Source organism: Anguilla anguilla, chromosome 10 (assembly GCF_013347855.1).
Source record: "Anguilla anguilla isolate fAngAng1 chromosome 10, fAngAng1.pri, whole genome shotgun sequence".
Classification (NCBI taxonomy): domain Eukaryota; kingdom Metazoa; phylum Chordata; class Actinopteri; order Anguilliformes; family Anguillidae; genus Anguilla; species Anguilla anguilla.
The window spans coordinates 27433762-27722119 of NC_049210.1; the positions used below are offsets into that span (position 1 = coordinate 27433762).

Consider the following 288358-nt stretch of genomic DNA (forward strand, 5'->3'; position numbering starts at 1 on the left):
AGCAGCAAAGCAAATTATTAACGCATAGGGATGGAGCTGGGGTGGTGGAGGGGATTTACGAAGCAACGTGCAGCAGCTTGCATGCAGGAGGAGCAGCCAAATGAGTAGAGGGAGGCTGTTTAAGTAGACCGCCCTGTTAGTGAATGTACTGTGATAGGCGAACATCACTCAGCTGAGCCGTCCGCTGATTCAGTCGGAGTGCTTGACTCTCGTGGCCTGCCAGAATTACGCGATGCTCCATTTTTAGTGGACATTTGTCAACCCTTTCACCAATTAGGTGAAAGCTGTTGACATCCTCATTATCAAACCGTTTCTACTTTACATCCATAGACATGCATATTTAACTAGACAGGCAAGCACGCCTTCAGCTAAACTATGCTTGTGAAGGCCCAGAAGTAAGCTTGTACTGCGCATGCTGAAGGAAAAACATTGGAGCTCCCATTAAAATGAATGGGGAATATCAGACTTTTGAAGGCAAAATAAAACTTCCCCGATGATATTCTGAAACACGATTATAGATTGTTACATTTGATATGAAAAGCACATTGTAGAAATATCTATAAATGTGTATGTATATAATAAAATAATACAATATATACATTTTTATAAATTTTTTCTCAAGACTTCTGAACCAAAACAACCATTCTTTCTCAAAATACTACACATAATGAAATTTATGATCACAACAAAATTGACAAATGATGTTTTCTTTGGCAGTTGGTTTTCTACATTGAAGCAGCAAGCGCATTTTCCCTCAACATGCGCAATAGAGGTTGTTTCCCGTTATTTCCTGAGCTTCACCGCCTGACCTATCCTACCCTCTCCAGTTCCTGTGTACACTCTATGTTTACATCACCCTGTTTGGCGAATTTTAACATCACTTGATAGTATATCTGGTTTAACTGCAGTCTAGCTGTGGTTCAGCTGAACCCATGCTTGACTTGACAGAGCAGTCACTTAAACTCAGCACGCAGCTGCATGCAAAACCCCTGAAAGCACCAGTTTAGCTGAATCCATTGTAAACCACAGCTAAGAGAGTCAAATGCTAACTGAAAGAGCAACAACCCCAAGCCCCATGACCTGTAAGATGGCTGGACAACAACAAACTGCTTGACATTTATCTCTGAGTCCAGAATGGTGAGGAAAGGGCAAGCAATTATTAAATATTTATCACGTCCTCTATTCACTATATGAGCTGTTGCTATCAGCCAGTATCAGATGCTACCCCTCCAAGCAAACGGGGCACATAGATCATTCCTGCCTTCTATTATCACACTGATGAACAAACTGAAACAGAACAACTGAACAACATGCCAAATCTTGCCAATTCCTGCCAATTTAGGGGGTACCCTATTTAAAGCTTTATAACTCCAGATGTGAGAGCTTAAATGAAGCAAGAGATTTGTACCATTTACAATACTAACGCAGATTACTTTATATACATAATTTTGGAAGAAATAAAGTGCCACAAATGCAATTGTCTAGGCAAAAAATCTAAAATGAATTTGCTCTTTTTTAGTTCGCAATGAAATACTGAGAGATTGCACATATACAGCAGGTTAAAGTATACATGTCCTGCATCAAAAACTTCTTGACCACAAGTTCATAAAATCTAAGGGTGGATATGTATATAGTCTTTATAGACTAGTCTTTTTTGCTTAGGAAGGTTCCTAACTGAGTGAAATGACCCGGAAGTATCTAAGTGGCAGCCATGATATGAGCTGGTCGAATTCTCTAAATGCTAAGGAAAGATGCTTCAATGCTTCCTTTCTTATCTCCTTTAGCATAGGGCACACTGGACCGTCCTTAACGAAAGGAAAGGAGATAATGCTGTCCCGCAATTCCTTGCGGCAGCAACATTTAAAGTGCACCATTTGGCCGTTCACGAAAACAAACAATCAACATGACTGAGTTGTGTGGTGGTTCTGAAGCTATTATATGCATAGTATTATAATCAGATCATAATCAGCATATTAACCATAACACAGAAGTCTGTCTTTCAAGAAAAAGGGATATGAGACGTTTTTAGCCAGATGATGTTTTTAATTCAACATGTTTGGAACTTAAGAATGATGATATGTACAGTAGCATTTGTAGGCCTACAATTTAAGCATATCTTGCATGAAATTTAACAATTATTTTCATACAACCATACTAATTGGGATTCATGTCGATAAATATGAGTGGACAGGAGGGTAAGCGTGAGCAACCATTCTCAATGTGACAACCATTTCGTTAAACTTTTGTGACTGGTAGCCTATATTCCTTTTTTTATTTCAATTACAACCTTGGTAATGAAGTAATATTTTTCACCGGGTTGTCCACATTTATATAGCCTGCATGAAACAACACGGTAAGATCGCACGAGGCAGTATCTAAGTATCCGTCGCATAATTACGCAGCCTAGTGTAAGTGCAGTCGGATTCTTTTAGCACCGTGGTTGTCTTCTCCCTAAGTCCTCCCTAAGAATTCTCCCTAAGAATTCTCCTTCACATATTTCTCCTTCACATATTTCCTTAACCTCATGACGTTTTCCATCAAGGTCAAGGAAAAATGGTTAGGAAAAGACACAGGACGTGATTTTTTTGACTATTCAGACGTGGGGCGTCTGTACCCAGCATGCCTTGCGGTCCGACGAAAACCGAGGGGATCCCGAACATAGGCTGCGTCCCAAATCACTCACTTGTTCACTCATTCACTATTCCCTATATAGTGGAAAACAGGTAGCACACTACATAGGGAGTGAGCGGCAGTAAATCCTAAAAACGACTCATTGAAATTGGTTGAGAAATGGAAACGTTATAGTGCTTTTTATCCAGAAAAACCGCAGCTCCCCCGTTTACTTGTATTTGTTTTCAGGCCAGTCTTGCTGACGTATTGCAGCAACGGGCCGAAGCAGTCAATGCGGCGTCTACGTACAGTATATATGTCTATGGCTACAAGTACTGCTGAAGCCAGTTCATATGAATATTTGAAAGACTTTTATGAACAAATGTATATCTATGGTAAGCAGTGCGTGAGCGTCGTTAACTCTCACGTTCACGTTCATTAGTTGCAAAAGGATACGTTCAGTTCACCATTCACCAGAAACATGAGCACGTTCAATGAACGCCGCTCTTTTAGCTCATTCATGCACAACACTGCTGACATCGTTTTCTGGAGCAAAACAGAAGCGGATAAAAAAAGTATCATTTATTTACCGTCTCTGTCTCCATTTACTGAACATAGATAAGATTTCATCATTGCTATATAAGTATTGCTGCTCAAATTATTTCAGTTATATACGTTATTTTTGAAATTGAGTGTCTTTAAATAGGTTAGTGGTATTATATAATGTGAATATTTCATACTGTAATGTAAGCGTTAGTTAGTAGTGTCATAGTTTTTGTGAAGCATGCAACAGTGATGACGTGAGAGTTGGAACATTGCCAAAACGTGGTGCACGGTTGAAAATTGTTTTCATGTCGTCCCATCCCCATACAAGAAATCATAGGAGAGTACAGAGTATAGAAATACATACAAGAGTTAATTTTTACACATTTTGGTACTGTACAGCATTGTGTGACAATATTTTTGCATTATTTTTTAAATCTGATAGCAATGTTTCATCTTAAACCTTCATATGGGGCTCATTTATATGCTTTATAATGGACAAAAAGCATTTTATTCAATTTTGGAGAGATTTTGGATATGTTTCTGGACCCCTAAATATTTTAGACCACTGTACTGACTGAAAGCTTGTAATTCCAACTTGAAAATGACGCAGCAGTGGGTTTCTTGAGTCAAAACAGTTGATTTAAGACTTTGGTGCTTGCATACCAGGCGGCTAAGGGGTCAGCACCAGGATACATCCAGAGGATCATCAGACCCTACACACCAGCCAGACCTCTCTGTTCTGCCACCTCTGGACGCCTGGCACCTCCCCCTCTTCGCACTTGTGCCTCACGGTCACGTCTCCTGTCTGTCCTGGCCCCTCGCTGGTGGAATGACCTTCCCGTGGAGGTCAGAACAGCAGAGAATCTGACAACCTTCAAGCGCAGACTAAAGACTCATCTCTTCAGGCTGCACCTCTCCCCACCCCTCCCTAGCCCTTAGTTTAGCTCTACTCTATTTACCTCAATGTACCTAGTTAGGGTAATGCGTTCTCGTTAGTTTTGTATTTGGCAGGATTGTTTTGTTTGATTCTGATTAGGCAAATGTGATTTCAGTGCTAGTTTTGTACTTGGCAGGATTGTTTTGTTTATTTGCCCTACAGGTTACCCTACAGGGTTGGAGTCCTGATCTATGTGGTCACTTCTGGCACTACGATCTTTACTTCACTCTAGTGGGTTTTTCTGCACCTCTGCACTTTGAACTGATGCACTTGTTGTACGTCACTCTGGATAAGAGCGTCTGCTAAATGCCTGTAATGTAATGTAATGTAACACTTTACACTGCTTAGTTTTTGCTTCATACATCTATAGTAGTTCTACATATACATCCTTATATTTTATGAACTTGTGGTCAAGAAGTTTTTGATCCAGCACATGTATAGTTTAACCTGCGGTGTATATGCAATCTAAAAACTAAAAACTAAAAAAGTGCTAATTCATTTTAGATTTTTTGTCTAGACAATTGCATTTGTGGCAATTTATTTCTTCCAAAATTATGAATATAAACTAATCTGCATTAGTATTGTAAATCATACAAATGTCTTGCTTCATTTAAGCCATTTTTCAAGTCACTGTGGTGTTCACATCTGGAGTTATAAAGCTTTAAATGTGGTACCCCCTAAATGGGCAAGGATTGGCAAGATTTGGTATGTGCGCTAAGGGGTTAATCCACCTCCTGCATTTCATGAAGGACTCAGCCGACAATCCTCTGGTGGACTCATCAACAGGATTCAACTTTGTGCCTCTATGGCTGTGTCCCAAACCGCGTACTTCCATGCTCCGAGTGTGCATGGCGAGCATGCCTCCATCTTGGAGTGCGAGTCCAAACCGAAGTTCGGTAGTGAGGAGCACGGATAAAGTACCCGGATGTGCACTCCGTTTGATCAAAATTTGAAGTGTGCATCCGTGCATGCTCCGACTGGGAAAAATCCCATAATTTCGTTCGAGAAAACTGTCAAGAACAATGGTAATGGCGGATGACAGTAGTCTAGTGCGGTTGCTGCCTCTCGGATTGGAAACTGAAATCACGCCATAGGAAAATGGTACACAGTGAGGAGTTTGTATATAAATAAAGTGGTACAGTGTTAATGAATAACGCAATGTATGAGTTGTTTTTTTAGTTTAAAGATATGTACTTTTAACGAGTGTAGCAAGCTATATTGACTACATAGGTGCTGATCATCGGGTCCCGTTCTGAATTATAAACTGCCCTTTTATTCTCGCCACTGCCCATCTTTTGTTTTTCATTTAATTTGTAATACACCCCCCGCCTATGGAGTAGCCACCACAAACATGACAGGCTCCATATCTGTTGCCTAACTGAGTTCCCAGTTGTTTGCACACAGTTCGTACAGCGCGAAAATAATGAAAAAACAGACACGACTTTACAATTAAATGGCAACTTTATTATGGGGTTGACAGTTCACTGAAAGCTATCCAAACAGCTATCGTTACCTTCTACTGCTCTTCTGACAGCAAAAAGGAGAATTAAATTGAAGTGGCTAGCTCGCAAAAAGTTGCTGATATTACTGGTTAGTCAAGATCTTAATATTTCAGTAATATATAGCCTACTAGCCTACTTATAGAGTGTGAGCATCTGTCGACCGGGTTCGTTCGTTAGACAGGAAAACGTAAATAGATTTTCAACTGTAGTCGAATAGGCGAAATATAGGCAACAACATGTACCTAGTTATGTAGAAAAAAAACGTCCTTGTTATTCTCCGGAGGTAATTTTTTTAGTACTTTCGCGATTTTTCTCGGTGCCGGCAAATATGTCGGAGGTCGCCCAGTGCTAGCTTTAGTTGCTAAGGGTGTAAACGTGTATCGACCCCCCCATAGAGATTAATGGAGCTTGTCTTTAATTAAGATCATATTGTAGATGTGTCCTGTCTTCTGTATTTCGGGTTAATATGAAAAAGGCTGGTCCCAACTAGCATTTCTAGCGATCCGTTACATAGTCACAGTTGTAACACAAGTCGCAGGAAGCAAAATAGCCATTAGGGAAACAGTTGGACACTGTGAAGCTACATTTGCACCAATGTACTTCACGATTAAGGAATTAATGAGTCTATAAGTTGATATTGTAAAAGAGGTCATATCAATATAACTAACATGTATGTGTAGGCCTATTAAGGTGGGTTCTTCTCCACAGTTATGTATAATTTTTATAGGACTTGCATTTAAATAGGCTAGGTAACGGCATCCAGTCCACTTGAATAAATACGAAATAAATACGGTAGCATTTCAGATGGTCGATAATATGTCCTCTCACTCTCACGTTATTCCCCTCAAGTTTATTATTTTATTCATTATTTTTTATATTATTTTACCGATAGTTACAGCAAACGTTAAAGGTTATGGGTCAGATGTCGTCACGAAGTGCATCCCACTCATTTAACTGTTTCTCCGTGCTACTGCACTTCCATTGTTCGGAGTGCGTAGTCCCAAGCATTGTCTGGAGTGCGTATTCCGGAGCACGGTAGTGTGGAGCATGGAAGTTTGCGATTTGGTACACAGCCTATGTCTCCATCTGTGGTTTCATGTATAAAGGCCACTTGGTTTGCTGCAAATGTATGAAACCTCTTGGTCTCATAAACTGCATTCTTCAATACATTTGTGCTGTCCATCCATTGCACCGGCTGGTCCAATGTCAGCTGCAGCTCCTTCCCAAGCATCTTATGAACTCAAACAGCCAAAACATCAGCAATGAGTTTAAGCCTGGGGATTGTTTGCTTTAGAGGGGCAACCCCGTCTTTTTCCAAGCATAAAGGCGGTGATTCTTTACAGTCATATCCCAACCTCAAATATGACACAGTCCCATAGCCACACTCACTGGCATCAGAAAAGTGATGCACCGATCCACATTCGGCTCTGACACCATATACAGATTTGCCAGCCATTCTGATCATTGTTTTGAAAAGGCTTGCGGTATCTAGTCATTCCACCCAATGTTTCTTTTACACATTACCTGTAACATCAAGTTGGGAGGTAGAGTAAATGGCGAAAGGAACCCTAGGGGATCGTAGATGGAACTAATGACTCATAAGATGCCAGGCCAAGTGTGTAGATGATCCTCCACTGGAATCTTGAATGTAAATTTGTCAGACCCTACACCAGGCCTATTCAACTAGCGGCCCGCGGGCCGGATACAGCCCTTTTGAATTTTTCTATGGCCCGTAAGAGGCTGCCTGCAAATCAGGCTGGCATGTATGTGATATGTTAAATAAAACTAAGGTACATATCCCTGAGCTACTTTGAGATATCTGAACCATAGACTGTATGATCTGAGCCAATATGGTATTGTTTACGTCTTTTTAAAGCACCTATGTGCTGTGATTGGCTGCACCAGGATTACACCCGCTCCGCCACTGCCATTCGCTCCGTCAAGCCTCACCTTGCATTCTGGGCTGGCGAGCCACAGAGAAACTCATGTTAGCTAAGCTATAGGGACGTCAAAAAATATTCTAAGTTCGAAAACTATTCAAAAATCTTTTTTTTTTTTTTTTTTTTTTTGAAGTTCAAACCTAAATTTGAGCATTCGAATATTAGTTTTGGATTCCGCGTTTTGTAATTAACATAAATATACAGGCTTTAATTTCATGCGGCGAATCATGTTCATGCACGCAAAGTTAATTTCCTGTGCTAACTGGTCGGCTAACAATTTAGGCTAAATAATGTTCCCATGGCAGGCTATGGTTCCTTTCTGTTCTGAAGATTTTGATAAAATTGGATGATGAAGATTGGCTCTGAAGAAGGTCTTTTTGACCGAAAGCTCAGCTAATTAAAGTAGATTTGCAATATACTCAGTGAGCCAAGTTCTTCCTTTATTAATTGATATTTGTTCTTGTAGCAACTGAGCCATAATTGGGCTGAATGTGCGGACGTCTTTTCACAAAATAAAATTGGATGATGAAAGAAGTTGAACTAAACAGAGTAAGTAATTTATGTTGTTTTAGGCTACAGGTATTAGCCGTTTGAATAGTGTTTGTGTTAAGAAATAAACAGGATTTCCTATGAACAATCATTTTCCTATTATTGTGATTAATAAATGCCGAGTTGTGGCAAATTACATCCACAAAAGTGCTTTAGTCATTTGCGCATTAGGCTATAGAAACTGCAGGGGGCTCATTTATAAAATGAACTTGCCTGCATACGTCAAGTGAAGACCTGATGTAGAGCCACAACCGTTTCCATGGTCAAATCAATTCATGTTGAAATTTTATAAATCACTACTTTGACGTGATTTTCTACATATGCGCCACACAGATGATCTAAAATACGTTTTATAAATGAGGACTGTAAGGGAAAAATGAGAAATTACTGTTTACACATTTACTCACTTTTATATAACCTTAAGAAATCATTTAAAATTTATTTTCTGTCTAAATGAGAATTATTGGGAATGCATAGCCCCTCCCGTGTGTGTTCCTATTTTCCCCAGAAAACTGTCTCTGTATTTCTCCATTGTTTTTAGTCACTGTGACATGATAGCCTTGAAGAAGTCAGAACGTCTAAACAAGTCTGTATCTCAGAAATCCAATGTTTTTAACCAATCAGAGACAAGCTGCAAAACAGTTTGAGACAGACAGGTTTTGGGAAAATTCCAGAACCCGCCTTTCACCTACTTTTAACTGTATAAAATGAATGGCTTTCCACATGTTCTGAGAGCTTTCATACAGACTTGTGGCACTGTGTGGATTCTCCTGTTCGGCCGAATAAATATATCTGAACTGAATATTGTGTGCAAGTCTGTTGGACTCTTCTCACCGACCGGGGGAAATTAAGGTAATTTCCACCACAGGCCCCAGATGTAGTAACCTAATATGAAAGTTCACCGATGTCCTCTATTCTACTGCCCGCTTGTGGAAAATAACGCACAGGCCAGTTTAGAGGGAGCGTCACGTGTATATTGATTGCGCCCGACAATAAGCAGTTTATTTTTTGTGAATAATAGGCAAATGATATTCGAATATATTCAAACGCTAACTAATTACATAAGCTATATATTCGAACTCAATTTCATGGCACTTTTGACAGCCTAACTAAGCTAACAACAAGCTTCAAAATGCCTCTATCAAAGCCAAAGTGACGTAAAGTTGATTGTGAAAATCGCCAATTCCAGAGCAAATGGACTGACAAGCATTTATTTACTTTGCCAGCCGTAACCATAGCTTTCCTACTTTTTTGTATGGACTGGCGGCTGTCTGGAATTGATTATAATGGTATCATCAAAGTGAAAGAAAAGGGATGCACGTGACTAGTTTATTCCATGTAGTAATATATCTATTAACATTATACTGTTATATGTAGCCATTAATTGACAAAGTGTTCTGTGTGGCCCATGAACCCCGAGTGATTTTCCTATTTGGCCCACTTGCTGTTGAAGTTGAATAGCCCTGCCCTACACACCAGTGCAGACTAAGAGCTCTTTCCACAGATAAGTGGTCCTTAGCTCAGTTGAGCTCCTTTGATGCTTTTAAAAAGAAATAAGCCTTGAGTGTAGTTAGCGCAGTTTGGTGAAGACACTGCTCCAAAAACTTTTACCTTTATCTGATATTCCACAAGGTTCTGTGCCATGTCACCATTGGGCCACCAGAGAAAGCGAAGAAAGTCCATCTTACACCCGGTGCAAAGCGGCGCCAAGCGCACCGCAAGTGTCTTTGCTAGTTCCAGACTGATGCAGTTGTCATTTTCCCGTCCAGTGCCCACGTTGTTTAAATAGCAAATGTATTTGCGCCCATCTGGGCGCCGATGGGCGTGTTGGTCTTAAAATGAGGTGTGGTCAGGCGCATTGTTGGCGCATTGCTATCTTGAGGCAGCGGAAAGCGATTGTGCAATTGACTAACAAAAACCTGGTTTTAAGTCAACAGCGCAGTATTTTACTGTTATTTTAAGGGCGCACTATTGAGATAGTAATATGCACCTACATAGGCGGGTGCACAACGCGCGATATTTAAAAAAAAATACATGTCATAATGGTTAGTCATAATATTTATCAGAATTTGGTTTCAGAATTGACCAAATCCGCCATTATAATAGCAATCCACCAAGGTGCAAGCTGATTGGTTTATTTCATGTTACGTCCAAAACACACCTATGATTAATTAAGAGACGAAGTGCAACCCCTTTGAACCATACGCCTTACTTTGCGCTGAGATTATCTGCCGTTAAACTAGAAAAAGTGGATTTTTACACGCCCTAAATGCACAATGCGCTTTAGACCGTGCACTTAGATCGTTAAAATATAGCTGCATGTGTTTCTGAGACACTCTCACTTGGTGGAACATGGCAAGTATATCTGCTATCAAAGTGAATGGTTTATGCTAAACCTGGTGTTCAAAGAGAGAATTGGCATGGTCAGGACCTTGTGAGAGCTGGTAGTTCAGACAGGTCACTTTGAACACTGCAGCTGTCAAACACTACCTTCATTGTTTTCATTTTGGGGTGATATACCCCATGATGCGAAATGTACCACACCTAACCATCAGGGCAGGTTCAGCTGATGGTGTGGTACCTGTTCAGCATAATCTTAGTTGATGACATCAGAAAGGAAAGATGTATACTCTTTCTGATAATATTTGTTCCTTCTGAACTTCCTTTTAAAAATTTAGTCCTGCTGTTCAGCAATACACAGATTGTTCGACAGGATGACATTCTGAGACTTGAAGGGTAGATCAGTGCAGTAGTGACTCCCTGCAAGTTGAATGGAGTGTTCCATTATTTGCATGAACCCAAAGTCCTCAGAAGTCTTGTCATTAAAGTCTTGATTGTACTGGCCAACCAACAGATCCTCCACTTTGGAGACAGAGATCCTGTTGGAGGTAACAGAAGGGCAGCCACTCTTGCTCACTTCAGTTTTGCCACCTCTTAGTGGACCGTTCACAATGCACTCCAATAGGGTTCAGACGGCATAGGGTTGTAGGGGACATGCCGCTACTTCTCATAGTGGGGCACCAAACTGTAGAAGATATACATCAGTATCCTCACAGGTGGCGCCAGCATGTACTAATCAGTCTCATAATAATTATACAAACTATAAATTAGCAATTCAAATTAATTCAGCAAGCACCAATTCAGCATCCAGACTGGGAATTTTGATGTTTTCAAGATAAGTCCATCTTTTGAGGTCTTCTTGGGTCACAATACTGTCTTTTGTGATCAGAAAAAAATTCAAAGAGATCTAAAAAATATTTCTTAATTACATCCAGATACCTCCAATTCTATCAAGGCAAAGGTGTTGACAGATTTCTTCTATCTTATGGTATGAAGTATGCTGGTTGTGGTGCCAATTAAGTTCAGCTTCCTCATTAGATGTTCTCTACAAAAGGTGGCTGAACTATCAGGGTCTAAGAAAGCATATATTTCCAAAATCTTGTTTATGTCATGGTTCTGTGTTTCTGTCTCTGTTTTTCTTTGTTGGGCCGCCAGATGGCGGCACTTCTGTTTTGTGTCCTGATCGTTCCCCTGTTGGTTAATTGTATTATTGCTTTCAATTATTTTATTATTGTTTCTGCTTGTGTCCTGTTGTTCCCACCCTGTCCTTGTTTGATTGTTAATTGTGCCCTCCTGTGTCTTGTTGGTTTTGAGTCTATTTAAGTCCTTTGTCTCCCTGACTCGGGTGCTGGTTCCTTGTGTTTCTGACTGTGTTTCTGTGTGCGTTCCCATGTTTGTTCTGTGTGTTTCTTGTATTTTTGAGAAGTTTTTGTTTTTATTAGGAATTTTTTGAGTTTCATGGTTTTGCCCCTTGTGGCCCCTTTGTTTGTTCCTGTTTGTTTTTCTAGTAAAAGTCTTTGTTAAACTTTCCTTCTGTCAGGACCACTGTCATCAAAGTAGAACTTTATTGACAATAAAGGCAATACAGTTATGTTTGGCGGTATGGCTCTGTTCTGGAGCTCTCCCGCCAACCTCGCAACCCGCGTGGATAAGGCCGGGAGGCCAGCAGCCAAACACCCCTAGAGGGGTACACACAGAACAGATCCAGCAGCAAAGCAAGTTCTTAACACATAGGGATGGAGCAATGCAAATTCTTGACGCATGGGGATGGAGCTGGGGTGGTGGAGGGGATTTATGAAGCAACGTGCAGCGCTTGCATGCAGGAGGAGCAGCCGAATGAGTAGAGGGAGACTGTTTAAGTAGACCGCCCTGTTAGTGAATGTACTGTGATAGGCGAACATCACTCAGCTGAGCCGTCAGCTGATTCAGCCAGAGCGTTTGACTCTCGTTGCCTGCCAGAACTACGCGATGCTCCATTTTTGGGTTTACGTTTTTTCCACTCTGTGTTTGGATCCATTTCCCTGAAAACCCTGACAGAAGGAACCAGTCAGTACTGGACCCAGCAGAGTTTTTTTGTTTGTTCCTTTTGTGATTTTTGTTTTTTTTCCCTTTCCCTTCTAAATTACATTACATTACATTTACATTACATTACAGGCATTTGGCAGACGCTCTTATCCAGAGCGACATACAACAAAGTGTATAACCATAACCAGGAACAAGTATGATGAAACCCCTAGAGAGAAGTACCGGTCCAAGTGCAGGGAACAACCGCATAGTTCAACTTGGACCCTGAAGGTTAAACTGATTAACACTAACACAACGAGAACGGCAACAACGCAATCTATGGAAAAAATACAAGCAGTAGTTAAGACAGTTAATGCACCTAAGTCACCTACGAAACAGCTGCCTAGTTACAACCAAGCGGCCAAAACCAGACTTCGTTTTTGAAGCTCATTTCCTGGTGTTGTAGTTCCTGGTTGCTCACTAGCGCCACTACGGATGGCTCCAGTATAGGTGTTTTCATATCCGGTTTCCATGTAAGTCTACGGTACAAATGCGATCAAAATACAAAGTCAATAATTTTTTCTCACAAGAACAAATAGTCATAATATGTGTATTTTATTGGTCTTATGACTGTCCATGGGTCGATTTCATGATTTATTGCGTCATTTGGGCACAGTGCCAATATTTGTTCTGGACCAATGAGGTACAGCTTGCGTCACTTCCGGATTACTTCGGAGGACTATGCTACAGTAGGGGCTACAGTCTATGGTCACTGGGGTGGGCGGTGGCACTTCTTGGCCTTGCCATTGCGGCTCCGGCTACGGTCCGCCTGTGCTAAGTCTGAAAATGCAGGCATCCCATTTCGTGGTGATTTCATTATCGCGTGTGCTATTTACAGCTGCACTAGGCGACCATAAAATAATCCTCCTCTTAAGTTTTTCGGTAGCCGAGTCATTTTTACTATTTCCTTTAGCCTACTTAACCAAATAATTACTTGGCAGAAAGCGTAATCAGCTTGCTATATTTGGTAGTCCAGTAGTAGCCTGTGCTAAAACAGTTCGCAACTTCGGCTACCAAGCCGTTTGACTAGCTAGCTAACCTTAACCGGCAAACATTCAATCTGTCAAACGTGTTTGGCGGCTTGTCAGTCGTGTACATTCCGTAAATGTCTACCTGGGCCATGCTTCACGCATGTGACAAAGCTATTATAATCCCGATTTTGGGATAAACACTTTTTCAGTTTCACGAAGCGAATTAAGAGTTTCAAGGTTAATTTTCTGAATATACAACACACGATGAAATCACACACACAGAATTTAACGAAATTAACCATCTTGGCATTTAGAAAGGAACATGTTTTTAGCATTTAAGAGACCGACAAGCTAGGCATTTAAGACAGTGGTTCTCAGAATCGGTTCTGGGGGCTCCTTGAGTATATTGGCTTTTCTCCATTGGTTTTGATAATTTACAAGAAAAAAATAATAGCCTAATAATAATTCAACATAGGCTACATTATTTTTGTCTTCATGCACCAGGTAGAAAACTTGCCATACAAAGTGCGTTGTCATATTTACACGCCTGCAGATCAGTTATTAAAATACTTCGTAGATTTGTTAATCACCGCTGAGTGTTAATTTTTATTCGGTAGAAAGTGATTTGCGAACGATCGGTCAGCTAGCGTCACCCAGCAAGTGAACACCACAAACGGCGATGGAGTAGCTAGTAGTAGCAGGCTCATTAACTGACTGGCGAAAACCTACGACGATAACTTGCTCGGTTAACAGCAGATCTACCAGACAGTTATACGAAAATTTGCCTAGTCAAATCACCAGTAGCCTACACATCTCCGATTGATTGACCATCAGTGTAGTCAATGTTCTTCCCCTGTGGTACATATTGCTAACGCGTGAGCTAACCACGGATAGCCTACCTAGCTCACTGGCAAGCTGATATGCTAGCTAAGCATATTCGTTTTGCTGAGAAACATAAATTGAAGATAACTGAACATAGCCTAATTGTATTTTTAATGTCATACATATAACGTGATTACATGACACAGTACAGTCACGGATGGAAATTAAACTCCGTAAACATCTGATAATATATTTTAAAACATAACGGCAGACAGTCAGCTAGCCTCGTTCAGGTTGAGGGGCTTTTCCGCACCGGACTGTCAATCAAATTGTAAAAATCCCAAGACCGCTTAACTCTATGGTTTTGGCTCCAAATCGAGAAAATGGCCGCGCCCGCCATTGAGCTTCAAAACGTGTTTTAGAGACCCACGGAGAGTCAATGGGTGACGTCACAGTAGCTTTGTCCATATTTTTTACAGTCTCTGGTTACAACCCTAAGCTTACAGTCATTTACAGAGGGGTAGGGAGGGATGGGGAGAGGTGCAGTCTGAAGAGGTGAGTCTTCAGTCGTCGTTTGAAATGGGTCAGTGTCTCAGCTGTTCTGACCTCCACAGGGAGGTCATTCCACCATCGTGGGGCCAGAACAGACAGGAGACGTGTTCTGGAAGTGCAGGTGCGAAGAGGGGGAGGTGCTAGGCGTCCTGAGGTAGCAGAACAGAGGGATCTGGCTGGCATGTAGGGTTTGAATATCTTGAATATATTGAAATGCCACCAATGTGGAGTGACCCAGAAGACTTGCTGCCTAGTGATTGGGAGCTCGAGCCGGTATTCACCCTCGAGCCTCCCAGAGCCTCACGGAGGTGAGGTGGTCGGGTTGCCTCCCGGTCGGCCAGACCTCCAGCTCCTCAGCCAGTAGACCCTTTGCCTGCTTCCTTGGAGGGGTCTCGGCAGGTCATTTTTCAAGGGTCTGGCCCGTGGGGGTCCCGCCGGTCCCGTCCGGCTGCCCAGCCGGGTTCCCTACGGCTGGGGTCTGTGTCCCTGTTCCCTACCAAGTCCAGACTGCAGGGGGGGCTGCCTGCTCTGCCCCGCATCCAGCAGGAGCTGCTTGCTCGGGCCGCCGTTCCGCAGGAGCTGCCTGCTCGGGCCGCCGTTCCGCAGGAGCTGCCTGCTCGGGCCGCCGTTCTGCAGGAGCCTCCGCCTGCTCAGCCCGTCGTTCCGCAGGGGCTCCTCCGCCTGCTCTGCCCAGTCTCACGCAGGGGCCTCCTCCGCCTGCTCTGCCCAGTCTCACGCAGGAGCCTCCTCCGCCTGTTCTGACCAGTCTTCCACAGGGGCCTCCTCCGCCTACTCTGCCCAGTCTCCCACAGGAGAAGCCGCCTGCCCAGCCCGCTGTCCCGCAGGAGAAGTCGCCTGCCCAGCCCGCTGTCCCGGAGGGGCCGCCTGCTGTTTATTGTCCTGTCTGCCCATCTGTCAGTCCTTGTGCCTGTTTTTGGGTTTCCCCCTCTCCTTCCCTGTCTGTCTGTCCCTTTGTGTGTCCGTTGGTCTAGCTGTGAGCCTCCCCGCCTGCTTGTTACTCTGTCTGTCCCATTGTTAAGTCTCCCTGTCTTGTTCATAGGTGTGTGTTTTTTGTCCAGTCTAGTCTCTGTGTTGAGTCTGGTGTCTGTGTCCTGTCTCCGTCAGTCTGTTCCTTGTTTGTGTGTTAGTCTGTTCCCTGTCCGTGTCTGTGTTTTTGAGTCCAGTCAGTGTCTGTGTTTTTGAGTCCAGTCAGTGCCTGTGTCTGTGTGTTGGTCAGTTCAGTGTTTTGTGCCCAGTTCCTTGTGCCCAGTCTCGTCCCTGCCTACTCCATCCCAACCCTGTCTAGTCCTGTCCTGTTTTCCTTGTCTGAGTCCAGTTCCTTTCCTGTCTGAGTCCAGTTCCTTTCCTGTCTGAGTCCAGTCCCTGTGTAGAGTCCTGTCCGTGTTTTGTGCCCAGTCCTGTTCCATTGCGCCCAGTTTCCCTCCGGCTTCCGTTCTTGTGCCCAGACCCCGTCCGACTTCCGTTCCTGTGCCCGGACCCCGTCCGGCTTCCGTTCCTGTGCCCGGACCCCGTCCGGCTTCCGTTCCTGTGCCCGGACCCCGTCTCGTCCTGTCTCCTGTCCGGACCCTGTCCCGAGTCCTGTCTCGTCTCGTCCTGAGTCCCGTTCCTGTCTCGTCTCGTCCCGAGTCCCGTTCCTGTCCTGTCTTGTCCAGTCTTGAGCCCTATCTGTCCTGTCCAGTCCCGAGCCCTGTCCCGAGTCCTGTTCCTGTCCAGTTCCTTGTTCTGTTCCTGTCCAATTCCTTGTTCTGTTCTTGTCTAGTCCTGAGTTCCCCCCCTGTCTTGTCCGTTCCCGAGTCCTACCCCAGTCTGAGTTCTGTCTTGTTTCTAGCTTCGACCCTTTGTTTTACTCCCTCCCCAGGTTGGCCTTCTGGGATGTCAGTTTTTGAATAAAAGAACTTTAATCTGCTTACACATTTCTTTTCTTTAATTTATTTCACCATCCCTCCATTCAAGAAACATCCTTGAGAAGACAGGTAAATAAACATCTTTCAAAGAGGTTGTGGTATTTTTTGTTTCCCTGTTATGTTCTCTGTTTATCGATCTGTTTAGTTTTGAATTTTTTTCTTTCCACTTTTATTAATGTGTGTAGCAGGTAAATAGATCACTCATGTGTGGCACGGTAGTGCAGTGCGTTTGAATCTCAGCCTGGGCCTTTCTGCCAGGGCCTTTATGTTCCTCCCACTGTCCAAAGACATGGGGACTCCTAAATTGCATACCTTAAATTTCCTATAGAGATGAGTGTGTGAGTGAATGTTTGCCCTGCGATTGCTGACCCGACCAGTGTATTCCTGCCTCTCGCCCAATACACAGAAGGTTGGCTCCAGCACCCCACGTGACCCTGCTCAGGATAAGCGGGTATAGATGATGGATGGATTCAAGTGCCTAATTGTGTGGCTTTTTTCCACCATATTAACTGGTGTATGTATCAAAGCTTCCCGTTCGTAGTGTGTAACCTGGTTGGCTATGGTGTGTGAGTATGACTGAAATAATGCACTCCAAGTAGGTTGTTAATAACACTATTTTAATCTGCTGTGATTATGTGTATTTGTAAGTCTGAGATTCACCCTACCGCCTGGCTAATGTAATAGATGGGGTTACCAGTGTCACTCCTTGGACACGTTGCTGTTTTGTCTCTGCTGGATGCAGATTCTGATATCCGCTCTAGCTTTAGCGTAGTCTGTTACGATTTCAGTTGCAGTCCAGCTTGGGTTTGGCCATTGTCCCTGCCTTTGCATGGTCAGCGCTTGTGACATTTTGGCTCCCTTGATGTCTGATTTGTGAAGTTTGTTTCTTTTATGTTTACCATCATAGTGAGCTGGTTTCACTACATGATCTTGTGTTGTGCAGTTGACGTGTTTGACATTGTCAGCATTAATATTTATTTGGGTGAAATTCCCAGGATGGGGTAGTTGGCTACATGTGTGACTGGTACTCTTACCTAACCTTGCTCTCCCCCACCCCCACCACCACACATGCTCACACAAAAAAAAATCCAGAAAACCTTTCTGACCATGATGGGAAAAAAGACTGCTAATAAGCAGAGATATCCAATGGTTTAAACATAATGGTTCCTTTACATCTCACAGCAATGACTGCATGCTGAGAGAGATTAATCATGCTTTAGTTTTAATTTGTGGTTTGGCAATCACACAGCTATCTATCTGGCCCTGTCTCCTAGGGGGTGTGGTTTGTGTGTGTGTGAGTATGTATATGTAAGGCCTCATGGTGACAGAAGCTTCCATTACATTACCTTGCAGGCATTTAGCAGATGCTCTTATCCAGAGCGACTTAGGGCGTTTTCACACCTATAGTTCGTTTGCTTTGGTCCGAATCAGTGGATGAGTTGCTACTTTGTTGCCTTTTCCCTTTGGTTCGATTTCGTTTCACACAGGCAAAACCAAAAATTTTTTCAAGCGAACCAAAATGTATCAACAAAAGCCATGTGGGAGCTGTCACTCTGTTCATTGGTCAGAAATCTGGCCGGCGGATAAAGTAGAGTTTGTTTTTCTTCCGGGATAGCTATCCAAAATGGACCGGCAGAATTGCCATCTCTTTACAAATTCAGTCATCATTTGGGCCATATACCAAGCCGCAATATGCAAACAAAATGGCACATTTGAACGCACTTCAAGGCAACGTCTCGAAAACAATGTGTTGCTGTCATGGTTCTGTGTTTCTGTGTTTCCTTTTTGGGCCATCAGATGGCGGCACTTCAGTTTGTAGTTCTGTTCCTTTTCCCTGTTTAATTGTATTATTGCTTTCTATTACTCAATCATTGTTTCCTTTCTGTCTATTTTAGCTCTCTGCTTCTCTGACTCGGGTGCTGGTTCCTTGTGTGTCCGCATGTGTTTCTGATTGTGTTTCTGACTCTGCGTTTCTGTCTGTGGGTTCTTCCCTGCCCGAGTTCTGTTTTCTTCGTGTTTTTTGGTTTTTGAAAATTCTGCAGTTTTTGTTTCTGAAGAACTTTTAGTGTTTTTTGGAAGTGCCCTGCGTGGCCTTTTGGTTTCCTGGTTTTTGTTCCCTGTTGCGTAAGTAAAGTCTTTGTTAATTTTCCCTTTTGGAGTTTGTGTTTTTTACTCTGCGTTTGGGTCCTACCTACCCATTCCGTGACAGTTGCTTCACGTTATGCGAAGAAGACGTGCTGCCTTCAGTCGGCTGAAGAGGAGAAGGGAACACATACTGAGCACATACCACAACATCCTAACCTTCAAACTGTTAAACCGAAGACGAGTCAGATGGCTAAACAAAGGTGTAAACATAATATATATTGAATACTTTTATATCTATGGTTAGTTAATAGGCTTATTGTTATTTTGGCACGTTTTCTCTGTGAATCTACCTGTTGGCAAGTTGTTATTGTCAACTCAAAACTTGTTCCTTGCGAGTTAATTATTGTAATGTGTCACATATTACTCAAATTGCCTCTATATTACTCATACATTACAATTTCATTTCCATACACATTATTGTCCACACTACACTACAACTAGATTGTTGTCTGTATGGCTTGAGAGACACCAACAGCCGGAACCAAATTCCTTTGTGTTTACATACTTTGCCAAATCTAATTCTGATTGATGTCAATTTGTCATTAAACATTCAAGGATTCAAGGATCATTTATTTGCCAGGTATATAAATACAAAGAATTTGCCTTGGTTCAGCTTTCAAACCACACAATAAATTTATATTCAGTAAAAAAAAAAATCTAACAGACACTGTTACGCTGGGTGGGTTCAATAAAAAATCTATCAAATGAATAAAATCTAGCAATAACATAAAACACAGACACTGTTATGATGACACTGTTACAGTTTTTTCTCGATCACTTACACACTATAACTGGGCCTATTAACTGAACATCCCAAACCATGACGCCATCTACCAAAAGACAGACCCATTTCCCAAAACTATAAACACTATTCCCCTGTTTTCACACATGATTCAGATTTGTTGAACTTTTTGTGCAAAACTCTACACACAAATCCCTTCATATATCACTGGCTGCACCATGTGCTCATTTAGAAAGCACTGGCATTCAATATCATTAACTCAAGTCATCACAGCTCAAACACAATTAACACACAGTTCCCGAGGTGGAAACACTAAGAGTCAAAATTGTTCACACACCAATCAGAACCTCAGGATAGATAGATAAAAGGGCCATGGGTCAGTTCACTTGTTTTGGAACAATGGATCCACAAAGACCTGAAGGTAGAGGAAGAGGACACAGGAGAGGAGGAAGAGGAAGGGCAAGGGCAAGGAGACATATAGTTTCTGGAACATGTTGAGGATGAAACAGGCCTATCGTGTTGCTTTTGAAAGGAACTCCGATAGAGTCAAAGACCAGCACTCGGAATATGTGCAAGTATGGTTTTTCATACTGTATTAAGTATTTGAATACAGTTCTGTATTACAGCAGTATATACTGTAGTACAGGCTATATGATGGCCTACTTTTGTGTACTATAGCAATGTGTTTCAGAGTAGTCATTACTGTACTGAATCTTTTTTGATGTTGATGCCAGAGACACTCCTCATGAACTCATCTTTGTTGATGAAGGAGGATTTACTGTAATCTTACCAAAAGGAGGAGAAGGGGGAGGAACATAATTGGCCACCGGGCCATTGTGAATGTCCCTGGCCAGCAAGGAGGGAATGTGACCATATGTACCGCCATCAGCCACTGAGGGGTCCTCCACCGCCATGCCACCCTTGGTCCAAACAACACCATGCATCTTCTGCCTTTCCTCGATGGTCCACGAGATCGTGTATACCGACTTGACCAGAGGGAGCCAGCACAACCAGAGCAGCCATGCTATGTTGTCATTTGGGACAATGTCAGTTTCCACCGGGCTGCTCTAGTTCGTGACTGGTTCACGAACAACCCAAGATTCAGCAACATCTTTCTACCTGCATATTCTCCCTTCCTAAACCCCATAGAGGAGTTTTTTCGGCATGGCGGTGGAAGGTCTATGACCAAGACCCCTACATCCGTGTTCACCTCCTCCAGGCCATGGAGGAGGCTTGTTTAGATATTACAGTTGAGGCTTGCCAGGGGTGGATAAGGCATGCAAGGGGTTTTTTCCCCCGCTGCCTGGCTGGGGCTAATATTGATGTGATGTTGATGAGAATCTCTGGCCTGACCCAGACCAGGGAAGGGATGCTGAGGCAGAATGAATGTGATTTCTTTCTTTATGTAGAAACAGTTTTTTTCCCATTGGTTTATATTGGTAAATACATGGAAATTATTTTACTGTATTCTACGTTCTTTATGTATCAGTTGCATATTTTTATAGAACATTTACTTTTTCACTCAATTTCAGTTTATTTTACTACAGTACATTGAGGAATTAAAATTTTTTGCAAATTTATACATGTGTTGTGTCTTTGTATATTGTGTTCATCATGTAAAGAGGTTGTTCAGGGGGGAAACCATAAGCGCCATTATTCATTGCAGTAACAGGTTTTTACGGTAGTGTTTTGAATTGATCTCACCGGTATGTAATGGCTATTTTGTAGTGTATGTGTATTTGATGGCTTTTGTGTGATGTCTGAAGGAGAAGTTTGGTTTAGATGTAAGATTACATGGTTTTGAGTGGAGAGTTTGGTTTTGACATGGAAGTTTAAAGTTTGTGAAGATGAGTGTGCAGTTATGCATTTGTATTTAGAGTTTTGGGAACATAATTTTTTTTTTGGAGCATAATTTCAAGAAATGTGTCTTGGCAATCAAAAAAAACTGTAAGCTGGGGGGGGGGTTAAGTGGCAGGTGCAGAGGCAGAAAGCTGCAGGTCTGTATTCTGAGGGGGGAGGTAGGCTTAGGCGGTAATGAGTTTTCTCTCTCTTCACTATGGGAGTATCTGGGTCACTCCATGCTCCCATGATTGGTGGAATCACATTAATAATGTCTGGACCGACAGAGAATGGTTGCTCAACTTCCGGATGAGAAAAGGCACATTCCTGCATCTGTTCTTCGGCCCTGCTTGACCTGCCAGAACAACAAATATCGAAGACCTCTCCCTGTAGAGATTAGAGTTGCTATTTGTCTGTGGAGGCTAGCAACTAACTTGGAGGTCCATCTCTCACCTGTTTGGTGCTGGTATGTCCACTTGCTGCATTATCACCCACGAAATTGTCACGGCTATAAATGTAATAATGAAACCACAGTACATCAAAACACCCTCTGCTGCTGATATGAGAACAATAGTGCAAGGTTTTCGGGATAAGTGGAGGTTCCCTCAAGTTGCTGGAGCAATTTATGGGACACACATAAGCATCAAGGCTCCACCAAACACCCCAGCAGATTACTACAATCGGAAGGGGCACTATTCAGTCATCTTACAATGTGTGGTAGACAACAACATGAAATTTTGGGACATAAATGTTGGACAGCCGGGCAAAGTCCACAATGCCCGTGTTTTTGCCCTTCCTTCACTTTATTATCGAGGCCACAGCAGCAAACTATTGACATGATGGACTGAAACATTAGAGTAGATGTGCTGCTTGTCATCCTAGATGATTCTGCCTACCCATTACTCCCCTGACTTATGAAGCACTGCTTCCTCTGAAGGCAGAGGAGTAACGGAGGAGTAACGGACAACGAACAATTCAATGAGGGAGACAATGAAGAGGATGAAGATGATGAAGGGGACGACAGAGAGAATCAGGTGCATGCTGGAGACCGGAGGGGTAATGACTTTAGGAATGCACCGTGTTCCTATGTTTCAAGAATGCAGGGCAGTTTTTCTCAGCACTGCTTACTCAGGGGGCCGATGTTGTACATGCGTGGTGAAAACACATCCTAATATGTTGTAAATATTTTGTTTAGTTTATTCCTTGTAATTCATTCAAGAAAAAAAATGGTTTATAAAAACAGTGTGTTGTTGGTTGTATGGCATTTGTCATAATTCCCATCAGTAAGTGAGGGCTAATAGAATGACAGCTGCTTGATATGTTAATACTCATCTGCCAAAAGCTTACTGAAGAGTCATGTAAAAGATTAGATGTCATCTATAAGAGGGAAAACCTCAGCTTTTGTTACAGGGCCAAATATGTTGGTTGGAGGGCCAGATTTGGCCAACATGCCGCTGTTTGTTGTTTTGACTCTCAGCAATCCACTTTTTTTTTCAATAAATCTTTTGAAATGTTCCGTTTTTGAATTTGTGGAATTGTACATTATGATTTGCCATGTAATCAATATTAGGTGTGTTATTTGCTTCCTTTTGTTAATAAAAGAATTGATATTTTATTGATACTGCATCTATTAATTATCATTTTAAATGTATCACATCTCAAATGAAATACACAAAATTTTTGTTTCCATAATTCAGTAACAAAAAAATGTCCAGTCAGTTTTTGCAGGTACACCATAGATCCAGATAGCATAACCTGACAGCAAAAGTATGATGAAATATAAATAAACCATATGAATGAAGCAAAAGTACTGAGGTTTTAATTTTAAAAATGTAAATAAAAAAAATCAGACGACATATATTGAAGATTTTTAACTGTATTTTGTAGGTCTGCTGCACTACTGTATTTCATAGGAGCTTTGCATTTCAGTGAAGGAATGCAAACATACTGATATGATCTGGACTTAAAACATTTTTTAAATCTTCTAGCAAAGAAGGATGGCAGCAGCGCACTCATGTGGATAAAAAAATGGAGTGCATGCTTGTTGTACTGTTTCCATGTGAGTTATTAGAAAAGGTAAACATCTAGATCTACCATCAGCCAAGGTTGACCCACTTAATGGGGTTAAAATGTTGTATAGACTTTGACTTGAATATGAACTTAGAAAAAGCCATTTGTAGCAAAAAAAACAACTTCATTGTTGAGGTAAAGTGTTTCCAAATTTTACAAATGTAAAAACGTTCAACAAAATGTTTCTTTAAACATTCAAAGGTTTCTCTATTGAACACATGTTTCAGTGTTTGACAATGAAAAATAAAGTGCAAGGCTCACATGTGCCTTCTCTTGTTAGCTTGACCTGTCATTTAATAAAGTAGTGTAAACCAATTACAACAATTACCTTCAATCTGCTATAGGTCTACTTTAAAAATAAAAAAATAACAGTAACATTTGTGTTAATTAAAAATGTGCCTTCTCTTGTTAGCTTGCCCTGTAATTTTACAAAGTAGTGTAAACCTCTTTCAAACTGCTGTACTTGAAAGATTGGTGTGCAATTATGTACAAGTTGTAGAAATGCTTGCTTGTGTTCACATCATGTAATATAGATGACACAGATGAGCCATCAGATGAAGAATTTGGAGCCACTTCATCTGCTATGACCATGGGTTGTTGCATCAGCTGCTGGGACATGGGCTGCTGTGGCATAGGTACAGGCATCAGTGGTTGTGCCATGGGAGACATGTGCCGCTGTGGGACAGGTGGTTGAGGCATGGGCCAGGCACAAGCAGGGGTTGACCTCATTGAGTCTGGAGAAATCCAGTGCGGTGATGGTGGGTGCTGCGGTTGACCAGGACGCATTGCATGAATACCCATTAGCTGCATAAACATCTGATTACTTGCCTGTTGCTGGCCTTGCATAGCCTTGAACCTCCTTTCTTCAGTCTCCTGTTGTGCCCTCAGAAGATTCTCAAAGGCTGCACTCTCCTCTCTTTGGCGTTTTTGCTCAGCCTCATACATTTCATCTATTTGTCTCTTCTGCTGAGCCATGTAAGCCTGTATCCCACTATCAACCAGACAGGCTTTGGCCTTGCGCTTCCTAGCTTGAGCCCCACCGCTTCCTGAACTCTGCCCATCATGGCTCTTGCTGCTCTGTGGAGCATCGCTGACCTCTGCATCAGTGGATGTGCTCTGGCCACTTGGTTCTGGATCAGTGGATGTCTTATTTGCATTTTCTCCTGTTAAAAAAACAAAATCAGAATCAGATTTATTGCCAAGTAAGTTTGCACATACAAGGAATTCGTCTTGATGTAGTGGTGCATAACAATAAAAAAATAGAAGGTAAAAGAAAAAACAAGTATCTATACAAAGTGAGAAAAATACAAAGTGAGAAAAATACAACTAAAATTTTACAATAAATATATTCTGTGAAGACAGCTGTTGAGTTAAAAAAAATGTACAAGATATTGACTGGGAATGTGCAAATGTTCATAGTATAAACAGTATATGTAATGTGCAAGTGTAATAATACAAAGAATACAAAAAGTTGCGTTAATGTAACGTGCCATGTTAGATGGGATGAGTTTACAGAATTGCAATATAACAGTATAAATTTCATATTAATATAACATGTAGTGTCTATGTAAGGAATAAACCATGATGTGTGGATGACTAGTGTGGATATCAGACATGCACTCACCATTTCCATCAGACTCAACATCTCCAGAGTAGCTGCTACTAGGAGCCGGGGATGGAGTCCCTGAGGCGGATGTCTCTTCATAGGACTGGACAATGTCCACTGGACAAACTGTCGGCCTTGTCCCTAGGATTTGGCTAGTTCGTCAAACCACGGACATTTGTCCTTCTCTTCTCCTAACTGCCACTTTTGCTAAGGGCATCTCGTACCTTTATGTACAATTGGCGAAGTTTTTTCACTTTAACGTGGCACTGTTTGACGGACCTGTCAAATCCCCTCGCCTTCAGCCGTTCGCTAAACATTTTGAAGACTTCTGAATTTTTATGCGTTTTTTCGAGCAGTTGGGATATATGGTCGTCTACCCAAATATCAAGAAGGCAACTTATTTTGTCGCTGCTCCAGGTCAGCCCTCAATTCATGTTGCTTTACAGCTAGCTGCTAGCAATTCTGATGTTTACAAAGCTCTTCCTCAGCCTATAATGCACAGCGCAGCTGGCTACGGGAGCTGGTTTAGTCCCAAAATGCACAATGTTTCCTGCAGTTGGGTCGGATCGAGGTCGGACCACGTTCATACCACAAACAAACCATACCAGAGTTTGTTTCTAACCAGACCAAGACCACCTCTTCAACAAGGTCTCAGTCCGGTTGTTTTGGTCCGCACCCAAGTGCGATTGCGTTCACACCTGCCCAAACGAAAGACTGGTTCCTTACCTATTAAGCCGGGCACCCACCGCACGTGTATCGACCGCGAGCGCACTACGCGCGTATTACGGAAGGAGTGGAGGGTCGTGTGCCTGTCGATCCTTTCCGTTGAGGATGTTGAAGACGTTTACTTGATTGGAATTATGATAACAGGTTTTCTGCTGTTTGGAGCTGGCAGCATCCTGATTTATCGCAAAGTTCAGAAGGCATTGGCAGCACTAATTGGGAAACTGCCCGCCATTGAGGGAACGGGCAGGGCTGTCAACACTCAGACTCAAGCGATTTGCGAGCTCAATCGCAAACTGGATGCGATTGGATCGCAAATTCGCATGACGGATACCAACTTGGAGAAGTTGTCGGTTCGGCTCACTGAAATGGGCCATCAAATTCGGATGATTGGAACAACGCTGAGAGAACCACAGGACTAAAGGTAGACGAAAAATGCAGAAGTCTGCCTGAACCAAAAACAATCCTTATCCTCATTGGCTCCCCCACATCGGCCTTGGAAGGCTGATATCTCTCCACTCTCCTGGATTGTTATGCAGACAGATGCTCGGCCCTACCCCCACCTCCCTGCTCCTATGGAACTTTGTCTCTGGTTCAGGACTCTTCGAGGTCGTCTCCACGGCAACGGCTGTGTCCTCATCATCAGTATCAGAAGGCAGAGACAATGTTGAGACTGTGGTGGAGATGAAGTCCATGGACTTACACACACACACACACGAAGATACGTAACACACACACCACCTCCTACTCAACGCCTTCTTGGCTCCCACCCCCCCTCCCTCCCCCGTTACAGTGCAGTCTGCTGAGGGTTGATGCGATGCGCCTGAGCGGCTGCGCGCTCCCCCCAGTGTCTGTGCTGCGACACTTCCCCTCCCCGACACCCTACCCCCTACCACATGTGCAAGTCTTCGAGTTTTGTTGTAATGTTTGTAATGATTGTAATGTTTTTATGATGTTGCTATGTGCTGAGGTTTTTCTTCATTTCAATGAAACGAGTGCCCTCTCGTTTCATTGAAAGGACTGTTTTTTTCCTCCTCCTTCCTCCTATTCTCTCATTTCTCATCTAATAAGTTGGCGCCGCAGATGGCTGCCTCGGTGTGTTGACCAAAACAAATTCCTTGTATGTGTAAATGTACTTGGCAATAAAATACGATTCTGATTCTGATTCTGATTCTGATACCCAAGACCTTGATGAACACATTTCAGTGACCAAAAGTCTTAGTCACAATTTTTTAGTGTGTTTTGTTTTGTTGGCCACATATTAAATGCTGATTGGTTATTGGGGCCAAGCAGCAAAGCTGCGTAGGCACCCATTGTGTTTCTACCTTTTCTTCATCTTTTTCTTCTGGCTAGGGTGTCTATGGCAGCCCCTAGAACCGTATGGTAAAACATTTAGAAATTTGGCACACTGATTGGGGACAGTCCCATGATTCTTTTCACCAAGACTCATGTCTCCACCTCGAGCGCCACCAACGGGTCAAATTTGAAGGTACGTTTATGCATGTAAATTTTGAGCCATATGCCCGTTGGATTCCTTGGATCAAGTCGAGTTCAACGCACCCATTAACATTAAAATCACCCATTATATATATATATTTATATATATATATACATACACTGAACAAAACTATAAATGCAACACTTCAATTTCGGAGATTTTATTGAGTTCAAAGGTAATAAACGTAAATCAGTCAACTGAAATAGATTCATTAAGCACTTATCTATTGATTTCATGTGATTGGGGGTACAGATATGCATTTGTTAGTCACAGATTCCCCAAAAAAAGATACCATGAAATGAACAGAATACCGATCAGTATCTTGTGTGACCTGTTGTGTGTCACATCTCCTTCACATTGAATTGATCAAATTGTTGATTGTAGCCTGTGGAATATTGTCCCACTCCTCTTCAATAGCTGTACGAAGCTGTTGGATATTGGTGGGAACTGGAACATGCTGTCGTATGCGCCGGTCCAGAGCATCCCAAACATACTCAATGGGTGAGTCTGGTGAGTATGTAGGCCATGGAAGAACTGGGACATTTTCAGCTTCATGGAATTGTGTGCAGATCCTTGCAACATGGGGATGTGCATTGTCATGCTGAAACATGAGGTGATGGCGGTAGATGAATGGCACAGCAATGGGCCTCAGGATCTCATGACGATATCTCTGTGCATTCAAATTGCCATGGATAAAATGCAATTGAGTTCTCTGCCCATAGGTTATGCCTGCCCATACCAACACCCCACCACCACCATGGGCCACTGTTCACAATGCTGACATCAGCAAACCGCTCACCCACCTGACACCATACACGCTGCCTGCCATCTGCCCTGTACAGCTGAAACCGTGATTCATCAGTGAAGAGGACCGTTCTCCAGCGTGCCAGTGGCCATCGAAGGTGAGCTCTTGCCCACTCACGTCAATTGTGACGCCAAACTGCAGACAAATCAAAACCCCGGTGAGGACGTTGAGCACACAGATGAGCTTCCCTGAGGCGATTTCTGACAGTTTGTGCAGAAATTCTATACGGTTGTGTAAACCAACTGAATCATCAGCTGTCCATGTGGCTGGCCTCAGACGATTCCGCAGGTGAAGAAGTCGGATGTGGAGGTCCTGGCCTGGTGTGGTTACACATGGTCTGCGGTTATGAAGCCTGTTAGACGAACTTCCAAAATCTCTGAAACGACGCTTATGGTGGAGAAATGATTCAGAGAAATTACTCAGAGTAATGGATTGTTCATCGCGAATCATGTCCTCAATTTTGCCCCCCCCCCCCAAAAAAAAATCTCATTCTCAAAATTGAAGAAGCTGTATTCCAAAGCAATGCTACCCAATGTTTCCTAAATTGTTTCAAGTCACTTGGCCCTGTGTGTATAAGCATACAGTACAAATGATGAAACTGAGTAGTTAAAACAATATGCTTTTAGCAGAATGGGCATGTAGATGAAGTTTGACATGATCACAGACGTTAGTGCAAAGAAAACAAAGTGACCATGAACGCGATGAGTTTCCTTATTGAATGGTATATAAAACAGATGGTATAAAAAATTTCTCATCAAAATGGTTGGTGAAGTAACACGCGATATTGCATAGGAGAACTGCTGTACAAATATATGTTTCTCATGTTCACTACTAGTAGTTATAATTGATTGAGTCATGATTTTAAATGTAATGTTTTAATGGGGTGTTGCAGACAGTACATACGCAGTAATTGTTTGTATGTGGATAGATAGAGAATAGGGCGAGGTAACAAGAATGTAGAAACGTTGCGTTTGCTGATAAAAACGTTTTCTACAATGGCCAAGTGAAGAAATATAGTTGGTAGAAATGGCACAGTGGTCAGCTGGTGTAACTTTTTAAGAAAATCAATACATTTGCCGTCATGAAATGCATATGATTGGCCGTGAGTGACTTTTGGTAAACATATGCATTGAAGATTCTGATATTCTGATAAGTGCAAAAGCAATAGTTCAAAAGCAATAGACAATTATTAGTTAGCAAATATAAGTGTAAGAAAATGTTAGTGTAAAATATGAAATGATCTACCTGAGAGCGAGGCAGGATTTGATCATTGAATTTGACCTTGCGCTTTGCAGTCAGTAACATTGGCAGTGCGCCACCATCAATTATCTGATTGTCTTGGTGAAATGTGTCTGTTGAATCCATATGGCCTGGCTATATTGTAGCCGGTTAACTGAACATGTAGATGGTATGTCATAATGCACTGTATACATTCGGTGAATTTACCACTGAGCCACGAATAGACTAGGTGTGGAGACTGGAAATGTTTTGGGCTAAAAAGATATGTCAATTTTGTGCGTGTATGTGAGATTTTGATTGGCTGGTGTAGGTGAAGGATTGGCTGGTGTTGGTAAAATGTCCAGTGGGGAGACATATTCTTTTTGGGCTAGGAGCATTACTGGCAGGAAAAAGAAGAAGAAGAAAACACAAAATCCCCTTTGTTTGGAGCTTTATTGTGTGGACATGTGAAGTTGTTTATTAATTCTGTCTGTTGAAATGGGGTCAGAATGAACAAAAATGAATGTTTTTCAGGGCTAAGTGTATGTGGCTGTTGCGGTTATTTTTGTGGGGAACCCTGAAAAGTGCCAAACTCTCGGTGCTGTATAGGTATGAGGCATAGGCATAATTTGGCTGGATGGCATACCTCCTGATGACATTAATAACATGGCAGGGGGCATGTTAGTGTTATTCTCTGGTACAATGGGATAATTGTAGTTGTTGTTTTCACACTCATAAGGTTCTTTTAACATTTCATAGATTATTTATTAAATGTCTGGGTTTGGGTCCTGGCTAAATTCAACAGTCACAGTATAAATGGCATAGGAACACCAGTCAAGTGAGATGGCCATCATTTCCACTCCCCCTGCTGCACTGTATATTTGATAAATACACACCCAACAATCAGAAATGTTTAAATCCTCAACATATTTCTTGGTTATTTGGTGATAATGATTAAATCGATAATTTTGTTTATGTCTTCAAATATTGTCATTCAATCCACCTGTCTTGGGTTCCGTTAATGCCATGAAGGGGGTCTACAGTCGAGGCTAGCCAGGCAAGACCTCCTGCAAAGGATAGTACGACAATCCCCCATGTCAGTAGCAGAACCGGGTGAAATGGAACCGATTTATTTGAACCTGCAGGCATCAGTTAAACTGGAAATTGTAAACTATTTGCTCTTAATGTAAGTTTATCAGGTTGTATTCCTGCTCTTAAATGTAACCACTCATGTTTTGATAATCCGAGCATGTCAAATCCGTTTACTCTTTGTTTGTGAGCAATCCACAAATGACCGTTTTGTCCATTCCAACTATTACTAGGGAGGTCAAACCTGTTTTGGCGATCTTTCGGAAAACAAATTTTGACAGTTTATTCTTCATGCATAATGTCATAAATGCTACAGTATAGTCAAATAACAACATTAAATCGCTAATTTGCCAGAATACAACTGTTGTTTCCTATAATACAATTTTAAAAATTAGCGGCTTCCCTCCGCATGTAATCATTGTCGTTGGAGGGAAACGCATCATCACCTGTGCGACTTTTAGCGTGGGGTTATCCGTTTTCCTTCAAAAACATGAACCAATGTTTTGTGGTATTCATACAGTAAAATGAATATACTGTATGCATTTACTGGTATGTATTGTTTAATGGATGCATCATTAATTGAAAAGTGTACTCTCAAAACACAATATGTGCCAAAATGTCTCAGTTTCATACAACGGCCCAGTGGCTTCAAAATTCCATTGCAGTTGTGGACTGGAATTGACCAGGCTCATGTCCCCATTTTCACCATAATAAAAACAAAACACCAATTCGTAAAACTAAAATCCTTTATACCATCCTGTAGACACGGTCTTGGAGAAAAAATATATGTAAAAATATTGTTGTTCAAACGAGTTTTCCCTGTGACTTAGCCATCTGAAATAATACACTTGCAGCAGGTTAAGCTGGCTATGGAATACTTTTTTTATCTGCAGGGGATTCGGAATCCAGAGATGGCTCATATCTCCATATTCAGCGTAATTACAGAATATACCCATTTGTAAAACTCAAAACCTTGGCAAAGAAGTACATGCAGGAATGTTGTTCAAACAAGTTTTCTCAGTGACAGCCACCAGAAAACATGAACACTGGCAACAGGTCATTGCTAGCTCTGGCTATTCAAACTGCAAGGGATTTGGATTCCAGAGGGTTGAGCATGTCTTCTTTTCACTGTAATTACAAAAAACACCCATTTGTAAAACTCAAATGCTTTATGCCACAATGTAGATAAGACCTTGACATGTAAGGATTGTGTTGTTCAAACAAGTTTTCCTGGTGACTTAGCCACCAGAAAACATGTACACTGGCAACAGGTCATAGCAAGCTGTGGCTATTCAAACTGTTGGGGATTCAGAATCCATAGACGGCACGTCTCCTTTTCACCATAATTACAAAAAACACCTATTCGTAAAACTCAAATGCTTTATACCACAATGTAGATAAGACCTTGTCAAAGATGTGCATGTAAGGATCGTGTTGTTCAAACAAGTTTTCCTGGTGACTTAGCCACCAGAAAACATGTACACTGGCAACAGGTTATAGCTGGCTATGGAATACTATTCTGTCTGCAGGGGATTTGGATTCCTGAGGGTTTCGCATGTCTCCTTTTCACCGTAATTACAAAAAACACCCATTTGTAAAACTCAAATTCTTTATACCACCATGTAGATAAGACCTTGATGAAGATGTACATGTAAGGATCGCGTTGTTCAAACAAGTTTTCCTGGTGACTTAGCCACCAGAAAACATGTACACTGGCAACAGGTTATAGCTGGCTATGGAATACTATTCTATCTGCAGGGGATTCAGATTCCAGAGGGTTGGCGCATGTGTCCTTTTCACCGTAATCACAAAAAACACCCATTCGTAAAACTGAAATGTTTTTACAACAATGTAGATAAGACTTTGACTAAGAAATACATGTAAAAACATCATTGTTCAATCGAGGTTTAGCTGTCTAGACATGCCAGAAAACATTTTTTAGGGCCTCTTCCGCAGCATAACTTGGATGAATCGAAATTGAACAACCAGGATGATGTCAAGACAGGGATTGGCTACAATTTGAACAACATTTAATTTCAACAAAACAAAATCCCTTCTGGGGTTATTTTGAATATGATAGCGAGCACCGTTTTTTTTTTTTGGTCGTGTCAGGAGTGGGTGCGGGAATGGACCCAAACGCAGAGTAAAACAGAAAGTCCAAAACTGGGGAAAACAAAGACTTTAATGAACTAACAGGGAACAAAGGGACTTGCAGGGTGAAACAAACAAACAACGAAAATCTTCAAACAATTTACAAAAAACAAAAATACAAAAACCCAAAAACAAATGAAAACAGGGCAGGCAGGGCACAGGCAGGCAAACAGGTAAACGGGAAAAAACGGGCAGAAACAGGAACAAACAAGCAGGTAGCAAACCAGGTACAAACCAGACAAAGCCAGGCAAAGCAAAAGATTCCAGCACCTGAGTCGGGGAGAGGGAGACTTAAATAGAAAGACGCAGACGAGACACAGGAGGGCACGATGAACAATCAAGCCACAGAGAGGGAGGGGAACACGAGACACAACGCAACTAATAATTAGATAACGCAAACCAATAAAACAATTAACAGAACACAAAACCAAGGTACCGCCATCTGGCGGCCCAACAGAGAAACAACACAGGGGGAAGACACAGAAGACAACAGAACCCTGACAGGTCGCTTCTGAAATGGCTGTAGAATTGTCCCCCAGGACGCTGGCAGCTGTAACGTTTTTAGGACACAAAAATAAGTATCAATAACTAATAACCAATTAACATTTTAAACATTTCATAGTGATTTTTTCTTGTGGTTAAATGAGTAATAATGCCTTCAATGTGGTTAAATGTTTTATAATGCCCCCACTCATTTTGGTGAAGCGGTAAGTGCAGGAACAAATACTCGTAAACAGAGTCAAGTTCGCATAATATTTACAGATTTCTAAAGTTAAAAAGTTACATTGCTGAACTACCAGTGCACTTTTGAAACTATTTCATTGCTCTATCTACTCCGATTTTGTATATTTCCTTGTTAAATTACCTGTTAAAGTAAGCCCAGATGCCAATTTTGTTTTATGTGCGTGGAACTCCCATTGTGATTACATTACAGGCAGAACGTTCAATCTTCATAGGGGCACCTACGAATTAGAAGGAGAAAGTTAGTTGGGTTCTGGCTCAGTTCGCATTGCCAGCAGAACACCTGGCAACACCCAATTCCTGTTAAAGCAGAGGACAGATGTTCTGTTATTTCTAGTAAACAGCTGTAACAAAGGAAAAGTTGTGTGCATTTGTTTTGTTATATCGCAGCGACTTAATCCACTTTTTCTTTCCTTACTTCAGATGTCTGGTTTCGGCTGTTCCACCAGACTATTTGAATCGATTTGGGCACTCTCTGGCCCAATGGCCGAACCCGTTACACATAATACACTGATCTTTTTGTATTTTCCGTTTGTTGTTGTGTTTATGGTGGCAATTCTCTGTGTTGTGGTTCTTTCTACCGCAATACTGACAAGATTGCAAATCAGCCAAGGTTACATATACGGCTGCTACTCCCACACCATCGCCCGTTTTCTCCACGACTGACTTGAGGTGTTCTCTTACATCCAACATCTAACATTACCTTTTATCCAACTCTCGCAGTTCGTCATGTACTACTTTCTCTTAACTAGCCCTTTTCATTTTAAACCTTCCGCTTCCATCTTTAAACCTTCCATTTCCATCTGCTGTAGCCTTCCTGCATACTCCTTTATTTCTTCAAATATTACTGGATCCATACGTTTATTTTCTTTCTCCCTTAATGGCACTTCTGTCTTACCATACTCAACAGCTCCAGAGAGCCACATGTTGCCATTACTACACAGTTATTATAATTATGGCTCTAAAATATAGAAAAATACTTACTGTACAGTAACAATACAGGACTTTAAATTCTACCTCACTACTCCTGCCCTAAGCTTTTGCCTTCTTCTTGGAGGACTTCTGCCTGTCGCAATACAGGGCTTTAGGATTTTTATAGTCCTAGCCTTCCTCGAGGGGGAATTTACTACCGCCTATTTTTTATTGGAAACACCAAATTTTCCTGTGCCTTTTAATAAAATCAACCTTTTATTCGCTTATACGTTAACCTACAAACAGCACAGTAATCACAGAGTACTAAGGACATGGTAAAAAATAAAATACTCACCATCCAGCTGGATTATGGTCCACTGTACTGCTGATAGGTGGCTGCGCTGATAAGCCTGTTCGCGACGCCAATTGTTGGGCAGAGAAAATTCCCTCCTTTGAATAACCAGGCACGGCAAGGTGTATCATATAAGAAATAGTATTTATTTCCAGAATGAGTTCAGCACCTACACGCAACAAGGTGGATAAGGCCGAACTGAAGAAAGCAGGGGCGGTCCCTACAATGGTTAATACATAAGCATAAAATAAGATTTAACAAAGGAAATGATTGGCTGTGTCTATTCATATAACAAATAGGGATGCACCGAAATGAAAATTCTTGGCCGAAACCGAAACCGAAAATAAGGAAACACTTGGCCGAATAGCCAAGTTTATTTGCCCATTTATACCATTGCATAAATTAAATCAATTTTGCTTTTGATTTATGCTTTTCAATGACAAAATTAAATTACAAAATGACAAGCTGATGAAAAAACTTTTATTAGACTATTGAACATTCAGTCGTTTCCAGCAGATATTATACTAAAAATAACAATAGCACAATAACTGAAAATAAATAAATAAATAAAAAAACACCATTAAATGTAATGTTTAAACTGGTAACTAACAAACCAAAAAAGAAAAACAATAATAAAAAAAAGAAATGCGTGGAGACCAATTTTCTTCAACCACAGTGGATGAGGAACAATTTCCTTCAAGCCAGGATAATGCCTCTCTATGTATATTACTGTACTCTCTATTGACACCAGCATAATATGCTTTATAGAGTATATCCGTGGAGACCAGACATGCCACCTGTCTGAAATTGATGGCTATGATCCTCCTTGTCAGTATAGAGTGGATGAGGATCCATTCAGCCAGGATAATGCATTTCTCTGTGCATATTAGCCAGTTGACACCTGCCTAAAATTCTTTATAAAGTATACACTGGAGACCAGATATGCCACATATGTGCATTTGGTTTGGGGTAGGGAGTGTTTCACAGAAAGCTGATATACTAGTGTAATATTCAGTAAAAATCTTTTTGGGAGGTAATTCAAGATCTTTATTATTTTCCTTTATACAATACAAGAATCAGAATCAGAATCAGAATCAGAATCAAAATCAGGCTTTATTGCCAAGTAGGTTTTCACATACAAGGAATTTGTTTTGGTCTGGTGATGCATAACAGAGAACATAAAATAAATAAATAAAATGAAATATAATAAAATAAACATAGTGCAAACAGTAAACAGTAAACAATAAACAATAGTGCAAGGGGACAAAGTGTTAGAGTAAGTACAGGTGCTGTCTGTTTGGTGTCCGTGGGGGTCAGGATAACAGACAGTGTCAGTGGGGGTCCCGGGCCTTGTTGATGAGGCCAGCTGCAGTCGGGAAAAAACTGTTCTTGTGTCGTGAGGTTTTGGTCCTGATAGACCGCAGCCCCCTGCCGGAGGGGAGTGTTTGAAAGAGTTTGTGTCCAGGGTGGGAGGGGTCGGCCACAATCTTTTCTGCCCACCTCAGGGCCCTGGAGGTGTGCAGGTCCTGGAGGGATGGCAGGTTGCAGCCAATCACCCTCTCAGCAGCACGAATGATACGCTGCAGTCTGCTCTTGTCCTTGGCATTGGCAGCAGCGTAACAGATGGTGATGGAGGAGGTGAGGCTGGATTCACCTCCAGCAGCCATACCTCCATGCACTCTGCTCCTGCCAAATGGCTGAAGCTAAGCAGGTGTGGGCTTGGTTAGTACTTGGATGGGAGACCATCAGGGAATACTGAGTTGCTGCTGGAAGTGGTGTTGGTGGGCCAGCAGGGGGCAATCTTCCCTCTGGTACAAATAAACCCCAATGCCCCAGTGCAGTGACGGGGACACTGTGCTGCAGGAGATGCTGTCTTTTGGATGAGACGTTAAACCGAGGTCCTGACTCTCTGTGGTCATTAAAGATCCCATGACACTTATCGCTAAGAGTAGGGGGTTCCCCGGTGTCCTGGCCAAATCCCAGATCTGGCTTTCGCAAAAACTTGCCACTAAAAAAAACATCCCCAGATTTAATTGGCTAAATAAATGTTCTCTCCCTCTCCACCTTCGCTAATGTGTGGTGAGCGTTCTGGCGCAAAATGGCTGTCGTGCATCACCCAGGTGGGTGCTACACATTGGTGGTGGGTGAGGTGAGTTCCCCTTCACTGTAAAGCACTTTGAGCATCTGGAAATGTAATTATTAATAATAATAATAATAATAATAATAATACTCAATGATGGCGGTGTAGAAGTGCACCATCATTGGCTTTGGCAGGTTGAACTTCTTCAGCTGCCGCAGGAAGTACATCCTCTGTTCTGCCTTCTTGGTGAGGGAGCTGATGTTCAGCTCCCACTTGAGGTCCTGGGTGATGATGGTGCCCAGGAAGTGGAAGGACTCCACAGTGTCGACTGGGGAGTCACACAGGGTGATGGGGGCGGGTGGGGCTGGGTTCCTTCTGAAGTCCACAACCATCTCCACTGTCTTTAGAGCGTTGAGCTCCAGGTTGTTTTGGCTGCACCAGGACACCAGGTGTTCAATCTCTCTCCTGTGGGCGGACTCATCCCCACCAGAGATGAGCCCAATGAGAGTGGTGTCGTCTGCAAACTTCAGGAGCTTGACTGACTGATGACTGGAGGTGCAGCTGTTTGTATACAGGGAGAAGAGTAGAGGGGAAAGGACGCAGCCTTGAGGGGAACCGGTGCTGATGGTCCGGGAGTCGGAGACGTGTTTCCCCAGCTTCACGTGCTGCTTCCTGTCAGACAGGAAGTCGGTGATCCACCTGCAGGTGCAGTCAGGCACGTGCAGCTGGGAGAGCTTGTCCTGGGATGATGGTATTCAAGGCGGAGCTGAAGTCCACAAACAGGATCCTGGTGTAGGTTCCTGCAGTGTCCAGGTACTGGAGGATGAAGTGGAGGGCCATGTTTACGGCATCGTCCACAGACCTGTTGGCTCTGTAGGCGAACTGCAGGGGGTCCAGGAGTGGGTCCGTGATGGTTTTAAGGTGGGACAGTACAAGGCGCTCAAAAGACTTAATTACCACAGAGGTCAGGGCGACGGGTCTGTAGTCATTGAGTCCTGTGGTCCTTGTTTTTTTGGGAACGGGGATAATGGTAGAAGTCTTCAAGCAGGCTGGTATGTGGCATGTCTCCAGTGAGGTGTTGAAAATGTCTGTGAACACCGGAGACAGCTGATCGGCACAGTGCTTCATTGTGGAGGGGGAGACAGAGTCTGGTCCAGCTGCTTTGCGGGGGTTCTGTCTCTTGAATAGTCTATTAACGTCCCTCTCCAGGAGGGAGAGAGTCGTCATTGAGATACGGGAGGGGGAGGGGGCCTCTGAGGTGGGCAATTGTGGAGAGGCCCGGGCCCCTGCTGAGATGGGGGAGGAGGAGCTGTTGGTCTGGAGCTGGTGAATGGGGTCACGGGGGATGGTGTCAGGACTGTCCCATTGTCTTTCAAATCGACAGTAGAACTCATTCAGGTCGTTGGCCAGGCACAAGTCATTAGTGGCGTGGGGGGCTTACGGTTTGTAGTTGGTGACCTGTCTGAGGCCCTTCCAGACAGAGGCTGAGTTGTTTTCTGAGAACTGCTGTTGAAGTTTCTCAGAGTACAGTCGTTTAGCATCTCTCACCGCCTTGCTAAACCTGTATTTAGACTCTTTAAACCGGTCCTTGTCCCCACTCCTAAATGCTTCCTCCTTTGCCAACCTTAGCTGTCTGAGTTTAGCTGTAAACCAGGGTTTGTCGTTGTAATTAACCCTGGTGCGTGATGGTGCACAGCTGTCCTCACAGAAGCTGATGTATGACGTCACAGCCTCTGTGTACTCATCCAGACTGTTGGTAGCAGTCCTGAAAACATCCCAGTCAGTACAGTCCAAGCACGCGCGAAGATCCTCCATAGTTTCACTGGTCCGCTTCTTAGATGTCCTCACAACAGGTATGCAGAGCTTTAATTTCTGCGTGTATGCAGGAATCAGGTGGACTATGACGTGGTCAGAGTGTCCCAGTGCAGCGCGGGGGGCGGCGTGATAGGCACGGTTGATTGTAGTGTAACAGTGATCTAATGTGTTCTCCTCTCTGGTTGGGCATTTAATCAGCTGGCGGTATTTAGGCAGTTTGTGGCTGAGATTCCCTTTGTTAAAGTTGCCGAGGACAATAACGAAAGAGTCCGGGTTTGTCCGCTCCACACACAGTATCTGCTCGGCGAGCATGCGCTGTGCCTCCTGCATGAGGGCTTGGGGTGGAATGTAAACACCGACCAGAATGAATGAAGCGAACTCGCGGGGGGGTAGAAGGGTTTACAGTTAATGAAAAAAGTTTCCAGAACAGGAGAACAGTGCTGCATAATCACTGTAACATCTTTACACCAGCCACTGTTAGTATAAAAACAAATACCTCCACCTTTCATTTTGCCGGAGAGCTCTGTGTCGCGATCCGCTCTGAATAGCTGAAAGCCTGCCAGCTGCAGCGCAGAGTCCGGTATCGATCCACACAGCCAACTTTCCGTGAAGCACAAAACGGAAGATGAAGAAAAGTCTCTGTTCTTCTCCACCAGTAGCTGAAGTTCGTCCAGTTTATTGCACAGTGATCGCACGTTAGAGAGAAATATTCCCGGTAACGGAGTGCGTAGACCGCGTCTGTGGAGACGCACGAGCGCACCAGCACGTTTCCCTCTCCTCCGGCGTTTCACTGCGTGAACAAGGGTGAGCGTATGTTACAGGTCTGATGTGGAATAAACCCGCCACTGTATCACATTTAATTATTTTATTAATTCTGAAAACAGAAGGAGAATGGACATATATGAGTTTGCTGCACAGGATTACCACACCATTTCCAGATTAACAGAAGATAATCTCTGATTTAACTATCACAGTGTAGAGCCCTGCAGTTAGTAGCGCCCCCTTACTGCTGGGAGGTGGATATGCCCTCTCCATTAACAAACTGAATATTACTCTGTATACTGTCTTCAGTTCAGAGTGTGACACGTACCTTTGACCAAAATGACCAGTAATTCCGCAGATGGGATGAGAAAGTTGGGAAATAAATCCACAGGAGTTGTTTCCCTGATATTCATGAGCTCTTCTATGGTGAAAGAGTTCCGGATACTATTGCAAAACACTGAATTTACAAACAAAACAAGGCAAAACAATGTGCACCAACACACCGAGGCAGCCATCCGCGGCGCCATCTTCATCCTTCCCAAGAATACAAGAATACAATAACAAAAAAATAAATAAATAAATGGAGAAAACACACATCATTCAACCATCATGATTTCCAACCACAAATGTTCACCTGTAGCCTAACGGACCGGGTGGAATATATAGGCTATTTTATTTCTACCGAACGTAATTTCAAAAGATAAGTCAGTGCCGAATGTTGAATAATCAAGGGAAATGTAAAATACCTAATAACTGCACAAGTAGGCCACTAGCTGCATGCTGTGAGTATTAGCCGTTCTAAATGCACACAAAAAGGCGCTGTTTGAAATGAAAGTCGAAGCGTGAGACCCGCACGGACTGTCAGGGTTTTGTGTCTTCCCCCTGTTTTTCCTGGTTGGGCCGCCAGATGGCGGCACCTCTGTTTTGTGTCCTGTTTGATTGTATCATTGGTTTCAATTATCCTATTATTGGTTGTTGATTGTCTCGTGTTCCCTTCCCTCTCTGTGGCCTGATTGTTCATTGTGCCCTCCTGTGTCTCGTCTGCGTCGTGTCTATTTAAGTCTCCCTTCTCCCTGACCCAGGTGCTGGATCCTTGCCTATTGCCTGCCTGTCGCCTGCCTGTCGCCTGCCTGTCGCCTGCCTGTCGCCTGTCGCCTGTCGCCTGTCGCCTGTCGCCTGTCGCCTGTCGCCTGTCGCCTGTCGCCTGTCGCCTGCCGCCTGCCGCCTGCCGCCTGCCGCCTGCCGCCTGCCGCCTGCCGCCTGCCGCCTGCCGCCTGCCGCCTGCCGCCTGCCGCCTGCCGCCTGCCGCCTGCCGCCTGCCTGCTCGTTGTTGTTACTTTGTTTGACCGTGCCGCCGATTGTGTTTCTGCCCAGAGTGTTCCTGCCCCTGTTCTGTTCTCTACGTGTTTTTTGGACTTTTGTATTTTCTTGTTTTCCCGCGTTTTTTGAAGTTTTTCTTTGTGTTTGTTATAGCCGCCCTGCGAGGCTTTCTGTTCCCTTTGTTCCCCGTTGAATTAAGTAAAGTCTTTGTTCTTCCCACTATTGGAGTTTTGCGTTTTTCCCCGCACTCTGCGCTTGGGTCCATTCCCGCGCCCCCCCTGACACGGACAGGGGAATCAGTTCGCTTCGAGGATACTGAATTCGCTACAACACTGGCACTGTTTGAAAGCATCATCAATAGCCGCAGGAGAGTAATGAAACAGTGTCACATTTATTTCTATACTTTTGTTACAATAAAATAAAAAAAATAAAAAACCCCCACACATTCGGTCAAAGTTTTCGGCCTTCTCACTCTTTCGGCCGAATACCAAATGTATTATTTTTTCCTGAATATAATACATTTTGTTATTTGTTATTTTATAATATGCAAAGATTGCTTGGACATATGCGTCTGCTCCTATTCTCCACTATCAAGTGTTCCGGTTCTACTACTTCTAATTCTCACATAAGGTGACTGATCTAGCTAAGCAAAACAGCGAAGAGGACTCCTACCTGCAGATAAGCCTATCAAAATTCCTTATAAACCTTACAAACACTAAAAGGGCATCTCAACGAAATAACAGAAAATGGAGCAGGACAGAAGGGTACACAAGTTGCAACCTAGGGAGCTCTAATTCTACGAGCTTGCTGATAATTTTGTTTTTCCTTTTCAGTGCATCTAACATATGTGGTTTGCATATACACTGACCTGGGTGTGCATCTCTGCGAGACTCAGTCAATGTATTGACATTATATACGGTTTAGGGGTAACACCGTAATACGGGTTACTCATTACATTACATTACATTACATTATAGGCATTTAGCAGACGCTCTTATCCAGAGCGACGTACAACAAGTGCATAGGTTTCATGATGTAGAGGCGCAAAAGAAACACTAGAGTGAAGTAAGGATCGTAGTGCCAGAAGTGACCACATCGATCAGGACTCCAACCCTGTAGAGTAAGCTTGTTCAGCAAGCAAGAATCCTACCAAGTACAAACTAGCACTGGAATCACACCTAATCATACAAAAACAATCCTGCCAGATACACTAACATAATCAAATTATCCTAGCTAGGTACAGTGAGCTGAACTATAGGCTAGGGAGGGGTGGGGAGAGGTGCAGCCTGAAGAGATGAGTCTTCAGTCTGCGTTTGAAAGTGGTGAGATTCTCTGCTGTTCTGACCGTCACGGGGAGGTCATTCCACCAGCGAGGGGCCAGGACAGACAGCAGACGGGAGCGGGAAGTGCAGACGCGAAGAGGGGGAGGTGCCAAGCGTCCAGAGGTGGCAGAACGGAGAGGTCTGGCTGGTGTGTAGGGTCTGATGATCCTCTGAATGTACCCTGGTGCTGACCCCTTAGCTGCCTGGTATGCAAGCACCAAGGACTTAAATTTGATGCGAGCCATAACAGGCAGCCAGTGGAGGTCAGTGAGCAGGGGGGTGACATGGGAATGTCTGGGGAGGTTGTAGACCAGACGCGCTGCAGCATTCTGGATGAGCTGCAGGGGTCTGATGGCGGATGCTGGCAGACCAGCCAGTAGCGAGTTGCAGTAGTCCAAGCGGGACAGGACCATCGCTTGAACCAGGAGCTGGGTTGCGTAGGTGGTGAGGAAGGGGCGGATTCTCCGGATGTTGTACAGGAAGAACCTGCACGTTCGACTCACCGCCGTGATGTTCTGGGAGAGGGACAGTCTGTTGTCCATCACCACTCCAAGGTTTTTTTGCGGTGGGTGATGACGACACCACAGTGTCCCCCAGGGAAATAGAAAAGTTGAGAAGGTTAGAGGATGGAGCAGGGATGAAGATCATCTCCGTCTTGCCTGGGTTCAGCTTAAGATGGTGGTTATCCATCCAGCTCTGGATGTCCCTCAGGCAAGCAGAGATTTGAGCCGGTGATGCTACTATGGCATATTGTTGTGTACCACGCTGTACGTCGTATCAAAGACGAGAATGTGATCAAGGCTTGTCTTTCCATCGATTTCCGAGTAACCCGGACACCCGTCGCCAGTGGATTGCCAAGATAAGGCGAGATGTTGGACCTTATTTTCAGGTAATGTAACGAGCTAGCTAAGCTAGCGTCTAAGTTAGCTAACTTATCGTTAGCTTACCCTGATAATAACCTCCAAAAGTTCGTAAGATTAATTTACACGTCAACACTCACCTTAACACATCTCTCATCTCAGATCACAGACAACACAAGAGTGTGCTCCAAACACTTGTCCAAGGACTGCATATTAAGATCGCTTACCGGTTTGAACAAACTGAAAAAGGGGAGTGTGCCGTCTTTGTTTACATGGTGTCAGCCCAAGACCAGAAGGACAATTCAACGCTTCCAGAGGTAACTGTCATCTGACATTAGCCAAATCATTTCCGTATCAGCATGAAAAAGATAATAAATGCACTGGTATTACAAACTTTCGTAAATCTCCCTCAATTTGTGTCGACAGTGCTGCGACGAAAACAGCGATAGATTTACCCACTAGCCACAAATGTCCAAAATGTAAACAAGGCAGTTTTCACGGTCGGGAAAAATTTTATGACACCGTTTGCTGATTAGCTAGCACACCGGCACAGCCTACGGATGGCAAAATCGTTAACTTACCTTCGATATCAGTAATGTACCCCTCTATCCAGTTGCTGTATCCTTTCAACAAAACTGCTCTTGGTATTCGACATCCCTCCTCAGCCCATTTTTCGACGTCGTGCATCGTAAAATGTGGTAGCAGCTCAAGGTTCGTGGTCCAAGCCATTGTTGTTTGATCGTTCACTTCAGGTTTCGCTTGGGGCGACGCCCACCACAGCCTCTCTTTGGATTTCAAAATGGCGGCCACGTGAAATAAGCCTATAGGCAGGCACAGAAAGAAAAATATTGTTGATTGTCTTGATTGTTTGGAAGCGGGCGCGGTAGGTAATTTCATTAACATTAGTAATTTCATCTATGCAACATTTTAAAGAGAGATGAATAAACAGCCCCCACGAACGCCGGCTATTATTAACGGCAACTTTGATTACTTGAGCAAAATCAGCAGGTTGCTGGTCAGCAGCTAAGCTAGGATTAAATATTTCCCACATAGCCTGCATAACGTTTTATTCAGCGGCGACTGGTGAGCTGAAAATTGGAGGGGCACAAAACTTTCCTTTAAACTAATCATTGATCTTAACCTGTTTTCATTAGTAATTTTCCTTTATAATCAAAAGCATGCCAACGATCGGATTAATCAAATGGCAAGTAGCCTAACATACAGCGTATTCATACCGTGTTTCAGGGTTTAAATCATAAATTAAATTTATCCGTTAAAAATCCGTTTTAATCACCAAGTAGTCTGCACTTAACAAACAAGATACACCAGTCCGTTATCTACTGTGTTAGTTTTCAGAATAACCCAGCAAAAATAAAACCTGCTCTTCAATTTTGGTTACAATCTACGCATTGCAGATATTTGCCATGAGAAAGAGAAAGAGAAAGAAGTGCATGCGCTGAGAAAGAAGTGCATGTATCCTCAAACAAAATGTGCACAATGTGCACAAGGTACATTGTACCTTTTTCACCCACCTGCCACCGGATCTCAAGGTCCACCCACCCACCTCCCAAATCCCAGTTTAACCCGTGATGTCGAGTTATGTAAATGTTAGCTAACGGTAGTCCGTTTGCTAATTATGAAGTTGTTTGAGCTTGTAGTGGTTGCAGTTTTTATGGTAGGATTGGTCAGATGGTCAATTTTATGGAATTTGAGCGAAGGGTCATCCAACTGTTTCACATTTCAGGCAATGCTATCTATCATGTGTTGCTATCTAATAACAGTAAAAATGCATTTGTAAATGAGTTTCTGTAAATGCATCATAGAAACGATACAACAGTGAGTTGGCATTAAAAATAAAATGTACTTTTGAATAGGCTACTTAAGTATTTTTAAAAGCAAGTACTACAGTACTTTAACTCAAGTAAAAATTTGACTGAACAACTTTCACTTGTAGTGGAGTAATATTTGACCAGGGGTATCTATACTTTGACTCAAGTAATGGAGTTGTGTACTTTGTCCACCACTGGAAGAATCCAACCGGTCTCTGGATGTCTTTGTGTAGTTAAGAGTTTAGCTGGCTCTATAACTGAGCTCAAGTGGCATGCTTAGTGATGACAGTACAACAACAATAATAATAATAAGTAAGTAAATAAAATGAAGTGAATTAATGTGTTGTCAAAGTGTTATATAGTCCCCTCAGGATTCCGCGAAAAAAAATCCTAAAATCTGCGATATGAAAATGGAATTTTCTGCAATATTCCGCGGACTGAAAAAAGTGGCCTAATGTGACCATTATTTGACAAAATAATGTTCATATAATAATTAAGTTACAGTTGTCATTGTTAAAATGGTTAACTTCATTAAAAACAAAGAGCAGGACTTGGCATTTCATATTTCAGGCTAGCTAGCTAACGTTAGCTAATGTAGGGGTGGGGCATGAGTGGCATTCATATAAGGTAGGCTCATTTTTATTTTTACAATGTCGCAGCAGCCAATGGCTGTGTTCCAAACCGCATACTTCCATGCTCCACACTACCGTGCTCCGGAATATGCACTCCAGGCAAAGCTTGGGACTACGCACTCCGAACCATGGAAGTGCGGTAGCACGGAGAAACAGTTAAATGTGTGGGATGCAATTCGTGACAACATCTGGCCATAACCTTTACTCTTTGCCGAAACTATCGGTGAAGTTCCAATAGTAAACCTGAGGGGAATAACGTGAGAGCATTTATTTCATACCGTATTTATTTCGTATTTATTCAAGCGGACTTGACACCGTTACCTATTTAAATGCAAGTCCTGTAAAAAATTACACATAACTGTCTAAATGGAAAAAAAAACCAACTTAATACATATACATTTTAGTTATATTGATACAACCTCTTTTACGATATCAACTTTTAGACTAGGAACACGCTTGGAATTCCTTAATCGCGACCATTATTAAGTAGCCTACATTGCTGCAAATTCCGCTTTACAGTTTCCAACTGTACTCTTAATGGCTATTGTGCTTCCTGCGACTTGGGTTACAACTGTGAATATGTAACGGATCGCTAGAAATGCTAGTAGGGACGAGCCTTTTTCAATTAACCTGAAATACACAAGATGGGACACTTAATCTTAGCTGTAACTATCAGAGAAATTTAGATGGTAAACCTGAGGGGAATAATGTTAATTTGTTAGTTCGCTAGCTGAATTTGTACTGTATAAGTAGGCTGTGTTACTGAAATACTCTGATATAACCAGTTATCAGCAACATTTAATCGGCATAGCTAATCGGTTAAATTGAATTCTTCATTTTTGCTAGCGTTCGTATGTCAGAACAGAACCGGATGGTGACGTTTTTCAGTGAACAGTCTACCCCATAATAAAGTTGCAATTGCACTGTAAACAATCATGTGTTTTGTTTTCATTATTTTCGCGCTGTTTACCAGCGCATGAACAACAGTATGCAGTAAGTTAGGCGACAGAAATGGAGCCCGTTATGTTTGTGATGGTCATGCTACTTTTCATGAGGTGGTATATTTCACATGAAACGGGGAAAAGATTGGCTGTGGTGAGGAGACTGATCGTCGAAAACGAGAACCGACAAAGGCAGGCTATCCGGAGAGCGGCAGCAAGGAGACGAGCAGTACTGAGAAGGATTGCGCTTGCCAGCACCGATGTAGGTAGTCAATATAGCCAGCTAGCTAGCTACACTGGTTCACATTACATATACTTAAACTTACAAAAAACTAACATTTTACCTCACATATTGCGTTACTCATTCACTCTATCACTTTACTTATATACAAACTCTTCATCATGTACTGTTTCAAGAATTACATAATTGAAATTTCCAATCTGCACCACTGACAGTACTAAACAAAAAGACGACAGACCCCCTGAAGTAACGTAAAGTATTTATTTACTTTGTCAATTTCTCTCTAGGGAGAAAGCCTTGCAAGGTATGGCAGGATTAATGTCAGTGTCCCGATCCTCGCAAAATTTTTTGATGAGGACCAGGATCTCCGGCCAGACTTTCCTTTGTCCAGACAGGCAATCCAGAGTCTCATCAGAATTCTCCCCAACATGAGGGACCATGGCTGGCGCTACACACTGGATGTCCTCACCTTTGTGTACTGGCTGGCCTGTGGGACATCCTACCGTGTGGTGTCAGAGGTGTTTGCTGTCCCACGCAGCACAGTACACAGGATGGTCCATGCCATCGCAGATGACCTGATTTCCATCCTGCCCAGAGTCATACATCTCCCTGAAACAGGAGATCTGGAAGCCACTGGAGAGGGGTTCTGTCAGCTGGCAGGACATTCAGCGTTCAGGAAGGCTGTGGAAGCCATTGATGGGTGCCACATACGATTAGGACCCACTCTGCAACAGGACCAGGCCATAGCTCTTGAGCTACAGTTCTACGTCCAGGCAGGGACACTGGACGCTGAGGAGGACCCATTGGAGTGGTGGAGGGAATCCCAGAAGCTCTACCCATGGCTCTCCAACCTGGCAAGGAAGTATCTGCGCATCCCTCTTCAGCACAGGTGGAAATATTGTCACCTGCCTGCGCTTATCTCTGAAACCAGACCATGTAAACAGGCTGGTGTTTCTGGCTAAAAACCTTTAAGAGATCACATTACCAAAATCGAGCAGCCCTACCAGCATTTGCCATGTTGGCCTAAATCATTTTTTTTTTTTGTCTTAAGTTTATTTTCTGTTACTTCTGGACCATGACGGTGGGCCAGCCTTTAATTTCCTTGGACTGAGTTACTGACTGCAATATGTCGAATATAGTTTACCAAAATGTTGAATATATGTTTAGGAGTTTTCAGTAGGTTGGGGCAGTGCACTACAACATATTTAATCTAATTTATTTTGGTCTAATTTATTATTATATTTATTATTTTTATATTATTTATTTAAATGTATATTTATTTATATATTATATATTATTTATTTTATTTATAACCTTTTTTTGTTTTTACATTTTTTTATTATTTGTTTCTCAGTTGAATTATATTTAAAGTTCAAGTAAATCCACTGTTAAAAAGACAAGTTTTTTTTGAAAAGTTCAATAAATGCATGATGTTTCCAAAGTCAGTGAGTAATCGTGTTAAATAATCGTGATTATGATTTTTGCATTAATCGAGCAGCCCTACTCTGGTGTGCCCCTTCCCACCTACTCCTCTCTCTCTCTCTATTTCTCTTTCTCTCTCTCAAGCTTTATTGGCATGACCACACATCAGAATAGTATTGCCAAATCGATTGTTTGCATAAAACAATAGTACACAAACACAATAATAATGTGTAATAATAATTTTGAAATGTCAATAATTGAACATTGGAACATAATGGTGGCGGGGGGGGGGGGGGTCTTTGTCAAAAAATTTGTTACTGGGAAGAAACAGCAATAACCATAAAAAATAATAAATACATTTAAAAATTAATTGATATTTTTTTAAACTACTTCGTATTAGGGACTATTGCCCCTGTTCTTGCAGCAATGTAATGGTGGAGCTGCCTGTTCACTGTCACAGCTCCAGTTCCTGACCACTAAATGCCCTGTTTTACTTCTCACCCTGTTCCTTTGATTTCCCTGTGTATTGTGTCTTGTGTCTGCTGATGGTTTGTTGTAATTAGATAATTGATTTTTCACATTTCACTAGTCTGCCAGTTTTCAGTGATTGATTGCACATATCTCACTGTGTATTTAAGTTCCTGGTTTTCTTCTGTTCAGTGCTTGGTCTTCATGTGTTCTCTTCAGCTACGTTTATGCCACCTGGTAAAAGTGACCCAATTCAGATTTTTTGCACACACGTTGCACAAATCGGATATGTTTTATGAACATGTAGGAAAAAAGGATCTTTTCAGATCTGTTTTTGGCCCCATTCATATGTGGAAATAAATTAAATAGGAATCAAATATCTGCCAATGCCACTGTCATTTAAATGCACAGATTGGAATTTCCCGGTTACCGCACATCATAAAAAATGTAATATTCTCATATTTTTTTGCATTTGAATGATCTGTCCTGTGGAGAATATCAAGGTTATGTGCCTTTTAAGTATGTGGGGAAAATAATTGGTATAGGCCAAAATACAGGGGATGTTCATTGCAGATCCAAGATGCTTCAAAAAGCAATATCTTGAATTATAATTTCTGTCTCGTTTTGCGTCCATGGTAGATCGCAATATGGCCGTGGCAAGATTATTTACTTTCTTTTTGGTACCCAAACCAATGTCTATGCATACGGGTTGTTTCAATTGTAAACCGTGTGATCACAAGTTTTGTATATGGATCACTTTTAAAAGTCAATGTAAACAGGCGGTCAAAAAAATAGGATAAAAGCAAAAAATCAAAACGGCATCAAAAACCTGTGGTGTAAACGTAGCCTTACATGGTTGTTCTAGCTCAGTGGTCTCCAACCCTGGTCCTGGAGAGCTACAGGGTCTGCTGGTTTTTGTTTTCACCTTAAAATCAGCACCCAATTGAGACCCAAGACACCAGGTGAGTTGAGTTAACTGTATAATCAACTGCTCTAATTGATTCATGAAGTGCAGAGTCACTATAGCCGCGTTTCCACCGCAGGAACTATACCCCGGAACTAGGAACCTTTTGAGGAACTCAGTGCGTTTCCACCGCAGGAACTAGGGTCTAAATTTAGTTCTGGGGGCTTTGTTTTACCCCCCAAAATGTTCCTGCTCGGGGGGTAGTACTTTCCGAAAGTACAGGAACCTTTTGGGTGGAGCTTGCAGCGCTGAACATTTCTGATTGGCCGAGTACTCGCAGCATTCGTGTTGTATTTATTTTCCGCCATTACCCGCCATGTTTGAAAATATGCAGCGGCAAACCAATTTATTTTTATAATAACTTCAAATCAAACTTGTATGTTATGCGGCGCAGTAGCCTAGTTTTGGTTATAGCCTGTCAACGTCTTGGAATTATAACGTGTGCTCTTCTGTTCTTTTCTTGCTTTAGTATTCGTTTTATAAAATGCTAAGCATTCGTGCTGGGACAGCATATTACGTAGGCTACCAAAACATTCAAACGGATTAATTCGGTTGCTGAATATTTTCTTCCGGATTTTCTTTGTTAGCCCGTTGTAATTGACTCAAAACGTTTGATACAGTTATGTGAGGTATGCGGTAGTTCTGCATAATTAACATTGGTGATACAGTACAAGCAAACTGGAAATCACCATCCGCACTTTTTATCCGGGTAAAATAACAGGTTAATTCTAGTAATCTTCCCTTTAGCTTTTTCAGACTGCCGTAATTTTACTCAATTTTACTGCCATTTTTCAATTCCACGAAAAGACCAGGAAGACTATGGACTAATTTATGGTGCGTGGTTCGCATCTGGAGGGCACACTTCGCTGCTCGGCTAGCAGTAACTTCGAAGGAAAGCAAACGGTGGCTGTACCACTACTAATTTACATTTTCACGCAAGTCCGAGTTTTCGTTCTATTCTTGTCATTTTGCCATTAGCCTATATGGAATTGAGGACGAGAAAGTAATCAAACAGAAAATTGTTTACAACGTGTGCATGTTTTCTGCTGTTGTTGCCAGTTATACATATAAATGTGAATGCATTCTGTCGCTTCGGATGTCAAGACATGAAAGCGAATGTTCGCATAAAAACATAATGAATGTGTTTGAGAGGATATATGAAAATCAATAAATACAAAAGTAACCATTGTTGGTAACCCGTTGTATAAGTGGAATAAACCCCTCCGGGCTGTCCCGGTTATTAGAAAATAATGTAGGCTACTTCGGTGGTAGTATGGGGTTACGGAAGAAATCATATGACAGATGGACCGACGACAACGTTGCTTTTTCATACGTCAGTGGGCTAATTTGCCTAATCTTCGCGGTACTTTAGACCCCGGTGGAAACGCAGACAACCATTGGCTGAAGGAACCTTTTAGTTCCTGGTAAAGTAGTTCCTGGGACTGAAAGTTCCGGGTAATTTTGGTGGAAACGCGGCTTATGAAAACCAGCAGACTCTGTAGCTCTCCAGGACCAGGGTTGGAGACCACTGTTCTAGCAAGTCCTCTGTGTATAGTTTTACTGGTATCCTACCTCCTATTGCTTTGTTGCTTTTTTGGCTCTTGCTATTTAAGACTTCAGTAAAAACTTATTTTACTTACCTCTGCTTCTGCGTTGATCTCTGCACCTGGGTCCTTTCTGTGTGCCCTGACAGTTCATCGTCTTTCAGGCCATTGCATGCTGCTACATACTGTGCAGCCAGTTGTGCTGTGGGTCCCTCACCCAGTAAGATTGATAATCAGTGTCTGCCAGTCTTTTCTTTGAATTGAGGGATTTTTTTTTACCATTTTCCTCAGTTCTGTATACTTTTTACAGTGTAGGACAAAGTGCATCTCTTTCCTCCTCACCAGTCTCACAGTGACCACACAGCCTTTTGCACTTTGGTAACCTTGATTGTATATAATGGCCTTTCGGCCTGGCTGTAGTCACTGAGCTTGTAGTTAGTCAGGGTCAGTCTCTGCTTTGCATCTCTGATGGTGGAGAGATACTCGGCCAATGTGTAATTGTGTTTTAGGGCCCGATAGCTGTCAAGTTTGCTTTGAGATTGGGTTGTATGGTCACAATGTTTTAAGTATGATTTTTTGGTTTGCTTCATAGTTTGGTTTATTTTGATTTGTGGTGTGGTTTACTTCTGGGATTAGTTCTTGGGCTTTTAATGTGTTAAATTGCAGTGAGTGTTCTGTACTTGATTTTAGTTGCATCCAGAATTTTAGAGCTCTTTCTTGGATATTTAGTATCAATGGGAACGGGCCTAATTCTGCCCTACATGCATTATTTGGAGTTCTTTGAACTTGCAAAATGTTACTGCAGAATTGTGTATGTAGGGTTTCTGTTGGATGCCTGTCCCATTTAGTGTAGTTGTGCTCACTAAGTAGGCTCCACATCTCGCTTCCATGTAGTGCTATGGGCTGTATAATACTATCAAAAAGTTTGGACCAGATTGTGATTGGTACATTTGAGGCCAAAAGTTTACATACAGGCTAAAGATTTTCAAACTCAGTTTTTCACAACTCCGCACGTTTTAAGTTACCATACATTTCTTTTGGAAAGTCAGTTAGGGCATCTACTTTGTTCACATCAGAGGTAATTTGTGACAAGTGCTGGTGTTTTGGTCCTCAAGTAGGGCAAGGTCATTTTTCAGTTTTTTACAGATTATGAAAGTGCAGATTATGAGCTTTGAAATGATGTGTCATACATTGAAATCTGAAAATAGTTGAAGAAGATATGCTTATTTGAATGTTGGTACTCCTAAAATCAGGTAGCAGAGAAAATCCCCTTGAAAGATCTTGAACTTTTCACACTTCTCACAGGGAGATAATGGGTGGGAACAATAGCTAGTTAACTCCACCCCAACCACTCCCCCACTAGAGTACCTGTCAATCCTTGCCCATTTAGGGGTTACCCTATTTAAAGCTTTATAACTCCAGATGTGAACACCACAGAGAAAAATGTCTTAAATGAAGCAATACATTTGTACCATTTACAATACTAGCTTAGATTACTTTATATTCATAATTTTGTAAGAAATAAAGTGCCACAAATGCAATGGTCAAGGCAAAAAATCTAAAATGAATTTGCTCCTTTTTTAGTTCGCAATGAAATACTGGGAGATTGCGGGTTAAAGTATACATGTCCTGGATCAAAAACTTCTTGACCACAAGTTCATAGAATCTAAGGGTGGATATGTGGAACTACTAAAGATCTATGAAGCAAAAACTAAGCAGTGTACCCAGCATCTCCAAATCTACCCAAAATGTCTAAATTATTAACACTGGTCTAAAATAGCTAAGGGTCCAAAAACAAATCCAAAATCTCTATAATATAATGCTTTTTGTCCATTGTAAAGTATATGAGCCCCTTATGAAGGTTTAAGATGAAACATAGATATCATTGAAACATAATGCAAAAATATAGTCACACAATGCTGCACAGTACCTAAATGTGTAATAATTAACTCTTGTATGTATTTCTATACTCTGTACACTCCTATGTTTTCTTGTATGGGAATGGGACGATATGAAAACAATTTTCAGCCGTCCACCACGTTTTGGCAATGTTTCAACACTCTCCTCATCCTTGTTGTATGCGTCACAAAAACTATTACACTACTAACTAACGCTTACATTACAGTGTGAAATATCCACATTACATAATACCTCTAACCTATTTAAAGACACTCAATTTCTAAAATAACGTATATAACCGAATATTTTGAGCAGTAATACTTACATAGCAATGATGAAATCTTATCTATGCCCAGAAGTCCTCAATAATAATGGTATTTTCCAAGGAATTACGAAAAATCGTTGACAACGTTTCGTTAGGTGCAATGTCTTTTAATGCTACCGTATATACAGCGAATGCCATGGTAAGAAAATGTTCGGTTACGCTAACCTATAAAACGCTATTCCAAAAACATAATTAGACATGTTATACATCGTTAGAAAGCTTATACTCTCACCTACTGATTGAGCGTCCGCCATTGTAGCAACCTCACACAGTAAACAAACATAGGCTATTACCACACGGCTTTATTTATGGGCGGTGGCTTGATCGAAACTAAGTGACAATAGCCAACGAAATCACACATGCTAATTAAACTGCACCCCCATCACGCCTCCAAAATCCGGCCGTAAGAATCACTAAAACAAGCCGATTTTGCTGACAAATTATGAGTATTTAGTGACCCTAAAAATGTTGTTTATTCTATTGAGTGACTTCTTCAACACTTTAACTTTCGTAATATGAAAAAAAGGAGTTAAAAAAAAATTAAAAAACCTTTTTTGCCTCCTAGCGCGATTTCAAGATTTGCGACTTGCGGACCTTTCCTCCAGCACCAGTCACATTTTAAAACAATCGATTAGAGACAGATTTATTTCAGCTCTATTTCACTATATCAGAATTCCAGTGGGTCAAAAGTTTACATACACCAAGTTGACTGTCTCTTTACACAGTCTGGAAAATTCCAGAAATTGATGTAATTACTTTTTTTTAAAGCTTCTGATTGGCTAATTGCCACATTTAGGAGTTAATTGGGAGTTGATTGGCACATGTGGGCCTACCTTTAGAGCCACTGCCTTTTTGCCCTTGATACCATGGGAAAATCCAAGCAACTCAGCCAAGACCTCAGAAAAAAAAGATTGTGGAGACCCTGCATGCCTAACATTTCCCATTACTTTTAATTTGAATGCAATCTTTAGGTAGGCCTTGCCATAAATTAGTCTGACCCCCCTTCCTTTCTCTTCTAATCCTTAACCTGGTATCACCCAATCAGGGCAAACATCCTTAAGCCATGCTGGGTAAGGTATTTAAGATGGCCACAGGAAAAAGTTGTTTGTGTTGCGTTTGGATTCAGAGCCTGGAAGAAGAAGAGTTTTCCTCTTTTTATTTTGGTGGTGGTTCCTTGGTTGTGTGCTTGTGGCTGGTTTCCTTTCATCCTGTGGCGCTTATACTGGAAGTGGGTGATACTTTGGCAAGGTCTGGCTTATCCGTCTCTCTCCCTGTCTCTCCCTCTCTCTCTCTTTTCTGGTATTTCTAGATTAGTCGTTTAATGTTTTGTATTATGTCTTCTGTTGGGTAATTTAGAAGTAGAGTGCCTGCATTCAATAAATAATGTAAGTTTTCAATTCATTAATATAATTGACTGCTTCTTATTGAATTCAATTATTTAATCTGAAAACCTTGTATAGAGCTTGTTTTGACTTGTTGGTTGATTCCACCACTGTAGACTGACCTATAAATGAATTCGGCGATTTAATTGATAATTCCCATTTTAAATAAGAATTATTAAATTAAATCACAAAATATATTTCACATGTAGTGAGGGGTTCTAGCACTCAATATCTCATGTTCAGTATTCAAAGTGCTGGACATTCTAACAAGGGCATTGACTGTTGGAACCGCTGGATTCAGAAAATAAACATATTTTTAATTAATCCTTGCTTGGAACAACCTCAAGATCAGAAAGTTAAAACTAGGTCATAACTGAGCCTTCCAGCAGGACAATGATCCTAAGCATACCTCCAAAGTTCTAACAAAATAGCTTAAAGACAACAAAGTGAAAGTATTGGAGTGGCCATCACAAATCCCTGACCTGAATCCCATAGAAAATTTGTAGACTGAACTGAAAACATACTGTGTATGTAAACTTTTGACCCACTGAAAATCTGATATAGTACATAAAAGCTGAAATAAATTTGTCTCTTAGCTATTATTTTGAAATTACCACTTATCGACATAAAGTAGATACCTAATTGTATAGTAACATGAAATGTGTGATCGTAGTAGTGCATGGTTTTAGCTTCAGTTATTTGAACAGTTGAACTTTACTTAATTAGGTTTCATGAGTGAACATTTTTGTAAAAATTTTTAGTGTATGTAAACTTTTAGCCTCAACTGTATAGACTTATTGCTTATGTACCTTAGCTTACCTTGTAAATAATAAACCCCTAAATTCATCTGTAAACTGTACTCACATGCAAACTGTATATGCATTTGCAAACTGTACTCACACATTCAGACCATAGATATAGATATACGTGTATGCTGTATTCATAGATGCCTAATGCAGATTCCGACTGTAAATGCATTTGCACACTGTACTCACAGATAGAGAATACAGATGTGGACAGTAAATGCATTTGTGAAACTGCTCACAGATTCAGACCATATATGTAGATATACATGTAAACTGTACTCAAAGATGCCTAATGCAGATGCAAACTATAAATGCATTTGCAAACTACTCACAGACCATAAATGCATTGCAAGCTATACAAGCTATACTGATACAGACTCTAGATGCAGACTGCAGACACAAACTGTAACAAAAGCACAGCCACTGCCTCCTTATCAGCCACATAATTTTATATAACTACAGTCCCATTAGTATGAATTTATGCCACTAAATATTCACATAAATACAGTTTCACAAAATGTTGAACCTTTTATAAAAAATGACATTTTCAGAAAAAATAATTTTACGGACAGGTTATGAAGCATCAGCATTAAAATCAAAGAACATGCACAGAAAAGTACAGGATATTTAAATTTATTGACATAAAAACAATAGAATTTATATCCTTACAGGGTCAATAAGACCTTAAAAACAAACAAAGCAGGATAAAAGCTACAACACATATTACTGTTGGTTGCAGAACAATGTAAATTAAGGTCCCTTTGACAACGAGGTGTTAAATCTGGATGTCAGAATATTTTTCGGAACATGTCTACCAGAAATTGTTCAAGTCTCATATTAAAAAAACAAATTTTAAAAAATTGAAGACTGTAAACAAGCTCTATTGTATGTGTTGAAGGTAGTGTGTAGAGATATTTGCTTCAGTCAACCCTGGAAGATGCAAATAAGTCAGCCACCCAAACAGGTACCGTCTGCCCTGCATGTACTTAGTGTAAAATCAGGTAAAACTGACAAATCAACATGCATACACACAAACAAATACATTTCTGTGATGTACTTTGAGTTAAGAACAATAAAACACAAGCACCAAAGGCTGTTTAAGGTCTGTAATATCCTGACATATCCCTGTTTGCAGCCTGCCTGCCCTCCCTGCTCCCTCTCTCTCTTCAAGTTTTCCCATTTATCCCCTGAAGACAGAATTTCAGCTTTAGCCTCAGTCTTCAACAAAGCACTAAAGAGCCAGAAACTTCAAGGTTTTAATTGAGAAAAAGCCATGCAGAAGCAGCCTTGTGTCCAGATGGACACAAGCGTTGTGCATATGCTGCCAACCCACAATCCCCCTTGAGAAAGCACTGGCCATGCACAGGGTTCTACTCAACTCCTGTAGAAGTGAACGGGATAAGTGATGTGTTTCGCACATTTAACAAATTGTTATAACCTGTGATTACCACAAGCCTATTATCACAGTTATTTCTGTAACTTTAGTACCTGCTACCAGGTAGGCTGTACAAATATACAGAAGCATCTCTACAAATTTAATGTTATGCATAACAAAAAGACTAGGCCACAACAAAACATATACACTGTTGAAGAAGGCCGGAATTAGCAATGTCCAAATCTGGCCATGGCTGGAGGATAGCAAGGTACATGTGCAGGTACACAGCCTGTATCAATGTGACACCACACATATATATTATCCCTATATTATGCAAATATCATAGATATAGTGAAACGGTAAAGTGAAAAATGAGTCTGTAATTTTTTTTACATGAAAAGAAAATACTCAGCTCAGTCTGAAATAAGAAAGTGTACAACAGCAATTTTACAAAAATAAAAAATGGTGCAGCCATAAAGAAAGACAAACCATTGTTGTAAACATTTGCTTTATTCCAATGAGATTACATTGTTGTGTGAATTTTCCATATGGATTATTATAATTTGACTTTGAAATGACAAACAGCTGTGCTTTGCTCCTGCAGCACGGCGTCTCACACTTCATTCCTGTTTTTGTTCTCTGTTTCATCCCAACGGACTCTCCAGCCATATGATTTAAAAAAGTCACATGCATGTTTTGAAATCTTCATCATTATAAATTACAAGAAAACCTCCAAACATATATAATATATTAACCCTGTTTCTGAGAATGGGTATATAACATAAACAAAACTGGGGAGGAAGCACATCTCCCACTTCCCACTATAGGAGGAGACACTGCAGGTCGCACCCTCTCAGCGTGTGAAATTCCCAAAAGTACAAAAGCACACATTAGAGCATTCAGGCAAAGTAACTGAACCACACCTAAGAGTGTGGATGTGGGGTTGTGGAGGGGTACAGGGCATGTGGTGTTGAGTTGCAGTAACCGACTCCTCTAGTTTCAAAACTTGCATGTGACAGAGAGAGGGTGCATGGAGTTTACAATTTTTATTGAATTGTTTTCCTTTTCCTGGTGTTGGCATGACAAGTTTTTCTGGTAATTCATTGATTTGCAGTGTTCTGTTCATTACATTTTTATTATCAGTCTCATCCACTGAAGCAGACAGGGCCCACCTCGAAGCCAAATTTCTGTGAGGTTTCACCAAAATCATTGAACATGATGTCCACAAATGGCAACTGCTCCACCCTGGGAGTGTTGATCTCCAACACAGTTTTTGAATATCCCTTCTTTGCCTGAAAAACAAAAGGACAAGTATGAAGCGTGTGACAAGTGTGAATCTCCTTAGTATGTGTAGGGCAGTTCACGGAAGTCTGCCTCTTATCAGACTCCCAAAGGAAAACAGAATCTTTACTGTGCTGACAGGGAGTTGCAAAACATCCTCCTTGATCAGCATTATGTGAACCTTAGGTTCTCCATGATACAATGTAATCACGTTTTGTATTTCTGGAAAGCAGATGTCATGGGGAACAACTTAGAGACTTTGGGGGTGCGGCGCTGACTAAAGAGCTTAATACCTATGCCCAGCCAGATACAAAGGTTAAGTCGGTGTGATATTCTTACAGAGATTGTGCAAGCAGGATCATTGATGTTCTGTTTTATCATGATTGCATTTTTATTTGATGACTAGGTGTTTTGATTTTATCTTTTGGGTACATAAGGAAAAACGTGGAATGGTTCGGGAAGATTATAATGTAGTCATTCAACTCCACACACACTTTTGCACCACTGTATATTGCCATTATTAACATACTGGACAATAAATTGCATTCGCTTTAACCTGGAATTCCTCTTTGACTCTTACCACTGCACACCTAGCAGTTTTAAGGTCCTAACATACACATACTGTAGAGCTCAGGATAAAATAAAGAGAAAATGATTCTCAGCTGGGATGTTGGAGGAGCTGGTGCCGGCTGTAAAGTGGGCCAGCTATGGGTGGCGCTCGGGAAAGTGGTCGCACTGATTTACTTTCTTTTGTATTTGTTATTTTGGCTAGTTGTTTTAGTTTATTGTTTTTGCTCGGAACCCATGATGGAAAATGGTAAAGATGGTGGTTTATTTGATTTCATGTTCGTGTGGGTGCGTTCTCTCTCTCTTCATGCAGCAACCAACGTTGTTCCCCGGCACTGCCGCATCTCCCACCCAGGGGTGTCATGCTGGCGTGTGATACTCATTTTTGACTTTTTAAATGTTTTAATCTCATGGTCTCCACTGATTCAAATAGTGGCATTTTTATTAGTGGTATAGTAAAAAACAATCATTTGATTTCAGGCAGCAACTAGTCAGAATTATGCGCCCTTCACATCCCTACTCCTTAGATTGAGTCGGCAAGTACACCATCTGTTAAGTTACGTTTGGCGGGGCATGCCCCATACCTACAGAGCACCAAGAGGTTGGCACTTTTCAGGGTTTCCTACAGAAATAACCACAATGACCACAGTCTCTCAGCCCTGAAGAACATTAACTTCTGTAACGTCTAACCTCATGTAAACACACAGAATTCAGATACAACTTCACACGTTGTTTCTTCTTCACTTACCTGCCGATTTCATCATCACAAATACTCCAGTCCTGCAATCAATAATTCTATCCATTGGATATTTAGCTGAATCTGCCATTAACAAAATCTGAATAACCTCTTAGCGCAAAGCCCCTAGTGGTCGGCACGCCGGCGTGCCGAGATTACTGAACTCAGACATTCAGTGCTACTGCAACCAAAGTATTAGTTAAAAACAGAAACGCGTTTTAGTTTCATTAGTAGATGATACACGACAACTATTCCGAATATGCAGTTTCGCAGCGCCACCATTGTCACTTTGGTCGTTCATTTAACATGCACCCCCTCCCTGCAGTCTCATCTACAACTACACCCCCGCCCATGACATAATGGACAATATTGTCTATCTTGGCATTCATAAAAATATTAGTTCACCACTAAAAAATCATATTATGTCATAGCAACAAGATAAACCCGACAATAGCCCTAAGATATGCCAATACAGCAGTGAAAACGCTGCTCACTGAATAACAAAATAAATGAGAAAAAGTTTTTTTAAATGATACCATGCCATTCTACAGCCAATGTCTGGGACTAAATATTGAATAAATATACAACCTTACCGTTAGTTATATGCGTAGAGGTGTCCCTTTTGAGACTGAGTGGTCATAATCCGTTTGTGGAATATACGCGCATTCGTGACGCCTGGGTACCTTCCAAAATAGCTGTGCGTAATACCACACGTGTTGTTAAAGGCATTGTTGCCCTTTTTAGTACAGTCTGTCTTCATTTCATTCATTTATTCAGTAGGTGAGAGTATAAGCTTTCTAATGATGTATAACATGTCTAATTATGCTTTTGGAATAGCGTTTTATATCTCAGCGTAACCAAAAGTTTTCTCATCATCGCATTCACTCTGTGGTAGCAGTAAAAGACACTGCACCTGACGAAATGTTGTGAATGATTTTTCGTAATTTCTTGGAAAATATTATTGAGGACTTCTGAGCAAAGCTAAGCCATTTGTTTGCTGATAGACCTAGCTGACATCGTTTTCTGGAGTAAGACATAAAATCATTGATTTACTGTCTCTGTCTCTATGTACTGAACACAGATAAGATTTCAGCATTGCTATGTAAGTATTACTACTCAAAATATTTCGGTTATATACGTTATTTTTTAAACTGAATGTCTTTAAATAGGTTAGTGGCATTTTAATGAGGATATTTCACACTGTAATGTAAGCATTCATTGGTAGTTTAGTAGTTTTTGTGATGCATGCAACAGTGATGACGTGACAGTTGGAACATTGGAACACACAGAATCTACGTACACGCAAGAGCACATTTGAGTGCTGACATGTTTGTGTAAAATAATTGGTTATTGCGCTTTCTTCAATTCTACAGTTGTATAATATTATAGGATTTAAATTACTAATAAATTAATAATATTTCTATCATTTATAATATTTTTTAAAATAATTATTTTCATTATTTTACAAAGCAGTAAGGTGCCAGGTTCCACCTCAGAGGGTGGTTGCCTCAGCGGGAGTTCTGTAAATAAATGATAAAAATCAAACCATCGTAGTGACCTTTTCTTTTTGGGGGTTTCAATTATGCAATGTTTGGTCTATACTACAAAAGCAAATGTTTCAATTTTGAATACAAACTCAGCACTTAGGTAACACTTTTTAAACACTTGGACATGTTGAAGAAGAGAACACTTATTCAGAGTCGTCACTGGGGAGATGACACCAAAATGACTGGCAATACATTTTTTGTGCAGTGTTTTGTGCAGCGACGGGTTTACTCCGATGCAGTTTACCGCCGGTTGATTTAATTAGCAGTATTAATATGACGAGAAGCGCTTTGCCGTTTGAATGCATAACACACAATTCCTTGCGCCCACGCCCACCAGCATTTATTTATTTATTTATTTATTTATTTATTTATTTATTTATTTTGTCTCAGATTTGACATCAAACCATTTATTTTACTTCATCAGTTGTGCGCCCTTCTCCAGATACAGCGTTCACTGAACGAGTAATAGCATCCCATGCATCTTTTTTGTGTTATTTTATATCCACTACTGACGCTACTAAATATGAAAGATCATTTGCTGTTCACTTCCCTCAGCAATATCTCCTCTTCAGAACTACTTAAGTTTTTGTTATGTTTGGAGTCCGGTGCTCCACCGTCTTTCGATTTTCGTTTGGGCATTATTGACTTTGTTCGCTCTCAACTTTTCTTTTCGATTTCTGTGTGCACACGGCCCTGCAGTCTCATGCCCTTTTATGGGGATTGGCGGGGCGTTTACCTATGCTAATTAGGAACAATGCTTTACATTTACGAGGACAATGGGATTCATCATTTTAAGAACACGTGCGAACAATTCTGCAGTTTAAGAACGTTGTGAATCTGACGTAGAATTTTCTTAGGATCTTTCTTAAGAACAAATTTAAGAAAAAACTTAGGAAGATATTGGTGAATGTTTCATCTCATTTATATGCTTTATAATGGACAAAAAGCATTTTATTCATATTTGGTGAGATTTTGAATATTTCTCTGGACCCCTAGATATTTTAGGCCACTGTACTGACGGAAAGCTTGTAATTCCCACTTGAAAATGATGCAACAGTGAATGATTAACAGTGAGTCAAAACAGTTGATTTGTAATGAAATACGTGAATATGCTGTGATTTACAGAAATGCATAATTTAGACATTTTGGATAGATTTGGAGACACTGGGTACATTGCTTAGTTTTTGCTTCATAGATCTATAGTAGTTGTACATATCCACGCTTAGATTTTATGAACTTGTGGTCAAGAAGTTTTTGATCCAGGACATGTATAGTTTAACCTGCTGCTATATATGCAATCTCTCTGTATTTCATTGCAATCTAAAAAAGAGCAAATTAGATTTTTTGCTTAGACAATTGCATTTGTGACACTTTATTTCTCCCAAAATTATGAATATAAACTAATCTAAGTTAGTATTGTAAATGGTACAAATGTCTTGCTTCATTAAAGCCATTTTTCAAGTCTCTATGGTGTTCACCTCTGGAGTTATAAAGCTTTAAATAGGGTACCCCCTAAATGGGCAAGGAGTGGCCAGATTTGGCATGTGCGCTAAGGGGTTAAATCTAGTGCAGTTGGATTTTCAAAACTCCCTCCCCTAATATAGAGGTTTGTCATGGCTGACGGGCAGATGAGTGATCGCAACCTTTTTTCACAGTCATGGCTCCCCTGCTCTCTCTCCCCTCTCACCCCATTAATATTTTCCATAGTTATAAAACATTCATTAGGAAAACGCAGTGGTCATATGTGTAACATGCAGTGCATTTATCTGGCAGGATAACGGAATGACTGAGGGGCATATAAGGGTTGTGCTACTCCTCCTACCCCACCACACCCAATCCTCACCGCACAGCCATCTGCCAGAGCGGTGATGTAGGAGTTGTTATCATAGGACATCTCCTCGTCATTGGAACCCAGGAATCGGATGGCGTTGTCGTAGGAGTTGAGAACGATGTCGTGCCAGGCTGTCGAGCGGGAGCAGCTGTAGGTGAAGTTCTGCCGGGCTGAGGTGCTGAGCAAGCGAATGAAGGTCATCTGCACCACACTGATGGGGTTCCCCTCAGAGTCCACATAGGACATCTGTAAAAAAAATACACAGGGGAACGGTCTATACAGGGAGACTGCCTAGGCATCAGGTACCAAAGTATCTATATCCACCATTAAGAGAATCCTATATTGCCATGGCCTGAAAGGCTGTCGCACCAAGGAAGAAGCCCCTACTCCAAGACTGGCATAAAAAAGCCAGAATGAAGTTTGCAGGTGATCACCAGGACAAAGATCTAGCCTTTTGGAGGAGTGTTCTCTGGTCTGAACTGTTTTACCATAATAATCAGTGCTATGTATGGAGGAAAAAGGGTGAATCTGAAGAACACCATCCCAACTGTGAAGCATGGGGCAGCATCATGTTGTGGGGGTGTTTTGTTGGAAAAAGGACTGGTGCACTTCAGAAAATAGATGGCATAATGAGGAAGAAGCATTATCCAGAAATACTGAAGCAAAACCTCAAGACATCTGCTAGTAAGTTACTTGGTCTCATCTGGGTCTTCCAGCAGGACAATGATCCTAAGAATGCCTCTAAAGTTTTAACAAATAGGCTTAAAGACAACAAAGTGAAAGTATAGGAGTGGCCATCACAAAGCCCTGACCTGAATCCCATAGAAAATCTGTGGACTGAACTGAAAAAGCATGTCCGAGCAAGGAGGCCCACAAACCGGACTTGCCCGAGTTACACCAGTTCTGTCAGGAGGAATGGGCAAAAATTCCGACAAAGTATTGTGAGAAGCATGTGGAATGCTACCCCAAGCATTTGATTCAAGTTAAGCAATTAAAACGCAATGCCACCAAATATTAACAAAGTGTATGTAAACTATTTACCCACTGAAAATCTGATATAGTACATAAAAGCTGAAATAAATCTGTCTCTTAGGTATTATTTTGAAATTACCTCTTATGGAAACAAAGATACCCTAACTGACTTAACACAGGAAATGTATGGTAACATGAAATGTGTGGAGTTGTGAAAAATTGAGTTTGAATGTCTTTAGCCTATGTGTATGTAAACTTTTGGCCTCAACTGTATGTGTCAGGGCAAACTGAAGACCTTTCAGGCATGTATGTCATAATACATATTCTAAATCCTCTATTCTCACCTGCTCCTGTGTACAATAGAAAGAAGGAGGTTTGGAAAGAAAATGTAAACTAACATCAAATCAGATACATTGAAGAGCTGAGCCATTTACAAAGATAAAAAGATAGAAACTAAGTTGTAGTGTGTGAAATATGCACAGTGAAACCACAGAGAACGGACGTTATCCCATACAATTACATATCAGAACTGCTATATGAAAAAACACTGAATTAAATATTTTAAATTATGATTAAACAGACAATGAAAAGCAAGATATGCCGCAGGGCCCAAAGAGGGAAAATTGAGTTCTCGGCATAGTGAGAGAGTAAGATTGGATCCTGTATGAAGGAGAAAGGTGCTATAGTTGGCAGCCTGCTGTGTGCCCCTTCTCCTGAGATTTATTTTCTTCCATCACTTTCCATTGTCAGTCTTTTTTTCCAGTTAAATCTTCTGTATATTGTAACACAGCCATCCTTCATCTGAAAGGATAGTAACACTGAGACTGACACATGCTAGACACTGTGTGCCAGCATATGCAAAATGTTTTTCATTTGTTTTTTGTTTGATTGTTATATTAACATTTATCAACATCTTTATTTGGCTTAAAAATGTTTTTACCTAGCTTGCTGATGCAAAATGGTTAAATTGGCCAGCAGTCACTGAACACAATATCAAATGAATATTGTAATCCAGTGTAGTGTGAGGTATGTCGATGTTTGCAGGCACTTTCATGGCATGAACTGCCACATTCAACTCATAAACTCATTTCAATCCTGCCACTATGTCATATGTCAGAGAATTAGAGAGCAACCACTCTACAGTCCCAAAAATGGTCTAGCTCTGCATGTTTCCAAGCTTCAGTTCCTTCAGCAGAGAAAGATCAAAGGAAAACAAAAATTCATACCATACAACTAAGGGAAACAAGGCAGGGACAAAATGCAACAGATTCTCAAGTCCTGGAGGGCAGCAGTATCAACATATCTTTGTGGTTTCTTCCAGTCAGCAACCAGCTTTGGCTGTTAAAAAAAGTTTATATGGACTTTGCTAACCAGTGACTTAAATGAACTACTTCAGTACAGAAACGCCAAAAACCAGCAAACACTGGAGTCGGACTGCTCTGGTCCGGAGGGAAAACCATGTTCTACTTGAAGGATTGATAATGTGAGAGATACTGAAGCAACTCATTAAATTAAATTACTCACACAAACCACAAGGTCAGCTTACCATTTTGCCACGTTTGAATTCACTGAACCAGGAACCAGGAATCTCCTTTGGCCAGGAGGTCAGTCTCACCTTGGGTATGGGAAAGGAGAGATGACCAACTATAAGTTAATCCTTTAAGGTGTAAGATCACAAATATGTGATTACAATGTTCTAAACTGAACATTCGAATGCTGATGTAATGATCACTACTGGTAACAGAATGCAACAGAGCTGTAGAACTGAGTCCTTAGAATATTGAAAAAAATTAAAATGAAATTCCAAAAAATCTATACTTCAAAAGGTTAAAGAATGATACATTCAGTGGTAGAGTATCTGTGTGTGTTTGTGTGTGTGTGAGTGTGTGAGTGTGTGGGGAAAGCACAGGGCTAACCCCCACGCCAGAGAGTGGACTGTTCCATTGTACAGGCTGGGATTAACATTTGAGCCATAATGTCCCCAGTAGTAGACACGCTTTGTATTAGAGAGCCCACTGAAAATATCTTCTGTGTTAATGCCTTGTTTATCCATAATAAAACAAGAGTACCAGGCTAAGCAGACTGCCAAGGACCATTAGGGGTAATGGAGCTGTGGGTTTTATAGCTTTTTTTAAGCTCATTCACCCACACACCACAGAAGCACAATGTGCTGTTCAAATTCACTCTTGCCACTTTGATAACATACTTACATGCAATTATAGGGAATGAGGAACACTAAAAATAAAATTTAAGAGAGGTGCTGCCCCTGTTTTTACAGCTCTCTCAACCTAAGACTGGGTAGATTGAAAGTAACCCATACAGGCAACAGTACTTGTGCTTCCTGCTCAAAATTAATAAAGAATGATCAGACATTAGTGGAATACACATCCCAAATTTCTCAGCTTTTTTGAACAATTTTTCTGAGGATAAGTTATTTACTATGTAAATTTAGATACCATTGCCATAAACATTGATGTGAAAAGGGGATGAATTGGCCAGACGTGCCATAGTCCATAGGGTGGCCGACTCTCTAGCCATATACAAATCCCTTTGTTTGGTGGGGGTTCAGTTCCCCACCATGACACCTTCTGAGCTGTGATCCCTTCCCTACCTTTTACCTTCTCTACTTTCTCCCTGTACGAATTAAAAATAAAAAATAAAAAAAACAAAAAAAAAAACAAGGAGGGCGGACTATCAACTCTGCTTTAATGTAATGTAATGTAAAAACAGAGGTGAACTGAATGTTCAGTTATTGGGACAGTGTCGTGTTCGCAGAGTAGGGAGGTGGGACTCACTCCTGCAGACTTCTTATCCGGGTAAATGCAGCTCTCCCCCCCTGCTGTGAAATTGCAGTAAACCTTGAAGGAGTCACCAGGGCAGCCTTGGTTTGGATCGATCCAGTACTCGCCTGAAACAGACATACCACAACCATTGCCAGTGCATTTAGTAAGGGTAAAAAGCACTCAAGGATCGGTCAAAGGTGCTATATAAAGCCGCGTTAGTCCCAGGAACTACTTTTCAAGGAACTAAACTAATTTTCAGCGCTTGTGCCCCACCCCAAAGGTTCCGGTACTTTTGGAAAGTACTACCCCCCGAGCAGGAACTTTTTGGGGGGTAAAATAAAGCCCCCGGAACTAAATTTAGACCCTAGTTCCTGCGGTCAAAACGCACTGAGTTCCTCAAAAGGTTCCTAGTTCCGGGGTAAAGTTCCTGCAGTGGAAACGCGGCTTAAGACTGGTCTGTGGCACACCGTCTGCGAAGTCAGGGTGGCACAGCTGCAGGTCCTTGCATGTGCGGGCGGGGTTGGCATGAGTGCCCAGCGGGTGCTTCATATGCTCAATCTCCTGCTTCAAGGCATTGAGTGAACCAAAGATTTCCTCCATCCCGTCATTGTAGTCTTTGTTGCCATCGGTGTTGCCCATCAGCTGGCTGCCATCAATGCTCCTCTTACTCCTCTTAGGAAAGGACTGCAAGGGGAGGGGCTGGATGACTTCACCGGGAGGACCCTGAGGGCAAGACGTTCTTTATTAAACACACTAAATCCTCCATCTTCTCTTGCTAACATATCATCCTACGGATCTCTCAAATCCCAGTATACCACATCCTTTTAAATGCCACCACATCAAGATGGAGAGAAGGGAGCGAGGGAATGGGGGAGATTTAGAGATGGGGAAGGTATGAAAGAGAGAGAGAGCAAGAGAGACCAAGCAAGTGGGACTATACATACTATCCAACCTTACATACCATGCACTCACAATCCGGTACCTACCTGAGGGTACAGACTTTTAAAGTCAAACATGCAGACTTACAGGGGGGCCTGGAGGTCCAGGAATGCCCATCTCACCCTTTTGACCCGCATAGCCCTGCAGTGATGATAAAACAGCCCAGATTTATACCAGGAAACAAACCAGGCATAACTGCTGCCAATCGCAGCAATCCAGACCCCACAAAGCAACCCTGTGGCCTTCACTGCAGGGAACTGATTACTGAGACCACAAAATGCATGATGATTCTGGGGGCTATATTTTCAGGAATCAATGGCGCATTGCCGCAGTCCACATAGGCACACAGGATGTGACTACTGAAATTTGGTATTTTCATTTCCAGAGACGAGGAGTGCACAGCTAAAAGCACTGGTAGAAAATTAGCTGGATTAGGCTGAATGTATTATCAGTGGGTATGTTACAGCCGGATTCAGTCACAGTCAATCAAATAAGGTCATCCCAACCAAGTTTATCCCAAGACGTCCTTGTGTGGGAACTGCAGAGTAGGGTGCGTCAAATTGAGTTCAAATGAATCTCAAGAGAAATTAGTTAATTTTCTTCTGTCAAAATTTTCAATTAAAATGTTGCCTAAATGTATACTTATTGTGGCCCAGTTTTAATTTCCCATTAAACCTGTAGTTAAATAGCATACATGCGCGATGATATAACCAAGAAATAATGACAACAACATGTTGAAGTTTTATTTTTAAAAATAAAACCAGAGAAGATCATAATGCCATTGATGCCAATCACAGCATTAAAATGACTTATGATGTAGATCAACTGTTGCTTAAATGAAAGTAAAAATTATAACACAAGTAGAGTAAGCATACATTAGATTTCAATAAAGGATGGAGGATGGAGCATGTGGGCATTATGAACATACTAGGCTATTTGATAATTTATCCATGGTCTATGGAACAAGCAAAAACTAACCAGACAATTTAGGCACTTAGAAAAACCTGTCTGAATGGATATTTTTAGTTCCAAAAAGATGAAATATTTGGGGGAAAAAGAGGATGTCTGGTCCTCAGTGCATCATTAATTTACAAAAAAGGCTTACTAAACTGAACTGACCAATCTCCAGGGTTAGTAGGACAGCTGCAGCTTGCATAATTTGCAGGCCATTTTCTCCTTGGACATAATTTTTAATTCTGCAATGCACAGAACCCATAATATTTCCATATTCAGAATGAATTTTATTTTTAGGCTGCCTAGCGACATGTAGAATTAACCAATGCAGGTAATGCATGTAGGTATCATTTTATCTACATTTTAAGTTTGCTGAAGTACAAGTTGCATTTAGTGTTATTGTTGTCACTACTGATGGGTGTAAGAAAAAGAACAGAATATAATATCCTGGGACCACAGTGTAGTATAAGACCAGCAACAATTAAAAACAGAAATAAATGCAATAAATGACATGATAAGAAAGAAAATAGACAATGAATGATAAATGCACAGTATGCACTTTTCCTGCTTGCAGGATTTATACCAAAGTAAAATTAAACAGCACACAAAAACAGTTGACTGGCTTTTGAATAGGTTATGATCCTGCACTAGGCTGAAACTTGCACTATATACCTGGTCTGAACAGGTAGCACAGGGGCCAATCGGTGTCTACTCTGACACCGAAATTGCAGTGCGCCGCTTGATCTTCACTGACACACCCCCCACTGCACCTCTCCTCCCACTTTGGCGCATGGTGATTCCCTAATTTACAGAACGGGCTCAAGAGCGTAAAAATCCATGACGAAAATGTGACTGTTCTAGTGCAACCATTCGCCATATGCCATGTACTGGCCAAAAAAAAAAGCTGAATATTAAATCAGAAAATTTTGTTTTCCTTTTAATCCATACTTACGCCTGAACCCTTTGAACCCTTCGGACCAGGAGGACCCTGTTAACACAGACAGAATCTTGTTTTCAGTTTGTCAGAAGTGTCTGGATTCAGTCCAATATTATTAATTACAAACTCATGAGGAAACATGTTCTCATTTCTATTGTTTATATTTTTAACAGCTGTCATGTTTCAGCTGGGAATTTTCTGCCAGGATGGAACAAGTAGCTAGACACTGAGCCTATGCCCTCTGCACATCTAGTAAAAAGGCAAAAACAACCTAATAAAAGTTTATCTAATAAAAGAATAATCAGAAAGCCCTGATTCATCATCATCACGTTTTGAAGAATGCACACCTCAGAATGAATGTTGCTAATTGAGGACAGGTGAACTTACTGGGTGTCCTGGAGGGCCAGGGGGGCCAAGTGGACCTGTGGGACCTGCAATGCCCTGGAAGGGGGGATAACCGCAGCCATGTCATACATCTACAATGCACTCATCCAGTTTTGGTTAAGTTGCATCTATTCAAGGAGGATGAAGGAGGAGTCAGTGGGTCACCTACACTGTCACCTTTGGATCCTGTCAATCCCTGGGGGCCTGGAAGACCCCTTTCACCCTTATCTCCCTGCTCGCCCGAGGGTCCAATCAACCCGATGAGTCCAGGGTGCCCCTAAGAGGAAATAGCCAACAAAACAAAATAAATATTAACTTTGTTGTTTGTCAGTATACTGTTTCAAATCAGGATCCAAATTCACCTTGCTCTGTGTAAGTAATCTCCCAAATAAGGATTAACATTCATTTTCCGGTGTTAGTTATCTCCCAAATCAGGATCAATATTCACCTTGCTGTATTGGGATGGCACGTCCAGCCAAGTTATGCCTTGGCAGGGAATGCCCCATACCTATACAGCACCGAGAGTTTGGCACTTTTCAGGGTTCCCCACAGAAATAACCACAACAGACACTCAGCACTTAAAAACATTACATTCTGTACATTCTCACCCCATTTCAATAGACAGAATTCATAAACAACTTCACATGTCCACACAATAAAGCCCCAAACTAAGGGGATTTTGCGTTTTCTCCTTCTTCTTCTTCTCATTCTTCTTCTTCTTCTTCTTCTTCTTATTTTTACTGCCGCCAATCCCACTAACAACATGTCTCCCCATTGGACATTTTACCGACACCAGCCAAATCTTCACTTACACGACCCAATCAAAAACTTGCATACACACGCAAAATACCCATACCTTTTTATTCTGAAACATTTCCAGTTTAAACAGCTAGTCTGCTGTGGCCTAGTGGGCAAGGTTACAGTCTTGGGAACACAGGGTCCTAGGTTCAAGCCCAGCTAGGAGCATGTTTCTTTAATCTGCTTTTACCCTCACTAATAATTGTCTACTACTTCTCAATTATTGCTTTTGCACCATATCTACCCGCCGTTCACAGAACGTATACACTGCAGTATGATGTACCGTCTGCACGTTCAGTTATTAACCGGCTACAATATTGGCAAGCCATATGGATTCAACGGGAGCTCTTCTGTGCTTACTGGCTTGTGTTCTTCTTTAAAACCACGGACAGGTTTGCTAATGATATTTCACGCATTGCATAGATATGTCATGGTGCTGCACTAACAAAGTCACAGACTGGTAAACCTCCGGATGAAGGATTGAATCCCGCCTCACCCTCAGGCAGATAATTTCCTCTTTTACACTAATTTTTTCTTACGCTTATATTTGCTTTACCAAAACTCACTTACGGCCACCCATATGCATTTCATGATGGCAAATGTATTCCTTTTCTACATTCTACGTTTCTACATTCATGTCACCTCACCCTGTTCTCTATCTAGCCACATACAAACAATTACTACGTATGTACGTTCTGCAACTCCCCACTAAAACGTTACATTTAAAATCATGACTCACTCATAATTATAACTACTAGTACTGAACATGAGAAAAGCACATAAGTGTAATAGATTCCACATTACTTAACCCTCCATTTTAATGGCTAATATTCTATAGTGACTGTTATATATACCGTTCGATAAGGATACTAAGCTCACTCATGGTCACTTCATTTACTTCGCACTATAGTCTGTCATCATGTCAGCCTTCACCTACATGCCCATTCTGCTAAAAACATATTGTTTCAACTACGCAATTTAGTCATTTCATCCTAATTTCTCTCACACTGTTGTTATTTTCTCATATGCAAAGCCTGCTGGGACATATGCGTCTGCTCCTATTCTCCGCTATCAAGTTTTCCTAGCTTTCTAGCTTAGAAAAACAGCGAAGAGGATTCCCACCTGCAGATAAGCCTATCAAAATGCCTTATAAACCTTACAAACACTAAAAGTGCATCTCCACAAAACAACAGACAACGGAGCAGGACAGAAGGGTACACAAGTTGCGACCTAGGGAGCTCTAATTCTACGGGCTTGCTGATCCTTTTGTCAATCAAGGCTTGTTGGATGGCCGTCAAATCCGTGAGTACATACACTGGCCATATTTCACCTGCGTTTCTGATCCGTTTACACTTACGCCACCGCACCCTTTGTCACAGCCACTGTTTTACATATATAGCAAACCAAAACTGCTAAACGGTACACCCTCAACAGACTGTGCAAATTCACACAAGGATAGCCATAATCCACAACCGTTTCTTACAGGGTCACTTCACATTTCTCACTCGCATAATAAAACGCTTTGCAAAAAGAAATGATATCTCATAAAAAACACGTTTTCAACATACAAAAATGCCAAGTTACTCACACATGTGCGAGTGCGCCATAATCAAAGCTAAAGGCGGTCCAACAAAATATTAGAGTGTGCGACTTTTGTTTTGGCCAGGCAGTGTAGGCTATCTTGCCTCACAGAAGTTGATGCTACTCAATGTCTCCTAAATTGTTTCAAGTCACTTGGCCCTGTGTTTTTAAATCTTACTATCTCACAATGTCATCATTCACTCTTTGTGTCACATCAAAGTGTCAAATAACTACAATTGCCTTATGCAAGACATTTAAACGAATGTACAAAACTGCTGGTGAATACCTACAGAAAAGCATATTCCTACAGAAAATATATGTTTATACTTGGTTGTCAAGTTCATTTCACTAAATATACAACTTCTTGTATATTTGCTACATACAATAAATACTGAATGTAAAATATATCTTGTACATACAGTACCAGTCAAAAGTTTGGACACTGACTGAATGTATGTTTTTCATCATCTTAGACATTTTGATCTAAAGGCTGAAATTCTCTAAATTAGTTTCTTAGAAACATATAAATTGTGAAGTTGATGCCTATGTATGAATGTCTTCACAAAACTAAAATTTTAATAAAAAATAAAAAAAAATGTTTTTTGAAATGCACCCCCCAACAAGTAGTTTTCATTTAGAAATTCAGTGAAATTTAGAAGTGGAGAATATTGAAGCACAATGATTAAATCATCATTTTAAAGGAACACACAGTAAATGTGTGCCTTTAAAAGTTAATTTGTGGAATGTCATGAATGCCTAATGCCTACCAGTTGTGTTATGACAAGGTAGGGTGGGTGTTAAATAGCCCTATTGGGTAGAAGGCCGTCATTTCTGGTTGTAGTAGTCCATAATATGGCAAAAACAGCTCAATTTAGCAAAGAGAAACGACAGTCCATCATTACTTTAAAAAATGAAGGACAGTCAATTCAGAAAATGACAAGATCTTTGAAAGTTTATTCAAGTGTAGTGGCAAAAACCATGAAGTGCAATTTTGAAACAGGCTCTCCATGAGGATCAGCACAGGAAAGGCAGACCAAGAGTTACCTCTGCTGCACAGAATATGTTTATTAGAGTCACCAATCTCAGAAATCGGCAATTAACAGCACCTCAGATTAGAGGCCAAATCAATGCTTCACTGAGTTTAAGCAGCAGACACATCTCAACATCAACTGTTCAGAGGAGACTGTGTGAATCAGGCCTTCATGGTAGAATTGCTGCAAAGAAACCACTACTGAGGGAGACAAATAAGAAGAGACTTTCTTAGGCCAAGGAACACAGGCAGTGGACATCAGACCAGTGGAAATCTGTCTGCAGCGACACGCTATTCCATCTGGTTTGTGCTTAGTTGGGCCGTTACTTGTTTTTCAACAGGACAATGACCCAAACACACCTCCAGGCTGTGTACGAGCTATTTGACAAAGAAGGAGAGTGATGGAGCGCTGCATCAGATGACCTTGCCTCCACAGTCACCTGACCTAAACCCAATAGAGATGGTTTGGGATGAGTTGAACCGGAGAGCGAAGGAAAAGAAGCCAACGAGTGCTCAGCATATACGGGAACTCCTTCAAGACTGTTGGAAAAGCATCCCAGGTGACTACCTCATGACGTTGGTTGAGAGAATGCCAAGAGTATGCCAAGCTGTTATGAAGGCAAAGGGTGGCTACTTTGAATAATATTAAATATAATATAGTTTTGATTTGTTTTACCTTTTTTGGTCACTGCATAATTCCATTTGTGTTATTTCATAGTTTTGATGACTATTATTCTAAAATGTGAAAGTTAGTAAAAATAAGGGAAACCCCTTCTGTAAGTAGGTGTGTCCAAATTTTTGACTGGTACTGTACATACATACAATATTACATTTCCCTCACAGCATGTAACATTCACATTTACAAACACAATCATTCATGCAACAGAAAGGCTGGGCAGCTAAATACATACAGTACATACAGATAAAAACTGGACATATTGACACCTATTCAATCAATCTTCACTCTTACAAACCTACCCATACATATGTTTACCCTGTTTATCCACTGTATGGTTGTAAACACAGGGCCAAGCGAATTGAAACAATCTAGGAGACATTAGGTAGCATTGCTTTGGAATACAGCTTCTTTAATTTCTGTGAGGCAAGATAGCCTATATTGTTTGTAGTACAGTAACTTGGCGTCATTTATATCAGTACTTTTAATGGCAGGCCTAGATTTAGCCAGTTTGAATGAATGACTTGTATATAAATTTTGTATGGGTGAATGGCTTGGCATTTTTGTACGTTGAAAACGTGTTTTTAATGAGATGTCAGTATACCATCCCAAATCAGGATCAATAGCCACCTTGCTGTATGCCAGTATAATGTCCTAAGTTGGAATCAGTATTCACCTTTCTTGTATGTCAATATACTGCCATGAACCAGGAGCAATAAACATCCCATTGCGTACATGTATAATGCACAGTCATTATCCAACTGGCTCTGGCAAAATGAGGCCCACAGTATTGTACTGAAATATATTTATGTGCAGCCTTTTTTTAGCATTGTGTGGTGTGATGTGAAACTATAGTACTCAAAAACATGATTTAGTGTGAAATTGTGACAAATGACATTTAGTGAGCCACACCTCGGTATGCCTGTATTATGCCAAACAGCCAATTATTCAATAGTAGCTCAATCAAGAGTCCAAAGGTATTAGGATATATATAGGTCCACCAGTTTGTTTCCCGTTTTACTCGCATTGTACTTCAGCCCTCCGCCAGCTAGAAGTCCGGTAGCCTCTTTGTCAATCCCCTTTGCTAACTGTCCCATTTGCACCAAATCAGTAATTTTTCTTTTTACTGCAGTAATACTCAATCCTAGTCCAAAATAGCAACAGAGGCTGCTGGTATTTGTTTTTTTCTTAAGATCGGTGACTGAGTCCCAAAAAAACCAGGTCACCTGAGTTAACTGTGTTCTCAACTGCTTCAACTGACCAATTTCTGTGCTAATCAAGTTCTAGGTACCAATAAAAGCCATCAGACTCTGCAGCTCTCCATGACCAGGAGTGACAGCCACTGGCTCAAAAACCTCCATCCTGACTTTCACTTTCAGTCCTGACTCTCCCCATATTAGATCAACTTAGATCAAATAGCTTTTACAAATATTTCAACTGGAAACTGGAAGTTGTATATTTAGTTATTTGACTGTGCCATTGGTGTGCCTATGAGAACCCCTGGTCCTAGATATATAGGACATAATTCAATAGTAATACATGCTGAGTAAGGTGCACAGTTCTTATTTCAAAGGCATTTTACGCAGTTCTAAGTAAACCACACAGATGTGTGTGCTACAACAGAGCTCACCTTTTCACCTTTTCCCCCTGTGTCACCTTTCATACCTGGTAATCCTGGCGGACCCTGAATGAGACAGGCACAGAGACAATTCAAACAGTCATTTAGGCTGTCACCATCCTCTCAGCACGGAGATACTGAGAGTGAAGCATACTATACCATGGGCCCTGGAGGTCCATTTGGGCCTTTGGAACCAGGGGGGCCTTGTTCACCCTGCAGTGGAAGAAAAATAAACGTAGCCTCAGTGCAGAGAAAATCACACTGACATAATTTTACTGATACAACCACAGTGATACACAAGAAATATTGATAAAGCTACATTAACCAGTCACAGACACAGTGGCATAGTCACAGAGATTGTCTGACAGATAGAAAGACAGACATTACTCACCACAGGGCCTGGGACACCTCTGAGGCCTTCAGAGCCAGGCTTTCCTGGGGGTCCCTGAGGGCCCACTGGACCGGTCTTTCCTGGAGGACCTTCCACACCAGCCTCACCCTGAAAACACACACACTATCAGTATAATTCATCATAGGAATTGAGGATGTAGCTAAAAGCAAAGATGTGAAGAAGAGATGTGAGATGGTGATGATGATAATGATGATGATGATGATGGTGATGATAATGTCATACCTTCGCTCCTTTTTCACCTCTTCTTCCCTCAGGGCCAGCAGGACCAGGGCCACCCTGTGTGAGTGAGAGAGAGAGAGTGGAAAATAGACAGGTTACTTCATAGGATTTATAGGCTTTTTAGGGTACAGGCAGCAGAGTAACAGGGGGATGTGTTCTTACGTGTTTCCCAGTGGGGCCGGAGGGACCAGACTCGCCAGTCGGACCGGGAGAGCCCTGCCAAAGCAAGACAGTAAATACACAATCAGCCATCACACAGAAAATCACAAGATCCAAATCATGCAACCTCAAGTGAGCCTCAAGTGCACTTACAGGTTGACCAGGTTCACCATCCTCTCCCTTGTCACCTGGTAGGCCATCCATACCCTGAGGTGAAAGGAAGAACAGGAAGGGTACGCAACTTGTGATATGATGTCACTTCCTAAAACATGAAATCTCAGGAGCAACAGTTTTCCCTGCAGCCTCTACGAAAGATTAGCGGCTTGCACTTACAGGCATACCGATCTCTCCAGGAGGACCAGGATCACCAGGGAAACCACCTGGACCCTGAGAGAGAACAGAAAAACATTTTGGAAAGTGTAGTCTCTTTTTCTGTTAACCCCTTAGCACACATGTCAAATCTTGCCAATCCTTGCCCATTTAGGGGGTACCCTATTTAAAGCTGTATAACTCCAGATGTGTACACCACAGAGACACAGAGTACGAATGCAGATTAGTTTATATTCATGCCACAAATGCAATTGTCTAGACAAAAAATCTAAAATGAATTTGCACTTTTTTATTTTGCAATAAAATACTGAAAGATTGCATATATATAGCAGGTTAAACTATACATGTGCTGGATCAGAAACTTCTTGACCACAAGTTTATAAAATCTAAGGGTGGATATGTACAACTACTATAGATGTATGAAGCAAAAATTAAGCAGTGTACCCAGCATCTCCAAATCTATCCAAAATGTCTAAATTATGCATTGCTGTAAATCACAACATTCACATATTTCACTACAAATCAACTATTTTGACTCAAGAAACTCACTGTTGCATCATTTTCAAGTGGGAATTACAAGCTTTCAGTCAGCACAGTGGTCTAAAATATCTATGGGGGTCCAGAAACATATCCAAAATCTCTCCAAAATTGAATAAAATGCTTTTTGTCTATTATAAAGCATATAAATGAGCAACCTTATGAAGGTTTAAGATGAAACATTGCTATCAGATTAAAAAAAGAATGCAAGAATATTGTCACACAATGCGGTAAAGTACCTAAATGTGTAATAATTAACTCTTGTATGTATTTCTATACTCTGTACTCTCGTATGTTTTCTTGTATGGGGATGGATGACATGAAAACAATTTTCAACTGTCCACCACGTTTTGGCAATGTTCTAACTCTCACATCATCACTGTTGCATGCTTCACAAAAACTATTACATTACTAACTAACACTTACATTACAGTGTGAAATATCCACATTATATAATACCACTAACCTATTTAAAGACACTCAATTTCAAAATTGAGTGTCTTTAAACTGATTGAGCAGTAATACTTACATAGCAATGAAATCTTATCTATGTTAAGTAGATGGAGACAGAGACACAGTATATCAATGATACTGTTCTATTTGCTTCTGTTTTGCTCCAGAAAACGATGTCAGCTAGGTCTATCAGCAAACATATGACTTAACTATGCCCAGAAGTCCTCAATAATAATAGTATTTTCCAAGAAATTACGAAAAATCGTTCACCACGTTTCATTAGGTGCAGCGTCTTTTACTGTTACCACAGAGTGAATGCATAAGTGAATGCGATGATAAGAAAATCTTCGGTTACGCTGACCTATAAAACGGTATTCCAAAAGCAAAATTAGACATGTTATACATCGTTAAAAAGCTTGTACTCTCACCTACTGAATAAATTAATTATTAATCAAGCCAGACTGTACTACAAAGGGCTACAACGTCGTAAACAACACTTGTGGTATTACGCACAGCTATTTTGGAAGGTACCCAGGCATCACAAATGCGCGTATATTTCCCAAACGGATTGTCCAAGACAATATATGACCACTCAGACTCAAAAGGAACATATCTACGCGTAAAACCAACTGTAAGGTTGTATATTTATTCAATATTTAGTCCCAGATATTGACTGTAGAATGACATGGCATCATTTAATAAACTTTTTCTTGTTTATTTCGTTATTCAGTGAGCAGCGTTTTCACTGCTGTATTGGCATATCTTAGAGGTATTGTCGAGTTTATCTTGTTGCTATGGCGGAAGACAATATTATCCATTATGTCATGGGTGGGGGGCGTAGTTGTAAATGAAACTGCAGGGAGGGGGTGCATGTTAAATGAATGACCAGAGCGACAATGGTGGCACTGCGAAACTCCATATTTGGCATAGTTGTCGTGTATCGTCTACTAATGAAACTAAAACAATGCGTTTCTGTTTTTAACTCATACTTTGGTTGCAGTAGCACCGAATTTCTGAGTTCAGTAAGTGCCGACCACTAGAGGCTTTGTGCTAAGAGGTTAAGCATTTTAACCTGTGATTCTGAACCAATACTTACAGGGCTGCCTTTTGGACCATCGTCTCCAGGAGGACCTTTAGGGCCAGGAGGCCCTGCAGAACCAGGTGGACCAGCTTCTCCTTTTTCCCCCCTCTCACCCCGCAGGCCCTGCAGAACCCAATTATGCTCAACATTCTGGCATACATAAGACTTCCTCTGAAGATACAGTATCAATACAACACTGCAGCATACTTATTTTTTCACACAGTCACAAGATTTGTTCTCTTCATACTGGTGTCTATTTTCACCGGCCTGATAGCTGTGACCTGACATCAAATATTGAGTTTTTCGGGTGCCGTGAGATGTTGCAAGGTGATGAGATTCAGTAAGATGGAGAGTTTGGTGAAAGAGGTGGAGAGGCTGATGAGAGGTGGAAAGATTGGTGATAGAGGTGAAGTTGGTAGGAGGTAGAGAGTTTGGTGACAGAGGTGAAGAGTTTGGTGAGAAAGGTGGAGGTTTCCTTACAACTGGACCAATTTCCCCTAGCAGACCAGGCTCTCCTGTCTCCCCAGCATCACCCTGAACAGAGAGTAGGGATGTTTCATATAAAATCATCAATAACAATAGTCAATCAAAATGCGATGCTTTTGAAACCCTTTGTCTCCAAACAGGTGTTACCTTCTCTCCCACAGGTCCGGGGTTCCCTACATTGCCTACTGACCCCTGGGGGCCATCTGCTCCTGAAGCGCCAGCTGGTCCTCTGGGACCTGGGGGGCCAGGAGGGCCCTGGGAGTGAGAAAGCAATCAGCTCCAGCACGATGATTAAGAAATATGAACCTACTCACTGTCCAAATCGGAGGCCTTACCAGTTGGCCAACATCTCCTGTCTCTCCCTTCTCTCCTATTGGTCCAGGCAATCCCTGCATTGATGAGAACCACAACAATAACTGTGATTAGCAGAGACAAACTAGTATTACTAAAACAATGCTTAGCACTATGCTAACACACATAGCTACTGACAGCTGAGTACTGCTGACAGAAACTGTATCGGTATCTGTTTGCTCAGTAACATTCAAATGTAAAACTACTTTCGGCAGCACGGCTTAGTTATTTACTTACTATACCAGTTATTTAGTTATTTATTGTATATAAATATAGTACGTATAGTACTATATCAGACCTGGGTCAAATACAAATATGCATTTGTATTTAAAAATGTATGTTAATACATATATGAAGTATTTTCAAATATATATACACATGAAATACTTTGTATTTGATTTTTTAAATTTATTTTAATGGAAAATAAAATACTTTCCCAAATAGTATTTCAAAAATACATTCCTTTAAATAAATACTTTCCTGGGAAATTATATACTTTTTTCAAATAGTAGAGCCTTTAAAAAATACATTAAAATACAAATACAATTTTGAAATACCTTGAAATATTTCAGTGATAGACAACAAAAATGACCAAGCCAGCAATGATGTAGGGGAGCCTATGTTGGCAATTTTAAATATCCCATGTGCTGCCTCTAACATACAGTAGCCTAAATGCCCGTAAATGTCTTTGCATGGGGGGATGGCAAACTCAGCCGATTTCCAATTTATTTTTACCCATGCAATCTTTTTAAAGTTAGTGTCCTTTTACTGTATTTCCACTTTTTTTTCTGTTGTCGGAACATTCAACAGCCGTGTGTACAGTTCCATCTTTTACATTTTGTAAGGTTAGACACTGATAAAATAGAATTCAGCTGTGCATATTCACTACCAATTAACAATGGAAATCGATATAATTGGACTGGGGCCATCAGCAGCCACCTGACACATTCTCATGAAAATACTGTCCTCTAATTAGACAAAATGCTCAATTTTCAGAGCTGATAGGTTCCCACATATAGAGTGATTTTCAAGTCTTTCAACAGCTTGGTACAATTCCGAATGTTGTACAACTGGCCTTATGTTGTGAAAGTATTTTCAAATAATTCAATTAAACCAAGCACTTTGTATTAATGTTTTTCAAAGACATATTTGAAAGTAATCCGAATACATGCAAATTCTCCTTAAATGTATTTTAAAATGCATTTAGTAATTTAAATACTAGGTATATGTAAATGCTGTATTTCAAATAATTTCTAAAAAAGTATTTGAATGTAATTAAAATACATTAAATATGTAGTTGACCCAAGTGTGTACTATATAATTATTTATAGTTACGTTTTGAATTACACTGGAATAATTGAAGCAAATGCACAACTTGATGGTACTAAAATTAAGTAGACTGTTATAAACACACTGTTTCAATTTTGAGAAGGAAGGGGTGTGGCTTGCTAAACGCAATGTTTTGGTGTTAAATGCTAGAGGTGGGGCTGATAAACACACTGTTTCAGTGTTAAACAGTTGAGAGGTGGAGCTGATAACATGCTGTTTCAGTGTTAAACAGGAAGGGGCAGGGCTGACAGTGTAGTTTACCCTGAGGAACACACCCTCACCTTCAGCCTGGAGGTGTGGCAGTCTCACCCACCTGGGGGGCATGGTTCTCTCACCTGCAGGCCAAGTGGCCCAGGGGGGCCTGGGAATCCCCGGGGTCCTTCATCTCCTTTCTGCCCAAAGTGGCCCTGCGGCCCTCGAGGTCCTGGCTCACCATCTGCCCCCTGTATCGTGCACACCACTTACAGTGTCATATACTGAAGAAGATCATTGCTTTTCTTAAGGTTTCACACACAGACACACACACACAAACATCTGTTACCACATACTCAGACACACGCACATGCACACACACATAAGCACAAATTGTAAGAGTCACAATTCGCACCTTGGAGTTAGGTGTGTTTTGATCATATATCACATTTTACATACAGTAAAACAATATAAATCCATATAATCTAAGGTCCATATTTAAAACAATATAAATCCATATAATCTAAGGTTCACTACAGTCATAATTTTTCATCAAATATACTTTACCTTCTAGGTCAGCATATAGTATAAAATATTTTGTGATTGTGGAGGAAAAACACTGATCAGATACCCTGATCTGTGTGTACAGGAGGAAAAATTATTATAGTAATATAAACTACATCTCAGATGTATGAGGTAATGTAAATGCATTTTCCAGTGTAGATAATGAAGCAGGAAACAGAAGGACATACAGCAGGGCCGGGCTGTCCAATTAGGCCCTGGGGACCGGAAGGACCAGGTGGGCCCTACATACAGAGAGAGAGAGAAATAATTAAGCAAATTAAGCAAATTGAATTGAATTGAGAGAGCCAGGATGTTTACAGTACCTACATCTACACTCATAACCTAAGACATCACGGACAGACCTGAGACAGCGCATAGATAAAGCATAGAGAGACATGATAGAACACAGGCAGATGCAGAGCAGGTACATACGGAGCAAGCAGACCGGACCAGCACATATAAATACAGCACAGAAAGATCAGATAAAGCGCAGGAAGATACAACTGAGTAATATAGTACAGAGACATACAGCACAGAGACCTGACGCATCACAGAGAGATACAGCACAGAGAAAAATGCTACAGCACTTGGAGAAATACTGCACAGTGAAACTTGATATAGTACTGGGAGACATAACACAGGTTATGTCACAGAATAGGGAACCCTGGCATCACTTTAAGAAATACAGCACACTGAGAGACACGTGATATAGCAAAAAGAGGGAGATATATTACTTTAAATGTCATCTCACTTGTTCTCCTTTGTCTCCTTTGCTTCCCTTTTGTCCAGGCTCACCTACTTCACCCTGAGAAAGAGAGGTGAGAGACAGAAAGAAAGAGAGTTGCTTTCAGCGTCTGAAAAAAAACTCAAAATTTTTACTAATTCCAAGCAAGCTAAACTACCTAACACAAATCAGAAGTCAAAAAATGTATTTTAAATTGTCAAATATATTTATATTTGCATTGGTCAGCTCTCCCATGTAAAACAGATTTTTGAACCAATCTCAATGCCATTGGTGGACTACAATCACCATGGGCTCTGCAGCAACTGATTTTGGTATAGCTACTGTGGAAAGATATGGGGAAGAGTGGTGGAGGGATGTTATGTGAAAGAAAGGTGGTTCCAGCAGGTGGAGTCATGGGTCCTCCCCAAGTGGCTAACAAGCCAAATGACACGCAGCTGAGGAAAATGAAGTAATCAACACACCCTATTTAAACACAAGGGTTTGGCTCCAGGGTGTGAGGCACTTTTGGGTAAAAGCGTGGTGATGGCGGCGGCGGCGGCGGCATAGTATAGAGAGGGAACTTCTGAGTATAGATAGTCTCAAAAATGGAGATAGGCTTTTGTTTTCTTTTTCTTTATTTTTGAATTCAATAAAAGTATCAGTAAACTTACTGAATCATGAACCAACTTCAGTGATTCTGCCAGATTATTACACCTCTCCCTGACATGAGGTTGCCTTTCCCCAGATCCTGCTACACTATGTTATGCCATTGCTGTGATGTGGATACCCCTAAAAAATCTGCATTAAAAAATGTATGACTTTTTTGCACAAACATAACTCAATTTGAACAGATCTTGACACAAGACCCCTCATTCTATCGGTCATTGAGACATGCATACTTTTTATATTTTCATTACTGTAGACTTTATTGAATTTAAATACCTCAAAATCTGAAATTTGGATGACTATTTTCCCATAGCATTGGGAGACACAATGTTACCTTACAAAATCAGGCTAGCTTTCCCAAGCATGAATAATTCCATTGTTCTAAAGTTCTGAATGAACATGACAATGGGACACCGTTATGTCTAGCACTACAATAGCCGGCATGCAGGCAGCTGGGAGGCACATCGTCACTGAACAGTCATAGTCAGGCATACACTGTCTCTGTCTGAAGTGGCAACCAGGTAAATAACTATAATGTGTCGGATCCAATATAACTGAACTGCCTTTGCTATCTGTTAGCTAGATAGCAAACAACATCAAGGGTGACTAACGGTATGTTTTGAGTAGGATCGATCGTGGCAACTCTGATGTCTTGCTAGCTAGACTAATGTAAGGTTGCCAAGTCTAACCCTTTTGGACTGTGACACGCTTTCACCTTGAGACGCTCACACACTGCCCAAACTATTTTCATGCCAAAACACTGCAACAGCACCAGATACGAACAGGCGAACGTATTATGGTCAAAGTCTTTCAGGTATAGTAATGGTTAAACCAAGCGAACAACTTTGACTCTAAAAGAGAGCTGAGTATTTGAAAACCGGGTGTTTCATATGGGTATTTCCATGGAGCTGCATCTTAAATTACTCTCTGATTGGTGCGCAATGCTTATCTCCGCGGTGATTGGACAGTTGCTCAAGTTCACAGCTGGGAGCCCAGAAGGCGTTCAAGCAAGCCAGCCACACTCCAACTAACCTTGCATGAACCAAAGTAAGTGAAACTAGGACAGCTATCAATCATAGATTAATTAATTAACGGACCCAGGGTATTTGTTATAAACTAATTATATAATATTTGTTTTGAATAAATGCTGTGTAAGTTTAAGCTAGCTTAAGCTATGTAAACAGCTATGTAGCTTATGTTAGCTGTCTAACGTTAAGTGCACGGCAGAGAGAAGAATGAAAGCAACGCTAAACAATGGCATTTGGTTTTTCTATGCAACTAGTTAGCTAGCTACTATGTAGCCTATGTTTTCAAGAAAGACTTATCAACTCTGCTATTCCAGATGAGTTTATTGAGATATTTTAAGAAGGCGAAAGAGAGAGAAGGAGATATGATAACAAAGGGAAACTAAGCCGGAGAAACAAGGGCAGGGCTAGGATGGGGTTCTTTGGTCTCCAGGAGCCATGGCATGCAGATATGAAAGAAAAATTATGATCTGTGATCTGTTTTTGTTCAAAAATTGTCGGAGAGCTGCAGCTCTCAAATGGTATCTAAAGGGATTCATTGTTTATTTATTTATTCTTTTTTTTAACTTTTACTTTTATTTCAAACATGTAATTAATTTGCAGCTCTGACGCTTAATTAGGGTGACATGGCCTACCTTACATCCATTTATACAGCATACCATTTATAAAAGCAACTCAATGCTACGTAAATGTATTTGCAGCCAATAGCTCTTCACCAGGCACAAAACATGCAATCTTCTGGACACCACTCCAGGTCCCTAACACTAGCTATGGTGGTCCCCAAAATGCAGGTCTATTGCCAGATTCCCCATACAATCCTATCTTTATTAAGTGTAGCCTACTGTGATTAATAATTACTTTCAGGCTCTTCCATTTGTGTTTACTTTGTTCTGTGGCTCGACTGAACTTGGCATTTTTAATTGTGTCTGCTGCAGCCTTAAACAAATTGCTATTTTGATGTTTTCTGCCATCCATGTATTGCACAGCATAATAATTAGAATACAGGAATTAAGACTTGTGTCTCATCGTCAGTCCTCAACATTTGTACAGTAAACTAGCTGGCTGACTTCAAGACACCCGCCCCCCCCACCAGTCTGCAAAATCTCAGTCTAGTCAGCTGATAAAAGTTGGCAACCCTGGACTCATGTTAGCTAACCATCCTAATTTGATATGTCTGGCTGGCTAGCACTATCGTTTCAGATCATATTGCAAGCTAGCTAAATGTTAACCTTGTCACGCACATGCCACATCCTTGCAGATTTAGGTGGTACCTTATTTAAAGCTTTATAATTCCAGATGTGAACATAACAGAGACTTGAAAAATGGCTTAAATTAAGCAAGACATTTGTACCATTTACAGTACTAACTTAGATTTGTTTATATTTGTAATTTAGGAATAGTGCTACACATGCAATTGTCTAGGCAAAAAAGCCAACCTTTTTAGTTTACAATGAAATACTCAGAGATCCCATATATAAAACAGGTTAAACTATACATGTTCTGGATCAAAAACTCCTTGACCTCAAGTACATAAAATCCGAGGGTGGATATGCAGAACTACTAAAGATCTATGAAGCAAAATGTAAGCAGTGTACCCAGTGTCTCCAAATCTACCCAAGATGTCTAAATTATGCATTGCTGTAAATCACAATATAATCATGTATTTCACAAGAAATCAACTGTTTTGGATCACGGAACTCACTTTTGCATAATTTTCAAGTGGGAATTACAAGCTTTCCATCAGTACAGTGGCCTAAAATATCCAGGGGTTCTGAAACGTATCCAAAATCTCTCCAAATATGAATAAAATGCCCTTTGTCCATTATAACAGTGGTTCTCAAACTCGGTCCTGGGGGACCCCTGTGTATGCTGGTTTTCATACTAACCTCAACAGCAATCCCAGAGTTTTAATAAGCTGTTAATTTTTCTTAATTAGGTGCTTTTCATGTTTTAGAGCTGGGGTCCCCAGTCTTATCCAGAAAGGGCCAGTGTGGGTGCACACACCTGATCCTGATTCTACTAATCAAGGTGCTTAGCGATGACTCTAGTGATTGATTAGTAGAATTACATTACATTACATTACAGGCATTTAGCAGACGCTCTTATCCAGAGCGACTTACACAACTTTTACATAGCATTTTTACATTGTATCCATTTATACAGCTGGTTAAGTACCTTGCTCAAGGGTACAACGGCAGTGTCCTACCCGGGAATCGAACCTGCGACCTTTCGGTTACAAGCCCAGTTCCCTACCCACTGTGCTACACTCCGTCCTATACCTAATCAGGTGTGTGCACCCACACTGGCCCTTTCTGGAACCCCAGCTCTTTGTTGAAGCTTGTTGAAGCTTCACCACATCAAATCTGGTGAATGAAACACTGAGCTACCTACGAACACTTACAATACAATGCTTACGCTACACTGTAAAATATCCTCATTATAAAATATCACTAATCTATTTAAAGACACTCAATTAAAAAAATAATGTACAGTATATAACCAAAATATTTTGAGCAGTAATACTTACATATGGATGGTGAAATCTTATCTGCGTTCAATGGGCATTGTCCTCCTACAGAGAATCATGCTGCAGAAATCTTTCAGCTAGGTCTATCAGCAAACGTATGGCTTAGCTAGAAGTTATGCTCAGAAGTTTTCACTGCTGTATTGGCATATCTTAGGGCTATTTTTCGGTTTATCTTGTTTCTATGACGGAATGAACATTTTCAGTGGTGAAATAATATTTTTATGAACGCCCAGATAGACACTATTGCCCAATGTGTCATGCATGGGGGGTGTAGTTGCAGATGAGACCGCATGGAGTGGGTCAAAAAATTATACTGATTTAGAAATTAGAAATTAAATGCAGTTTTCCTAATTCCTTCAAAATAATTTATGGCATTTCAGTGTTTATGAAAAAAGAATGCTTTTCACCCATTTTTTACAATCTAAAAAATTCTGTGTAATTTACAAAACGGATTGCTAATGGCTAAGTGGTTAGTGACCCGTCACAGAATTACAATATGACACACAGGGCTATTGCCAGCTACTGCTCACAAGCGTAAGCCATCTGTTGTTACCCATAAGTGTAATAAATTATACTTCTTTTTCATTTTGTGCAATTGTATATATCGCTGTAAATATCTTTATTGTTACTGTTGCTGTTCTTGCTAGTAATTTCCTTAAGTTATTAGAGTACACAATTTAAATTTCTTTGATGCTAATGGTAGTTTCGACCAGCTTGAAAAGCCCTCAGGCTAGTTGTGACATAAATAACATTCCCAGCAGTGTTAGCTTGCTGTTAGAAAAAATAATTCTGTGCATCCAGTGCCTTTTATGAGAAAAATGTTTCTGGATAAAAAAACATCCAAGTTTTATTAGCCAGTTTAAATCACAGAGTGTGCTGTACATTATGTCACACTTCTGAGGCCCATTGAAAGACAAGAGGATAAAAGGAGGAGCTTATCTTTCACAATAACTACAGCAAAGCATGGCACACTGCCTCTTGCAAAAAAAAATTAAAAACCCATTTTTAAAAAGAACTAGAATTGGACATGGAAACCAATTATAGTATTTGATTGAGTATTTGAGTGCTTGACAGTCCCATGCTCACAATAAATATTTACACAAATGAAACTCTCATGGTTCAGGGAAGTGGAGCCAGCCTTAATGCCTATGAAAATGTATTTTCTCCGCTGAAATAATATGCAGATAAGGAGAAAGAGATTACAGCTGCAGAGGGTGAGGACGGTGACTCTGAACACGCTGCACCCACCCCTCATGCCAGTCTATCTGAATCTGCCCCTTCAATACACTGATCGCAGGGTCATGCCCTATGTTTAAGAGTTTTGCTCTGCTTGAGTATACTGAACTTAGAGAAACAGCTCCAGCGTAGTTCTCTCAGGAAATAAGGGACCTCAGGAAAATTAGGCTTTAAAAGCCTAGCTCACAACAGTGATAGAGGACATGATGCAAATAGAGATTTCAGAAAAGTAGTGTATTCAGAAGGGAGAAAATAGGGAGTGAGGTGATCCAGCTCAGCTCAGAACTCCAGTTCAGCCCACTGCAAGCCTCCCACCCACAGCCAACACCCTGCCTACTGCCGGTGTCATGAAAAATAAGTCGTCCTCCCCACCCCCCAGAGTGTAGAAGAAATATCGACAAACTTCACTGTGTCGTCACCCATTGACTCTTTATGGGCTTGGTGAAAAGTGTTTTGAAGCCCAGTGTTTTGGAGCCAGAGACTGCAAAGGGAGGGAAAAGGGGGACCCTTATGTAGGCGTGAAGTCCGATCGTTCAGTAAGTCAGTAGATTCAGTGACTCGGCAGTGATGCAAACTGTCCCTGATTCATCCACAAAATATTACAGTCCAAATAACACAATAATTTAACAAATCGGCACATGGGGAGACATTAGATGAAGAAAAAACACCTATCGTGACTACATTTTCTTTTAGGAAAAAATGTTTGACTTTGTGTTTTGACTTTGTATATTGCCATTGACTTACATTGAGATGGCTGGCTGAACCATTTATGCTGGAGCCAATCACGCTAGCGCTAGTGAGCAACATCTCTCAACGAGACCAGAAAATGAGCTTCAAAAACACAGCCCAGGTTTGGGTGCTTGGTTCACCTGTCATTACCAGAATGGTTGATCTTCAAAATTTGCGTCAGTATGTTTCCAGTTCAAGTGTCATTTGTACGTATCGATCGCTTTATTGGATACAAGGCTAACCATGCGTAACTATGTACTTATTCACGTAGGATCTGTGCTGGACATTATTACACATTACTAGCATGCTGGTTAGCTACTTTCATATTTATTAGAGCTACAGCAAGGCTACTAAGCACAGTCCTGTGCTACTATATGAAATGGACCAAATTTATCATAGCTTTATCATCTCAAAGTTTGTAATTAACTAGTTACAGAGCGGGCGGCACGGTGGTGTAGTGGACACTGTCACCTCACAGCTAGAAGGTTGTCTGTTCGAATCTCAGCTTGAGGCCTTTCTGTGTGGAGTTTGCCCCCTGTGTCCACGTGGGATTCCTGCCCAAGTTTAACATGACTTTATCATCTGGCAAGTTTGCAGCTAGCCAACTATGAAGGTAGCGAACAAGGCTCTGCAGCTGGCTTTATCGGCTAGCTGCTAACTTGCCAGATGATAATGCCAGCTACACAATCTTGTTAGCTATATCGTTCACAGCTAAAAAAGCTACATACGAGGCAACCAAGTTAACTAACAAACTAATAACTAGTACGTACTCATGCACAAACAGCGTTCCATGTTGTCGTATCCATATAAGGGGTCGATACGTTCAAATGACACCTGAACTGGAAACAGACTGATGCTGTTTTTGCAGATCGACCTTTCTGGTAATTACCAGAAGACTGATTGATAGCTAGGTCAATATTTTCAATATTTCTGCTGGATAATAGATACATCCCACCTTATAACTTCAAAGCCCCAGCTCATTGGTGAATGGTTTAAATGGCTACAATCATGATAACGGCGATGAGCGTGCGATAAAGTTTAAATGTGGCATTAAGAAATAAAAGTAACCTGAATTTAATAAATGTGGAATTATGAAATAAAAGTCCCCTGAAATAAATAAAAGTAGTCCTTTGAAAAATGTCATTTTGAAATAAAAACCTATTTATTTATTTATTGAACTATATTGACTAATTTATACACTTCTGGGCAAAAAAAATGGACCAAGACCAAAATGGCAAAATATTAAGCTTTTAATGGTCTTAACAGCAAATCATTGGTCAGAAAATGAGCAAGAATTAAACAAATGCACTCCTGAGACCTCCTGTACCACCATTTGCTCTTTTACTTTTGCTGCAGTGAACTGTTTGGGGAAAAGCTAGAATCAGGGAAATTCACATGTAGTCTTCTTGTACGCAAAGGTAAAATGATAATGATTAAAATGTTTGATGTAAAATTCAAACTAACACATGTCTGGGTGTACAAAACTTTCCAGAAATATCTTCTGGGATGTTTTTTTTTCTTAAAAGATCAGTCATTTGGTTATCTGCCACATCTGATGCAGCCCATCAAGGGCCTGATAACAAGCTCATAAATGGAACCAGGATTGATAGAGCAGGGAGAGATCTACATTATGCAGTGTTGTGAGCCCCATGGTAAAGGAGCGAGAAAATCTGCTCCAAAAAAAGGAAAATATCCTGCAGGGGTTGCTGTCAGAAACTGCATAGCTGGTCTTCATCAGGACAACTGTAGCTATTCTGAAATTTACAAGACCCTAAAGCAGAGGAAATCCCTATTTCTCTATCAGCAATTAAGAGAATAGGTAAACGCTTTGAAACAACAGGTAATGTTGCCAGAAAGAAAGGATCTGGAAGGCCCAAAGCCTCATCATGCAGGGATGACCACCTGCTGAAATTTACAGTTCTCAAAGACAGGAAAAGAAGCCTACAGAAATTGTCAGCAGAATTCAAGACCTCAGAAAACAACACTCTTTCGAGAAGAACAATAACCAGAAGGCTATCTAATACAGGTTTTGTGACTAGAAGATTTGTTAAAAAGCCATTGCTGTCTCAGAAAAACATCAAAGACTGAATTAAGTTTTTGGCAGAATATGGAAAGTTTGATTCAGAGTGGTTCAGCAGAGTTGTGTGGAGTGATGAATCATGATTTGAGTTGCATGGTGATGCTCCAAAGAGGTGTCTTCGAAGATCTGGTGAGAAATACAATAGCGAATGCATCTCTATCACAGTTAAGCATGGAGGAAGAGGTGTCATGGTGCGGGGAGCCTTTTCAGCTGCTGGTACTGGTGAGCTGCTTCACAATATTGCAGAAAGGCTTGCTTCCCACAATTGAAAAGTTGTTTTCTAAAGATCAGATGTTATTTTTCAACAAGACAATGCTCCTGCCCACACTGCAAAGACCACCAAAAAGTAGCTTGAAAACCAATCCATCAGGCTCATGTTTTGGCCTGGTCAGAGTCCATATTTGAAACCTATAGAGTATATTTGGTCTCACATTAAAAACAAACTGACCGGGAAAATTTTTTCAACTACTCATCAACTGTTTGAAGCCATCAACATTGAATGACACAACATTGACTCTTCTTTCTGTAAAAAGCTGTCCGCAAGTTTACCCACAAGGCTTAAACATTTAAAGAAATCATAGGAAAAAGCTATCCTATACTAAGTTACTTTATCTATTTGTTTAATTCTTGATAATTTCCTGACCAATGATTTGTTGTTAAGACCATTAAAAGCTTAATATTTTGCCATTTTTGGCTTGGCCCATTTTTATTGCCCAGGAGAGTATATTTATATTTACATTTATTTATATATTTATGTATTTATTGCCTCATTTATTTATTTCAGGATTTATTTCATAGCCATATTTATTTATTTATGTATGTATTTATTTATTTATGATCCTCCTAGACCTTTCTGCTGCTTTCGACACAGTCGACCACCCCATTCTCCTGTCCTCCCTGGCAGCTATGGGGATCTGTGGCACAGCACCAGACTGGAGTCCTACCTCTCCGGTCACTCCTTCCAAGTCGCCTGGACCGGTGCAGTATCGGCACCTCGCCCCCTTGCCGCAGGAGTTCCCCAGGGCTCAGTCCTGGGTCCCCTCCTGTTCTCCCTGTACACCCAATCTCTTGGTCCTGTAATCTCTGCCCATGGTTTGTCTTATCACTGTTATGCCGATGACACCCAACTCTTTCTCTCCTTCCCCCCCTCTGACACACAGGTCTCTGCTCGCATCTCTGCTTGCCTGAGGGACATCCAGAGCTGGATGGATAACCAACATCTTAAGCTGAACAGAGGTAAGACAGAGATGATCTTCATTCCTGTTCCATCCTCTAACCTCCTTGACTTTTCTATTTCCCTATGGGACACCGTGGTGTCATCATCACCCACTGCCAAAAATCTCGGAGTGGTGATGGACAACAGACTGTCCCTCTCCCAGAACATTGCGGCGGTGAGTCGAACGTGCAGGTTCTTCCTGTACAACATCCGGAGAATCTGTCCCTTCCTCACCACCTACGCAACCCAGCTCCTGGTTCAAGCGATGGTCCTGTTCCGCCTGGACTACTGCAACTCGCTGCTGGCTGGTCTGCCAGCATCCGCCATCAGACCCCTGCAGCTCATCCAGAATGCTGCAGCTCGTCTGGTCTACAACTTCCCCAGACATTCCCATGTCACCCCCCTGCTCTCTGACCTCCACTGGCTGCCTGTTATGGCTCGCATCAAATTTAAGACTTTGGTGCTTGAATACCAGGCAGCTAAGGGGTCAGCACCAGGATACATCCAGAGGATCCTCAGACCCTACACACCAGGCAGACCTCTCCGTTCTGCCACCTCTGGACGCTTGGCACCTCCCCCTCTTCGTGTCTGTACTTCCCATTCGCGTCTGCTGTCTGTCCTGGCCCCTCGCTGGTGGAATGACCTTCCCGTGGCGGTCAGAACAGTAGAGAATTTGACTACCTTCAAGCTCAGGCTAAAGACTCATCTCTTCAGGCTGCACCTCTCCCCACCCCTCCCTAGCCTCTAGTTTAGCTCAATGTACCTAGTTAGGCTAATGCGATCTCGTTAGTTTTGTATTTGGCAGGATTGTTTTGTTTGATTCTGATTAGGCAAATGTGAGTTCAGTGCTAGTTTTGTACTTGGCAGGATTGTTTTGTTTATTTGCTGAACAGGTTACCCTACAGGGTTGGAGTCCTGATCTATGTGGTCACTTCTGGCACTACGATCTTTACTTCACTCTAGTGTGTTTTTCTGCACCTCTGCACCTTGAACTGATGCACTTGTTGTACGTCGCTCTGGATAAGAGCGTCTGCTAAATGCCTGTAATGTAATGTAATGTAATGTAATTTAATCTATTTATTTATTTATTTATTTATTTATTTATTTATTTATCTATTTAATATTGACTTAAATGGCATTCCATACATAGGACCCTGGGAACATAGGACCTGGGAACACAGGACCCTGAGAATATAGGACCTTGGGCACTTAGGACCCTGGGAACATAGATACACTCCCGCGAGATTTTAGGGGGCCAAGTTGAGGACATGATTTGTGATGAGCAGCGAAACGGACCTGGATGTAAAAATACGAAGTAACCCTTTAAGAAACGGTTGTGGATTATAGCTATCCTTGTGTGAATTTGTACAGTCTCATGAGCATGTACCATTTAGCACTTTCTATATACAGTATGTAAAACAATAGTTGTGACAAAGGGTGTGGTGGCATAAGTATAAAAGAGGCTTGCACCATCAGAAAAACAACAGAAATGTCCCCAGTGTATGTACTTACTGATTTGACGGCCATCCAATGAGCCTTCATTGAAAAAGTTATCAGCAAGCTTGTAGAATTTGAGCTTATTATTTCCGTTATTTTGTGGAGATGGACTTTTAGTGTTTCTAAGGTTCATAAGGCATTTACGTACGCTTAGCTGTTGGTAGGACTCCTCTTCACTGTTTTGCTTAGCTAGATTACTGACCTTATGTGAGAACTGGAAGTAGTACAACCGGAACACTTGACAGTGGAGAATAGCAGCACATGTATACGTCCCAGCAATCTTTGCACATTAGTAAATAACAGTAGTACGAGAGAAATGAAGAGAAATGATTAAATTGCGTAGTTGAAACAATATGTTTTTAGCAGAATGGTCATGCAGGTGAAATCAGACATGATCACAGACTATAGTGCAAAGAAAATAAAGTGACCATGAGCAAGACGAGTTTCCTTATTGAACGGTATATAAAACAGACGGTCTTACTATTTATTTGTGTAAATAGTTGTTGAAGTAACGCGTGAAATTGCGTAGGAAAACTGTTGTATAAATGTATTTTCTCGAGTTCAGTTCTAGTAGTTCTAATTATGAATGAGTCATGTTTTTAAATATAATGTTTTAATGTGGTGTTGCAGACAGTTCATACATACAATTACTATGTGGGTAGATAGAGAACAGAATGTAGAACATAACATGAATGTAGAAACGTGGCGTTTGTTGATACGAACATTTTCTACAGTAGCCAAGTGAAGAAATATGGTTAGTAGAAACACCACAGTGGTTAGCTGGTGTAACTTTTTAAGAAAATCAATACATTTACCGTCATGAAATGCATATGGCTGGCCATGAGTGACTTTTGGGAAACATGTGCATTGAAGATTCTGTTATTTTGATAAGTGCAAAAGCAATAGACAATTATTAGTTAGCAAATATAAGTGTAAGAAAATGTTAGTTTAAGATATGAAAAGATCTGTCTGTGAGCGAGACAGGATTGGATCGTCCGACCTTGCGCCACCGTCAATTAGCAGTGGAAAGGTGTGAATTTTCTTGGTGAAATGGTTCCGTGGTTTTAAAGCAGACCAGTAAGTACAGCTGAGCTCCGGTTGTATCCATATGGCCTGGCGATATTGTAGGTGGTTAACTGAATGTGTAGATGGTATGTCAAAATGCAGTCTATACGTTCGGTGAACGCTGGGTAGATGTGGTGCAAAAGCAATAATTGAGAAGTAATAGAGAATTATTAGTGAGCAAATGAGCACATTTTAAAAAATTGCTTCAGGTGGGATTTGAACCTGTGACTCAACAATCCATAGGCTGTGACTACCACTTAGCCGCGAACTGACCAGCGGTAGAGACTGGCAATTTCTTGAGGAAAAAGATATAAGACCGTTTTGTGTATGTATGTGACATTTTGATTGGCTGGTGAAGGTGAAGGATTGGCTGGTGTATGTAAAATGACCAATGGGGAGACATATTCTTTGTGAGCTAGGAGTATTTCTGGCAGGAAGAAGAAGAAGAAAACACAAAATCCCCCCCCCCCCCCCCCCCCGAAATAAAAAATAAAAAGAAACCAAAACTTCAAGAAAAAGGGTTTAACACAGATTGCAGGAACAAGAAAAGAACTTTATCAAATGAAAAACATCATCAACCAAACCACCAAGATTTACGTCTGAAATATTTTGTGCAACTCTTAAAAATTACAAACTTTGAAAGAGAAAAAAGCACACGAACAAAACACAAAATGAAATAGAAGAATCGAATGATAAAAATCAGTTCTTGGAAATGTGGATTAAACTGAGCGGAACAAAACCAGAAAAAAATATTTTGAAAATATGTACAATGAAACCAAACAAAACTAAAATTCAACCAAAAATTAATTTAAAAATTCTAGAATCTGCTATTAAAAATAACCAAAACCCACTAGTGCAATCACACGCAAGAGTTCAAAACTACAATCTCTAAAAATAGAAAAGATTGTGGGCCTGGCAACATCAGGACTGAGATGCTTAAAAACAGCACCCCTGAACTGGAAAAGGGCTGTGATTAAACCTATGGCTTGCATCTTGCAGGTTGGCTCATTGTCGCTGACCATGAAAGATGCAGGGCAAACAGACTGGCGGTACTACTAGAAGATACAGCTTTATTAAATGCAATGAGGACCATACCATGCCTGGCCTCTACGGCACACTAACCTTTTCATACATGAACTAGATTAGTAAAACAACAAATTGGACAAACAGAGCCGTCACGTTACCGATAACAAAGAAAATAAGAGAGCATGGAATAGTTTGATTTACCAACGACCAACTTCTGAACTTCTCTCTTACTTTGGCCGAGAGAATCTGCACAGGCGCCCTAGCCTGGCTCCCTTATATGTTCTTAAAGTAACAGTACACCCGTTACACTGTGTAGGCAGTAACCTGGGGAAGATATTCAGCAGTATACTTAACAGCAGAATAATGACATTCTTTAACAAGCACAGTGTCCTGAGTGAGTGTCAAATTGTTTTTTTTGTCAAAATCATCACACTGCTGATCATACTTACACCCTACACACGCTGATAAATAAACATGTCCACCAAACCAAAAATGGAAAATCTTTGCCTGCTTCATTAATGTTAATAGAGCATTTGATTACATTTGGCATGAAGGATTATATTACAAACTTCTTAAAAGCAGTGTAGGGGTAAAATGCATGTAATGAAATTACGTAATGAAATACCTGGGCATTGACAGTCAATTTAAAGAAGATTAAAATAATGCTCTTCTAAAAAAATAGGCCAGATGTCAGGAAAATAGGTACCACTTTATTTACCTTTAATTATACCTACCTCGGTCTGACAATCAGTGCTTGTAGAGCACTTTATGAAATTAAGAGAACATTTTACAAAAATAATATACCAATCACAATCTGGTCCAAACTCTCTGGCAGTATTATTACAGACCATAGCACTACAGCTGAGGCCAACAGTTTACATACATGAAGGCTAAAGACATTCAAACTCAATTTTTCATAACTCCTCTCATTTCATGTTACCATGCATTTCCTGTGTTAAGTCAATTAGGGTATCTACTTTATTTCCATAAGAGGTAATTTCAAAATAATAGCTAAGAGACAGATTTATTTAAGCTTTTACTATGTACTATATCAGATTTTCAGTTGGTCAAAAGTTTACATACACTTTGTTAGTATTTGGTGGCATTGCCTTTTAATTGCTTAACTCGAATCAAAGCTTGGGGTAGCCTTCCACAAGCTTCTCACAATATTTTGCAGGAATGTTTGCCCATTCCTCCTGACAGAAGTGGTGTAACTCAGTCAGGTATGTGGGCCTCCTTGCTTGGACATGCTTTTTCAGTTCAGTCCACAAATATTCTGTGGGATTCAGGTCAGGGCTTTGTGATGGCCACTCCAATACTTTCACTTTGTTGTCTTTAAGCCATTTTGTTACAACTTTGAAGGTATGCTTAGGATCATTGTCCTGCTGGAAGACCCAGTTGCGACCTAGTTTTAACTTTCTAGCTGATGTCTTGAAGTGCTGCTTCAGTATTTCTAGATAATCCTCCTTCCTCATCTACTTTCTGAAGTGCACCTGTCCCTTTTCCAGCAAAACACCCCCACACCATGATGTTGCCACCCCAATGCTTCACAGTTGGGATCGTGTTTCCTCGGATTAAAAGCCTCATATCTCTATTCATCATAATTACAAAAAACACCCATTTGTAAAACTAAAATACTTTATACCACACTGTAGATAAGACCTTGGTAAAGATATACATGTAAGAATCTTGTTGTTCAAACAAGTTTTCCCAGTGACTTGGCCACCAGAAATAATACACTAGCAGCGTGTTATAGCTGGCTATGGAATACTATTCCATCTGCAGGGGATTCGGATTCCAGAGGGTTGCGCATGTCTCATTTCCACCGAAATTACAAAAAACACCCATTCGTAAAACTCAAATGCTTTATACCACAATGTAGATAAGACCTTAACGATATTAAAACATCATGGTTCAATCAAGGTTTAGCTGTCTAGTCACGCCAGAAAACATGTTATAGGGCCTCTTCATCGGCATAATTTGGACGAATCGGAATTGAACAGTCAGGATGATGTCAAGACAGGGATTGGCTACAATTTGAATAACATTTCATTTCAGCAAAACAAAATCCCGAATAACATAGCGAGTGCCGTTTTTTTTGGTGCCACATCGCTTCTGAAATGGCTGTAGAAGTCCCTCAGGACACTGGCAGCTGTAATGTTTTTAGGACACCAAAATATATGAAAGTATGAATAAACAATAGCCGATTAACTTATAATTAATTTCTCAGTGAGTTTTTCTTGTAACTAGAAATACTGCCTTGCCTCTGCCAACCAGTAGCCAGGTTGGATATAAAATGTCATCACTTCATCATTTTATCCTATTAGACATTTGTGTGAAACTTTGTCATACTTAGCATATGAATTCTTGAGTTATGGCCAAAAACGTGTTTTGCAAGATCACAGTGACCTTGACCTTCGACCACCAAAATCTAATCAGTTCATCCTTGAGTCCAAGTAGACGTTTGTGCCAAATTTGAAGAAATTCCCTCAAGGTGTTCCTGAGATATCAATCAGGACGGACGGGTGGATGGAAGGACGGACGGACTGACGGACAACCCGAAAACATAATGCCTCCAGCCACAGCTGTGCCGTGGCGAAGACATAATAAAATGTGTAATAATGCCTTCAGTGCGTTTAGATTTTTTATATTGACCAACTGATTTTGGTGCAGTGTTAAGTGCATACACAAATTCTCGTAAACAAGGCCAAATTAGCATAATAATTTCTGACTTTCTAAAGAAAAAAAGTGCCATCGCTGAACACCCTATCTGCCTTTTCAAGGCTGCGTGCATGTGTGTGTGCCAGCGTGTGTGTGTGTGTGCGTGTCCATGCGTCAATCATAGCATTTGTGAATGTTTGCATACGTGTGTCTATCAGTGTGTGTGTTTGCTCGTGCTTGTCAGTATGTGTCAGTATATGTGTATTTAATTGTGCGCATATATTTACATGTTTCTTTATCTACCAGTATATATGCACGTATGTGTCTGTCATTGTTTGTGTGTTTGCTTCCATGTTTGTGTGTATCAGTGAATGAACTACTATCTTGTGAAACTGAGAGCCCCCCAGGTCCGACAGCTCTACTGTTCGCTAACCTCAATGTTGCGGACAGCGAGTGGAAACTGCTAGCAGTTAGATGGCTAGCTGTAGTTAATGTCACAGGCTAGCTAGCTATAGTTAAGTATTTTTAGGTTTAATAAGCTATAAGTTAAGAGCACTTATAGCTTTCTAGCTAGTGCACAGTTGTAATGAAACCTGGAGCATAGCTACGAGTTAAGCAGGCAGCCAGTTAGCCATCAAGCTAACGTTAATGATTTAATCTATGCTATATGCCAATGCTGGCTAGCCAGCCACACTTTGGTAACATCAGTTAAATATTTCATTTTCAACTTTCAACTTAACTGAGCTGAAGTTTACAAGTTAGCTAGCCATGCAGCTGGTTTAATGAAGCTAAGTAGCCAGCCAGTTTTATGAATGAAAACAAATGTGGCTATGTAGCTGGCTACACCATGTTTTTCTTAAAGAGTAATGTTAAATGTTACAAATTCAATCAGGTTTTATGACCAACCTTGTAATCATGTTGGTGTCTGAGTCGTGAAACAATATCATGTGGGGTTTGCAAGTGAAATGATAGAGAATGCATTTAAATAAAATATAAATAAGCTTCCCAAAAGGATTACACAGATGTAAAAGCAACATTTATTATTATTATTATTATTATTATTAGTTAGCAAGTACGTTTCCACACAAAACCAAGATGGTGACCACAAAGCTTTTACAATGTCCTTTTGCCTGTGTATCAAGTGTCCAGCAATTGGCTAATTTCAAGATGAGATATGGTTATTGGCAGATGTAGCTAAATGCCCAATGGGGAGAATTATTGATAGTGGTACTGGAGCATTGTGGTGATGTAATCAGCAGGAAAATTGTGTCTGTTGTGTCTGTTTACATGAGTTCAGAAGGTACAGAAGTTAATGTTCTTCAGGGCTGCGAGTCTGAGGTCATTGTGGTTATTTCTGTAGGAAACCCTGATGTGAAAACTCTTGGTGCTGTATAGGTATGAGGCATGCCCTGCCAAGGCGTAATTTGTTGGATGGCATACCTGCTATCCCAATGTTGAGCGATCAAGTGGCAAAAAAATCCAAAGTCCATGAGGTGCCAGGATTATCGCGATAGGCTGCAGTTTGTTTCTAAATTCTCAGTTGCTAGGGTCCCATTGAAAATAACAGTTTTGATTCTCAGGTGAGGACCGCACAGACATTAACGATTGTGAAGTCTCTTTATGAATGATAATGGCCTGAGATTGCCTTGAAGCTACACCATAAATATTCATCATATGTGTCTCAGCCTGGCATGCAGAGCTTTAGATGCTCCATTCAAGACCTCATGCTTAAACAGACAGAGACAGGGTCTTCCGAAAGCTGCATTAAAATGTGCATTCACACACCACTGTTCAGGAGCACATACTGAGAACAAGCTGTTCTCCATATGAAATGGGCTGTGCTCCATAAAACACAGACTGTACTCGATCAGTGTACACATTTGCAATCTTCCCTCTCTGACCAGAATAAAATGTCTTTGAGCACAGAAAAGGAGTCTGATCTGAACTGAACTGTAAATTAGATGGATATTATCCATTACATGTGTCAAGAAACTCTCAACCCCTCTGTGCCTTGGCTAAAACTCTGAGGCATAATCACTTCTTCCCCCCATCTTACCTTGTCTCCGTCCTCTCCAGGGGGCCCCAGGGGCCCAGCGGGTCCTGGCAGCCCAACAGGACCCTGGGCTCCATCTCTGCCGGCAGGACCAAGTGGGCCTTTCTCTCCCTTAGACAGAAAAGAGTTTATCCTCTCAGCACTATACACCCAAACATTAGATCCTAAACTACACATATAGAACTATGCTCTCAAATACTATACCTTCAGAACTCTTTAGCCCCAGAGATACACCCCTAAAACTACACCCTTAAACAGTAACCCCACAGATTCAGAGGTGTAGGAGTGAGTTTGGGGGGACGCATTTGCACCCCAACCCCTACCCCTGCCCGTCCCCACAATAAATATAGTTAGTGTAAAAGTTTATTGGTTCCACCAGAGCCAACTATGGGTATTAAAGAAGCATACTGTACACATGCTAGCCTCATCCGTTCTCACCTGCAAGAGTTGGCTTTGTTATTCCTTTATTTTTCTGTGTGTTTGTGAGATATCTCCTAGTCAATAACACGCTAACAGTAGACACCATCAAGAATGACAAGAATGAAAGTATCATGTTTAATCAACTTAATTAAAACTATGTTTAACCCCCTAATATTGAAATCCACCTCTCTACCAATCCAAACCCTCTACTGATATACATATGAAATCTATCAAAACATTTATTTACATAATAGAAGTATGACATAGAGAAAGACAGAAAGATAAGACAGATAGTTTGTCTGCAAGAGGAAAATGCGCAGGCCTATGAAAACATTCCAAAAACATAACACACATACAAAAAAGTAATTCAATTCCCCTTTGTCCCAACCCAACTTTCACTAAAATAAATAAAAATACTTTAACTACACTTTTTTGCTTGCACCCAATCATTGAAATTCTGTTCAGTGTAACATTATGGAAATATGTAACGTGTATGTGTGTCAAACATAGTAATATGATGTGTTGCGCCAGAATAAACGTTGAACTGGAATCCGTTTTGGGACTGCTTTTGATGCTGCATTTTTGGATGAAAGAATGCTTGAAATAAATTAAATGAAGACCACCAAATCAGCCACTGGGCCGTCCCACTTTTAACACTAGAAAGGCCATGTATTTTTACTATCTTGAACTGCCAAGCCTAATGCGCAGTGGCATCAGGCTCATCCAGCATTACAACATCGATTTCAGCACACACAATTTCATAAAGATTAAGAAACATTATGTTGTAAAATAATATTCATGAAATAAAGGGCACAGCTGTATTAATTTCAACATTTTTATTTCTTATTTATATAGGTTTTGTTATATACGTAGGTAAGGGAAAATGTGCCAGCTCGTATTACAGGCACATTGAGAAAAATGCTAAATGGAGAATGTAGTTCAATAAATACAAAGTGCAATATTTAAAAAAGTTATTTCTTCAGTCATAACAAATTCCACTCGCTTCTCCCTTCCCTTTGATTCTGATATTTCGATTGAGCTTTTACATATGTTCGGTTTCTCTCCAATTACTCATTAATTCCACAGGGAGCACACAGCTTTGGTTGTTTGTGTGAGCAGGAACCGTACAAAAATTGATTGCATTTCACACAGTTGTCTTTATCCTTATTCCGACTGCATTTTCCAACCTGGCACTGCATTTTTTCCCAGGAGTGATGGGTGTGGTGAGGTGATGCTGCGACCATGGCTGCTTTGGTTGCCGCTGCTTTTGTCTTCAACTAATTTTCACGCAGCTCCCATGCCAGGTCCATGATGGAGTCTATCATCAGTAATTCTCTTCCCATTCACTTGTGTGATTTGTCCATCCTGTACTCTATTCAGAGTTTATCCAAAGTCTCCATGGAGTTATAAACCCATCATTTCTATGAGTACAATGCCCACAATTATTAATCCCCAAGCTGAAGTCAATAATAAAGTAAATATCTTTATTAATAAAGAGTAATCATCGTCTTTATCAAACAATTGCAGTTAATTAATTTTGTGTGATTATATGTGCGATATTATTTTCTTATCAAAGCGTTATTGCTGAATAGGGTGCTGGAGGTGAGAGCAATCCATTCACACCTGGGTATCAGCACCTGTTACCTATTGTCTGGCGTGGCAGTTTTGTGAAGATAGTGGTACAAAATGCCTTCATTTGTTTAATGAGTCAATTTTTTCAAACTCTAACAATGCAGTTACTTTAAGTCCAGCTATTTAGGAGCAGTTGTGGAAGGAGGAGGGTATTGCATTTATGGTGTTGAAGTAATTTTCATTTTAAAGTCCAAACACATGACGTGGATTGACAAAGGCCTTTCTAGTGTTAACCTGGCTCCGATACTTTCAGCAAACATTACAATGCTTTCCTGCTTCTGAAAATCTATTGATAGCTAGATTCATGGTTTAACCAAAAAAGGTTCTATTCTTTGATACACATAAGGCACCCAAAAAAGTAGTCAATTAATGTGTGTGAAATTTATGACATATTGAACAATAAATATAACTTTATAATACAATTTGAACTTATTTTAATATGTTAATAGTAATGGCATAGTATTCACATTACCTTCCTCCTATATGACTGCAAACTTTGAATGGGGTGATTTTTTAAGGATTGGGCTCCATTAAAAGAAAAGATTTTTGCTGTGTTGGGAGGAATGGTTGACTGTGCTCCCACAGCATTCCTTTAATACATTTTTTAAAATTAATTAATTAATTAAAGTAAATGGTAAATGGACTGTATTTATATAGCGCTTTTATCCAAAGCGCTTTTACAATTGATGCCTCTCATTCGCCAGAGCAGTTAGGGGTTAGGGGTTAGGTGTCTTGCTCAAGGACACTTCGACATGCCCAGGGCAGGGTTTGAACCGGCAACCCTCCGACTGCCAGACAATCGGTCTTACCTCCTGAGCTATGTCGCCCCTATAGTACATGGCGATTGTTATTTCTTTTTCAGTACAATTATTGGAGGGACAAGTTTAACCGTTTCCCATATTGGGGGAACATGTCCTCCCTGTCCCCCCTGCTTCTTAAGCCTTTGCTCAGATTACACTCTTGTATCTACCCCCAGAATTTAACCCTTGGAATTGTACACCCTCAGAACTATATGCACTTGTAGCTAAGTCCATTGAATATAATGCCCAGAGAACTCCATACCCTTAGAACCCTACGCTTTCAGAATTCAGAACTACACCTTCGGTCTCTGAGACTGTGAGTGGTACGCTACTCTAGGCCACAGAGTGCTGCCTGAGAGTAGCTAAACCATGGGGGAGTAGCAGGCTAGTATAAACAGCAAGAGCTCAGCATTCACACTCACCGGGCCACCTTTCTCTCCAGCTGGGCCTGGGGGCCCCTGGGGACCCGGACGGCCTGGAAGCCCAGTGGGTCCAGCGGGACCGGCAGGACCCCGTTCACCAGGGGAGCCCTGCAGATAGAGATGGCAGCACAAAGAGCACTGAGATGAATCTCTCACTGTTGTATGAACTCCTTATAGTGAGTGTAAACTTGTTACATCTGAAACTCCATCCCAAAGACAGCAGCAGGGGAAATACTCTGCCACAGAACACCATATACATCTCAAACCTTACAGAAGATCACACAAAAATCAGAAAAACACACAGCTGCACTTCCTCACTGTGGTGCCAACAAGTGTGACGTGTGAGAATCGTCTTCAGTGAGACTACTTCTGGTTTGTCCCTTGTCTGATTCAGTTCATGTGTGTTCTAGCTCTGTCTAGCTCTAATGTTTTGGTGATGCGATTAATAACAGTAGTTGTATACACATTCAATTACAATTATCCACCTGTGGTTATTTTCCATTAAAATAGTAGTAATCAGAATTATACATTATCAAATTAAAAGGTATAAAATGCAGGTTTTTTAGCTTTGCTGTGATAAATTAAATCATCATTTTGATAGCTGTCACCATTGAGGAAAAGCAATTCCAAGGTCTGACTGCTGGCTTGTCATTTCGCTTAGCTGCACTAGCTGTACAAAAGCTCCAGTGAAACTTGATCCCACTCCACAAGCTCTGTAGCCACACCCACTCCTCCCCTAACAGGAAAGAGCATGGAGAAACATCCTGAACATATCTTAGAAGAAGAAATACAGGCAGAGGAGCACAGATTCAGCAAAGATGCACAGTCTGAGATTTTTGTAGTGCGTCATACATATGACTAAGCGTGGTTACTTTATATGTTCAAGGTAAAAATCCTGCATGGTATGCCTTGAAAAAGCAATTATTTAAACATCCATCTTTTTAGTCCAGTGCAAATGTGATGTAGAGATGACACTCCACATCCCATTTGCACTGTAATAACATTTCCCACAAAATAAAACCAAGCTTAGTGTAAATCTGTCTACTGTGTGTTTTTGAGTATAATCTCTGTACTCACTGAAGGTCCAGGGGAACCGGTAGGGCCCTCGTTTCCTTTAAGTCCTGCTGCCCCCTGGTGGAGAAAGTAAAAACTCTTGAAACAAAGAAATATTCGGCAGTGCAGTGCAGAACTCTCTCTCTCTCTCTGCTGTTTCTGAACTCTGTCTCCACTGTTCCAGATAGCTCTCTCTGCATCAGAATTTCCTGTCATCTGGTCCATTTATCCATTTATTTTATTTACAGATAGATGTGTGTGCAGTGAGAGAATGGTGTGTGTGCGATAGATTGGCAGCCTGTCCAGGGTGTATTCCTGCCTCTCGTCCAATGCACGCAGGGATAGGCTCCAACCACCCTGCCCAGGATAAGCGGGTATAGACAATGGATGGATGGATAGATGTGTCTGCGCATTTGTGTGTGTGTGTGTGTGGTGTGTGTGTCCGGATTTGAGACGGTGATTGTAAGTACACTGTTTGTTTTGTGTGTATTTGTGTGTGAATTTTGTGCTATGACATGTTCCCATACCCTGTGCTGAAATGTAGGCCTATTTGATGGAATATAGGAGAGAAATAGCAAATTCACACTCACCAGTGGTCCAGGCAATCCTCGTTCGCCAGGGAACCCCCTCTGTCCTGGAGGGCCATCCTTCCCACCTGGGCCACTGGGACCAGGGTCACCCTGAAAGGACAGCAACTCCCTTTTTAGCCACTGCCATCAGTATCCCAATTCCATCACAACAACACCATCAACACACACCAGAATCTCACATCTATCTACTGATAACCTCTTCTTCAGATCCCAGGGCACACAGGTTGAGGGCTCATCACGTTTTGGGCTGCTCACCTTTGCTCCCTCTTTTCCTGCAGGTCCAGGCAGGCCCTGCTCTCCTGGAGGCCCTGGGGGCCCGGGGTGTCCCCGATCTCCCATCGGGCCTGTTTCGCCTGTGGGGCCCTACACAATGGGGGAGGGAGTCAGGCAGATGCAGTGGCCACATTCCCTTCAGTGGGTTTTCAGCATGAAATTTGTTTATCAAGCATGAATCATAAATGTATTACCTTCTATGCTTATATTGTTTTTTACACTGAGCCCATGCATCCACAAAGTCATATATCAAATCATATGTCGCAAGGTGTGTGGGATGTATAACCTGTTGGATATGATACAGCTATGCAGTTAGACTGGGTAATGCAGTTCTCTACTTTTAAATTGGACTGTAGCTCAGTGAAACTCACACTCTCCAATGCATGAAGAATTGTACTGTCCACTGCATACAGACCCACAATGTCCACTGTGTGCTGACTCACACAGTTCAGTGCGTGCTGAATTACACTGTTCACTGCATGTACTCCCACTGTTCACTGCATGCAGACCCACACTGTACACTGAATCTAGAATTAAACTGTTCACTGCATGCAGACGCACACTGTTCAGTGCATCCAGAATGACACTGTTCACTGTATGTAGACTCACACTGTTCACTGCATGTACTTACACTGTTCACTGCACCCACAATTACAATGTTCACTGTATGAAGACTCACACTGTTCATAGCATGCACTCACACTGTTCACTGCACCCAGAATGGCACTGTTCACTGTATGCACTCACACTGTTCACTGCACCCAGAATGACACTGTTCACTGTATGCACTCACACTGTTCACTGCATCCACAATGACACTGTTCTAGGGATTTATCTGAATCCGAATACTGTATTCAGGAAAGCACAAATAATGCGATGGAAACAGATATTTCTTCTACCCTAAGTTGCTCGTTATTATCCGGATTCGGGAAAAAAAAAAAGTCAGCTCCATGTCGAGTTCTCATAGCCTCTATCTAACTTTACAGGGGCAGAGAGAGAGAGAGAGAGAGAGATGTATCTGGAACTCCGGCACACACACCAACAAACTTTGAGCCACTGGGCTGCAAAACGTTTAACAAATAAGTTCTTTGCGTCAGCCATTGTTTCTTCAAATCGATTCATATCATTGTGGATGGCCACAAGATAAAAATGCCCATTCTGTTTGCAACATAGGACTTTGATTTCACTAACTAGTCATTTCATTTATTACACATTATTGAAAAGTGATTGCTATATTCTGTAGTTGCCCCCACTGAGGCAGCGCACAGCAGGCAGCGGGCTGAGAACTGACCATTCCCGGCTATCACACAGGGAAACTCTCGCATCGAGGAGGAGGAAACGTCAGGTGCTGGAGCTAGCGAGACAAAAGCCTGGTGTGGCAGCTGGATTTCTTTCAAACCCCCGCAACCTATACATCAAAATGAACCTGTAGTTTTAGCTGTATGTGTTCCTCCATTTAAATCAAAATATTTTACGAAACGTTTTACCTTGTATTTCAGTCAATCTTCATCCGTTTAAAATGTAACATGCTGTATGTATCAGCCTTAGGTCTTGGCTATCAAATGAACACGAAATCCAGTCCAGATTTTCATGGTAGGCTAACAGTTGCCACCAAGGGAAAATATGTGGACATCAGATGGTTTGCAGTCTATTCAAACTTAGTTCAGAAGGGGAAAAAAATAAAAAATAAAAAAATAAAACAGGCAAAAAAGTTCATGTATTACTGTTATGTAATTACTGTTGTAAAGTAGTAATTCACGTTTCCCTAGCGAACTGCAGTAACGGTAACACATCAAGAAACGCGAACACAGCATCATTGAAATTTAAGATTATCCCTCCCAACTGAAGGACATTTTTCTATATATCTTTACTGTAAACAGTTTCTAGTTCCAATGCAAAACAGAATCTTTCGATTTATATATATATATATATATATACACATATATTATATATATATACACACATATATATATATATATATAATATATATATATATATATATATTTTGTTTTTACAGTTTCTGATTGTTCAATGCCCCCCCAGAGTTCATAAAACTTAGTTTAGTTAACAATAAAAAAAAAATTAAGTATGAGGATGTGGAAATATATTTTATAATTATATGCCAACATTAAATCAATTTGATGCTTTGAAGGCACAACAATTGCATTGCCAATTAATATTAGGTTCGAAAATACAGCATTTGCCCGATTAAACCTGACTATAAACCACGCCCACTTTATGTCTTCTATTTGTCTTCTATAATTTTGTTGGTTGAACAGATACAGATACAGATATAGATAATGACGTCTCTGCACACCCCTACACTGTTCACTGTATGCACTCACACTGTTCACTACATGCTGCCTCACACTGTTCACTGCACCCAGAATGACACTGTTCACTGTATGTAGACTCACACTGTTCACTGCGTACAGACTCACACTGTTCACTACACCCAGAATGACACTGTTCACTGTATGCACTCACACTGTTCACTGTATGTAGACTCACACTGTTCACCGTATGTAGACTCGCACTGTTCACTACACCCAGAATGTCACTGTTCACTGTATGCACTCACACTGTTCACTGCATACAGACTCACACTGTTCACTACACCCAGAATGACACTGTTCACCGTATGCACTCACACTGTTCACTGTATGTAGACTCGCACTGTTCACCGTATGTAGACTCGCACTTTTCACTACACCCAGAATGACACTGTTCACTGTATGCACTCACACTGTTCACTGTATGTAGACTCACACTGTTCACTGCAAAATCTCCCTGCAATAATACCATATTCACTTAAAGTATTCAGTTAAGCCGTGTTCAGTTAGCGTTTAGAGTTGTGTGGTATTGGGAGGACAAAGCCACATGATTATAAATATAGTAGGCTAATTAAGTCAACAATCACTTAAAGTTTCTTTATTTTTAAATGAAGTGAAAACTACCGCCATGTAAAACTGGACAATTTGAGCAATCAGATATAACTTGTTACTGACTCAAGCAGAAACCAGTTTCATTGTTGGTATTTGTTATCATGTTTAAAATCAAACAGTGGACAACATCAGGTTTCTGACGTAGTCACTTTTCTAAAAACAGCAAAACAAGAAATGTCACTGTCATAACCATGACTAAGCATCTTTGTTTTCGTTCAGAAAGAGACAAGATCCCACATTCATTGGTTTCGCCCAATTGAAAGAGACAGATATGCTTCTTGGCATAGCCGTGTCCGTGCATCTGTGGCGACAGAATCACGTTCTGTCAGAAACTTATGCTTAGTGTTAACTGACTGGTGTACAGCACATTTATTTATGCATGAAAAAAACGATATAATATCTTACTTATCTATTTCACTGTGTTTTTGATAATTATAGATAAATTGAAAAGTGGTGGCAGCCCTAGTCAGTTTCATCCGAGTTTGCAGTCGGGTCACTCACCTGTGGTCCCACTACACCAGGAGGGCCAGGGGGGCCAGATTTACCTTGGAAACCCTGAGGACAGAGGAAAGGTCAAAACAGTGGCAGTGGGCAGAATCACCAGGCCAGTTATTCAAATTTAAACCAGCATAGTCAGCATGACCATTCTGTGTACTATATTAGAAAGTACATTATAATGATTACAATTGTCACAATAGAAAACAAGAATACAAGAAAAACAAATGTGAAACATAACTGTTCTTCAGAACATGATTTTACACTATAATTTATCAGATTCTGACGTCAGTAAAAATATTTAAATTGGAAAAAGTGGATGACCAATAATTATGTGTAGTATTTATAAACAGAGACAATTCCAACATCTAGTCAACTATACAATGAGTATTTGCCCTGATTTGCTTCAAAGGAATGCCAGAGAGCACTCAAAACAGCTGATTGACAACAATCAATTGATGAATCCACAGATTCAGAAGATCATTATGTTCTGTACATTGTTTGAATTTGCAAGGACTATCAATCAAGGGTGCTTGAGTCATTTTAGAAGATATATAATATACACACCTTGAAGAAGATTTTCTGCGGGCCCTACTTTTGAATATACTTCACCAGTCATCATTTTTCTTCAAGGGAGGGATCAATTAATTTTATTGAGCTATTTATTTTAGAGTATTTATCAGTCTGTCTTTCTCTCTATTTCACAGATGATATTCTCGCCTTCCATACCCTTTCAGCCCTAGCCCCAACTGACTACTAAGAGATGCTCACAGTTTCTCCTCTCTGTCCAGGATGCCCTGGCAGTCCATCTTTCCCAGCTGGACCCTGAAGCACAGATAAAATCCTTATTAATGAACAGTGCTTACACACTCATACTTTCACACATACACAAAAATAACCGCATTGAATCTTTCAATGATTGGAAGTCTTCTATACTCACCGGGGGGCCCTTCAGTCCAGGGAATCCTGTAGGCCCCTGAGGGCCAGGTAGGCCCTGAAGCACAGAAAAATTTCGGCATCACAGTGGGATGCAATACTTCTCAGTTACAGATTCGTGATATTAGTAACAACTCTGTTTAATGAGACAGAAACACCAGGAAGAGAGGAATCATTCATACCCTTTCGCCTAGTGGTCCAGGGGGCCCATCATGTCCTGAGGTACCCTGAATGGTGCAGACAGAGGGAGAGAAAACCATTCATTGAGTTCGTTAGGAAATGAACTCACTGTAATATGCATAGGGGGAGGTCAGCCAATCAGTGGGCAGATGGAAATCTTTGGGGGCCTTACCTTTGGTCCTGACTTCCCTGTAGGGCCCCTCGGGCCCCTTTCCCCACGGGGCCCCTAGGTGACAGAGATAAGACAGAGTGAGATTAAAGACTCATAGCACAGGGGACACGGTAAACCACAGCATACTACAGTCACAATGAGCCAGACTGCAGGTTAATAAGAGTACAGTTACAGTGATTCACAATGCAGGCTAATAGTAGTAGGAGTATAGTGTGACCACAAACAGACTTTGGGCTCCTAGGCAGACAAAAGCACAGTGATAGGATGAAACTTACTGTGGGTCCTCTCTGCCCCCTTGGACCAGCCTTTCCAGCTATGCCCTGAGGAGGAAAAAAATGATGTGACACGCATACATGCCCATACACACAAACACAAATGTCTACAAAAGTCATACCACTTCAAGTCCCACTTATGACAAGCCTGTTGTATACATTTAAATGACTCCTTCCTTATATCAATCCATTTACTCCTTGCATTCCTTGGGACCATCCTACCTCAGTATTTACAACTGACATTGGGGACCCGGCCTATAAGAACAGAAACCATGGACTGCATGGTTCCAATTTCAGAAGTTGTGCTTCCACACTAATTGCAAAAGGGTGGGTCAGTTCAAACACAAGATTAGAAGCACCAGGACCAACACAGGTCCTTGTTGAGGAAAGTGGAGACGTGGCATGGAAAAAACAGATATATTCTTTGAAGACCCAGCAATTCATTTTTGTTCCACTAGGGGACGTGTCTCTGGTTTTTATCTCAAAAACAACATCAACTCTCTCATCATTCAAACTGACTGCTAGATATTGGTTTTATTTCTTTTGTGTTTTTTGGTGTAAAGGTGTCATAGAGCTGACCTAAAACAAAAACTGGCACCCACATTGGCCCTCCGGTGTAAAGGATCCCGAATTCTGCAAGATTATACATCCATATATTGTATAATGGATGAACGGGTGCTGCATTTATCTAGTATTCAAAAAAGAATAATATTTTGTCAGGTGGAAATTATCTTTTGAAGTGTGCATTGTTTTTCATTTAACAGCTATCTGTAGTGACACAGCACTAATCACATAGAGACCTAATGACCCAGCTCTAATGAAACATGCCACTATTGACTCCCAGTACTACATCAATGTCCATGGATGTGTCTGATGTGTGCACAGAATCATTAAGATAGAGTTCTTCAATAAGCACAAATCAACAGTTTTAATTAAGTGAAAAACCCTACCCTGTAAACTAGTTTCTGTTACAGGCCAGAAACAAGGCATTTGTACAGCTATTTCCTATCCCACTGTCAGTATCGCTCAGGTGGTGTGGTCCACTCCCATGTCAATAAAATAAGTTCACCAAAATGAGTCGTGAGTCGTTATAGAGCATTTATTTTACAGCACTATTTTGGAGGTGTGCAATATTCATTCCATTCCAGTAGTGAAATACATTCATCAAATTTGATTGAAACTACTCATTGAAGCTGAGATATACAGGCTAGTTTTTATTTTTTGTTTGTCAGACTGCTGGAAACAAAAGAGATCCTCCTGACTTACTCGAGTTCCTTTTTCTCCATTGGCTCCTGGGAAGCCTTGAAATCCCTGCGATCCCTATAACCCAGTGACAGAGAGAGTTTGTCAGCCAATCAGAGCACAGGAGCATCGCAGACAGTCAGAGGGCAGGGTGGATGGCCCAGCAGGGCCTCTCTAGACCATGGCCCACCCCATTTAATTGGCCATTGCACTGATGCACTCCACCTGGGGCCACTCACCTTTGGACCTTGTCTTCCTGGATATCCAGGCAATCCTGGAACTCCCAACTTGCCCTGCAAACACAAAGAAGTCAAAGCCTGCATTTACCCACTACTGATGAAAATTGCTTTGATTTCCAATATTAACATATTAACATTCAGAAATTGCACTAAATAAGTACCTTAACTTCCGTAACTTCCAATATGTATTCATGTAGTATTAATATTTTATCAATTAAGGATGTGACTTGCTGTGCTATGTCTTTCTCCTTGATTTTGAATTTTTTCCCCAATTTAATTCGTTTATATGCATCTCAGGGCATAAGGGTTAATTTGAAAATTATTTTAAATAATTCAATTCACAATTTCAGAACATATTGATTTTTGCAGAACAGCATGTGAAACCTGCAATCTGATTGATGAGAAATGCACCTCTTTCTCACATTTGTGATTAAATACTTACTTTCTCTCCCATTGGACCCGCCTGACCTGAGTCTCCAGGGAGGCCGCCTCGCCCCTTTGGACCCTCTGGTCCATCTTCACCTCTAGGGCCACCGGGTCCTATCTCCCCCTGATAAGAGAAATGCCAACAAGCTCCGTGATAAGTAGAGAAGCAGCAACAGGCTCTGGAAGGGTGTGCCTGTTTGTGTGTGTGTAAGTGTACATATGTATGTGCGTAGAAGCTTGTACCCTGTCACCCTTGATGCCCATATCCCCTTTGAATCCAGGGAACCCATCTTCTCCCTGAGAGAGAGAGAGAGAGAGAGAGAGAGAGAGAGGCTTAATGTAAAAGCACAAAGTATTTATTGTATTTACATTATTCATATAGTTACTGATTCAATGGCAAAAAAAAACAAAAAAACAATTCCAATATTAGCACAGTGTCGTGCCACACAGGTCTATGAAGGTCCTGTCCTAAATTATTGCTCCATTCAAGTATACAGTATTCAGCACATTTTGGTACTTAACAGCCACCGGCCTGTAAAGGAGACACTTACATCTGTCTTTACAAACTTCTGTGACTTGTCCGTGTTATGACAACACTGATGGAGCCAAAGCTCCACATGTAATAAACTGGTAAAAAGGGTAAAGGGTAAATAAGTGGGTCCAACTGACAAATGGTATGGTAAATTATCCTGATAAACTCTTCCATCCCCTGTCACCATTTCACCTTACTCTGCCCATTAATCCTCAACTTTTCAGCTTTGAACTCTGCCCATCATCCCTTCACCTTTGAAGTCTGCCTATTAATTCTCACCTTTTCGCCTTTGTGTCCCTTTAGTCCTCGTACCCCATCTGTTCCCTGTAGGATGAACACAGCAGTGTTATTGCAGATACCAGTCTGTCTGTGTGGAGGTAAAGGAGCAACTCCATATGATTATATATTTATAATTTATTAAAAAATATGTAAAACACTTTATAACTGTGTAAAAAGCACTGGTTGTCAGTGTGGCACAGCATTTGAAAACCTTGGATAAACTTGTATAAACTAGCAAAGCTATTGCTACCTGGCTCACACCAGTACAGTACTGTAACAATGGCAATGGCTGGCTAGCTATCTTGACAACTAAAGAAGTTACCAAACTTTACTTACTGAGTGTTCTGTTACCCATTTCACAAGTATAGTTAAGAGTTTATGAAAGTTTGTTAAAAATTTCCCCCAGGACATATGACTAAATTATATTTCACACAAAAGGTTGTGGTTGTGAATGCTACAAACTTCATAATGCAGTTTTGCAAATATTAATATTTACTACAGTCCTGGCCTGACCCTAATTCTGGAGAGTGGTCGGAGATTTTTAATATTCATGGCTTAATGATTATGTATAGTGTCATGGAGAGGGAATGAACTATGACCGGGTCTATGGAAGGTGAATTTTCATGCATAGAATAAATAATTAATAAAGTTGAAATACAACAGCATGACTATGCACATAAACATAAATTATGGTCTTATCAAAAAACTGCACTATCATGCTGTTGCTGTGATCCAAACGGTAATACGCAGATGCATTTGCTCTGTATATCAGTCAGCCAACTGTTTTAGTAATGTGGAATAATTAAATTGGCTTGGCAGTCATGGTTGAAGGAGTTGGAAAAGCACAAACTGGAGTGGGGCGGAATTTTAGTTGAGAAGCGCGCACACAAAAGAGGGGTAGTCTTTCAGTGGATCAGTGGGCATGGGACGCAGGAGGGGGGCTTTGTCTCAGTGGCTTTATCTCAGTTTGTCCCATGCAGGAAACAGATCCATAGCAATTGTCTGCTGATGACACTATCATTCACAATTCCAGATTTCAACCATAAAAAGAATGCACTGTGTGATGTGTACCCTCATAATAAACAGAACTAACCTTCACTCCTCTGGGCCCAGGATAGCCAATAGACCCCTGGGGACCAACAGGCCCCTGTCAACAAGACACTGCATGTGAATAAAACATACTATGACATTGCTAACACAAAGGTATCACATACAATGACCTCACTCTGGAGTTACTCACACTGAATTTACACAGTGGCTCTTAGTTCAATCATTTATTTTGAAAATAGACATACCACATTTCCTTTCTCTCCAGGTGGGCCTTCTTTTCCTAGGTGACCCTGTCAGTGAGAATAAACACGATGATGAGTCACTGACATAGAACATACTTAAAAACCAGGAAAACCCAAAGTTTTGAAACGACAACTTCTATAATGATATCCTGTCCTAAGCAGTTTGTAATGCTTATATTCACTAATCTTTGGGGGAAAATCTGGCATATGCAGGTTGAAATATTCCATTCAGTATTGCTTGCACAAATGTGGGTAGCCTGGCCTAACCGAGGCCTTGTTTCACATATGTTGCTCAAACAAACCAGGATAATTTGAGGTGTATCTTATCAAATTATCTAATTATTCAATTTGGGCTTACTCCATTTCACAAACATGAACTACGGTTTGATTTGTTAATTTGGTTAACATGGTTGAATCATTTCATATAACTAACTGTGCAAACCTGCTCTGCTATAAAGGGGAGATAAATTGCACACCAAAAACAAAATCATACTCCCCCAACATAAACAGAAAAAGAGAGGTGGCGCTGCCCTTTGCAGGATCATGTAACATGTCGAAATTGACAAAAGCAATATTTATACACTCTCATAATGTAACCAACATTTTTAACCTGTACTTTTAAATTTTGTTTTGGGGTTCCGGATCACAAAATTATGGCAAAACTGGAGGGGGCATATTTGTTTCCCTCTAAAGATCAAGAACTCATCAACATAAGGCAATCATAAACCAGGCAGATAATTGTAGATAAATTAAATAGACATATGCCTACACAAGAAGAATTTCATTCACTTGCTTTCTGATAATGTCATCACACTGAAACATTAAATTGTATTATTTTTCAGTGCATGTGACAGAAGCTACAATGGCAGCAGGCCACGTGAGATATAAAAACTGATCGCAAACATTATTACAGGCAGACGCTCTTATCTAGAGCGACTTACATTGTATCCAATTATACAGTTGGATATATACTGGAGCAATGCAGGTTAAGTACCATGCTCAAGGGTACAACGGCAGTGTCCTACTGGGGAATCAAACCTGCGACCTTTAGGTTACAAGACCAACTCCTTAGCCATTATACTACACTGCCGCCCATTTATTATTACATTTTCAGTGTCAAAATGTATTGGTGCAAGGAAGCGGAGCTCAATATAGTATCTGCATTACTGTTAGGGCTCACTTTGCTCCGCACTGGCAATGTACACAACTATTAATTGTTGGAGTTAAATAGTTTATCCAGAAATGTCAACAAACTAATCGGGTTAACTGAGTTAGTCACGTACATGAAACGGACAGTTAGAAATGCTGAGTATTCAGTACTGCTGAATAATGTTGACAATTTGGCCTAAGGAATGTGAAGTGTGATATTTCGTTTGAATGCAAAGGGAGCTTCCACACTCACCGGGGGGCCGTCAGCTCCAGCCATTCCAGGCAGACCTGGTTTCCCCAGTGGACCCTACAGAGAAAGAAAGAATCACTCCTGAATATGAATCCCACTCTCCTTACCACTACTACCACATCGAAAAAAGCAGACACAAACACACAGTGGTGCTGATGATTCACAAACACACATCATTACTATCATTATTATTACTACACACACGCGCACACACACGCAGACAGTATGATTTCCAAACACACATCCCCATTACTACTATGCACAAACATGCATATGTGCAGGGACACATACACATGACTATGATTGTCAGTACTGCTACCACACTATCATACACATACTACTGCTGACAAATGGACACACAGTACTGCTCAAACTCATGCATGATGGGTAAGGGAGTGGTAAGGTACGTATATGGAGGGTGTAACACACATGGGGAATCAGTACTATGGACAAGTAGTCTTCAGACAAACTGACACTGGCAAGGAGACACTGCAAACTGACACTGCTGCAGGGTAATAACCCAATAGGGAGTGTATGGGGCCATAGAGGGTATAGATGTAGAGGGGAGCACAGGGGCAGTATGGGGGGTGTAGAGGGAGGTGTACTATACCTTCTCTCCGGGTGGGCCTATGGGTCCCTGTGGCCCCGGGAGGCCCTGTGAGGAGAGAACATCCCATCAAAGAGGAACTAAGAACAAATACTTAGTCAGGACCCATAGCGTAAAGGATTCAGGAGCATAGCATACTGGGAGGGAGAGGAATTCAGATTATAGGCCAGTGTTGGAGGACAGCATGACTGCAGACACTGAAATGTGAACACACCGTTCTCAAGACACATGGGACAAGATATCAGGATCAGCACTCCTGACCTGAAATGTTCCCTCTGCTCACAGATGTCACCAGAATCTTATTTTAGCTCTGACAACCAAACCTCACCTGAGCTCCTGGACTCCCCTGCTGACCTGGGGGGCCAGGCTCACCCTGTGGACCCTGAAAGAAAGAAAGAAAGAAAGAGAGAGAGATAGAGAGAAATGTAATGGAAAATGATTTGATAAGGTATGTAAAACGATTTTTAAAATGCTGAGAACTCTATCAAACAAAAAAAAAAAAACATAAAAATCTTGAAAACCAAGATTTACGACTCAGATACTGTGAAACACTCAAACAATATAAACAAACAATTAAAAACAAAATACTGGAACAAATCAACACACAGCTAAACAAAATGGAGGAGTCAATAAACCAAAACTGCTTCTGAGAAAAAACCAAATTCAACAAAAAATAGAATAATTATTCATACAAAACTGAAATACTTTTTCAAAAATATTTTGAAAACCTCTACCAAAAAATTCCACCCAAAGTACAGAATAAACAGAATTTGATTTGTGCGACTTGAACGATTAGTATCATGTATTAAAGACAAACAAAACCCCCTATACCAGGGATCATCAACTCTGGCCCTCAAATCCAAATCCAGCCCTGGTTTTCTTTTCTCCCAGGTAATTAGTGCTACTGATTGGCCAGACTGTCTTCACACCTGACTCCCAGGCAAAGGGAGGGTGGAAAACCAGCAGTTCTCGGCCCTCAAGGACCATGAGTTGCTGATCCCTGCCCTATACAATCCTATAACTAATGAAGAGCTGCAATAAACAGTCAGAGCCCTCAAATCACATAAAGCCCATGGGGCTGATAGCTCAGTACTGAGATGCTAAAGCACAGCAGCCCTGCAAATGCAGAGCGCCCTACTGAAACTCTTCAATCTTGTGTTGAAAGCTGAATATTTCCCTGAGTTGGTTTTATAGTATTATAGCATTATAGTATTATAAATGCCTAAATACTTGCCTTCCTTATTGAGTAAAAGTCTAATTGGCTTTCTTCCAAAGCGCTGTACATCAGATCATATTTATACCCTGCACACCCTAGTAAACAAAATTGTCCAGCAAACTAACATAGGAAAAATATTTGCATGGTTTATACAGTGGGCTCCAGAATTATTGGCACCCTTGATAAATATGCAGAAAAAATGCAAAAAAAAAAAAAGCTAAACTAACATAAGCTTTATTTTCCAACATGTGTAAACTAGTATGCTTGATTAATGATTCATTGGAATCAACCAAAGTCTTAAATGTTTTAAATAAAAAAAATATTTACCCAAAAACAGGTTCCACAAGTATTCCACCCCTGGTTTAATACTTTGTGAAAACACCCCTGGCAAATATGACAATCATGAGTCTTTTCCTATAATTTGTGATAAGGTTAGAGAACACATTTGGAGGGATTTTGACCATTGCTCCATGTAGAACTTTTCAGAATCATTGATATCTTTGGGTTTGCGCTTATGGACCACCCATCTTCAGTTCAGACCACAGGTTTTTGATGGAATTTAAGTCTGGAGACTGAGATGGCCATTGGAAAACATGGATGTTGATTTCACTTAAGCACGTCTGTTTATATTTTGATGTATGCTGGAGTCATTGTCCTGCTGGACAATCTACCTATGACCAAGTCCTAGCTTCTTAGCAGAGACAACCAAATTTTCTGCCAGAATTTCCTGGTACTTTGTTGAATTCATTGTGCCATTGATCTAAAATAGTGCCCCGGGACCACTGCCAGCAAAACATCTCCAAAATATCAATGACCCACCTCCATATTTGACAGTAGGTATGAGGTGCTTCTCCTGTACGAATTCCTCTTTTGCCGCCAAACATTTCGATGGTGTGTATTGCCAAAATGTTCAATTTTGGTCTCATCTGACAATAGCACTCTCTTCCAGTCATAATTCCAATGAGGTTTAGCAAGCTCCAGATTCTTGGTTTTGTTTATTGTGCTCAGTAAGGGCTGTCTTCGTGCCACCCTTCCAAAGAGTTAGTTGGTATGGAGATGCCATTTTATGTTTTTTTTTAGACTTATTGACCGCAAGAAACAAACCAATCTCTGCAATTCTTAAACAGTGATCCTTGGGTTATTAATGGCCTCCCTCACCATCTTCCTCACCGTCCATGGGGACAACATGCACTTGCTTCCTCTTCCTGGCAAATTTGCAGCCATTCCATATGTTTTACACCTTTTTATTATTTCCCTTACAGTGCTAAGTGGTATGTTTAACCGTTTGTGTATTTTTTTGTACCCATTACCAGACTTGACAATAAATTACCATCGGTCTCTTCTGAATTGACAGTTATTTAGCTTTTCCCATGCTGATGGATGACAAAGGGATTTTGTATGCTTGTTACCTCATTTTTATTCTCTAGCGAAACTGGAAGTGATGGAATGACACAATATAGTTCCTTTAGACTGAGATGAACTAGATTAAGTAAAATTGTATTGCCAATTTCATTTTGTTAGATTTTACTTACAATAATTGTTAGAGGTGCCAATAATTATGGAACCTATGGTTTTAAGAAAAAATTAGATTACTTAATAAAAGAACATTGAAGCATGAGAGTAAGTGTATTGAAATAAAAGTATATAGTTTTCCCATATGTGTGAACATAACATATAGATTATTATCTGTGTCATTTATTATATGCAGCCTTTTATCTTCATTTTTCATGAGGGTGCCAATAATTCTGGAGCCCACTGTATATTCAAAAAAAGCATTTGATTCAATTTGGCATGAAGGATTATTTTTCAAAGTGGTGTAAGGGGTAAAATGTCATGACACCATGAAATCAATGAATGCAGAAAACAAATGCAGCGTAACAATTGGAAACAAAAGAACCAAATTCTTCACTCAAGGGTGTGGAATGAGACAGGGCTGCAGTCTGAGCCCAACACTGTTTAACAGCTATATAAATGAACTGGGACCAGGCTGGACCAGACTGCAGTTCTTGGTCTCACTCGTCATAACACTGAAGTCAAATTAATGTTAATTTTTTTCTTTTCTTTTTTTTTGACTATGTGAAAATGTTATTTGTTTATATGTTTGTTATGAGTGTTGCAAGTCGCACTTATTGCATGTTGTAAGTGTGGTTTTCTGTGAATTATACTATTATATGTGTTGCTTTTGCAATATGTAGTTTTCCTGCCAATAAAGCAAGTTGAAATTGAAATTGAGAGAAAGAAAAGAGAGACAGTCAGAGAGAGAGGGAGAGAGAGAATAAAGAACTGCGTTACTGCATTTAGCTCTTTGTAGCAGTACATTTTACCAGAATGCACTTAACAGTAATGCAGAGGGCTCAGGGCTGTCAGGATTCTTCCCTAATTACCATTTTCCAGGACTCAAAGAAAAAAAGCAGGGATTGATCAGCTGGAGAGATAACTTTATAGTCCCTGTGTGTGAGCTGCAGTTGTGTGTAAAGAGCTTTATACGTACAATGCTTCCTTTAGGACCAGGATGGCCATCCACTCCAGTCACACCCTGAAACAGAGAAATAGGGTCAAATCAGAATGCTGCTTTTACTGACATTGAAACCAATGTGTGATCAGCATCACATCCTACATTGCCATGTATGAAATGGTCATGTGATCAGCATTGTATTCCATTTTCATGGACTACATGGAAGCACCTTTTTTGCAGAAGGGGTTTTATCAGGTTTTATGCTTTTCAAAGATAAATAAAGATTAAAATAGTGGACTGAGTCTTGAAATATTTTTAAAAGGTTCGGGGTCCCCTCTCACCGGAGGTCCTGGGGGTCCGGGAGGTCCCTTTGGCCCCAGCAAACCACGAGGCCCCTTCAGAAAGAAGGAAAGGATGACAAGTTTTCAGCACACAACATGAAGAGGTCCAATAAAAACACATTTGCAGAAGCAAGCCCAATTTAGTGGTAATATCAATTAGAACATGAAGGAGAGATTATAGTGTGTCAAATGTACAGCTTGTAAACAAAGAAAGAAAAAAAACCTGGCTGAACACCAGTAAATACATTTAGCTGTCCAGATGAAATTTGTCAATTAATCCCCTCTTCTCATCTGTCTTTCCAACGGTAGCTACAGAGGGCTTGGTGCCAAGCCAACCCCTCTCAGTATCTACAGACCATAATCTGCCATCTTGTGTTCAGCTGGTGGTACTGCATCACATTCAGATAATTCAAAGGTAGCTTCTGTGAGATTTTATTTTGTCCACTGCTTTTATATTGTTTCTGTGTGGAGAATGCACTTAAAATGCAGAGAGCAAACTAAAAATTACAGTGAACTGGATGTCCCAAAAAGCTATGTTGATGTTTACCCAGGTCTTCACCAGACCTGGGTCTAATACGTATTTGTTTTGGATTCAAATACTTTTCTACGCTTTACAGATCTTGTCTGGTGTATTGGAATCAAGGAAATCAAGCCAATGTATAAATAAAGGAAAATAGATTTATAAATTATAATCATCACTTTTTTTCACCAATACTGTACATACAGAAGACACTGAAAACATTTCGGACTACATTTAATCTTTCATTCTTTCATTTCAAGTTGTACCCTTTCATGGTATGCTAATACATCAAATACCCATCATATTATTTTCATGTTTAGTGTAGTGATTAGTGTGGTGTCCTCTCCCGTGAAGACCTGGGTTTGAGGATCACCCAGAACCCTGCGGTTACAATACATTATGATTTATGGAACCATATATGGTATGCATACTGTATGTATATTTTAAATTTTTATATTTCAGAAAATATATTAGGATCAATATATTGTTCATACTTAATACAATATATGGAAAACAACAATCTCTTGAATATTTTTTAATATTTTCCTATAAATGTTACAATATAGCACTGCAATATATTAAGCACTTCCCATATATGGGAAAGTATATTTTTGTTGTGCAAGGGCAATCCTAAAAGTTGTTTGGAAAGATAATTGGTACCTTTAATTAGTTTCAGTTTAATACAATTTCTTTTGTACAGTGTTGATAAATTAGTAATGGAAAGGAGGACCAGCAACAAACAAACGGACAGACAGTAATTAAAACTCACAGATTCCCCAGGCAGCCCCCGTGGGCCAGCCTCGCCATTGTCTCCCTGTGAAACGCAAGCATTCAAAATAAAAGAATTTTAAGTATTGTGCAAAGTATAGCGAAGCAGCTATGTCAGACTCAACAGGTGCGGGGGATCAATGGAACAGTACTGGTGTGATTATGGAACAGTCAGCTGTTTCATGACCGAATGTATTTGAACAATCCTAATCAAATAAGAAAATAATCTCTACTCAATATGTTAAAGTGCCCTATTAAGTGATGATTATTAAACAATATGCTATTGTCGATGTCGAATGCGTGTGAGGTGCTGACAAAGAGAAAACTCGAAAGTTCCAAGAAGTTCAAGCTGTCCTCTACTAGACAGAATAGGTCTCAATGACACCTGCTAGACCAGTGGGGTTTTATAATCCATATTGTTTAAGTATAGTTCTTATTTTTTAAATAAATTATCCTTATTAAAGGGCATTATTGTTTTATGAAAGCGACAGGTAGGGGGAGCTTACCCTTTCTCCGTCTTCTCCTTGTGGTCCACGGGACCCAAGAAGCCCCACCTCACCCTAAAAAAATTCCAAAGTTCAGATCAACACATCAGCACACGCACACACACACACACACACACTCACACAAACACACACCAGTACCTACTCTGTTTCCCTTTTCTCCAGGTAGTCCACCCAGGCCATCAAATCCTCTCTCCCCCTGGTGTGGGACCAAAATAAGATACGGTTAGGCATGTGGATTCATAGGTAATTAAGAACTTAGTTATTTCTGTGTATTTGGCTCTGTCTGTGAGTGAGGCTCTGTTAGTTATGGTATGTGAACTCTCTGATTTTCCTGCAGTTTAGGTTAGTATAGTATTAGTACAGTGAAGTTTAGCGCTGTGAGTGTTAGAGCAGTTTAGATTTATCGGCATAATGAAGTTTAGCCTTGTGAGCTTTGAGCAGTTTAGAGAATTTTATCTCTGTGTTAGTACAGTTTAGCTACTGTAGGTGACTCTAGGGAGACACTTACCTCCGTGAATGTCTGTATTCTTACTGTCTAAAAGTATTAGGGAACTTCAGTTCTGTGAGCATATGGTTTAGCTTTGTGAATGGAGGATGACGTTTAACTCTGTGAGTTAGAACAATTTATGTTTAAGTATTGTGTAATTTAGCTCTGTGTTTTCCAGCTTTTGTCTGTGAAAAGGGGGCCTGGGCTCATTTTCACAGGCACAAAGCTGGCAGGAGGTCACATGACCTGTTCAGCCCTTAGAGATGGTACCTTTGGTCCCGATTGTCCTGGCATTCCCCTAGCACCATCTGCACCCGCTCGGCCCTGTTTACAGAGAGAGAAAGTGCATTACCAACACACCACAGTGAGAACAATAGAATCACAGCAAATTTCATTCATACAGAGCAGAGGAATTAGAACCTCAAAATTGCAATCCACTCCATCTACCTACCATGTTCCACTCCCTTGTAAAGTCTACAGTACCTGAGCTAAACTGCCCCAAAAACTGAGCTCTGCCAACTCTTTATGGTGGTTAATCTGTACACCTTGCACCTCCAAGCCGTAAATTACGGATAGTCTTCATCCTGATGGGTGGTTATATTACCAATAACCAAGACCAATCAGCTGCTATACCAGATGAAGGTTAGCTGATTGCAACAGTAGGTTGAACAGTTACTTGTCCCTATTGCATTTTCTGGGAGTATACACAAATGTGTGGGTATTCCTGTTTTTCTCTCAATCACCAGTGAAATTGGCTGGAGTGAGAGTTGTGTACTGCTGTCTTGATTTAATGCTTTCCAACAACAACAGCAACACAGGTTTATCCAAGATGGTAGGAACTACAAGCCAAATCTCAGACTAACCACAGAGCAAACCAAACCCAAACAATAAGCCACAAACTGGAAACCTGGCTGAGTTTTCTATTTCTATATCCACTGAATTTCTGGACACAGAGCTATGCAAAAGCACCACCAGTACAGCCAATCAGCGAAGAGAGAGATGTATGAAAATATTTGAAAAGATGGAAGAATACCTGCCGCAATGTAAAGGATTCTTCTTGAGTGTTTTCTTGAAGTTTATGCTCTTAGGTTGCTTCCAGTATGAAATATTGACCTTAGATCTGTGCTGCAGGTATTTACAACACCTGCTCAAAACTTCCTGAATCAAAAAAGACCCATTTAAAAAAGGTCACTCCTCCAGATGTGCTTTTCATGTTTGGAGTGATTATTTGACCTCTTAAGCCACATTTTGTAAGAAATATTGATGCATGCCGTGAAGAATAAAAGTACCATGTTCACATTGTGCTTATTGTGCTATATTCCAAACAATTACTGTACATAAAAAGAGGTAATAATATTTTCAATCAATCAATAGACTTAAATTGTTGAACACATGTTTAAAGTTCTTACATAATTTTTTCCTTAAATGTGTTAACACAATGCAAGTTTGGCTCATCGTCTTTGCCTTCACTATTTACCAAATGGTTCATTTCAACTTAGCCTTTATTTTGCTAATTTCAAAAATTTGTCACTTATTTTAATTAATTTGTTTGCAATTAAAATTATTAATCATAATATGAACATGGAATGTTTATTGTTCATGGAATGCGTAGCTATTACTGACATCATGAGGCTTAAGAGGGTAAATATTCCATCAAAATATGAAAAGCACATCATTAAGAAAAATAAACAGCTTGTTAAAAGTCCGAGATTGCAATTGTGTTTGGAATACAAACCAGCCTGTACAGTGGTCCCCCAGGACCGAGTTGGGGAACCACAGTTGTAGAGGCTATGAGCACTTCAGCTGAATAAAAGATGGTAAGGAAGAAAGATACTGTACTATACTTAACATTTTATTCAACTTAAGAGTAGATATTTCCACAAAACCCCCTGTTTGCTTGTCAAGGCCTTTCCCAGAAGGCTGTGCACCATCTTGTTAATGGAATTTGATAACCCTGAACTGATGTATGGCTGCAGTGGGATGTTTCTGGGTCCTGCTTCTTGTTAGCACCAGCTTCTCTATAGTATTAAAGCACACATGTGCTTGTTACACCCAATGGAAAATAAAATAAAGAGAGCAGGGAAAACTAGTATTCCAGAATTGTAGGTCCTGGTTTTTGGTTTCTTGCCACAGCTCTTGCAGCAGATACGTTCCAAAAGATCTGGGGCTCCTTTTCTGCACTGTCAGTGATCATCCGTTTCAGCCCACACAAGGCCCAGCTTTCAGAGTGAGGGATTTTTGGATTGATTTCTCAAAGAGTGTGGCATTCTGAGATTGGTTAGATTGAAGGACTGTGCACCCTGCCTTTTGGTAACAAACTGGGGGATTCTAGGATAGACTTTGTGAAAGTGAAGGATTATGGAACCTATAAGTCACAGGTGTACTAGCTCACATCCAGCCCACACTTCTCTAAAGTGTCAAGGCTGTGTGGAATAAGGGCAGCTATTACTCACTCGTCGTCCCGGTTTCCCGGATGGACCTGGTGATCCCATGGGGCCACGGGGTCCCTGAAACACAGAAAGGTGAATTTGAGCCATAATGACTACACATCTCCACACAAGGGTATAATCTGGGTCATAACAGCAGCACATTTACAGATAGGACAATAATCTGGATAATAATACCAGCACATCTCAGTCAGTGAACGCATGCATGCTACAAGTGGAGTAAACAAGACAAAGACGCAGGCATAGTCTAGACAGATATTACAGCATTAGTGAGGTACAGGGAGCTCAGGAATGGAAGTGTGCCCTTTCCCTCACCTGGAGGCCGCTTTCTCCAGGCTCTCCTTTCAGTCCACCAATACCCGGGGGCCCCTGAACAGGTAAAATACATACATCATTATCCACACTGTCTATACCTTCATCATCAATTTGTGTGTGTGTGTGCGTGCGGGTATACACACCAGAGGGCCAGATCTCCCGGTCAGACCCATTGGGCCAGTTGGTCCCCGCATGGCCAGCTGTTGGAAGAGAATTTGTTGTTTTTTACCATTCCATTAACCACAACAATAGCAAGGCAGGAAATTCATGTTCAGTAGGAGAAGAAAAAACTGTGTAGTCATTCAAGTAGTAAGTGGGGGAGGAAAGCCAAACATCATAGTTTCCTTTATGTTGGCATATGTCTGATATTAGAATATAAACACAATGTCTGCATCCTTGAAAAAGCAGATTTATAAAATATTCAATAGTATGGTCTTGGAACCTAGAAGTCACCAGTTCGATTCCTGGGTAGGACACTGCCATTGTACTCTTGAGTAAGGTACTTAACCTCCATTGCTTCAGTAAATATCAAGCTATATAAATGGATGTAATTTTAATGCTATGTAAAAGTTGTGTAAGTCGCTCTGGATAAGAGCATCAGCTAAATGCCTTTAATGTAATTAAAATAAAAGTCCGTTTTTGGTTAATCATCCTCGGTGAGAGTATTGTGGAGCTATAAACACATAAACAAAGCTGATTCTTTATCAGCTTTCTAAATGAAACACGTTCTTTTCAAAGACCCACACATTGGCCAGTTCTGCAAGCCTTTTGATTTTGTCCTGGCCTTCTTTATGTCAGAACAAGCTGATTCTCCCACATTGTATGCTTTAGGAATGGTGCTAAGACATGCCCCAGTAGCTAACATTGTCAGTATTTCGAGTGTTCCTTCGTTCAATTCGTTTTTTTGTATCAGTGATTACAAAGAGAGAGGGAGGGAGAGGGAGATAGAATCATTTAGAATAAACAGATAACCAGCAGATGGCAGAAGTGTACTCACTCGGGCCTGCTGCATCATAGACTGCATCTGGGACTCCTGGGCTGAAACAGCGGGACCCTTCTGACTTGAATCAGATGCTGCACTGAATCGGAACTGAGCAAAAAGAGGGGTTTAGCCACAGACACAGCTACACACACATAAATGGTTAGTAATGGAGCGTATTTCCTTACAGGCATCATTAGGACAGTTCCTGGGGGTCCTGGCAGACCATCAGCACCTGGAAGCCCTGGCTGACCATCAGGACCCTTGTGAGATACACAACCACACTGAGAAACACCTCCCCCACAGACAGACTCCACCCACACAGAATTTCCCATTATTTAACAGTTTGTTCTATGCAGACTGGCACTACCAACATACTCATTAATATTTGGAATGTCTTCTTGTCCAGAACTTGAATGGTACGTAATAAAATATCTTTTTTCAAGGAAATCTGTTTCTCTCCAGTGAACAAAATATGGTCAGAACTCCTGTGAGTTCAATCCACAGTGAGTCTTTATCAAGGATTTGCATGCGCTGTTTAGACAATACGTGAAGAATAGTAGAGCCACAGTTTTGACCATCTATGAAGGCCAGACTGTATCTGAGCGGGCGTTTTCCAGTGTGAGGTCTGACAGATGAGGGGACCATACTCACTCTCTCCCCAGGATCTCCAGGGGTACCAGGAGGACCTGGTGCTCCTCTGAGGCCTGGAAGACCCTACAGATCATATCACATATTTCAGTACACATACACACACGCATGTACATACTCTCAACACATCCATGCAACACAGGCATGCACATAAAATCCACACACACATACAAATATATGCACATACACACATACAGAATGTGCATGCACAAATGAACACACACTTCCACACACTCCATTATGTTTGCGGTTGTTCATAGCAAAAATAATTTGTGTTAACAAGTGTAGTCTTGCAATGAAACTTATGTTTTAGTAGAAATGATTTGCCTGTTTTAAGTTTTTTTGCTTGAAAAGTGAAATTGTCTTACCCCATTGGTGAAACCTCAATGGCAACTCAACATTTTGTCTTATTTAGAAAAAAAGTAATGGAAGTAATGGAAATAAGATTTTAAGTCTAAATATAAGACTAAAATACTTGTTAAAATTCACTTATTTTTGGTTTTGCAGGGTTATTATCTTACAAATCAATAAAAAAATAATAAAAAAACTTACACAAATAAAAAAGGCAATAATTATATATTTCTTAAACGTGTATTATTTTTTCTGAAATGATTCACCAATGGGCACACAACCATGACTGGATGCACATTTATGCACCACCTTGCATGAGTAGAATCGCATGCATTCATTTGTCAATGTTTGAGACATTCTTCATATCAAGATGTGCAAATTTATCCACGCATAGGTTGTTTTTCACACCGAGTCAAATCCAGCCAATCCGATTTAAGACATCCTTCTCATTAAGACCCACATTAAACCAAGGAAACCCAACATGCAAGTGCTGCAGAGAGACTTCTGTGGCAGCAAGACCACTGCTGGTTGGGAAGATGGCTGTAATGGCTATCTCTTAGATCAATGAATGAAGCCTTCAAATCTTGAATCAAAGTGGAACTGCATCATATTTGCAATATTTCATTAGTATTTGCGAGGAGCATATGAAAAAAAGCTGTATGGTCAAAATAGCCATACATAAAGATGTGCAACTGTCCTGACATTGGTCTGCAGTTTGCTAGTTACAACTTCTTATATTTAAGTTAACTAGCTTTTGCTAATTTGTACACTTATTGAATACAGTCCAAGCTAAAGTTATATCCAAACGGCCACAACTCGCCTCTATGAGTGAAGCCTTTTACCCCAGTGGCTACTGCGTGAACTGCAACGCCTGGTTGCAAAAAGAACTTGAAACCCCACCCACCCAATGTTAAGTCAATGGGGAAAGCCTGAAAAGAGGCCAATTTTCTCTGAGGAAATATAAAGTTAATACATTTTTTACACAAGAAATGATGGTTTAACTAGTTAATCCCATCCCTTGTAATGCCTTCCCTGGCTCTGATTTTTTAAAAGTAATTCTGGCAAAATTCCCAAATCTGGGTTAATTTCAGTGCGTGCAATGTGGCTTGTCCTACTATCGTATGACCATATAAGGATTTCCCCATCCTCGCAGCAAGGCAGAGTGCTTCAGCGGCAGGTATGATGCTGTGTCGTTTTATTCCGATTAGCTAGCTACATAGGATGTCACCATTTTAAGTCCAAGGTCCAAAATGTTGTGTCCTGCGTTCAACTGTATTAACCGATATTCTACGGATTCTTCTCTCCAGTTCTTTCGGTTAATACATTTGAGACATTTTCAGATAAGCAGGGTTCTATGTCAAAACGCGATTTCTGACCATTTCGGGGTTTCAGTTGATTCTCATAAAGTCTCGTCTTTTATAATTTGTATATATGTTGTTGGTGAAATCAGATTTGTAAGCAGTTTGGAAACTTCTTTAAGAAGACAAGCTAGGGGGATTTACTTAGCTAGGGGGAGCAAGCTTACTGTCTTGCTATCGATCTACTGTATCTGTCTATCTAGCTACCTTGCTAGCTAGTTATCTCGTGATATATATGTCTAGCTATCTAGAGTTCTGTTTTCTATCTGTCTATATAACTAGCTAGCTAGCTACTGATTTATTTTTCTATGTAAATATCTTAACACTAAACGTATCTTGCACAATTAACTTTTTTGAAATGTTATGACAGTACGGTTCTGTGGTTGCAAGGCCACGCTTGTTGTCCAGACGTGGGCGTGTCTAATTACCATGTAAGGTAGTCGGGGTGGATTTTCCTGTAGTCCTGGACTCCACTCTTTTGCTCCACTGCGCTTGCGTTGGTTGCAACGGGCAATGGCTGCGCCCTAGTTTGGGCTTCATGCGCCAGTGAGCACTAACCATAGCAAATCAGTGGGTGACGTCCATATTTTTATACGGTCTATGGTTATATCCCACAATTAAATATCCCAAATAACATCTTGCTGATATAGTTACTTAGCCAGCAGTAGCTAGCTAGGTAAAGTTAGTGTGTGTGAAGCTGTGGTTCAACCTACAGTACCAATTGTTTAGCACTATAATGACATTACCCCTGTCTATACATATGTTTTAAAATAAGAGTTTTGCAGGGGCTAAACTAAGCAAGCTAACTAATTAAAATATAGAGAAGTTGTGTTGTAAGTCTTTATGCATGGCCTAGGGTTCTCAGATTTTCTTTTATCTTGGACACCATGCATGCACACAGTGGCTGGTGACCAGGGTAGAGTGGGCAGGGATGGGGGAGGGTGGTGCTTTTGTTAGTGATACATTGTCTGGTCGGGACCACAAATTTGACCAGTACAAATAATTTGAAAACCGAACATTCCTGGCATCTGGCAACCCTAACAAAGCCATGTAGACCATACTTTTTTTGCCAGCGCCTCTCAGACAATTTGAAGGCTTTGTTTGCCAGAAAAAACCGGTGAGCTGATAGGTTTAAGTGAGCACATATATGCTGTGATTGCTCAGAGTTATTTGGCATTAGCAAAAGGATGCCTTAAAATCTGATTTAAAATCTTAAAATCTGGAGTAGACTCAAATGCTGGAAAAAAACTGTTTGACAGTGGTACGGGTTTTTGATATGTTTTTCATTAAATAAATGAAATCATTTAAAAAATATGCTTTGTGTTTACTCTGGTTCCCTTTGTCCAATATTGCATTTTGTCTAAAGATATGAAACCATGCAGTATGATAAATATGCTACAATACAGGAAATCAGGAAAGGGGCAAATTCTTTTTGCACTGTACACACACATACATGCTTTATCACTTGCTGAAAGGTGAGCAGTATCTAATAGGCCCACGTCTGTTCTCCATCAGGTGGAGATGACTTATGGCTTTCAAAGAAACCCTGAACACAGGACAGCTGGGAAGTCATTATTCTATCAGACTTTTATGTTTGTGCAGTAATATTATTCATAACTTTTCACTTAAGCCTGTGGTTGAAAACAAAACCAAATCAACATAAAACTATTTTAGTTGAAGCAAAACATGATATCCAAACATTCTTTGTTCCTTCACTGTATAGTAGGAAGGGAGAAACATGTGGTGCATACAGAGAACAAATGGAGTATTAGATTCGGTGAATCACAGCTAACCCTGGACTCTACATGATAAATAAATTTAATTGTTACTCCATAACAGCGAAGCTTGTCATATCTAGAGGAATTCTGTCTGGAAATTGACAAAAAATCTGGGAGAGATCAAAGATATTGTCATTCTGAAAAAAGTTAAACCTTGAGAAAACAGGTACCACTCCACTTTAGGAGCCAGTACCTAGATTAGTGATTCAGTGAGTGTTAACACAGCAATATACACATTCAGGGACAAAGCAATAAGGGCTTACTATACTATAATATACTATACTATACTATACTATACTACACTAAATAACTGCATTATCTACCCCATACTTTTTTATTGGAGTAAAATATGAGGCCCTTTATTACACACATAAAATAAACAATGGGATAAAAATATAATTTAAAAATGGCACCTGTAATTACACAAAACTCTATTACACGTTCACAGAAATTCCCCATATAATGTGTGCTAGATTGTTGTTCTAGAAACAGGAATTCAAGCCTGTTGATTAATTTAAGTGCAGTGTTTAGACACAATGGTGATAAGCTAATAACTAGGCTAGTCAACATTTATTTCTGTTTGTTTGAAAAAATGCAATGTAAAAGAATCTCCTGCAGTACAGGACAGCTTTTGTTTCATAACAGTAACATGTCTGATTATTATGTTTTGAGTTTAGCAATAAACAAAGGCATGCATTAACATGTACAGACTCCGAGATCACAGGCTTATTGTAGAGACAGGTCACCACAAAAATAACTGGCTAGTTAAAAAAAAACAGGCTGTGAGATCACTGTAATCTAGCATAGGTGAAGACACTTCATCATTACCTGCTCCAAGTACCTCTTTCCCTAAATTCTCTTCAAAAATGAGTACGTTTCAACGCCTACCACAACCAGAGGGTATGAGCTAAACAATGATTTGCATTTGTATCACCCCATGATCATCTATTTTATGTACTGTAAGTCTTATGTACCATTAGCTTGTTTTATGAAGAAAATATTTGTTATTAATGCTCTTCAACATGCTGTGCATGTTATTCTTGTTAATAATGGTTGTCATTAATAAAGCACATCCATTAAGTTATTTTATAATGGAAATAAATCTTACATGAATTTGAATATCCAAGGGGGGGTGAAGGAGAATAATGAAAATAGAGACTGAGGGAGAGATGGAAATAAAAAGAGAGACTTACAATGGGACCTTCTGGACCAGTGGGACCCTCTACCAACATTCCCTGTGATGCAGTAGAACAAAAGAAGTTTAGACAGAGTTCAAGATTACATTGTCATATTGTCGATTGTCATAGAGAGAAGAAATCCCTGCAAATGTGTGAGTGAGTGTCAGTGTAAGTGTGTACAAGTGTGTGTCCATGTACTGTATATGTTGCCTTTGCACATAAACTTACACATGCTTGAATAATTGCACACAGATCTGTGTGTATTACACCTGTGTCTTTGACAGTGTGTGTATGTATGTGATTGTAAGTGCATATACAAGATAACATGCAAGTGTAGGTATAAAATATATTATAGGGTCAATGCACTTTAAGTATGTGTAAGAGTGTGTATAAGCATACTGTAACCGTAGGCATGTATATAAGAGTTTATCTAAGTGCGTATGTGCCTGTGTGAATATATAGTACATTACTCACAGGCTCTACGATGGCAGACTCTCCTTTCTGCCCCTTCTCTCCTCTCTCTGCATCAACCTACAGTTCACATACTTTACTCACTAACTGCTCAATGCACATGTTCTAACTATTTAATTTCATCAATGTATATGGATATACCCACAGCCTTCACTTAAGAGTTAGAAACAACTGAACATCCATTCGTCTATTTCATGTTTTAATAGCAATATGTGCTCATCGTAATTTACGCACGTTTCTATATTTGATTCATACTGTATAATGACAAGGCATACTACACTTCAAAATCATTAGGGTTTCAAAAAGCTTGTTATAAAGCAGACATATATCCAATTTATGTTTTCTAGCTGGCTCTGAAACTGAAACATAAGGCTCATAAATTGTTAAACAAGTTAATTTGATCATTTATCAATGTACCTTTACAAAAGCCTTTCAGTGCTCAAACTGGCCTACATTCCTGGGCATATTGTTTTTTCAATGCATTTGAAATCATATTTAAAAAGTTATTTTATAAATAACTAAAATACAAGCCAATGTACTCACTTAAAAAAAGTGGGCCTTATTACCTCTTCAAAGGTTTCATCAGTCTTTGCTGGTAAAAGCTTCTCCTCTGGGTCTGCATAGTCAGGGTAAGCATAATATGCCTCCTTCATGTCTTCATCATCGTAGTCTGTGATTGATTCTTCTTTGAAGCCATCCAGATCTGTGATCTCTGTAACATCTGATTTCAGATCTCCGATCTCTGCAAGATCAGTGCCTGCCTCACCACCTACAATGCCCACTTCACTGCTTCCAGTTCCTGCTTCACTGCCTCCTGTGCCCACCTCATTGTCTGCAGTGGCCACCCCATTGCCTCCAGTGCTTTCAGTAACAGCCTCTCCTCCAGTGTGCCCTTGACTGTGGACTTCCTCCTTGTACTGTAGGTCAATTCCTTCCCCATATCCGTCATCATAAGTTATAACCTGCACATAGCCACATAGATACTGTAAGATAGGACAGAGCATCACACCTCTACACACTTCCCTCACTCAGACGCAGGCACACACACACACCCCTCAGGTAAAAGGAAACCATATAACCTCCATTCGATAAAGAGTGTAGAAGGCATTAATTATGGTAGCCTGACACAAAGGTGTTAATACAGATAGTGAATTAATATTTATGTTACCTAGACTTGGAGGACAAAGAACTATCTAGTTCCTACATTGTGGCTCCATTTCTCTGCAATCCCAGAGACTTTCATGTGTTGCTTTGCTGCTAATTTCTGACATTTTGTTGCAGCCGTTGGGATACAAAATAAAACTTCAGCTTTCCAACAACATAGGAACAGTGCCCCACAATTTCTTACAGCACACATGTGGAAATAGACAAACACATAAACAGACATGAATACAGGTAAGTAAAGACAAACATGAGTAATGCCAGCTGAATTCACTGTGCTGTTGCACAAGACAGAGCTGTACTCACGTGCGTGCTGTTGTGGGTAATAGTGACTGATGTGTGTTCGTCTCTAGTGATGATCTTCTTCTCCAGGACAGCCCTAGTGCCCAGGCTAATCTCCCCATCCAGTGTTATGCCCAGATCCACTCCGCCCCCAGTGCCGTGATCTACGCTGCTACTAATGATTACTTTGCTGGCAGTATCTGGGGATGCTGTTGAAGCTTCATAGGTCTCATAATCCACGTATGCCCCATAGGGGGTGCCCTCTTCCATGTATGACTCCTCTCTGGTCTTGGCAGCCTCCACTTTCGCCTTCACCAGCATATCTTTCCACATAGCAGTCACCTGATCCCAAAACAACCGAACAAAACTAACTACAAAATAAGAAAATACACCAAACCACACAACAATCAAACACTCATACATAACCAGACAACAAAGAAATAATCCTAGCTAACTACACAGCAACCAACCACTAATACCAAACCACACAACAGGAAATACTCACAGGTAGTTATTTAATTTTCAGTTTGAATAGCAGATTTGCCAGTTTAAATTCAGTATTTGTTTTTTCAATATTTTTTATTTCATTTCAAAATAATAACCTTGTTGGCAACACATGTAATTAATTTCATTTATTGATAAAAGTGACTGAAGATGATGATGACGATTGATGATGATATATAAAGACCCGTGTGTGCAGTCAAACCCAACACATAGAAATAGTATATTTGGTGTTTTGGATAACTTGACTAACCACCCCTTGGGAAGAGTGTGTCTAAGAACCGCGCACATACACTATATGACCAAAAGTATCTGGACATCTCTTGGTCAGGGGGCATTTTTAATGGTTTGGGCTAGACCCCTTAGTTCCAGTGAATGCATATCTTAATGCTACAGCATACAGTCCCATTCTAGATGATTCTGTGCTTCCCCAACGGTTTGGAGAATGTCATTTCCTGTTTCAGCATGACAGTGCCCCCAGGCACACAGCGAGGTCCATATAGAAATGGTTTTGTCCAGAATAGTGTGGAAGAGCTTGACAGGCCTGCATAGAGCCCTGACCTCTACCCGATCCAACACCTTTGGGATCAGTTGGGAAGCCAACTGCGAGCCCGGCCTAGTCGCTCAATCAGTGCCCAACCTCAATAATGCTCTTCTGGTTGAATGGAAGCAAATCCCAGCAGCAATGCTCCAACATCTAGGACAAAGCATTCTCAGAAGAGTGTAGGTTGTTATAGCAGCAAAGGGATGACCAACTCCATATTAATGTTGGATGAGATGTTGGATGTCAGATGTCCACATACTTCTGGCCATGTAGTATATGTTTACTTGGAGCAATGAATGGCTGATGTTTGTACGCAACCCTGAAGTGGGCATGCCTGTAATCGGATTGCTAGGGTTTCCTCTTGCTAATCACATGAACAGGAATATGCATCCAATTTATGAACAATTCACATTCATCATCTGATACACCAGGGATATGCACAAAATTAAAGGTCAGTGCATGCTTCAGAAATCCCATGCTGCTTTTCATCGCGACTTTTCTTAAAAACAAAAGTAATAATTTAAGAAAAATTTTGTGAATGAGGCCCAAAAACACTTAACAACACCTAACAACACAGCAACCAAACACTCACACCTAACCACAAAGCTACCAAACACATATGCCTATCCACACCGCAACCAAACACAAAATGAAGCACCCACCCTTAATCCCACAACAACAACCAAAGATTCACTCCAAAACAACGTAACATGAGAGACCCACAAGACCCACACAGTGAGAGGAACAGCTATATCTGTACCGTGTCCTCATGGGAATCAAGTCCTGCTACTTCTTCTGGAGGAGGTGGGGACTCAGTTGACTTCTTGTCTATGTCCTCATAGTAAGGGTACTCATAGTAATAGGCGTCTTCTTCAGGTGCCTGTCAGAAACCATAGCAACAAGCAGAAAAAACGTACATTTAAAATCATGCTTCCTACTCAAAGATCTTTTTTGAAACAAAACTTTTAATAAAAATGATAAAATGGATAGTTCTGCTCCTGGATACTGATTGGACAGTTTTAACATTTGGTCAACTTCTAATAAGAAGGGTGTGGGTGATATCTAAACATAATGTTAGCTACTTCCGAAACTTATGGTTTGTGCCAAAAAGTCCACTGCTTTCACCACTTATGTAAATGACAACTACATCCATATTAATATATGTACCTTATGCGAAAGTGAAGTTAGCTAGTTAGACTGTTTCTAGTTTTTTGTAATTCTATAGCAGTAACTAGAAAGGTGTAGGCTATTTGTCAGGTTTGCATAAACAAGTATGTGAGGGTGCAATCTGACTCAAATTCATGTAAAATTCAGGAGAACTGACGTAAAATGGGTGAGGAAGCATTTTAACTTAGTTAATATTATTTTGGCTATCTTCCCTCTGGTTGAAATCGTCACACAAAATGTAACATTATAGGCTCCATGTCCCGGCAGCAACCAGAGCGACGCACACTTAAAATGTTTCCAATAAGCTTACGCTAACTGATATTACATAGAAAGCATTCCACAAATCTAAAAGCTTTAGAAAGTTAGCTACCCTAATCACTGCTCCACTGAAACGCACCATAGGCATTGAACGGTCGCTAACTTCTTTGTGTTAAGATTTCCACTGTGTTGTGTTGCTTGGAAACCATCCAGTGCTGTTAGAGAACTATATAGCTTGGCAGAAGAATTGTGATTGCACTTTTTTTATTAATACAGTGGCATTTATTGAACAGAGGTGTCTTTTTAATTAAGGCAATAACATAAATGATATTATAAAAGCAATAAGGCACTTGAAGCCATGCCATATTGTGAATATAGTCACGGTTTATGGGCAGTGTTGCCAGATCAGATTGACAGTTTCCAGCCCAATCACAACTTTAAACATAACAGTGCCGGTTTTAGCCTGCTGTATTAGGGTGGGCTACGGTTGACCTGGGTGGTGGGGGGTTTTGTTGGATGTTGTCGACCGGGGGGGTTGGGGGGTGGGGGGGTTCTGTAGGATGCTGTCAGAGGTGGGGAGGGGGAGGGATGGGGGAGGGGGTGCATTCAAATGACAAAGCGCTTCTCGTCACATTAATAGCGCTGATTAAATAAACCGGCAGTAAACTGCATATAAAAAACAGCACTTTCTGTGCTACTTTTTCCAGCTTGTTTGGCAATATTGTTGGCTGGACCGCAACAGCGGGGCCAGCCCTACAAACGCGAATGTCTGTGACTGACTGAGTGAGTGACTCAGTGAGTGATGAAGTTACACCACTGGTCGGCCGGATCACGTGTGTTAGGGTCCAGCCATATACTAGGTTTTAACTTGGTCTTGTTTTCACAATATTTTCAAACCCCCGCCAAATGTTGACAAAAGTAGCCCAAATTTCATCTACCAGCCCAATGCTATTTTTGCCTGCCCAACGTAATCAAAAGTAGCCCAATTGGGTGGAAACCCGCCCAATATGGCACACTGTTTAGGGGTTGCAGGTACTCCATCATGTGCGTGCCTAACAACACCCTTTAGCCATGACTATTCTCAATATGCTACGACCTCTTGTGCCTCATTGCTCATTGCTTAAATATAAAATGTCACAAAGATATTTTAATAATAACACTATAGTACCATGTAAACAAATGTAAAATGTAAACAAACCTCTTAAATAAACTGTTCCATAAAATATGACAACAAAAAATTACAGTTGTCAGCAATAAATTACTGGAAAACACATTTGATTTTGGTTACTTTATTTCTATAGATAAGGGATTTTATTGGGTTTTTTTATTTTTATTGGGATGGCCGTAGTACAGGTCTGGCAGAGCATCACCAGGGAAGATACCCACCGTCTGGTGATGTCCATGGGTCACAGATTTCAGGCAGTCATTGAACGCAAATGGTTTGCAATTTGTCCAATTATCTTTGTTCCCCTAATGTGGGGGGACTGCCCTTACGAAAAAATTACTTGAACACTCAACATATAAAGAGATCACACGTGAATTAGAAAATAATTCCACTTACTTTTTTTTCTGATTAACATTTTTATTCTCTCTTAAACAGTACAAAAGTACAAAATAATATGCATCGCAAATTATACATACAAACCCCCCACCCTAACCCCCACAACTCGTCATCACCACATACACAATTGGCCTTGGTTGTCAACATAAATACGGTCCATCATATGCATTGGACACAGATATTTAGAAGAAGACATAACTCAGCGAACAGATCAGCGACGAGACAAGGGAGTACAAAACAAGTACATATTTTTGTCCATGCAAAGATTAAGACGCTAAACACAAAACATGCGTCTCCCCAGAGAGTATGTCCCATGTCAGGAGCCCTCCAAAAAAATTAAGTATTTGCCCCATTTTTTAATATACATCCAATCTTCCAAACCGTGTATAGAACATTGTGGCAAACACGCCTGCCACAGGCCACCGAAGTGGCTTTCCTTGGGGCCCTCCAGCACAGAGACACAGGGAGATGATGTTAAAACAGTCCACATTTATTTGCAAGGGTCGGCAAGATGTTATAGCCGAGGAGCAGATGTTAAAACACTGTCATGACAGAGAGGCTCCCCTGTGTGGGTGGGGATGGCAGATTTAACCTGTGCGCAGTGATTACCTCACTACGCACAGGTGCAGCCACTCCTGTTCCTGGGTCCAATTAGCCTGGCCAATTCTCTCATTCTTAACCAATCATCCAATTGGCCAGGTCTAATTAGCTTGACCCAGGGCAGGTGTGGCTGCTTAAACCAGCCATCCCCACACCACAAACATCCTTTCAAATGCTGCCACTTTTGCCATCTCAGCAGCCCATACTTGGATTGAGGGCACACCCTCATTCTTCCATCCTTTGAGAAGAATCTGTCTGCCTATCATGATGCTCATTTGGACCCAACTTCTAATGTGTTTGTTTCCTCCCATTAAGACTGATCCATCACCTAAAACAAAAAATCTGGGGCTGAACGGAATTTGGGTCTCTGAAATCTCACAGTGATTATCATATATCCTGGCCCAAAATTCTTGAACTTTGTCACAGGAACATAAAACATGCATTAGGTAACCTTCCTCGGGCTTGCATTGCCAGCAGTTTGGTGTGAAAATAATTCCACTTACTTAGATGAGAGCAGAGAAAGGTAACTAACGAAAAAGGTGAAAACATCAGTCACATATAAAAATGTAGAATTTCCATGTGAAGATGCAAATTTCACATGATTTCATGTCACACGTTTTGTTATTGTATGTGTAAACTGTAGGTTACATCTAAAGTTGCAAATTTCACATGATTTCATGTCACACATTTTGTTATTGTATGTGTAAACTGTAGGTTACATCTAAAGTTGCGAATTTCACATGACTTCATGTGACCTACGTACAGTTGAGGCCAAAATTTTACATATATCTAGGCTAAAGAGATTCCAACTAAATTTTTCACAACTCCACACATTTCATGTTAGCATACATTTCCTGTGTTAAGTCAGTTAGTGTATCTGCTTTATTTCAATAAGAGGTCATTTAAAAATAATAGCTAAGAAACATATTTATTTAAGCTTTTACATACTATATCAGATTTTCAGTGGATCAAAAGTTTACAAACAGTATTTGGTGGTATTGACTCTATAGATCACTATAGAGAGAGCTGTGAGCTGTGAGGACACGCACACAAGTGAGCTCCTACGGTTTTACTATTTGAACTGTTTTTACCGTTTTTACTTTATTTTATATCGTTTTTATTTTATTTTATATCGTTCTTATAGTTTTATTTTCTTGCGTTTTATTGTTTTACTGTTTCATACTTTTATATTGTCTGCTCTCGCTGGATTTATCCATTTCTGGAACTTCAGTGGAAATCTCCATCATAGTCGCCGTGTCTGGATACAACCATTCAAAGATAAAGAAAAAAGCAGCAGCGGGTTCGAGTTACAGAGACCCCGGGATAGCGGTGGGGTGAAACCGACACCTGTGTAAATCGAGGCCGCCGCTGGCTTGCTACCTGAGAGAGTCACTTAAGCTAAAACGCTAGCTCCGGCCCTGTCGCCACATCTCCAACCCGAGGACCGTTGGCTGTTGCTGGGTGCAAAACCTAAGCTCGTGCCTGCTGCTGCACTGGATTTTACTCCAAATCCGAAGTACAAAGCACTGAGCTCCACTCCACTGCACGAGTCCTGGTTCGTGGCATCTGGCAGGAAAGTTGGTAAGACCAGCCGGCAACCCTCCTATGATCTTCAGCTGTCCAACCGGTATGATGCCCTGAGTCTGGATGATTTTCCGCCGCTGACCAGAGAGTCGCATCCGGTGGCTGTTTCCGAGCGGACTCTCCCCGCTGGTGCTTCCTCTTCGGCGGCTCCAGCTGGTGGCTCCTTCCTGGCTGCCCCGGCCGGCTCCTTCAACACGACGGCTCCAGCTGATGCTTCCACCTTCCCGGCTCCAGCGGTCGTCTCCACCTCAGCAGCTCCTGTGCGCCCTGAGCCGGGGCGTGGTGCATCCCGCCCCGCTGGCTCGTCGGCTCGGCGCAGGCTGCTTAAGGACGCGGTGCGATGCCACTTGCTGGGATCCTCCTCTCGCCGTGCTGCTTCAAAGCTGCAACATCCAGGGAGCACCCAGTACCCATCTGAGCGAAGTGATCCACAGCTGGCTCTCCCTCGTCCCCTCTTCCCTCCTACCACATTGATTGTGGGGGACTCGATCATCAGGCATGTCCGCCTTTTCAACACAATCACCCACTGTTTCCCCGGTGCTACTGTGCCTGTCATTCTGAATAAACTCCCGGAGCTTTTGCACTCTCTGCCCTCCACAGTCACTAAAATCATTGTCCATGTTGGCTGCAATGACACCGCCCGTAGGCAGTCTGTGTTGACGACAGCTGATTTTAAAGACCTCTTTAGCTACTTGCGCACCACAGGATTAGCGGTGTTCGTGTCTGGCCCGATCCCAACACTGGCTCGTGGAGCTGAGCGGTTCAGCCGAATCCTCAGTCTCCACACCTGGCTGCTTTCTGCCTGCAGAGACTTTGACCTGGGTTTTATTGACAATTTTAACCTATTTTGGAACCGTTATTCTTTTTATAAGCCCAACGGAATACATCCCAACAAACTGGGCAGCAGGATGCTAGCTGCTAATTTTCAGCATGCTGTCACATGGGACTGACGGTTGTTTACACCACACACCCCCCTCCCGACCTCTTCTTCCCCGCCCTCAGTGGTAGCTCAAAATCCCATCTCACTCACCACTGCCCCCTTTGGGCTTCAGCGGTCATTGATTTCTCGACTACACCGCACAAGACAGCCCAACTACAGGCTATGTCCTCGTTGGCGCGGAGTAAATCACCGCAACCTGCGGCCTCTGGGGCGGGCTCCTCGGTCAGCTGATGCCACGGACCTGCCGATCCCCACCAGGATTGGCCTGGTGAATGCCAGATCGCTAGTGAACAAGACCTTCATCCTGAAGGATTTCTTCTCATCACGAGGATTGGATTTTCTCTGTGTGACTGAGACGTGGCTGGGTGTTGGTGAGTCCAGCGCTTTCACTGAACTTTTACCTGATGATTGCTGCTATTTTAACTCCCCACGGTCCTCTGGCCGGGGAGGAGGAATAGCCACGGTCTATAAAAGTCGCTATAAATGCAAGCAGCTATCACCTCCATCTTCATTCAGCAGCTTTGAACTGTGTTTATTTGAGCTGGGTCGCCCTCACACCATATTGTGCGCTGTGATCTACCGGCCTCCTAAATACAATAAGGACTTTTTAAATGACTTTTCGGACTTCCTGGGTGAAATCATGCCCAAATACGACCGTGTCCTTATTGTTGGTGATTTTAATGTTCATGTGTGTTGTCCTGATAAGCCAATGGCGAAGGTCTTTTTACACCTCATTGACTCTTTTAATCTTGTGCAGTCTGTGTCTGGACCCACACAAGAGCGTGGACACACACTTGATCTTGTTTTATCATATGGTCTGCCTGTTTTTAACCTAGAACTTTGTTCAGCAGTATTCTCTGATCATATGCCTGTATTGTTTGAGGTTGCTCTTGCCTGTAATACAGTTAAACCTGCCGCTGTTACTCGGCGCTGTCGCATCATTAACCCCTCCACTGCTGCTCAGTTTTCCGCCGTTTTCAGTCATAACACCGTCATTCCTGAGTCTGTGTGCAGTACAGAGGAGCTTAGCTCATGGCTTCACTCCACCTGCCAGACCGTTTTAGATAATGTGGCTCCATTAAAAACCAGGCAGCCTAAAAGTAGATCTGAGTCCTGGTTAAATGATACTACTCGTGCTGTCCGACGTGAGTGCCATAAAGCTGAGCGCAAGTGGAAAAAGGACAAACTACAGGTGTCCTTTCAAATGTTAAGGGACTGCTGGCGTCATTATCAGACAACTGTGAAAAATGCCAAAAGGGAACATTTGTCTAATATCATCATGTCTAACTGTCACAAACCACGTGTTTTGTTTAAAACCATTGACTCAGCTCTTAATGCTCGGCAGACTGTCAGTACAGAGGCCTCCCCTGCTGCTTGTGAAAAATTTCTTCACTTTTTTACTGATAAGGTCTCTTCTGCGAGAGCTCTCATCACACCTGCTGATTATGACCCTTCAATCTCTGTCACCTGCTCTGCTGTTTTGGACCAGTTTGAGCCTGTGACTTTTTCTTACAGGAGATTGTTGGTCAGTTGAGGCCCTCAGGTTCTCCAAATGATGCTGTACCTCCTCGACTATTTAAAGAGGTTTTCCCAACTGTTGGAACCTCTGTTCTTACTGTTATTAATAGCAGTTTGTCCTCAGGTGTGGTCCCTGTATATTTTAAACATGCAGTTGTTCAACCCCTGATTAAAAAACCTGAGCTAGATCCTGCTGCTCTTAACAATTTCAGGCCGATCTCCAAACTGCCTTTTATTTCAAAAATCCTTGAGAAGATTGTTTACAGTCAGTTAATGGCCTTTTTGAAAGACAACAATATTCTCGAGGTTTTCCAATCCGGTTTTAAATCTCTGCACAGCACCGAATCAGCTCTTTTAAGAGTTTTTATTGATATCTTTTTAGCCACAGACTCTGGTGATTGTGTTATTCTTGTGCTTTTAGACTTAACTGCTGCATTCGACACAGTGGACCACGAAGTCCTGATCTCTCGCTTGGAGCAGTGGGTGGGCATCAGGGGCGTGGCACTGGAGTGGTTCAGGTCGTACTTGGCAGACCGAACCTTCTGTGTCAGCCTTGGCGACTCTGTGTCCTCCTCTGCTCCTCTCTCGTGTGGGGTCCCGCAGGGTTCGGTCCTGGGCCCTCTTTTGTTTTCTTTGTATTTGCTCCCACTCGGCTCCATACTTAGGAAGCATGGGATTTCCTTCCACTTTTATGCGGATGACAGTCAAATCTATGTCCCTCTTAAAAAGAAAGACGCTTACGCAATCACTGCCTTAGTTAAGTGTCTTAACGACATAAAAGCCAGGATGTCTCTGAACTTTTTAAATTTTAATGAGAAGAAGACTGAAGTGATGGTTTTTGGTGGCATCGCTGGGACAGCCCTTCCAGATCTGGGCTCTTTGGCCCAGTATGTCAATCCAACCATCACAAACCTCGGGGTAAAAGTGGATGCTGACCTCAAGCTTGACAGCCAAGTCAGGGCGGTTGTTAAATCAAGTTTTTATCATTTGAGGCAGCTGGCCAAAATAAAGCCAATTCTTTCAAGGCAACAGTTTGAGATTGTAATCCATGCCTTTATCACCACTCGGCTGGATTATTGCAATGCCCTCTATGTGGGGGTTAGTGCTTCCTCCATCTCCCGTCTCCAGATGGTTCAGAATGCTGCGGCACATCTTTTAACCGGCACACGCAAGCATGAGCACATTTCCCCCATTTTAGCCTCACTCCACTGGCTGCCCATACACTTCAGGATTCATTTTAAAATTATTTTATTTGCTTTTAAATCCCTGAGTGGTCTTGCCCCGCTGTACCTCTCTGAGCTTCTACACCCCTACACACCTACTCGCTCTCTCAGGTCAGCTGATCAGCTGCTCCTGAGAGTGCCTAAAACTAAGCTGAAGCTCAGAGGGGACCGCGCCTTCGCTGTTGCAGCTCCAACACTATGGAACGACCTGCCTCAGCACATCAGACAGGCCTCCTCTCTGTCTGTTTTTAAATCCCTCGTCAAAACCCACCTCTTCTCCTTGGCTTTTGAGTCCTAGCAAGACAGTGACTTTATTTTATCCTTTATTTTATTCCTTATTTTATCCTATTTATTTTATTTTATTTTTTCCTATTTATTTCTCAGATTGTATGACTGTTACCTATATGACTATAGCTATGATGTGTTTATTTTGCAATGTATTTATTTATTCTTCTGTACAGCACTTTGGTCAGCCATGGCTGTTTTAAAGTGCTTAACAAATAAAATTGGATTGGATTGGATTGGATTGACTTGTAATTGCTTAACTTAAATCAAATGCTTGGGGTAGCCTTCCACAAGCTTCTCACAATACTTTGCCTGAATTTTTGCCCATTCCTCCTGACAGAAATGGTGTAACTCAGTCACGTTTGTGGGCCTCCTTGCTCGGACATGCTTTTTCAGTTCAGTCCACAGATTTTCTATGGGATTCAGGTCAGGGCTTTGTGATGGCCACTCCAGTACTTTCACTTTGTTGTCTTTAAGCCATTTTGTTACAGCTTTGGAGGTATGCTTAGGATCATAGTCCTGCTGGAAGACCCAGTTGTAACCTAGTTTTAACTTTCTAGCTGATGTCCTGAGGTGTTGCTTTAGTAGATAAATCCTCCTTCCTCATGATGCCATCTATTTTCTGTCCCATTTCTGTCCCATTTCCAGCAAAACACCTCCAGCAAAACACCCTCACCACATGATGCTACCACCCCCATGCTTCACAGTTGGGATGGTGTTCTTCAGATTAAAATCCTCACCTTTTTTCCTCCATACATAGTGCTGATCATCATGGCCAAACAGTTCAATTTTTGTTTAATCTGACCAGAGAACACTCCTCCAAATGGCTAGGCCTTCGTCCTGGTGATCACCAGCAAACTTCATTCTGGCTTTTTTATGCCAGTCTTGCAGTAGGGGCATCTTCCTTGCATGACAGCCTTTCAGGCCATGGCGATGTAGGATTCTCTTAATGATGGATGTAGATACTTTGGCACCTGATGCCTCCAACTCCTTCACCAGTTCCTTTGTTGTCTTGAGGTTCAGTTGATCCTTTCTGACCAAAGTTCGTTCAGCCATGGGAGTTAATTTGTGCCTCCTTCCTCAACAATGCAGTGTCTGTGCGGTCCCAAGTTTTTTATATTTGCATACAAATGTTTGTACAGGTGATCGCAGTACATTCAGTTGTTTGGAAATTGCTCCTAAGGAGTAACTGGACTTGTGGGGGTCCACAGTTTTTTTTCTGGCGTCTTGGCTGAGTTGCTTGGATTTTCCTATGGTATCAAGGGCAAAAAGGCAGTGGCTCTAAAGGCCCTTAAATATAGCCACAGGTGCCAATTAACTCCCAAATAACTCCTAATTATGACAATTAGCCAATCAGAAGCTTCTAAAAAGTCATTACATTAAAAGCTTAAATGAATCTGTCTCTTAGCTATTATTTTGAAATGAACTCTTATGAAAATAAATAGATACCCTAATTGACCTAACACAGGAAATGTATGCTAACATCAAATGCGTTGAGTTGTGAAAACATTAGTTTGAATGTCTTTAGCCTAGGTGTACGTAAACTTTTGGCTTCAACTGTACAGCTTCAGAATACGTGATATGTCAGAGGAATAGTATTTTTAAGTGGCTATTTTCATCCAATTTTTCTTACTGATTACCTCTCATGGCTGAATGAATACGCTGTCGAAATGATTAATATTTTAATTTCATGACTAACCATTTTACGCTTCAGTGCTATACGCATGTTTTTTAGTGTGCTTTCCTCTGACTGAAGACATCTTTTTATTGAAACAGTAAACTCAGTTATTTCTGCTGGGTAGCTCACTAGTGCCTCTTGCAGTGCATGAGTGACCACCACTGTCTCGAATTGAATCTGACCCATGCCAGTGTCTTCACTCTCCTAATCCAACTGTTTTGTCTAACATTTCTTGAAAGGCATTGCATAAATAACCAAAAAGTGTTATTTTGAGGTTAAAAGAAGAGATGGTGTCTCACCAGGTTTATGCTTGTCTGTTGATTCTTTTATAGGAATCATCGCTTTTCCTAGCTATGTTATCAATTTATTGTTTTGTTATTTCAGGTTTGTCTTCAACTTTGATGGATGGATCTTTCACTGTTTTGTTTGTTTAGCTATGTTTTGGTATGGCCTCCTTTTAGGAGCTGTAAAAACACACAAGAAGCTTGAGCTTATTATTACTTTTGGCCTTAGTTCTACTGCCCACTTAGCCCCTCATTACCCACGCATTTAGTACAGCAGCTCACTCCATACACATCTGGGTACACAACTGAGTACTCCCCATTTACAGCTCATTTATGTTTCCTTTTATTTTCTTGCAGGGACTGGGTGTAAAATAAGTTGTACTCCTGAGACATACTTACATAATCATAGAAGTTGGGTTCCTGATTCTGGGGGAAGTCTGGGACAGGCACCTCACAGTCAGGGCTGAAGTGCTCGCAGTAGTCATGGGCAGCCCTGTGGTCATCAACGATCAGGAGCTGCTGAATATCTCCCTGAAGCACAAAACACGAAATGCAAATCAGTCTAACAGGAATAGGTCCTCTTTCAACATTCGCAGGCTGTATTCCCATGAATACACTGATTAATGTCCGGCATGGACTAGATCAGGGACCTGCACCCCGGAACTGAACCAAAAGCATTTAGATCAAATAAAATAAATAAATAAAATTAAAAAAAGGTTTTTAGGTTCAGAGGTAAACCAATGGGTATGAAAAATCATGAAGAACTAAAAATTGGACACCTTTGTTTTCTCCATTTCACACAGCCCAGACAGAACACAGACCCAGGCAGCAAAGGTTAAATGCATTATGTGCTGTAGATAAATTGTGTGCATGTGTTTCTGTGTGTGTGTTTGTGTGCACATGTGTGTGTGTGCATGTACGTGTGTATATGTGTGCGTGCGTGCGTACGTGTGTGTGAATGTGCATGTGAGTATGTGTGTATGTGCTCATGTGCGCGCGTGCATGTGTGTGTGCATGTTCATCCAACAGGGCCTCGTTACGACCAGTATATAAGTTGTTGCATGTATATGTTTCTTATGTATTGTTTGTAATATTATGGGTATATGATGTGTCATTTAGGATAATGCATTTATTAGTTACAGGTTTTATAGTTGATTTTTTTCCCTGCTATTATTGTTGTTGTTCTTTGTAATGTTTGCTTTGGCTACGCAGTACATGTCGTGCCAATAAAGTACTTTGAACCCAGACCTAAACGCTACGTAGTTTGCTTATATTTAGCTTTTGCTGCTCCATTCCCAAAACTTCAGTTTCACTTCCCTATATGTTAAACAAATATGTAGATGATGATTAACTGCAGATATTGACAGTTATTGAGCTTCTATGGTGATGACAAGTTGCCACATACAAAGCAGTTAGTGGGTCTGTGTTCTTCACCAAGTAGAACTTTTCTTTATTGAGGCAAAATTTGTAAATATTGTCTTTATTTTAATTTTATGTTAAAGAACTTGCAAATTTCTGTATATTTACTGAAATGTAGACGGAAGTGTGCCTGTCTCAACAGTAGTGGCACCAGCATTTTCATTTTGGATGGGCCAAAGTAATTCTAGCTGGAATGTCCTTCATTTCATTAATTTATAGAAGGTTTTATGGCTCTGTCATGCCAAATATGCACCTTTTGCCATTATTGTGCTGCTTATGTCATAAAAACCTCATCAGCATTTTAAACCATTGACACCTGCATTCTACACAGCTAGAAGTTGACATGTTGCTATAGTGATATAGAACACTGGGTAAAATAGACCAATTTCCGAGCATTGTCACAGCTGAGGTGGACATGCAACCCAAGGACAAAATACTGAAATGGATAATAGGTTTTGCATCAAATATCTTAGCTAAGCAGTTTGGCGTAAATTTGCAAAATACCGTATGTTACACTATGCTGTAAGACTATGTTCTAATCTCATTGGTATGGAAAGCTATGGACATGTTCTGTGTGCACAAATAAAAATCACTGTGATGGCATTATTTTAAGAGGTTTTTGCATCGATGGCTTTCCATACATAGGCACTCAATTGAATATGCCTAGCTGACTACCAATGACAGAAAATACTAAGTTACGTGAGTGACAGTGCTGGCATAATGCTGGCCTGCTCTTATGAATGAATGTGGGATTCCCAGCTGGCTGGCTAGCTACTTAGCAAGCTAGCTGACATTTACTATCTTACGAAGCTACCTACGAGATCTAAAAAGTTTTGCTGGCTATATTCTCATGTTGTCACGAGACAGGTTCATCTTGATTCCCAGAGCTGCTGTAGTTAGCTAGATATCTAATGTTAAACTGGGGACATGTGATCTGTCTAATGTTAGCAGACAAATGTTAACTAACTTAGCCATTGTAATGTAACTGACTTGGTTTAATCTGACAGGAACATTAGTTCACTAGCTAATATTTGCTAACTTCTAGATAATGTTAATGTTAATCTTTAATTTTGTATAACCTAAAGAAGGTAAAAAGTGCCCACTTCCAAGGAAGTCCACGTTAGCATTTGCTTGATTTACAAATCTTGATGGTGGAGACACCTATGATGAGGCAGTCAATTCTAGCAGCGTTACCTCACTAATTATTTTAGCTAGGCCATAAGTTATATATAAAGCAATGCCTTCTGGGCCATAACAATGAACTAATGTGTACCCTATAGCAATGAAAGACCTATGGGGTATTATTGTCTTAAAAATAAATGAATACAGTGCCTTCTGAAGTATTCAGACCCCTTAACCTTTTCCACATTTTGTTTACATTATAGCCTTATTCTAAAAGGGATGAAATTCATTGTTATTCTCCTCAATCTACACATAATACCCCATAATGACAAAGTGAAAACACGTTTTAAGAAATTTTTGCAAATTTATTAAAAATAAGAAACTGAAATATCACATTTACATAAGTATTCAGACCCTTTGCTGTGACACTAAAAATTAAGCTCAGGTGCATCCTGTTTCCAGTGATCATACTTCAGATGTTTGTACAACTTGTCCACTTGTGGTAAATTCAATTGATTGGAAAGGCACACACCTGTCTATATAAGGTCCCACAGTTGACAGTGCATGTCAGAGCAAAAGCCAAGCCATGAAGTCAAAGGAATTGTCTGTAGACCTCCAAGACAGGAATGTGTCGAGATACAGATCTGGGGAAGCGTACAAAAAAATTTCTACAGCATTGAAGGTCCCGAAGAACACAGTGGCCTCCATCATTCTTAAATAGAAGAAGTTTGGAACCACCAGGAGTCTTCCTAGAGCTGGCCACCCGGCCAAACCAAGCAATCGGGGGAGAAGGGCCTTGGCCAGGGAGGTGACCAAGAACCCAATAGCCACTTTGACAGAGCTCCAGAGTTCCTCTGTGGAGATGGGAGAACCTTCCAGAAGGACAACAATCTCTACAGCACTCCACCAATCAGGCCTTTATAGTATAGTGGTCAGACAGAAGCCACTCCTCAGTAAAAGACACATGACAGCCCACTTGAAGTTTGCTTAAAGGCACCTAAAAAACTATCAGTCCATGAGAAACAAGATGGTCTCTGGTCTGATGAAACCAAGATTGAACTCTTTGGCCACAATGACAAGCATCACGTCTAGAGGAAACCAGGCACCACTCATCACCTGGCTAATACCATCCCTACGATGAAGCATGGATGTTTTTCAGCGGCAGGAACTGGGAGACTAGTCAGGATAGAGGGAGAGATGAATGGAGCAAAGTGCAGAAAGATCCTTAATGAAAAAACTGCGCCAGAGCGTTCAGGACCTCAGACTGGGGCGAAGGTTCACCATCTAACTGGACAACAATCCTACGCACACAGCTAAGACAATGCAGGAGTGGCTTCGGGACAAGTCTGTGAATGTCCTAGAGTGGCCCAGCCAGAGCTTGGACTTGAACCTGATCAAACACCTCTGGAGAGACCTGAAATAGCTGTGCAACAACGATCCCGATCCAACTCATGATCCATACTTCTGTAAATGTGATATTTCAGTTTTTCATTTTTAATAAATATGCACAAATTTCTAAACCTGCTTTCGCTCTGTCATTATGGGGTATTGTGTGTAGATTGATGAGAATAAAAATGAACTGAATCCATTTAAATCAGAATCAGAATCAGAGTCAGAATCGGGTTTATTGCCAAGTAGGTTTACACATACAAGGAATTTGTTTTGGTCAGGTGGTGCGTAACAGTGAACATAAAATAAGATAAATAGAGTAAGAAATAGTGCAGTAAAAAACATAACAGACATAACATAACATAACATAAACATAGTGCAACAATAACAATAGTGCAAGGGGATAAAGTGGATTTTAAGTACAAGTGGATTTTAAGTACAAAATGAAATGAATGGACAAAAAAAAAATGAATTTTTTATGTAAATAAATAAATAAACATTCCAAAAATCAAGTGAGTCACAAATATTTTTCATAACTTACAAATAAAACAGTTAATTCACAAATAAATGTAACAGATCCACAAATAAATGTATCTGATTCACAAATAAATACACATATGTTCTCCCTTCAATCAATCGAGAGGAGTTGCTGAAATTATCTGGACTTCGCGGTATTTTGTTATAGAACTTAAAGTTACAATCTCGAAGATTTCTGTTTCGTTCTCTTTGGCGGTACCAATGGCGAAAAGCAGTAATTGCAGGTGTGTTTTTGGACCTCACTTCCCAGAGATCCAACCGGATCCAACCAGTGTCGCCTGTGTGACGTCAGTCAGTTGGCACCTGGGCCACGCCAACTATAACACTTACTATTTACTGAAAAATGGTTGTTATAAAAGTAACGTTATGTACACACTCATTAATTAATTGCTGTCTTTACACTGCCGAGCTGGGTTAAAATGCTGTAGCAGACCTGGGGTAGAATTAGTGATGATCAATTTCCACAGAGTTTCTTTATCCACCTTTTGCCCGGTATTAACATCTTTACACTGCAGAGAAGTTTTTGCGGGATTCGCTGCGGCTCGTACAATTATGTATCTCGTGCACACTAAACAGTCTTTCTCGTGAATGATTGTTGTGTAATATTTTTGAAACAACTGCCTTGCAAAATGTTACCACTGGTGTTTCTGGTTTTGCTAGCAAACTGTTCAAGAATAAAGCGGAGCTGGGTGTTAAATTAGCAATCAGAACAAGAATAATAAAACAAAAGCAAAGGAGATTTCATCAAAAAAGAGCAAGGCTGAAGGACCATATGAGGAAGCGTAATAAAATAATAACGCTAATCCATACTGCTGTATTCTTTTATTTAGTTTTCTCTGGTTTGACATTTTACACTGAAATCAGACCTGGCTCTGCTCCACCTATACCCCTGGTTAATGCTCTGTGTAAAGACGGCCTTATTCCGATCATTATAATATATTGATGAACTTGATGGCAATGTAAATAACGGTAACGTTAAGGCCAATTCAGATCAATGATTCAAAACGGTTTTAGAATGTTGCAGAGAAAATTGCAGCGGTGTGAACTGGTTAGTTGCAGAGCGTCTGAAGCCGTTGCCTGGGGTCTCAAAACACCCACCTTGTCAAATCACCAAGTGCAGTTAGAACGTTTACAATCAGACGTCTTGGAATTTTGCAAGTTGCATCCAGTCTCGTTGCGAATCATTGATCTGAACTGACCTTTAGTTAGCTACATTGCAACGTTGCAACAAGGTAGCACTGCATTCGAGAGACATTTTGCGAGGTCGGTACCAGTCGGTAGCATTAGCTAGCGTTTTTTCTAATTGTTAGCTGACATTAAATTGTGTTAATTACATTAGCTAGATAGCTAACGCAACGTTACCTGCTATGAGAGATGGATACTGTGCGCAACGTTGTCTAAACTAATGTTGCCTTTCTTGACATGGTCCGGTAGCTAGCGTTAGCTGTTCAAATAGCTAGGCTATGTAATTTAGTAACGTTACATTGTCATAAAATGTAATATGAAATCTACATCAACAAATAATATGACCTCTCATGTTACACAAAAACTTTTTAGGGTTCCATAACTGCCCCCCCCCCCCCCCCCCCCCCCCCACTTTTCTCTGTTATTGTAACGCTAGCAGACACCGGGAAAAAACAGTACACCACTCACACACAAGTGAGTTGAAGAGCGAGCCTGTTGCGTTAGCTCCGTCTACCCTCTCTGGCGGACCAACCACTGATGGGTGATGGAAAACGCATCACTAACTATGCGCCGCTTGTGATTTTTTCCTGGGAATGTCGCCACAGACACCCAGTTCTTTAATCATAAATTATTATATTATTAATAATAATATAAATTAATATAATAATAGGCTCAATCACCATTGTGTTACCTAATTCGGCGATAGATAGTGACTTAACAGACATTTATTTTAATGAAAATCTTTGAGATTATTACTTTAACTTTAGCTAGGACTGTATTCAATAATTGTGCAGCTCGTGCAAATTATCAAGCTAATTAGTTAACTTAAATATAAAAAGTTTTAACTAGCAAACTACAGACTGATTATACTCAAATTGCATGCCATGATTATCATCTGGGTTTTTTTCCGTTTGTTTGTTTTCGGTTTTAAGGAAAGGATGTCTTCAAATCTGATGGCTGGACTACAATCAGTGGGGGGGAAAAAAACATATTTATGGGTGGTGTGGCTTTCAAGGGGATTAGTGCCGGGTTCCTGATCGTGCCAGTCTGTTATAGTTTAAACGGGGATTCTGCCATGCGTCCATTGTTTTTTATTTGGATAGCAAAGTGGTAGTGCTAAACAGTAAACCTTGATCATAAAATTTCAAGGATAGCTCATATGCGTTCCTTAAATGGTAAGCAGCAGATCATTTTCAGCATCCAAAACTGTGAGTAGGGTGGGTGAGGGCGTTTAAATAAAATATTTTTGGTCTTGGAAATAGCTTACTATGGTTATGAGGTAGTATGATGATTTTTAAAAATGATCCCCACATGGTACTCTTGGCAATAGCGCTTTTTTCTTCTTTACGTCCATTACTCACATTATAATGCAGGAGGTTTTTTAAAGATTTTGAATGATGACCCAGACATAATTATACGGCCCTTAGTGTGGCGAGACTCAAAGAGAAAGCACTTAATTTCTTACCTTGAATGAAAACCCGAAAAGAGATGTCATGCTCTCGCTAGCTTTCTCAATGTGAGAAGCCTAAATTAAAACTGAAATCGCTTCTACTGTGTTTTAGTATTATTAGCCTGTATGGCAAAAAATCATTTTTATCGGGATGCCAAAGCATTAGTTGTAGCTTATTTGATCCTTATTCTAATCCCACTATTTCTTCCTGCTCCTGTTATAAGTGTCATCATAAAATTATGAGGGACATACATTTATTGTGAGTTGGAATATTACGGCAAAAATCGTGTTTCTAAGAACGTAAATTAATTTGTTTAAACTGCAGATTTTGAGATATCCTGCATTCCAAAGCTGCAGCATTCCATGGGCTACCACGAGTGTCATAGTTTGGGTGATATTCATCCTGCATTGCCCCCTGTAACTTTTGGAATTTTGAGCAGGGAAAAGTATAAGGACAGTAACAGGTGGTTTTAATTGCAAGGTGATTTTTAGCTAGCTAGAGTGATTAAACTTTATGCATGTTAAGGCTGTAGCAATATCTGCAATCGAGCTAGCCAACAGGCAGACTCTTTGCCCAGTGATGAGTTGGGAAATCCGTAAATCAATAACATAAGCATTGGAAGCTTATACATAGCCTAGCCTGCAACGTGAGCCACTGCACCTAACCATGCCTCTTTTTTGTGCTTTTTGGTCTGATATGTTGTGTTGTGTAGGCCAAAGCAAGCTACCAGCCCAGCTAGTTGTGATGTTTATTCGGTGACCATTTGCTAATGTTTCCACCAGCCTACAGCCAAGCACTGACAGGGCTAAGTCCTGTTCATGGTTCTGCTGTCTACTTGGCCTACATTCCCAATAGCCTAACTTGTACAACTCAACACAGTGTCTACTGTAAAATAGCTAAGCCTAATGGTGCAGTGTGAGCACATGTTTGCGTGGGTCATAGGGGGCCCATTAAAAAATCTTGCTCCGGGACCAGTCATAATTATTTTACACCACGGGCCAGGGGAACTACTGTACCTGAAAGACCTCTTCATCCAGGATCCTGGTTCCAAACACCATGATGCCTGAAGTATCGATAATGGGGTGCCCACTTCTGCCCAGAGTTTTGCTGAACTTCTTTTTACAGTCAAGTATCAGAGTGACTGTCCGCTTATGAACACTGATGGCCACTCTGTGCCACCTGAGAGAGGGAGAGAGAAAGAGAGAATATATCCTCAGAATAATCATCCGCTCATAACAAATAGTACAGAGACAATATGATGCGGATGATTTCTAATGAATACTTCTAATGAAAAATGTTTAGGTTTTAGGTTTTTGCAATTGAAATTTTAGGTTTATCTGAATGAACCTAAAAGGTGAATGAAGTATTCAATGAAGCAATGAAGCATTTTTTTGTACAATCTGTGGTTGTGCCAGACTATCAAGCACCTCACCCCTTTCCCAGAGAATGAGGAGGAATTCATGAATCAGAAAATCAGTCTGCCTTCCCTACATTATTAGTGACACTGATGTCAACCAATAAAGTTGTTTTGCTGTTGAGAGCAGTCAGTGGATCCATTCAATGGATTCAAAGTCATGATTGGCAATATATGGTATCCCCATCCATTATGAGGTTCATGAAGCCTCACTCTCCCACATTTTAGTAGAACTGCAGTTGCTAAAAGCAGATCCGGACACAGGTTCAACCCACAGAAATTATGTCACCACCACAGGAAATGAAGCCACCACTACATGGAGTGCTTTAATCACAGTAGGAATAACCCTAAAGAGAGACCTCTCAGAGGGAACTTACTTTCCGTCAGCCAAGTTGAGTCCCCTGAATAGTGGGTAGTCCTCTGGCCCAGGTTTCCCAGAGTGGTCTTCATACAGAAATATGGGAGAGCGTCCCAGCTCCACACCCAGCTGTTGGATGCCCTTCCCATTGTAGACGGACAGGAGGAATGGCTGGCTGCCTTTTTTTGGCCTTACCGTGGCCAGAATTGAGAAATCCTCTGGAAAGCCGGAGTCTGGGGGAAGACAGTTTCAGGACACCTGGTCTAGCCTGATAAAGTAGCAACCTGCACAGTACCTGCGCTAACTCTTAGACATTGACACCTCTTTGAGTCAACACTGCATACTTTTCTCCATAAGAAAGTTTGCTTCAAACAAAGCTTTGATTTCATTTTCATTTTCCTGGGCAGGAAATGAGAATGGATTGGAAGGAGCTATAGCTAAGAATTTTCAGAACCACAGGCCCAGGCCGTTGGGCATTACATTACAGGCATATGCTCTGGATAAAACTTACACAACATTTTCACACAGCATTTACATTGCATCCATTTATACAGCTGTATATATACTGAAGCAATGCAGGCTAAGTATCTTGCTCAAGGGTACAACGACAGAGACCTATCTGGGAATCAAACCTGCAGGCTTTAGGTTACTAGTCCAGTTTCCTACCCAGTATACGACACTTGCCACTTCCTTTCCTGTAGAATTATTGCACTGAAGGACCGAGTAGCAAATTGCTCATCGTGTCAGGGAACATCCAACTGTTTGAAAACATCCCTTTATATGAAGTGCTATGGCCAAGTTCCCTAATCTGCCTGTCTGCGGCCTTTCACAAACCTTCACACAGTACGCCTCAGTGGTTTTACCTCCCTGTAGTTTCGGCATCATTGTGTTTCACACAGGAGACCATTCAAGGCATAACATAAACTATCAGGGATCCCCATATGCCAATATAACATCTTAAGCAAATATGACTTCTATCAGGACTCCCCATGAGCCGATAAATTATATTATGTAAACATGGTTAGTATCAGTGGTTCCTTTATGGCTATAAAATAAAAAATGAAAATTAAATTTATTATTGGCCCATTCTTGGAAATGTACTCTATATACTTATACTGTATACTACAGTACATCTTATGAAAACACATTTTCAACGTACAAAAATGCCAAGTTACTCACACATACAAAGCATTGTCTTTACTTCAAACTTGGAAAATTCAGGCCTGCATTTAAAAAAAACTGATATCAGAATTAGGCCAAGTTACAATAAACAACACTGGCTATCTTGGCTGCATTACAAAGCAATTCTACCCAATGTTTTTTAAAATTATTTCAAGTAAGTTTTCTTTTTGTACTGTTTGTTACGAGTAAGTGGTAATAGTAATGCATATACATTAATGTAGGCTATGAAAGAGACATGTGTGTTTTCATACATACATGAAAACACACATGCACACACATAAGTACATGCAAACACACATACATTGTAGCTTAAAGACACATGCATGGAATCAGACATTTTTCCTTTACCATGAATAAAAAAATAAATGAAAGTGTTTGTCATATTTTTAAATGGAAGTGTTTCAATGGGGTATTGCGTACACATACTAATTGTTTGTATGAATAGAGGATCTATACGGGTAGCTAACATTAATTTAGTAATGTGGCGTTTCAGGGTAGCAACAGTAGCCTAGTTAAAAAGTAGTTCACAGAAGAAACAGCACAACGGTGAGTTTGACTGTTCTCACTTCAAGAAAATCAATATACCTGCCATGAAGAAGTCAGTGTTTGTGCTGTTTTCCATACGACCGGTATCGTTACCTACTGGACCAAATAGCAGCGTAGATTTCAGTGCTTAATTTCGGAGCTGTCTGTCTAACGTTATACACTCGGTCTGTCGACTCGTTAGCAAGGTACAGACGGGCGACAAATTAAAAGAATAACCAACATAAAGTGTCTTAGCAAGGTTGTTGCCACCACAAGCCTCCAGAACAGCTTCAGTGCGCCTTGGCATAGATTCTACAAGTTTCTGGAACTATACTGGAGGTACGGAAAACCATTCTTCCAAAACATATTCCCTCATTTGGTGTTTTTATGATGGGGGTGGAGAGTGCTGTCTAACACGTTGGCCCAAAATCTCCCATAGTTGTTCAACTGGGTTGAGATCTGGTGACTACGAAGGCCAAAACACATGATTCACATCATTTGCTTACTCATCAAACCATTCTGTGACCCCTTGTGCCCTGTGGATGGGGGCATTGCCATCCTGGAAGAGATCACTCCCATCACAATAGAAATGTTTAATCATAGGATAAACTTCAATCACTGTTCCTACTGAAACACTAGCCAGTTGAGAAGGCTTTGTGACTGAAGCTCCTGCCATCCATGCCCCAATAGTGAACCCTGTTTTAAAGTCACTTAGATCTTTTCCTCTTGCCATCTTGATCCTCAATCAAGGTCAACTGGGTCTGCCCACCATTTTTATACATGCTACAGAGCATGATAGGATGTTAATTGCTTAATTTTATCATGCAGTACGAAATTTGTTGACATGAGGTCAGAAAGTGCAGAAATGAATGTTTTAGGGGCTGCAAGTCTGTGATTATTATGGTTATTTTTGTAGGAAACCCTGAAAGGTGCCAAGCTCTCAGTGCTATATAGGTATGGGGCATGCTAAGGCATACTGTAACTTCACACGATGACATACCTGCCAGGTGAATAGAGATATTGTACAAAAAGATATTGTACGAAAGTCGATTTTGCAACTGTCAATCTAAAGAGCACATGGACTCAAAATTCTCATGGAAACATGTTTCCAGAAAAAAAGGCAAATGTCAAATGGATACAAAAAATCTGTTCCCAAATGATAAAATATTTAAAATTTAAAAGAGAATTTAAATATTTCCGAGATAAAAAAAATGGCAAGCTTAACGGGAGAGTCAGCGTAAATGCACTGTTGTCAGCTGTGGTAATAGTTACTCACTGGATGTCAGGTGTTCTATTAGTAGTTAATGGAACTGGGAACAGACAAGCAATTCATTTACAGGGTAGTTCACTTGGTTGTTTACGTACTGATGGTGCAGTTTGTTTGGGTACATAGGGGTTAGCAAAAGCAAGCATTACATTTTTGTTTGGTTGCTATTATTAAGACCCTTTGACTGTTTTGTGCACAATTGCAAATTGATTTTTTTTTTAAACTAGATAACATTAAACCAAAAGAATTATTATCATATGCAACCTGGATACTAAAATCTGGCCCTGAAGTCACTAGTGAGTCATAGATCCCACTCACCTGGTGCCCCAGGTCTAAATCTGTCTCTGTTTAGAGGGGAAGAATAACAATCAGTAGTACTGCTGGCCTCAGGGGCCAAATTATATTTTGACTGATGTAGGCAGTTGAGCTACATAACATGCCAGCATGTTCTACAGCAGATTAAAGAAAGCAATAGGTCTATTCCCTCAGTCATGCATGATGATGTAAGAATGATGTCTGAATTGCCACCTCTACTGCTTGAGAACACAACATAAAAACAACAGAAACTTAGATCACCAGTTGAGACAAAATGAGGTTTAGGATCACCTCTATGAATAGATATGAATCTCCTGTAGCCTGGTATCCAATTAGGTGTCCAGTTACAGGGGCTGATGACAATTAACATGTTTAAACTGCAATTTTGCCTTTTATGTTCAATGCACTGCCCGTCGACTGAATGTCTGCATTCTCGCTTCATTTGATTTTTTATTTACTTTTTATTAGGGTACTGATGTCCCATATTTTGTGAATTCTTAATTTGTCTTTTTTTAAATGAATATTTTGTAAGAATTTCAAGGGATATTGTAAGTGCCCTTCTGGCCATGGAAATGTCTTCAAGCTTCAAGAACTTTTTACTTTATCGTAACTGTTAACATACCAATGCCTAATCAACACAGTCAAGCAAAAAACGTCAACATGAATGATGTTTATAGACAGTGTATTTAAACCACATGGCACTGCATATATATATAGCAGTAGCCTGCATAAATATATTACACAAGAGCAGTGAACTGCAACATTTCAGGAAAATATTTTCTTCATATGCCTTATGAAACCAATAATGCCAAAAGAAAGATAAACTTCACACATGAGGTCCAGCAGAGCTGAAGCACACAATTCAAACACAATTTCTTCTGACCTCTGACCTCTAATCCCACTGAGGGGACTGATCCCAGGAATGGTCAGACAGGAAATGTGGGTGGGGGGTGCTGGGCCCTTTACGGTCCAGGCCAGGGTGTATAAAAGTCACATTACTGTCAACTTCAGGAAGAACAGATATCCCCATGATGCCCACCAATCACAGAAGGAAATAAAGGTATTCCCATGATACCATCCAATTTGAAGGAAGTAGAAAGAGACAGCTAATGTTGATTTTTTAAATTAAAATTTGCTAATTAAAAATGACCTATTTTTGATTACAAGAAAAAAAATGACAAAGACATAAAAATGATCTTCAAGTTTAATAACTTCAGAATATGTAATATTCTTATTTAAAGACATATAGGTGGAGTAAAACAAAATTTCCCAAAAGGCAATCAAAACTAGTAAACTAAAATAAAATAAAATAGGTAAATTCTTGAAGACTGAAGAAATGTATTTATTAGGCTTTAAACCGTACAAAGCGAATATGCAGCCACAGGAGCAAAAATGGCTATCTACACCACTGTACATGCTGATGCCACAATGTGTTTCGACACCATATTCTTTTCCTCAGGCAGCTAGAGAGTACGGTCCTGATGTGTTGTGGTATTTGAATGTATACAGCAATGCAGATAGCCTTTTTTCACCTGTGGCTACTTATTCACTTTGTGTAGTTAAAGCATAATAAATATATTCCTTCAGTCCTTAAAAAATTCCATATTTTTTGTTTATTAATATTCTTATTTAACAACATGTGATGATATGATAGCCTGGAAACAGAAAATATGAAAAATACAGTTTTAAGAAATTGAATCGGAGTCAATTGGAGTCCCATGATAACATTCAATATAAAAAACTGACTTTACGACTTGGTATTCTTCAGCAATAGTGTCAAAACATCTATCACCAAACAATAAAGACGTTTGGCAATTTCCAATGCAGTTTTGCAAAATCAAAAATTTTGAAAGGCGGACAAAACTGGTTTATGCAGTGTCAGGGAACAACATCTATTGTGGTCAAGCTATCCACTCTTTGAAGATGCTTGGTCAGACTATTTGTGTAGAGAACTCCAGGTCAAAAAGGCATGCACAGCTGCACAGTATGTGATAGCCCATTTCACAGTGACTTAACAAAAGAGGGGGAAAGGTATTACCCCCCTTTTCAGTATATTTTCAGAAAATCTTCAGAATTTCTTTCTACACTCACTAAATTTACTGTACTAATGAAAATATATAATTGATCAGATAAATAGCAACAAATTAATTAATTAAAACATCAAGCTTTTTTACAGTAGACATACAAAGCTAATGGAAACAAAGGAACATACATTCAATTCACAATCTTTCATAACTCCTTCCCAACTCAACACTTCATTTTGAGTAGCGCTCACTTACATAGATTTCTGAAGAAGATTTAGGGCCCAGTTTTAAACTCAGCAATAGAGGAGTAAGGAGGAGGCTGATATATCCTACTCGTACCTGGCGATTTCCTGATATTTGCCCGTTTTCATTTCAGGGGTTGCCACAATGCCATGACCGCCCCCTTTCCCTGCATGAGAGAAAAGGCACATTTCTGGGCCCATTTGAAGCATAGCTAGCGTGACATATGATTTATGCAGTGCACTAGCATTCCCCTCTCATCTTTCACTGTACACTATTCAGAATTCAGAACTACCTGAAGAGGGACATCTGGTTCCACTCTGTCACTGCTGGGCTTGCCTGTGACCTCCTGGCACGGTTTGAACAGATCTGAGGGTGATGACCTTCACTGATTTAAGACTTGCAGCCTGTTGAACACTGCATGGATAAAGTGCATGAGCTAAGTATGAACTACAGCTTTTATGCTGATTATTAACTTTGGATATGAGGTTTAGAGTTTCTGATCATTATCAAGAGCATGACAGTGAAAGTCTCTAGCTCGCCAAGATCTTCACATCTTTGCTTATATACATTTAAACATGAGTTACTTCTGACCAGTGATGGCCTCTCATTGAAGCAAATACGTTTAGCCCCCCTAATAAATTAAGTTCAAATTATTATTTTGTGCAGCCAAAGGCTTATCACAAAATATAAAAATCTCTTAAATGGTTGCTTTTATTGGTCACTGATTCAAGGTGTTGTACAGTTGTAAAGTTTAAACCTTTTGCACTTTGATGGAAAAACACCCTGTCTCAATCAGTAAAACCACTCAAAATAACAAAAGAAATAACAAGGCCGGCCTCTTCCCCAGAGAAGGGCTAAAATTGACACTCCAGGTTGATGATTATGGTATTTTATAATCCAATAACTGTTCGCAACAACTCATACAACTGCTAATACTCCAGTGATGGTATTGATATCACTAAAATCCCCCTCCAAGCCCTGCATTATTTACATTGAGCTGAAAGCATTTTCAGAAGCAAAGCTGTGCAAAGCTGTGTACAGCTGAGGCCAAAAGTTCACATACACTTAGGCTAAAGATATTCAAAGTCAGTTTTTCACAACTCCACACATTCATGTTACCATCCATTTATTTTAGCAAGTCAAATAGGGCATCTACTTTGTTTACATCAAAGGCAATTTTAAAACAATTGATTAGAGACAGATTTATTTCAGCTTTAATTCACTATATCAGAATTCCAGTGGGTCAAAAGTTTACATACACCAAGTTGACTGTCTCTTTTAACAGTCTGGAAGATTCCATAAATTGATGTAATGACTTTTTAGAAGCTTCTTATTGCCAATTGTCATAATTAGGAGTTCATTGGGAGTTTATTGGCACCTGTGGCTGTATTTAAGGGCCTGCCTTTAGAGCCACTGCCTTTTTTCCCTGGATGCCATGGATAAATCCAAGCAACTCAGCCAAGACATCAGAAAAAAAACTGTGGACCTCCACAAGTCTGGTTCCTCCTTAGAAGCAATTTCCAAACAACTGAGGGTACCACGACCATCTGTACAATCAATTGCATGCAAATATAAAAATCTTGGCACCACAAAGACACTGCATATTTCAGGAAGGAGGCACAAATAAACTCCCAGGGCTGAACGAAATATGGTCAGAAAAGTTCAACTGAACCCTAAATCAACAACAAAGGAACTGGTGATGGTGAGTTAGAGGAATCAGGTACCAAAGTGTCATCCACCATTAAGAGTATCCTATATCGCCATGGCCTGAAATGCTGTCACGCAAGGAAGAAGCCCCTACTCCAAGACCAGCATAAAAAAGGCAGGATGAAGTTTGCAGGTGATCACCACGATGAAGACCTAGCTTTTTGGAGGAGTGTTCTCTGGTCAGATTAAACGAAAACTGAACGGTCATAATGATGAACACTGTGTATGGAGCAAAAAGGGTGAGGCTTTTAATCCGAAGAACACCATCCCAACTGTGAAGCATGCTGGTGACAGCATCATGTTGTGGGAGTGTTTTGCTGGAAAAAGGACTGGTGCACTTCAGAAAATAGATGGCATCATGAGGAAGGAGGATTATCTAGATATACTGAAGCAACACGTCAAGACAGCATACCTTCAAAGTTGTAACAAAATGGCTTAAAGACAACAAAGTTAAAGTATTGGAGTGGCCATCACAAAGCCCTAACCTGAATCCCACAGAAAATTTGTGGACTGAACTGAAAAAGCGTGTCTGAGCAAGGAGGCCCACAAACCTGACTGAGTTACACCACTTCTGTCAGGAGGAATGGGCAAACATTCCAGCACAATATTGTGAGAAGCTTGTGGACGGCTACCCCAAGCGTTTGATTCAAGTTAAGCAATGTAAAGGTAATGCCACCAAATACTAACAAACTGTATGTAAACTTTTGACCAACTGAAAATCTGATATAGTACATAAAAGCTTAAATAAATCTGTCTCCTAGTTATTATTTTAAATTGACCTCTTATGTAAATAAAGTAGATTCCCTAATTGACTTCACACAGGAAATGTATGTTAACATGATATGTGTGGAGTTGTGAAAAATTGATTTGGAATGTCTTTAGCCTAGGTGTATGTAAAACCTTTGGTATGAACTGCGTGCTCGACGTCCTCACTGGGGTCTTGATTTGTCTGCAGTTCGGCGTCACAATCGACGTGAGTGGGCAGGAGCACTCACGTCGATTATGACTCCGAACTGCAGACAAATCAAGACCCCAGTGAGGACGTTGAGCACGCAGATGAGCTTCCCTGAGGCAATTTCTGACAGTTTGTGCAGAAATTCTATGGTTGTGTAAACCAACTGTTTCATCAGCTGTTCGTGTGGCTGGCCTCAGATGATCCTGCAGGTGAAGAAGTCGAATGTGGCGGTCCTGGGCTGGCGTGGTTACATGTGGTCTGCGGTTGTGAGGCCTCTTGGACGAACCTCCAAAATCTCTGAAGTAACACTGGAGGCGGCTTATGGTGGCAGAGTAATAAACACCCATTACTCTGGCAACAGCTCTACAGGACATTCCTGCAGTCAGCATGCCAATTGCATGATCTCATAACTCTTGAGCCATCTGTGACATGGTGTTGAACAACAAAAAATTTAGCATTTTAGGGTGTCCTTTTATTGACCCCATCATAAGGAACACCTGTGTAGTGATCATGGCTTTTAATGAACATCTGGACATGCCACACCTGCGCAGGAAATGGATTATCTTGACAAAGGAGAAATGCTAGCTAACAGTGATATAAACAAATTTGTGGGCAAAATTTGGGCGAAATAAGATCTTTCTGCACATAGAACAAATCTTTGAGGTATTATTTAAACGCATTAAAAATGGTTGCAAAAATAATAGTGTTGCATTTATATTTTTGTTCAGTGTACATATAAGACAGTGTAGGAGAAGGAGACAGATTGCTTCTTGCCTCCAGAGTGAAAACATTCCATTTAAGGATTTTCAGGAGGTACATTATAATAACGGCAGTTAGTATTTTGAATATTTAAAAAAAAATTCTGATTACATTTCTTGGGGCATATCTCCTGTTAGATTATATTTACTGACAACTTTTAATCATAAACATATTTCTAAACATTTTCAAAAATTTTGTTACCAAAGTGCACCATTTAAAACAACTCTTTTTTTTAATCAGAATTATTATCAGAATTTTACATTGACTCGCTCCTGATTAAAATGTTCATGTGTAGCTCTGTTCACCTTATTTCCATTGGGTGTGGCTTTAAAATCATGGGTGCATTTGAGAAGCAATGCAAGCTAGTGACGTGTGGTTATGCTACCACTACAAATGTAAGCAACGTTAGCAGTCTTTCCTGACAGTCCCCCTCTCCAGTGTATTCTAGTTTCTTTCAAAGGTTGCTTTACATTCGTTTGGGGTATAGTTTCATTTCAATTGTAGACTAACGTTAATTGCTTGCTACTTGTAGGTTGCTTCATTCACAATTGCTTTCTATACCGACAAAAATCTACCTAGCACTTACAGAAACAAGGGCAGTCTTGGCTAACTTGATGCAACCGAGCCATTCCAATCATTTAAAATTGCTCTCTGTAGCAGCTAACATCAAGCCAGCGTTTGCTACAGCATACAACTCTGCTTGCCTCCGTTGATGCACCCCACATTACAACAGAGGCTAGTACTGGCTATGAGCCGATACTTATTCACAGTAGCTATATTTAAAATTAGTTAAAATACAGCTATTTTAACACATATTTATTGCCTCATTTTCATTCTTAAAAGATTTTTGTTCACATTTATTGGTGAAATGAAAACAACAAAAGTTTAATTTGGCTTGGCTAACATGCAATACTATCCTCTGGGTAAGACTTAGTCTCTAAGGTAACCGATTCAACTCTACGAGTTCACCGAGCTGAATTAAATGTTTTTAGTTATATGTTGTAGGATTAGGAAATGAGCTGAAATTCAGGTATTATAACATATATTTCTCGCCTCATTTGAATTCTGGTAACATTTATTAGTGAAATGAGAAAATATTTACATTTATTGTGAGCTTGGGCCATCTCGTCTGCCATCGCGCAATGAATGGTGGGATATTAGGTCAGTTCTCATTGGGCAAGGATGCATCGGGTGTGTCTCATTACCAAGAATGCAAAGAATAGACTTGTGTTCTTGGGGAGAATATTCTTGCTAGTTGTTCTTGGAAGAATGAACTCGGCAAGATCACAAGGACAGAGAGCGCTGTTATATGCATTTGAGATGTTATGCGTGCTTGTGACGTGTGGTTACGCTACCTGACAGTCACTGTCCTCGGTGTATTCTAGTTTCTTTCAAAGGCTGCTTTACATTGGTTTGGGGTATAGTTTTATTTAAACTGTAAACTAGCGTTAATTGTAGGCTACGTAAAATATGAAAGTGAACAAAATGTCTCTTATCCTCTGTTCTCTAGCTAGTTAATACATGTCAGTTGCTTAATTCAAAATTGCTTTCTATACCAACAAAAATCTACCTAGCACTTTCAGCAACAAGGGCAGGCTTGGATAAACCGAAGCAGCCAACCAAGCGTCAACAATTTAGCCGAGCCATTCCGATCATTTAAAATTCCTCTCTGTATCAGCTAACAACTTCAAGTCAGCGTTTGCTACTGCACCCAACTCTGCTTGCCTCTGTTGATGCACCCCCTCTATAACAGAGGCTAGTACTAGCTATGAGCCGATACTTATTCACAGAAGCTGTATTTAAAATGAGTTAAAATGCAGATATTTTAACACCTGTTTCTCGCCTCATTTTGTTTTGTGATTTTATTCACATTTATTAGTGAAATGAAAACTAAAAAAGTCTAATTTGGCTCGGCTAACACGTAATAGGCTACTATCCTCTGGCTATGAGTTGGACTCTAAGGTATGTAAGAAAAAATAAGGTTCCGGACGAGAAAATCTTGGTCTTCGTAGAAACTGTCTTTATTGGCAAAATATGGCAGCAACAGAAAATACACGTAGCATGTACTCTGGGAGCATCGAAGTCAAAATGCACACCGACTGTCTGTCTTGGCCTTCTTTTAAGCTGTTAGTTGTGATTTGATTAGTGGTACCAGTGATGATTGGTGAGTGAGATGATTAGTTTCTGTCAAGAGTCACACAATGCCTTAGCAACTCTGCTTTGTTAATCACTCCCGAGTCAGTTTCATTCACCTTTCTCCCTCTCCTGGCTGATTGTATCAATATGGCACTGTCAGTCTTTACAGTGATACTGAAGTCTTGTGAGCTGTGAACTAAGGCTTTCTTTCATCAGTGGGCCCAAGTATTGCGTTTTGGCACAACCTCTGTATTGAAGATTTGTAGTTGAACTAAAAATCTTACAGGTAACAGCTTAAACTCTGAATTAGAGCCGAATTAAATGTTTTTACTTATATGTTGTATGGTTAAAATGAGCTGAAATTCAGTTATTATAACATATTTCTCACATCATTTTCATTCTTGTAACATTTATTAGTGAGATGAGAAAACAAAAAAATAATCGTGAACTTGGCCCGTCTCGTCCATAGTTCAGTGGTCTCGTCTGCCATCGCGCAATGAATGCTGGAATATTTGTGTTGTCAAGTTCATACAAGTTACCAAGCAATGCATGCTCGGTAAAATGGGCGTGTCAAGAACACTTCCGGGAATTTTATCCGTTCTTGGCAAAAAGCGAACTTGTGTACTTGGGCCACAAAAGATGATGTTTCACAAGAACACAAGTACAGACAAGAACGCGTATTGAGAAACAGCCATCCTCAATATTTGAAGGGAATCAAGACAACTTCCAGGATCTTTAACCATTCTTGCTTCTTTGTGTTCTTGCTTTTGGAACTGGACTTGGGCCATTAAATATGATGGCATGCGAGTTCACAAGACCCCAAGAACGCACAAGTACAGACATTGAGAAACACCCCATGGCTGCGTTTCCGAGTTTCGATGTACCTTAACGTTTTACGAAGGTTCTTAAGGTATACCTTTCAAAGGGAAACCGCTTTTTTACGAGTGTTTCCCGGACTATACCTTAAGGCAACTGTTAAGGGACACCTCAAAGGTACATCGTAAGTTGGAGCTGGCCTTCACTGTGGTGCTGAAAAGTTTATCAATCGATGCCAAGCGAATCGATTGTCTCACTTGTAAAGGCTTGTGAATGACGTTTTAATATAACAAGTGTTGTCATAATCATTTTACATCAATGTAATATTGCAGAAGAGGGAGCTATGCCTACTAGAGATCATCTGCTAATCTCTTTAAGAGTCCGTTAAGACGAGACCTTGTGATAGTTTCAATAAATACGTATAGGCTACAAAGGATAAAATAAAAAGCATCAATCGGGACATATAAGCCATAGTCTGGGACTTCGTGGAAGCCCTGGGAAAAGGATATAGGCTACATATGGGTGAATTATTTTGTTCTTATTGAAACAAAGGTCTAATGTTAATTTGTTTTTGTCACACAATATATAGGCAACTGTAGCAGCATATCACTGCACTGCACTGATTCCCGCGAACTTTTCTCTGCAATGCAAAAATGATCGTAGATGAAAGGCAAAAGCGCGTCTGTGGAAATTGATCATGATGAATTCTATACCGGGTGCCTTATGAATAGGTCTACCTGTTAAAGTGATTTGTTCATCCACCTTAATTTGCCTTGGATAATCTTAAATTTAACCAAGAATATCATTATTGGGTTGTTTACCGAAAATCGTAAAACAACATGGTAAGAAAAATGTTCCGTAATGTTGATATTTACCCAGTGCTATTTTGTTTATATAGGAGGTGTGAGCTAAAGGAAGGGGATGTAGATCATTTGGCTATGTTTGTCCATTATGAGCCACTGTACCTGTATGTGTGTTTATGGCTAGGCCAATCAACGTGCTCTAATTCGGTCATGCAAGTAGACTCACTCAACATTGTTTTTGCACACACAGGTTTTACATTCTTAATAAACCGGCGGTTTGTTCCAAGTCAGTGTGATCATTGACTCACACACAAACGAACTAATTTCTACAGGGTATGCAGTCAGAAAAGCCATATCCTAAGTTAGCGCCACTACGTGTAAATTAAAAAAAACTTTTTTTCTTTTCACAAATTGGATTAGTATCATGGATAGGCCCTATACTTAATTACCATCATGATGGGGATAGACAGGTAAAACGACAACATTCTCACGACGTGCTATGCACAGAAACGTTGATTGGAAAATTAATTTTCGTAAAGTTAATATTAAACTATCTATGTAATTTTCGCATGCAGATGTGCTACTAGATGCGCACTGTAGTACAACTGTCGATTTGAAAAGCAAAATGTTGGCATAATAAGGCTGAAACCGCGGAGCGCATCGCTAAGGGACAGCTTACGAGTGCCCCAGACCACCCTTTTAAAGGTATACCTTAATTAAGGTATACCTTAGCTAAGGAGACGCTGGGAAACAGCTCGAGAGCTAAAGGAAGAGCTTAAGGGATACCTTACGACGCACGTAGCGCTAAGGAGACTCTGGGAAACGCAGCCCAGGACAGTTTAGGGACAGCCACAGTGCCCTCACCTGGTGTCACTGGGTAACTTGTCTCCATACCTTCATAAGGAGAGAAATTTACTCAAGCACACTTTTTGTTAGGAAATAATTCCAGATTTGGGTTGAACACATTGCTACACTACACTATGCAATCTTGATACACTGTGGAAAGACATTGAGAGTTGGCAGTTGGTTCATGTAAGAGATTGTGCAGTTATTTCATGTTTTTCAGAGTTTTCATGACAAACACAAGAACAAATATTCATATTTGGTATGGTTTTTATGGTCTCTGTGCAAGTGATGCTCTGGTTTAGGTTTGAAAACCAGCAAACCTATAGAAAATCTATTTTTAATAACTTTGGAAGTAAACTATTTTTGTGACACTCCTCCTAGTAAATCCATCTGTCTGACCCTCAGGAAGGAACCAAATTCCAATCTTCCCCCTCCAAGTAAATTTATGATTTTATGAGCCTTTTGTGGCGACATCAACCCGCCTGCGCTGGGTTCTTATAGGAGAGGAACAGGGCCCTCTGGGAATCTGCAATCAGACTTCCCACACAAGACTCTTTCTGTGTGTAGACTGCTGTCAGGTATGCTCATCTTTATCTTTGATATTATGTACTTTTATTGTTTGACTATTTTCTAAATTCTGTAACTACAAATTGACTATTTTAAGTGTATAACCTACCTGACATTAAAACTGTTAATGACTTGATTTGTGTGGTCTTGGTCAATGTTTCGTTCTTGTAACAGCCCTCTAAGTCGGTTTCCCCCAATTATGACTAGGGAACTGCCCGTTGGACTTGTTTGATCACCAAGTTTTCAGTTAAGGCGGGACCGTCAGCAGAACCAAGTTGATCCTGGGATGACCAATATTGGCCCTTTCGGAGTCCCTGAACCCTAATTAGGTTATACTCCCCATGAGGGAAATCTCACAACCGCTGTGTCGTCTGCAAACAGCTAGTTAAATTGTTGTTACGGGCGCATCCGCGGTGCGTACCGGGTGAAACTGCGTTGACCCTCGGTGTAGAACTTCAGACGAACTGAGTTCCATTCTAAATCAAGCCTAAATTCTAATTTGGAACATAACTTTTAATTTGGAGTCAGATACAACGAGTAAGATCAGCGGGGATAGTAGAACATAGATACAGTATTCACAGGCTGCTTAAAGAATAACCTTTTTCCAACAGCAACAGAGGAAGACATTCTGCATAAACCGTCACTCCGAACTATTTCCCTCCTTGGTGTAGTTTCGAGAGCCTACAATACTACACTGCCGCAAAATATTAAATTTCAGTTAGGTTTTTTAAAATGGTGTCACAGCATGTTTGTTACAGATAGTTAGCAAGCCAACTACTAAATAATATTTAAAACAGAGGATAAACTATAAACATAGTCAAGATAAACTAGCTCCTCGCTCTACAGTCATTCATGGACATCAAGCTGACACTATTGCAAGTATGACACTTTTGCAACTGTTGACTTGCTCACTCTTAGAAATTTCCACTGTATCAAGTCAGACCAACGCACAATCAAATAAAATGTTATGCCTAAACAAAAGCATGCAGTCACAGTGCCCAATCACCGATATTTATTATTTTATTTTTTTTTATTTTTTTTTTGGGGGGGGGGGTTGTGGGGGGTGGCGGGGAGGCGGGTGGGGGGGGGGTGGCTGGAGAGAATGGTGAGTGGCTAGTGACTTCGGAAAACCACCGATTCATCCCATGTGAAGCCCTGGACTCATCCTATATTTCAGGTTAAACAGCAGGAAGACATGCGAAGGCTTAATTAATTTGCTCACGTATGCCATTATACCCACACTACTTCACTGAATCCAGGACACGGCAAATTTGCAATTAACTGTGTTTATATTTTATTGTGGGTAGGGTTTCTGTATCATATGCATGTGTTTTGAAAGTTAATGATTTTAATCTGAAATGACATACTGTACGTTATTACATACAGCAACTTCACCATGTAACCAAGCCCCCACCAAGGTGTTCGGCTTACTCACCAGGGTAAAGCTGTTTGGTGGGTACGCTAAGCTGTGCTTCTTTGGATACTCTATAAGCCACATCAGGTCCTTTGGAAGACTTCCTATGAGCACAGAAACCTGTTGTTTTTGTCACTCCTTCTGGCAGACTGGGAAAATCGAATATCTTCAGGAGATCAGCAGGTTCAGCTGCAGGGGGAGAGAAGAAAGCAGTAGTGTCACTGTCCTGCACATGCTCAGACATTACATTACAGTTATTTAGCAGACGCTTTTATCCAAAGCGACGTACAAAAGTGCATATCATGGTCATTGGACAACTACAAAACACAGGTTCAATAAAATACAATACTCATTTCGTACAGCTATGTATAGCCAAGAACACAGTTCAGTTCACGCAGTGACCATTACTCTGACCAAACTTATGCCAAGCCAAACTAGGGAGAAGAACAAGCTACAATATTAGGACATTTACAAATTACAAAAAGTTCTGGAATGGAGGTACATGTAACATGAGTGTCATGAAAGGGGGGATTTAAAGTGAAATGATTCACAGAGTGGTGGAAAATCAGTCCAGGTATAGTCTGAAGAGATGCGTCTTCAGACCACAGCAGAAGATGGGTAGTGAGGGAGAGGTTTGAGGAGGGACAGGAAGTTTGTTCCACCACTGGGGAGCTAGAGTGGAGAAGCTCCATGATCCCTTTACTCGGGTGGGAGGGGGTGCAAGGCGCCCTGCTGCTGCAGAGCGGACTGGTCGAGCAGGCGTATAGAAGCGAATCATGTCCTGAACCTGATCTTGGCAGCAACCGGTAGCCAGTGAAGTGACCTCAGCAGAGGAGTGATGTGGGAGAATTTGGGAAGGTTTAAGATGACTTCTCACCCTTCCTGATATGAGACATAAAGGTCAACACATTTATTGGTGCTTATCCTCTGCCTCCATTAGGAAACACTGACCAGGGCCCTGTTTTCTGCAACCCCTGTATATGAAGTTCATCATTAGACCCCTTTTAATATTTATACCTTATAATGTTGACCTAATACTAAACAACTTTGAAATGCAACACTTCCATCGGTAATCATTGTGCAAGTTTAAATTCCAAAGTGGGGAAAATTCACAGCAAGATAATCTCACACTTACATTACATGTAATGCTCTTATCCAGAGCACCTTACACAACTTTTACATAGCATTTACATGAGTATATAGTGAAGCACTGCAGGTTAAGTACCTTGCTCAAGGGTACAACAGCAGTGTCTTACCCTGGAATTTAACCTGTGACCTTTAGGTTATAAGACCAGATCCTTACCAATTATACTACACTGCCACCAGTATGAATGCTGACCTGAACATACAGAGATGGCTCTCACACTGACCTGAACACACTCACCTTAAAACATATTTGTGACTGAGTCTGAGAACTAGCATGGAAGTATTTAAGTTAATGCTTAATTTCTATTAATGAACAATTCATGACACATTAAAAAATATGACTTGTATTCATTTCATTGTCTATCCTAATTGGAGGGGTTTGGAGGTTCATTGATTTTGTATAGCAAGTGAGACCTGGTCATTGAGGTCTAGGTTGCAAATTGCGTGGCCTGAGGACAAGGGCCTGCAGGGGATTGGTCTCTTCCCTCACTGAGTGGACACAAAGGCACCATAAGGTATTGGGCAAGACTAATAGCATGCAATGTTGAGATACACAACATATGTCATTCCGGAACAAAGAGACTGAGGGTATTTAAGCCAGGTAAGATGACCAGTGTGTTGAAGGTTGTCTTGTGTTTCAGTGATCTTTCCACTGGCTGGTGTGACATACAATAAAATTTTCTCTAGTAAAGTGTTTGTTGCATTTGGTGCATTCTTGCATTGTCCTGACTTTGATTCCATGGAGGGAAGCTGGGTCTTAACACACTTAACGCTTGTTGATTATTGTTAATCTGTTACCTTATTAATGCAGCATAACAGGAAAAAGTAATGATTTAACACTAGAAAGGCAGCATAATACTTCCTATTACCACCAATTGTACAACTTTTTATTGTCCAGCATTATAGCATTATAGCATTGATTTCTGCACCCCCAGTGAGCTCATTTTATAAAGATTATGAAACCATATGTTGCAAAACTTTTCTTTTTTTTTAAATTAAAGGACAGCTGAATCAAATCCAACAATGTTTCGAGGCATATTACAGACACACTGAGAAAAGCACCAACATGTGCAAAACCCAAAATGGAAAAAGTAGTTAAAGAAATACAAAGTGAAATATTTTTAAATAAGTAATTTCTTCTGTGAAGAAAATGGCACAAAAAATGGTACATTTTTAGTTCAAATTATTTCAGAAAAATTATGGAAGGAGGAGGGTACTGCATTTCCAGTGTTGGAGTAATTTTTAATTTTATTTTAAAGTCTAAATTCCCAATGGCATGGTCTCTGGTTTTTTAATGTTAAAGGGTTCATTAATAGAATTATAAATATTCACAACTTATTTAGGGTTAAGTAAGGCTCTTTTATATATCTTTTATCTTTTATATTAAACCAAAACATTAATATTATATAATCATCACTCAATATTACTTAATATTTAATTAGCAAGGCCCATCAAAATGAACAGATACAGAGATTTAAAAGGAGATGATTTCATTTGAAGCATTAGTTCAATATTCTCCAAAAACTCTCCCTGGATCTGTAGCAGCTGTACCATCTCAATCTGGCCCGACACGCCACTGCAGAAAAATGTTTTCTACAGAACTGCACCCAATGCTCCTAAGATCCCCACTACACTCATACATCGCACAGTGCTCCACACCACCCCTACCGTCCCTAAAATGTCCCTATGACCCTAGCCAGGGGATCTCTGTGTGCATTGTGTTCATCCTGTGGCACTGGAATTCACAGTGCAGGTGTTTGTGATGCTTGGAACGTCTGTGTTGGGATGGTAGGTATGCCATCCCGCCAAGTTACGCCTTGGCAGGGCGGCATGCCCCATACCTATACAGCGCTGAGAGTTTGGCTTGGTTTTCAGGGTTCCCCACAGAAATAACCACAACAGCCACAGACTCTCAGCCCTTAAAAACATTAATTTCAGTACATTCTGACCCCATTTCAACAGACAGAATTCATTAACAACTTCACATGGCCACACGATAAAGCCCCAAACTAAGGGGATTTTGTGTTTTCTCCTTTGTCCTGCCTCCTAGCCCACAAAGAATATGTCTCCCCATTGGTACAGTCAGGTCCATAAATATTTGGACATTCACAAAGTTATTGTTATTTTAGCAGTCTACCACAGCACATTGTATATTGGCTATGTATAAAATGGTTGTAATTTCTACATTGTTCATACAATATTTTTGACAAAGCCCTTAAATTAAATCTGAAAGTCTACACTTAAATCGCATCTTGATTGTTTCATTTCAAATCCATTGTGGTGGCGTACAAAGCCAAAATGATGAAAATTGTGTCACTGTCAAAATACTTGTGGACCTAACTGTAATTTTACGTACACCAGCCAATTCTTCACCAACACCAGCCAATCAAAATGTTGCATACACACGCAAAATGGACATATCTTTTTACCCAAGAAAATAGCCTGTCACTACAGCTAGTCACTTTGTGGTAACCTCACAGTTTATGGATCCTTGAGTCACAGGTTCAAGCCCCATCTGAACCAAATTTCTTATACATGCTTATTTGCTCACTAATAATTTAGTCTTTTTTTTCTCAACTCATGCTTTTGGACCACATCTACCCGTCGTTAACCGAACATATGCTGCAGTATGACATACCATCTACACGTTCAGTTAACCTCATAAAATATTGCCAGGCCATAAGGATACAACAGAAGCTCAGTTGTGCTTACTGATCTGTCTTCATCTTTGAAACCACCAACACATCTGACCAAAATAATTCTTGCTTTCAGACAGCTATTTCACAGTGGTGCACTGCTAATGTAAATGACTGGCCAAATCTGGCCAATCCTTGCCCATTTAGGGGGTACCCTATTTAAAGCTTTATAACTCCAGATGTGAACACCACAGACTTGAAAATTGGCTCAAATTAAGTAAGACATTTGTACCATTTACAATACTACAATTACTTAGATAAATTCATATTCATAATTTTGGAAGAAATAAAGTGCCAAAAATGCAATTGTCCAGGAAAAAAAAATACTCATTATAAAATACCACTAACCAATTTAAAGACACTCAATTTCAAAAATAACATAAATAACCGAAATGTTTGAGCAGTAATACTTACATAGCAATGATGAAATTTTATCTGTCTTCAGTAGATAGAGACAGAGACAGTAAATCAATGATACAGTTCTATCTGCTTCTGTCTTACTCCAGAAAACAATGTCAGGTAGGTCTATCAGCAAGCATATGGCTTAGCTATGCCAAGAAGTCCTCAATGATTATAGTATTTTCCAAGAAATTATGAAAAATCATTGACAATGTTTCGTCAGCTGCCGTGTCTTTTACTGCTACCACAGAGTGAATGCGTCAGTCAGTCGGTTTACATGATGTTTGAAAAAGTCAATTTATTGTTTTAGTCCAGCTAAAACTTGAATTTTAAAAATCATGTAAACATTTTTTAGTGGTGAAAGAATATTTTTATGAATGCCCAGATAGACAGTATTGTCCATTATGTCATGGGTGGGGGGTGTAGTTGCAGATGAGACTGCAGGGAGGGGGTGCTTCTTAAATGAACGACCAGAGCGACAAAGGTGGCGCTGTGAATCTCTGTATTCAGCATAGTTGTCGTGTATCGTCTACTAATGAAACTAAAACTGGCGTCGTGGGCTATGCATGGCAAATTGTGGTCACTCACTCACTCACTCACGGACGACTTTTCAGGGACATTTTGTGGGATGCATGCGCAGGTGGTGCTTTGTTTAATAGGACGCATGTGCATGTGGTACGGCACGACATTTTTAAGCACAGCTTTATCGTCGAACATTACTTTAGCTAACCCTAACATGTTCGCGTTTTGCCTACTTTAGCTAACCTAGTTAGCGCGTATGGATGCTATCCTGCACGCATGAGTAGGAGCTAAGGACACACAGCTACGACCACCGATACAGATGTATGGACACACAGAGGACAACAAATAACGTTACAGAGGTGAGGACGTGCCATAGCTAGCTAGCTATATAGTACGGAGTGCAAAACGGAGCTTTAGAATGTCGCATGCAATATATGCGCATGAGCTCAACAACACATTTCTCACAAAAAAGGTAGTTTGTAGCCTTTTTTTAGTTCATTACAGTGGTGGTAGAAGTGACAAGAAGTAAGTGGTACTATGCTGTTAGACTTTATTGATCGCCGTACAAGGTTAATGTAAAGTAGCTAGCACAATCTGACAGCACTAACCCATAAAAATGTACTGTGAATGGTACTTGCTCAATCGAATGGTAAATGTGAAAAACATTCGATTATAGTCAGCGGCACCAAAATGTTCTGTCACACCCTCAATAAACGGCAAAAGTCCCAGTAGAAGATTGAATTAAATCTTTTAAAGTTATATATTTTATGAAACGTTATCGATTCCGCTTGGCCGCAGTGAGTGAAACTAGGCGATCTGAGTGTATAGTTTATATGTAAATTACGTCAAAAGGATACAGCCTTGTTGTTTGCTACCTAAACTTCACAGCACAGTCATTGCTGTTACCATAATTGTAGCATGAAGTGTCTATTTTCAAAATCCATTTAAACCATTCACAAGTGACCTGGGACTTTGAACTTATAAGGCGGGATGTAACAAGTCTCCAGTGAAAATTGCCCTGGCTATATCAGTCAAACATTGCCCTGGCTATATCAGTCACTAATAATTGTCTATTGCTTTTTCACTTATTAAAATATCAGAATTTTCAATGCAGATGTTTACCAAACATCACTCATGGCCAGCCATATGCATTTCATGACGATAAATGTATTGATTTTCATAAAAAGTTACACCAGCTGACCACTGTGGTGTTTCTACTAACTACATTTCTACTAACTACATTGTTTCCCTATGTACCCACATACAAACAATTACTATGTTTTAACTGTCTGCAACACCCCATTAAAACATTATATTTCAAAACATGACTCATTCATAATTATAACTACTACTGTGCTGAACGTCAGAAAAGCACATTTATACTCAGAGGCAGACTTACCATTAGGCAAAGGTCGGCAATTGCCTTAGGCCCCAAACTACCCAGGGCCCCATAAAACGCCTCATAAACTTATGGTTAAGAAATTTTTTTTTTTACTTTTAACTAATTAATTATGTCTTTCCAAAAATCCATACGCTAAAATGGCATCAGAATGCCTAATTCATGAGTGTCTCAGGGGTCCCTCTCAGTCCCCACTACATTGGACTAGGCTATTCCATGAGATTACTGCGCATCTGCGGAAATGATTCAGGAAGACGCTAGCCAACTCGTGGAAACGGCTTGGAGTGGTGTACAGACTGTTGAAAAATGAAGCGAAGCTACCCCAGCGGTGCTGAAAAAAGGAGAAAGCGGGAGGAAACAGAAAGTTTTTAGCAAAACTGCCAAAGGTAACAACCTTTTTCACGGCGGCTACTGACGACACTAAAGCAGTCTTTACACTGCCAAGCCAGGTTAAAATGCTGTAGCAGACCCGGGGTAGAATTAGTGATGATCAATTTCCACAGATGTTCTTAATCCACCTTTTGCCCAGTATGAACATCTTTACACTGCAGAGAAGAATCTGCGGGTTTCGCTGTGGCGCGTGCGATTATGTATCTCGTGCACAATAAACATTGTCTCTCTTGAATGATTGTTGTTTGATATTTTTGAAACAACTGCCTTGCAAAATGTTTCCCCTGGTGTTTCTGGTTTTGCTAGCTAAACTGTTCGAGAATAAAGCTGGGTGTTAAATTAGCAATCAGAACAAGAAGAATAAAACAAAAACAAAGGAGATTTAATCAAAAAAGGGCATCAAGGCTGAAGGAACATATGAGGAAGCGTAATTGTTTTTTTATTTCGTTTTCATTTCTAATTATCAACAGCTCCCTCACCTCACAATCCCCCCAGTTGTTGCCCCTCTCGCTACTGGCCATCAAAGCCTATTAACTTAATATTATTAGCAAGCTAGCTCCAATTTATTACGGTTCTCCGTCACTTGAATTAATAATTGATGCAATTCCAGATATCTGGACAATATTGCTGTGTGAAGACTGGTGAAGAGAAGAAGTTACAAGTAGGTATTTCTTAGATAAATAAGGATTGAAAAAGGGGGAGAACGGGGGATGTGGAGGGCCCCATGCCTGTGTTTGCCTTAGGCCCCAAAATGACTAAATCCACCCCTGTTTATACTACAGTTTCGCAGCGCAGTTTGTGCTACAATAACTAATTCAATGTGTAACTACCTATACCGTCTGTTTTATACCGTTCAATAAGGAAACCCATCTCACTCATGGTCACTATTTTCTTTGCACTATAGTCTGTGATCACGTCAGACTTCACCTACATGCCCATTCTGCTTATAACATATTGTTTCAATTACTCAATTTCATCATTTCTTCTCATTTCTCTCGTACTACTGTTATTTTCTAATATGCAAAGATTGCTGGGACATACGCGTGTGCTGCTATTTTCCCCTGTTTCGCTAAGCAAAATAGCGAGCAGCTAAGCCTATCAAAATGCCTTATAAACCATAGAAACACTGAAAGTGCATCTCAACGAAATAACAGAAAATGGAGCAGGCAGGACAGAAGGGTACACACATTGCAACCTACGGACCTCAAATTCTACAAGCTTGCTGAATTTTGTCGATGAAGGCTCGTTGCATGGCCATCAGATGAGTGAGCACATACACTGGGGATATTTCTGTTCATTTGCTAATGGTGCAAGCTTTTTTTTTTATACTTACGCCACTGCACCCTTTGTCACAGCCATTGTTTTACATATATAGCAAAGCGAAAGTGCTAAACGGTATGTCACGAGTCGCACATGCTACCTCCTGCCACCCAACATTAACCAGCTTTTTCCTTTTCCCTTAACAGGAACCCACCCACCACAATGAGACCAGGACGGGGTAAGTAAAAGGCAAATTTCTTTATTTCTTTTACAGGTTTTACACAGTTCATAAAAATAGAGTACGCCACAACCTTACACTAACCCCAACCCTTTCTACTTCCTCCTACTTCTACTACACACCGCCTATGGCCCCCCTTCCCTCCTACGGAGCCCCAGCACAGGTAAGAGCACACACCCCTCAACACAGCACACACACGTAAGCCACTTCAGGTTTCCCACCACACGTGCTCATATTCAGCACACCATATAGTGATTCCCACTCTGGTTCCCCTGAACTCAGTCCCTCTCCGGGAGGGGAGACCCCACACAGTCGTCTAAGGGGGGGGAAGTCACCAACTCTGAGGGGTTCTCACTTACATGCCCTTGCTTACACCCACACACACACCACAGGACACACACTGAACAGTAACAAAAGAAATAAGGGGTGGGATGTAGTCCGGCCCACGGCTCTATGCTGGGCCTTTCTACATCCCAAAATAAAAAACCAAACCCAAACAAAACACGCTGACTCCAGCCCGTCCACGCTTCTTTCCTAGGCTTCTGGGCCATGTCCCGGACCATACTGCTGCGCCCCGCACTCGGGCCTGGTCCCAGTCGCCGTCAAACTGGAGTCTCACTGCGACCCCACACTATTAGCGAGGGAGCAGGCACTGGTTCAATTCCTGGACCGCTTTTGGGCTGTGTCCTGGACTGCACTGCTGCGCCCTGCATTCTGGCCTGGTCCCAGTCGCCAGTGCCGCCAACCTAGTCTCACGTGACCACACACTGTTAGGGAGCAGGCACTGGTTCAAGATTCCCAGGATCCGGAGTACCCTCAGTGCCGCCTGTTCACCTGGTGCCACCAGCGCTGTCTCTCCTTGCCTCCCCTTTCTTTCTCACGGGACCAGTGCAGCGTCTCTCCTCCTCTAAGACCGTCCTCCAGTAAGCCACCATCAGAAACGCGACACACAAACCACTCACTCAAAAACAAAAGCAAAATAAGTCCAAAACCAAAGGTTTTAAATCCTCACATGAGGAAACCCCTTCGTCAGTACAGGCGTCTCTGTCTTCTACATCTTCCTTTACCTCTATATAACTTGGCCCATTAACTAATTTCAACAAGAATCACTCGCCAGTGCAACCAGCTATCAATCAATTACCCTGGAATGCATGCCACACGCGGATTCCAATCAAACAATTCCCCGTTATTTTAGCACAGCTAAGCCAGCGTCTTGTCAGGCTCACCTCCTGACAGGTACGTGTTCATCAGACTGTACAAATTCATACAAGGACAGCCATAATCCACAACTGTTTCTTAAAGGGTTACTTCACATTTTTCCACTGTTCATCATGAATCATCTCCTCAACTTGGCCCCCCGAAATCTCGCTCTGCCTCCCAATCAAACCAGTGCACATCCGCCACTGCCTACGCTATATGCGTGTTTGCATGTATCTGTATGTACGCATACTTCTCATCCTCTACATTTATATGCATTACTGTTCTCACTTTCTTATAACAAACACTTTGCAAAAAAAAAAAATATCATAAAAAACATGTTTTCAACAAAAATGCCAAGTTACTCACACATACAAAGCACTGTCTATAACTCATTCATTCAAACTGGCTAAATCAAGGCCTGCCATTAAAAGTATTGATATCAAAATGATGCCAAGTTACTGTACTACAAACTATATAGGCTATCTTGCCTCACCAAAATTAAAGAAGCAGTATTCCAAAGCAATGCTACCCAATGTTTTCTAAATTGTTTCAAGTCACTTGGCCCTGTGTTTTTTCATCTTACCATTTTACAATGTCATTTAAACTTTGTGTGACACCAAAGTGTCAAATACCTCAAATTACCTCAAGCAATACATTTAAATGAATGTACAAAACTGCTGGTGAAAACCTACAGGAAGCATATTCCTCCACAAAACATAATGTTTATAAATACTTGGTTGTCAAGTTAATTTTACTAAATGTACAAGTTCTTGTATATTTGCTACTTACAATAAATACTGCTTGTAAAATGAATATTGTACATACATTCATACAATACTTCATTATCCCCATGGGGGCATTTCCCTTGCAGCATGTAACATTCACATTTACAAACAGACATTTATACCAAGAAACATACACTCATTCATGCAACAGAAAGGTTGGCCAGCTAAATACATACATACTGATACATATTCAGGCCTATTCAATCAATCTTGACTCTTACAAACCCATCTATTTTATTTTTGTGATGTTGATCTTTTTATGTCAAATCCAAATGCTTTAAGTATATAGCAAAATAAAGTTCACTCTACTGTTCCCTAACTTTTAAAGGTCACTATATGTGTTTAAAGTTTATCAAATAAATGCAGTGTACCTATCATCACAACAATTTGGTGGCCCAATAAAGATGCAGTTCATAACTGCAGTACAACACATTAAAACTATACAATTGTCCAGCTAATTATATTTAGTTATATTTTTTACCATGGTCGATCGCTGCATTCCACTATCTAAGTGTAAGCTGAATATCGTAAATAACACAGCTGACATACTTTTTTTTTTTAAAATACATTTTTTACCAGACAATGTCTAATGAAACTTTTATTGTGAGGAAGAATACATATCCACCTATATCTGTGTAGAAGACGAGCAATACAGCAGTATTCAGATTGTAAGAAGTCTTTATGAGAGAGAGTGATGCAAACACACTTTAATAGTATGCCCTGCTGACAATTTCTGCTAAGACCAGCGAGGATTCTAAGCTGGTTGTAGCTGGTCATAACTGATCCATGGCTGGTCAAAGCTGGACTGTAGTTGAATTTTCAGCAGGGAAGTATGAACAAATACTGTGGAATTTGGTGGAATTTCATTGATACAAATACTGGTGCCTGGTTAATGCCTTATTATACCAACACCTAGCTTCTTAATAATAATAATAATAATAATAATAATAATAATAATAATAGTGTAATGTGTTGAACCCGCTTCTGAGTTTTTCACAACACTTAAAGTGCCATTATACAAAGAATCTTGTACAAGAATCTTATACAAACACACCTGCAAATGAACACTGACTGTTTAAGAAAAGGTGTGCACTGAGTGTTGGGAACTACGCGGTGCAATTTTATTAATTTTATTATTAAATTTATTAATTTTATTAATTTTATTCTCTGTTTGCTTGTTTCCAGAGAAGTCCTGCCGGCATAAAATATTTTTAGTTAATAAAATGGCATGTATAATCATTTCTATTCTCTTGATGAATAAATGAGGTAGTTAAGTATTGCAAATGTACTGTATTTTACTTCTGCTTTGCAACAACATGGATAATGGACAGTTGGCAGTATACTTACATGTAGCGCATCACATCTGCAGCTGCCAGTGCACCCTAACAGGATTGAGATAGCACTTGCCCACACCAAAAGAAGACTGGGCAATCCACCTTACACTGCTACGGTCAGACAAGGCCTAATGTACATTTGTGGCCATGCCGCATGCTAGCACCAAAAACTATGAACTGGGGAAGTAGACATTGCTGAATAAATATGAAATCAGCAGCAAAACACATCACCACTGGTTTCTCAACCTGGAGATGCCAGAAGAGCTCTAAGCTGGCCTCAATGACTTATTTTGCAAGTGGGTTAAGTATGGTGGCAGTGCTAAAGGTGCAGACCTGGGTCAAGGAGCACAACCCCATCACTGCCACATGTGTGGACAAGCTGGTGAAGACACATCACAGCTCATAGAGGACCAGGGAGATTCTGCTATGCTGGATTGTTCTGACCAGGTAAGAACAAGTCTGAGGGGTTGGGGAAAGGTGGTGGATCAGAAGCCATCTCCTTTAACCCAGCTAAGCTGAGTAGGTCTTTTCTGATAAAACCTACCCCAACAAAACCTCAACCTAGTGACCGGGCACTGATGTGTTTTAATTGTGGAGAACCAGGACATACACGGCGTAACAGTCCTTCAAAAAAGCCTAAAACTGCAAGTCCATGTTATGTACACTGGCCAAATTAGTAGGTAGCAGTAGCATAGGACTTAGAACCCATAAACATGGTACTGTTAAATGGGAAATCTTGTCAACTCTACTCTGTTGCTACCATACACTTGTTCAGGCAAGATTTGTCCCTACAGATGCATGGAGTGAGGAAGAAACAATTACTGTGTTTTCTGTTCCCCGGGAAGAAACAGAGTTGTACATTGAAGTGCATAAACAAGCTTTCCTAATGAAAGTTGGGGTTGCCAGAGACTATGGATATATCCCATCTTACTGGGTACTGCTTGGCCAATATACCAGTGCAAGATTCATCATGGTGTGAGGTGGTCACCAGAGCCAAGGCCAGGAAGCTCAGAGAAGCTTCTGAAGCACCAGTACCTGACACACTGCAGATTTCATGGTGAGGTTGGTGGTGAACACACAATGAGGAGGTGTGATTTCATGTGCACCAGCTGTTCTAGAATTCAGACCAGCTTAAATTTTGTGAGGATTGGACATTTCCCCAGTGGTGGAAAGCACTCCCTGTTCCTCTACAAACCACTCAGTCATGGCCCATCTTCCGCCGTGGTCTGAAGACTCATCTCTTCAGACTATACCTGGACTAACTAACTAACTATCAGCACTCTGTGGGGCACTCCCAATCTGGGATCATTTTATCACTTAAATCCAAGCGGCCAAAACCAGACTTCATTTTTGAAGCTCATTTCCTGGTCTTGTTGTTCCTGGTTGCTCACTAGCGCCACTGCGGTTGGCTCCAGTATAGGTGTTTTCATATCCGGTTTCCATGTAAGTCTACGGTACAAATGCGGTCAAAATACAAAGTCAATCATTTTTTCTCACAAGAACAAATAGTCATAATATGTGTATTTTATTCATCTTATGACTGTCCATGGGTCGATTTCATGATTTATTGCGTCATTTGGGCACTGTTATAATATTTGTTGTGGACCAATGAGGTACGGTTTGTGTCACTTCCTTATTACTGCAGAGGACTATTCTACAGTAGGGGCTACAGTCTATGGTCACTGGGGTGGGAGGTGGCACCTCTTGGCCTTGACATTGCGGCTCCGACTCATCGTCCACGGTCCACCTGTGCGAAATAAGAAAATGCAGGCATGCAATTTCGTAGTGATTTCATTATGGCGTGTGCTATTTACAGCTGCACTAGACGACCATAAAATAATCCTCCTCTGAAGTTTTTTCGGTAGCCAAGTCATTTTTACTATTTCCTTTAGCCTACTTAACCAAATAATTAGTTGGCAGAAAGCGTAATCAGCTAACGCGTATTTGCTATATTTGGTCGTCCTATGCTAAAACAGTTTGCAACTTCGGCTACCAAGCCATTTGACTAGCTACCTAACCGGCAAATATTCAATCTGTCAAATGTGTTTGACGGCTTGCCAGTGGTGTACATTCAGTAAATGTCTACCTGGGCCATGCTTCACGGATGTGACAAAGCTACTATAATCTCGATTTTGGGATAAACACTGCAAAATTTTCAGTTTCACGAAGCAAATTAAGAGTCTTACGGTTTATTTGCTGGATAACATACAACACACAATGAAATCACACACACAGAATTTAACGAAATTAGCCATCATTGTAAGACTGGCATTTAGGAAGGAACGTGTTTTTAGCATTTAAGAGACCGACAAGAGCATTTAAGCCAGTGGTTCTCAGAATCGGTCCTGGGGGCTCCTTGCGTATTTTGGCTTTTCACCATTGGTTTTGATGATCTACAATAAAATAATAATAATAATAATAATAATAATTAGAAATTCAATGTACATGCACCAGGTGGAAAACTTGCTCTACAAAGTGTGTTGTCATATTTACACGCCTGCAGATCAGTTATTAAAATACTTGGTAGATTTGTTAATCACCGCTGACAGTGTTAATTTTTATTTGTTTAAATGTGACTTGTGAACGATCGGTCAGCTAGCGTCACAATGGGGAAAAACAAAATTATTGCTCATGTAGTTTTTTGAGGCAGTAGTTCATCTGAAGGAGAAGGATCTGCTGATATAATTCATAGAATTTTTCCATAACCATAGATAAAGATATGCTATTTTAAATCCTGCGTATTTGCTATAGCGTCCCCACACTGGGATAGGCTCCAGCATCCCCGGTGACCTTGCTCAGGATAAGCGAGTATAGGTAACAGAGGGATGGATGGACAAAATCATTTCCCTGGTAATACTCCAACAAGGTTTAAATTAGAGATTCTAAATGGGCAAAAATATTATTTTCTAATGGCTTAGTTGCAACATGGTAAAGGTGAAAGTTTTTCACTTCATTGTATTGATAAGTGTATTTACTAGCATCCTCTATTGTCATTTCTGTTTCATATATGAAATTGTTTAATAGATGCATTTGGGCCATGCTACAGTCGGTCCTTTTGAGAGAACCATCACAGAGGGACATGGGGCCCTGCAGTTTGCAGGGACCCCTTTAGTACATAAAGCCCCCCCTTTCCCTCAGATCTGAGATCTGCTTTATTCGGACCTGAAAAAGGGCGACACATCTGGACCATACAGGGTTCCATAATGAATGCCCTGTCTCTCCATGTTTTTAGAACAGGAGGAAGAGGGAAAGATAAACAAGGTTGTGAACTCTACAGTAATAAATACCATCAGCTACTGTATAGAGTGGTTACAGAGAAGTTAGAGAGAAACAACTTAAATGTTTTAAGGTAGCTATAATGACTATTTAAAAATCAATGATCCCCAAGCCTTAAATCATTACTAGCCAGTCGGGCCCACCCAGTAATGTTTGGAAAAGAGAGTAAGTGAATGAAGCCACTAAGGGCTCGTAAAATGAACGCATTCTGCATGTACGTCTGCAAATGGGTGTCATGGTGAACTCTGAGGTGTCACAAGACCATCCATCACAGTGTTCAGCATGCTTCAGGGCTCTGCATGTGTCATCTCTGCGAGGACCCCTTCTCTCTTTCTCTCTCTCTCTCTCACTCGCTCACTTTCGCTCACTCAATACATATGCAATGTTCTCCTTTCCCAAAATATTTGAACCAGAAACAGTTTAGAATTGCAATCTTTTTTTATTGAGTGTCAACACAATATCGCTCTTTTTGTGAAGTCCTAGAAGGTTCTAGCTAGCTAGCTAGCATCTAGCAAGATAGATAGATTAATCATGACATTATTTTAATGTAATCAAAATTGTAATTGTTCATTAACTTTCTGTCGGATCTTATTCACAATAAGGCAGCTACCAATGTAATGAGTGCAGTCGGGTATAATTCCACCAAAACCAAAGACAGCACATACTGACCCCACAACAATACATAACCCTTTTGTGTTTCCATTTTTTTTTTCTCAACAAGTAGGCCTATAGATTATATTAACTGCAATATGGATTTGTGATAAAATAAGTACACTACATATATAACAAATGCATACAGATAAATCATCCTGTTTCAATTTTTTTCTCTCAGAGACATGAACATCAGCCACGTCCTTATTGACTCTTTGTATAGGCAATAGGTCAGTAAAGATTCCCAACCAGTTATGAGACATATGATCTGTTTCTTGTTACACAGAGAAGCAGAAATCAGTATTTACAACAGTCCTGTTCCTAATTCAAATAACTAATCACCTAGGAATGTGCATTATAAACAGAATAAAACTTTACTGCACATATTTTAAGCAATACCGTTCAAAGTGTGTACATACTCTATGTAAAGCAGCTCATCTCAAATCAGTGATGCTCTGCAAGATCAAAGATTGGATCACGAGCTCTGTAGTCCAGAGAGGAGCTACATTCCTTTGGTTAAGTCACTTCACAATATTCCTTCAAAAAACACATTTGAATATATTAAAATATATATTACAAATTGAAATGTTGAATTAGAAATAAAAATTCAGGCTGTGTTCATTTCACGTTATATGCACAAGACAGCCCTGCATGTTTATTTGTAATTTAACATTTACATTTGTAGTATATATTTTAATATATTCACATGATTTTTGAAGGAATATTGTGAAGTGACTTGCTTGCTAACTAATAATTGTCAAAAATTTAAACTATTGCTTTTACAGCTGTATAATCTTTGCGGGAAACACATTTATATTTCTGAAATGCATTCTCTGTCATTTCACATGCAAACTCCACAGTATTATTTAATGACTAGGGATTGGTATCGTTCACATTTTGACAATACCCCTGCCAAAACAATAACTTTTAAAACCTGAACAGGTTGTCTACCTTCTTTAAAAGAATGAGCAAATGAAGACATTAAAAAACATTTTTTGATAGCAAAAGCACGTCCCATTTTGAATCATTCTGGATAAATTACAGCCATACTTTTGACAGTTTTGCTTTGGGCGTACAGTGCAGAAATGAATAATATCTAAAGAAAAAATAAAGACAAATACAAATTTAGAAATAATTAGGCCTGTTAAATAAATATTGAATCTTACAAACTTATGAGTGAGAGATCTAAACCAGCAGACCTATAGCCAGAAAGAAGGACCACTATGCAGCCGAAAGGGACCATCCAGCTACAGTATGTGACCACCCAATCCACATAGAATGTAGGATGCTGATTCTGCTGTGGACTAGTAAGAAGGTCAACCCAACCAGACAGACTATATATAACCACATCAACCCATTAAAGTCATGAAAAAAATGAACAATACAACATAAAATGGTGCTCCAGATGAGGTCTGTTAAAACTGAAAAAAATTGATTTTGTGCAAATAGATGCCCTAATTGACTTGCCAAAAGAAATGTAAGGTAACATGAAATGTGCAGAGTTGTGAAAAACTGAGTTTGAATATCTTTAGCCTAGGTGTATGTAAACTTTTGGGCTCAACTGTAAGTTTAATAACTCACCACATGCTGACCAGCTGTGTCAACCATAACCCACATAACATAAGAATGTTTGTGTCAGACATGCATTACATTTATTAGCACACTGTGTGAGTGTTATGAATATACAATATAATGATTAAGTACACCACAGCATTTTTTCTTTGTAGAAACGTTTTGAATTAAAAGTGAATATTATTTCACAATCTCCACTTACAGCAGGAGCATAATAAAATATTCAGATTTTCCAGTGGGAAATAACCACAGGAAAAATCATCATAGTGGAGACACATAGGGATAGTGATCACAGTGCCATAAAGACATACAAAATTTAACACATGATTATTGTTACTTTAATTATTATTGTAATTACTACTACTATTACTACTTTTTAAAATATTATTTATTTACAATGGTTTCTAATTGAAGGATTGTTGTGAAATAATATTTATACTGTACTCAAAATATTAAATATTTAATTATTAGTGAAATTGATATATTGTCAATATCAATATGAAATTCATATGAAAAAAAAAATATATATATATATATATCAAACTGGGCCCGACTCCTGACTTACATCACACCTGAAAGTGCAATATTAAGGGAAGGTATGCCAGCCAATCACAACACAGATATTTTATTCACTGAATAGATATATAACAATGGTTTGTCTGTTTTCATGATGCATACAGAACAGTGTCATATCCCAGATAAAGTACAATGTTGTAATGCCCAGATATACCATTATGTCCAGAGATGAAATATATATATATATATATATATATATATATATATATATATATATATATTTCAAGAATAATTCACTTTCAGTGATTTCAAAATCACTGTTAAGAGGATTATAATATGAAAGTGCTAGTTTTCTTACAACAAATATATTTAAAAAACATTGATACCACATTCCTGGCTTTAAATAGAGCACTGTGGGGTAGCTGTCCCATCATGCTAGATTTTTACTTTCCATTTCCCAGTGCTGAACTAGCAAGGCTGAATCATTGCTCTTAGGCGAGTGGGCATGTTCATCTGGTGTTTTATACAATCATAATCTGCACTGACTTCTCTGATCTATCCACTTTCTGTAGCTGTGGCTAAATGACAGCCCCATAAAAGAAAAGCCCTAAGGTGTGTGCACTCTGCCCAGGTAGTTGCCTTAGAACTGGTTGTTTTAGTATAGCTGCCCTGGTACAGACAGTGACTAAAGTGAGGTTTGTAGCAGGAGGTTTTTTGGATTTTTAGTGAGACACAGGATCAACACATACTGCTACCTTGTCTGAACACAATGCAGCAGTCTTGACTATTCCTCTCTCAACCTTCAATTAGTCAATTGGTACATCAATCAGTTAATCCTTTAGCTTATCATTTTATTAATACACCAATCAATCATTCAGCCAATAAATCAATCAATTTGTCAATTTATGAATCAGTTAATCAATCAGCCAATCACTCAGTTGAACTACCGATCAATAAATCAATCAATCAAAAAAGTTAATTTTTAATTGCATTATTCAGACTTCTTTCCAAAGTGAGCTGTGTTCAATATCACTTAAGGAACTAAAATATTCTTTACAAGGGTTGAATAAGGCTAAACTTCTGGGCATGGATGATATCAATATGAAATTCTCTCATATTCTTTTGTATGAACTGGGTCCACTCATATGAATATAAATATTTGAAACATCTGTATAATTTGGGACTTCAGATCAGAAGAAAACAAAGCAATAAACTCACAAAAATATAAACAACAAAAAGATTACAATCGTTGCTGAAGATGCCTTTAAGCTTCAGTCCCTTCTAATATTAAACTATTTGCCTAGGTGTTTTGCCATTATTTTGGAAGGGGTATTATATAAAACGATCCATATGAATAAAGCCAGTTTAATTAAAAAATAGATTTTGTACATTGAACTGCGGGAACAGCATCTTCTTGTGAAGTGCTGCATCAGTTGATGCCAAAAAGGTGTTTGGTCATCTTGAATGGTTTTATCTTTTTGGTCTTATCTTTTTGTCTATATAAAAATATAAATGTGATTTTGCACTCATATGATGAAGAAGTTTCAGTAGGCTACTTGACGTACTTCAACTTTTCCGGCACTGTTGTAATGGCCAACCATGACTGTCCTCACTTCAGTATTACAAAAAGTGCTCAAGAAGGCCGTCTCCCTTCCCCAATGCTTTTATTTTTAATAATTAGAATGCTTTGTCAGGCAATACATCCTGAAGGATGGCCTTGCTATTGTATCTGAAACATTAACATTTTGGAATCAACAGCCAGCCATTTTGCATATAGGCTCTGAGAATTCACATATATGGAATCCCAGCTTTGAGTTTGTTTGAGAAAAACATGAATTTGAATATGGAAACAGAATCTACTTGACCGAAGTGCCGAACAGGGACTGCAAGGTGGTGACACAAGTGAACACGGTACGCACAGAAACATCTCGCATTAATAGGCATATGTTGCCATTAAACAGAAAAGGCTTGGATAAAAAGTGATCAAATGGCATTCACAGAAATTAAAAAAAAAAAAAAAAAATTCCGCTATGAATCACAAACGGCGTGGAATGCGTGGGATGTGCTCATATAATTGCACTGGAAATATTGTCGGATATATAGGACGGTTAACATTTCCTTCAGCAAATAAGGTCCTTGTAGAAAGGTACTGAGACACGATGCTATGTGTCACTTACCTGAACGGACTTGCGGAGCGAGAAAAATAATAACTGTTGCTAATGGAAGGACAAGGTCTTGTGCCCACGGTTGTACTTTCCATCGCATGCGGGTATCCATGGCCACAAATCACAGCCACAGGTAAAGTTGATAAGTTCCTAAAATCAAGTTTAATACTGGTGACAATGTCTAGCCAGTAGGGGAACAAGCACGTTTTCACTGAAATAAAAATGTTATGGATTCATTTGCCATACGTCTGCGGTGTTAACTCCACCCGAGAGTTATTTCTGAATGGAAAACCTCTCTGCGCTCTTCCGATCTGGCAGCTCTGTGCGCCTATTTGATTGCGCTGATGATGCCCCCTTTCTGTGTCCACGCGTAAGGGGGGCGGGGGTCATCTGAAAACTGTAACGCCTGGGCCACACCGCTTACCTCACGTGTGCGTGACGGCTACCTCGCTGAACTGCTGCGGCTCGCACGCATGTGTGTGTCCACACCACCAGCGTTGCTGCTGCGGCGCTGCTACTGCCAGCCTTATCTTTCTACACTGAATTTGCCTTTGATAATGGCCATCAATAATACAATGTTTGATTTCATTTCATTATAAATTTAATTTATATTTAGTTTAGACAGAAGAAGGTTAAGAAGCGTGTGCTGTAAAATAAATAAATAAATAAATAAATAAATAAATAAATAAATAAATAAATAAAATAAATAAAAATAATAATAAATAAATAAATAAATACAGCAATCCCTTCACATTTTTTTCATGTGTGTGACATATTCATATAGCCTAGACATTGAAACTATAGTGAAAGGTGTCAGTGATGTAATGTTGCTGGTATGATGTCAATATGACTATCAACATATCTTTTCGCTGTCTATTTTTGCTGAGAACCGCGCGCCTCACGCGTGAAAAATAGGCTCCACGCCGAAACTCTAGATGACGCGCCGCTGCAGCGAGGCTCGAGCAGCGCCTTAGACGCTGTTGATAGTCATATTGACATCATACCAGCAAAATTACATAACTGACATATATATATATATATATATATATATATATATATATATATATATATATATATATATATATTTACAATTGAGCACACGCTTCTTAACCTTTTTCTGTCTAAACTAAATATAAATTAAATTTATAATGAAATGAAATCAAACATTCTATTATTGATGGCCATTATCAAAGGAAAACTCAATGTAGAAAGATAGGGCTGGCAGTAGCAGCGCCGCAGCAGCAACGCTGGCGGTGTGGACACGCACATGCATGCGAGCCGCAGCAGTCCGGCGAAGTAGCCGTCACGCACAGGCGAAGTAAGCGGTGTGGACCAGGCGTACGGGGGAGAGCCAGCGAATCAGAGTTGTCGGAATCCTAGCTTGGAGATTTCATGGGATATAAATTGTTGAGGGGGACCAAACTTCAGTTAACTTTAGGTGTGCCTTTTAGGTATTTTTTCCATATAAAGACCGGGATTATTACAGCCGTGCGTTGCTTTTCCTACCAACACTGAAACAATATCCATGTTCACAAAAAGGAACCAGAACCGGGAAAACATGTCGAATAGAAGCGAGGCTGTCGACAGCTAGCCTAGTAACAGAACAACAACAACAATAATAATAACAATAATAATTCTTCTTCCTCCAATTATTATTCGTTTTGCTGTAGTTGTTGTGATTATTATTATAATTATTATTATTATATGTAATTAATACCACAATAATAGTGTAACCACCTAGAAATCGGGAATGTTTAAATCCAAAGTTGGAATTTGCTATTAAATGTCGTAAAGGAAATCTGTAAGTGCAGACCTCGCGTGACAACTTCGCCTTGAGGCAGGGCAGCTGGGGAGCTGTCTGGATCGCATTTGAATGGCAAATCAAAAAGGACACCTTACTGACTGCAAGAGCAATACCTGACTACAGGAACACAAGGATTTCCAGTAGTGCCTGGGACTCATTTCACTCCAATAAGGCACTGCTGAACTCGGGAAACACCCACCAGAAGCTTTTTCGAAGCCTTGCCTCTCAGAGGTAATGTTGTGTTCAGAATGGAATCATATGTTATTGAGCAGAAGTAATGAGTGAACCTATAGAGCATTTACTCTGCCAATCAAACAAACAAATAAATACATAAATGTATTTTCCTTTTGTGTACGGTTTCAACAATTATGTATAAATCTATTTACTGATTTATTGGGATGGCAGGTGTGCCATCCAGCCAAGTTACACCTTGGAGGGTCGGCATGCCCCTGTACCATACAGCACTGAGAGTTTGGCACTTTTCAGGGTTCCCTACAGAAATAACCACAATGACCACAGACGCTCAGCCCTTAAAAACATTAATTTCTGTACCTTCTAAACCAATTTCCACAGACAGAAGTCACAAACAACTTCACACGTCCTCACAATAAAGCCCCAAACTAAGAGGATTTTGCATTTTCTCCTTTTTTTCTGCCTGATTACATCATCACAAATGCTCCAAGCCCACAAATAATATCTGATTGTACCTTAAATGTAAAATGACATATGGAAGTGCACTCGTTTAAAATAGGGGGGTCTCACTGGGTAACACGTCTGCCTATGACACTTTTGGATGACTGAGGCTACGTTCAAGTCCCCCTCAGACTCATGAAAACCTCTCACTCATTACACGTCCTGGGTAACTAAAAATAAAACATTTAAACTGTTGCTTTTGCATCTGTATAATCTTTGCGGGAAACTCATTTTTACCGTTGAGGCCAAAAGTTTACATGCACCTAGGCTAAAGACATTCAAACTCATTTTTTCATAACTCCACTCATTTCATGTTACCATACATTTTCTGTGTTAAGTCAATTAATGTATCTACTTTATTTCCATAAGAGGTCATTTCAAAAGAATAGCTAAGAGACTGATTTATTTAAGCTTTTGTGTACTATATCAGATTTTAAGTTGGTTAAAAGTTTACATACACTTTGTTAGTATTTGGTGGCATTGCCTTTTAATTGCTTAACTTGAATCAAACGCTTGGGGTAGCCTTCCACAAGCTTCTCACAATATTTTGCAGGAATGTTTGCCCATTCCTCCTGACAGAACTGGAGTAACTTAGTCAGGTTTGTGGGCCTCCTTGCTCGGACACGCTTTTTCAGGGTCCGAGGATTCAGGTCAGGGCTTTGTGATGACCACTCCAATACTTTCACTTTGTTGTCTTTAAGCCATTTTGTTACAACTTTGAAGGTATGCTTAGGATCATTGTCCTGCTGGAAGACCCAGCTGCGACCAAGTTTTAACTTTCTAGCTGATTTCTTGAGGTGTTGCTTCAGTATTTCTAGATAATCCTCCTTCCTCATCTATTTTCTGAAGTGTACCTGTCCCTTTTCCAGCAAAACACCCCCACACCATGATGTTGCCACCCCAATGCTTCACAGTTGGGATGGTGTTTCCTCGGATTAAAAGCCTCACCCTTTTTCCTCCATACATAGCGCTCATCATTATGGCCAAACAGTTCAATTATTATTTCATCTGATCAGAGAACACTCCTCCAAAAGGCTAGGTCTTCATCCTTGTGATCACCTGCAAACTTCATTTTGGCTTTTTTATGCCGGTCTTGGAGTAGGAGCTTCTTTCGTGCGGGACAACCTTGCAGGCCATGGCGACAGGCTCGGCCCAAGGTATAGGCGGTATAGGCGAATGCTAGGGGTGCCGTCCATCCATAGGGTGGACTACTGGTTTACTATTTTTTACTAATACTATTTTAATACTATTATTTCGAAATATTACAAAAAAAGCCCACAACAACATAACTACATAGCCTATTAAATAGACCCTATTTTCTGATTGTGGGGGATGGGCGAGTTATCTGAACTAGTGAGTGAAACTGACCGTGAAACGTGATACAATTAACATCAGTAGCCTAATTCAAATATATATATACAGAAGAAAAAGAATGAGAGGAAAAACGGGAAAAAGACACAGGTAATGTGATGAATGAATAGTTTATCTATTGCATAGTAGTTACCGTTGCAGCAGAGTGTTACTAGCTTACTTTGGACGATAGTAACGTTGCTAATTTAATAAATAGCTAGTGTTAACGTCAGTTACTCCCACGTTACATTCATTAGGGAAAGTTGAAAAGACTATTCAGGTGTTTGGGGAATAACCTACAACATAATTTTGAGAAATACACTTTTTCTTTTAAGTGTGCTGCACGAACCAAAACTGTGGTTGGTAGTTCTGTTTGGACCGTTGTTATACAAAAACTCTGGTTGGTAGTTTTTTTTGCACCGTTGTTAAGCAAAAACCTCTGATCGTTAATTCTATGAAACCAACGATTCTGTCAAGAAAAAATTGTTCCTTCTTGTTTTATACCATACAACTAGCAGCAATTTTGGTCATTTTTGTCATTACATTATTTAAGAAAACTATATGAAACCATAACTCAATCAAATTAATTTCCTTAGCTCTGTCTTACTTTTTAAAATGTTGCCGTCTCGCAGTGTAGACATTGCGTTTTTCCAAGACACTCTGAAACCGGGTTTGAATGCCAGTTAGCTTATGATAGGTTCGCCGTCACTTGTCACCTAGCCAAATTCTGCGTTTTAAGTCAGAATGGTCTCACAGCATGGTTGTTATCCCAGCTAACTAGCTAGCTAACTATTGAATTGTATTCAAAACAGCGGTTACTACAAACATAATCGTTCACAAAGATATGGATGAAAATGCGTCACGTAGCCATGAGTTAAATATGGAACGCTTATTCTACTGTCCAAATAAGGGACGGTTTCGTATTTTTCGGGATGGTTGGCATCCCTAAACGAAGCCAGTAACTAGAACCATGATTCAACATTGCCATCTATTGCAAAATTGGACATTGAAAAGGGGAGGGGGGATGTAACAACTTCAAAATCGAAAGAATAATTTTGCTGTTTTTTCCTCTTTAGAATGCTGGAGTTTGTAGCGCATTGATTTTAGAACTGTTAAAAGGCTGAGGTGTCCCTTTACTGAGAAATAATGCCCACCCTTGGACCAATCAGAATTGAGTATTTAGCCAAGCTGTTATAGAAGTCTAGTTAGCTAACGTTAGCCCTGCTTGTAATAGTCAATTAAAATTCTTTTCCTTTTCCATCCCCTTTTGTAATTAATAGTTGTAAGCCTTTGCATTTTCATTATTGATTAGTCTTATATGTATATGTAGAATTGGTTGCGATGCAAGGGCACCAGCTAAAATCTTGCCTAGGGCAACAAATTGGTCAGGGCCGGCTCTGCATGGCGATGTAGGATTCTCTTAACAGTGGATGTGGATACTTTGGTATCTGAAGCCTCCAACTCCTTCACCAGTTCCTTTGTTGTTGTCTTTGGGTTCACCTTTTGGACCAAAGCTTGTTCAGCCCTGGGAGTTAATTTGTGCCTCCTTCCTGAACGATGCAGTGTCTGTGTGGTCCCAAGATTTTTATATTTGCATAAAATTGTTTGTACAGATGCTCGTGGTACCTTCAGTTGTTTGGAAATTGCTTCTAAGGAGGAACCAGACTTGTGGAGGTCCACAATTATTTTTCTGAGGTCTTGGCTGAGTTGCTTGGATTTTCCTATAGTATCAAGGGCAAAAAGGCAGTGGCTCTAAAGAGCCTTAAATACAGCCAGTATTTTGAGCATGTGGTACATACATTCTTCCATCAGTGGCCCACACTGAGCACATAGTGTTTCTCTGCCCCACCAAGCATGGAATGCATGGAAAAACTAAACAAGCCCTCCAATCAGAGGTCACACACTTTTAAGAGTCACTTGGGAAAGTTCCAGAAACATGATCATGGGAATTCATTGGACTTCAGATGTCCACATCAAATGTTTTCTATATTGTTTTGTAACCTTTTCATTGCTTTCATAATTTGCTGCCATTATTTTGTTAGTAAAGAAAGTAGAACTGTGATCAGACTGACATACTTTTTGCAGCTGCATAGCATAGAGGCAACAACAGCCACCAATATGAAGACACAACAGTTACATGCACCTCAAACACAGAGACACAAAAGATAAATGCACCTCAAACACAGAGACACAACCGGTACATGCACTTCTGACTGACAGACAGCAGAAATGTCCCTCTAGCACAAACAGACTGCATACACAGGCAACTGTAACACAGAAAGACAGCAGATACATGCACCTCAAATAGAGCAACACAGCAGCTACATGCACCTCTAACAGAAATCACAGATACATATCTGTGTCTCTAACACAGACAGACAGGAGACACGTGAACCTATTTATTTATTGCAAATGTTACACAATACAGGGCATGTCCAATTATGACAGAGTGTAGCACAGTGGGTAAGGAACTGGGCTTGTAACCGAAAGGTCGCAGGTTCGATTCCCAGGTAGGGCACTGCCGTTGTACCCTTGAGCAAGGTACTTAACCAAAATTGCTTCAGTATATATCCAGCTGTATAAAAAAAAAAAATGGATACAATGTAAAATGCTATGTAAAAGTTGTGTAAGTCGCTCTGGATAAGAGCGTCTGCTAAATGCCTGTAATGTAATGTAATGTAATGACAATAACAAATATTGGGATGGCAGGTATGCCATCCAGCCAAGTTACACCTTGGCGGGGCATGCCCCATACCTATACAGCACCGAGAATTAGCCAGGGTTCCCCACATAAATAACCCCAACAGCCACAGACTCTCTGCCCTTAAAAACATTAATTTCTGTACATTCTGACCCCATTTCAACAGACAGAATTCATAAACAACTTCACATGTCCACACATTAAAGCCCCAAACTAAGGGGATTTTGCATTTTCTCCTTCTTCTTTTTCCTGCCACAAATGCTCCTAGCCCACAAAGAATATGTCTCCCCGTTGGTCATTTTACGTACATCAACCAATAAAAACATTGGATATAAACACAAAATTATCATATATACAAGTGTGCACGTTTGAAACAGTACAACTTTGTATCTCTGATGTCTACTTCCCCCATAACCAAGTGGGTAGGGCCTTTATCTTTTGCTTGGAACTGTTTACAGGGCGAGAGACCGGGGTCCAATTCCCCCCTCCGACTGCAGCAAATCTCTAAACTCAGTACACTGGCTTGCTTTCTAACTAAAAATACAACATTTAAACTGTTGCTTTTACATCTGTAAAATCTTCCCAGGACAATTCCGCTTTCGGCATTTTCAGCAAGTTTTAACGTTAGCAACCTTGTGTGTGAGTAACTTCCCATTCTTGTATGTTGAAAAACGTGTTTTTCATGAGATACATATTAGGGATGGGCATGATTATTTGACTAATCGATTAGTCGACTTGGGCAGTGACGTCGACTAGCTGATATCAATAATTATTGATTTTATTACTATTTTATTATTATTTTACACGACTGAGAAACTATTCATGATTTTGTTTCCGCCCGGACTCTAATAAGTGTAGCACACGCATCACATTATAACGGCAGTGGACAGCTAGGAGGAGGAGTCCATAGACCGTATAAAAATAGGTGGAGCCACAGACATATATACATAGATGCCACATTGGCCTTTGGATTGTACATCAACGTCGCCGCATTTGGTCCAGGCAAGACTGGCCTGTAAACAAATACAAGTAAACGGGGGAGCTGCGGTTTTTCTGGATAAAAAGCACTATAAAGTTTACATTTCTCAACCAATTTCAATGAATCGTTTTTATATTCAAGGGTTTATGATCTACGTGGAGTAGATCGCTGCTAGACGCTCAAGAGAGGAGTGTGTATCAACGTTAGGTTTACATGAACTGAATTACTTACGTGGTGGGAAATAATTAATTGTCATAAGGAATTGCCACAATTAACTTTAACCTGGCAAGCTGGCTAGAAAGTAACAAATGCATTGCTAGCTAACTTGAATAGGATTGTAAGCATCAAATAACCTTGATTGTAAGGCTAGATTTGCTTATTAGCTACCTACCAATGTTTTCTTTTAAGTCGTGTTTTGATTTTGAAGTAATTAAACTGAACATAACCACAATAACTTTAACCTGGCAAGCTGGCTAGAAAGTAGTGAATTTATTATTAATTTTAGCTGAAACGTTTTTCATTTGAACAAGCTTGATTTCTTGCTATTTGCTTTGCACACGCCTATCCCCAGAACACGTTGACATGCTGGTTTTCCTTTATAATAACTAATCTGGTAGGACTGATTTTCATTTTGCCATCTCTGGTGTAGGGGTGGGCAATATGGCAAAAATATCATATCACTATTTTTTTCAGGCATGATCACGATCCACAATATGATCATGATTCTTTTTCATGTTTGATGTGCGAATATTTTCTTTGCAAACTTTGACCAACTTCTCCGTAGTGTCAGCCATGCTGCCATGTTGTCAAATAAAAAAGGGGGAGGAAAATAAATCCAAGGCGCTACGTACTGTTTGCTATTATTGGTTTATTGGTGTGTCTGTTAGGGGAGGCGCAACAGGGACTAGCGAATAGTGTGATTTTAGGTTTGGCTGAGAAAACAACGTTGGATGCTGTGTATGAGCGTTGTCAGTGCAACTGATAGAATGTGCAGTTTCACTGTAGCCCGATATTCCCGATCTCTCTGGAAAGGCAGATCGTGGAGACATTTTAATTATTCACGATCTAATATCGTCATATCGCCCACCCCTACTAGTAAGACTTATTTTTGTTCGGGTCACTGTAGCACTTGGCCTATTTGGAAAAATAAAAGAATAATTTTAAATAGCACCTGTTGTAGTTATATTTATGTACTGGTAACTTTGTTTCATGGTAATTACGTGCTGTTAATGGTCTATATTGGGGGGGGGGGGGGGTGATGACGTCACGAATAGTCGACTAATCGACTGAAATTCTTGTTAGTCGTCAACCACAAAAAAAAAAATGAAAATGCCCATCCCTAATACATATTACTGTACGAATCTTTTTGTCTGTCTGGTAGCCAGCGTGATACCAGCTGATGCCAGTAGCTGGCAGTGGCCCCCCGTGTTTCCATAAAAGTATTTTGATGCACATTTTGCTATTTAGGGAACAGCAAAATGCGCAAAATTACCTCATATTCGCAAAAAAGGTTTTTTGAGGTGGTTTTTGCCTTCTTCGAAAAAGAGTTAATGGGCAAAATGAGAAATGGAAACAGTTTTTCAAATAAGTTCTGACCTAGCGAACATTTAAGTCACATGACTGATCAGCTGTTTCCATTCTCTTCGTCTCCGTATAGCATGAAACATGATTAATACTAGCTGACTTGAAAGAACAATTACAACTTGCCAAACTGAAAGTAATTCCTGAAGACCTCTCTCCATTTTTCGCTATAGTTTTTCACTCGTAGACTTGTTTTGTTTCCGGTTTGCAACCTCTTCTTCTACTCCGTTTATTACAGCCATGCATAACGTAGCCTATACTGCCAACTTCTGACGTAACTACACGTTGCGTGGCCTGGTTCATTCGCTCCAAACCAGATAATGGAAACACTCTTAATTCGCATTTTTTTTTTTTCTTTTTTTGCGATATTTCAATTAATGGAAACGTGGCTAGTGTGAGATTCGCAGGCGCAGGACGTTTTGCTTGGTCCTGCTGCAATAGAGGGTATGCACATGACGTCACAGTAAGTGGAAGTCACTGCGGTTACACCATGGGTTACACCCACTGAGTGGCAGAGTTAGCGTTCAGCTTGAATGCCACGAAAACACATATAAAATGGGAAAGAGCTGTTGTGCGATTGACTGTACAAATAGATTCAACAAGAAATCGGAGCTGTCTTTTTACAGACTGCCGAAAGTTAAAGAAAAGAGAAGCAAACGGATCGCTGCAATTCGCAGAAACAACTGGAATCCAGGCACCGAAACATGGATTTGCGGTTGTCAGTTTGTGTCAGGTATGTTGGATTTTAGGGTAAAATCATACCTTAAGTTATGTACTGTATTGCCTACTCATCAATTAAATATTTAGCATCTTTCATTTATATTCTGCGTAACTGTAAAGTTTTTGTCAGCATTTATTTAAAAAACATCCATGACGATGAGCCTTGTGTTCTACAAACAAAGGGGGGATGGTTAGATAATTTATATGCTTGGCTAGCTAACACTAAGATATGATTTTACTCAAAAATCCAACATATCTGACACAAAATACCAACCGAAAATCCACGTTTCGGTGCCTGGATTCCAGTTGTTTCTGCGAATTGCAGCGATCCATTTGCTTCTCTTTTCTTTAGCTTTCGGCAGTCTGTAAAAAGATAGCTCCGATTTCTTGTTGAATGTCCATGGACCATGTGGAGGAAAACCCCTTCTTAGGTTAGAGTCGGTGATGCAAGAATAAAGACTAGAAATTATGATTTCTTCTAATAACCTTTTTATTCTCTTCAATAAATAATCCTTTTCATGTACGTAGACCTACAGGAGGTCTCCAGTACCATAAAGACACATAGAGAGCTTCCTCGCATTATGTTTTACATCCTTTTTATACAACCAGATCTCCTCCTACCCTGATGTATCTTCCCTTTAAAATAACCAATCCCAGGCTAGGTCAAACATATGTTTCATCAGTTAGTTTAACAATAACTATTATATAATCTTCCATTAACAATAACAAATATTTCGCTGCACACATTTACAGAGGAATGTATATGCATGACTTGAATAACAAGTATTTGTCCTCATGGTTAACAATTGTTCCATCTTCCAGTTCCAAAGTACATGCACTTTACATGCATTCACTACATGCTGTAATACAACTGAAATATTGACTCATATACACACCACCATGTTCTAACAAACTATGTTTATATCATTACTGTTGCCGTGATTACTTTGATTTTCATTCATTCATTTTAATAGAATTTAATCTATACATTTACTAGATATAGCAAATCAGTTCTTTCTAGTCAGTATCCTTTCTCTTCTCTTGCAACTCAAAGGTCTTCTGCACAAGACTGTTTCCCAACAGACGTTACTTACAAAATTCCACTAAGTAAATGTTTACAGTTTTCCCTCCTGCAACTGGGGTTCAAAGATTCTGTAGGTAGTATGCATCAGTGTACAAGGAGACCACTGTCTTTCCTTAGTTACAAATAGACATAACACAGAATACCTATTGTTCTTCAGAGATCATCCCATAATCACATACATTTAAATATATTCTTGATCAGTACAATCTTTAATAAGAAGAAATGTAAAAACATTAAAAGAATGAAGAAAACCCATACTTCCACAACCACTGGTTCTTTGGTAAGTTGTAAGGATCACTGTCGAGTCCAACTGCCTTTAATTTAAGCAGATAATCGTTTGTTTTACTCCCGGTTTTGCAGTTTCCTCTACTAAAGGCAGCCATGTCGCAGCATGTTTTGCCACTCAGTCCGACTGAGGGGGCCTATTCCGGTGGGAAAGTGACGTCAATGCATACCCTCTATACTAGTAACAAGCTGAGCGACTCTTTGTATGTCGTCTGCTAAAAGCATTTTTCAATAGTTTTAGTATGCATACAAATTCATGTTGACTTTTACATGCTTATAAAAGACAATGTTGGCTAAACTGGTTAGTAATATAACTAGCTTCTGTGCTAGCCACAGGCTGTATTGTTATTCACATGGTTAGTTAGCTACGTTACAGTGGGTTCTTCATGAACCATGTTATGCTGCTTATTTATGTGTTGTAAAAACGGCGCTTCATCACTTTTCATGACATAAATCATTTCTGTTGGAGAAAAAGAGTGCGATATAGAACAGTATTGTAACGTGCTTGGTAGCAAGCTTCACTGGAGAATACTAGCAAGCTAAGCCAGCTGAAAGTGAGTGTCTCCGTATGTGGTCAGCTAAAAATTATTATGTTTTCAGCGTACGAAAATGCCAAATTACTGGTACAAACAAAGCACTGTCTATTAGTCTTTCATTCAAACTGACTTCAAAGTGACTTGAAATGAATGACTAATAGACAGTTCTTTGAAAGTGTGAGTAGCTTGCCATTTTTGTATGTTGAAAACATGTTTTTAATGATATGTTTTTTCCTGCTATAATTTAAGTAGGTTACTTCATTGTACAGAGAAATTTGAGAGAAATTTTTTGCTTGATGTTACTTTCATAAAAATAATTATATCACATGAATTCCAACAGTAAGTTTTTTCAATAAATTATGAAAATGTCCATTGGCTGGTTATTCAACTAGTCTGGTCTATGGCTCAATGGTTCCTTTTTTATATGGCTTGTGTCACCATGTTTCACAATGAATAATGCGAAAAATGATTGTACTTGTTAGCTAATATTCTGTGGCATGACAGGTAGGACATGCTTGCTGTTAGAGGTCAGTTAATATTTTGAGCTATAGCCAATATCCTTGTAACATAGATAGCAACCGGAATCAGGCCATTGGACAGCTCTCCCAAATGCAGCAAGTGCTAAATCACATTGGTGCTCAGTTTATGCCACTGCAAATTAGGTCATTAGGCATAGGCTACACAAAGCATAAAATACATGCAAAACAAATTGCATTGGTTGATATTTGATAGACTTTGACACCAATCAAAGGCAATAAAATCAAGTTCTTCGAGGTTTCCTGAGTGAGCAAGAATCTTCCATAGAATCAAATGACTGTACCACAGCACATGGCCTGCTTTATTGAAAGTACCTCATAGCAGTGATATTTGAATAATGGCTAATATACTAAGGTGGTAACACAGAGATTGTCATATAGACCAGCATAGAGTGATCACATAAACATAACACAGAGACTGTCATATAGACCAGCACAGTATGAGCACAAACATAACACAAAGACTGTCATATAAACCGGCACAGAGTGAGCACATAAACATAGCACAGAGACTGTCATATAGACCAGCATAGAGTGTAGGCCTAAGCCGACCATGTCATTTACATAGTCAGATCCGTAGAATTCTGGAATTCAAGGCTAACAGTCAGTCACAATCATAGTCGGAAGGAAAACAATTTTTTTTTAAAAGCAACACAAGCTCTGCGGGACTGACAATTGTTGTTTTGGTGTTGTTTCGCTGTAAAATGGCAAATGAATATGTTATAAAATTGCAAGACTGAAAAGGAAACAACAAACTCAGCATACTGCAAGTGCTTTGCAGCACCGCAGGGAGGGAGGAATCACTAAGCAGACAGACAATACACTGCTTCATTGCACTAAATGATGTAAGCCAAAGTATTGCCAGCGTGCCCCTGTCTAACTTTTCTGCAATAGAGGCAAGTAAATAAATACACAAGCTAGACAAAGTAAACAAACAAAACAAAGCAATACAATTGAAAGCAATAAAGTGTTTATGAATATGCGTGCTTGTGTTATAAAATTATGCCGTGCTACTAACAGAGCAGGCTCAATCGCAGACTGAAAGCCGTGGCCTGATACTGAGATATATATAAAAAAGAAAGCTGGAGCCTGATATAGCAGTTGCTAGCAAAGGTTCCACACCATCAAGCAGGCCTTGACATAAACACCCGCCACCTGCCAAATGTAATGCCAGATATAGGTAGAATTCAGCAGTGGTATGAACAGTCGAGGCCTAAATTTACATACACCTAGGCTAAAGATATTCAAACTCAGTTTTTCACAATGTTGCACATTTCATGTTACCATACATTTTAAAACAATCGATTAGAGACAGATTTATTTCAGCTTTAATTCTCTATATCAGAATTCCAGTGGGTCAAAATTTTACATATACCTAGTTAACTGTCTCTTTAAACAGTCTGGAAGATTCCAGAAATTGATGTAATGATTTTTATAAGCTTCTGATTGTCTAATTGTCAGAATTAGGAGTTCATTGGGAGTTCATTGGCACCTGTGGCTGTATTTAAGGGCCTATCTTTAGAGCCACTGCATTTTTGCCATTAATACCATGGGTAAATCCAAGCAACTCAGCCAAGACCTCAGAAAAAAAAACTGTGGACCTCCACAAGTCCGGTTCCTCATAAGGAGCAATTTCCAAACAAGTGAAAGTACCACGAGCATCTGTACCAACAATGTTATGCAAATATAAAAATCTTGGGACCACACAGACACTGCATTGTTACATTACATTGTTCAGGAAGGAGGCACAAATTAACTCCCAGGGCTGAACAAACTTTGGTCCGAAAGTTTTAACTGAACCCCAAGACAACAAAAAGGAACTGGTGAAGGAGTTGGAGGCATCAGATACCAAAGCATCCACATCCACCATTAAGAGAATCCTACATCTCCATGGCCTGAAAGGCTGTCGAGCAAGGATGAAGCCCCTACTCCAAAACCGACATAAAAAAGCCAAAATGAAGTTTGCAGGTGATCACCAGGACGAAGAGCTTGCCTTTTGGAGGAGTGTTCTCTGGTCAGATGAAAATTGAACTGTTTGGCTATAATGATCAGCGCTATGTATAGAGGAAAAAGGGCGAGGCTTTCAATTCAAAGAACACCATCCCAAGTGTGAAGCATGGGGGTGGCAGCACCACGTTGTGGGGTGTTTTGCTGGAAAAGGGACTGGTGCAGGACAATGATCCTAAGCATACCTCGGAAGAAAATGGCTTAAACACAAAGTAAAAGTATTGTAGTGGCCATCACCAAGCCCTGACCTGAATCCCATATAAAATTTGTGGACTGAATTGAAAAAGTGTGTCAGAGCAAGGAGGGCCACAAATCTGACTGAGTTACACCAATTCTGTCAGGAGGAATGGGCAAAAATTGTGAGAAGTTTGCAGAAGGCTACCAAGGGTTTGATTCAGGTTAAGCAAAGTGTATGTAAACTTTTAACCTACTGAAAATCTGATATAATACATAAAAGCTAAAATAAATAATCTGTCTCTTCGCTATTATTTTGAAATGACCTCATATGGAAACAAAGTGGATAGCCAAATTGACTTAACACAGGATATGTATGGTAACATATAGTGTGTGGAGTTGTGAATAACTGAGTTTGAAAATCTTTAGCCTAGGTGTATGTAAACCTTTGGCCGAAACTGTAACTTGTTCACTCTTACTAGCCACTTTGGTGGGTGACCTTTTGGTAGCATTTTATATAGACAAAATGAATTATTGGGATAGCTGGTATGGTATCCCGCCAAGTTACACCATGGCAGGGTGGCATGTTCCATACTTACACAGCACTGTGTAATTTAAGAAACATACAAATAGGGCGACATAGCTCAGGAGGTAAGAGCGGTTGTCTGGCAGTCGGAGAGTTGCCAGTACGATCCCCCACCCTGGGCGTGTCGAAGTGTCCCTGAGCAAGACACCTAACCTCTAATTGCTCCCAACGAGCTGATTGGTACCTTGCATGGCAGCCTTTCACCGTTGGTGTGTGAATGGGTGAATGAGAGGCATCAATTGTAAAGCGCTTTGGATAAAAGCATTATATAAATTCAGTCCATTTACCCTTTGATTTTGCACAGAACCCATGTATGAGAATACATTGAATATTAAACACTGACTACGGATTACATTAATCCACCATCATTATTGTTTGGATTATCTTGCTCCATTTACCCTTTGATTTTGTTTTCATGGGAGAAATGAATGGTATTTTCCTCATTTCTTCAAAATAATATATTACATTTGGACATTTGTTTGTACATGAAAAAAAAGAATACTGTTCACCAATTTTTTTATAATTAAAAAAAATTGTTGTAATTTTAAAAAGCAAATGGAAAAGTGGTAAGCAACATATCACACAATTAGGGGAAAATGTGGTTGATTGTCACACTGCTTATATCTCGCTCCCTAGATGGAGATATGTTGGTATCAAAATGTTCAGATTTTGGGTCAGAGTTCACCCAAAAGGTCATTTCATGAATAAGCCACACATCATTGAGAGAGGATTGGTTGTCACAAGTGCACACACTATAGGTTGCTCCATAACTACCTGACACCCATACTCATGCACAGACACACACATTTACTCCTCCAATGGCTACCCCCCAGTTTCTGCTCTGTCTTATCTCCAGGCTATGCTGACCAAGCACTTTGAAGCTTCCTATAGCTGAGAACAGCCAAATAGTGAATTACATGTCTGACACCAGAGAGAAATTAAGCTTTGCTCTGGAAACCCATATATGGGTACAGGTTTTACATTGCCTACCATCAGACTTCTGTGGCCCATTTTTTGTGAAGCTTACAAACTACAAAAAGGAGAGGAAATTTCCCCACTGAAGTCCATTCAAAACTATGAATTTACCCTGGCCAAATTAAAAAGATTTTTCAAAAGAAGCTTTAAACTCAAAATTCTTCACACCAAACTAATTACTCTCCAGTTACCATTTTTTTCTGAGCCCCACAGAAGATACCATATGTATTTAATTCAATTTGGTCAGTGTGGTTTTACGTCACAGTGCATGCACCTGCTTACAAGGACACTCAGGGTTTTCGGGGAAATGGACCCAAACGTAGGGGAAAAACTCACAAAACTAAAAGGGTAAATATACACAAAGAATTTAATACAAAAAACTCAGGAACAAACAAAGGGGCCACGAGGGGCAAGACCACAAACTCAAATAACCAAAAAAAAAAAAAAAAAAAAAAAAACACAGAACAGAACACAGGACCACAGGCAGGTCAGAAATATGGGCAGGTGGAACACACACAAACAGGCGGAGACTCAAGCAGAAACACAGTCAGATACAAGCAAGCAGATACATAGAAGCGGAACACAAGCGGGAATGCAGGCAGAAACACACATGAAACACAAGCAGGACGAAAGCGGGCGGATACATATAGTCAGCAACAAACACAAGGTACCAGCACCCGAGTCAAGGGGACAAAGAACTTAAATAGACAAGACACAGGTGAAATCAATACATAATCAAATGAGAGGGAAGGGATAACGAGAGGCAGGTGGGGACAATGATTAAATAGTGAGACAATAATGGAAAACAATAATACAATTAACACGGGAAACCAATGAGGGAATGAAAAGAAATACAAAAACTGAGAAGTGCTGCCAACTGGTGGCCCAAAAAGGAAAAATAGAAACAAAAAGACAGAACCATGACAGACACACCCACACATGAACAAGTATGAGGTTGTGCTTGACACACTGATTGACTACACTGAAAAGTTATGGTTGAACTGAGAGTTGTCCGCACAGAACCCATGTATGAGAATACATTGAATATTAAACACTGACTACGGATTACATGAATCCACCATCATTATTGTTTGGATTATCTTGCTATTTTGATACTATTACTATTATTTCTAACAATAGTAATGTTACCTGCCTAACGTACTTATGTCCATTGTGCATGGTTATGAATTGTGATGAATAAATTAATAATAATAAATAATAAAACTGGCATATGTTGCTCTTGAATTAAGATGCTATTATACTGTTTCTGCTATTTGCTTTGAAGTTCTTGTCCTGCTAGTTGCAGTTAATTGCAGATAGTGACAATGCCGCCCTGTTCCGGTTTTAATTGTAGGCTACTACTGTCATGGTTCCATATTCCGTTTGCTACTCGGCATCGTGGTTTGTGCTAATTGACACCTTTTCGTGCTAATCGGCTACTCAGTATTCCTGTAGAGGAAACTGAGTGCTTATTCAGGGAACTGAGTCTGGTAATCTTCGGAACCGCCTGAAGGCGCTCCGAGATTCCCTTTGATTCCTACTGATTGTTTGCACCTGATTGAGAGAGCTTATATACACTCACGTGAGATCTGTTCGAAAGCCGGTAACAGTGAAAAGCTCTCTTAGAGAAAAGTGTGGTAAAGAAAATGGTATAGGATTTTGAATATAGCTTTTTGTTTTGACTAGTAGTAAGACTTCGGTCCTTAGCTTTATTCCTTATTTTCCTTAATACGCCTTTTTTGCCTTCCTCGTTACGAGGCACATTTTCTTTGCTTTTCTCCAGACTGCACTGCAGTCTTTACTAAAATTCTACTCACTCCTTACGCTTTAGTTTCATTCTCCTGCTGAGACATTTACTTTGTTGGGATATTCTCCATAAGGAGTTGAGTCATTTCTTTTCGTTACCCCCTCCTTAAGTCTCTTACTAAGACCTAGTGGTTTTCACTTTGGTGGTTAACTTAAAGAAACCCCTTTTGAATTCACTGTAGTTGCATGTGGTCGTTAACACTTCCCCACCCTCACAACTACTAACTGCTTCTCAAAGAATACAAATGTTTTTTTCAGTGAATTTGAATCTCTTAGCAAGTATTTAATGAAAAACACACTGACATAAAACAGAATTAACCAGGACAGTTTGATGGGGTATATTTATCAGCATTAGGCAATGACATCATCTTGAATAATTTCCATCTTGTACTGCTTAGATCATGTTGGTACCAAGTAGATAAATCAAGTGAATTATATTAGTAATCGCTTTTTACAATGATGCATTTTGCTTGCGATGAGGTTAACGTTGGCAAAAGGACTAACGTTACACTACAAGCTAGTAATAGCTAGGATCCATAGCAAAGTCATTTACGGCGTCAGCACCTGTTTATATTAGACTACAATTGAATTACCAACTTATCAACCACATTTCTATTTATTTTGGAAGTCAGTTGTCTATCTCCTTAAAACAGTAGCTACAATAACACGGAATGGCTGACTGTGCACACTTTATATTTTTCAGACTTTATGGCTAGCCTGCTAGCTAGCATAATGTTATGTTACTGTACAGTCAAGTGCTGCGGAATGTTTTCATTGGCGGGAAAATTAGCTAGCTACATTACAACGTTTTGGTTCCACTGCCAAGCTAACTGGCTAGTTGAGGTCAGGAGCCCAATCAGGGTGGGGGATCACACTTGCAGATTTAAAAGATGTGTATTTCCATATGAACATTGTGCAGCATCATTGGCAGTACCTTCATTTCACCTTGTTGGTGAAAGCATACAAATTTACCAAATGCCTGATCAGGCTGTCCCTGGCACCCCATACATTCAAGAAAGTGGTGCATGCTGCTATCGCCCCATAATGTCAGAAGGGCATACGGGTTCTAACATATCTATATGACTGGTTCATTTTACCTTTTTCCCAGGAGTTACAGTAGCTGTCAACCACATGCAGATACTGGAATCCCACATCAACATCAATCACAACAAAAGTGTTTTCACCCTGAGTTCAGTACCTAGGCCTCAAGCTGAATCTACTGTCAATGACGACACGCCTCTCAGGAGATAATTGCTTTCCTCCAAGACTGCGCTCACTGATTTCTCTCTTCTCGCTATATCAGTGGAAACACGATTATGCACCTGTTGGGACTAATTGCGGCAAAAATCGCTGTAGCATTGAGATTGCTACACATGAGACTGGTACAACCCCAGCTCTGGTGAATTAAATGCGACCCCATGAGAGACCGTGCAAAACAGTTTCACATTCCGCTGTTGACTGGAAGAGCTCTCGCACTGGCAGAATGCTCAGATACTGAGTGTCAGGGTGGGGTGTGGTCTGCAATGGCATGATGGTGAGCAGTTTGTGGGACCCTCCTCTGCCTCATATCAATGTGCTGATTCAAAGCAGTTTGGCTTGTGTTACATTGTTTTGCACCCCATCTCTGAGATAAACATGTTCTAATCAGGAGTGACAACAAAGCAACAGTTGCATATATAAACCGACAGGGTAGCACTGAATGTCCACATCTACACCACCAGACAGTGAGGATCTTGACTGGTGTACCCATGAGTTTTCCCTCTCCAGGCACTGTACATCCCAGGGCAGTGGAACTACGGGGTAGTTCTCTTGTCCCCTGATGGCCCAACACCTTGAGAATGGTAGCGCCCAACACCCACTCATGGTAGCGGAGGTATGGTCTCATTTGGAAAGGCGGGGGTGGACTCATTTGTCTCCCGAGAGAACGTGCATTGCCCATTCTGTCAGGACCACTGTCATCAAAGTAGAACTTTATTGACAATAAAGGCAATACAGTTATGTTTGGCGGTATGGCTGTTCTGGAGCTCTCCCGCCAACCACGCAGCCCGCGTGGATAAGGCCAGGAGGCCAGCAGCCAAACCCCAAAACAACCATATGCCGACATGCTATTAATAAGTGTCTCCGGCTGATGTGATGACTATGTGTACGACCACCTGGAGGAAGCCCTTCATTCAGTCGAGCCTTTCGGCTTGAGGCCGTCTATTTTTTACGTGGATCAGTGGTTATGTGTACCAACAGCATGTTGGACGTTCCCCTGAGGCCAATACTTAGATGTATTATTAATTAATAAACCAGAGGAACATACTATGTGTGGTATGATATTAGGCTATGTGTACCGACAGCTTGTCGGTATTTCCCCTCGAGCGCCGAGATTTGAACTAACCGGGGGAAATATACTATCGACTACGTCAGTGTAAATGAATCCTCACTCGTTGCATAGGCCTACCGGAGGAGCCGGTAGTAGCAGCAGCAGGAGCGCGGTGGCAGTAATGCAGCAGCGTAGGAGCCTTAGCAGCAGCAGTATGAGCAGCGAAGCACACGTTCGACGATGATGTGATGACTGTGTACGACCACCTGGAGGAAGCCCTTCGTCCAGTCAAGCCCTTCGGCTTGAGGCCGTCTATTTTTTACGTGGATCAGTGGTTATGTGTACCAACAGCATGTTGGATGTTCCCCTGAGGCCAATAGTTATATTAATTATTAATTAATAAACCAGGGGAACATACTATGTGAGATGTAATATTAGGCTATGTGTACCGACAGCTTGTCGGTATTTCCCCTCGGGCGCCGAGATTTAAACTAAACCAGGGGAAATATACTACTACCTGCATCAGTGTAAATGAATCCTCACTCACTGCCATCCATACAAGCATGCATGGACAAGAACGGGAGGGGGCAGCAGCAAAAACCCCCCAAAACAACCATACGCCGACATGTTGTTAGTACTTAGTCTCCGGCTAAAGTGATGACTATGTGAAACGCCATTCGGCTACCGGAAGGGCCCTTCATCCGGTCAGCTCGAGGCCGTTCTAACATTGTGGGTTAGTGGCTGTGTGTACCAAGCTTTTTTTTTTTTTTTTTTTTTGGCCTTTCCCCTGAAGCAAGAGTAAAATTAAACCAGGGGAAAATACTATTTGTAATGTTGAAGGCTATGCCTACGTGTATGACCTTGGCTTCTATCAATCAAATTTATTTGTATAGTGTATTTTACGGCAGTTGTCACAATGTGCTTTATGGACAACCCTGGCCTGAACCCCCACAGGAGCAAGCCTAAGGCGACAGTGGCAAGGAAAAACTCCCTGTGGCAGATAGGAAGAAAGCTCGGAAGGAACCAGGCTCAAGGGGGAAACCCATCCTCCTCTGGTCGGCTCAGGTTGTTGATTGTGACAAGCATGTCAGTCAGTGGCTTAGCTACCTCGTAGGCCCAAGGCCATTCAAACTAATCACCAAATATCATTAGGCTATGTGTACCAACAGCTTGTTGGTATTTCCCCCCAGCACAGAGATTTAAACTAATTAGAGGGAAATATACTACTCATATTAGTGTAATGAATCCTCGTTCGGTAGTAGTAGCAGCAGCAGCAGCAATAAACAGCAGGAGCAGTAGGAGCAGTAGCATCAGCAGCAGCAACAGCAGTAGCAGTAACATCAGCAGTAGTGGTAGCAGTAACGCAGCAGCAGCAGTAGCACCCAGCAGCAGTGAACTGATTATAGAGGAAACATTGGCGACTGTGACACCGGTACTTGCCAGTAGACAGTAGCAGCCGTGCTCCTATACTGCAAAGCTCATAGCTTTTGAACGGAAATTATGTCAATGCCAACGGATGAAAGAAGCACATGTCCACATGTTCACTGAGGATGCCGGGAACCATCACTGCTGTCGTTACCGCACTGGAGCAGGAGTGGTGGTGTAGAACTCCGGAATGGGGACCACATTGCCAATGAGACGGAGGCGGACGGCAACCAGATTTCGTTATGGCATTTCCCAATGAAGGCTCCTCAGGGCTCGCATGGGGGCGCCACCACAGGTACCGGGTCATGAAGGAGAGGATGGAAAACAGTGCTAGTATGCAATAATGACACGAGTTCCTTCATTTTCTCAGATTGAAAGCTTGAGGTGTATACAAAATATAGCTAATTTAAGCATATTTGCCATGGTGAGATCACAAAGAACCACAAAGCATAAGGAAATGCAGTTATTAAAAGCTTGAGGTGTATACAAAATATAGCTAGACGAAATGCAATGTACGATTAAAGAAACTATGACAAAGTTGTGAAAGCACATGCTACAAAGTTGCCTGGAACCAGCCATAACCGGGAGCAGGAGCAATGGATGACGCGCAACGCATGAGCAAGCATTTGTAGAGACAGCGAGGCCAATACCTAGGCTATGCGGAGCATGTCCGTAGCAGGAAGTATAATTTTTTCCTTGACATTATGTGCTCAGTCGTGTGGTCACAAGCCTGATCACATGCACGGTGAAGAGGTCAGAGCAATGGCGTGGAGAAGGCTACATCAAATCCCTTCTCCGCTGTGAAGCCTAAACGCCCGTTTAAGTGTCATGGAATACGACGATACACTTATGAATGCGGAACGTACGCATTCGCGTCTTGCAACAGCACGATATTGAGAGAACCAGTTGGACGAGACAACGTTAAGCCTAATTTGTCTCATTAAAATGGACATTAGGAATCCCTAAACATTCAGGATCGTGATCTGACAGCTAAATTAGATAGCCAACCAAATTGTATTCTCGCAGATTTAACACCAATATGATTTTAATGTTTTCATTTTTCTGTCGCGATGATAGGGAACCGGCTTTTTAAGCGCAAATCGTGAATCAGTGGAGAAAACTTTCTGTGTCTGAAGTTGAAAGCCGAAGCTGGTTTGCATTTTACAACATTGGCTGTAGCCTACTTGCCGGTAACAGTCTAACACTCCTTGTAGTGTAGCGATTCAGCGAAGGGTAGACTGCAGCTTTGAACAATTTAGACGACTCTGCATCTCTGCTCTTTGCAACATGCCCTGCCGCCCATGTTCAATCTGCCAAATTTATAAAAGCCAGAGTTTAACTGCCATCTCGCAGCCCAATCCTTCCAGAATAACTGTTACACCAGGAAGTAAGCCATTAGCCTACAAATACACAAACTGTAGCCCGTGTGAGACATGGGGGCTATCTACTAGCTGCGTGGTAGCGACTGCCCTTAATCCATTAGCCGTTCACAATGAACAAAGATTCTTTATCGATACGCCTACTTTTCCGTCTCAGCCAAGCGTGAGAACTTATTCATTTCGTTTCCTAATTCAGACATTTCCGCTTAGATTTACGTGCACGAATCCCAAATTCGCGTAAAAACGATTGATTGGAAGACCCCGCTCTGATCAAGTAGGGGATGTAGCGTACGACCCAATTCTACTGCGTTCAGGAAGGTAGGGATTCACGCCAGGGATTCTTTAGCAGTGACAGCATTTAGCGTTGACTCTGGTGGTGAGAAACTCGACAATAAGCATGCCATTAACTTGTGCCTGCATGTGTTGGAACGTTTCTGCTTTTAGAGAAAGACTTGCGATATTTGTGAAACCAGCCCCTCTGTGAGACGTCCCCGCAATCGAATGTGTATATTCGGTGTTGTCAATTTAGCGACTTTTAGAGGAGGCCATAGCTACTTTCCATAGAAATAGTTGGCAACACTGTGTATATTATGCGTTTACCGCTAGACTCAGAGCTCAGCAGAATTTAAATAAGGTTGATGACATTACCCGGCAAGAATCTGCAGCTAGCAGATATGGACGTGGCAGCAGCTTCAAGGCTTGAACATGGCGTCCTTCATGGAGGGGCGGCGCCGCCGCAAAGCAGCGCTCCTTGAATGAAGCTCCCTGGCCAGTTAGCAGTGAAGACAGTGCACCGGTATCCTCAATATCTGGAATATGCCGCTTAAACAGCGCTTTGCGTGGCTGGCCCCAAATGGATCGTCTGCCTGCTGCAGCTATAGAGCTTAGAGGTAAGGAGCAATGCTAATAAATAGCAAGACTTCCTCATAGTGCCTAGGCTGTGAGCTAGACTAGCAGCTAACATGTAGCAAGCAGACGTGGTTTAGACTGGCAGCATGCCGTAGCTGGATTGCAGGAAGAAGCGCAGATTTACGAAGCAACGTGCAGCGCTTGCATGCAGGAGGAGCAGCCGAATGAGTAGAGGGAGGCTGTTTAAGTAGACCGCCCTGTTAGTGAATGTACTGTGATAGGCGAACATCACTCAGCTGAGCCATCAGCTGATTCAGCCGGAGCGCTTGACTCTCGTGGCCTGCCAGAACTACGCGATGCTCCATTAATTGCATGAGCCACAGCGAATCCCGCAAATTCTTCTCTGCAGTGTAAAGATGTTCATACCGGGCAAAAGGTGGATAAAGAACTAATTCTACCCCAGGTTTGCTATGGCATTTTAACCCGGCTCGGCAGTGTAAACACATCTTGAGTTAGCCTAATATTAGACAACGAATGAGTATGTACATAATGTTACTTCTATAACAACCGTTTTTTATTCAGTAAATAGTAAGTGTTATAGTTGGCGTGCCAACTGACTGACCTCACACAGGCGACACTGGTTGGATCCGGTTGGATCTATGGGAAGTGAGGTCCAAAAACACACCTGCAATTACCGCTTCTCACCATTGGCACTGCCATAGAGAACGAAACTGAAATTTTCGAGATTGTCACTTTAATAGTGGGTAACAAATTCCTTATTATAGCATGCCCCCTTTATAAATAAACTACAGTGCAGAGTGTCAAATGGAGAGAGAAGGGTAGAATGAGAGCAGTGTGTCAGGAAGAGAGAGAGAGAGATCTTGGGAGAAAAGAAAAGAATGGATGTCTTGCTCCTGCCCGGAACCAGGAGGATGTGCAGAATTGTTGAAGATAAAGCCTTGATAAGTGAAGGATCTCCAGAGTGCTGATCTAAACGCAACACACTTCAAAGCACAGGGCCCAGTCTAGACTGCTACCCTATACCATCCCCTTGCCCCAGCTTTATCCTTCTTTACACTAAAGGCAGATGTGCAGCATCACTGTATCTGGGCAGGATTTAGTGGAGTCTAGCATATTCTTAATTCTCTAAAATGGCTCATTATTGTCAACATATACAGTATAGATTTAATGATAGTGATAGAGAAGTTATGCGTCTATCTTTTTCAGACTACAGTGTAACAGTATTTGTCACACACAGAGGGAGGAGTGTAGGCATTCCCAGAATAAAGGAATAATGGGGTGTTGCGAAGATATCTGGAATTAGTCATAGATTTGCTACATCTCTGGAATTAATTTCATCGTTTTTGTGTCTCTGGAATAATTATGTTTTTATGATGTCTAAAATTAGAGACAGACATGCATCCACAACAATTCCACCAGCCAGATAATGCAGTGATCCTTTAAGTATATATCAATTTCTGTGCTTCATTTCTGCTAGCCTAAATCTGCACAATGTGTCCAGGACATTTTGTCTCAGCCAAACATTTGCACACATAAAAACACACAGAACCTACCTACTCTGGAGCTCATATGGTCCTAATGCAGAACTCTACTCTGCAGCCCATTGCATGGGTACAAACCAAGGATGTAACTGAATATTGGGGGTTGAAATGCATAGCCTAGACACTGAGAACTGCAACTTTGTAGGGGGGTCTGGGGTCATGCCCAAATTGCAATACTGAAATAAAATTGTTACTGTGTGTCCATTTTCATTTTTTGTTTGTTTGTGTTGATACAATATGTTGTACATGGCGAGGTTAGAGTCTCTGATGAGCGGCTGTTGTTACTGATGTTACCGTAAAGAGGGAAGGAGTGCTGGGCTTCAATACTGTTGGCAGGGGCCATCAAACATTAGATTTTTCTCATCATCATACTATATTATTTGGGGGGTTATTTGGCCTGTTATGTAATGTTGGGGATGTTGTAATGCCCCCCTATCCCCCCAGGAAATTATTCCCTTGGTACAAACCATTTTTGTTGTTCAACTCTGAGATTACAAGAGTGTGTGGTATTCTGAAAGGGTGCAGCTTACTTCCTCTTTTAACAACCAATAACATTAAAAACAGCACAGAAAAATGCTGGGTACAATTAAAAAGTAAAAAAGAAGAGACAAACAAAAGCATGTTGCAACATAAAAAAATGTGGAGTCTCTCCACAACAGCTATGTTTATTAAAAATGTATGTATACACCTTGGGATGCTATTTGTACCAACAGTCAGGGAAGAGCAGGAAAAATATTACTAGAGATAGATTAATACTTTTTTAATACAAATAACCTACATCACCACAATTAAATTCTGGGACATACCATTCACTAGCAATCTGACTGAAAAGTACCAAGAGAGAAATGTTACATTTAACCCCAAGGTTAAAAAGCGTGGGGTACACCTAACAGTCTTAATAGCTTTAAAGTTAACTCAAAGTAAGGAAATTTAATACAATTCCATGTTATATGATACAATCTTTAATTTATTCATTGATTACATTTATATATTTCTTGTGACTTAACTAGCCTATATTGGTGGAAGTTTAAGACTGTACATTATTCTCCAGGTCTCTTCTAATGTTTGTTTGATCCAAACAGCTGTATCAGTCGATGTCACATGTGACCATGTAGCATAAAGTTAAAGTTGAGTTCAGTCTTAAATACGATCAATTGGTTAATAGTCTACTGACAACAACCCCGTTCGGTTTAACGGTATTTGCACTTTTGCCTGGCTAGCAATCCCAACAAGCTAGCATGCTCAAAACTATGAGATCTGTTCTTTTATTCTGTGATCTGTTAGTCACTAAAAGACTGTTTACAATTATATACATTTGGATTCCTTGAAATACACACAATACAGTAGCCAAAAAAACACTACAGGTTAAAAAATTCACTTGCATATAGCCAAAACAGAATTTGCCAATATCTCCTGAAATATTTATTGAACTCTCCCGCCGTTCGTTGGAGGCAGAGAGATGGTAATTCTGCGTGTTTAACCTGAAATTTGTCGGTCAAGCTCGATGCATCTACCTAAGAAGTCCGTATTACATTTGTTCCTGCTCTCCCCTACTTTACTGACCAAATTTTAGTATGCCAGTTTACACCTGCAAAGTACTGCATGGGGTATGGACAAGAGTCCCATGTTCTCATTTGTTTATTTTATATCTCAGGTCAAATTTTAGTCCCCACATAGGTTATTGCCATTTCCCATTGAGTATATGCATATTGAGTCTGCTGTGTGGTTGGCAGGTTCTAGCAGTAGTTTTTTGTTCTATGGTGAGAATGAAGCCATCAGGATGTTTCTGTCCCTTGTGGGGTATTCCCGTAAGCACCGCTGAGTGTCCCAGAGCAAATGTTTGTATGCCAAAACAGTGGGTTCTCCTCAGGCTCAATGACTGTCCAACTAACAGAATTTATTTTTCTTGTCCTCCCAACCAACCTGATCAAAGTGTTTTTGGGTTAATTTGGAACCCAGTGATGTCTGAAAACCATGTTAAACTAACACCCTTTACATTTGTGCAAGCATTAGTTTCCCAGCACTGAAATACTTTGTAGTTGCCCCATGCCAGAACCCAGCTTCCTCAGAGCTCCTCCATAACAAACAGTGAAATGGGAGGGGCAAAAGATTAAGTGAACTTCAAAGGCTGTGTAGGGTATCAGTATCGCTAATGTCCAGCAGGGCAGCTACCCACAGCACCTGTCCATTGTTAAAACCCTTTCCTGAGATCAGTTAAAATATGACTTGGAGATATGACATTTTTTCATGCTGCCACAAATAAGTCCTGTTCTGGGATCATCAAATAGACTGCTGTCTCTTCCTGCATTGTATCCCCGTTCTGAGATCATTTAAGAGACAATAGTCTCTCCTGCAATTTTAAAGCCCTGTTCTGAGGTCAGTTAAGAGATCAATGTAGTGGCCAAGACATGACACAGACAAGAATGTGCATTTAGAAAATGAATAAGTGTGATTTTGCAGGTGTTCAGCAGGGGAGTGGGGTTGTTAAGAGGTTTTGCAGGGTAGTGAGATTGTTCAGGTGTTTTATTTGATCGTGACATTCTTCAGGTATTCAGCAGGGTAGTGTGATTGTTCAGTGATTTTGTATGACAGTGAGATTTTTCATGTGTGCAGCAAGGTAGTGCCACTGTGGGACTATTCGTGTGTTCTGCCAGCACAAAGAGGGAAGTAAATCTATTACCGGCTGTGTTCACCTCTCTCAGTTTCTTCTTTCATTTTTCCTTTCATGTCAGAACGGCAGCTGGATTCACCTAGAGGCCATCTCCTCTACAGTGTGTAGAACATGTCCACACCTTCTCATTGGAACCATCTGCTGCACACAAAATAAACAGATGTGTGACGGTCCGTAGGGAGGGAGGGGGAATCACGGGGAGCAGAGAAACACAATCCTCTCTTCCTCAGCAGCTTCAAGTATTGGTTAATTTTTTGATTGTGACTTTGAGAGAACAAGTTCCAGACTTCCCACCCAACTCCCATCGCTCTACTTTCTCTGTCTATGGGTTTTTGGCTGGTTTCTTCCACTTCTGAAATTTGGACCTCCATAACAGATGGATCATAGATGGACTGGGAGTTCATGCTTTACACTAGTAGCCACTTTTGTGTGCTAAAAAGTACTATTCTGAGGGTGTGTTAGTGCGCAGGATGGGTTTTACAGGCTTAGGCTGAACTGCATTTTCCTGTTGCCCTTGTCAGAAGGTGAGCCTGACAAGCCGCCCGCTTCACTGTGCTGGAATCACGGGGGAATTTGTGAATTGGGATCCGTGTGTGGAATGCACACCGGGGTAATGGGCTGATTGCGGCTGCACTGGCGGGGGAGCGGCACAGCTGATTCCCATATGTAATTAGCGATTTGTGTGGGTATAAAGGGGGGGCAAGAGGCAGAACACAGGAGAGATGCTGGATGAATGAATGGGTATCCTTGTGAGAGGATTTTACCTTTGGTTTTTCGCCTTTATTTTTGGTTTTGCTTTCTTTGTCGCTTGTTATTTTTGTATGAGTGTGTTGTCTCTCGTCCATCTGGCGGTGGCTTGCTGGAGGGCGGTCCCGGAGGAGGAGGAGGAACGCTGCACTGATCACGTGAGAGACGCTGCGCTGGCCCTACAAGGAGAGATGCTGCGCTGGTCCTGCGAGAGGCGCTGCGCTGGTCCTGTGAGGGGTGATGCTGTGCTGGCCCTGATGAGGGTGGTGAACGCAGCAAGTCTCCAGCTTGGCAGTACCGACGTTCGGGACCGGGCCGGAGTGCGGGGTGCGGAGGTGCAGTTTGGGATATAGCCGAAAGCGGACTGGAACCAGTGCCTGCTCTCTCCTGAGCAGTGTGGGGTGCAGCGAGATCCTTGCATGGCGGTCTCTGAGACCAGGTACAGTGTGCAGCAGATTGTCCTGGGACGCAGCCCAGAAGGAGCGGGAGGCAGCATGTTTTTGTTGTGGTTTGGTCTTTATTTGTGGGATGTAGGAAGGCCCGGCATAGAGGCGCGGGCCACACTATATCCCATCTTTCTTTCTTTTGTTATTGTTTAATGTGTGTTTGTGGTGTGTGTGTGTGTGTGGGAGTGAGGTGTGGAGCGTGTGTGGGAACCCCTTTTTTGCGTTGGTAACTTCCCCAGACATCTGAATGGATTCCCCCCTCCTGGAGCGGGACCGCGTGCAGGGGAGCCAGATTGGGGAACACTATTTGGTGTGTGGAGTGAACACGTGTGAGGGGGAAAGCTGCAGTGGCCTACGTGTGTGTGTTGTGTGAGGGGAGTGTGCTCTTACCTGTGCTGGGGCTCCGTGGGAGGGAAGGGGGGCCATCGATGAGTAGCGGGGTGTAGGAGTGGGGGGGGGAGCAGTAAAGGCAGGAGTTAGTGCGAGATTGTGGCATACCCTACTTGTATAAATGATATAATGAAATAAAGAATTTGCCTTTTACCTACCTCATCCTGGTTTCCTTGCGGTGGGTGGGTTCCTGTGGGAAATGAGAAACTGTTGGGCGGCAGGAGCTAGCATGTGCGACTCCTGACACCCTCAAGACCTGCTTCATTTGTCTCCCTGCAATGTACAATCACAAAATGAACGAGGCTATACACATGTCTGTTAACAATAATATTTCATCTTAAAAATTATGGTATTGGCACATTAGTTCTAACTCTCATCTTTGTCAGCAGTATGTCAGTTTTAAAAGAACAGTTGAGGCCAAAAGTTTACATACACCTAGGCTAAAGACATAAATCAATCAAACTCAATTTTTCACAACTCCACACATTTCATGTTACTTGTTAATTAGGGTATCTACATTATTTCCCTAAAAGGTCATTTCAAAACAATAGCTAAGAGACAGATTTATATTAGCTTTTACGTACTATATCAGATTTTCAGTGGGTCAAAAGTTTACATACACTTTGTTAGTATTGGGTGGCATTGCCTTTTAATTGCTTAACTTGAATCAAACGCTTGGGGTAGCCTTCCACAAGCTCCTCACAATATTTTGCAGGAATGTTTGCCCATTACTCCTGACAGAACTGGTGTAACTCAGTCAGGTTTCGGGGCCTCCTTGCTCAGACATGCTTTTTCAGTTCAGTCCATACATTCTCTATGGGATTCAGGTCAGGGCTTTGTGATGGCCCCTCCAGTACTTTCACTTTGTTGTCTTTAAGCCATTTTGTTACAACTTTGGAGGTATGCTTTGGATCATTGTCCTGCTGGAAGACCCAGTTGTGAGCAAATTTTAACTTTCTAGCTGATTTCTAGCTTGAGGTGTTGCTTCAGTATTTCTAGATAATACTCTTTCCTCATGATGCCATATATTTTCTGAAGTTTCCATCAAAACACCCCCATAACATGATGCTGCCACCCCCATGCTTCACAACTGGGATGGTGTTCTTCAGATTAAAAACCTCACCCTGTTTCCACATACAAACATACCGCGTATCATTATGGCCAAACAGTTCAATTTTTGTTTAATCTGATTGTTTAATGCTAGGTCTTCGTCCTGGTGATCATCTGGAAACTTCATTTTGGCTTTTTTATGCCGGTCTTGGAGTAGGGGCGTCTTCCTTCCGCGACAGCCTTGGATTTTCCCATGGTATCAAGTGCAAAAAGGCAGTGGCTCTAAAGGTAGGCCCTTAAATACAGCCACGGGTACCAATTAACTCCAAATTAAAGAGACAGTAACTTGGTGTATGTAAACTTGTGACACACTGGAATTCTGATATAGTGAATTAAAGCTGAAATAAATCTGTCTCTAATCATTTGTTTTAAAAGTACCTCTGATGTGAACAAAGTAGATGCCCTAATTGTCTTGCCAAAAGAAATATATGGTCAGGCCCAGCCCGTGGCATAGGCGGTATAGGCAAATGCTAGGGGCACCGTCCATCCATCGGGGCGCCCCAAATGAGGGAAGAAAATTTTTTATTTTTTTTACTTTTACTGTTTTTTACTAATACAATTTTAATACTATTATTTCGAAATATTACAAAAAAAAAGCCCACAACAACATAACATTCAGGTGTTTGGGGAATAACCTACAACATAATTTTGAGAAATACACTTTTTCTTTTAAGTGTGCTGCACGAACCAAAACTGTGGTTGGTAGTTATATTTGCACCGTTGTTAAGAAAAAACCCTTGGTCGTTAAATCTATGAAACCAACGATTCTATCAAGAAAAAATAGTTCCTTCTTCTTTTATACCATATAATTAGCACCAATTTTGGTCATTTTTGTCATTACATTATTTAAGCAAACTACATTAAACCGTCCATAACTCAATCAAATTAATCTCCCTAGTTCTGTCTTGCTTTTTAAAATGTTGTGGTCTCGCAGTGTAGACCTTGCGTTTTTCCAAGACACTCTGAAACCGGGTTTGAAGAGAGACTGCAGTTAGCTTTATGATAGGTTTGCCATCACTTGTCACCTAGCCAATTTTAAAATTCTGGGTTATAGGTCAGAATGGTCACACAGCATGCTTGGCTAGCTTGCTAGCTAGCTAGCTAACTATTGAATTGTATTCAAAACAGCGGTTACTACAAACAGAATTGTTAACAAAGATACGGATGAAAATGCGTCCCGTAGCCATGAGTTAAATACGGAACTCCTATTCTACTGTCCAAATAAGGGACGATTCCGTATTTTGGGATAGCTGGCATCCCTAAATGAAGCCAGTAACTAGAACCGTGATTCAACATTGCCATCTATTGCAAAATTGGACATTGAAAAGGGAAGGGGCCGTAACAACAATTCAAAATCGAAAGAATAATGTTGCTGTTTTAACTGCTTTAGAATGCTGGATTTTGTAGCGCATTGATTTTAGAATTGTTATAAGGCTGAGGTGTCCCTTTATTGAGAAATAATGCCCACCCTTGGACCAATCAGAATCGAGTATTCAGCCAAGCCGTTGTATCAGTCTAGCTAGCCAACATTAGCCCTGCTTGTAATAGTCAATTAAAATGCTTTTCCTTTTCTATCCCCTTTTGTAATTAATAGTTGTAAGCCTTTACATTTTCGTTATTGATTAGTCTTATATGTATATGTGGAATTGACTGCGATGCAAGGGGAACCAGCTAAAATCTTGACTAGGGCACCAAATTGGTCAGGGCCAGCTCTGTGTATGGTAACATGAAATGTGCAGAGTTGTGAAAAACTGAGTTTGAATGTCTTTAGCCTAGGTGTATGTAAACTTTTGGCCTCAACTGTAGCATTAGATGGAGTTCACAAGAGTTCTTCTTTTATTACTATTACTAGGGGACCCTATTGGTTTTGTTAGGATTCTTTTTCTTTTAGCTTGTATTTGGTATGGGCCAGGCTTACTTCACAAAATTGTGGCCTTCAAAAACCCAGCCCCCATGTCCTTTTTGACCCAGAGTTGCCAAATATGTTACATAGGTCCCTATCCGACACATTTGCCTCACAGACCCATAAATTGTCAAATTGGATTTTCTACCATTTAATATATTTTTAAAAAACACTTCCACAATAATTCTACAGAAATTGCCTTTTCACATTAAATTTGGCATTGTGGATCAATGGACCTACCTCTATGCATCTGTACGAATTACCTTTCTTGTGGTTATGTCTGAATGGATGAAGGATGACTGAATGACAGTGTAAGAAACCCCACAGATACACCAAACGGTGCATCGAGGTTACTAACAGTAAGAAACCAAAACTTGTCACGTCAAGGTCACCAACTACGATAAACCCCTTTGCTAACTAAACAGCAGAAGTATCTGAGTGACAAAGAAACAAGTGTAGTCTTACCCGATGCTGCTGGAATGGGATTAATTTCATGTTATCTTGATTATCCAATACTGATACTCCAAAATTGTGTTTTCACCTTTCTTCTGTGCTGCCAGTAGTGTTTCTCTATACAGATTGCTATTAAACTTGGTAGAAGCGGACATGTCTTTGGCTTGTGTAGCCTGCATAAACACAATTGTGTGTCCTGCCCATACACAAGTGTATGGGCGAGTGACTACAGGGTGCAGATATCCTAAGTTCTGTGTATGTTAGGACCTTAAACCTGCTAGGTGTGCAGTGGTAAGAGTCAAAGAGGAATGCCAGGTTAAAATCAATGCATATTATTATTCAGTGTGTTTAAAAATGTGAGTGAGCATGTGATGCATAAGAGGCCGTGTTGACAAGTCTCCCCAAACAATAGCAGTTCTCTCTTTACATACAAGGAAAAACCCCAAGTCATCAAATAACCTTTCTTCAGTGTTCGTTGCTCCCCCCTTATTATAGTGTTTGCGGCCAAATTTGGCCGGTCTGTTTTAACTGCTCTTATATTAACACAAAAACCATAAATCGTCACCAAATTTGCTTGAACACCTTTTTAAGATGTGAAACAATGTCTTCAACTAGTGGTGTGGGGTGGATGGGTGAGGGGGTTGTGGTTGTGGATGTGTGGGTGAGTGGGTGTGTGTATTGGAATGTTTGCCATCTGCTGGATGAACATAATATTGTCATAGTTCTGTGTTCCTGTCTGTGTTTTCCTTGTTGGGCCGCCAGATGGCGGCACTCCTGTTCTGTGTCCTGCTCCCCCTGTTTAATTGTATGATTGTTTCCAATTGTCCAATCATTGTTTTCTGGCTGTCTCGTTTTCCCTTCCCCTTCCGTGGCCTGATTGTTCATGGTGCCCTCCTGTGTCTCGTCAGTGTCTGTCTATTTAAGTTACCGTCCCCTGGACTCATGGTGCTGGATCCTTGTTGCTCGTTGTTAGTTAGTTTGTTCGATTGTGTTTCTGATCCTGTTCCTGCCCTGTGTGTTCTTGCTCTGCCCTGTTCTGTTTCCACGTGCTTTATGGATTTTTGGATTTTCTTTGTTTGATGTTTCTGAAGTTTTCCTTTATTTTGAAGAGTTGCCCTGCGAGGCCTTTTGTTCCCTTTGTTCCCCTTTTGTTCCTTTTTTCCAAAGTAAAGTCTTTTGTTCTTATCTTTTTTTGGAGTTTGAGTTTTTCCCCCTCCGCATTTGGGTCCTAACCCTCCCCCACACCGTGACAGAAGGATCCAGCCCGTGCTGGACCCAGTGGAGTTTTTTTGTTTCTTCCCCCCTCTTCCCTTTTGAAGTTTAGTTTTTTTTTTTCATGCCACCAGTCTGGAGCAAGCCGGTGGTCGCTGGGGGGGCCTCTGAGTTCAGCCCTGCCGTCGGACAGGCCCTCTTGTCCAGTGGACATGGGGCGGACCAGCTGACGAGCATACGCCAGGGGTCGCGGTCGTTTATGGAATACGCGACCAAGTTTTGCTCGTTGGCTGCACAGAGCGATTTGGCCCAGGCTGTTCTGTGCCAGTTGTTTCTGGACGGTGTGAAGGACTCCCTCCATGGTGGCCTGGTCTACTCCGGGCTTATCGGGTCATCTGACCTAGGAGCCCTGATGACCACGGCCCTCCAGTGGGAGGCTTACCTCCAGGGGCGCGCAGGGATGCCCCCACTGGCCCAGAAGTACGCCCAGCCCTGTCTCCCGCAGGGGTCTCCGCTGCCTGCTCGGCCCGCCGTTCCGCAGGAGCTGCCTGCTCTGCCCCGCGCCCCTGAGAATCCGCCTGCTCCGTCTGTTCCGCAGGGGCCACGTCCGCCTGCTCCGTCTGTTCCGCAGGGGCCACGTCCGCCTGCTCCGTCTGTTCCGCAGGGGCCACGTCCGCCTGCTCCGTCTGTCCCGCAGGGGCCATGTCCGCCTGCTCCGTCTGTCCCGCAGGGGCCACGTCCGCCTGCTCCGTCTGTCCCGCAGGGCCCACGTCCGCCTGCTCCGTCTGATCAGCAGGGGCCGCCGCCGCCTGCTCCGTCTGTTCCGCAGGGGCCACCGCCGCCTGCTCTGCCTGGAGGGGCCTCCTGCGCCATCCAGCGCCCAGGAGGGGCCGCCTGCTCTGCCCGTTGTTCCGCAGGGGCCGCTGCCGCCTGCTACACCCAATGTTCGTGCTTCGCCGCCGCCTCGAGCCCCGGAGAGGCCTCCAGAGCCGCCTCGAGCCCCGGAGAGGCCTCCGGAGCTGGCCAGAGCTCCTGCCCTGCCCAGTGCTCCTGCCTTGCCCAGTGTCTGTACTTTCCCTAGTGTTCCCTTGCCCCCTAGTGTCCGCGCCTTGCCCCCTAGTGTTCTCGCGCCCCCCAGTGTCCGTTCTCCCCCTAGTGTTCGTCCTCCCCCTAGTGTCCTTCCTTCCCCTAGTGTTCATTCTCCCTTTGGTGTCGCTCCCCCCGGTGTCCGTTCTTCCCCTGGTGTTGTCGCTCCCCCCAGTGTCCATTCTCCCTTTGGTGTTGTCGCTCCCCCCGGTGTCCGTCCTCCCCCCAGTGTTGTCGCGCCCCCTAGTGTCCGTGCTCCACCCAGTGTTCTCGCACCACCCAGTGTTCCCAACCGTGTGTCTGTGTGTTCTCCGGCCCCCGTGTCTATTTGTCTACCCGCTTGCCTGTCTGCCTGTTTGCCCGCATGCGTGTCAGCCAGTTTGTTGGCCTGTTTGTCTGCCCCCCAGGCCGTCGGCCCATCGGCTAATCCGTTCTCCCGCCTGTCTGCCTGTCTGTCTGTGTGTCAGTCTGCGTGTTTCTTGTCCTGTTTGCCAGTTTGTCAGTCCGTGTGTCTGTCTTTGAGATCACCCCTCTCCTTCCCTGTCTGTCTATCCCTTAGTGTGTCTGTCGGTGTCGCCTTGTGCCTCTCCGCCTGCTTGTCCCTTTGTTTGTCCTAGTAGGCCTCCCCGTGTTCCCGTGTCTGCGTCAGTCCGTTTCTTCGTCAGTCTCATTCCACCCCAGTGTAGTGTCCACGTCCAGTTCCATGTAGTGTTGAGTCCACTCAGTGTCTGTCTTTTCCCCAGTTCTGTGTTGTGTGTGTGTGCGCGTGCGTGTCTGATTCGTGTAGGGTCGCGGTGTTGTCCGTTCCTGTCTTGTTGAGTCCCGTCCAGGTTTCTGTCGTCTCTGTGCCCCAGTCCTGAGTCCCGTCCAGGTTTCTGTCGTGTCTGTGCCCCAGTCCTGAGTCCCGTCCAGGTTTCTGTCGTGTCTGTGCCCCAGCCCTGAGTCCCGTCCAGGTTTCTGTCGTGTCTGTGCCCCAGTCCTGAGTCCCGTCCAGGTTTCTGTCGTTTCTGTGCCCCAGTCCTGAGTCCCGTCCAGGTTTCTGTCGTGTCTGTGCCCCAGTCCTGAGTCCAGTCCAGTCCTGTCCCTGCCCCAGTCCTGTTCCCGAGTCCAGTCCTGAGTCCTGTTCCGTTTCTGCCCCGAGTCCAGTCCTGAGTCCTGTTCCGTTTCTGCCCCGAGTCCTGTGTCCAGTCCTGTTCCGTTTCTGTCCCGAGTCCTGTGTCCAGTCCTGTTCCTGTCCCTGTCCAGTCCTGAGTCCTGTCTCCAGCTCCCACCCTCTGTTCACTCCCCCCCCCCCCCCCCCCCCGCCCCTCCCCCAGGTCGGCCTCCTGGGACGTCAGGAGCCGTCCCTTGGGGGGGGGTACTGTCATAGTTCTGTGTTCCTGTCTGTGTTTTCCTTGTTGGGCCGCCAGATGACAGCACTTCTGTTCTGTGTCCTGCTCCCCCTGTTTAATTGTATGATTGTTTCCAATTGTCCAATCATTGTTTTCTGGCTGTCTCGTTTTCCCTTCCCCTTCCGTGGCCTGATTGTTCATGGTGCCCTCCTGTGTCTCGTCAGTGTCTGTCTAAGTAGGTTTCCGTCTCCTGGACTCGGGTGCTGGATCCTTGTTGCTTTGTTGCTCGTTGTTAGTTAGTTTGTTCGGTTGTGTTTCTGATCCTGTTCCTGCCCTGTGTGTTCTTGTCCTGCCCTGTTCTGTTTCCATGTGCTTTATGGATTTTTGGATTTTCTTTGTTTGTTTCTGAAGTTTTCCTTTATTTTGAAGAGTTGCCCTGTGAGGCCTTTTTGTTCCCTTTGTTCCCCTTTTGTTCCTTTTTTCCAAAGTAAAGTCTTTTGTTCTTACCTTTTTTTTGGAGTTTGAGTTTTTCCCCCTCCGCATTTGGGTCCTAACCCTCCCCCACACCGTGACATAATATAGTCTTATCCATTCATTTCCTATGGCGGTCATTTTAGACCCGGCACACCACAGATGTGACAAAGTTGACTAAACCACTCAAAACTCAATGGAAGTGGTGATCAGCAATTTTATATGTTCAAATGCCTAGTGTGGAGGAAAAGAAGGTATTGAGGCAATCAGATGAAAAACACAATATTTATGATTTAGGAAAGTTGTAAATCGGTCAGATTTGACCCGAACACTGGAGTAAGGATAAAGACACAATCAATGCAAAACAGTACACCAATGAATCCTGCTTGTGCCATCTCTGTAAGAATAGCGAACTGGATTAACCTTTATATCTGAGATACCAACTTGCTCCCCATGATATCGGATTTCCAACAATACAAAACATGATTACACTGTATTATGGAGAACCTACATTTTAAATAATGTGTAATGTTTCGCAAATGAGCACTGTTTCTTAATCACGTTTGCTGGCTCCCTGTCAGCACAGTAAACATTTTTTTTGGGGGGGGAGAGTGATAAAAGGCAGACTTATGTGAACTTCCCTATAACAGGCTGGTGAACTTGAACATAAATCACTACTGGTTTGACATGTGGCAATGAAATTTGGTAGATTCAGACATTAAAACTCCAGCTCTAAAGTATTGTCTCAACACTGCAAAAACCAAAAAGTAAGTCAATCTCAAAATGTATTCATTCTTCTATTTAGACTTAAAATTTTATTTATTCTACTCTTTTGCATAAGACAAAAATATTGTTAATGGGGCGAGACTTTTCAACTCATTCCTAGACTTGCCAATGGGGTAAGAAAATTTCACTTGTCAAGCAAACAGCATAAAAAAGCTAATATTTTCTACTTAAAGTTACAAACTCGAAGATTTCCGTTTCGTTCTCTTTGGCGGTACCAATGGTGAGAAGTGGTAATTGCAGGTGTGTTTTTGGACCTCACTTCCCATAGATCCAACCAGATCCAACCAGTGCCGCCTATGTGACGTCAGTCAGTTCTCTGGTTGGCACCTGGGCCACGCCAACTATAACACTTACTATTTACTGAATAAAAAATGGTTGTTATAAAAGTAACGTTATGTACATACTCATTCATTATCTAACATTAAGCTGTCTTTACACTGCCAAGCCAGGTTAAAATTCTGTAGCAGACTTGGGGTAGAATTAGTGACGATCAATTTCCACAAACGTTCTTTATCCACCAGTATGAACATCTTTACACTGCAGAGAAGAATTTGCGGGATTCGCTGTAAAGCTGAGCTGGGTGTTAAACAAAAACAAAGGACATTTCATCAAAAAAGGGCATCAAGGCTAAAGGAACATATGAGGAAGCGTAATAAAATAATAACGCTAATCCATACTGCCGTATTCTTTTATTTAGTTTTCTTCGGCTTGACATCTTTACACAGAAATCAGACCCGGCTCTGCTCCACCTATACCCCGGCTTTATTCTGATCATTGTAATATATTGATGAACTTGATGTAAATAACGGTAACGTTAAGGCCAGTTCAGATCAATGATTCGCAACGAGACTAAACGGTTTTAGAATATTGCAGAGAAAATTGCAGCGGTTTGAACTGGTTAGTTGCAGAGCGTCTGAAGCCGTTGCCTGGGGTCTCAAAAGACCCACCTTGTCAAATTGCCAAGTGCAGTTTTAGAATGTTTACAATCAGACGTCTTGGAATTTTGCAAGTTGCATCCAGTCTCATTGCGAATCATTGATCTGAACTGGCCTTTAGTTAGCTACATTGTAACGTTGCAGCAAGGTAGCATTGCATTCAAGAGACGGCTTGTGATTTTTTCCCAGGAATGTCGCCACAGACACCCAGTTCTTTAATCATAAATTATAACTATAATAATAATATGAATTAATATAATAATAGGCTCAATCACCATTGTGTTACCTAATTCGGCGATAGATAGTGCTTATAGTAATAATCTCGAAGATTTTCATTAAAATAAATGTCTTTTAAGTCACTATCTATCGCTGCATTAGGTAGCACAATGGTGATTGAGCCTATTTTAATATTAATTTATACTATTATTATTATCATAATTCATGATTAAAAAACTTGGTGTCTGTGGCGACATTCCCGGGAAAAAATCACAAGCGGCGCACAGCTAGTGACGCGTTTTTCATCACCCATCAGTGGTTGGTCCGCCAGAGAGGGGTAGGCGGAACTAACGCAACAGGCTCGCTCTTCAACTCACTTGTGTGTGAGCGGCGTACTGTTTTTTCCGGTGTCTGCATGCGTTACAATAACAGAGAAAGGGGGGTTGGGGGAGTTATGGAACCCTAAAAAGTTTGTGTGTAACATGAGGTCATATTATTTGTTGATGTAGATTTTGTTTATTTGATGACAGTGTAACGTTAGAGAAAGAACATTTGCAGAAATTGATCATCACTAATTCTACCCCAGGTTTGCTACGACATTTTAACCCAGCTCGGCAGTGTAAACACATCTTGAGTTAGCCTAATGTTAGACAACGAATGAGTATGTACATAATGTTACTTTTATAACAACCGTTTTTTATTCAGTAAATAGTAAGTGTTATAGTTGGCGTGCCAACTGACTGACCTCACACAGGCGACACTGGTTGGATCCGGTTGGATCTATGGGAAGTGAGGTCCAAAAACACACCTGCAATTACCACTTCTCGCCATTGGCACCGCCATAGAGAACGAAACTGAAATCTTCGAGATTGTCACTTTAACAGACATTTATTTTAATGAAAATCTTCGAGATTATTACTTTAAGAGAAAAAAAGATTTTAAGTGAAGAACTAAGCTGTATTATGTTACCAGAAGAAAGGGACCTCTACAAATATGAAACAGGCAGATTGTAAAGTGACACTCATTCATATATTTACCAGTGGTTAACTAATGAGAAACCAGAGCTTGCTAAGCAGTTACTAATGATAACATTTTATTAACTAATCCAGTTTGTTTATCCTATTTCAGTGGCTATTCACATCTTTACCAATGATTAACCAATGGGAAACCAGAGCTTGGACATCATGAACTAATGATAATTTTTCATTCATTAATCCAATATGTGTAACCTATTGTAAAGTGACAACTATTCACATAAACCAGAGCTTGTTAAACATTAATTAATGATAATTTATCATTCATTAATCCAATTTGTGTCCCATTGTAATTATTCACGTCTTTATTTAATCATTGGTAATGTTAAACTAGAGCTTGTAAATCATTGACTAATGATAATTTATTATTACTTAATCCCGTTTCCTAATTACTGTTTCCTATTGTAAAGTGGTACTTGTTCACATAGTTATGAATGGTTAATTAATGTGAAACTACAGTATAGCTTGCAAATAATTAACTAATAATGTATCATTAGCTAATCCAATTTATGTACCCATTATAAAGTTGAAACTATTCATACCTTTACCAATGATTAACTAATGTGAAACCTGAGCCTGTTAAGAATTAACAAATGTTACTTAATCATTAATTAATCCAATCTGTGTATCCCAGTGTAACCTGGCAATGATTCACATATTTACCAATGATTAATGAGTGTGAAACCAGAGATTTTTAAGCATTAACTAATGATAATTTACTTGTCACTTCATGTATATGTTAATGTAACCCACTTGAGTAAATACACCTTAGCTAGGATCATATGAGAAGGTAAAGTACTGGAGCAGGACACCTGAGGTAAGTATAAAAGATAACAGCAAAATATTTTAATTGACTCTCACAGGTCGTGACACATCCCTAGGTGGACAGAAGAGCTGGACACAGGGAGATAGATAAATTCTGGTTTTCACCAGCAATTTATTATTCAAATATTGAGAGAGATAGAGACAGCGGTTTACCATACAGGAAAATCAATGGGTTCTAGGTAAAAAATAAAATAACAAAGGCAAAATAAATTAACAAAAACCAACAGCTTTTCAGCCCACTTCCCATACATTCACGCTCTCTCTCTCAGAAGGTGATCCCAGGTCTCAGACACCTACTGGGAAAAGAGTAAACCCTGGACTGATTCGTAATGTTATCCAGGTATGTGTACCTACTTGACCAGTAGGCGTGGTCCTCCACTTGCCCCGATTTTCTCTCACAAACCGAGCCCTGCCACATTGACCAACTGTATACAGGTAAAAGTTCAATTCACAGTAGTAATGTACAGCAGAAGTGAAACAAGCCTTAATTTACAGTAGCATTCAAATCATAAAATAAACGTAGCATGGGTGATTATTATCCTTTACCTCTTTGGACTATAAATTTCTCAGCAATTTCACAGTAAACACTGGGATATTTGACCTGGATCACTCAATTTAATACTAAGAAAATGTGGGTGTACCTCACAAAATAACAAACATTACAGATAGTAAACAGAAGTATAGCTGTAATGTCCTGTGTGGACAATTCAGTCCTATGACTCTGACCAACTGGCAGTTTGAAAGATCTTGTCAGGTGAAGTTTATTTTTTCTGCCTGCTATTTCTTTAAGTTGGGTGGATCGCCATCATTCCTGGTCTCAAAAACCTAGCCTGTGTAATAAAACAGGGCATACAGTTTTCTACTTCAAGCTCTATTACTAACAGACTAATAGTAAACAGTAAATTCTACCTCTTGCTAATGCTGTAAGTAGTTATTTTGGCTAACTACAATGATAACCTGAGATACATGTCACTGCATGTATAACTGCCTTAACTGAACTGAGCTGCTCAGTTACTCCTTTTTCTTGTATTATAATACATTTAATTTCTGAGTTGAACCAGACAAGCATGAAACTTCCACTGCTTTAAATATAAAAAAGCATGAATACATTTCCCATTCACATAAACCAAACATTATTAGCAACACTATGAAATACCATTCATTTTGAATTGACTAAATAGATATTCATAGCTTTAGGTTAGTTTACCAATGGAACACACCCCTTGTGGTATGCTGCGGTTGACAATTAGCAGTGTCAAATTAGCCATGAACATGGAGTTTGACCATTGAGATATACAAGAACAGGAAACAGCTTCCGGTTACCGGTTCCATGTATTCCCATGGGAGCTGCTGAATGACGCATGAAGACAATTCATGGAGGCTGCCATGTTTGACTATGAGGCTTTTGGCACCAGATCATGCACACTGGGTACCCTAACATGAAGGATCACGGTAAACTGCAGAGCAAAGACACCAGCACGGTGGATCTATAGACCTCTATGCATCTATGCATTATAATGGTTTGACCTAAAATTAAATTAAATTAAATTTAGTAGATTCACATACACCATCTCCAGCCCTAAAGTATTGGCTCAAGTACAAAACTTCCTGCACAAAGTAAAAGTAAATATAATCAGATAAACCCCTCAGATACAGAAACATGCTACAGCAAAAGTTGGCAAGGTGACACCTGTGCTGAATCACAAAAAATAAAAATACAGATTACACTTACCATCTGTAAGTGTAATCTGTCATAGCTTTCCCTAACTTGATATTGAATGAAAGCATTCTGTTTAGATGCTTAAGTTCTTTTACTACCACACCAGTCAAATAATATCTTAAATACCAGCTATAGTTCACGGGGTGTCCAAGCTCCTACCATTACTGTTGTTTTATTTCTGTCTGCTTTGTTTGCTCATTTTTGCTTTTGTGAGTTTTGTATTAATCATGTTAATTGTTTAATCTTTTCCTTAACATTAACATATTTCAATGCCACTGTATTACGGTCATTGATGTAGACTGTTACTTAACTAGTACTGACAGGAAATGGTAACATATTCACCCTCACTAACATAATTAATATCATAGTGTTAAAATAACAAAAATAAATAAATAAATAAATACAAGGGGTGAAAAACCCCATGTGGCCCCTCCCATCTTAGAGTCAACACAAACAGGATCTAGCACTGGAATGACTCTGAGTGCATGTACGCACAGTATGTGCATTTACATGTGTGTTTTGTATGCATGTGAAATAGAGCATTTGTGCATATGTGTGAGTCTGTGTACATGTTGTGTCACTGTAGTCAGGCTGTGCAGGTCCACTGCTGAGTTTTTAGTGAAACACCAGGAAACAGCAGAACCAAGTTTCATTGTTACTTTTTCTTGGTTACATTATGGTTGCTTTATTTCAGTTTCACTGTCATAATGGTGGATGCAACTGCCCTGTCTGATGTACTGCCTGTTGAATATTTTCATTCTCCTGCAGTGGGCACGCATTTCTCTGGGATGCAGTTTGTTCAAAACGTAAACTCGTGTAATTTACTTTTTGCCAGTTTGAACGTAACAGATTAATTATGTCTTAATTAGATTTGTTAATGTTACTATAGAGCCCTTAAAATATAAATGTAATTTTATTCTGTGTATAATTACAGCATGGAGACACACTGATACCCCATACCACTCCAGCTGCGACCAAGCACCTACTGGACATATTGTATACAGCTTTCTTTATAATTATTTCTGATAACTCCCCCCAGTATTTTGTAGGAACTCTGGTTGGGGGTGGAGTAGGGCAGAGTAAATCTGAGTGGAGTCAGATACAAAAGTATCAGTGAAAGACTGGCGCAGGTGGGTGATGGGAATGTCTATAACCACATCTCTTGTCTTTTGTTTGGGGGGAGGGGGGGGGTAGACTTCCCCATACCCGACCATCAGTCTGGTTTGGTTTGGTCACAGTCTGGATAAGTGGAAAAACTGGTTCTGAAACATGCTCTTTCTTGGGCTCCTCAGTCTGGTGTAAGGTCCTGGCTAATCCCAGAACAGCAGGGACAGGGAGTAAAAATTGGGGGTAAAAGACCACCTCCAACATTTCCTTTTATTGTTAGTTTGGCCACAGCTGGAGGACACATTTGTTCCACAAGATAAACTCTTGCATGTTTAAAACAATAAATAAAAAAGGCTCTGTTTGTGATCCTCACATCAAACAGCAAATTAAAGCAACTCAGGCCAAAGCACATCAAGTCACACTATTTCATTGATTGGTGGTTGATATGTTAGTGAAGTCTCGAGTGGTGTGTGCTGTAGATTGTCACTTAAGTTACCCGGCTGTTCTAGACTGCCATTTCTAAACTTTTCCCAGTTGTTTGTGAGTGGATGCAATCACCTGTCTGCAATCCATGTGTTGTGTGATTCTATACTCCCCTTTAACATTTTAATGTGTATGCAGTTGAGACAAATTACCCTAAGTAAGTTATTACACAAAAAAAACATATGAGAAAAATTGTTTTACCATTATGGAAACCTAGGAGCTCAGGGTTCCATTTACTTTCTAATGTTATTTCACAGAATAAAGTATGTGCCAAATCCAATGAAGCAATTTGTACAAAGCGACAAGCTCTTACAAGCATGGCAGTGTAGTGGGGGAGGCAAACCAACCAGCTCTGACAATTTCAGAGGATACGATGAATGTTGAAGTTTTAAACACTAGTTGCAACAGGAGTGTGTTCACCAGGTCACATCAGACCTCACTGATGAGGTATTTAAATCCCTCTGCCCCCACAGAGCGCCTCAGCTACCCCCTGCATGGTCGGGTGTTGACGGACATGTCAGAGCTCACTGACATTGCTGAAAGGACCCTGTTCCCTGTTTTTGATAAACACACTAGCCCTGCACTGAGCCCTCTTTAAGGCAATGCATATGTGCTGTTCTCCTGCATACCCTACTGCTCCCTACAGTACCTGCCCTACAAGCCTCTACACCAGCGTTTCCCAACCGGTGTGCTGCGGCACTCTGGTGTGCAGTCAGGCGAGGTCAGGTGTGCCGTGTGAAAAATCCTTTAAAAACAATTTTAATGTTCAAATTAATTAAAAAAACTTGAACAAATCCCATTCACAAAAGCCAAAATAAATGTAATTAAAATGTATATCGCTTAATATATATATAGTGGTGTGCCATGGGATTCTGTAAATTTGGAAAGTGCTGGGGAAATAAAAAGGCTGGGAAACGCTGCTCTACACTATACCTCTCTACATTACACTACCTACATTACCAGTACTACACCCACTGCAGTCCTACCATACCCTACCCACTGACACACATCCCTCTTATATTCTTGTACACTGACACTCCATACATCCTTTCACCCCTAAACTACTTTCCCTACAGGCATACGCCCTCCATACTAAACCCTCTACACTGCACTCCCTTTACTCCTATACTCCCACAACACTATACTTCCTAAAAGTTTACACCACCCTACACCTCCCAAATCCCCCTGCACCCCATCTCCTTTGTCCCTTACACCCAATACACCCCTACACTCCACACATCCATGCAGCCTCCCTACACTACACCCTTCCTTCAAACCCTAAACCCTCTTCCACCTTCCTATATCTCCAACACACATTGTACACCTTTTGCACACTCCTTCAACTCCTTTACCCCCCATACCCAACTACCCACTCACTCATATGGTCTGTGAAACCACTCTCAACCTTAGACAGCTCAACACTTAATCCAAAGGCGTTAAGGAACGCAGTAGTGACAGCCATAAATTGGGCTCCCCGTGGGGCGATTATGAATGCTCTTTGGTAAACAGAGTCTTTCTGAGTTATTGAGCTTTTTATTTACATGTGGAATACACTGACTGTGACTGGCCAGCAGCATTCATGCACAGAGAAGAAAAACAATTACAGCTTGTGGGAGGGGCCTGCAGACTTAACAACACTGAGGCACTGGGGATCAGACCAGGTGTGGAGAGAAGGCCAGCGGATATGAGGCAGAACGGGTCGACACATTTAAAATTCATCTGTGGTTTCAGTTTGAACCCGGTCATTTCTGTAACATAGGGAGGAGCGACGATCATAGTGCAAGAGGACACTCAAAATTCTGAGACTCCATTATGGTAGAGCCAATCTTTGTATTTTCATGAATGACTGAGATTCTTTTGGTACATGAACTGTACACTCACTTCATCATGGAGATGCTATCTTGCTCCTGCGCAGGTTGATGAGGAGAGGTGGGTGGAGAGTTATATGTGTAATGTACACAGTAAAATGTTCAGTGTTAAACAAACTCTAACAGAGATAGGGTTAGTGAGGGATGTAGACAGAGGTGTGAGGTATGTGGAGAGGCAGCTTGGCGTATAGAGAGACAGAAGTGTGTGCTTTGTGGAGAGGGCAGTTGAGAGGTGTAGGTAAGGAGGTGCATAAAAATAGACAGGCATAGAGCTTGAGCACTCCCAATATTTGAGGGGTACAATTCTTAATAAAACTTTTTTTAAATAAAAATAACTGTGTAAAAATAAGTATTATTCTCCTGCATAAATATGTTTCATTCAAACTTTAACCAGAAAAATAACTGCTTGTTTTAATTAAAATATGTGGCACCGGAAGATTTGTGTCATCATTCTGCAAGTGCAACATATGCATGTCTGTCATAGCCTACATTTATATATGAATTATTATTAAGACTTACTCATTACAAACACAGTGCAAAAAGAAATGATATCTCATAAAAAACACATTTTCAACATACAAAAATGGCAAGTTACTCACTTACAAAGAACCGTCTATAAGCCATTGATTCAAACTGGCAAAAGTTGTATTCCAAAGCAATGCTATCCAATGTTTCCTAAAAAAAATTTCAAGTCACTTGGCCCTGTGTGTACAAGCAGACAGTACATTAACAGGCCAAATATATGTGTGGATAGGTTTGTAAGAGTCCAGACTGAATAGGCCTCAATATGTCCAATTTTTTTGTGTGTGTATGTATTTAGCTGCCCAGCCTTTCTGTTGCGTGAATGATTGTATGTTGCTTGGTATAAACGTCTGTTTGTAAATGTGAATGTTACATGCTGCGAGGGAAATGTCCCTGGGGATAATTAAGTATTCCATGTATGTATGTATGTATTTTATTTTATTGGTTTATTTTTCAGGGACAATGCACACCAATCAACAGTCAAACTGTAAATGAGCCAGAGTTAGCCTGAAAGGCTAGTTTTCATCTGCTGTCCCTGGCCAGATGTTTAAAAGGCAGCTTAAAATAAAAAGCACACTATTTATTTTACATTAAGTATTTATTGTAAATAGCAAATAAACAAGAACTTGCACCTTTAGTAAAATGAACTTGACAACCAAGTATAAACATATCTTGTCCAGAGGAATATGCTTTCTGTAGGTAGTCAGCAGCAGTTTTGTACATTAATTGACATGTCTTGCATGAGGCAATTGTAGTTATTTGACACTTTGATGTGATGCACAGTTTGAATGACAACATTGAGAGATGGTAAGATTAAAAAACACAGGGCCAAGTGACTTGAAACAATTTTGGAAACATTGGGTAGCATTGCTTTGGAATACAGCTTCTTTAATTTTGGTGAGGCAAGAGCCTATACTGTAGTACAATATCTTCGCGTCATTTTGATATCAATACTTTTAATGGCAGGCCTTGATTTTTCCCGTTTGAATGAATGGCTTATAGCTTTGTATGTGTGAGTAACGTGGCATTTGTGTATGTTGAAAATGTGTATTTTATGAGATCATAAACTACTCTATGCAATCAACCCCTAATGAAATAAACAAAAAACTACAGATTGTTAGGCTGAAATGTATTGTTTTTTGTTTGTTAATACTTTTTCTTCCCTCTTTGTTGAAACCCCACTTCACCTGTATGTTTGATTTTCATAAGCTTAGGCAAATTAAAGAAATAATTAAAAAGCTTCCCTGGGTGCAATACATCTTTAGGTATTATGCTTTACTCAAACTTCCCCAAGGTGTATTTTGTAAAGACAAGCTCCTGCACATGAGCTGGGGGCAGTCTAGAGGGATGGGGAGACACAACATCCCTTGTTAAACTGAAAAGTTGCTTGAAACACTCATTGGGGGCAGGTCAGATATTTTACAGCCACATGAGCCAGTGCTGGGTGTGTCGTTAGTCAACAGGCTGTGGCTGTAATGTTTTAACTCTAGAAAGGCCATGTTTTTTTAACTACGTACTACCGCTATGTTGATGGCCAGTGGCGTCAGACGTATCCAGCATTACAGCATTGATTTCTGCACCAGCAGTGACCTAATTTAATAAAGATTATGAAACTGCACATTGCAAAACTACTTTCTTAAAATAAAGGACGTAACTGAATCAATTTCAATATTTGTATTTCTAAATTGTAGCTGTTTTGTTATAGAAAGTGTGTCAAGGCATATTACAGGAACACTGAGAAAAGCCATAAAGTGGAAAAAGTAGTTAAAGAAATACAAACTGAAATATTTTTAAAAAGCCATTTCTTTCAGCACATTTCTTCCTCTCTTCTCCTGGGAGTATGCTTTTACATAGCCCATGCACCATCGCCCTCCTCTGATCAATTCCAAAGAGAACGCGCTGCTTTGGCGGTTTGCTGGGACCACACAGATTGGTTATATTTCATGCAGTTGTTATGTAGCTATCTATTCACTCTATTAAAAGTCTCAGTTTCAGTGAAAACCTGAAAATATTTTGGTGCCAGTATCCCATTTCTGTTATCATTTCTGTAACTACAACATCCACAATTATTCATCACCACACTAAATGCTTTATCAACTTCATCACAATTTGCATGTTCTCCCCATGTCCATGTGGGTTTCCTCCCACAGTCCAAAGGGATGCAGGTAGGCCCATAGGTATGAGTGTGTGAGTGAGTAGTAGGGGAATGGTGTGTGTGCCCTGCGATAGATTGACAGCCTGTCCAGGGTGTATTCCTGCCTCTCACCCAGTGCACGCTGGGATAGGCTCCAGCAAAATTAGTATCGATAGTGCTTTATTGGGAAATTATTATCAAAGAACTGGTCATTCAGTTGTTGAATAGCGTACTGGAGTAGACAGCGACACGTTTGCATCTGGGTAGAAGCACTGTTGTATATTGTCTTTTTGGGGGGGGGGTGTGTTTATGAATAAAATGGCAAAGATTGTCTGTATTTATTTATTTCCTGACTCAGTTTGTTTTCTCATTTTAAAGACAGTTATTTTAAGCCCAAATATTTAGGAAAATCCTGGAAGGAGGAGGATATAGCATTTTTAATTTTAATTTTAAGCCCCATGGCGTTGCGAACATCCCGAACGTTTTAAAATAACAAATACAGGTAAAGGTGCACAAAAAATGGTTATTTTATAATATTTTCATGGAACAAATCCTGCATAGTATGCTTTTAAAGGTGCAGTTTGTAGAATTTAGTGGCATCTAGCGGAATGGACTTGGCAGATATGGAATATAATATTCATAAGTATGTTTTAATTAGTATATAATCCCATGAAAATAAGAATCGTGTTTTCTTTACCTTAGAATGAGCCCTTTATATCTACATAGTAGATAGTAGGGTCCTCTTCCACGGAGGCCGCCATGTTGCACCGCCATGTTTTTACAGTAGCCCAGAACGGACAAACGGCTCCTAGAGAGGGCCTTTCGCGTTTTTAATTTTGGTGGGTGGCGCTAATGCACCGGTTGGAAGACGAAAAAGAAGAAAGAAGAGACTGAGTGGTCATATATTGTCTTGGACAATCCATTTGTGAAATATACGCGCATTTGTGATGCCTGGGTACCTTCCAAAATAGCTGTGCGTAATACCACGCATGTTGTTGTGTGGCCAATCAGGGGACAGGACAGGCTGTCCATTGTGGTGGGTGTGGTTTTGAAATGCCCTATCATATTTAGAGGCCTGTTTCATCACTGCAGCAGTCAATCAAGAGACACGCATGTACTCTCATGTGAAGCACATGCTGCAGTTTCCTTTCACTCTGCAGTACAGCAGATGTACTGCCCAGTCATTGCATCAGAGGAGTACACCTTAGGCGAAACTGGTGCCAGGAGCCTGCAGCCAGTTATGCACTTAGAATTGATCACGCACAGAAACCCAGTGTTTCAGCAGGATGGGCCACCCAGCTGCTTATATGAGAGTGTTTTTGGAATAAATTGAAGGAGAATGAGTGTGAAAAGACAGAAAACCGACTGTGGTCAAAACACAGAAACCAGCTGAAATATGGGAAATATCTGCACACTGCCCACATTGCTCTTTATTTATATTATTTTACCTTTACTTAACCTGGTTTTTATTTTAAATGCAGAAAAAGTGTATGAGAAAAGAGAAAAACTATTATTATTAATAATAATAATAATAATTATTATTATTATTATTATGTCCTTGGTTCGAATCTCGGCTGGGGCCTTTCTGTGTGGAGTTTGCACGTTCTCCTTGTGGGTGTGTGGGTTTTCTCTGGGTAGTCTGGTTTCCTCCCACAGTCCAAAGACATGCAGGTTAGATTAATTGGTTAATGAAATTGCCCTTAGGTATGAGTGTGTCAGTGAATGGTGTGTGTGATGGACTGGCAAACTGTCCAGGCTGTATTCCTGCTTCTCACGCAATGCATGCTGGGATAGGCTCAGCACCTCCCGTGACCCTGATCAAGAATAAGCAGGCATAGATAGATAATGGATTATTATTATTATTATTATTATTATTATTATTATTATTATTATTATTATTATTATTGTTGTTGTTGTTGTTTTTATTGGTGTCATACATGCCATGATTACCATGTTCTGTCCATTTTTAATTTTTATTTCTGTCTCAGTCTTATTTAAAATTTTCAGCATTGCCAATGCCATTTACAGTTCTGTTAAATATCATATTCCACAATGCCCTTTTTCTACTGCCAACAGTGAGCTTATGTATCCTTGTGTGTTGTTCTGGGTTATGTTACTAACAGGAAGAGGAGTTTAAAAGGTCATGAATCAGCTCTGAGAGCAAGAGAGGTTTGTAGGTAAATTATGGCTCAGTGCCATGATGTGTTGATACTGAGCATTGCTGAGAAAGAATGACTACTCAAGGGTCAAAGTTCATCAGGGGGAATGCTGCAGGTTTAACGTCCCATTATTCCCACCTCTGTCTTTTTTTCCTACAATCACTGAAAGCAAACACACACATACCCACACATGTACACACCATACACATATGCCTGCATGCACTGCAGTACACACATGCAAGCACGCCATTCCTGGATTTATTTGAATCCCAAAAGCATTTCAAGTATTTTAAATGTAAAGAAGTACATTTAGGATAGAATGAGAGACTTAAAGGAGAGCAATTTGAGAGTATACATTTTTGAAAATCCTTTAAAATGAAAGTTAATACCGTTCTTTTCAGTGAAAAAGAAAATGCACACCTTGTTTGGAAAGGCGTAGACCAAGGAACTTGCAAGTAAAACTGAAATGAAATGCCGCACACTCTTTTCTCCGATGCAGTATTTAATAGCCAACATTTCAGCAGCAAGCTGCATTCACCTGAGCTTTAAGCAGTATATATTCTGCACATACACCATGATAACAGCACGATAAATAACATGAAATATAAATGAAAAATAAAGTTGTTCTTGTTTCATGATTGGAAAAAATGTCTCATCTGTAAGTGTATGTATTAAAGCAGCACTTTGAGCTGAGCCCATGATTTGAGCTTCAGTGGGAGTCAGCAGCCCACACTGTAGGAGATGCACACCCAAAACCAGCTGCTGTCATAAACACTCTATGCAGTTGTTTAGAGTCACAACCACCCCTGGGCCACAGAATTCACATTTAGGTTTTTTGTAAGACATTTTAATTGTACAATATCCTGTTTCGCGATTGCATTCACCATCTTCCCCCACTGCCCCCCGGTACATGATCGCTTCTGCCCCCCACTGATCAGCAATTGGTTGATGGAGCATGGCTGTCCCCATGTGGTCACTTTGAGAATACGCATACCCTTCGTAACATTTGGGACAAAAGCATTTTTTCATTTTTTTTTTTTTGATTTGGCTCTGTAATCCACAATTTTGGATTTGTAACAAACATTTCACATGTGGTTAAAGCACAGATTCACAGCTTTAATTATTTTAAGGGTATTTTTATGCCTTTTGTTTTTACAATGTACTGTAGAAATGACAGAACTTTTTTTATATAGCCCCCCATTTCAGGATGCCATAATGTTTGGGACGTATTAATACTATGTAAATGAATGTAGTCATGTTTAGTACTTTCTCGCAAATTCCTCTGCATGCAATCACTGTTTGAAATCTGTAACCCATAGGCATCATCAAGTGCTGAGTATCTTCTCTGGTGATGCTCTGCCAGGCCTGTACTGCAGCCATCTTCAGCTCCTGCTTGTTTTAGGGGCAAGTTGCCTTAAGTTCCTCAGCATATGAAACACTGATTTAGTTCAGTTGACTGACTGTCAATAATTTTCCAGTTTTTGGCCTTGAAAAATTCCTTTGTTGCTGTAGCAGTATATGTGGAATCAAGAGGCCTCATTCACAAAACTTTTCTTAAATTCTTCTTGCTTTTATTCTAAATTAAAATTATTATGAAATACCAATGTGGGGTTCATGAAACATGCGCAGACCTTCGATTTTGTGTGTATCCCAGGTGTATCAGAGGATGAATACCAATTGTTCTTAAATTGGATTTGCATGCCTGTCCGTGTTGATTAGCATAAGGAAACACCATAGTAATCTCATAAAAGTTATACTACAGGGTTGTGTGCAAATATTAGCCATTCATCGCTCACTCCAAATGTATCTATGCCTTAGGCTAAACCCACACATCCTCCAACGAGATCACCTGGCATCACTCTCGCCTCCCACAATCGACTCTTTGTGTGCATGTTTTCTATTTTTAAAACAATGTTCCTTAAATGTATATCAATCATATATCTTGGAAATCCCCACACAGCAATAATTAACAGAACTATGTGAAATGGGGGAAAAAATTGATATCAGAGTCAGTTTACATGTCGGATCTTTAATCTAATTGGTTATCGCACCATATTCCCCATCTTCCCGGTAGCTCTGCCCATTTGCCTTGCATTGCCAGCTATCCCAGCATGCCTTGCAGGCGCGAAAACTCAGCTCCCATTGAAATGAATTGAGGAGACTGCGAAGCCCATGGCCTCAGCTGTGGAGAGTATGTGCTGCAGGGAGGTGGATTCCTTCTGGGCCCTGGTGGAGAATCTCACCCCCAGACCTGATATACCATGCCTGACAGGCTTTGAAGCATGCTGTCTGAATCCCTTTGTGCTACATTACATTACATTACATTACAGGCATTTAGCAGACGCTCTTATCCAGAGCGACGTACAACAAGTGCATTAGTTCAAGGTGCAGAGGTGCAAAAGAAACACACTAGAGTGAAGTAAAGATCGTAGTTCCAGAAGTGACCACATAGATCAGGACTCCAACCCTGTAGAGTAACCTGTTCAGCAAACAAACAAACAATCCTGCCAAGTACAAACTAGCACTGAAATCACATTCGCCTAATCAGAATCAGACAAAAACAATCCTGCCAAATAAAAACTAACGTGATCGTATTAGCCTAACTAGGTACATTGAGCTAAACCATAGGCTAGGGAGGGGTGGGGAGAGGTGCAGCCTGAAGAGATGAGTCTTTAGTCTGCGTTTGAAGGTAGTCAGATTCTCTGCTGTTCTGACCGCCACGGGGAGGTCATTCCACCAGCGAGGGGCCAGGACAGACAGCAGACGGGAGCGGGAAGTACAGACACGAAGAGGGGGAGGTGCCAAGCGTCCAGAGGTGGCAGAACGGAGAGGTCTGGCTAGTGTATAGGGTCTGATGATCCTCTGGATGTATCCTGGTGCTGACCCCTTAGCTGCCTGGTATGCAAGCACCAAGGTCTTAAATTTGATGCGAGCCATAACAGGCAGCCAGTGGAGGTCAGTGAGCAGGGGGGTGACATGGGAATGTCTGGGGAGGTTGTAGGCCAGACGCGCTGCAGCATTCTGGATGAGCTGCAGGGGTCTGATGGCAGATGCTGGCAGACCAGCCAGCAGCGAGTTTGCTACAGATAGCCTACATGAATTTCAGGCAGGAGCATGGCCCTCTCCAGGCCAGCACACATGAGTATGTTTACAGCAGAAATAATCTATTACCCTGTTCAGTTCTTTCAATTGTCCGATTTTCTATACAATTAGAATAAAAGCCTTGTGGACCAAGATAATGTACATATTGATGCTTTTTATTGAGTCCCTCTCCCCAGGCAATACCGCTACACAGCTTACAGGCAGGTTGTCCGCTGGGCCTATGGCATTCTGGGCAGGCACATTAGGAAGCCCTTACCTTCATGTGTTGTATCTTTACATTACATTACGTTACAGGCATTTGGCAGACGCTCTTATCCAGAGGGACGTACAACAAAGTGTATAACCATAACCAGGAACAAGTATGACGAACCCCCTAGAGAGAAGTACCGGTCCAAGTGCAGGGAACAACCGCATAGTTCAACTTGGACCCTGAAGGTTAAACTGATTAACACTAACAACGAGAACGGCAACAACGCAGTCTATGGAAAAAATACAAGTAGTAGTTAAGACAGTTAATGCACCCAAGTCACCTACGAAACAGCTGCCTAGTTACAACCCTAAGCTTACAGTCATTTACAGGGGGGTAGGGAGGGATGGGGAGAGGTGCAGCCTGAAGAGGTGAGTCTTCAGTCGTCGTTTGAAATGGGTCAGTGTCTCAGCTGTTCTGACCTCCACAGGGAGGTCATTCCACCATCGTGGGGCCAGAACAGACAGGAGATGTGTTCTGGAAGTGCAGGTGCGAAGAGGGGGAGGTGCTAGGCATCCTGAGGTAGCAGAACGGAGGGATCTGGCTGGCATGTAGGGTTTGAATATCTGGTGGAGGTATGCTGGGGCTGATCCCTTGACTGCCTGGTATGCTAGGACCAATGTTTTAAATTTGATGCGAGCTATAACAGGCAGCCAGTTGAGGGTAGTGAGCAGGGGAGTGACGTGGGAGTGTCTGTGGAGGTTGAAGACCGCAGCATTCTGAATGAGTTGCAGGGGTCTGGTGGCAGATGCCGGTAGTCCAGCCAGAAGAGAGTTGCAGTAGTCCAGGCGGGATAGAACCATTGCTTGGACCAGGAGCTGGGTTGAGTAGGTGGTGAGAAAGGGGCGGACTTTGCGGATGTTATACAGGAAAAATCTGCATGCCCGGCTTACTGCTGCGATGTTCTTGGAGAGGGACAGCCTGTTGTCCATCACCACTCCGAGATTCTTGGCACAGGGTGTACAAGAAGAAGAGAAGGGGACCGAGGACTGAGCCCTGGGGAACTCCGGTGGCGAGGGGGCGGGGTGGTGATACCTTACCCGCCCAGGCAACCTGGAAGGAACGGTCAGAGAGGTAAGACTCAATCCAGTCAAGGACTGTGCCGCAGATCCCTGTTGCTGCCAGGGAGGACAGGAGGATAGAGTGCTCCACAGTGTCAAATGCAGCGGAGAGGTCTAGAAGAATCAGGACAGAGGAGAGGGAGGCTGCTCGTGCGGCATGGAGTGACTCACTGACCGAGAGGAGTGCAGTCTCGGTCGAGTGGCCAGGCCTGAAGCCAGACTGGTGGGGATCAAGCAGGTTGTTCTGAGAGAAGAAAGCAGAGAGCTGGTTAGATGGAGCACGTTCAAGTGTTTTGGATAGGAAAGGGAGGAGAGATACCGGGCGGTAGTTCTGAATGACTGAAGGATCTAGTGTGGGTTTCTTCAGGAGCAGGGTGATGTGGGCCCTCTTGAAGGATGAGGGGAAACATCCAGAAGATAGGGAGGAGTTCACGAGGGAGGTGACAACAGGGAGGATGTCTGGTGTGATTGCCTGGAGGAGAGATGAGGGGATAGGGTCGAGGGCGCAGGTGGTAGGGCGGTGGGTAAGCAGAAGCTGGGAAACTTCAGAGTCTGAGAGGAGAGAAAATGTGGAGAAACAGGGGGAGGAGGACGCAGAGGGGGCGGAGGGCGCAGAGGGGGCAGAGGACGCAGAGGGGGCGGAGGGCGCAGAGGGGGCAGAGGGCGCAGAGGGGGCGGAGGGGGTAAAGGAGCTGCGGATGTCTGAAATCTTTTCATCAAAGAATGCTGCAAAGTCATTGTGACAAACAAGCCTGCCACAGGCCACCAAAGTGGCTTTCCAAGGGGCCCTCCAGCACAGAGACACAGGGAGAAGATGTTCAAATAGTCCACATTTATTTACAAGGGTTTGGCAAGATGTTACTGCCAAGGAGCAGATGTAAAAACACTGTCATGACAGAGAGGCTCCCTTGTGTGGGTGGGGATGGCAGATTTAACCTGTGCGCACTGATTACCTCACTACGCACAGGTGCAGCCACCCCTGTTCCTGGGCCCAATTAGCCTGGCCAATTATCTAATTCATAACCAATTATCTAAGTTTAATTAACTTGACCCAGGGCAGGTGTGGCTGCTTAAACCAGCCATCCCCACACCACAGTCATCTGCAGTGAAGGAAGACTGGGGTGGAGGAGGTGGCATGCTGAGGAGAGAAGAGAAAATAGAGAAATGTTGATGAGGGTTAGAAATGGAGTTATGAATTTTAGTTTGGTAGAATTTTGCCTTAGCGGCAGTGACAGCAGAAGAAAACTCTGTCAGGAGAGACTGATAGGCTGAGAGGTCAGATGGGTCCCTGGATTTGGCCCACTTCCTCTCAGCAGCGCGGAGGCTGGCCCTGGAGGTGCGTAGGATGTCAGACATCCATGGACTGGGAGGGGATGAACGTGCTGGCCTAGGGACGAAGGGGCCTAGGGAGTCGAGTGCTGAGGAGAAAGATGAAGTTAGGGTGGAGGATGCAGAGTTGGTGGGGAGCTTGGAAAATGATTGAAAATGAAAATGTATCTGCCATCAGAAGACAATTTCCAGAGGAAAGAGGAATGTACAAAGGTTTTGAATGGCCTCATTTGGGTGACAATCAATAAAAATTAATCAAAATCACAAAGTGTCTTACTGTATAAAAACTTTTTATGAAGTTTAGATCATATATATATGTATATGTATCACCACAGTGTCCCCCCACCGCCCATCAATGGAGACTAATTATGATTCTAGAGAGGCTATACCTCCAAGAATAAGAGTTAAAGATTAAGTGGGTGACATGGACAAAATGAAAGAGGAATAGATTCATTCATTAAATGAAAGTAAATGAATTAAAATGAAAAGGCGATGATTCAAATTTATGGTCATTTTTGACAGCAGTATGTGATGCTGTTGAATTGTAATGTGTAATACTGAGGTGTTTCTTATGTTTTGTTTGTCTGATTTTTATCAATGAGGTTTGGGCTGCTATGTTAGACTGCATTCGTTTTAGAGAAACTAATTATTTCACCATCACATAATATTTACCTGCTGTACATCCCAAGGAAGGAGAACCCAGTGTGCTTTGGTGCAAAGTGAGGGATGCCGCCAGGGAAAAGGTCTGATGCTGTGGGGACAACTGCCGAACATCCTTCACCAGTGCTGTTCTAGTAGCTACACTCTCCAGTTTAATTGCTACAGTTGATCCTGCATAAACACATATTTTGTTCTGATGTTACTACAACTGTACACATATGCATTTATTACATACACTGATAAGGCATGATTGTATGATCACTATCAGGTGTGATTTGTATAACACTTTGTTTGTGTTTTTACTCTTTACCTTGAAAAAGGTTGTTGGACTGAAACACCAGATATAAAATATGATGATTCATACATGATGGACCTGGAGAATTGAACACATTTTTCAGTACAAATTTTGGTCTGTTGCATCTCCTTTATAAAATAACAACACAAGCAATTCTTAGCACACTCTGGGTTATATATTGATAGAACCAAAATAAACCAAGCACCAACAAGCACACTGAAGATTGAACCACTAAACTTTTTAAGCCACACACTGTACACAGTATGTTGTACCTGGTTCCAGCCACTCCTTGTTCCTTGCTTCTCCCTCCAGAGGTGGATGTGCACAGCGGGAAAATGCAGGAGTGCCGTGTTCATGGATATCCTGAACATGGTTGACCATGCTTTGCCACTTGGCACATCACATCTGGATCTCCATTAGGAAGCTGCAGTCCAGTAGAGATGGTTAATAATGCCTCCACAGCCTCAGGTCCTCACACCCTCTCTCCTTTGCAGCAGCATCCAAAGCTTTCCCTAGACCTGTTTCAGAACAGAAACACAAAATGTTAAAAAAGAAAATGTAATTATAAACAACAGCCAACCTAAACGAAACTACCAACATCAAGATATATACTTTTACCAATATGCCAGATGTCAAAGAAATGGCTTGTTCCTTCTGGACACAACTCCTCCCGCACCCACTTGGCAACCTAAAGTGTGGGACACAACACATTAATTATAATAAGAAAATGTAGCTTTCGCTGTAAATTTCATTTCAAACCTTTATTTAAACTCGAAGATTTTTTGTGTGTACATGTCTGTTCTTGCGTGTCTTTACCTGACGCTTTCTGTCTGTGATGAGGGCTGACACTTGCATGTGTTGCTCCTTAAGAAACTCTATGCTGCGCTTCAGACCCTCTAACTCACACCAGGTGCTGTTTGGGACCTCTGAGCTCTGTAAAAAAACATTCGGTCATATCACTAACTGTGTTCCATCAGACAACTGATTTGTGTGTCTGATAACGTTAACTTACCTGGACAAGTTGAAGATCCAAAACCTTGTTAATTCTGTCCTCGATCAAAGAGTAGGTGCCATATTTGGCACAATGGCCAGGAGAGTCTGACCTATGAATGTCAAAAACCATTTAATTTGGACGTTAAAGCACAAAAACTGACACAATTATATCTGCAAATGTTGTTTTGACCTGTTTTCTATATCAGTGATACAAGCCGAAGTGTACCACCTGCAGTCACCAGAGGATTAGCCCACCCCCCATCTCATTCAGTTCTCTGATGATCCCTGCCTTCTCATTCTGCCAGACCTGCATGATGGTAGGGATTGTGTACAGGCATTGATGGCGGAAGAAGGTGCTGGCACTGATGCACTGACGCCCAAACAGCTTCAGCATCCTTATGGTCTGGGTAGCCATGCAACCCGAAAAGTGGATGGCCCCACTCAGTAAGAAGTTGCAGGCAGGCATGTTTCGGTGCAGCATTGGCTGGTTCTGCCAATAACGCTCATACCCACATGTTGCACAGAACTAAGGGATGTATATGAAAGGCAGAAAATTACCAGTACAACTCTTAACACAAGTTAACACAAATAAACTATACCATAAAAATAATAAAGTATATAAATAAATACAACAAATAAATCAATAAAAATTAACATGCAGGTTATGATGCAACTTCATTTTCCTATCAGTACACTTCACAAATATCTTCTTACTTACTTTATTTTTATATAAGTTCCCTCCTGCTGCTCCATGTATCCCTGGGTTTCCCCACAACAGGCAGCGCAAAATGTAAACAGGGACATCAGCTGGCTTTGGCACACAATGAACTTGTCAGCACCACTGAAAAAAGAAAAACACGTATTATTTCATTCTGACTATGACCCAATTTGGTGATACACATAATCTAAAATTAAAAGAAGTCTTACTTGAGGTCACGGTGAGATTCCTGCAATGGCTCTTTTGACAGTTCCTCGTCAGATGACTGACTCATCGTTTCCTCCTCTGGCCTCCATGACACATCACTAGGTTGGTCCATGAAAACAGAGGATGATTCATCATCGCTGTGTGCAGGACTGGGCAGTGGGGTTGATGTTCGTTTCTCAAACCTTTCTGTCAGAGTCCCCACACTGACCATCTTGGACTGCACCTGGACAGCCTGGATAAAAGGTCTACTTCTGTCAGGACCACTGTCATCAAGTAGAACTTTATTGACAATAAAGGCAATACAGTTATGTTTGGCGGTATGGCTCTGTTCTGGAGCTCTCCCGCCAACCACGCAGCCCGCGTGGATAAGGCCGGGAGGGCAGCAGCCAAACCCCCCCTAGAGGGGTACACACAGAACAGATCCAGCAGCAAAGCAGTTTTTAACACACATGAATGGAGCAAATGCAATTTCTTAACACATAAGGATGGAGCAATACAACTTCTTAATACATAGGAATGGAGAATGCAAATTCTTGACGCATGGGGATGGAGCTGGGGTGGTGGAGGGGATTTACGAAGCAACGTGCAGCGCTTGCATGCAGGAGGAGCAGCCGAATGAGTAGAGGGAGGCTGTTTAAGTAGACCGCCCTGTTAGTGAATGTACTGTGATAGGCGAACATCACTCAGCTGAGCCATCAGCTGATTCGGCCGGAGCGCTTGACTCTCGTGACCTGCCAGAACTACGCGATGCTCCATTTCTGTCAGGACCACTGTCATCAAGTAGAACTTTATTGACAATAAAGGAAATACAGTTATGTTTGGCGGTATGGCTCTGTTCTGGAGCTCTCCCGCCAACCACGCAGCCCGAGTGGATAAGGCCGGGAGGCCAGCAGCCAAACCCCAAAACAACCATATGCCGATATGCTATCAATAAGTGTCTCCGGCTGATGTGATGACTATGTGTACGACCACCTGGAGGAAGCCCTTCGTCCAGTCGAGCCTTTCGGCTTGAGGCCGTCTATATTTTTACATGGATCAGTGGTTATGTGTACCAACAGCACGTTGGACGTTCCCCTGAGGCCAATACTTAGATGTAATATTAATTAATAACCCCAAGGAACATACTATGTGTGGTATGATATTAGGCTATGTGTACCGACAGCTGTCGGTATTTCCCCTGAGCGCCGCGATTTGAACTAACCGGGGGAAATATACTACAGACTACGTCAGTGTAAATGAATCCTCACTCGTTGCATAGGCCAGTAGTAGCAGCAGCAGGAGCGCGGTGGCAGTAACGCAGCAGCGTAGGAGCCATAGCGCAGCAGCAGTAAGAGCAGTGATGTGAAGCACGTGTTCAACGATGACGTGATGACTATGTGTACGACCACCTGGAGGAAGCCCTTCGTCCAGTCAAGCCCTTCGGTTTGAGGCCGTCTATTTTTTTTTTTTTTTTTTTTTTAATGGATCAGTGGTTATGTGTACCAACAGCATGTTGGACATTCCCCTGAGGCCACTAGTTAGATGAATTATTAATTAATAAACCAGGGGAACATACTATGTGAGATGTAATATTAGGCTATGTGTCCCGACAGCTTGTCGGTATTTCCCCTCGAGCGCCGAGATTTAAACTAAACCGGGGGAAATATGCTACTACCTGCATCAGTGTAAATGAATCCTCGCTCATTGCCATCCATACAAGCATGCATGGACAAGACCAGGAGGGGGCAGCAGCAAAACCCCCCAAAGCAAACATACGCCGACATGTTGTTAGTACTTAGTCTCCGACATAGGGCGACATAGCTCAGGAGGCAAGACCGATTGTCTGGCAGTCGGAGGGCTGCCGGCTCAAACCCCGCCCTGGGCGTGTCGAAGTGTCCCCGAGCAAGACACCCAATCCCTAACTGCTCTGGCGAATGAGAGGCATCAACTGCAAAGCGCTTTGGATAAAAGCACTATATAAATGCAGTCCATTTAGTCTCCGGCTGAAGTGATGACTATGTGAAATGCCATTCGGCTACCGGAAAGGCCCTTCATCCGGTCAGCTTGAGGCTGTTCTAACATTGTGGGTCAGTGGCTATGTGTACCAAGGGTTTTTTTTTTTTTTTTTACTATTTGTAATGTTAAAGGCTATGCCTATGTGTATGGCCTTGGCTTCTATCAATCAAATGTCTTTGTATAGTGTATTTTACGGCAGTTGTCACAATGCATTTTATGGACAACCCTGACCTGAACCCCCACAGGAGCAAGCCTAAGGCGACAGTGGCAAGGAAAACTCCCTGTGGCAGATAGGAAGAAACCTCGGAAGGAACCAGGCTCAAGGGGGAAACCCATCCTCCTCTGGTCGGCTCAGGTTGTCGATTGTGACAAGCATGTCAGTCAGTGGCTCAGCTACCTTGTAAGTCCAAGGCCATTCAAACTAATCACCAAATATCATTAGGCTATGTGTACCAGCAGCTTGTTCGTATTTCCCCCCAGCACAGAGATTTAAACCAATCAGAGGGAAATATACTACTCATATTAGTGTAATGAATCCTCGTTCAGTAGTAGTGCAGCAGCAGCAGCAGCAATAAACAGCAGGAGCAGTAGCATCAGCAACAGCAACACAGCAGCAGTAACATCAGCAGTAGTGGCAGCAGTACGCAGCAGCAGCAGTAGCACCCAGCAGCAGTAACAGCAGCAGCAGCAGCAGAAGCAGTACCAGCAGCAGCAGCTTCAGTAGCAGTAGCACCCAGCAGCAGCAGCAGTAGCAGCAGCACTAGCAGCAGCAGCAGTAGTAGCAGTAGCAGCAGCAGGAAACTGCTTATAGAGGAAACATTGGCGGCTGCGACACCGGTACTTGCCAGTAGACAGTAGCAGCCGTGCTCCTATACTGCAAAGCTCATAGCTTTTGAACGGAAATTATGTCAATGCCAACGGATGAAGAAGTACATGTCCAAAGCCCCGTAGCTTCACTGAGGATGCTGGGAACCATCACTGCTGCCGTTGCCACACTGGAGCAGGAGTGGTGGTGTAGAACTCCGGAATGGGGACCACATTGCCAATGAGACAGAGGCGGACGGCAACCAGATTTCGTCATGGCATTTCCCAATGAAGGCTCCTCAGGGCTCGCATGGGGGCGCCACCACAGGTACCGGGTCATGGAGGAGAGGACGGAAAACAGTGCTAGTATGCAATAATGACACAAGTTTCTTCATTTTCTTAGATTAAAAGCTTGAGGTGTATACAATATATAGCTAATTTAAGCATATTTGCCATGGTGAGATCATATAAAGAACCATGAAGCATAAGGAAATGCAGTTTCCAACAGTGGGTACTCCGGGGTTCAAACACTTGCCTTAAGAGAGACCAGTTGTGAATGCAGTTATGAGGTTGAATAGTCTATGAATTTTTATTTTTATTTTTTTTTTTTTTTTAATTGTGGGGAAATGCATTAAGCAGAGATTGGATGAACATATTACTGCTTCTGCCCATCAGGCGTCACGATGAGGCTAATCTTGCGTTGCGCTATCGGAAGCGACTCCTACCAAACGGATACGCTGGAAAAGATGCATAGCCTGGTCCCGAAAGCCGAGACGATTGGCGATCGTGTTTTTGAGTTTCGCTTACATTACATTACAGGCATTTGGCAGACGCTCTTATCCAGAGCGACGTACAACAAAGTGTATAGTCATAACCAGGAACAAGTATGACGAAACCCCTAGAGACAAGTACCGGTCCAAGTGCAGGGAACAACCGCATAGTTCAACTTGGACCCTGAAGGTTAAACTGATTAACACTAACAACGATAACGGCAACAACGCTTAATTCTCTGACATAAGGGCCACTCCGGGCGAGGGCAGGCATCGAAGCAATAAGGTTCGAAGAATTATTTCTCAATACGTCGTTATTTAAATATTATTTAACAGTTGGGCACAGCGGGCTGCTTTAAAGGGCCACATTGCATTACTAATATGCTTACCGAATGAGTATATTAGAAGAGGAATTGGAACCAGTATTTTTTTATTATTTTTTTTATTTTTTTATTTATTTATTTATAATTAATGTATTTATTTATTTTATTAGCCATCGTATTGCACTCTATTTAGAGGAAAATGCAATGTACGATTAAAGAAACTATGACAAAGTTGCGAAAGCACATGCTACAAATCTGCCTGGAACCAGCCATACCGGCAGCAGGTCCAAGGATGACGCGCCACGCCATTCGCGTGAGCATGCAATTGCAGAGACGGCGAAGCCAATACCTAGGCTATGTGGAGCATGTCCGTAGCAGGAGATATTTTTTCCTCAACATGTGTGCTCAGTCGTGTGGTCACATGCCTGATCACATGCACGGTGAAGAGGTCAGAGCAGTGACGCGGAGAAGGCTACATGAAATCCCTTCTCCGCTGTGATAAGCCTAAACGCCCGTTTAGGTGTCATGGAATACAACGATACACTTATGAATGCGGAACGTACGCATTCGCGTCTTGCAACAGCACAATATTGAGAACCAGTTGGATAAGACAACGTTAGCCTAATTTGTCTCATTACAATGGACATTAGCAATCCCTAAACATTCAGCATCGTGATCTGACAGCTAAATTAGATAGCCAACCAAATTGTATCCTCGCAGATTTAACACCAATATGAATTTAATGTTTTTAATTTTTCTGTCGCGATGATTGGGTCCTGATAGGGAACCGGCTTTTTAATCGCAAATCGTGAATCAGTGGAGAACAACTTTCAGAAACCGAAAGTTGAAGCCGAAGCTGGTTTGCATTTACAGCATTGGCTGTAGCCTACTTGCCGGTAACAGTCCAACACTCCTTGTAGTGTAGCGATTCAGCGAAGGGTAGAATGCAGCTTTGAACAATTTAGACGACTCAGCTCTTTGCAACACGCCCTGCCGCCCATGTTCAATCTGCCAAACCTATAACAGCCACAGTTTAACTGCCATCTCGCAGCCCAATTTTTCCGGAATAACTGTTTACACCAGGAAGTAGGCATGGGGCTATCTAGTAGCTGCGTGTTAGCGACTGTCCTTAATCCGTCAGCCGTTCGTAATGAACAAAAGATTCTTTATCGATACGCCTACTTTTCCCATCTCAGCCAAGCGTGAGAACTTTGGCGTTCTCAATTCAGACATTTCCGCTTAGATTTACGTGCACGAACCCCAAATTCGGGTAAAACGGTTGATTGGAAGACCCCGCTCTGATCAAGTAGAGGATGTAGCGTACGACCCAATTCTACTGCGTTCAGGAAGGTAGCCGAAAACATTCACGCCAGGAATTCTTTAGCAGTGACGCATCTAGCTTCGACTCTGGTGGTGAGAAACTCGACAATAAGCATGCCATTAACTTGTGCCCGCATATGTTGGAACGTTTCCGCTTTTAGCGAAAGACTTGCGATATTCGTGGAACCAGCCCCTCTGTGAGACGTCCAGCAATCGAACGTGTATATTCGGTGTTGTCAATTTAGCGACTTTTAGAGGAGGCCATAGCTACTTTCTATAGAAATAGTTGGCAACACTGTATATTATGCGTTTACGCTAGACTCAGAGCTCAGCAGAATTTAAATAAGGTTGATGACATTACCCGGCAAAAATCTGCAGCTAGCAGATATGGACGTGGCAGCAGCTTCCAGGCTTGAACATGGCGTCCTCCATGGAGGGGCGGCGCCGCCACAAAACAGCGCTCCTTGAATGAAGCTCCCTGGCCAGTTAGCAGTGAGGACAGTGCACCGGTATCCTCAATATTTGGAATAAGCCGCTTAGACAACGCTTTGCGTGGCTGGCCCCGAAATGGATCGCCTGCCTGCTGCAGCTAGAGCTTAGAGGTAATGAGCAATGCAAATGAATAGCGAGACTTCCTCATAGTGCCTAGGCTGTGAGCTTAGACTAGCAGCTAACATGTAGCAAGTAGACTTGGTTTAGACTGGCAACGTGCCGTAGGCTAGCTGGATTGCAGGAAGAAGCGCCGATTTACGAAGCAACGTGCAGCGCTTGCATGCAGGAGGAGCAGCCGAATGAGTAGAGGGAGGCTGTTTAAGTAGACCGCCCTGTTAGTGAATGTACTGTGATAGGCGAACATCACTCAGCTGAGCCATCAGCTGATTCGGCCGGAGCGCTTGACTCTCGTGACCTGCCAGAACTACGCGATGCTCCATTTTATATAATTGTGCAACATCATACATTCAGTGGCCACTTCAATAGGTACTCCTTTACAATCTAATGCAACCCAATACAACAGCTCTGCCACAAAATCTACCTTTATGAAGCTTATAATGTTCAGTGTTTGTTGACATTCAGTCTGAGATGCGTTAATTCAATTATATGTTAATTATGGGGGTCATAGTTAGTGTTCGAGTTGTACCAGCCTGCATCATACTGAGAGGTGTTTCTAATATTTTGCCCTCCTACATTATGTAAATGTATGTGTGGCATGTACAGCTAATTCTAGATATGAGAGTAAAGTTACACTACCTTATGAACAATGTAAACGTTTGAGGTTACACTGTAAGCCACAGTGAAGCACAGATGGTTGAGGAGCCAGTGGAGAGAAGGCCTCTTGCTCTGGGTCTACAAGCACTGCAGCACGGGCTGTTCGCTTTTTACTGAATTAGAAGTAAAGTGAGCAAAATGCGATGTTGTGAAATTTCACTATAAAGAGTGTATACATCTGCTACAATAAGTCACATTAAGTTTGAGATGATCACAAATGGTTGCAATGTGTACAATTCAAAGAAACGTTAATGTTACGTGACGTAATGCAGGTGGACCCAAATGCAGGACTCGGATTCTCTGGGAAAAATCAGACACGATTATTTTAATAACTGGTGATCCAGCTGGGAAGCGAGGGAGACCGGACTGGAACCGGACTGGACAGGGACCAAGACCAGACTGGAGCAGGACTGGACTGGACAGGAATCAGGAGCTGGACTGGACTGGGACAGGGCTGGACTGGGAGGCCGGCGAAGGGCAGGCTGGAAACGGCGAAGACGGACACGGGGGAGACAATGACAGGGGCACCAGAACATAAAAACGATCAACGGCGAACGGGGAAGGAAAAAGCAGGTAAGCGGGGAAAAAATCGGAGTACGACATAGGAACATGAATAACTTTAAACGAGAGCCGACTAGAAGCTTCAAGCGAACTGAGGCAACGATCTGGCGCAGAGTGATGGGCGAACCGAGAATATATGCTGGAGTAAATAGGGACAGAAGCATGCGGAATACTGAGGAGGCAGGTGAAGGAAATCAGCTGGCAATGAGACCCGCCTACGCTGCGAGAGAAAACAAAGATTGTGAAAGGAAAGGACAAGATACATGAGGCTAACAAAAAACATGAAAACGAGAGGGATATGACAGTACCCCCATCCTCAACGGGAGCCTCCAGTTTTCCTGACCGTGAAAACTGCCTGACTTGTTTACATTTTGGACAGATGTGGCTACAGAGTAAATCCATCGTTGTTTCCGTCCCAGCACTTTCGACACAATATTGTAAAAATCCTAAAATTTCTTCTTACGGTGAAGAGTGCCTGACCGGCAACCGTAGAAATGTGTTAACACAACAGCAAAATTAGGCTATATCTAGAAATACCATCTGTGGGGAAAAAACACTACGGTTAAAGGTCAGGCACTCTTCACGGTAAGAAGAAATTTCAGGATTTTTTCGATATTGCTTGTGTCTAAAGTGCTGCGAAGGAAACAACGATAGATTTACTGAGGAGCCACATCTGTCCAAAATGTAAACAAGTCAGGCAGTTTTCATGGTCGGGGAAATTTTTATGACAATGTCATGCACATCAAAGTCATCAAGCTAACGTTATTAATAAACAAGTGAAGTTGTTATAAGTTGAAACGGTGGCTTCCTAGGTAACGTTAGCTTGTGATAGTTGGAAGCATCAAGTGTTCAATGCAGAGACTGTAAAAAGGTTGAATGTCACTCTACGCACAATGAGGGTAAAGAACACTGATCTCAGACCTGCTGTTTTCCTATTGCATTCATGTTTTAACCAACAGATGTTGCTGGTGAGCTTTTCATCCGAGCCGCCCCACTGTAACTGTAGTTTATAAACATCTTAAAAATACATTAAAAAAATTTTATTTTTTTATTTCCCCGATGCTTAGGCGCGGCAGGGGGTCAACTTAGGGCCGGCGGGCCGCCGGGCTTGCAATACACTGGCGGAAACCCTGGGGAGGGATCCAGGATGAGCCGGGGGGAGATCCAGCACCACTCCTCTGGACCATAGCCTTCCCAGTCCACCAAATATTGAAGTCCGCGGCCCCAGCGGCGCACATCCAACAGTCGCCAAATGGTGAAAGCTGGGTGGTTGTCGATGATCCAGGGGGGTGGAAGGGGAGTAGCCGGGGGGCACAGGGGACTGGTCGTGACAGGTTTTAACTGAGAGACGTGGAAGGTGGGGTGTATCTTCATAGAAGACGATAATTTCAGTTTCACTGACGAGGGATTAATTACCGACTCGATCTGGTACGGCCCAATGTAGCGGGGCTGGAGCTTGCGGGATTCGGCCTGAAGGGGGATATCGCGGGTGGAAAGCCACACTTCCTGTCCGGGCTGGTACTCAGGTGCGGGGGTCTGATGACGGTCCGCCAGGCACTGACTACATTCTTAGGAGCGCTGCAGTGCTGACCGAGTGTCCCTCCAAATCTTCTGCATGCGCCGAACATGGGCTTGGACAGAAGGAACCGCGATCTCCTCCTCCTGGGCCGGGAACAACGGGGGTTGGTAACTTAGGGAAATTTCAAAGGGAGAAAATCCGGTAGCGGCGCAGGTTAGTGAGTAGTGGGCGTATTCAATCCAGGCGAGGTGCTTGCTCCAGGAGGAGAGGTTGCGGGCTGTCACGCATCGCAGCGCTGTTCCCAGGTCCTGGTTAGCCCTCTCTGCCTGTCCGTTAGTCTGGGGATGGTAACTGGAGGATAGACTAACGGATGCTCCAAAAGCCCAACAGAATCCCTTCCACACCACTGAGATGAATTGAGGCCCTCGTTCAGACACAGTGTCGGTGGGTATTCCATGGAGGCGGACCACATGACGCACGAGTAGGTCTCCAACACCGTAGGGAGCTTGGGGAGGGGAACAAAGTGGACTGCCTTCAAAAACCGCTCAACGACAGTTAGAATGGTCATATTACCTTCGGAAGGCAGGAGACCGGTGACGAAGTCCAGACCGATGTGGCTCCAGGGTTGGCCCAGGGTAGGTAAAGGGCAGAGGAGACCGGCAGGGGGCTGGTGCGAGGACTTTCTGCGGGCGCAGGTGGTGCAGGCAAGGACAAAGGCCCGGGTATCCACTTTCATGGATTCCCACCCAAAGTTGCACTTCACTAGGGACAGGCTGCGGTTGACTCCAGGATGGCAGGCGAATCTGGAAGGGTGGACCCTCTGCAGGACCTGAGAATGGACAGGATCTGGCACAAACAGACGGTGGTCAGGGTTAGTTCTGGGATTAGGCTGGAGCCGCTGGGCCTCCCGGATGACAGACTCGATCTCCCATGTAACAGCGGCCACAAAGCAGGACGAGGGCAGGATGGTATCAGGCTCGGTTAGGCCACTGTCAGGGGAGAAATGACGAGACAGTGCATCAGGTTTAACATTCCGGGAGCCGGGCCAGTAGGTAAGGGTGAAGTTAAATCGCCCAAAGAAAAGTGCCCAGCGGGCCTGGTGTGAATTTTACCTTTTCGCTGTCTGTATGTATGCCAAGTTCTTATGGTCTGTCCAGATGACGAAAGGTTGTTCGGCTCCCTCCAGCCAATGTCGCCATTCCTCAAGGGCCAGCTTCACGGTGAGCAGTTTACGATTCCCGACATCATAATTGCGCTTAGCCGGTGATAGCTTGCGGGAAAAGAAGGCACAGGGATGTAATTTCTGATCCTTTACTGACATTTGTGAAAGCACTGCTCCAACTCTGAACTCTGAAGCATCCACCTCGACTATAATCAGTTATACTCTATGTATTGAACTACATACATTGTTATTTTGGGCTATGTGAGTTACCATAGTTGTGATTGTAAAGGTAAGCCTCATGGGTAATCAAGTTTGTTGTTGCCAGTGTGCTAGTGATGCCATGCATGTAACACGCAAAAACTCTTCATTAAACTCCGTTGTTATCAAACGTATTTCTCCGCCTCTGCCTTGGTTCCTCTGTGATTAGTGTATGCCTAAAAAGGATATAGACATAACAAGAAAACTGGCGACGAAGATCAACAAACTTATGCAACGTTTATTTCTCCCCCCTGGAGGATAGTGATTATTGAAGTGCGACGTTCTGGATGCAGTGTGGTGCGCAAGCTGTTAAAAAAAAGAAATAAAAAAACACACTCGGGGCGCATTTTGGAAGACGGGAGAGGAGTGAAAATGGCGAAACGAGTAAAAAGGCTGGAAAATGCATGTAAGTGAAGCTACATAGCAAAAGGAAAAATAAGCACTGAAACAGAGAAAATTGCTAGAGAAAGACATTAGCTAGTAAAAAACGAATTTGCTAATTAAAGGAGCAGTTAAAGAAAAGTGAGAAAATGCCTATGATGGGAGCATTTGGACAGTTTGATGAAACGGTGGAGACTTGGAGTGCTTACATCAAAGGTGACGAGGTGGTGGCAACTTTCCTTAGTGTAGTAGGAGCTAAAACATTTAGCTTACTAAGGGACCTTCTCCAACCAAACAAGCCAGGTGATTATTCCTACAAGGAGATTGTGGAGAGAACTACACTTGGGCCATTGTGGCATCGTCAGAATGAAAGAGCTAGCACGTAGCTATTTCTGGTGGCCTGGGCTAGACCATGACAGTGAATCTAAAGCCAGATCATGCCCATCATGAGTCATAAGTCATAAGAAACACACTAAGTCATAAGAAACACACTAAGCCCGGCCCCGTTGCATCCCTGGGACTGGCCAGCAAGTCTCTGGCAGTGTGTTCATCTGGATTTTGCAGGTCCAGTTGATGGAGCTATGCTACTGGTGGCTGTGGACACACACTCAAAGTGGCCTGAGGTTGCTGTCATGTCCACCATCACCTCTGAACAGACTATTCAGACATCCGGTAGCGGCGCAGGTTAGTGAGTAGTGGGCGTATTCAATCCAGGCGAGGTGCTTGCTCCAGGAGGAGAGGTTGCGGGCTGTCACGCATCGCAGCGCTGTTCCCAGGTCCTGGTTAGCCCTCTCTGCCTGTCCGTTAGTCTGGGGATGGTAACTGGAGGATAGACTAACGGATGCTCCAAAAGCCCAACAGAATCCCTTCCACACCACTGAGATGAATTGAGGCCCTCGTTCAGACACAGTGTCGGTGGGTATTCCATGGAGGCGGACCACATGACGCACGAGTAGGTCCGCGGTCTCCAACACCGTAGGGAGCTTGGGGAGGGGAACAAAGTGGACTGCCTTCAAAAACCGCTCAACGACAGTTAGAATGGTCATATTACCTTCGGAAGGCAGGAGACCGGTGACGAAGTCCAGACCGATGTGGCTCCAGGGTTGGCCCAGGGTAGGTAAAGGGCAGAGGAGACCGGCAGGGGGCTGGTGCGAGGACTTTCTGCGGGCGCAGGTGGTGCAGGCAAGGACAAAGGCCCGGGTATCCACTTTCATGGATTCCCACCCAAAGTTGCACTTCACTAGGGACAGGCTGCGGTTGACTCCAGGATGGCAGGCGAATCTGGAAGGGTGGACCCTCTGCAGGACCTGAGAATGGACAGGATCTGGCACAAACAGACGGTGGTCAGGGTTAGTTCTGGGATTAGGCTGGAGCCGCTGGGCCTCCCGGATGACAGACTCGATCTCCCATGTAACAGCGGCCACAAAGCAGGACGAGGGCAGGATGGTATCAGGCTCGGTTAGGCCACTGTCAGGGGAGAAATGACGAGACAGTGCATCAGGTTTAACATTCCGGGAGCCGGGCCAGTAGGTAAGGGTGAAGTTAAATCGCCCAAAGAAAAGTGCCCAGCGGGCCTGGTGTGAATTTTACCTTTTCGCTGTCTGTATGTATGCCAAGTTCTTATGGTCTGTCCAGATGACGAAAGGTTGTTCGGCTCCCTCCAGCCAATGTCGCCATTCCTCAAGGGCCAGCTTCACGGTGAGCAGTTTACGATTCCCGACATCATAATTGCGCTTAGCCGGTGATAGCTTGCGGGAAAAGAAGGCACAGGGATGTAATTTCTGATCCTTTACTGACATTTGTGAAAGTACTGCTCCAACTCTGAACTCTGAAGCATCCACCTCGACTATAATCAGTTATACTCTATGTTATGTATTGAACTACATACATTGTTATTTTGGGCTATGTGAGTTACCATAGTTGTGATTGTAAAGGTAAGCCTCATGGGTAATCAAGTTTGTTGTTGCCAGTGTGCTAGTGATGCCATGCATGTAACACGCAAAAACTCTTCATTAAACTCCGTTGTTATCAAACGTATTTCTCCGCCTCTGCCTTGGTTCCTCTGTGATTAGTGTATGTCTAAAAAGGATATAGACATAACAAGAAAACTGGCGACGAAGATCAACAAACTTATGCAACGTTTATTTCTCCCCCCTGGAGGATAGTGATTATTGAAGTGCGACGTTCTGGATGCAGTGTGGTGCGCAAGCTGTTAAAAAAAAGAAATAAAAAAACACACTCGGGGCGCATTTTGGAAGACGGGAGAGGAGTGAAAATGGCGAAACGAGTAAAAAGGCTGGAAAATGCATGTAAGTGAAGCTACATAGCAAAAGGAAAAATAAGCACTGAAACAGAGAAAATTGCTAGAGAAAGACATTAGCTAGTAAAAAACGAATTTGCTAATTAAAGGAGCAGTTAAAGAAAAGTGAGAAAATGCCTATGATGGGAGCATTTGGACAGTTTGATGAAACGGTGGAGACTTGGAGTGCTTACATCAAAGGTGACGAGGTGGTGGCAACTTTCCTTAGTGTAGTAGGAGCTAAAACATTTAGCTTACTAAGGGACCTTCTCCAACCAAACAAGCCAGGTGATTATTCCTACAAGGAGATTGTGGAGAGAACTACACTTGGGCCATTGTGGCATCGTCAGAATGAAAGAGCTAGCACGTAGCTATTTCTGGTGGCCTGGGCTAGACCATGACAGTGAATCTAAAGCCAGATCATGCCCATCATGAGTCATAAGTCATAAGAAACACACTAAGTCATAAGAAACACACTAAGCCCGGCCCCGTTGCATCCCTGGGACTGGCCAGCAAGTCTCTGGCAGTGTGTTCATCTGGATTTTGCAGGTCCAGTTGATGGAGCTATGCTACTGGTGGCTGTGGACACACACTCAAAGTGGCCTGAGGTTGCTGTCATGTCCACCATCACCTCTGAAAAGACTATTCAGACATTGAGGGAGATGTTTAGTCGATTTGGACTGCCTGAGCAGATTGTCACTGATAATGGGCCATAGTTTGTATCCAAGGAGACGGAGGATTTCCTACAGAGCAATGGAATCAAGAACATCCTCTCAAGTCCATACCACCCATCCAGCAACGGATTGCAACCATGCTCTCAAAGCATCCAAAAGTGAGGCGCCGCTGAAGCAACGCCTTGATGCTTCTCTGCTCAAGTATCGCAATATCCCTCACGCAACTACTGGAACCTTGCCAGCTTACCTTCTGATGAAGAGACAGCTCTGGACACGTCTTGATCTGCTGCGACCTACCTCTACGGAAACATCAGTCCATGAAAAACAGCAAGAACAAGTCAATCAGCGAGCCAAGCGGTCTAAAGACAGACAGTTCTCTGTTGGAGACCCAGTCCTACCATGCAACTACACCACTAAAGAGAAGTGGACCCCTGTTACAGCCCTCCAGAAGACTGGGCCCGTTTCCTACCAAGTTCACACCAGAGACAATCAAACATGGCGTACGCATGTGGACCAGTTGTTGCCTAGAGAGACTGCAATGACCATCCCCACATCCAATGCACTGGACTACACGTTCACCAGCGAGCTGACACCACACCTGAGCATGTCAGCACCAGCATCAACCACGCCATCGCCGCCTGCAATGGAGCCAGCACCTCCAGATCCTCCTGTGGTCGAGCTGGAACCCAAGCCAGCTCCTGCGCAGAGGTGCAACCCCCCAAAAGACAGAAAACCTCCTGAACGTTATAAGTAGCCTAGTGCTAACCCTGGAAGCAAGGGACAGAATAATTCCCTTTGGGTTAAGAGGGATGTTGAAGCAGTCTACCCTCTCTCCCTAGTTTATGTTTAATGTTGATTATGCTAATGTGGACATTATCACTTAAGGGGGGAGGAAATATGTTATGTATTGAACTACATACATTGTTATTTTGGGATATGTGAGTTACCATAGTTGTGATTGTAAAGCTAAGCCTCATGGGTAATCAAGTTTGTTATTCGCCAGTGTGCTAGTGATGCCATGTAACACGCAAAAACTCTTCAGTAAACTCCGTTGTTATCAAAAGTATTTCTCCGCCTCGGTTCCTCTGTGATTAGTATATGTCTAAAAAGGGTATAGACATAACAGTCTGGAGACAGGGTGGGAGAAGCCTGTAGTCATAGAGCTTTGTGGGTGGCAATCCTTTCCTTACTGTCACCTGTCAATCAGCTGTGACCCGACTTTACATGGGCTAGCTCTTGATATGGTTGTCCACCCCTCATGACTGCATGGGCTCTCCATCCCTGTCCTAGTAGCCATGCAATCATATATTACTCCTGGCGGGGTCCCCCCAATACATACTACTGCCACTTTACCCACTGTCTGCTATATTGCAAATTCCCTAATTGCCGTTTCTACCCTCTTCCCCACGCTGCCGGCGGGGCTCTTGCCCCAATCTTCCAGAGTGCTTGGAGAGTCGTCTGGACTCTCCCACCTCTGCGGTCCAGCCCCTCTTTCGTCATTGCCTCCACCCTGCCCACATCTGTCGCCACCTGCTGCTCCCCATCATCGCCATCCGACCCCACTCATCATCTGAGCCACATCATAAACCCTATAAAACTGACTGACATGTTGGTCACCAGTCGGCACCCTGAGCTAACCAGAGGAGGATGGGTTTCCTCCTTGAGCCTGGTTCCTTCCAAGGTTTCTTCCCATCTGCCACAGGGAGTTTTCCTTGCCACGGTTGCCTTAGGCTTGCTCCTGTGGGGGTTTAGGCCAGGGTTGTCTGTAGAGTGTATTGTGACAACTGCTGTAAAATATGCTATACATATAAAACTTGATTGATTGACTATAAATTTATGGGTTGAGTCAGGGTGGACCAGGACTGGTGCTGAAGTGAACCGCTCCTTTAGGTCAGAGAAAGCTGCATCAACCTCAAGGGTCCAGGCAAAGGGGATGAAAGAGGAGGTAAGGCGAGTGAGGGGAGCGGCCACGCGACTGTAATCGCGGATAAAGCGGCGGTAAAAATTAAGCCCAGGAAGCGCTGGAGTTGTTTCCGAGAGGGGGGTCTTGGCCAATCAGCGGCTGCTTGAATCTTCTCCAGATCTGTCTTAACCTGTCCGCTTTCAATGATATAACCTAAAAAGCTCACAGAGGTTATGTGAAATTCACACTTCTCCGCCTTGACAAATAGCCGGTTTTCCAACAATCGCTGTAGCACTTGCCTCACATACCGGGTGTGTTCCTCCATGTTGCGGGAGAAGATGAGGATATTGTCAAGATAATCGAAAACGGACCAGTTAAGTAGATCTCGGAGGATGTCGTTGACTAGAGCCTGGAAAACAGCAGGGCCTTGGTTAGACCGAAAGGCATCACCAGATATTCAAAATAGCCCAGGGGAGTAGTAAATGCGGTCTTCCATTCATCCCCCTCTCTTATGCGGACTAGGTGGTATGCGTTGCGGAGGTCCAACTTGGAGAATATAGCTGCTCCCTGGAGAGGTTCAAAAACAGAGTTGATTAAGGGCAGTGGATATTTATTTTTTACTGTAATCTTGTTGAGCTTTGTTCAATCTCTGCGCCCCTGCAATCAATGCAGGGGCGCAGAGATTGAACCTTCGGGGGCGACATAGCTCAGTAGGTAAGAGCGGTTGTCTAGCAGTCGGAGGGTTGCCAGTTCGACCCCCTGCCCTGGGCATGTTGAAGTGTCCCCGAGAAGACACCTAACCCTTAATTGCTCTGGTGAATGCGAGGCATCAATTGTAAAGCGCTTTGGATAAAAGCGCTATATAAATGCAGTCCATTTACCATTTACCTTCTTCATAACGAAGAAAAATCCTGCACCGACGGGGGAAGATTCCTGCAGCAAGGGAGTCGTGGATACAGGTCTCCATCGCCTTCCTCTCGGGTCGGGACAAGTTATACAGGTGACGAGAGGGCAGGGGGGCTCCAGGAAGCAGGTCAATTCCACAATTGTACGGACGGTGAGGTGGCAGTGAGAGTGCGCGGTCTTTGCTAAATACCTCTTTCAGGTAGTGGTATGCCAGAGGAACAGAGGTCAAGTTAGGAGGCTCGGTGAGTGGTGAGGGAGCAGCGACCTCTGCCGGCGCTGGAGCAGACTGCAGGCAGGTAGTGTGACAACGCGAGTCCCAGCTCAGAACTCTGCCACTAGACCAGTCGATGTGGGGGTTGTGGACTTGAAGCCAAGGCTAGCTAAGAACAATGGGAGCATTAGGAGAGGGAATGACATGGAATTGCAGGGTCTCACCGTGGTTACCTGACACCAGAAGTCGTAGGGGTTCAGTGAGGTGTGTCACCTGAGGGCTGTTCCATCCAACGCATGGGTGTTCATGGGTACATCAAGTGGTTGAGTAATGATGCCGACTCGGGAGGCGTCCAGGAAGTTCGCATCTGCTCCAAAGTCCACCAGTGCCACCAATGAGAGAGACTGCTGACCCCTTGCGTCACATTGAGTCGCAGTCCGGATGGAGTGCCATGAGGGGAAGTGGTATGGCTCACCAGTGTCCCCACCCTCTGGCGAGCCTGCTCTTTTAGCCAAAACGGACAGGCATACCGGAAGAATGGCCGCAGAAGAGGCAAAACCCCGAATTCTGTCTTCGGAGGCATTCTTCGGGCGTGAGGTGTGCTCTGCCAATTTCCATGGGCTCCTCGGAGGTGTTGGCGGGATCTGGAGGACTGGGAGGTACCCATAATCTAGGAGAGGGACCAGGACTGGGCCGAACGGTCTGCGGAACAGGTGCGGGACATCAAAACTTCTCTCTGCGGCACTCACGGAGACGATTATCCAATCTGATAGCGAGGGAGATCAGGGAATCAAGATCGTTAAACTCATCCCTGACGGCTAGCTAGCTTTACCGAGTCGCACAAGCCATTATGAAACATCAGTCAGAGCACTACATCATTACATTCAGACTCGGCCGCCAGGGATTCAACAGAATATTCAGCGACAATGCGGGACCCCTGTTGCAAGAAGAGAAGACGCCGTTCCGCCTCCCTGCCGCACACCGGGTGATCGAACACTTTCCTCATTTCGTGGATGAAGCTGGAATAGGACAGGTTAACTGAGGACGGTCTTGTTAAGAACCGGTCTCGGACTGGACCCAAACGCAGGACTCAGAGGCAGCAGTAGATATATACAAAAGGGGTTTATTGGAGTACAGACAGAGACGGTAGGAATCAGGGCAGACTTGGGACAGGAACAGTGAGGGTAGGTGCAGAGGTCCGGAGTCCGGCTTGGCGTGGCGCTGAACGGACTGTGGCAGGAACCAGGCAGACTCGGAGCAGGGCTGTGGGGTGTTGAGGGGAGATCCGGAATCTGGCTGGCGCTGAATGGAACACCTCCGGTGTCGGTGGCGGAGCTGGGCTGGGGACTAGGAGGCCGGCGAAGGACGGGCTGGATCGGGAGGTGGAGCTGGGGAGGTAATAGGGAAGAACAGGGAACACGGAACAATCTGCATCTGTTCCGGGTCCATTGGATCCATCACTGGCCAGATCGTTCTGTTATGTGACGTAATGCAGGTGGACCCAAATGCAGGACTCGGACACAGATTCTCTGGGAAAAATCAGACTCGTTTATTTTAATAACTGGCGATCCAGCTGGGAAGCGAGGGAGAAGGCGTTGACACCCCGGACAGAACTGGAACCGGATTGGACTGGATCCGGACTGGACTAGACAGGGGGCAGGACCGGATTGGACAGGGAGAAGAACCAGACTGGAGCAGGACTGGACTGGACAGGAATCAGGAGCAGGGCTGGAGCAGGACAGGACTGGACCAGAATCAGGTGCTGGACTGGACTGGGACAGGGCTGGACTGGACTGGGAGGCCAGCGAAGGGCAGGTTGGAAACGGCAAAGACGCAGACAGGACACAAACAACACGAAAGACAAGACCAGACAACCAAGACGACTGGGGAGACAATGACAGGGGCACCAGAACATAAAAACGAACAACGACGAACGTGGAAGGAAAAAGCAGGTAAGAGGGGAAAAAACCGGAGTATGAGATGGGAACGCAAATAACTTTAAACGAGAGCCGACTAGAAGCTTGAAGCGAACTGAGGCAACGATCTGGTGCAGAGTGGTGGGCGAACAGAGAATATATACTGGAGTAAATAGGGGCAGAAGCATGCGGAATGCTGAGGAGGCAGGTGAAGGACATCAGCTGGCAATGAGAGCCGCCTACGCTGCAAGGGAAAACAAAGATAGTGAAAGGAAAAGACAAGATACATGAGGCTAACAAAAAGCATGAAAACGAGAGGGATATGACAGTTAATGTATTCCTACAATTACAGAGTATGTGCGGGACAGTTACAGGGGTGTGATACAAATGTAATAATGAAAAATGAATAATAAGAATAAACTATATTTATATAGCACATTTCAAACGATTCAGTGCCATTCAAACCAGGTTTTACCTCTTCTCTGCCCTTCTATATGTGTGTACTATTTACATTCTATATGTAGATGTTGCACCCATGCTGTATTGGGATAGACTTGCTGTTTCTTTGCTTAGCAATGGTTGTGAGTAAGCAATACAAGTCAAACCTATGCTGATGGGGAACCAGGACATAAATGTTCAAAATAAGTGTATTTAAAACATGATGAAACCACAATTAACGGTGGATCACAGTGGTGGCCACAACGCAAACTGTGGATGGTAAAGAAAGACTGATCATTATGGATAACATTTTTCGGTTTGGTGCGTCTTTATCAGACTTAACAACTGATGGTAACATCGCATTCTTTCTGTTTGAAGAACAGAATTTAATGAAAAACGCGCTTGCTCAAGCTGATAAAATTTTTGACGATCACTGGTTTTTGAGATCATTTGTCTCTGTGAAAATTAACCTGTCTCAGCGGTTTGAGGAAACGGTACACAAAGCAATACCGACCATATCTGAAGAAGATGAAGAGGCTGCTCTTGAAAGATTTAAAACTCGTGTTTCAACAAAAACAGTTTTGAAATGTTAAACAATGCCTAGTTACATTTAGGACGTGCATATTATGAAGTTGTAGACTGTATAGAATGTTATGACTGTGTCTTTTATCTTTTTGGTGATTAACGTGAGCTTTTAAAATAAAACCTTTACTTTTAAAAAATTATTTTGTTGCTGTTTTGATTGCTATTTATACATTATTAGGGGCCAAGCACCGAAGGTGCAGGGCACCTATTGTAATTGTTAGTATTATTATTATACTTTCCGCAATGGGAGTCTATGGCAGCTCATAGAACCCATTAGTGGTTTTTTATTAAATTTGGCACATTGATAAAGGACAGTCCAATGTATCCAGGCATCGAATTTGGGGTCAATCCATCCATCTCTGTAGCGCCACCAACAGGCCAAACTTCAAGGTACATTTTTGCTTATAACTTTTGAACCGTTTGTCCTAGAGTTGTGGGGTTGTTTCCCCTGAATCCTTGGGTCATTCAGGTTCCAATGGATCCATTGCCGTTATTTGCCCCTTATTGGGTTTTCCACCATTTTGAATTTTTTGATAAACTTACTTTTGCGAACTAGTCCTAGAGTGCTGATCCGTTCACCACCAAATTCGGTACTTATCATCTACAGACAGTGCTGACCAAAACTTTATCATAGAATTTTGCTAAAGCTAATTATATGGCCCTATGAGCCAATGAATATTGAGGAGGGCGTGGCTTGTAACATAAAGATGTGTAAATTTTGAATGGATTGACTTAACGCCACGAAACTTTGTAGGCATTTCAGCACACATAAGTGGAGGCTAACCTTCCATTTTTGGCCCGATAAAACAAAATGGTGGCGCTAGAGAGCTCATTTTCTGTTTAGTCATAACCACTATGCCGATTTTTTCAAAACTTGGCACATTGGTATAGGGGCACTCCAAATGGACAGGGAGCAAATATGAAGCCTATTGGCCATAAGGTGGCGCTATTATGAGCAAAAAGGTGTTTTTTTTTTTGGATAATTTTGAACAAGCGTATCTCCTGCCCCATTTGAGCTACAGTCATGAAATTTTGGTCATATGTGCAACTCATCAAGGGTAACAAGTTTCCCATAAGAACCGATAAGCTCCACCCATGAGATCTTCCGCAAATTAGACTTTTTTGAAAAATGCTTCAAATGCTTTCTGCCATGGAAGTCTATGGCAGCCCCTATAACCGACTGGTCGGTTTATACAAAACTTTGCAGAATGGTAGAGGATTCTGTTCACCCTGCGATGGACTGGTGTCTTGTTCAGGGGTTGTTCTGATTGCTTGTCTACCTGGTCCCCTGTAGTGCTTGGCCCCTTCATTGCTGCTCGCAGCTATATTTATTATTATTATTATTATTATTACGCCAAAGCCATGATAAAATCTGAAACAAAACCGCTATGAGATATAAACCATTAAAAGTTAAACCCATGCATATGCCCACACACACACACACGGAACTCGATAGGCTGATGCTTTCTTCAAGGCGTGGCTACGCATATGAGGTTCTTTAAAAGACCACCACCAAACAGACAAATTTCAAACAAGCTTCTTAGACCTCTTGACAAGTATGTCTCAGTCTGTACATAAAACTTATAGACCAATAGGCCTAAAGGACTCAGGTCCTTCAGAATCCTGGGAGTCTGAGTATCTGGCAAATAATGATGTTCCTGTTTCGGAACCTTGGCTCATAACAGAGCAGAATATAGATGATGCTGCTGATGAGCCATGGTGCGGAGGAGGAGGACACCTCAGACCAAAAGCCCAGCCGGGGTCGTCGGATGAAGCTGACGGCTGCATTACAGCACGAATGGTTAAAGTCCTGAAGCTGATCCTCGCCTGGCTTCTTGACACGACAATTGAAAATCAGCTGAAGAGCGACTGTCTGGGGTGTGAATATGACCACCCCAGCTAGCTGCAACACAGCTGTCTCTTTGAACCATAGACATTCCATTTTCAGGCCAACTTTGACAAGCTGGTCGCCAAAGTGAAGACACCATGGCTGGGGTGCCTACTCTCCAAGGCGCTCAAAGTGTTTGGTCTGAAGCCAAATCCAGTGCGCATCCAGGGCGCTGTTGACACAATTGTTTCAGAGCTCAAGGACGAGCCGTACATCCGGTAGAAGCTGCGGGAAATCAAACGGACAGACCTGAGGGCTTTCAGCAACAAGATTGTTGCTGAGGTTCGGAGGGATTTCTGGGAGATTGAGGGTGCCACTCAGGAAGACCTGTGGTGTCTGAAGATGGACCGCCGCAGATGACGGTTGTTTAGCAATGCTTCACAGCGATGCCAAATAGTAATATGTATATGTATTTTGTGGCTTTTTTATTTTTTAAATAATAATAATAATAATAATAATAATAATAATAAATGCTTTGGATTTTTGTATTTTGTGTCATTATTGCATTAGCTGTAAGGATGGATGCAGAGAAGCGTCTGAAGTCTGTTTATTATTCATCAGAAAACCCTGGTTCTTATGGCAGGAAAGAATGGCTGCAAATGGGTTTGCTGGAAACAGCAAGACATAGGTTGTCTAACAAGTAAGTTATAGATTGGTTGTCTGGGGAAGATGTCTACACTTTACACAAACCCATCAGACTTAATTTCAAAAGAAACAGGGTTTTTGTGAGCAACATTGATTCGTAATGGCAGGCCGATTTAGTAGACATGTCAAGTTTATCTGAACATAGCAACAATATGAAATTTATGATAACATGTATAGATATATTGTTTAAGGTTTGCTTGGGTTTGTGTTCTAAAGAACAAGAGAGGTACTGAGGTGAGTCGGGCCTTCCAAGATATTCTTGCACAGGGGTGCAGGTCTAAAAAATTACAAACTGACAAAGGTACAGAATTTTTCAACAAAGTATTCCAACCGCTGCTGAAACAACACAACATAACGCATTTTGCCACAGGTAATGATGTGAAAGCTTCTGTGGTTGAATGTTTTAATAGGACCTTAAAAACGAGAATGTGGCGTTACTTCACAGCGCACAATACTAGACGGTACATAGATGTTGTACAAGATTTGGTTCGGTCGTACAATAACAGCTACCACAGTACGATTAAAATGAAGCCTGTTGAAGTAAATGATACTAACGCTTTAAAAGTGTTTAAAAACATGTACGGTTTCTTTCCAAAAAGCTAAAGTTTAAGTTTGAGGAGGGTGGTACAGTCCGCGTTTCCAAAGTGCGTAGAAAGTTTGCAAAAGGCTATGAGCAAACGTATACAGATGAATATTTCACAGTTGCTGAAAGGGTCCACAGAATACCCCCTGTATACAGGTTGAAGGATTATGATGATGAAAACATCGAAGGTACATTTTATGAGGAGGAATTACGAAAGGTTATTGTGAGAAAAGACAAAACGTTTAAGGTTGAAAAGATAGTAGCGGAAAAGAAGCAGAAGGGTAAAAGGCTGGTTTTAGTCAAATGGGTCGGCTGGCCTGAAAAGTTCAACAGTTGGATACCGGCAAGCCATGTGGTTGACATCTAGGCCATATAGGCCATAAGTGAGTCAAAAAGCTTATATGACCCTACAAACGCATTAGGTAACCATGGTTAACCGAGGATACAGGTTTCTGCGTTACTCTCTCGAGTAATGCATCTATGATTATTTACCCTGACAACAAAATTTCAAGCTATACAACCAAGTTTGCCAGACCTATTGAACTGTGCGGGAAGTGGGAGGTTGGCTTAGCCGAAATACAGTGAAAACAAGAGGAAGGTGAAAAAGCACGCAAAGAAGAAGGTTACAAAGAAGAGTATATTTTTTAAAAATGGCCTACATACACAACAATTGAGAGGAATGCATGAAGTCGGAACTGGATCTTTTTGCAGTTCCGTATACACAAACAAGAATTGAGAAGAACATCTATGCAGAGGTGCCCCCACTGTCAGTCATTTCAGACACAGGACCTCTAGAGTTCTTTATTGCTGGTAATGGTGAAGATTACATTGACTTGAACAATACACTTTTATACCTTTGCTGTAAGATCACCCACGCGGATGGTAGTAACCTCGCGCAAGCTGACAATGTTGGGCTTATTAATTACCCCCTAGCGACCATTTTTTCCCAAGTGGATGTTTCACTGGGGGACCGACTGGTGAGTCAGTCTAGCAATACTTACCCCTACCGAGCTGTTATGGAATGTCTAGTGAATTATGGGAATGAGACACTGTCTAACTAGTTCACAGCCGGCCTCTTTTATAAAGACACCAGCGGACATATGGAGGATACAAACCCGGGGGGAAACAACAAGGGTCTGAAAAACAGAGCCTTATATACAGCAGAGAGCAAAACTTTTGAAATGCTCGGACACATACACGCGGACATGTTTTTTCAGGAGAAGTTGCTGATAAATGGTGTTGATATGAAAATTAAAATGGTTTGGGGTAAGGATGAGTTCTGTCTAATGACCGCAGACGTCAATCACTACAAGCTTAAAATAGTGTCGGCATCACTATTTGTAAAAAAAGGTCAGCGTCTCCCCCGCTGTGAAGCTCGGACATGCGCAGGCGCTATTGACCACTAATATAAAATATTATATTGATCGGGTTAGCATGAAGACTTTCTCATTAGCCGCAGGTAGTCGAGTTTGTAATCAGGAGAATTTGTTTTTGCAGCTACCGAAAACGGTCATTATAGGTTTGGTTGATAACGATGCCTTTACAGGGGATTACAACAAGAATCTGTTTAATTTCCAACACTATAATGCAGAGTTTGTGGCAATGTATGTCGACGGGCAGCAGTTTCCGGCCAAGCCATTTCAACCTGATTATTAAAACAGTAGCGCTATTCGAGAGTATTATAGCCTGATCCTCGCTACTGGTAGACATTTGAAGGATCAGCATGTGAGTGTATATCATATATACAGACTGTAAACTCTTTTGAAACCTTTAAAAAATGTCATGCTTGTAAGGAAAGAGACAAAAGATCCAAAGTAAAATTTAATGTCATTTTATTAAAACAAATAAACATTAATCAAAATTACATTTTTTGTCACAGCATGTCATTTATACCAGACATGTTAAAAATCTAACCATGTTGAACAATCTAAAACTGGAGATGAAAAAACAGGCTCTGGGATTGCATAGGCTTCTAGACTGTGTCTTCTTTATTGAGCTTTCAACGGCATCCTGCTTGCTATGGAGGCCTTTGGTAATTTTTTGTGCGAGCTTATCGTGCGGCGTACACCATGATTAGGTTTGACAGAAAGAGGCATATTGTAGCTAAAGCCTCAATAAATGTTTTCCACCTCAGGGGTCTTCTATCATCAGCAACCTTGTGAGGCGCTGTAATGTTCTTTATTAGATCAAACATATGCGAACCGCTTACAGCGTTACCCTTGAAAACAAACTCTCCTTTGTCGTTCCAAGTTGCAACATTTTAGACATTTTGTCTAAGACGTAGGTGGCATTTTTTTGCTTCTAGATGGAACACTTTGTATAACATCTTGAACCAGTGTGGTATCTTCAGTATTGGTAACACCGCTAGAGGGTGTTTGACCATCTTTGGCTTCTGATTCTGAACCCCCATCAGAGGGAAATGATAATGTTAATTGATTTGTTTCTTTTTCACCTTGCTTGACAAGAGCTATGAATCTTTGTAAAATAGCCGTGTACAGCTTTGCCTTCTCATGAGGACCTACATCAGTCCTTGCTAAGATGTTGCGTATGGTTTGATCCAATTCATTTTCAACAGTTTGGTGAATTGGCTCTGGTGTATAAGTGAGATTCTTTGACGTTGATGTTATCAAACTTGTTAGAAAGGGTATTGCAACACTCAGCAGAGGTATAAGGAATCCCCCCTTTTGATTAATGACTTTCTTCTTCTTTTTGATTGAGTTTTTTTTTGTTAGCAAGTGGTTTAATCCCCGACCGTTGTTTCCTTAATTTTTTCAGCTGAGTATCCGTTAGGGGTATATTACCACGTAAAACGTTGAGCTGTTCCACAAATAGTGTTCATGAGTTCCGGAGAAGCTGACTGTAAAATGGCACGTCTTTGCTGTGCATTGCCTTCAAATAGAGCTTTTAAAAGCGGCCAGTACCATTTAATACCTGCCGAAAACACGTATTATGGAAACATATTACTTTTTCTTTAGCACATAAGCCACAGGCCACTCTGGAGGGCACAAACCACTTCTGAGGCGAAACTATTCTGGTGTCTGAGCTTTTAAGTCCACTAAAAGATAGCCGTAAGGGTTTCCGGTCGCATCTTCAAAAGATTCAAGGCAAAACTTTGGATGTCTAGGATACATTTGCTGTGCTAAAACATTAACTTGGATTTTATCTTGAGGATTTTTGAACAGAACAATATAGTTTGCATTAAGATTTATTGTGCGACTCTTTTTACCCTGAAAAAAAATGTTGTACTAAATATATAATGCTCAAATTTATGTGGTGCGTATACTTGGTAAAAGCTTTTTCCACCTCTGAGCTCTCACTGGCTGCTTCCATTAGGTCATCAACGATGATCAAATTGATTTTGTGTAAAGGAAGCAACGCTTCATCGGTAAAAGATTCAGGAAGTCCTTCTACAAATTGTAAATTCTTTATTTTACAAAGCAGTTCATCATACATTGGTTGCCAGCATAAATAAAACCAGACAATATTCTGTGGTACTGTGGACAAAACATGAGATGCGTTTTCCAACAACATGTTCACAAAGACACTTTTACCACAGTTTGATGGTCCTAGGATGATGCATGAAAATGGGTGTTGACGGCTGTCAAAACCCTCATCCTCAAACACTGATTTGGAAGCCATATGGTAAGGTTGTGATATCAGGGAGCAGGACCCTTTTGTTGTACACTACAATTTAAATTTTTTTTGTATTTTTTTTGTATTGCAGGAACTGTTTGGGATCCCAGATCAAGGTTGTGTTTGGCTGATTGGTTCTCTGTCCAATTTACCCCAAAGACTATTTAAAAACAGTTTTGATATCTGTCTTTTGGCTTTGTTGACCGAAATATTGTTTGGATCTAAGCAGATGTCCTCCTTCTCCCAGTAACTTTGGACATATTCCGCCTGGTCAGTGTCATTAGACACCCAAGAGGGGTACCCAGAAGCTTCTTGTTTCCCCTTTAAATGCGTCTTAATGTAGTCACTAAAGAGAGAAGCAGACCTTTCTGGAAAATGTCAAACTTCAAAGATTTGGTCAATTATGTAGCCTTTCTCAACAGCCTTAGCCAATTCAACGATACACCACACACCTGTGAGAGAACACAACTCATCAGAATGTTCACACCGACCTTGATGCTCAGATTCCGCACAAGTCCTGCAAAGTGGAAACATTAATTTCCCCAAAACCCTGTATGGTAACACTGGTAGGTAAAGCTGTCTAGGGGGGTGCACCCTGGCTTTGACCAGACCAAAATAGTCTTCGATTTAATCAAAGTCACGGAAGATGATGGTGGGGTGACCTGTAGGGTAAACCTTAGTCTTGTTCACAAAAGGGTATAGACTGGTGAAATCAAAATAATGTATTTGCTCACCTTCTTGAGCTTTGTAATGAAGGTTTAAGGCATTAGTTCGCCCGCCAAGCAGTGCATCACGCGGTTCCAGATGTTCCGGATAATCAAGATATTGTAGGAACGTCTGTACCTCTGCACTCTCCTGCTTAAGTCTTACCATTCGTGCTCCCACATTACAGCCACATGCAGATTGTAGGTGTTACGCAGAGTATCAACATTTTATTGAAATTTGTTATACATTGCACCAAAATCCATTTTTGTCAAAGGGTTAACGGTGTTTGGTTTGAAGTATTCCGGACACCTGTGAAAAAAACAGCTGGCCATTTCATACACTGTACGCACCCCTTCTGACTCTGAATACCCATCTAGATAATAAGCACCTCATCCCGGTTCAGAGCATGCTGAATGAATACATTGTCACGGTGACCCATATATTCTAACCACTGAATACCCTGTGTGGAAAATGACTTTTGCTGTTGAATGTAGTTATCGGGCGATGTTACAGAAATGGTGTCTTTTGGTAAGAAACTCGTGCAGTACTGCTTCATACATACCGAGGCTATAATTATGCACTGGAAAAGGTCTAGGCCTGTGCTCCCAAGAACCTTGGTACGGAACCTTAAGCACCCCTCCAGACACATTATTATACCACTGCATAAATTCATCCCTCTCCTTTTCCATCATTGTATCAACCCCATAGTACGAGGGTGTTGGGTACGGGACAATGTAATTCTGGTTACCGATTGAATTTCAAAAATGGGGAAAGTAGCCTTTTTTAGAATTTTCAAAACCTAGAGCAGCCGGCATGGCACTCAGCTTCATTGTTAGAAAACAAAGGGAGTCAATATACCTCTGGTCAAAAGCCTTGTCAATAATGCACATGAGTTTACTGCCCTGTACAATTAGATGCGGTGTTACTCCTTGGTTAATTGAATACTGCATCAGCAGGTAGCCGTCGTACCCCTTTAAATTGCGTGCAATGAACGTGTAGCCCTTGTACTTTGGAGTCCGATACCTTTGGTAAAAAGCCTCTATGTATTTATGGCCAGACGCCACCCAACACTCGCCGTTAAAATCAATACAGCACATGAAATTTGCTATATGTTGGCCTTGGTCTTGCTGACACTCAAAATCATAAAAAACGTAATGCTGGGTGGGGCTTTCAGGTTTCACACCTTGTATGAAGCACTCATGGCTACTCTCAGGAGTCAACGCAGCCTTGCAGGCATTGCAAGGCTGTGGACTACAACTGTGTGGTTTAGGGGCCCCGTCGCTGCTGCTGCCAACATACTTTGTACAACATTTGGGAAAAAACTTGGTAGTATCGCATGAGCTGAGCATTTTGCCACTGGCACCCTGTGGTTTCACAACTTTATGTTCTTTGTAGTGAAACTCTGACCGACAGATGCACAAACAATCCTTACACTGTATTGATCTTGAGTTGTTCATAAAACATTTGGCGTTGTAACACATGTTGCAGTGGTACTGACAGCTATGGTTACTCTTTGAGCTGAAAGGTGTATAGCAATAGTCACAAACATATGCACTGCCCTAGAAGCCTTTCAATGACTTTATGCCATAATAGTGGTCACCGTCGAGGTAAAGAAACAATGTCTTGGGGTGTGGTCTGGAGGACATTTGTAACTTTGTAAAGACACCATTAGCTGCGCCATGGCTCCATACAACTATCTTGACATTTAACAGCCTCTCAAACATTTCAATATCCGAAAAACTGACCTTATGCTGGACACTCAAACCTGCAGACTGCTGTAAATGTTCAGCCTCTCTCTCAGCCTTGCACGCTGTAAATGCCAGATTTAAAAGATGTGCTAAACAAATGGCAAAACAGAGGTTATTGCCCCTATTGTAACTGACAATTAAATGGCGTAATTTCTTGCAAATTATTTGATTTTTGAGACACGTTGACAATTTTCGGCAGTCTCCAACACCACTAGTAGGATTTTTAATAATGTGGGCCACCAGCTCCAAAGTATCATCAGACGGAACCTCAAAATTGCTCTGAACCAGATTTTCAATCATGCTTAAAAAAACATCCAAATCAATTTCATCCCCGGTTAAATGCACAGTTACACCCTCAGACAGAGAATCACCCCGCAACTCTAACTGTACAACATCATCGGGGCTCGCCAGCTTGTGAACTTTATTAATTAAATGTTCTAGAGTGTTTAAAACATGAACATAAAACTCTGCGTAGTTGTCCACATCGTACAAAGATGCAAAGTTAAACCGTAACCTAATTTCTGTATTGTTGAAACGTGGTCTGCGTATCACCTGCATCTCTGTATCGTTAAGACCCCCACCATTTTCGGGCCTGTCACCATCATCATCATTAATCCTATCTGTAGCCGCATGCACGTTATTGTCGACAATGTTAGGTCTTATCTCTGGTTCTACGTAACTACCTATCTCACGGTATACATCGTCCAAAGATCGTAGTAGGCCCCTAAACACACCATCATCCCCATGCTCTACAGGTTCAGCCTCTGTATGCGTGTTAACTGAGCCTCGATTAATTTCATTAATAATGTGTAACAGGTGAGGGTTAACCGCTCCTTGCTGCTGTTTGCAAGTTTAAACTGCTAGTGGTGTGGTTAGAATCATGGTTAGCATCCAACATCCCGTTTTCATCATTGAGTCTTTTATTACTCTGAGATTCAGAGTGTGTATCTTGTGGGCGTTTTGGAGCAATTTAATATTTTTTCTAAAATATTCAAACGTTGTCTGGAAGCGTCCAACTCACGGCTCAACATCTCCAAAATATGCAAACACAGTTCTGTTTTCTTGGTTTCTGCTGACTCCTCGGCATCCTCTAAGTCTGTCGGGGGCGCTGATGCTGTCGTTGAGCCCTCTGATGGTGTTGCGGAACCGGGCCTCAGTGCAGCCTCCGACGGCCCGACAGGTTGAAGCAGCGCTTCTTGATCCAATTCCATGTCTAGAAAATCCGTGTCGGAGACTGAAATGCTATCCTCTGCCGCATAAAGAAAGAAAAAAATCCATAATTAATTATGATTTGAACACATTTGTTTCTGCAGGTTCACAAATTACAAAATCACGTATTAATAAAATCTCACCGCGTTTTCTCTTCAGACTTAGAAAGTTTGCCGAAACAGTATCAGTCGAAGAAGTCAGGGCCTCTGTGGCCACTTCTGCTTGACTTTCAGGGGCTTTAAAAATAAATAAATAAAACAATTCAGATGACAGAAAAATAAAAGTTATTGTGAACATAAATTTTAAAGTTTCATACTCTGTAGAAAGTTATATATTTTGGAGTCCACTGATGCGTGAACTTGTTCTTCTACCAATTGCATCAGACGTTCCAAATCCAGCACTACGGGTGTAGATTTTGCCTGATTGTCGGCTAAAAGCTGATAAATAAATAAATAAATAAATAAATAAATAAATAAATAAATAAATAAATAAATAAATAAAATAAACATTTTAAAAGTACATACACAAACACACACAGAATTGACAATCATACTCTGACGAATAGACCGTTCTTGGCTGTACGCATACAGTAGGTCTAAGTTTGACAGGTCAAGCATGTGAAGCAGCGAATGAGCAGGAACTCTTATAAATCTGTGAAATAAGTCAAGACGTTAAGCCTGTAATAATTTTCTTATACATGTAGTTATATATGTAAAATTAAACTATAGGCCTAGCAAGTTACATACCTGATATGCTGCGCAGTTCTTCAATCGTTTCCTGACCATAGATAATAGTTTTTCACTGAAATAATCAGCTATAATGCTGTCTTGATGGTGTTGGCTGTCCTGATTTATACCCTATGAGCACGGTGGGGGAGGCTCTGGTTGCAATGTTGTAACACTGCAGGACACCCCACAGTTCCTGTTTTTTTTGTTTTGTTTTTTCTGTTAATTTGCTCCACCAAAAATGGTTTGACATATTATTTTGATGACTTATGGAAATAAGAAGTATTTATTTAGATAAGGATTGATACATACACATAGAGTAGCCTTGTTTAACAAATAGTTTGATGTCTGTAGGCAATCATAACCTTGTTACAGGAAATCGGGTAAGTGACTAACGCCTGCACTTACTCTACTTTAGCTTTCGTAAAAACCTCTCTTATAACACTTGAGTGAATTAAGTTAAGTTAATTCCATCCATCCAATGGTAGACTGATAAACTTTCGACAAAATTATTTTCTGTAAATTCAGTGTTTGTGTAAAAGGTTGGAATATGTCTTATAAAGAGGTACCCCTATATATTTTTTTATTTGCATTGCAAAGATTTTGAAAGGTAAAGATATATAGTGTCTTGTTGTTGTTAAGGTTGAGATTAAGTATCATTTTACATGAAAATGTGTTAACGTGCCAGCCAAATCCAATTGTTTACGATGCTATTCAAATTCAAACCCTGTGTTTACTTTCTTCACTGAGACAGAGAAGAAAATGAAAAGACTCAAACAATCAAAGCTCAGCTTTGGGAAGGGAAGAGATACAGGACAAGATGAGGGGACTGAGAGAAAAAGAAAGAGAGAAGGTCATGGAGATGAGAGAGGAAGAGCAGGTACTGCCCACTGTGCCCAGAATAGGATTATGGCACTTAAATATTTTTGTTTATGATGTTTTATATGTGGTTTATTTTGCTTTTGTGAATTTCTGTGTATTGCCAATGTTACTTATTATTATTGTGTTTTTTGTGCAGACCTTTGAGACATGCTTTGTGATATTGGGCTATAATAAACTTGACTTGATTAGCATTATGTCCCTGTGCTGTTCAACACAAACAAAAACTGACCTGATCCAATTCAAACAATTTTATTACCACAGAGATATATACAGTATGTTCTTTGGTAATTACAGTGGAACCTATAGGCTCAATTTAACAACACAAACACCTAGCGTAATTATAATGTAATAATATTGTATTATTGTATAAATATATTATTGTATAACACACATTTTGCTTATGTTTATGTAGCCTACTGTTTGAGACACATTTCTATCATTCAAGTCCAAAATTATGCAAACTCAAACACAAAGATGAAATAAAGGTGTATATAATTTGACTTAATTATTTTTTAATACACTTGGCAGGAGAGACAAGTGAGGAGTCACAGCGAAAGGGACAGGCAGAGAATACAGAGGGTGACAGAAGAGGAGAGGACGGAGAGACAAATGAACAGAAAGAATGTAATGTTGAAGGGAGAGAGACAAGAGGATATGAGAGAGAGGGAGCAGGTTGTGGAAAGCATAGAGACTCAGAAAAGGAGGCTGAGAAAAATAGCACAGGAGACACAAAGGGAAAAGAGAGAGAGAGACCATACAAGCAGAGTGTTGCTGGAGGAGACGAGGCTGGAAGAGAGGTAATAGGAGAGACAAAAGGAAGAGAGAGAGAGAGAGGCCAGAAGAACAGCGTGTTACTGGAGGAGACAAGGCTAGAAGAGAGGAGAGACAAGAGGAAAAGAGAGAGAGAGACCAGACAAGAAGAGTGTTACTGGAGGAAACGAAGCTGGAAGAGAGGTGACAGGAGGAGAGGAGAGAGAGATGAGAGGTGAGAGAGCTGATGGCAGTCAAATAGACACATTTCTACACAAATTTGATCCAGCCAAGTTTAAAAATAAACCACTAACTGATGAGGATAAGTACTGCCTTCTCAAGAATAAGTGGGTCAAACATAACCATAATTACCCTAAAACAAAGTTTGGTGAAAAGCAATTACGCTATAATGTAAAGTGGGAGGAGAAATATCCTTGGCTTAGATATTCAGTTTCAGAAGATTCCACCTACTGTGCTATTTGTCATTTAGCAAAAAAACAACAAACACGATTTTCATAAAAGAATGATTTTGAGACTGGAAAAATGCAATTGGAGAGAAGCGGGGAATCATTTCGAACCACAGTTGTGGTCCAAGTCACCTAAAGGCCTCTGAGCTTGCTGAGAATTTTCTGTCAGTTGCACAAGGGCAACAGAAAAGCGTTAATTCTGTTCTAAGCAATGCATATGCCGAGAAGGTTAGTGTAAATCGCAAAGCTCTCCTTTCCATCCTAGACGCTATAATCAATCTGTCAAAGAGGAACATAGCACTGCGTGGTAACCGGAAAGGAGAAAGTAAAGATGGCAACTTTAATAATTTCCTCACGTGGAAATCTTCATTCGACGCCACACTGAAACATCATCTCGAGACAGCACCAAAAATTGCCACATACATAGCACCAAGGATTCAAAATGAACTAATAGCATGCTGTGAAGCTGAGATTCAGGAAGATTTAAATTTAAATTTTAAATTTAAAAAGCCAGGTTTTTCACAGTTCTTGCAGATGAATCAATGGATGTGAGTGGGACAGAACAACTGTCTATCTGTATTCGCTACATAAATCATGACAATGAAGCTGAAATATGTGAAGCGTTCTTGGGTTCCTGTCCTCTTGCCAAACAAGATGCTGTATCTATTACAGAAGCCATCCTGTCAAAGTTGGAGAAGTTGGGTCTGGAGATATCTCAGGGGCAGGGGTGGACAGTAACGAAGTACATTTACTTGAGTACAGTACTTAAGTACATTTTTCGAGGATCTGTACTTTACTTGAGTATTTTTTTTTTTTTGGAAACATGACTTTTACTCCACTACATTTGAAAGATAAATATTGTACTTTTGACTCCACTACATTTCTATGAAGGTTGTCGTTACTCGTTACTTTGAAGCACAGCTTTGAAGTCAACAGTTGAATATTTTTTTAATTTCTAAAATGCGATTGGCCACACGCTGTGTTCCTCACAGGAGAAAAACCAATCACAGTAGCCTACTCCTAATATGCTGTCGGTCAAGTTCAAAGTGCTTGCTTGTTGCACCAGTGGTTGAACAGTTCAATTTGAACTTGGCGGCGGTAACTTTGGCAACGGCAGAAGATCTACATCGCTGCATTCAAAAACTCGCCCTCCAACCTGAAAAAGCATGTCGAGGTATGTAAACGTTAGCTAACGGTAGCCCATTTGCTAATTATGAAGTTGTCTGAGCTTGTAGTGGTTGCAGTTTTTATGCTAGGATTGGTCAGATGAAATTTTATGGAATTTGAGCAAAGGATCATCCAACTGTTTCACATTTCAGGCAATGCTATCTATCATCAGGGGTTAAATTGGGGGTGTACGCGGGTGGAAGGCGTCCACCCACCTTTGGTAAATAAATAAATAATTTTGACCGGCAGTTTTACAAATGACTATGACAATCCAGTCCATTTTTCGTATGCTCCAGTCCATGTGTTCCCTCTAGCCAGTTACTCGCTACACCAATCAAAAATCCGAAGAAAAAAACTCAGGAGGAACAGTCGTTTATATAGACAACACAGAAAGAAAATTATCGTTGATTGTCTTGATTGATTGGACGCGGTAGGTAGTTTCATTAACATGTAATTTCATCTATGCAACATTTTAAAGAGAGGTGAATAAACAGCCCCCACGAACGCCGGCTATTATTAACGGCAACTTTGATTGCTTAAGCAAAATCAGCAGGTTGCTGGTCAGCAGCTAAGCTAGGATTGAATATTTCCCACTTAGGCTACATAACGTTTTATTCAGCGGCGACTGGTGAGTTGAAAATTGGTGAGGCGCAAAATTTTACTTTAAACTAATCATTGATCTCAACCTGTTTTCATTAATAATTCTCCTTTATAATCAAGCGTGCCAACGATCGGATCAATCAAATGACAAGTAGCCTAACACACAGCGTCTTCATACCATGTTAGGGGGATTAAATCATAAATTCAATTTATCCGTTAAAAATCCGTTTTAATCACCAGGTAGTCTACACTTAACAAATAAGATACACCAGTCTGTAATCTACTATGTTAGCTCTTAGAATAACCAGCAAAAACAAAACCTGCACTTCAGTTCTGTTTACAATTTAGCCTACGCATTGCAGATATTTGCCATGAATACGAGTGCAGAGAAAGAAGTGTATCTGCAAGTAATGTTGATTAAAAAACGTGCGCAATTTCGTACTGCAAATGAAAATAAATGTAGGCTATACGGCCTAGGCTACTCGCTAAAACTGCCTATTTGGGGAGAGCTGGCTATATATGATAGTACTGAGTAGCCTATTTGTGGATTCATTGTATCAAGGAAAATCAGGGAAGATTCCACCACTGCTTAGCAATTAAAACAGATTTTTCTAAATCGCATTTATCATTTGATCTCCCTAACACAATGCGAAGAAGCTGTGTCCCTTTCCATTTGATTAGATGTTTGCATGCTTGTTAATCCCTGAAAATTAATTAAAACAGTTTGAGATCAATGATTAGTTTAAAGGAAAGTTTTGCGCCTCACTAGTTTAAGAAAGATGGATAAAGGAGGAAAAAGTGAGGACAAGAGGAGGATGACCGATTATTTTCGTGGGTAAAAAAAATTCTTAGCATTAATGACACTCAATAAACTTGAAATATATTATGTAAAAGCTTGCATCAATAGTACACATTCTATTAAAAACATTGTTTTCCTTAATTACAATTATATGCACAATACATTAAAGATATAACTATTTTGAGCTGAGACATTCATTGGTTTGTACCTTTTTTCACCCACCTCCCACCGGATCTCAGGGTCCACCCACCTCACAAATATCCATTTAACCCCTGTCTATTATGTGTTACTATCTAATAACAGTAAAAATGCATCTGTAAATGAGCTTCTGTAAATGCATCGTAGAAAGAATACAACAGTGCGTTGGCATTAAAAATAAAATGTACTTTTGAATACTTAAGTATTTTTAAAAGCAAGTACTCCAGTACTTTAACTCAAGTAAAAATTTGACTGAACAACTTTCACTTGTAATGGAGTTATATTTGACCAGGGGTCTCTGTACTTTGACTCAAGCAATGGAGTTGTGTACTTTGTCCACCACTGCTCAGGGGGCAGGGCTATGATGGAGCCAGCACAATGAGTGGGCATGTGAGTGGAGTACAACAACGCAATAGAGAGCTTCAACCGCGGGCACTATTCACACGTTACCGAAGCCACGCACTCAACCTTGTGGTAGTCCATGGATGTTCTGACATCCCCCTCATCAGGAACACCATGGCTACCATTCAGAATGTTGCAGTGTTTTTTTATGCCTCTGCCTCTGCCTACATTAGCCGGAAGCTGTCACAGCAGGAGGTGAAATACAGCACAGAAGGGAAGGACGGTCTGGCCATTAAGTGGGTGGTCAGCGCTCTCCGCTATTATCTCCTGGGATGCCCTTTGTCCCTCTGTTTGGACCACCCTTCAGTGGCTCCACCGCATGAAAGATACCAATGCGCGGATCACTCGTTGGGGGGGGGGGGTTAGCTGGCGGCCGGACAGCTCCCCGGCCTAAGTCGGGCGGTGGGGGTATGTGGAGGGGTGGTGTGGTTAGGGCGCCATCTGCAGGCGGAGAGGGAGCGGTTTAGCCAACACTGCAACCCAAGTGTGTGCTATCACAATTAATTGCTAATTGTTTATATGCTCTGCCTGCAGTGAGACCGGGGTGCTGGAATGAGATGCACGTGGGAGCGACGCTAAATACTTCCTTATTGTGTCTGTTTTGGTTTGTTTTAGTTTTTGTTTGTGTATGTACGGCAGTAAACCGACCACAATAAAAACCTGTGTGCATCCGAGAACAGAGGTGTGTGGTTTGTGAAGAGATGGACTGCAACACTTGTTACAGAATCCAAAACAAATACATATTTGACCCATGTCTGTTATTTAGAGATGTTTGCAAGAAAGAAAACCAAGTTTATCTGACTCCATAAACAAGTAATGTGGATGTGTGTGCGAATACGTGTATTGACTGGGGTGCGCTGAAATAGTGGGTGGCAAGACTTGTACCCCGGAGAGAGAGACTATCTGCCAGGGATTCATCTAGTTGTTCACTGACATTAAGACCTTCTATCCTGGCAGGTAAAGGTGCTACTCATCTGTGAATCTTGCAAATAATGTTTTTGTGCCATGAAGAAGCGACTTTATCCTGAAAAATGATGTTTGTCCACGTAACGAATCTAACCTATCCCAGGGAGACCTAACTAAGGATACTCCATCTGGTCAGTGAGGCTCTAAAACTATGAAATCTAAATATCCCAGACTATGACCCCTCTATTATTTATATGAAATAACACTAGGACCAATCTGGACACTGATACGAACAGCTATCCTGGAGCAGCTGCACTTCCGGCTATTGAACCTATCAATATGCCCAGTGAGTAACCTGTATTACGGTCTTACACCTAAACCATATATAAGGCCAATACATAGACTGGTCCTCGCAGGGATGCACACTTGGGTCAGCGTATATGCAAACTACTGCATGTTAGATGCACTGACTGTTGACATTAACCTAAGACAGACAGATAAAAGTAAACATGGTATTTTGCAAAGCAACACAAATAAAGACAGCTGTTATATAAGAGAAAAGACATGGTACCAGGAGAACTGTTAAGCAGATCCTCCTCCGTCGATGGTACCAGGAGAACTGTTAAGCAGATTCTGCTTTGTTGATGGTACCAGGAGAACTGTTAAGCAGATTCTCCCTGAATGTTTCTTTGGACTTCCCTTAAATGCACTTCTGAGCTAGCCTACCGCTTTACACACTTGTATTCCCAAATAAGGTCTGGACAGCAACACTTTCCCCACCACCAAGAGACCCCCCTTACTACTCTCTACCAGGGAGCATACCCCCCCCCCCTTCCCTGACACAGGGGAACCATTAAAAATCTAGTGACAGTTATAAGATACTTTGTACGATGGAATGTGACCTTATGCTTTTATCTGTCTCTTAGATACTTTTCTATGGAGGCCCAAGGTGGTGGTCTTTCTATAATCCAAACACTTAAGTAGGCAATACATACCTGGGGTAAGCCTCCCTGTACCAACTAATAACAGCTCAGTGTGCCTATTTGTATAACATACAGTATCCCCTGCATTACAAATTATATCATTCACAGTCCACCACATTTATATTGTTACCAGTAATTTACATATTGCTCATACCCATCGGTAAGCAAGCCCACACAATTCCTTTAGGAATTGTAACCTTTCTAGTTATTATCTGCACTTTCCGGCCAATTTTTCTAGCTCTAACTAGTACTACATTCAAACTTTTTACACCAAAATGACCAGCTAGTTGCAGACATTGTTGCTTGTATTCAGATTTTTGAAATATTCAAAACTTTTTGAATTATTCAACTTTTTGTGAGCAATTTCTGTGGTCACTCCATAGAGGGTCACTCATGGACGTTTAGTGGAACGCTTTAGTAGGACGCATGCGCAGATGGTCACTCATTCACTCATGGACGTTTATTAGGACGCATGCACAAGTGGTCACTCACTCACTCATGGGCGCTTAGTAGGACGCACTTCCAACGGCACAAGATTTTTAAGCACAGCTTTATTGCCTAACGTTACTTTAGCTAACCCTAACATGTTAGCGTTTCGCCTACTTTAGTTAACCTAGTTAGCGTGTACCACCGATACAGATGTATGGACACAAGGAGGACAACAAATAACGTGACGTGAGGACATGTCATAGCTAGCCATATAGTTAGCCAAGTTTTACTCCTGACACTTTGTACAGGTGCGCCGTGGGTCTGGATGGTTTTGTGCTTGTTTAAATTGTTCACACAAATAAAACAGGTGTAAAACTGGTAATTAAATTAAATAACTAACAGAGATGATTCAGGTAATAAACTCAGTTCTACTGAAGGTCTATGACCAATTTCAACCCTGAGGTTCCAAGGAATTTTCAGTTCAGTCAACATAAGACTGTAGATTAATTAGAGTCATCCAGAATAGGTATAGGTTTCAAGGTATGCAAACTTCATTAGCCAAAAAAATGCATTTGACATGTTTGAAATAAATGGTCTGACAAGATCCACTTCATTTGAAATAGCCTCCAGTCTGCTCTATTTTCAATGTACATTTTCACAGGTATGTTTAAGATTTTTTTTTCTCTATGAAAGAGGTCATTTGGAATAAAACCACTTGAGTACCTCTGTTTCAAATATAATTGAACAAATAAGTAGTTTAATAAAATTTTCATAGAAGTGCGCCCATTAAATGCCAAGACATCGAGTACATTTTTTACATAGCTAGTAGATAAGTAGTTGCTATAGGTTATTACTTTGATTTATTATTTGAAATGTAATTTGTCTATATTGTTTTAGTACATATTTCAGTATTTTGATGTGCTCGTCCACAGATCCAAGGTCTCAAGGAAATGCAGAACTCATAACTGCCTATTGAGATGAAGCTAATGTTTCTCTTGGTTTATATAATTAATCAGTTTTTATTGTCTGAGATCCTTTGAGAAACAAGACAATATAACTTGACCTGGCAATATAACTTGCTTTGAGACCATATAAATGTGTCTCTCTTCTTTCCCCTCACAGGCATGGAAAGGAATGTCTTTGGGCAATTAGGGGCACGCTGAAAATTGTTTAAATGTAAATAAGTCTGAGGTGTCCTGGAGAGCTGTCTTTATCACTTGAAGACTGTATACCCTATTGGGGGTCAGAGACCCTGCGTGGCTGCATGCTACACAAAGATCCATATTCATGATCCATGTTTTAA

At 41.3% G+C, this 288358-nt stretch overlaps 1 protein-coding gene and 1 long non-coding RNA gene across 4 annotated transcripts; both read right to left on the reverse strand.

Annotated features, from left to right (window-relative positions):
* Positions 1-57127: 57127 nt before the first annotated feature.
* On the reverse strand, positions 57128-189857 carry LOC118237099 (collagen alpha-1(V) chain-like). Of its 2 annotated transcripts, XM_035435537.1 has the most exons (67): positions 189731-189857; positions 189497-189634; positions 169957-170124; positions 154396-154609; positions 153621-153783; positions 145901-146032; positions 135164-135283; positions 133383-133700; positions 132482-132877; positions 131919-131975; positions 131460-131501; positions 126783-126845; positions 126317-126391; positions 126147-126239; positions 125293-125349; positions 125150-125203; positions 124841-124894; positions 122658-122711; positions 122043-122096; positions 121901-121954; positions 121396-121440; positions 120107-120160; positions 119802-119846; positions 116423-116476; positions 116098-116142; positions 115491-115544; positions 114092-114136; positions 113890-113943; positions 112797-112841; positions 112229-112282; positions 112002-112109; positions 111560-111613; positions 111345-111398; positions 110082-110126; positions 109807-109860; positions 109637-109681; positions 109459-109512; positions 109290-109343; positions 108525-108578; positions 105061-105168; positions 104806-104895; positions 104240-104293; positions 103163-103270; positions 99892-99999; positions 82135-82188; positions 81572-81625; positions 80963-81070; positions 79283-79336; positions 79095-79202; positions 78942-78995; positions 78477-78584; positions 76394-76447; positions 76214-76267; positions 76064-76117; positions 75905-75958; positions 75662-75769; positions 75430-75483; positions 75283-75336; positions 69737-69844; positions 69571-69624; positions 69199-69234; positions 67380-67433; positions 66821-67076; positions 66366-66478; positions 65117-65185; positions 62611-62844; positions 57128-57928 (listed from the first exon to the last, which is right to left on the reverse strand). In XM_035435537.1, exons 2-67 carry the CDS (start codon positions 189594-189596, stop codon positions 57782-57784), a joined length of 5796 nt encoding a protein of 1931 aa, XP_035291428.1. In that variant the 5' UTR covers positions 189597-189634; positions 189731-189857; the 3' UTR covers positions 57128-57781. The 2 variants fall into 2 exon arrangements, with proteins under 2 accessions (XP_035291428.1, XP_035291427.1); XM_035435536.1 differs by having other exon boundaries at positions 189497-189857.
* A 54939-nt stretch (positions 189858-244796) lies between these two features.
* On the reverse strand, positions 244797-249269 carry LOC118206972. 2 transcript variants are annotated; one of them, XR_004761288.1, is made up of 10 exons: positions 249048-249269; positions 248839-248961; positions 248350-248646; positions 248140-248230; positions 247944-248060; positions 247746-247815; positions 247400-247645; positions 247143-247205; positions 246845-247003; positions 244797-244835 (listed from the first exon to the last, which is right to left on the reverse strand). It is a non-coding gene; the product is annotated as an uncharacterized LOC118206972 (long non-coding RNA). The 2 variants fall into 2 exon arrangements; XR_004761289.1 differs by lacking the exon at positions 247143-247205.
* Positions 249270-288358: the final 39089 nt, after the last annotated feature.

Excerpts from the sequence above, each read along its gene's own strand:
- LOC118237099 (XM_035435537.1), bottom strand. The coding sequence starts at position 189,596 with ATGGATACCCGCATGCGATGGAAAGTACAACCGTGGGCACAAGACCTT. Across the intron at positions 76,268-76,393 it reads CTGGAGAGATCGGTATGCCT|GGTATGGATGGCCTACCAGG; the intron begins GTAAGTGCAAGC and ends CTTTCACCTCAG. Across the intron at positions 62,845-65,116 it reads AATTCAAACGTGGCAAAATG|ATGTCCTATGTGGACTCTGA; the intron begins GTAAGCTGACCT and ends TTTTTTTTACAG.